This window comes from Rattus norvegicus, chromosome 4 (assembly GCF_036323735.1).
Source record: "Rattus norvegicus strain BN/NHsdMcwi chromosome 4, GRCr8, whole genome shotgun sequence".
Taxonomy (NCBI): domain Eukaryota; kingdom Metazoa; phylum Chordata; class Mammalia; order Rodentia; family Muridae; genus Rattus; species Rattus norvegicus.
The window spans coordinates 65,903,786-66,192,143 of record NC_086022.1 but is presented as its reverse complement, the minus strand read 5'-3'; the positions used below and the strand labels follow the sequence as shown (position 1 = coordinate 66,192,143).

Sequence of the window (288,358 nt, the reverse complement as noted above, 5' to 3'; positions counted from 1 at the left end):
AGTAATTTAAAATTCATGTCTATATTTCTATTTTTTTCATACATTTGTAGTGAGATGACTACTGCTTGGTAGTTTGTTCTTCTAAAGCAACCTATGCTCAGGAGTGATTGCTTTCTACTGTTCCTGCATCCAGTATCCCTACCTCTTGCTGGTCCATCAGTTACTGGGGATGGAAGGCACAGACTGAACAATACACCGCCATGGAGGCAGCAAGTTTGAATGCATCTCTGGGGAAGGATGCAAGGCTTGCTGCTGCTTCCCCTCAGCTTTGTGTGTATTGTCTTCTTCTGGAGTGTGCTCAAAGCTTATGACTTATATTTGGCTAATCTCAGTATTTCTGCAAATTACATGGACTCCATCTTCACAGTAACAATGTAAGGCTAACCGTATCTTTGAAAGAATGACTCCAAATTCAACTCCCTTCAAAATGACTCTCAAATGATTTGGAATCCTTTACACAGCATAACATGGGAATTACACTATTTTGTGACAGTAAAGCATACCAGTTGTACCTTTGAATGTACTTGTATGTGCTTGTACTTGTATGTACTTGTATGTGTATGGGTGTGTGCGCACAAATGTTGGGAGAGCAGAAGCCAATGTTTATATCTTCCTTTATCATCCTTTACCTTAGTTTTTGAGACTGGTTCTTTCACTGAGCCTAGATTTGCTAACTTTGCTAGGCCAACTGACTTGCAAGCTCCAAAAGCCCTTTTGTCCCTCTCTCCCTAGTGTTGAAGTTACTGGTGGGCACTATTACGTCAAACTTTTACACAGGTTCCAGAGGTCAAACCCATACCATTCCAGTTTCCAAAATGAGACATCTTCCTAGCCCTGCATATTCATTCTTTTGCATTTTCTTTGGAGGTAGCTGCTGCCTTTTTGATATTATTGTCTTCCCTACTAGGATTCAACAAACAATAAAATCAGTGAGTGCAAGGATGTATATTTGTACATGTGTGATTAATAAATCACATTAGGAGTTGAATGTCAACATATATATGGCAATGCATGTTTAGAAGGTAACACTATACATATATGTCTTCTCAACTCAGGCTACATTCACATTATTACATTCTCTATGCGTTCTTGTCAAATTTTCTTTTTTCCTTCTTCTTTCTTTTTTTTTTCACCTCTTGATCTGGGGTAGGTGACTGAGTGTTGCTGACTCAAATCCCAAATCATTACAAAGAGTGTTGCTTCACGGCATGGCCACACACTTTGACCTCTGATACCATTTTAAACATTCCATAACTTCTTATGTGCCATAGTTGCATTCTGAGTCTTCTGTTTGTGATCTCTAAATAATCTGCACAGTTCCCTTTGAACCAGATTTCTCCCATTTTCAAATCTTTCCTAATGTCTACCTATGCATTACAGTACTCACCCTGCCAGAAAACCACTGCTGTGTTGAAGGTCCTGATACCTTGAATGGTTAAAAATACAAACTGCAGTTGGGGCCTCTCTGAGGGGAGTTCTAATTTCCTAGCTGGCATGAGAGAATACAAACATTTTACTCTGGACAGAACCAAGCTTCCTTTACTTTCTTTCTTTCATTTATTTTTTTGCAAGTGCATCACATTATAAAGAAAGCTCAGCCAATCTGTAGCTGTCATGGAAATGTTATTTTCTGTCCCCCAAAACAATAAGGGACACCTGGTAAGAGTGCCTCATGCACCCATGCATTCAAGTCTACTGTTTCCATGGAAACCCATAAAACCCCCATGTCGAAGGTTCCCAGCATCCTGCCACATCCCTCTTTCTTCCTTCTGCATGCTTTCTCCATCTCCTTAGTCTGCTTGGATGTGATTACAGAGCTTTTGCATCAGCTCTGTCGGAATCCATCTTCCATTCTGGCTCCTGTCAGTGGTCCATTGTAAGCCTTTTTGAAGGACAGTGACTGGGACTCGTGTGTGGCTTCCCGGGCACTTAGTCCACTGCCGTAGACCTAATGGGTTCTCAAAGCATATTATTAAATCGCATTAGATTAAGGGCTTATTGTGTCAGTTAGGTTTGCTTTTGTGATATCTAAGACATGCTCATTAAGATTTTCCTCAGCAGACTAGCAAGAAAGATAAAAGGAGCCTTTTGACTGAGCCCTGTGTTGGAACCCACGATTTCTATCTTTCCACACCAAACTTGACTTTTCTGCCTTGTCAAGTATTTTAACACATTTAAATCTATGTATATGAACCTATATTAATCTATGTTAATAATTCATAACTGTGAGAAAGTAAGGTTCACTGAACAATTGCTAAATCTCAAACATTTTAATTTCTGCTTCTCTGTGAATGAAATATTATTTGAGTAAACTTACAGTTAATAAGCAAAGGCCAGAGCTGAATAACTTTTCAGTACACACAACTAACAAGGAATAAAGTGTGCTGTCAATCAATGTATTAGCGATTCTTAGTTCCTTTTAGACACACTTTGATGCATTTAAGAAGTAAATTCTCCAGTCTGAAAATAATGTTCCTTTGGGTTAGATATGAAGGACTCAAAATTGTGCAGATCACTGTCTGAGATAAGCAATGAAAAGACAACATTTCTGATCATAATGAAGAAAGTAACTGGAGAAAGTTCTGTTTGTCTCCTTCGTTAGAGCATGAGTGCATTTGCTAGCATTATTGGGGGTACAGGACGAGGTCCATTCCAGAAGTAAATGTGAAACAGAAACCCTGAGATAGGGAACTATATAGACAAAACAGAGAGGGCAAAGGCATGATATATGCTGCTTAATGTATTAGAAAAGTTTCTACCAGAAGTTTTACATCAGGGAAGATGTCTAATGAAACACAAATCTTCAGAGTTGCCAATCCAGATTCATAAATATGATTCTGAATTACACAAAAAGGAGTCCTTTTATTGTAAAATTTGGAGGAAAATATGCAACATAATAGTAAAGATTTTGTAAGAATGAATTTTTAAACATTAGATATCTTTCTTTGCTTCTGTCCACTATTTTATCATGTTCATATTAGGGCCAGTGCACATGCAAGGCAGGTGGACATAATAAAGAAACACATGTCCTATTGCACAGAGGCCAGAGTTGAAGAACACATGACTGAGAAACTACAAGTTTCCATAAAGGAGGAACACAAGAGGCCAGGGAGCTTCAGCATTCATTTGGAAGCTTAAGGGAGTGAAGTTGATTCAGCAAGTTGTAAGGTTGAACTAAACCTGCATTATGGGGAAGACATCCAGGTAGCATGAATTTGGAAACAAACATGAAAATAGGTAAGCCTGTGAACATGGAGTGATGTGAATTCATTTCTTTTCTTCACATATTTGAAAATATTCAAGTAAACCCATGAGTTTATTCCAACTTGAAACCTGAAACAATTAAGCTACTCTATTAAAGTCAATGATTGTGTCAATCAAGGATCTATGGTTCTAATCTTAGAAACATAGACAAAGTTGAAAGGGGAAAGCATGGAGTAGTCTTTGTCTACAGATTAAGACGCACAATTCATGCATATGTTTCAAAATGTTTGTTTTGAAAAACAGTAGTGCTGTGTCCACACTAAAGGTAAAATGCTTCTCAAATTCTGTGGATCCTCTCATTTCACATTTCCATTCTACAAGTCTTTGTGCAGTTTTACTAGAGAATCATTGATTAATCTCAGTCTGTCTGTGTCTATGTCTTTCTCTATTTCTCTGTCTCTTTGCCTCTCTCTCTCATAAACACACACACACACACACACACACACACACACACACACACACACACACAGAGTCTTTGGGTCAATCATTTGTCAAACAGCTCAACATAGTTTCTCTCCCACTTTCCACTTTCATGTAGAAAACAACAGAACTACAGTTCTTATTTTTTTCTCATGTAGTTATACGATCTAAATATTAAACATTAGGGGTAACTCATATGTAATTTGAGTTATAAGTTTTCCTCTTAGCACAGCTTTCATTGTGTCCCATAAGTTTGGGTATGTTGTACCTTCATTTTCATTAAATTCTAAAAAGTCTTTAATTTCTTCCTTGACCAGGTTATCATTGAGTAGAGCATTGTTCAATTTCCACGTATATGTGGGCATTCTTCCCTTATTGTTATTGTAGACCAGTTTTAGGCTGTGGTGGTCCGATAGCACACATGGGATTATTTCTATCTTTCTGTACCTGTTGAGGCCCGTTTTTTGACCAATTATATGGTCAATTTTGGAGAAAGTACCATGAGGAGCTGAGAAGAAGGTATATCCTTTTGCTTTAGGATAGAATGTTCTATAAATATCCGTTAAGTCCATTTGGCTCATGACTTCTCTTAGTCTGTCTACGTCTCTGTTTAATTTCTGTTTCCATGATCTGTCCATTGATGAGAGTGAGGTGTTGAAATCTCCTACTATTATTGTGTGAGGTGCAATGTGTGTTTTGAGCTTTAGTAAGGTTTCTTTTACGTATGTAGGTGCCCTTGTATTTGGGGCATAGATATTTAGGATTGAGAGTTCATCTTGGTGGATTTTTCCTTTGATGAATATGAAGTGTCCTTCCTTATCTTTTTTGATGACTTTTAGTTGAAAATTGATTTTACTTGATATTAGAATGGCTACTCCAGCTTGCTTCTTCTGACCATTTGCTTGGAAAGTTGTTTTCCAGCCTTTCACTCTGAGGTAGTGTCTGTCTTTGTCTCTGAGGTATGTTTCCTGTAGGCAGCAGAATGCAGGGTCCTCGTTGTGTATCCTCATATACCAATGCTATTACAAATTTGTGATAGGGTACTTAAAAATTAGTTAAGGCTAAAAATATTGAAGTAGTAGTGAACATCAGCCTTTTTGTAATAAGATCTTCATTGTCAAATAATTCACATAATATACAGCTTTTCCATTTAAATCATTCAGTGCATTTTACATAGGTATATCTAAGTGATTGTGAAACCAGTATCCCACTCAATTTTAGAACCATTTTGACAATTTTCTACATGTACTACATTCGCTACCATTTAGTAATGACAGAAGATGAATTTCCAAGAAATGACTTTGAATTTTATGTAGGCTAAGATATAAAATAAGGAAGGATACTAGAGGGAGTTAAATGATGACTTACAGAGGTGCACATGACACTGTTGAATGATGTTGGAGCTAAGGCTTGCCATATCACAATAGTTATGCAATAGGCACATAGTGTATTGTTATTGAAAAGAGAAAGAATTTGAGAGGTTCCAAATATTTAAAACAATAGGACAACATTAGGAACACCTTCCTTCTAACAAATTGGAAACATCTGAATGAACTATTTTGAAGGATATTTTTCATCACAGTTGAATCAATAACTAATTGAGTAACACTCTGAAATTATTGCTGTCAGTACTTTCAAATTTAGCCTGCACTTCTGTCCTATGATCTATTACTAGATACACTGACCGAATTCTAGAGAAATAAGCTATTACATTCTTGAGAAACCCAAACCAGGGATTTTAAAAACCACCCGCATAATTATGAAATAGAAACTTACATTAACTTTGGAAACATGTGTCTTATAAAAATGGACTTTTAGTTATTAACAACCCAGATAACTTCTCCAAGGGAAAATTCATAGCCTGTGTGTGTGTGTGTGTGTGTATGTGTGTGTGTGTGTGTACATTCTAAAACTCTTCTTAAATAATACTGAAACTCTAAGTACCATGCCCTCAGGGGAAGTATAAATGAGCATGACTCCTGAAAGTGGTACTGTGAAAACTGATGCCAAAGTTGAAGGGAGTTAGTAGATTGGAGAAGAAAAATACCATCCTTAAAAATGTATAGACATACATGTTCACCAACTCAATATCTACGATTTGTGGCATTTAAAAAAAGCCCCAAGGCATGAGTATATTTTAGGCAAAAACCTTCTCTATATGAATATACCCACGAGATTCAAAGGATTCCCAAAAATAATTTCTGGAAAATATGTTCTTGTAGTAAGAAATTCTGAAGCATGTAAAGAAGATTTAACATAAGCACAGCACAGCAGAAACAGCAGATGGAAAAATCAGACTTGTAAACTCACATATGCAGATATGAAATATGGCATACATCTGACCCTGTTATTCAATAAAATGTAAAGGATTTAAAAATCTTAGTCTTAAGACATAGTAAAATGAATAAGAAACACATTAAGACTGAAATTCCTAGGATCAAAAGTAAAACAGACAGCTAAAAGTAATAAAAGTTTCAGTGACAGAGTAATGAAAATTGGCAAAATGGAGGGTTAGTTTGAAGGAGATACCTCCCAGCAAATTCCAGTAGAAAACAATAGATGGGATGATAAGAATTTACTAGGAACAAAGCAACGTCAAAAATCTCTTTTAATCAGAGTTATAAGAAAATATTGGAGGAATGGAGGGCACCAGGAGAACATGGGTCCCTGAACCAACTAAGCAGGACTCATATGGACTCACAGAGACTGAAGTGGCAAACACAGGGTCTACATGGGTCTGCACTACTTCCTTTCCCTGTTTGTATAATAGCGTTTATCTTCACGTTTTTGTAGGAGTTGGTGTGTCTCTGACTCTTTGGCCTGTTCTTGGGACCCTTTTTTCCTATTGGGTTGCCTTGTAAACCTTGTTATGAGGGCTTTTGCCTTCATTTATTGTGTCTTGTTTTGTCCTTGGTTATTGTCTCTTTGAGACCTGCTCTTCTCTGAAGAAAATGGAGAAGAAAGATGTAGATCTGAGGAAGAAGGGAGGTGGGAGGAGCTGGGCAGAATGGAGGAAGAAAAAACTACGCTCTAAACACAGCAATTCTGGAGCTACACTTTTAAAAAGCAACACATTTTTCAGGTCTAAGGCATTTCTAAGTCTCACAGCAAATTTACCAGTTAGCTGACTCTTAAAATCTTTCGGTCCACTCATTCATGAAGTTCCCTGAACCTTAAATGTAGGCATTATTTTATAGTTTTATTCCTTGGGTTAAGACCATCATGGTCAAGTCCATCATGATTGTTTAATCTTTGATTTGTGTCAAGTTGTGGTTTTCTATGAAGACTCCATTTGCTTTAAGAAAGTTTCTTTGATGGGGTATGATTGCTACAGTGGTGGAAAAATCTCACAGGGTTCAAACCTTAGACAAAGAATTACAGTAATCAATGACTTTTGAGAGAAGTAGAATTAGCCTTTTGCAGGAATGAGACTCCAAAGCTATATTCAATATAAAGTTGTCAGCCTTGAAATTATATGTACATAAACAACTAAAGTAGACTCAACAAGCTGTATTTATATATTTGAAGTTGTATTTTATATTTGTACATCTATCTATCTATCTATCTATCTATCTATCTATCTATCTGTCTATCTATCTACCTATCATCTATTCATCTGTCCATCTATCTATCTTTATCTATCTATAATCAAATTAGTAGAGGCCATCAGTTAGAAAGGGATGTTTGAAGGAATGAAAAGGAAGTAGAAAGTGATGTATTTTAATATACAAAATTGACATTTATAATATAATTAAAATATATTAATAATTTAAAAACTAACCTAGTAGACACCAGTCAATATCAGATCTTATAAATGTTCATACATAGACAATCTTTTGTAGAACAGAGATTAACTTGAAAGCTATCTTTAAATAAAAATAGTGAAAATCAGAAGAGACTATGGTGGAGCCATTTCTATTTTATCCTAAAACTATGTTTTCCTGGAGTCGCACAACCAATGTGAAAGATAAATAAAAAGAAAAATTTAATTAAGCAACTTGAGAGCATTACCGAAAGACTAATAGTGAAAGCAAGAAAGAGAAGGAAACAACAGTATTATTATTATTATTATATCTATGAAAAACACACAAAATACCTTGATCGGACTCAGGTCATCAGGCTTGGGAACAATCACCTTTATCTACTGAGCCATCTCCCCAACCCTGTCCTTTAAGTATTGAGAAGCACATATCAAACAGTGTTGTACTTTGATACCTGACAATGCCACACATACCCTGGCATTGCCAGACGAGAAATGTAAGCTTTGATGGTGTTCTTTATCTCTTTGCATCCCCATTAACATTAATTAATTATTGATTGCATTTTGAAACTTGCCTTTTAGAATACCACAGTTATTTATGGGTTGTGATTTCCATTGTTTCTCACCAGTCACTTTCACCATCGGCTGGGCCAACTTCCTAATATTGAACAAAAACATGTTTAACTTCTTCTTTATTTACTCTCTGTCCCTTGAAGAAGATCTCTTATTTTAGACAATGTTAAATTCACATCCAGAGTGGGGATTATCAGTCTGAGTCCTGACTCAATATCCAGTTACTTATGCTGAGTATGTAGATGCCCAGTGCATAGCATGGGGCATAGAAGAGTTCATTGGAATTATAGTCTCTAATCCTTATAAAAGGGTTTATTAAAATGAATAATAAGTAATATAATTCATAATAATATAATGTAATTATTAATTATATTATGTTAATTACATAATTAATCAATATATGTTACATATTGTATATGTGTGTATGCAAATAGTTATGTAGTCTGTAGCTAGTACAATAGTCAGAAACTGCTTCATATAATCACCAACAAGAAGAAAACATAGTGAACAAAGCAGATGAGTGGCTCTCATTTTAAAGGTTTTGATTCAAAAAGCAAATTTATAATGCAAATAAGCATGATTCTTTATGTTAAGCTAAAACTATAAGAAACTAAATGATACATTATAAAATATGCACATTTTATAGGTGTGTGTATGGAATTTCTAACATGCATAGTCTCTGGTCCATTATTGAGAATTTGCACAGCTCAACTGCTGCTTTCTTCTGAGAAATTAGAGAACCTATTGAGGATTTCAAGTGTCGCTGGGACTTGAGCTGGGACTTAAGCTAATGACTATATTAAATTAAAGAGGGTTTTAATGATAAAATCACATGGTGCAAATAATAAAGGTAAAGGGAGTCTTCTGATCTGACTATGAGTTTAATAAATATAATAATAACAGCAATGAACATAATGCTAATTGAAAGATGTAAATTTTTATACAAATCAACATTATGTTAAGTCAATCGTGGTGTCATTATAAAAACTAAAGGCAATTTAGAAATATCATCAGAAATAGTAGAATTTCTAGGCATGATGACAAAAGCCTGTAATCCTAGCACACAGGACACAGAAGCAGGAGGACTCTGAGCTTGAGCTCAGCCTGGTCTAAATAGCAAACTTCAGGACAGCCAGACCTACAAAGAGAGACCCTGTTTCAAAAGAAAAAAGAAAATGAAAAGAAAGGAAATAGTAAACAATTAAGAGAAATTTCTGGATATGAACTTATAAAATAAAATATGCAGTTACAACATAAAGTATATATCAAAGGATAAATTTAACAAAATATATTCCATAAGTTATAGATTATATTTCATGTTTTTAAAACTCAATTTAAGAAGCTCAAAAGGGAGAGTTATGGTATGATCAAGATAGGGAAAAATATCATGAAGGAATCTATAATTAGAAATATTTTTCTGACATTTGACTATGTTTTAAATGTAAATGAAGAGACAGATGACAGAACCAATTAAAACAAAGGACAAAATAATTTGGAGGACTAAAGAAAAGGTGAGGAAACTATTTTTCTGTGTATCAAGGAATTTAATGTATAAAAGTCAACATTAGGGCTGGGTCCCCCAGCTAGCCCATCAGCCATGAGGTCTACTCTCTTCCTTTTGTATTCCATCTTCCTGTCCATTCCTCTGTCCACAATCCCAAAGGCCTGCAGCCATCAGGGACCAGTAAGTGAGACCCATTTCCCCATTTCTTTCCTGGCAGCCCCTCTGGCCAAACTCAGCAGAGGCAAGTTCTACCCTGCCTTCCTCTGCACTCCGTTTCCAAGACCACAGCTCAGCCTGCATTCCTGGAGGCCTGCTGCAGCTCAGAGGCCCTCAAACATGAGTGCCCACCAGCCTGGTCTGCGTCCCTGGAGCTCTACCTTCACTTGGGACAACCAGTGGCCTGAAGCCATCTTAGACTACAAATTCTGCTTGGATTCCTGGAAGCCTGCTGCAGCCAGGGACAACCCGGCATTCAATTCATTGCCTGATGACATTAGGGACTACCAATGTTACCTGCAGCTACACATGCCTGCTCCCATTAGGGACTATCAGGCTACTGTAAGAATACAATTAACAAAAACCAGGGCAATGTCACCACCAGAACCAAATTTTCCTATTATACAAGCCATGAAAATTTTAACACACTTGGATCACTAAAAAAATGACCTTAAATCTAATCTCATGAAGATGATAGAGGCCTTTAAAGAGGTAACACATAAATCCCTTAAAGAAATACACAAAAATATAATCAAACAGGTGAAGAAAATGAATAAAATTATTCAAATGGAAAAATGGTTATAAAAGCAATGAGGAAAATACAAATTGAGGCAATCCTGGAGATGGAAAACCTAGAAAGGAGAACAGGAACTACAGATACAAGCATCAGCAAAAGAATATAAGAGATGAAAAAAAGACTCTCAGGATAGGAGATACAATAGAATACATTGGTCAAAGAAAATGCTAAAGCTAAAAAGTTACTAACACAAGTCATCCAAGAAATTTGGAACACGATGAAAGGACCAAACCTAAGAGTAATAGGAATAAAAGAAGAAGACTTCCAATTCAAAGACTCAGATTATATCTTCAACAAAGTAATGGAAGAAAATTTCCCGAACCTAAGGACACCAAATAGAACGGAACAAAAATAAAAATCTCCCTGCCACATAATAATCAGAACACTAAATGTACAGAACAAAGAAAGACGATTAAAAGTCACAAGGGATGAAGGACAAATAACATATAAAGGCAGACCTATTAGAATTATAATAGACTTCTCAACAGAGATTTTAAAAGTATACAGTGACTGGGTAGATGTCTAACCGTCTCTAAGAGATCACGATGCTAGCCCAAACTACTATACCTAGGAAAACTTTCAGTTACTTATAGACTTCATACAAGATATTTCATAACAAATCCAAATTTAAACAATATCTTTCCACTAATCCCATGGTACAGGGGATACTAGAATAAAAACTCCAATGCCACAAGGGTAACTACACACACAAAATAAATAATTCTGCACCAGCAAAACCAAAGGAAGAGTAATACACACACACACACACACACACACACACACACACACACACACACACACACACTTATTGGTCATTAATATCTCTCAATATTAATGTACTCAATTCTCCACTAAAAATACACAGACGAACAGAATGGATGCATAAACAGGATCCTTTATTCTGCTGAGACAAGAAACACACCACAGCAAAATATAGAACTTATCTCTGCAGAAAGGGCTGGAAAATGTTTTCCAAGCAAATAGACCCAAGGAACATTTGTGAGTAGCCATTCTAATATCTAATAAAACAGACTTTCAAGCAAAAGCAATCAGCAAGATAGACACTTAGCCAAATTAACTCTTGGGTGTGTTTGCTTCTTTTTGTTCTAGGGTTTTCAGGTATGCTGTTAAGTTGTTAGTATAGGATCTTTCCAGTATATTCTCAGCATCTCATGTAACCTTCTACAAAATTGAACATATAATCAGTCACAAAACAAGCCTACAAATGCATGGAAACTTAGCCAAATTAACTAAAAGGCAGAGATATCCAAATTAACAAAAATATCAAAATCAAAAGTGAAAAGGGAGACATAACAGACACTGAGGAAATCTAAAGAATCATTTGGTCTTACTAAAAACCACTATAAACTATGAAATTGGAGAATCTAAATAAGATGAATGATTCCTCAGACAGATACTACTTACCAAAGTTAAATCAAGATCAGGTAAACTGTCTAAATAGTCCTATAACCCCTAAAGAAATACAAGCAGTCACAAAAGTCTTCCAATCAAAAATGAAAGCCCAGGGCCAGATAGTTTTAGCATAGAATTCTACCAGACTTTTAAAGAAAACTTAATACTAATACTCTTCAAACTAGTCCACAAAATATATTCAGAAGGACCATTTCCAAACTCATTCTATGAGGCCACAGTTACACTGGTAGCTAAATCACATAAAGACTCAACAAAGTAAAAGCATTTCAAGCCAATTTCCCTTATGAACATTGATCAAAAGTACTAAATAAAGCATACACAAACTGAATCCAAGATCACATCGAAGGTATCATCCACCATGATCAAGTAGGTTTCATGCCAGGGATGCAGGGGTGGTTCAATATATGAAAATCCATCAATATAATCCACCATATAAACAAACTGAAAGAAAAAAAATACATAATCATCTCATTAGACAATTAGACATAGTAAAAGCCTTTAACAAAAACAAACACTCCTTAGTGTTAAAAGTCTTGGAGAGATCACAGACACAAGACACATACTTAAACTTAAGGGTAATACAGAGCAAGGGAATACCCAACATCAAATTAAATGGAGAGAAGCTTAAAGCAATTCCATTAAAATCAGGTACAAAGAAGGCAAAACCATACAACAGAAATCAGAGAACATCTTCAAGAAATAGTTGAAGTGCTGGTCTAATAGAATATCAGCATGTAGAAGAATGCAAATAGATCCATATTTATCGGATTGCACGAAACTCTAATCTAAGTGGATCAAAGACCACAACATAAAACACTGTACCAGAAATAAAGAGGAGAAAATATGGAATGGCCTTGAACACATTGGTACAAGAGACAACTTCCTAAACAGAACTCTCATACCTCAGGCACCAAGATCAACAATTAATACATATGATCTCATGAAAACTGAATAGCTTCTGTAAGGCAAAGGACACCATCAATAAGACAAAACCACAGCCTACAGATTTAGAAAACATCTTCCCCAACCCTACATCTGACAGAAGGCTAAAATCTAAAATATATTTTTTAAAAACTCAAGAATTAAAGTTAAATAATTCAATAACTCAAATGACTCATTTAAAAAATTGGGATACAGTGCTAAACAGAGAATTCTCAACAAAGGAATCTTTAATGGCTAAGAAACACTTCAGAAAATGTTCAATATCCTTGATCAGAAAAATGGCTAAGAAACCCAAGCGGCAGCACATTCTGGTGAGGATGTAGAACAAGGGGAACACTTCTCCATTGTTGGTGGGAATGGAAACAAACGTATACAACCACTCTGGAAATCAATTCGCCTTTTATTAGAAAATTGGAAATATTTTCTAATGGGAGAAATGGGAATATATTCCTGGTATATACTCATTTGTAAGTGGATATTATCCATAAACTCTTAGATAATTTTGCTACAATCCACAGACCCAAGGAAGCCAAATTACATGGAGGGCCCAAGGAAGGATGTTTGAGTCTTTCTCAAAAGGGGAGTAAAATAGATATTGGAGGTGGAGGGAGGGAGGGAATTGGGTGGGTGAGGGGATGGAGAGGACAATGGGGTAGGGGTATCAAGTACAGGGAGAGTTGGGAAAAGAGAATGGAAATTGGCAAGAATTGGGGGACATCTCTAGTATGTTCCAGAGACTTGGGACAAGGGGAGCCCTCAGGAAGTCTATGAGGGTGGCTCTAGCTGAGATTCCTCTCAGTGTGGGATATGGAACCTGAAGCGACCACTTCCTGTATCCAGTCAGAATTATCAGTGGAGAGATAAGAACAGCAACTCACGCACACCATCCTTGACCCAAAATGTGTCCTACCCACAAGATACTCAGGGTCAAAGATGGATCAGAGGTGAAGGGAATGGCCAAGCAATGACTGATTCACCTTGAGACCCATCCCACAGGCAGACAATGCATGACAATATTAATGGTACTGTATTATGCTTGCAGACAGGAACCTAGCGGAGCTGTCCTCCAAGAGCTCCACCTAGAAGTGGGTGGAAAATGATGCAGAGACCCACAAGCAAACATTAGATAGAGCTCGGGGAGTCTTATGGAAAAGTTGGGGGAAGGATTGAGGGCCCTGAAGAAGACAGGGATTCCACAGGAAGATCAACAGAGACAAATAACCGGGACCCATGAGGGCCACCAGAGACTGAACCACCAACCAAATAGCAAGCATAGGTTGGACCTAGCCCCCATCCCAACCTTGCCTCTGGCAATTATGAAGCAGACATGTAGCTTGGTCTTCATGTGAGTCCCTCAACAAGTGGAGATGGGTTGAGGGGCAGTCCCTGACTGTTGCCTGCCCATGGATCTGGCTTCCCTACCTGAACTACTTTGTCTGGCCTCAGTGGGAGAGGAAATGCCTAGTTCTGCAGTGACTTGATGTGCCAGAGTGGGGTGATATGGAGGTTTTGGTAGATAGATGGAAAAGAATTGAAGACCCAGAAATGAACCCACACACCTATGGTCATTTGATCTTTGACAAAAATGCTAAAACCATTCAGTGGAAAAAAGACAGCATGTTCAACCAATGGTGCTAGCTTAAATGGTGGCCCACATGCAGAAAAGAGTGCAAATTAACCCATTCCTATCTCCTTGTACAAATTTCAAGTCCAAGTGGATCAAAGACCTCCACATAAAACCAAATACACTGAATCTATTAGAAGAGAAATTGGGAAAGAGCCTTGAACACATCAGCATAAGGGAAATTTTCCTGAACAGAATACCAATGGCCCTGGCTGTAAGATGCCCAACTATACACAAATGGGATCTCATAAAATTGAAAAGCTTCTGTAAGACGAAGGACACAGTCATCAGGACAAAACAGCAACCTCTTCTCAGAGGAGAGGGGAGGAGGAAGGAGGACAGAGAGGATGGAGTGCTGTGATCGTATTGTAAGGTGAATAAATAAACATATTAATAAAAAATCAACATTAGGATTGGAGGTTTGGGCTGGCAATAGAATACTTACCTAGTTGAGGTTTCCCTTGCCTGAGTAGAGTTTCCCTTTCTACTTCCAAAGGGAAATGTCAAACCCATCAACAAGCTAAAGTATTTAATACATACCCAGAGTCTCCAGAAAAGTATTTTACTCTCATTTCACTTGTTTCCTTTTTTCTTGTTTAGGGCCTCAATTTACTCCCACACCATCCCTTTATAATGGACATAAACTGTCTCCCTTCACTACTTGTGCTCTGTTTTAAACTGGAGCTTTTAGATAGGAATGCTGGTAAGAAGAAGAGAATGAAAAGTGGGTTAAAAGTTGTATTCGAAGTCTATGTCTGCTTAATGAGAACTGATTAAGTACATACACATGCCTGCTGTAACTTCTTGGTAGGTTAGTAATGATACAGACTACAAATGTACTCACAAATGTCACTATGATAGACCCCCTTAGGGAGGAAGTACTCTTTTGTTCTTAGATTTCTTGCTTTTGAGGTTTAATAAAGAATAGAAGTGGGATCATCTCAATGCTTTTTTTGTTGTTGTTTATTGTAACTACCATATTTTAATGTGATAGAAAGTTGAATTATAGTGCTTAAATTTTGCATTGTATATTTCATTCTTGAAATAATCCTACCTCAATCATAGCTAATTTTGTATTCTATATGGTTGGACTTAATCTACAAAAGTTAGTTCAGAATCTATGTCCACGTGACACTTTTGGCTGTACTTTTCTTGTAGAGTCTTCCTGGGTGGAAGCTATATCTAGGAGCTGAAAAGTAGTCTTTTTTCATCCTTGGGAAATCTTAGTGTAAAAATGGTATTATTATATATGTTTTGTTAAAGGGCAGAAATTGACCTAAATTGGCCCAGAATTTTCCTGTGGGAAATTTTTAAAAGTAGATCCGAGAGTATATTTGCACTGAAACCATACACACACACACACACACACACACACACACACACACACACACACACACACACACACACAAAATTTTAATTAATGAAAGGAAAGCTATCAACTTGAGAGTGGGGTGACATTAAAGGATTCCAGGTAGGATAGTTGGGAGGGGCTAGAAAAAGAGGAAGAGGAAAGTGATGTTATTGTTTTTCAATTAAAATCATATTTTACAGGAAGAATATATGCTCAAACTCCTTGAAAAAATAGATGCATGACTATTTGACAGTTTGACAAAGATGTAAACAGTTTTATCATTTGTTTCTCTAAGCTCCAAAGCATATTTAGAAGGAGGCAATGAGCTTTGACACACAACTCAGATCATAAAGAGCTTGCCAGGCAAACATCGGGGTCTAAGTTAGAATCCCAGTATCTATATAAGAACCAGGTACAGTGACATATGCCGGCAGTTCCAGCACTGGTGATGCAGACAGCAGGATCCCTAGAGCTTTGTAGTTACCCAATGTAGCCCAGTCCATAAGCTCAAGGTTTAGTGAGAAACTCTGTCTCAAAACAGAAGGCGGAGGACGGTAGAAGCTATATGATGTTAGTTGCCAGCCTGCAAATGCATGTGTACATGCTCATAGCTACGTACATTCTGTATAACACACACATGTGCATGCACACACACACATTTAAAGATATCTATATCTGTATCTATATCCTTAAAATGCTTAGTTCATCATCACTGAAAATATATGAAATTAACTAGTTTGTTAGTCTTGCTTTTATAAGGACAGCAGTTTTATTACTGGGTACCAAGTAGTAGCAGCTTACCAGTCACTTAGATAGCTAACCTTAGATGTCTGTATTTGTGTTATATTCTCCTAGAGACACTCTGGTAGTATTTTTCATTTGTCAAACTGATTTCGATGAGCTGAGCCTTTTGCATTTCCCTCTGTCAGTCTCAACCATAAAACTAAAAAAAAAAATGTCTTCTGGGACTTTGGCTGAATTTGTTCTGACTCAAAGTTTTATCAGGGAACAGAAAAGTTCTGAGTATTGCAGACTTTATCCTCAAGTATAATAGAAGCTGCATAGCTACAGAAACTTCCGTATCTGATCTACAGAGCCAAGTGTGATGGCTCATGCCTGTGATCCCAGAACCCATGAGGTAGAAGCAAGCTGATCATACATTTGAAATCTACCTCAGCCACACGGTGAATTCTTGGCTAGTCTGTATTACATGAGTCCTCTGTCAAAAAACAAAAGCCTCAAATTAAACAAACAAAAAAGGCTCAAGTGTAAGACATAGATGATTGTATTAAATTTCTCCATTTTAATGTAACTCTTGTTTGAAATAATGTATATATCGTAAGAACATAAGAATCTAAAATAGTATTATTAGAATTCAGTATGTTAATATTTTATCATTAAAAATATACTGCAAAGGTAATAATTGTATATAGTGATATTATCTGCCTGAACTTTAGTCTATAAAGCATTAAGAAAGGAGGTTTATATTGTATGCATTAAATAAAAGATTTATGTACTTTATTAGCATAGTAGTTGCTCATACCTTACAACATTCTTAGTTAATATACAGATCTGTACATTCTTACAATAACCATGAATCAGAAAGGCTTAGAAGAAAGTGGATTAAGAATCATCATGTTGGAAAGAAGAACAGTGTTCATACTCTGAAATTCACATTTTACCTTGCTGGCAGAAACAATAAATTTGGTGGCAAGATACAGCAATCTCGTGTACACACATAATACTTAGGAATAAATAAAACAACCTTCAAAATAACAACAAAAATATGACATGCTTACTGGTTGACCCAATGAAAAATATTAAAAGACATCTATACAGCATACACAGCTGAGATAAGCTAACGAGCACTGCCCAAGGTGGGAAGACACATGAATGAGGAGATAAAGTAACTGTGATGTGAGGTTTGCCACACAGTGCCACCCCAAATCCCAGGAGACATTTTGTTGTTGCAACAACACACAGGCATCTTAAAAATCACATGGAAACACAAAGGTCTCAGAGCATCCAAAGCACTTTGAAGAATGACAACCAATAGAAGGATTAACATTGTCTGATTTCCAAAACTTAATTATAAAGATACAGACAACAAAACCATGTGTCATTACAAACATAGAAAAATAGAACAAAACAGAAAGCCAAGAAACACCCACACATGCGTGCATAACTGATTTACAAATAAAGATGCCAAGAAAATTAATAAAGTATATTCTTTCAAACCAGTGTTTCTAGTGCAACCAGATATTCAGACTTAAGAAATGACCTTCATAACACATCTTACTTTATATGAGATCCAACTCAAATTGTAAAATCTAAAAGAATAAATCCCATAAGGAAAATATAACCCAACTTTTTACTGGCTTTAGGAGGATATCATTCCTAATGATTAGTATATATTTACTACATTAATATATTATTACTAATGATTGGTACATGGAAAGTGGTACCTACTGCAAACTTACCATCTGACACAGACATTAATATTCCTTTCCTGGGTGCCTTCTAAGAGGCATCAAAACATGTTCAAGCAAAGATTTAAAAGTGAATTTTCTTAGAAGTCCTCATTCTACTCATTCACACTGTTTTTTTAATTTCTAAAATACTTTTAATTAAAAAAAAGAAGATTCTCTCAGGAAGTAAAAGAATGTATTTAGATACATGGCTGTAACCCGATGTTTAAAGAACTCCAGCAAAGCAATACAATAGAGTGTCCTGCTTGAGACTGGGAAAGCGACTTGGACAGTCTTCCGAGAAGCCAAAATACATTTGACAAACTTTACAAATTTATTAGTCACCAGAAGAGTAAAAACCAAAACAGTTTGATTCCAGCACCGACCTACCGCATGCTTAACATTTTGTTTATTTTCTTGCAATTGGGTCTCATAAATCCTCCAACTCCCTATGTAGCCAAGGATAGACTTGAACTCCAGATCCTCCCATCTCTCCTTCCCAGATAAATGCTTGGATCAGCAAGCCTGCAGTGCCTCACCTGGCATCACCTTTTTTTTTCTGGAAAATTTTTTATTTACATTTCAAATGTTACTCCCTTTGCCAGTTTCCTGTCCATAAACTCCAAACCTTTCCCCCTCCCCTTCTCCTATCAGGGTGGTCCCCTCCCCACTATTAAGAGAACAAAATGTCCAATCAGCATATGAGTGGACCAAGTGTGACAAACACATTAGAAAATGCTATTTAACAAGGAAGACGAATTATCGATATGTATCACAGAATAGGTAATTTTAGGGTCAGTATAGGGCAAAAGAAAATTTTAATGTCAGTATACAGCATGAACAAACAAACAAACAAGTCACGGGGGGAAAGATTGTTTTGAAATCTGGAGAATTCAAAGTGCATCAAAAGCTTTGGGGGATTTGGAGAGAGGACTGAGGGAACGTGTGGAATGACGGGAGTGATAGGAATGTTCCGTACCTCAGTTGTGGTGACAGATTGATAGACACACATAGGTATCAAAGGTTCAGTTTACAATTTTAAAGGGTTGGAAGTTTATTGCATGTGAGTTATATCATACAAAGTTTCATGTTTATAGGACAACTACTTTCATTTTCTTACTTGAGTATCCTGATGGCTCCCGTTTCTTCTCTCTCTTTCCACCACCTTCGTAAAAGAAGTATAGTGTCTCTTGTAATTTGAAATTACTGGATTGTGTAAAAAAATTGTGTTGTGTATCAACTAAAGACAACCTTAGGGGCCTTCCTCTATTACAATGGAAAAACCTGCTTAAATGCTGTACTTTGCCGAGATCAGAACTTCCTCCAAGAGGTCATTCGTTACAAATGAGTATCATCCAGCTTAAAATTTTCCAATTGTTGTGGTCATAATTACAAAATTAGAAGACAAAGATGGGCTGGCAAAGGACAAAGAAGATTTGATTTTCCAAAAAAAGACATTTACATAAGAAAAGAGTAGAAAATGTTTAGTCTTAAAGAGAAGAAAACAAAGTTTGATTTTCAAAAATATAGAAATTTAATTCATGCAAATAAAGCACAAACATTCCATTTATGAATGTGAGGAATCATTAATGACTTTCACCCCTGCACTTCAAACTATCAGCGTTTGTAGGATTTTCAGGGTAAGCATAAATATTGCCTCTCAAACTCCTAGACATCTGTTACCTAGTAGAGACCAAATTCCTGCTGTTTGCCACCTGCTAGAAGTCTCTACACAGGCAGCCTTTGGAATCAAAGCCCAGATGAACTACTTTTTCCATTATTGGAAACAAAAATATCAGCTTCACACAAATCAAAATTATAAGCAGGAATCCACCTAACTATGAAAGAATTTAGCATGTTAGAACCGAGTACTGACTCAGTGCTGTCCTTTAGACCTAAAAAGAAGCAGGAGAACCGAGTCCCTCAGAAATGATAACTGAGATCTTAGAGTCTGTGACTCGATTGGCTACAATGGCAGGAGTTCAGTCAGTCGTATTTCAGTGGAACTTTGAGCAGTGTCCTCAGAGATACTCAATCATTTAATGAACACAATCCGGTTATACTTAAGAAGTTTGAGTGCTCTCAGAAAAACGAAGGCAAACAGATCAATAAATGGGCGGAGACAGTTGGAAAGAGAAGAATGTATTTATTTATTTAATTATTTTGTTTTATTGTTTCTTTTTGCAGGAAGGGAAGAGGCCTTCAGTACTCCTCCTGCTGGAGAGGGCATTAAACCAAACAGTGTTTCTTCGCAAGGACAGATGGTGGGCGAGGGAATAGTAGGGATTTCTATTTGAGCGGTTGGAAGGTAAGAGCCGTTATGTTTTTCAAAAGAGTTCTATTAGTTGATAAAGTATACAATAGAATAGGAACATGAAGTTTTGACAAATAGATACTGTGTGTGAGGTATCTTTAAAAAATGATTAGGAGAAGGCATGGAATAATCATACATATGTAAATACTGTAGAATTAGAGAAAATTCTCAAATAACTCTGTGTGTGCCTGTATGTTTGATGACTATGCATGCATATATGTGTATGTACATGTGTGAAATGGTGAGTGAACATATGTCGTGGTACACATGTAGAGTTTATACATGTTAGAGGACACTTCGAGTTTGGGTCCTCACTTTCCAAAGTCCTTGGGAAAGGGTTCTTTTGTATGTATACTACAGGTGTGTTAGTGTAGTTCTAAAGGTGACAGTTTTTTTTTTTAAATCTCAACTAACTTTCAAATAAATGAGACAGATTATTCATTTATTAGCAAGATTTATGGCACAATAACTGAGCAGTACTTAATCTATTTTAATCCTCTAAAATAATCTGGCTACTTCCCAGCTGAAATCCCTGAGATATTGGCATTTTAATATTGATGTGGCCCTCTCTGTTCCAGCTGGGTTTTCATGGTGGCTCCTGGATCCTTTAAAGCCAAATTCTTCCTTCTTCTCGCTCCACTCCTCCCTTGCTAGAATCAGAAGTCCAGTCCTATTCTATTCTCTGACCAGTCCCTGGCTACTTAGCTTTTATTAACAAATCAGATAATAAATAGGGAGCAATGTTTACACAACACCGAGACAGGAGATGCTTAGAATAAGCAATGCCGTGTCCAGATTGCAAGGAGATATTGAGGCCGAGAAACCCACACTTGAAGTGTCCTCTAACATGTGTATACTCTACATGTGTTCCATGACATATGTTCACTGGCCATTTCACACATGTGCATACACATACATGCATGTATTTGGATAATACATGGAGAATCTTTACACGGTTCATAATAACATTAAGCCAACGTGTGTGTTTGTGTGTATATGTGTTTTGTATACATGTATGTGCAGCTGTGATGTATATGCCCATGGAGAAGTGAGGACAGAAAACCTTAGATGCCATTCTTCATCACTGTCATCCTTATATCCTTTAGAGAGGACCTCTTACTGAATTCAGAGCTAGCCTGGTTTCCATCAGTATCCCCTGACTCTTCCAGAGCAGAGATTATCCCTCACTGCACTGGGATTATACACCATGCTTTTTATGTGGTGCTAGAGACTTGATCACATGTCCTCATGTTTGCCCAGCTGGTGCCTTAGCTGTTAGCTCTCTCCCCAGACTGAGTAGAGTTTCTTGTTTAGCTCTGGCTATTCGAGGCTCATAAGCCTTTGAAGTTCTGGGAATTCTGTCTCCATTTCCCATCTTTCCATAGGTTCATTGAATTTACAGACATGCTACCGTGCCTGGATTTATATGATTTCCAGGACTTAAAACTCAGCTACTCACACTTGAACAGTGATCACTTCAACCCATTAAACCATCTTCCCAGGTGCCATTGTTTTAAAACTACCAATATGTATAACATGCACATTTCAATATTCCTATGCGTTCATAGACAAACCGTGAACTTTCCTTGGTTCTACGCATTTGCCCCGGCAGCCTTTTTGCATAATTACTCCTTTTAATGTATTTATTATTTCTTTTATTTTATTTATTATTTCTTTTTGGGAGTCATAACTCAGTTACATTATTTCCCCTCCCTTTCCTGCTTCCATATTATTTTATATATGCCTCTTTGCTCTGTTTCAAATTAGTGACCAATTTTTCCATTAATTGTTGTTACACATATATATGCATATCCAAATGTATTACTAAATATAGACTTCCCAGTTCACATAGTATGATTGTTTCTATGTTTCCAGGGCTAACTCTTTGGTATTGGATAAGCAATTGGCGTGCCGTTCCCTGTGTAATTCACCATTTCCCCTTTCTTAGCATTCCTTAGTTGCCTGTAGCTCTTTGTGTAGGTTGAGGCTCACAGGCGTCCCCTTGCTCACTTTGGCTTACTGTTGTCTCTGTTCAGTACATTTTCAGGTTTCAGGCCCTCTTTCTGCTCTTCCCAAATATACTTTGATGATGTGATGGAAGGAAGTTATTAATTGATGGCCACTCAAACTATATCCAAATTATATTTCTCCAGGGCTCTTTACTGCTGTTACTGATATTCCCAGTTTATGGTGGCTATTGTTTCACACCAGGAATCTAGATGCGCCTCATTTTTTTTCAAGGGTCATTTATTCCTCCATTGTAGGGCTGTGCTGTGAGCATACAGCCAGGCAGATATGTCTTACTATCTAGACAATGTTGTTAGGCTGATAGATAATTCTAATGCCACCCTTTGGTGTAGCTGTTTCAGGGCAGGTCTGGGATTTTAATACTTGGTGTCACTGTTGTTGCACATTTACTATTGGGACTTTTCAGTGTTTAATTTGGAGCATCAACAGACTGTGCGGTGTCGATACTCTCAATTAGTTTTCTCTAATTCCATAGTCCCATCCATCCCTGACCTGCTCGGTAGATGCTGTCTTCACTACCATCATGGATTCAGTTCATTCTTTTTAAGACTCCATTTCTTTGTCTTTTCTGATTTCATAAATGTGCATATTAGTACCTTCCTAAGAATGGGGTTGATGAAAAAACTCAATCTTAAAAGTTTCACATCTAAAAATATCCCCCTCCCTTTTTTTAACTCTTGACCAATGGTTTGAGTACTGGTTTTCCTGTATGAGTAACCTACAGTTCTACTGGTTTCCAGGTGTAGTCAATTAGCATTTCATTGAAAATACATGTTCATTATCATTTTAGCTAGATATTTTTGTTGAGGCACTAACTGTGAAAGAAGTACAAAATGTATACTGTAGAAGGCACATAACAGAGAAGACCCTTCCCTTTATTCTAAAAATCCCTTGCTCACCAATTCCTGTTCTCCACAGACCATTACTTCTAACCCTTCCACTTCTTTTTAACAAGTATGAAAGGAAGCGTTAGTGAACTGTATACTCTAAGATTTCCTTGTGCTACAAGGAACAGTCCAGTTAGAGCAGGACTATTAGCTGCAGCCTACAGGACTGCCAAATAGCAAACATTGACAACTTCCAATTAAGGAATCAGCTCCCGTGTGGATGTCAGCTGATGCAAGAATGGGAGAAATAGGTATCGTATAGATACCATCATTGGTTTGGGTGAGCATGTAAGACACTGAGAGGAGCAGAGACAAGTGCATCCTGGAAACACTAAATTCACATGCTTTGATTCCCATTTTGTACTATAATTATTAGCGGCAGCAGTGCCCTCACTTCCCTGTTATTTGTCTTATTTCCTCTCTTAAATTCACAATTCTACCTGTGGGTGCCATACTATAAGTTATGGTTATGATTGAATTAAGTGAATTAATCCACACTCCTACACCACAATATTAATACGTTAAAATAACCCACAGAGCAGGTCAGGGATGGATGGAACTAAGGAAAGTTATGTATACTAACTTTCCCCCAAGCATGTGCAAGCCAAATTTATAGCACTATAATCAAAGTTGTGTAAAATTCCCTAAATATTTATTTGTTTGTTTATATGTTCATTGGTTTATTCATTGTTTTCCTACAGGATATGGCAGGTTTTCCTGTGTTTGTTTCTGTGTGTGTCTGCATTTGTATATATGCATCCATAACTTTTCTAAAATGTTTATGACTGTTTTGCTTGTATTTCCTTTAATTATTTATCATTTATATTAGTAGTACTTACTTCCATATTTATTTATTCTCCTAATATCCTATTATGACTAAAAGAGAAATTAGAATCCATGTGAACAATATAGCTAGAAGACCTTTAGATTGACTCAGTACTTATACTTTTATATCTAGTAACATACAGCTTTAACATCTCTGATGACATATTTCATTTCTAGGCAATCTGATACATTTGAAATCTTTCTTTCTTTTTTTTCCAAGGGACTATAAGTTCCCTCAAGGAAGGGGTGCATCACTGTGGAAGAAAACATTAATTATAAGGCTTCTGACTCACACACTTGCAGGAGTACATAACAATATCTTGACTGCAGTCTCTGTACCTAAGGGTCATGGTGAATCATGGCAATGGGGAGGAAAAGCCCAATGAGAAGAGGAAGATAGCCAAGATCAGTCCTAAGTCATAAGGGAAAGGTGTGACTTACAGGAAACTGGATAGCATCATGTCATTTCATCCCTCAATGACACACTACTGGCAGCAACACTCACCCATTGACCAGGTACAGGGCTGTGCCTCTTAGAACTCTGGGTAAAAGATAGCTGATAGAAACTGGACTTGCTGGAATACAGCTACCGAGGGGAGCTGGGAGATCAGTGGCAGGCTTGGGTAGCCCCTGGCACTTAGGCTCATTGGTTTGCAAAGACCAAATCAGAACAAACTACAGCAAATGGATCCATGAAATAAAACATGATGCAAAACACAATTCAAAGAGTTTATTCAGAGAAATAAATCCAAATATAAAACCCAGGACACCTAAATTTGGCCCCGAGTCACTTTTTGAACGCCCACTGGTGATGAATATCTGTAGGCACAATTGGAAGGACTAAAATTTTGTTGAAAAATAAATTTTTTAATTTTCCAGTAATACAATTTTAGAATATTAAAAACTTTGGAAAACAAACCCCTTCAATCAAATGGAATAGACAAGAAAAGAAAAATAGTAGAGAAAAGAATATAGTTAGAAGACCTGTAGATTGACTCAAACTAAGATATCCAAACAACAGAATTTTGAAGAGGAGAAGAGAGAATCCAGGGGGGATAATCGTTGGTTTCTGGAGAGAAGGAACCATTATGCACACTGGGGTTCAAGACGTCCCTTCCTTCACCCAGATGGGTTCTGGAGTTGAGAAGACTCGGAGAGGACACAAATGCTGACAGTGTTCTCAGTTGAGAATAAGGGTCTTTGCTAGGATGATTTGTCCCTCTCAACAAAACAGTGTCTGCCCTGTGGCTTCTGAAGTGCCCCTCAGTGTACGTGTGCAGCCAATAATAGACACTGGGTGGCATCCAGTAGACACAGAACTGTGGAGGCCTCTAAGTCCTCCAGCTGTGAGACCTGCAGGGTCCCCATCAGGCATCTCACCCCTTCCTCTGGATCTCAGCACTGAGCCTGAGCCACTGTCCTCTGTGCACCGAGCATCTCTTAGGGCTCTTGGCATATAAGGAATGTACGCATTTCAAGGGAAGAACTTGTTTTTACCCCAGCTTTCGTAGAGAGCATTCTTCTGTCTTTCTGGTTAACTTCCCAATTTGTATCCTTCTGCTGCATCTTTGGCACTCTCCTATGAGGCACAGTGAATTAAGACACCCACGCAAACCCCACTCTCAAAGCGTCGCTATTAAAGCAAATGACTCCTTAATTCATCACTGAGAATTGCATTTTAGAGTTTGGTATTGGAAACCCATACCTGGATTCTGCTTTGATTGACTGAGAGTTTTGCCCTTCATCTCAGAGTACCTTTGGCTTACTGTTTAGTACAGACTAAACATGGAATCCTTTTACCCAGCGTCCTGAGCACTGGGGAGGCAAGCAAGCATAGAAAACAGCCAAAAACTTGGAACTCCACTCGAATTGGGCTATTTCTTTAGAAACTTGGATATACAGTGTACACACACACACCCGTCTCTGGTCTGTTAAGAGACAGCTGACTCCATTTTTTTTCTCTTTCCCAGTTAAACATAATGATAGGATTTTATTTATTTCTATATTGTTCCCTGTGGTGTTTTTCTCTAATCACGTCCCAGGTTGAAGTTCAACTTTTTAAAAGACTTGTTTTTCTTCTATAACCTTGGCATTTACAAGTCTTGAATTGTTTCTGTTGTTTTATGGTGAGAACTGGCTGACTATAAATTCCTTCATGGTATGTTCTGGGAACTGTCTGATGATAAACCCACACGAACTTTCCTCACGAGCATAGAAATAACTGCAAAATCCCCCTTTTGTGATAACCTGCCTGTTTGCTCTATAAAAACAAACCTGAATAGTTTTAACTATTTTTAAAACTGTTTTTAGGAGACCACAAGTAAAATAAAAATTTTAAATCTTGCAACATCTCAGTGTAAGCTCCTAGTTTTGACACCATAACATGAACCATTCAGTTAGCATCCTGTTAGTAACCTAGAAATTCTACCTAGGAGGAGCTAAAACATACCTCACTCCAAATAGTGAAAAAAGTTTCTCTTCCCTTAATTACCAGAAAACTAGGGCATTTTTATTTTAACATATTCCTGGTTTTTCTATGTATGAAAGAGTGAATTCCCACATGACTTGGACTGGTTTAGGGGGAGTGCATATTCAATAAAGCAAAGCTGTGTTCCAAAAAATAACTCTTGAGAAAATACCAAATTTACTATCTTATGTCTATGCACAATTGGGCACAAATGTGATTTATGTTAAGATACAACGCGGGAAGGGGTATGCATAGAGAGAAAAAGATTCACTTAATCCAAATAGTGAACCATGGGAACACCTCTAGTAGCCAAACTCTGCCTCCTCCTGCAGCACATAACACAAGTCCCAGACGATGACTGGATTATTCGGGGGTAGTTTGTATAGTGAATACAAGTGCTGGTCTCCTAGACAATGGAGTATATTGGAAGAATTTTAACAAAAAATGAGTAATAAATGCAAGGACATTCAATTAGTTTTCCATGAAATTAAATTTGCCCAATTTAAAGATTCTGAATTCATCTTTCCTAAATGAGTCGTCATGTTTTTATTTAATGAAGTGGTCAGAGGCAGGGGCTGTTTTCTTGAAATGACCTCATTTGGTCACATGAAACTCCTATGATGGAAGGGAAAAATAAATCAGCTGCCATTATCAGTCAACAAAGAATTGAGTTGAAAATCTTTGTGAAAATCATTCAGCAGTCACATCAGCAGACACATCTCACCCAGCACAGGACGTGGGGAATTTAACTGGGCTTCTTTCTTAAAAGTGTTTGAGTTCTCTTTACGTGAAAACAAAAGTCTGAAACCTAATTGGATAAAAATGTATCTGTGAAATCACCAGAATTTAATGGGGATTCTCTTTCTGTTTTATTTTTTTTTAAAAATCTGGAAGTTTCTATCTTAATTGCTAGGCTGTGCTGCATCTCATCTATTGCACATGTAGAAGATGGGAGCCACACAGCAATTCAGAGACTAAGTTTCCACTCTGCTTCTGTGGAATATATTTCATGCCCAGCTTCCTTCCACACACTCATAAAACAAGAATATGGCATTACCTGCAAGGTTTGGGGCCATAACAGAATTTTCCCAATTCCAAGGTCATCATTATTTTTAATATTAATAGAAAACATATATCTCTCAGAGTTGCATGCATAATTTTAGCAGCGTGCCTGTAAGCTTTTCACAAATATCTCTACAACGCTTGAGCAAGTTCACGGTGCATGTCAACTAGATTACCAGCTAGAGAAAACATAGGAATAGTTTTACAGTGCTGTAGACAGGAGGAGAAGAAGCATGGGATGCTTTCCTTGTGTAAATAAATAAGGCTTTATCTACTCTTTAAAAATATGTGTAAATAATTAGAAGAGGTCACAATAGTTAGACTATTTCCTCCATATTTAGATATTTTGTCCAGAACCCTTTTAACCTGAGGAATTTCTTCTTAAGAATTCTGGTTTTCCAGCAAAGCTTTGCCAAGCCCACAGTTTCTGTTCACAGACGTTATAAATACTTTTAATGTCAAGCTCTAATCCTGAGTGAGATGACAATTTTGCATCTCTAATCATGAGTCAGATGGAGGCATTTCACACGCCCGTGAGGCAGCAGTGGGTGTCCAAGCTGTTTAGACCACTGATCCTTCAGCGTTTATCTTCTTATGGAAAATTTGAAAGGCATAAAAATGCCACGAAAGCTGGCCTTTGTATCCCTGCGCTGTGGTCCCTCACCTCGGATCTGACAATCATTCATGGCAAAGACGATGCTATGAATGGCCGGAGGCTTTAAAGAGATTCAAAACAGGATGAGTCTCTCAACCCCTTTCCTGGTTTCACGATGAGAAAGACAAGAGGGCAGGCTTCCAGGAGAGTTTTCACAGTACCCCTAAAGTGTCAGTGCTTTAATTAGGACAATATTTCAAGTGTCACTGGGTAAGATGACTAAATAAAGCTGGAGAATAAGCTGGCGGAGGTGAGAAAGTCCTTGGAGGCACTTTAAGCTCTGCAGAGAATCCAGAGATATCTATTACACATTGCAGGAGAGAACCACAATTCACTAGGATTTACACCTCTGGACCTCAGTGTAATCTAGTGCCATCTTGTTTTTCTCACAAATGGAATGTATTTTGTGTCCAGTGTTCACGTTGGTGGTACATGGCTTTTTATACACAGTGAGATCTTTTTCTCATGACCATATTTAATTCTGTGTCTTACCTCGAATTTATGTCTAGCCCAAAGATGAGGAGGACATACACTGTCTGCTCTTTCTGTAATATTTTCTCCTTTTTTATTTTCTCCCTGCTATTCCAGCAGAGTAAGTCTCATGTGATCTATAGTACTCAGCTTAAAGTCTTCTCATGCTTCAGGGATGTGTGTGTATGTATGTGTGTGTATGCTTTTTTCCCCTTTTTCATATCTTACCTTTTGTCCCACCACTCTACTGATGAGCTTCTATAAGGAAGCTATAAGCATTTAGTTTGATATTATTTAAAGCTTGGGCTCAGGAGTCAAAATCCTTTATTATTAGCTTTGTAGGCAGCTCTTTGACATTTAGATGGTTATTAATATTACTGTATTCATCTTTTTCATCTAATGGATAGAAATAATGATGGATGCTTTGTGGTTTTACCTGCACAGTAGTTTCATGATGCAGAGGAAGAACTTGGTGCTTTGCTGAGTAAATAGGAGTAAATGATTTTTCTGTTGTGAGCATTGTTATTTTCCTTGAAGACAGAGATGCTTTCTGTCTGGTCCATTGCAGAGCCAGCGGAAATATTTAACAAGTAAACTTTTTTTTCTTATTCAGCAGCCATGAAGATCATTTGATTAATTTTTGAGGGAGTCATTTTAAATTAAAAAGAAAACAGAACACAAAAAGCAAAACCCTTCCCTCTGCTTTTAGTAAACATGGTAATAAAATGTTCACAGAAGGTAGATACCCCAGTTAAATAAATACATCTTGAGTTAAATTCAACTCAAGGAAGGTCTTCAAAGGGTTTGTAAAATAGAACTGCATTGGCAGAGGTCTGTTTTTTTTTTTTTTGTCCTTGCAATGAGATATTGATTTGATTTTAATTGCTAACACTTTCTAAAGGATCACACCTAGTTCCAATAAAATATATAGATAATCTGCTCAATAGTTTGCATTTTTTATTTAGGTTCTGCTGCATAAATCTGTGGTCTCTCGTTACTGTGAGAGCTTGGCCAGTCAGTAACAGGCAGGCTTCTCTTAGAGGCTGTTTCTAAACCAATATTTCTTCTCCACGTTTAGATATGGACATAGAGAGATGTATGTTTGGGAAAATGGTTGTTTCCAAACAAAAAGAAAATCAGATTTTCCTTAGGCTTGTTATTATTGTTATTATTATTATTATTACTATTATTATTGTTTATGATTCTATTAAGCCTCCTTCTTAGCCACTTGGCTTCTAAAGCCATGGTAGTGATAAAATTTACTGTCACTTATATTTGCAATTTGCAAAGTGATTCCCTGTTAGCCAACAGCCAATTCATTTATTCTGGAGCATTTCAGCGTGTACAAGTCCAGCCAACAAGATTCCCTGATGATTCTTTGAGATTTATGTAGACTATATCTCTCCAACGTGACCTGGTCAGACTCTAAAGCAAGTTACTGAGAAAGCAACCCCATTGAACATGACAGGGAGTATTCTATCTTTAGACATCCACAGAAAAGTGCCCCTTCCACTCTAGTCTAAGGGCTGTCTCTTGAGCAGTTTAATCAAATGAGCAGCATGTATGATTGGACCAATTTGATGTCATTTCATGTATCAACTGAAATAAGGATTATGTATAATTTTACTAAAATCTAACAACAAAGATGGCAGTGCCCGTATTAGTCACCCTTGCTTCTCTGGACTCCATTTATAGCTGCCCTCCTATGTTTATATTTCACTGAAAATCACTTCAAGTTGTTTAAAAAAAATAAGGCAGGGTATATATTATCTATGTTCACATATAACATCGTCTTTGATTCTTATGTAAAGACCATGAAGAATTTTCATTACTAACCAAATTCTAAGTACCCATATTTCTATTTTCCTGCCAGTGGTTAGGCACTTTGTGAAGAGCTTGAGGCTAACAGATAACTGTTTGGGATTCTGTGATCTGTAGCTCTGGCTCCTGCTTTGTATAATAGAACCCAAATGCAGGCTTATGCAAGCAGGCATCCTGGAGCCTATGCCAGGATGTCTCTCCAGCACTGATTAATTTCTGTGCCTAAAAGCCATGTGTTCATTGTGGATGATAAGCTTGTTGCACAAACACAAGTTCGCCACACTGAGCAAGTCTGGCATTAGTTCTGTACAAATCCTAGTGACGAGGAAATTTGCCAAGAGGAAGGGAAAAATTCCTTCCAATTTAGGCAGAATCAAATGTTTGCAGGAATCTGCAGAATTTTACATACTAAAAAGAGAAAACATATGTTTATAAAGCTGGTTGGAAATGTATTTAGCACAGTGTGTTGCACCAAGAAAACCCACATCCGAGTCTTTGGGTGTGGCATAGACATATCCAGAATAGAAAATAAACACTAACATACAGGTAAGTACTTAACTGCTAAAAGACCAAAGTGTGCCAACATACTATTCTATTAATCTTGTAATAAATCCTCACATGTGGAGAAATAATGGTTCTATTATGGGATGGATGTATCTAAGTGGGATTTCCTCTGTGTTTGTAATTACGGAAGCTTGAGAATTACAAGATCCATGCCTTCCATTAGAAAAAAAGACAACGAAAAAGAACATAAGAGAAAACAAAGCACAACCTCAAGTCTGAGGAGAAGCCCAGGAACTCCCTCAGACACGGGCTCATCTCAAGAATGCTTCTACTTTTGTTCTTGTTGTTCTTGTTCCTCTGCCTCCTCTTCTTTCTTCTTCCTCTCCTCTTCTTCTCTTCCTTTTCTCTTTTGTCTCCTTCTTCTCCTTTCTCTTATATTTTGGTACAGAACAAAGTTCATGTTTTAATTTTTTTTCCCCACAAAGTCCTATGTTCAGGCTTTTAGAAGCAGGTGAAAGTGAAGCCATACGTCTTTGACCCAATTAGAAACACAGCATTTGCCTCTGGAAAGGAATGTGGGATCCATTCCTGGATTCTCCCACCTGGTGTAGAAATTTTCTTGGCTGCATCTCTAACAGATGGTCATGGAGCCTCTGCTGGGAAACCCAGTCTAGGAAACTTCGCACATACCCACTACCACCACCACTCCTGCAAGTGAGGAGGCGTGCTTTACCCTACATACATTGCTACGAAGCTCTTTTTTTGTGTCCTTGCTCTTTGGAGCATCAAAGGACAGATACATCCTTTGCCACCACATAGTCCTGAAAACAAGCAGAAGAGACATCTTCCCGAGAGTCCTACTGTGATGCAGAGTCAGATTCATGTTCTGTCTGCTCCCTATGTAGCATGTCTTCCAGGAGTTTTTGCTGTCTAGTCACTGTCCTCTCAGAAACAAGTTGTTCCCGATTTACCTAGAATGCAGTTTGCAGATGGCAACTGGTTAGTTAAGGCTGCGGCGAAACGGTCCTTTCCTGTACAGAGTTTAAGCAACATTTCTGTTAGCCTGACCCAAGATTGAACTGCAGTCCACCAGTCCACCAGAAGCATGAGAACTTTCTCAACTATCTAAAATTTTCATTTGACAATTTTTATTCCATTATACTTGATTATTGCCTAATACTTAATGGGAGAATCACATGGTAAAATTGGCAGCTGGAAGAGACAGTGAGCCACCAGGCCTGGCTTGAGCTTCTGAAATCTGAAAGGCCAAGTCCAGCAATCCATGATGTAAAACTGAATCATTGGCCAATGTGACATAACTCTCTGGTACAGGGTGGTAAATATGAGAGGAACTTAACTCTGGCGTCAAGTGGGGACTAATTCCCTCCCTCATCAGAGGCATGTTGCAGAGTTTTCTTTATGTGACTCATATTCTCATATGGGAGGAGACCATTTCCAAGCAGACTTTACCAGAACCCCAGAGAAGTCGCACAGCTCTTCAGAATATAAAATACCCTTGGATATTCCTTTGTGTGGGATGATGTCATACAGGTGAGGCAGGTACAAGATAGAATGAGGCCTGTCATTGGATGAGAAGGAAGGATGGGCGGGAGAAAAGCTTGAGGGAAGAGGAGGAGACTGGAACGGAAAGGAAGGGAGAGTGGAGGAGATTGGAGGAGAAGCCTCCAAGAGAACATGGAGGCTGATGTTAAGATTCCACTCTGTACCTTTACAGGTTGTTATAAATGTTCTTAAGGGGGTTGGGGATTTAGCTCAGTGGTAGAGCACTTGCCTAGCAAGCACAAGGCCCTGGGTTCAGTCCCCAGCTCCGAAAAAAAGAAAAAAAATGTTCTTAAGGATTGGATGTGTACAGGACTTTGTATGTTTAGGTGGGCAATTATATCTTATCAATTGGATCAGAGGTTATTGTGTTGTGTGTTCTTTCTTGTGGTGAATTAAGTTTAAGGGTATGTGGTGGCTGGGACACTAAGTTACCATGCAGTTGGGATATATTTCTGGCAAGATGTCTAGCAGATATCTTGGGGAACTGCAGTGCCAGATCTAGTGGGGTAAAAGAAAGTCATTTAATATAATTTTACAATAACACTTTGCATGAAAGAGAGGCCACACTTACACTCCATAGCCCCTTTTCTGCACTTAGAGTTTTGCACTGTCTCGGCCTAAGCTCAGCATCTTTGATGGGCGCATGGGGCCAGATTCTCCATGTTATATCTCTCAGGAAACAGTCACATACCTGCTGTCTTGTCAAGATGCTGACTCTGAAATTTCTGATCCATGACGAAGGTGGTACGTTTCCATTAGAATGAATGATTACCTTCAGCCAAGAAAACCCTGCAAATTTGAAGCAAATTTACTCTTTGAGTAAAAATTAGCTTGAAGCAATTTAGAAATTGCTCTGACATTTTGGTAGAACAGTTTTCCTTGTCAGCTGTATCCTGTGCTCTCTTCTGTCATGGACCCATTTTATATCTTTTCTGTTTGACTTAAAGTACTCATCGATGCAAAGGTGTGACCCTAAAATCATTACTAAACACAACTAATTTATATCTGTAGTCTAAAAAAATTAAGCATAAAGAAGTAATAGCTTTATATTTGGACCTTTTACTATATTTAAAAAAATAACCTAAATATTTTAATTTAAGACTGTTTAATTGACAATTTTATACATATATATTTTTCGTTAAATCTACTCCCATTACCTTGCCTTCAATCCCTTGTTCCCTGCCATTTTCCCTTTACAACTTCATGTGCTCTCTCACTCCTTTTAAACACAGTGAACAGCCTTAGTGCTCTCTGTATGCCCATGAGTGCAGGGTCATCGAATGAAACATGAGAAGCTTCTCAGGGGAAGAAACTTACTCTGTCTCCTCAGCAGCCAACCAACAGGAGGGACTTTGTCAGGCACTCCCTCATCTATGCATTTGTGCTGGCTCAGTATTGTGAATGCTCTCACAGCTTCTGTGAGCCCACATGCTTAAAGGCCCTGACATGTCCAGTATTTATGGATCTGAGAATCTTCCCAGCCTTGATTCCCCAGCCTTGTGAGGAATGGGTATAAAAAGTCCAAATACAAAGTTATTACTTTTTTATACTTATTTTTCTGGATTACAGATATAAATTAGTTATGTTTGATGATTTTAGGGTCATACCTTTGGGTCAATTACTATTTTAAGTCTAACAGAAAAGATATAACATGCCCATTTAGCGCTGGGCACTCCAATGACTTTTATTGCCTTTGTGTTGACCAGTTCTGAATCTCCGTGTTAAGCATGATCTAGAACAAAAAGAAGCCTCTCTGATTGAGAGGTGTACTTATCTGAGAGTATAAGGCCCCAACATAAGGCATAGTTTATGCTTGGCATAAACAAGCTGATACACACTGCAGTGCTCAGTATTTCTGCATGCTTGGGTTCCGACATGAAACATACTCTATCTACTCTATAAGTAGCCTTCACCAATGTATTCTTTATTAAAGAAGCAAAACAACTGCATAAAGTTGAACGTTAGGTAGTGGCTATACATGGACTGACCCTGGACTCTGACCTCATAGGTAGCAATGAATATCCTAGTAAGAGCACCAGTGGAAGGGGAAGCCCTGGGTCCTGCTAAGACTGAACCCCCAGTGAACTAGATTGTTGGGGGGAGGGCGGCAAGGGGGGGAGGATGGGGAGGGGAACACCCATTAAGAAGGGGAGGGGGAGGGGGATGTTTGCCCGGAAACCGGGAAAGGGAATAACACTCGAAATGTATATAAGAAATACTCAAGTTAATAAAAAAAATAGACATTGATTAAAAAAAAAAGTTGAACGTTTTCTCAGTTTAACACTTGTCCTTTATTAACACTATTTTTGTACATTAGGAAGTTCTGCCCCTAATGATAATATTATGATTGTACAAGAACTTAATGTGTTGAAAGTCACTAGAGAGATTATTACACTAACATGTTTACATATATACAAGTGTATAAATATTGAGTGTATCAATTCATTTATACCAATTATTCATTTTACTGCTTAAATGAGACAAATTCAACCAAAGATATTTCTGTATTTCATAGATATAGGAAATTTATCATCTATTAATATTTAGCATCTCTTTTAGCAACTAATCATTTTCTTCTCTATGACGTGTGAATTGTAAGCCAGTCCATCCCAAAGCTTGAAAACTGATTTTTCTAATAAACTGAGAGATTAAAAATATAATAAAATTTCCAGAAAGGTTCAAGTTCAAATGAATTATTGGCAAGCCAGTAATTCTTTACTTCTTCTTTATCAGAAATATACAATTGGATGAAATGTTTTCATTTAACTAGCATCATCACCAGTGCTGCCTTGAGAAAGGAAGCTCTTGAACAATGAAAGTTTGAGTGACAATGGCTCCGATAGGATTTTATATTTGAATGCTTGATCCCCAATTGCTGAAAATGTTTGGGAAGGATCAGGAGGCCTGACTTTGCTGCATGAGGTGTGTCACTGGGCTTGGGAATTAGGTTTCAAAAGCCCACACCATCACCATCCCCAGTTAGCTCTTTCTCTTCTTCGTAGACTCAAGATGTAAGATCACAGGTACTGCTCCAGGGCCATGCCTGTCTGCTTCTCACCACGACAGTCATGGACTCATCCTTTGAGGTTATAAGCAAGCCCCTTGTAAACTATTTCTTTTGTAAGTTGCCTTGGTCATGGTGTCTTCTCACAAGAGAAGAGTAATTAAGATATATGTCCACCCTGCTTGGAGTTATTTTTGAAGAAGTTCCTTTTTCCTATGTAATCTCAGAGTCCGAGGCCATACATGCCTCATACATTCCTGAGTGCTCATGGAGGAAACTTGAGTGTCTAAATTTCAGTAAATTTAATTATCTTGCTCTTTCTCTAAACTCTGGTTTGACAATTCCAAACAAAGTTCTGACTTTTTGTAGTAGGAGAGAAGAGAAAGGATAATGGGCTTCCCTGGTGACACCAAATATTCCTCTTGCATATTTCTGTCTATTCACACTTCTGTTTAGGTGGTAGAGACTTGGCCAGAATGCACTGCCTGAACCTGTGATGTGACATCCAATAATGGGAACTCAGTGGTCTTGTAGTACTCAAATCTTCCTCTACCAGATATCATCTGGTACGAAACCAAACACTGCATTAGAATAAAAAAGTTGATTATATCAAATTTGGACTTAGTGAGTCAGACAAATAAATCTGCTGGGTTTAGAGGGTTTGAGCATTCTCAACACATTTTTCTTTTTAAAAAATCCACAGGCAAAACAGAAGTGTGGTGATTTCCTTATCTCTAGAAACAAATAGACTTTTAATTGTTTTAGGATTTGAATACAAATCTGAAAATAATGTTCAAAACACCTCATGATTATTATTCTTTCATGAAGAACAAGAAAAATCCTACCAAAATGCTTTAAAATTTTTTTTGGTATTTTATTATCATGTTGCTTCCAATTGCCCGTTTTCATAGGAAGGAAAGTAGTTTGAAGGCGGTGCAGTAATATGAAGAGGAGCTCTGGGCCTCTTTGCTAAAGGCAAGGATAGTTCTAATGTCACCGTTTGATATGGTGGAGACAGATCGCAAATAGAACTTTGCGTGGAAATACTTTATTTGCAGTGTGTTTCGCGTACATATATGATATGGCGCTCCAGTTTGTCTTTCTGAGGCAGAATACTCACATTTAAAAGTAAGGAAAACAGACTATGTCAGTATTATGACAGGGTGAAAACAGAATACATATTTGTACATTCAATGTTTCTTGTACCAGATGGAAACAAGAAGATTCCTCTCCCTTAGTTGGGAAATAACTCAGGGTTGATCTCTCAGTTTCCGAGGGTTTTAACTAAATTTAGGAGGGGTGAGGTTGCAACCTATGGGTCCTGACACAGACCTAGGCAAAGCCATCTTCTGTCTATAACCTGATGACAGTTTTTTTTCTGAAGTCCATATTAGAAAGAAGATAAAATTACCAGGTGTTTTACATTTTCCTCCATAGCAGAGAAACTCTTATACTCCCTGAACTCATATGGGACCGTAAAAGGCACCCTGGTTCCTGGTTGAGGAGGCTTGAAACCGGTGACCCTGAAAGAGACGGTAGGCATTTTGCCTGACTCCCAGGACACCAGGCTGGTCACTAGCCCACAGGCCTCCATAGATTTATGGCCATTAGTCACGTAAGGGCAATGCCCCAAGCCCCCCCCCCCCCACACACAAGTAGAGGATGCGATCACAGGTCACACAGGCTCAAGACAGATATCCATTATAATGAGGAACCTAATGGCCTGGAGGCCTATCCAATAACTTTTCCTTTCCAGACATTCCTCCCTGCAAAAGGTATTTAATCTTAGGCCCACACTGAGAAGTGGGGTATGGTTTTACTCATTTCTGCCATGACAATAAATGTCTTAAAACTATGAACTGCCTCTTTTCAAGGGATCCGCCATGGGAAGCAAGGGGGCTTTCACCTACAGAGCCATCTGTCTAATATCCCGTAGGAGGCCTCACTGCACTCCTAGTGGTGGCTGCCACCTAGCCAAACCAAGCCTGCCATCCCCCACTCCCAATCCCCACACCTCTCCTCCAACCCTTCTCCTTGTGGGACCAGCTGGAGCTCACCCTTCTTCCCCCTCGCCCCGGGCTAGATCCAGCTCGTGGGCCTCCAGCTCGTGGGCCTCCACTCTGCTCTCAGCTCTTCTGTGGCAACCCAGTGGCGCCTGGATGCCCAAGAGCCTGCGACAGCCCCGGCCTCCTTGCAGGCCCGAACCCGGAGCCAATTCCAGCTGTGTCCTGCTCTCAGACTGTGCTTCCCCACCCCACTAGAGTGGTGTCCCTCGGGTGCCCTACGGTCTGACACTGCCCGGCTACAACGTTGGGTAAGCATCGTCAACTTCCTGTGCCCTTCCTCTCCAAGTGGCCCGAGCCCTGTGGTAGAGCAGATGCAGGACCCGCGGCCTCCCCCCCCCCCATATTAATCCTACAAACTAGGACAGGAAAACATTTGGGTTGTGGGTTTGTGGAAACACAGAAGTCAGTAATAGCTTAATGACCTCGCTGACAGCAGGAGTCACATATACTCCAGCTTTTCTTGGCTTGTTCTGAAGTCTGGCTCCCAGCCCAGGAGAAAGAGCGTCTCCGTGATGTGCCACCTACTATCTTGCCTCAAACACACACACAGTTCCTCATAAGCCTGGCATCATAGCATAGATGTTGGGGGAAACAGAACAGCCTGAGGTCAAGTGAATGCAGAAATGCCAGCACTATTTCAGGATCGCTACGCTAGGACTTGGCAGAAAGTCAGTGGTTGAGAACAGGCTACAAAAGTAGAAAAATTAAGATATTGGGTATGAAGATTTTATATCCATTTTATCCCATCTCCTGAACAGTATCCTGTTCGATTGTGGGGGACATGCTTTATGGTAGTAACACCAACTGCTAAAACCAAAAGCACGTGATGGGTACCTTGATCAATGGTACCTTGATCCATGTTGATTTTCTCATGGTTCGAGAGGCTGGAAGTCCCAGGTTCACATGCCAGTTCAGATCCCAGTGAGGTCTTGTCAATGGTTGTCTTCCTGTGTGCTTATCTACCTGGATGTTCTCTGATAGCACTGGGGGAAGGGCAGTAGAGAGTAGAGTACAGAGAAGAGAATGGGAGAGGAAGTGTGGGGGTGGGGAGAAAGAGGGAAAGGAGAGAAAAATATCTTCCTTTCCATATAAGAGCACTAGTTCTGCCATTGATACCCAGTCGTTATGTCTCACACACACACACACACACACACACACACACACACACACACACACACACACACACACAGAGAGAGAGAGAGAGAGAGAGAGAGAGAGAGAGAGAGAGAGGGAGAAAGAGAAAGAGAGAAGGAGAGGAGGGGGATGGGGAGAGGTGCATAGATTACTAAATCCTTAAAATTCATCTTGAACTTTACTGACATAATAATTTATATCTCAGAGATATCCATATTTAATTGTTTGAAACCGAGTCTTTTTCCGATTCGCAGAACATTCAGTACCTAATGGTTGTGGTTTTGATTTTTCTGTGGGTTCTTTCTTCTAACATCTTAACTGGAATGAAATCACATACATTTGCTGATGAAAAATTATGAATATCAACTTTAGCAAATTTTAATTTAAGACATAGTGTTTCTGTGACATCAGAGAGTTTCCTGTTTATCCCTCCTCCTCCAGGGCTCAGCTGTGGAGTCTTTTATTGATTATTCCTTCTTGGCATCGTCAGTATATGACTTATAAATCTTTTCTGATATTGATACACTTCTTTTCTCTTGCTTCACTTTGAGTCAGTTTTAGAAACATATTTTGTCGATATATAATGCTTGTTTAGTTTTTGTTTTTTTTTTTTTCATACAGCGTCTTTCTGTGTAGCTCTGGCTTTTCTGGAATTTGCTCTGTAGGCCAGGCTAGCCTCAAACTCACAGAGATCCACCTGCCTCTGCCTCCTGAGTGCTGGAATTAAAGGGGTACACCACCATGCCTGGCTTTGATTAGTTTTTACATTATTTCTCCATAAGTTTTATAATATGTAAATTTCTTTGATTTTCACACCTGATCATGAATTTATTGATCTCTATCTCTGTTTGTCTCTGTCTCTTTGTCTCTGTCTCTGTCACTTTGGCTCTCTGTCTCTCTGTCTCTGACTCTTTGTCTCTGTCTCTCTCCCCCTCCTCCACTTCCTGATTATCTGTCTTTTTATTCCAAGATTCTGGGCATAGATAGTATCTGGGATTTATGTATCTGCAGAGCCTGAGAGAGGCTGGAGTCCCCTGCTCTCCGTCTTTGCCCTTATCTATGAGGAAGCTACAGAGATCAGCACAGAAGCATCTGAACTGAGTGGAAAAAGTACTGACATTTAAAATGTATGGACTTCAGGCATAGACCCAAAGGTACACACATATGCAGTTCGTCTAGAGAGCCCACCATTATTCAGGGTTACATGTACTGTGATGGCTTTAAAAACACACAAGTGCACAGAGTTTTTTTCTTCAAGGAAACAATTAAGTGAGTCAATGATACTTTGGCATGTGGTAGTTGGCCTGTCTCAGCAGTAAATCCCTCAGTTCACAATGACTTGTTTTTATTTGATCTTTGATAGGTGATGCTCTTACTCCTCTCTTTGTTAAATCCCATAGACAAGTGTGAAAACGAATTTCTGTGAGCATCTTTCTGAAGTGTGCTATGGGAATCCCAAGGATGTAACATAGAGAAATCCTTCTCATCCTTCAGCTCCTGCAAATGGCTTGTTTCTTGTGATTCCAGGTGCTACAGACCAGCTCTGAACACAGTGGCCTTCTGGCATTACTCGTTATTTATGGTCCGGGCTCTGCAGTGAGCGCAAAGGAAAGGTTTCGAAACTATTGACCATTGGCAAAAAGGGAGAGGAGGCAATCACAGACACAGGAGTTACAGGTTTAGCTGCACAGGAACATATTACACAGAACTTCTCAGCCATAGTTAGGTAGATCTGAAGGATAGGAACACTCTCCTGAGAGCATAGCATTTTCCAAAATTGATCTTGATAGGAATAGAGAGCTTAAGTAGCTCAATTTCCTGCAAACAATTAGAAAGGAGACTGTGATTATGATGCCCTTGTGAAATAGAGCCCCTACCAGGACTGTCTTCCAGAAAATAGACATTATTTGCATAATGTGACAAACCAAACAACTCAGGAACGGGTGGTCTGTGACTTCAGAAATCTGGGGTCCCTCTGTATGCATTAGTCACAAAGGTATCTGAACAAAAAGAAATACCAAGACGACTAGAGGCTGAGGTAGGAGATTGACCCAGCAGATAAGAGTACTTGTTGCTCTTGCAGATTGCGGGGTTCAATTACGCACCCATCTAGTGGCTCGTAGCCAACTGCAATTCCATTCTCAGTGGATCCGGCACCCTCTTCTGACCTCTGTGGCACACTCATGGTGGATAGATAGACACACAGGCAAATCACCCAGATACATGAAGTAATACAAAAGAATTAATCTGAAAAGGAAAAAAAAAAAAGAGAGAGAGCCAAAGGTGAGAACCTTTTAACCTTCCAATTTTGTCAAGAATAGCTAGAAAAAAAGCCAAATATTGTAAAACCATATATTTAAGGTAAAAAAAATATCAGAGTGTTTACAGTTTGGGACTGACAAGAATTATCATTTGCTGTTTCTCTGAGGGTATTTTATATGCCTTGGGTTTATTTGTTAGTTTTTGAAGCTTTTCTTCGTTTTTTTTTAATTTTTTATTTCTTTTTTATTTCAAGTTTACTAAAAAATCTAGGAATACAAATTTTCTGAGTAGTACATTACATACTACCTAGGTCTTTTACATAAGCAGGCCTTTGTTATTGTTTTGACTCAGTTTCATTTTGCAGTCCTTGCAGACATGGAACTTGTAATGTACACCAGTCTGTCCTTGAACTTTCGGAGATCCACCTAACTCTGCCTTAAGTGCTGGAATTAGAGGAAACACCACGTGTCTGTTTATATGTTTGCTTTTTTTTTTAAGAGAAAATTTAATGTCATTAACTTAAGCTGTTTTAATAAATATTAAATATTTAATATTTAAGATGGTTTTGTAGGTGCTTGATAGATAAATATGATACAGTTCTTGCTATGGAGATGTTAGGAGTGACTGATCCCCGGAGCCAATGTGGGAAACCAGGAGTGCTGACAGGGAGCGGCAGGCATGGCGTGGAGGTTGCAATAGGAAGCTGAGAACTCACATTCTGAACTGTAAGCAGGGAGCAGGGAGAGTGAACTGAAAGCCAATGAACTGCTGTGCTCTCAAAGCTGGTCCCAATAACGTCCATTTCCAGCCATGCTACATTACTTAAACCTCCTCAAACAGCGCCGAGTACTGGGGACCAAATGTTTAAATTCCTGAAACAATGAAAGACATTTTCTGTTCAAATTACCACACTAAATATAATGACGACAAATTAAACAAAAAGACTATTTTACGTTTAGTCAAAGAGGACATAAATGCAAAGTGCAGACAATGAAATCTGATAGAGTGAAGTATCAGTAAAAAAATCATTCATGGGACAACTAATGTATTGGAAGCAAAAGTAACAGTTATTATTATTAACCATAGGAAGTTAATTGTTTAGAATGAATATATAAAAAAATTCATACAATTAAATTAAAATAATGAAAATAATAAAGATAAATAAAAATAAATTGGAAATTATTTCCCTTTGTATTAAAAAGCACATTTTTATGTGATATAAGTGACATTATTTACTATGAGTTTTTGGGATTCTGCATTGGAAGATGAATGTGTCGACTAAGTATAGTAACCTGTGCACCAAGCAGCCATTCTTCTTTTCATCCATCCTGTCTTAGAGGAAACAACTTTTCAAAAATGAAAGATCAAAAAAGGCTGTCTTTCCCCTTACTGTATGTTTATTTTTATTTCTAAATCATCTTTTCTTTCACATCTCTTGCTCTTTATTATGTAATTTCTTCAGACGATTGTTTTCACTCACCTGTAAGGGTTGACCAAATGCCGATCCCAGGCTTTGGGTATAATGGGATCTATGTGCTCGGCTTAGAAGCTGTGTGGTCTACCTGGCCTTTTTGTGAACATTATGATGAATACGGTTACATTCTCCTTATTGTTCAGCTTTCTAGAGAATCATATTTTAAATTTGATATCTGAAAGGTTACTCCTGCATGTATGATCTTTGTACGAAAGTGAGGTTAGAAGCCTCCACATTGCATTTCACAAACCCACTCCAATTCTCCAACAGTGGCTGTGTTCTCAGGGTTCCCCGTTGCAGAGACTGTCTCAGTTACCCTCTTCAGGATGAAAACCTTGGAAAGGGCAGAGTCTACTCAGTATGGACGATGAGCAAAGGGCTGGAGCGGGCTGAGTCATGCCTTTCCTCCGTTCTAAGTTCACCAGCGTTTGGGCGAAGTTGGCACCTCCACTCCTCCTCCTGTCTCTGTATCATTGCCCACCGCTCACACCTGCTCATTCCGGTACCACTAACCCAGCTGCTTGCAGCTTCTAAATCTTTGCGACACTCACCCCATTCCAGATTCTTTTATTCTTTTTTTTTCTTTTTCTTTTTTTCGGAGCTGGGGACCGAACCCAGGACCTTGCGCTTGCTAGGCAAGTGCTCTACCACTGAGCTAAATCCCCAACCCCGATTCTTTTATTCTTATAGATCCCTGATTGCTTAAAAACAGAACCCTTCTTTCGTCTTCATAAAGTTTGTAGTTAAGCGGAAATACATTGGATCACAGAGCATCCCCAACAACCAACTCTTCCAGTAAATATAAAGGATGGAAATATGCTGTTTATGTAAGTATTTTTTACTTTTTAAAAGCTAGTACTCAATAATCTTAGTTTCATAAGATTAATTTACATATTCACAGAAAGCACTGAAAACAGACATCAAATTGTATTAGTAAGGCTGGGGATTGGCTTGACTTCACATGCGTTTTTATTTTCTAATTGACCTTGATGGCTGAACTTTAGTGATAAATATTAGTATTTTAAAATGAAAAAAATCACATCATCAATTCTACCCTAGGGGGAAAATAGGAGAAATTAACTTTTAATTGTTTGATTCACATGAACTAAATATCAGAACCTAACAAAATAAAAATTATTTGTTTTCAAATAATGTCCTGACTTTTGTCTGATAGCATAGTGCTCTTTAGTGTGCAGTTGTTTCCTGCTGGGAGATGCCTGGTTTGGTTGAAACAGAGAACAAGTTTTTTTCTTCACAATTCTGTCCAAAGAATGGATTGTTGGCCGTCCTACATAGAAATCAACCCAAAACGTTGTCTTACTAGAAAAGCAAACTTCCTACTTTTTGTTAATTGGAAATGAGCTTTTCCTCTCCTGACACTTTAGCTTCTGGGTAGAAGAGAAGAGAGCAGAGCGAGCCTCAGTCCATGAGACATAACCGAATCTGATTTTGAATAAATCTCCATTCTCAATGAGTTCGGGAACACACTTGGAAGGAGGGAAGGAATTGTCAGACTTTTAATTAAAGGCTGCAGAAGATTCGATGACACCCAGTTTTACCCCCTGATTTTCTTCCAGCAAGAAGCCAGTCCCTATGGGACGAGCAAAGTCATGTTCATCTGAAGTCATTCCTTTTCCTTCGAGAGTAAGCTGGGCGAAGGCAGACAGGTAAGGCACGCCGTTTCAGTCATCTTTGAATTTCATTATTTTGAGTGCACGTTTAAACTAGAGACCTGACACTTGGTGAATTTTAAATTTCCAAGAGGAAATGATGCTAGGAAAGGAACATCCAGAAAGCCAGGAAACAGATCGTGCAGAGCTGTGTCAAAACACCCTGGCTTCTTAGACTGTTGTCCAGACACTCAGTACTCCTGCTCACCCTCGGACGATCTGAAGACTCTGGCTGCCATTTTCATTTTCCCTTTTGGTGTCTTATACTGAAGTCCGGCTGTGACTTCTCACACCAGCTTTTCCAGGAGAGTACTGATAGTTGAGTTTCCATTCTACTGCAGTTCCCATCCCAGTCTACTAGTTTTCTCGATGGTGAAGCTCTTGGTGGTTTAAAACCATCCAGTGCATCTGTTAATCTACGAGGGTAATGCTCCAGTTAGGATCTTGCCGTAGCTCTGCTCACTGAATCATGTAAATGTGGCAACCTATGTAAATTCTTTTCTTTATTTCTTTTTTTAACCTAAAAGTCTTTATTGACAGATGAAACTGTATGCGTTTATGGTGTACACCATACTATCCATGCACTAGGTTGAGTAATTGACACATATATCACCTTACTTATGTCTTTTGGATAAGAATACTTAAAATCTACTTGCTCAGCAATTTTCAAATACAGTGTCTGTATACTCAGTGTAACTTCCATTATGACTACACAATGGCAAAAAATGACGGTAGGCTGGAGCTTATGAGCTTTTGTGTTCAACTAAAGATTCTAGTAAAGCTTTACCCATCAACCCCAGCTCCTAGTTACTGTTACTTTCTTTGCCTCAATTTCATCTTGCTTTTGGATTCCATACACAAGTGAGATCACATGATATTTGACACTTGTATTTCTATCTAAATAAGGAAGCACAGTGCTGTGTGTGTGTGTGTGTGTGTATGTCTATGCACACCCACATAATGTAATGCACAGTGTAATATATATTTGTTGCATGATAACTTTTATATTATATTATCCATACATGTATATTAATTTACAGATTACATTTTCTTTATTCATTCATGCATCATTGAACACTTAGCTTACTTTCCTATCTTTGCTATTGTACCTATGGTATATCTCTCCAACATACTGATTTCAATTTCTTGTATATATACCAGGAAGTGGTATTTCTGCCTTTTATGTTTTGAGTAATTCCATATAGTTTTCCATATGGATATATCAATGACAGCCCCAGCAGCAGCATTTAAGAATTCTATTACTCTATAACCTTGTGATTTTCTTTATAATAGCCATGGCACTTGGGGTGAGATGCTAATCGCCCTTTTTGTTTGTGTTACCCTGACAGGTAATGATCGGGAACACTCTGTCATATGTTTGTGGACCTTGTAGATTTTTTTTCAGCCACATTTATTCGGTTTATTTACCTAATTTTAATTATATTGCTTGTTGTTCTGCAGTATATATTCTGGCTATTAACGTTCTGGCCCGATAAATAGTTGAGAAACATTTCCTTCTACTCAATAGGTTTTCTCTTTGTTCTATGTCTTTCCTCTGTAATGCAGAATTTTTGAACTTCGATGGTGTCCATTTCTTCTTCACAGCTCACCTCCATGCCAATCTCTCGAAATGTTTTCCCCATGGTTCTCTATTTTAGTCACTGGTCTATTACTATGAGAAGATACCACAACCAAACCAGCTTTGAAACAAAAAGCACTTAACTGACAGCTTGCTTATAGTTCCACAGGATGAGTCCATGGGCAGCATGGTGGGGAGTGTAGCGCAGGCAGGAGCAGTTCTGGAGCAGTGGATTTTAAGTCCATCTACTATGGACAGCATAACTTTTGGCCTTTAAAACTCAGTTGAACAATCTTTTGATTAGAATGCTGGTCCCTTTGTATATTGTTATTTGCATCACCAGGTTTTATTTTCCTTGTCTGTTAGTTTGCTTCTTGTCCTACTCAATCCCTCTCTGCCATATCTCTTTATGTCAGGATCATCACTGAATTGCCAGGTATGCTGATGACTAGAAAGGCCCAGTCTCCCTTTCGTTTCTGCCCAAATAATGCTGGGCTTATGGGTGCACAGAGCCAAAACTGGTTTTTTGAATGCATGCTGGGGGCCTGAGCTCAGGAGGTCCTCATGCTTGTGTAGTGGGCACTCTTACCCACTGAGCCATGGCTTCATCCCTTGGGTATCTTTCTTAAAAGCTGCTGTTGTGGTCCAGCCATGGTTAGTAAGTACAACCCCAGAGCCTAAGTAAATAATTGCATTCCCCATTATCCTTTCTCCTTCCCCCTGGACTTGGGTTATTGCTACTAAGCTCTCTTCAGTGTCAGGCTCCATTCACTAGGATCTCAAATCTGCCGAGTCTGTTTAATGTCTCTTTCATTTTGCAAATTGTACTCTAAAATCTAGAATTTTCTACCTCTTTTTTCCCTTATGATATTATTTCATCTGTTAAAAAATTGCTGTTTGGTTTGTTTCTTTCATTTTGATTATATTTTTTTCTAAATCAGGAGGCCATGAGGTATTTTTTTCTTTTTGTTAGTATAATCTCTACTTCTGCTTCTGTTTTTTCCTTTTATGACTGATAAGTTTTACTTGAAAGCAATGATTACGTATAATGTATTTTACTCTTACTATATATTTGTCTTGTTTGCCCTGAGGGTTCTATTTTTGCTGTGATAATCCGCAGTAAGTGTCTCTGACCCTCAGTCTCGGAAAAGTCCAGTCCAGTTTCTCTCCCTCCCCCCAGTGTTAGTCCATGTGCCTTTCCAACTCAGACATCTGAAGCTAGTAGCTATTAATCTTCTGCTGCCTGAATAAAAAAAACAATCAGAAAACCAGGAACTTTGTAAAAGTACCTAGATTTTGACATTTCTTTTTTCAGCCTCCTTAGGGTCTAGTTGCCTGGACACATTAATTTGTCGGCCATTCAGAGATGCAGGATAACTGCGTATTTCAGATTTCACATGAAAGGAAACACTAGTGAGCAGGGAGGCTGCAGAATCTCATTTTAACTGGGTATATGGCAGCCTGCTAATTAACTCATTTATTGATTCTGAAATCTTTTGAGACATGATCTCGCCATGGAACTCTGATTTGTCTCAAACTCACAGAGACCCACCAGCCTCCGTCTCCCTGGTGCTGGGATTGAGGGTATGTGGCTCTGCACCGACCTAGTGTTATCCTTTTAATAAAGTATAACTACTTATATTGTTAATGTTCTTTGATCATTTTTATAATGGTTTTGCTTTGTTTCTGCTGTTTGTCTACATTAAAGAAGGATCTAGCTAATAAACTGCCTAAACAAGTTTTTGAAGGCCTTAAAATAGAAAAAAAGGCATTTGAAAAGTGAAGAAGTATCCCCCTGGTAGGATGGAGTCCCCTTTGGGTGCCCAAGAATGGTATATCTGGGGCTTGAGGTAGATTGATCATGCACACTGAAGCTTTATTTCACAATAGCTAGAAACTGGGAAAAGCCTAGACGTCCCTCAGCTGAGGAATGGATAAAGAAAATGTGTTATATTTATACAATGGGGTATTACTCAGCTCTTTAAAACAATGACATCCTGAAATCTGCAGGCAAAAGGACTTACAGTCAAAACTAGGTGGAGTCAGGGGAACCCTGAAGAAGAGCCGGTAGAAAAGGATTGTGGAAGCCAGAATCGTAGAAGATAGAGCAAGGACATGGCCCACAAAATCAACTAAGGATTCATAGGGGCTCACAGATACTGAAGAGATAATCATGGATACTGTATGGGTGGGAGGTAGGTCTTCTGCAAATACCTATGGTTGTGGTTGTGTACCTTGGTATTATTGTGGAACTCCCAACCTTAGGAGTGGGGTGTGTCTGACTCTTGCCTGCACGTGGTAGGTACCATTTTGTCTCCTATTGGATTGCCTTATCCAGCTTTGATGATGAGGGTTTGAGCCTCTTCTCACTGCATCTTGTTAGACCGTGTTCAGTGGCTATCCCATGGGGGGGTCTACTCTCTCTTTTTTTTTTAAGGGAAACAGAGGAGGAGTAGATCTGGGTAAGAGGGGAACTGCCAGGGGGAGGGGAAGGACTGGGAGGAGTGGATGGAGGAAAAATTGCTGTCAGGAGTGTAACACATGAGAGAAGAGTACAGTTTTAAAAACAATATTAGTGTGGAAAGTAATTACTTTTTATAAATATGTGTTTACATTTAACCAGAGCCAGAGGCTGTTGTTAGGAAGAAGATACAAAAGTTGCAGTTAAGCTGGGGCTCATTTACATTGCTGAAGGCAAAAATCTTTTTTTTAAAAAATAGCATATTCTAAATGTGCCAAGTATATGAAGTATGCAAAGAAGCAGTGATACCCGTGGCTGTCACATTCCCTCACTGACTCCCTCAGCAATCTCGAACCCACCCATGCACCCTGAGCAACCTGCAGTCTTTCGAGCTCAGTTGATGGCAAACTCCTTTCATTTCTGCACCGTATTTACATTTTTACACTATGTGCTTAGAGAAGTTTGGAATCTCCAAATGATTATATATGCAAATATCACCCACCATGTTACAGTTTTGCCATGGCTCAGGTCTGTAGTATCGGAACAATGGGTAGTGTCATGTCGCCTAGGTGCAGCACCATCTAGGTTTCTTTAAGCATAACCCCAGGATGTCTCACAACAACGGACTCGTCCAAAAATGCATTCGTCAGAACTCAGCCCAGCCGTTAGCAACTCTTGAGCAAACGTTCACGGCTTGGCTGATTTTATCTAGGTTCTTTGTCCTGCATACCCAGCTTACTCCTAAATCACAAGATAAAGGGAAAGCTAAAGGAAATCGTTGTTCCCACTTCCGTTTTCAGGGCTTGCTGTTTTCTAAGAACAGAGTAATTGAGTTCATACACACTTGTTTTGGAGCTAAAGAGCTTAACTGAATGACTCTAACAGGCTTTGTACCAAAGCATCGCCATTCCATTCAGTGCGGTCAGAGGACGCTTCCCTCTGCTGACCTTCATTTCTCCTTCTGAATTTTCTCATTTCATTGAACTTTGCTAAAACATCCCAAATGGGACTGACTGGAAATCGTGTCAGGGAGTGCCCACTTCGCTGCTAATCTTTTTGTAAACGCATTTCAAATACGCATTCGAACACATATTCCCATGTTATTTATCTTAGGTATCAGATAAATACTCTTCAGCGTACATAAAGATTTTAATCCCACTCACCTTAATAGTGTTTATTCAGAATGACTTACCATCTATTATGTGTCTGTGAAGCAGTTATTGATGCAATCGTGTTTACTTTTATCCTTAAGTATGTTGATAGAAAGATTTACAGCAAGTGTCTCCTGATGAATCTTTTCTATAGTGCTTGAATAAACCTTTCTTGATCTCACTGCACTACTCTTGGAGTGCACAGTGGGAATCTATAAGCTGAACATCTAGTTAAGCTTGCAACATCATCTGTAAGTGGGGATCAAAACAAGGAGATATTCCTTGTACAAAGATTAATAGACTCAACATCCTTTAATATGGCAGCTCTTGGAACTGTACCTCTAATGAATATAAACAGTTCTGGAGACTTCTAAAAAGGTGTAGAAATGAAAATCCCAAAGCATAATAGTTAAGCAAAACATTGGGAGACCCAGAAACTAATTGAACAGGAAGAAAAAAATCATTTAAAGCTTTCACTCTTTGCTCCGAATTCTTGCTATGAAGATACAATTATTACCTTAGTGTTAATGACAGAGGTTGGAAGATTTCCTCCAACTCAAAAGTGTTAATCATGGGATAATGTTTGCAATCAGATTTAAATTTCAAGTACTGTATATATATATTGAAGCATCATCGTGTGTCTACTTAAATGTATAATTTTCCATTTTATGGTCAATTAAAAGAAATGTAAGGAAGCATTATTGACAGTATTTTATTTAAATTCTCTTCTTGGCCATAGATCCTAATTTTTGCTTTTGTTTCATTGTTTAGATTTTGTTGTTATTAGTTATCTTGTGACTTTACATGCAAAATTCAGGAGAAGTTTTCACATTCTTTTTAAATGTTTTCTGGCATTATGAGTCACATTAATTCTATAAATTCATCTCATAGTGACTGATAATTGAGTTCCCAGAATGCTTGCATGCGGCATTTGCCATGTTGCCTAAATCAGACAAAGATAAAAGAAAGTGGCATAAAAAATTCTCAGGATTATAGCTGAAAGAAAATTTTATAAGTTTACTAGTATGCATAGCTTACGGCTTCTCCAGAAACACGGGTGTGCACATGCATTTACCACAGAAAGGCGTACCACCACACACACATGTGACCACACATTTGCACAGGCATACACACCACACATTTAAAAACCGAGTATAATATAAAGTAAATGTGAAATGGGAGCCAATGTATGACTAAGTAATTGAATTAATTTCAGGGGCACAGAGCACATAGAACACCTAGGATTCAGGGTGTTTTAACTCATAAAAGGAAGAAATACTATTTAAAATTTAATTCACCAAAATAAAATATCCAGGGTGGGGATGACAAGAAAGTTTTTGCTGTAGGGAATACAGGAATTACTTCTGGAGGCCAATCCTCTCAAAAAATGAGGTCTGGAGCCAGTCAGTGCTCCCCCAGTATGGAGTGAGAAAGGAGTGTGATATCTTTTACAATGACGTGGAGGGAATAATTAATACAGCTAAGTTCTTTGTTATCTAAGTGCTCTCTGACTTCTCTAAGTTGTTTCTTGTTTTGTATTGCTTTTCCATCACTCAGAGCCATCATTTTGGTCCATGCTATGGCTGCAGAATGGTGCCAGGCACCCCTCCTCAATGCAATTTGGCTCCGACTTCTACAAAGAGACACCTCTTACACTCCCTGTCTCTGATACATAACCTTTACTTACTGACACAGATTCTTGCTAGAGGTTTGGTTCATGAGCTAATGGTTGTTTAGTCCTTATCTAGTGGGCAGGCCTGGAAGGTTGCAGTTGGAACCATGGGTTCCCCAGCCTAAACTCAATTATCAGACACTAATCTTTTTACATCTTTCAATGGATCCAAATTTTACATTTGAAATTAAGAATGTATTGTTTATTATTTTAAGAATCTAAACTTAAGAATTTTGCTGTTGTTGTTGTTGTTGTTGTTGTTGTTGTTGTTGTTGTTGTTGATTGTTCTGAGGCAAAGCCTTACTTTCTAGTTCATGTTGGCCATGGCTTGATTATGTAGCCCACACTGGCCTTGAAATCTTGAATTGTCTGAGCATCTGGCTGTGTGATTAGAGGTGAGTGCCATTATAACTGACTGTCAACTTAAGAATTCTTAGACTTTAGTATATTTTGCTTGTAAAAATGTTATTTTCTAAGTAGACAGATTTATTCAGTGTTTGGGCAATTTAAGATCGATCAGTTTTGTAAAGGGAATTACATTTCCAGTATGTAAACCAATGGATTTTTCTGAAGGTATTCCCTGAATTCTGCAGCAGATATCCTTGTGTTTGCTGCAGTCACACTGATTAGATTGGAGCAATTGCTAGATTGACTTGAGTCCCTGAAAGTGGGATGCAGAAGACTGGCTCAGAAAATCCTTAAAGAACCATTTCCCTAATCAGTGCTCTTTGTTTCCCTCTTGAGACTCTGCATGCTTTAAAACCCATTGGTACATAAACATGTATCACATGTCAACTCTTTCCCAAAGATTTTTCATAGCCATCCTTTTTCCATTGAAACCCATGGAGGGGCTGGGGAAATGGCTTAGTTGGTCAACGGCTTTCCTTGTGAGATGGGATTCAGAATTTGAGATCTAGGACCAGTGTACAAAACAAAATAAAACAACAAAGGCCTGGGCATGGTAGTTGACCTTCTATTGTTAATAGAGACAGAGACAATGTCTCCTTCTGATTTCTAAAGGCATCAGGGTACATGCTGGTGAGGGAACAAACATATTGCTTGAATGCACACATGTGCGCATGTGCACTGTGCTTTCTCTCTCTCTCTCTCACAGAGAGAGAGAGAGAGAGAGAGAGAGAGAGAGAGATTTAGAAAAGAAAGGAAGGAATCAATTTCATTTATAGATGCAATATTTAGAACAGACTTAGGTTGTGTTGGGTTGATAAGAGTCAAGTGCCAGCCAGCCTGCCCAGGCTCCTAACAGCACCTGCCTCATACTAACTGGCTGACAAATGAGCCAGAAGTAGCAGCATCCCCAGGAAGCTTTGCAAACAGACAGCACTGGAGCTCCTGGTGAGAGCTTCAGAAACCTAGGAACACAGTGGGTTAAAATATCTTGATCTCATTTCAGAATCCCTATTCATTTCAAATATTTCCAACATTGGGCAGCCGACCTTAACTAGCATGTCCAGATGTCTCTCCTGTCACTTCTTCCTTCCTAAGACAGGTTGGGGCTGCACCGCAGTATTATCTAGAGGCCAGAGGCCATCCTGGAGCCATGCATTTCATTAGTGACTCACTAAGAACAAGACGATACTGACTCTCCTGAGTGGGTTCTAATGTCCTCTAAGATGTCCTTAGAAGAGCTCTTACCACAGGGAAGCTTAACCTTTCCTGTTTTATCCTCAAGAATTTTCTACCTATAACTTTTGAAATCCAGTTTTCTTTCATAATGTCTAAGTGAGTCTTGGTAAAAGTATCAGTCTGAGGAAACCTTGATCAGAGAACTTGAGTTTCTATTGCCTTTATGTCTTTCACAGCACAGGACAGGAAGCTAATAGCAATGTTGATTAATTGACAGCTACTGAAAATTATCTAAAATCATAAGAAATTCCATTAATAATGGGAGAACCACACACTGGAAACTCCAAGGTGAGTTTGTATAATATCCAGGGAAATCATCTTTAAGATAGAAATGTTGCTGAAATGCTTCCCTTTGATTAGTTTCAAGTATTAAATTTTATGGTACAGATGAGAGGGCAATTGTATTTAGCTGGGGAGATTCCCCAGAAATCCTTGGCAGTGGGAACAAGTCCCTCTGTTTTAATTTGTCCTTTGTACGTACAGGACTTCTGTTAAAGTGAAATGCATCAGCTCTCTGTAAGTAGGGGGGAAGAAAGAGAAAAATGGAAGGACTTGAAATAGATTTTCCTTTTAACAGCATAATAGGACTTAGATGTCACTGTCTTTCCTGCTGCTCTTCACTTTCTCCTCATCCTTCTCCTGTGCTTCATAAGATAGTTCTGATCTAGACCAAAAAATCTTTCCTGATACCAGTTGTCTTCTCAGTGTGTGTGTGTGTGTGTGCGCGCGCGCACGTGTGTGTGGGGGGGTGTGGGTGTGGGTGTGTGTGTGTGGGGGGGTGTGTGTGTGTGTGCGTGTGTGTGTGTGTGTGTTTGTGCACTAAAGTGTTCCTGGTTGTTAAGCTTTGGTAAAGAATTTCCTGCCATACATACATTAAAAGTAATTTCCTTAAACATGTATGGAGTGCTTATATTTGCCTTCCAGGGGAAATTATTGCTAAAGAACCCATAAGAGCAAGTGGAATTAAAGTAAAATTTTAAAAAGTATAGAAAAACTTTATCAAAAAATGTCCCACTTTCACAGTTACATTTACTTCATGAATGAACTCTTCTTGGGAATGGGGGAGATTCCTTTCCTGGATTACCCATAACTTCTATGTTTTACTCAGGTGTTAAAAAACCCTAGATTTTAGAGGTTCGTATATCATTACAAGGTATAAAACACAAGAAGAAAGGAACAAAGTACCCCAGAGTAACAGACACTTCAGTTGGGTGTGCCCTGGATCTGGCAAGACCTCTGTTTAAGGAGATGCTGTCATTGGCACCGAGGCACAGCTTGGATGCTCACAGGCTCTTTTTGAATTTTCCAGGCTGACTTTTACGTCCTACCATATGGATATGAAGACCTGCATAAGTGATCTTGATAGACCATCTCTCAGCATGGTGTAGTAATTTGCTTTACTGGGGACAACTGACGCAGAGATCACAGAATACCTTATCTGCTGTTTTTGACAGTTACTCTGTCTTACACAAAGACATACAGTGTTGTACGTTAGCGCACCTTTCCTTCCTCAGAAGTTACATTTCACTGTCTTGCCCATCCTCTTTCCACAGTATTGTCAGAAAAAGAGAAGTGGACACGCAGGCTCTGCAGCGGGGCTCGTATTTTCCCTGGGGAGTGTGAACCTTAGACTTTTCCACCATCATTTAATGAGGAGTCCTGGCTGCACAGATGCCCACATCTGGGACCTTTGCCAGGTTCATTCTCTCTTTTCTAAGATGCATCTTCTATTGCTGTGCTGCACTTAGTGGCCAGGAATGAATTCTTTCTGTTGGGTCTTCCTTATTCCTGGAGATACCAACAGAGGTAACTAAATCAATTCCCATCGCCCTCTGAGGCTCTTATGAAAATGTTAGCTAGGAATAGCTGTAGTAGAGCAGCTCTGAGCTTTTCAAATGAGGGAGATAAGCTCTTTTAATCTAAATGCTGCAGCGTGCCGCTCCTGACAGTCATGCCAGGAGGATGAATCACTCACCTGTCAAACCTCTGCTGTTCCAGATACTTGACTAAGAGAATCCACTGAAAAGGCTGAAGAAGGACCTGAGTTTCAAATTTTTTTTAACTTGGTTATACACAGTTGAATATCATGTACAAGCAATAAAAGGAAATCTACCATGTGCCTGAAAAAAATGTGTCAACCAAGAAAACTATACCTTTGCAAGATTTTCTCTCAGACAAATTTTGACAATATCTGGACAAACAGTCAGACTTTCCAAAAGGTCCAAAAATTTAGTGCCCCAATAATAGAACGCAGAATTCATTAGTTTTAGTTACAGTGGATCGATTTCACCTTCACTGAGTAGAGTCTGAGGAATTTCAAAGTTCTTTGAAAAGCCAGAGTTTGGTGTAAATACTTAGAAAGCAGGGAAATAAAATTTCAAACATAGAGCAGTGACACTGTGAGCACACCTAATGTCCAAATCGTGATTTCTATGTGATATTTTCTAATAAAAGGAGCCGGGCTCCTTGGGTAATGGGTGATTCTAAGGCTGGAGTGCTGAAAATATAGACCATGTCTATCTGGGGCTATTTGTGCTGCTGGAGATAAAATCAAACCTGAGGTGAGGAGATATAAATCAACAATAATGACACCCGACTTCCAAGTGCTTCCAACAGCCAAAGATAGATTGGCTTAAACAACAAAAGAGTAATGACAGTATTGAATTTAATCCCAAAATTAAAGTTTCTGAGTGAATACTGATACAACTAAATAGTTGAACAAATAAATGTTCCTGGAAGAAAAGACAAAAAATCTTTAAAGAAACATCTTTTAGAAAGAGTTCTAAGCAATAGTTATCTTCCCTTTTGTATTAGGGAACATGGCTTAGCAATTAATACTCTATCTGAAGAATGTCCAAAGAATACACGTATCGGAGGAATAGAGTATGAAAAGCATAGGACACAGAATCTGTAGTGGAGACACCTGACAGACACCAGCTCAGCCACGTGTTCAAAGTCAGAACTGCAGTCAGTCCTGTTGATATTTTAACCCTTTGATAAGATGAATCCTTGCCTTCGAGGGTGTCTTCCTCAAAACCTATAATCTAGCTTTCATGGTGAAGTAATCTATAATTTTTCTGTCAAAATTTTACATTCCAAGGTGATCATGGTCAAAAGCACATTTTTTCCTCAATGATTACTCATAAGGGTTGGTTTTTTTTTTTTTGTGGTCATCATTTTCCATATAAGAACTCACCAAGAAGGCCCCATTGTATGCTGCAGAGAACAGACCCAGATGCTGAATCTCTTTGTTCTTTGAATCTGTAGCTTTTAAACTTACAAAAAAATTAATCTGTTCTTTAAAACTTCCCAGTTCATGAAATTCCACTGTAGCTGCTCAAATGGGACAGAGGACTGAGATGGTCAGAATTCACACAAAGACAGAGGGTGGATTGCCTGCTAGCCATTAACAGTTGGGCATGCATTGCCTGCGTCTTTCCTCTGTATGCTCCCTCTTTCAAAATGTCATCCTATGTTTCAGAAACCAGGTTTAGCTCAAGGACCCGGGTGGCACCTTAATGTCTCTAAGGACTAGTTGACAGCTCCGGTATCTAACACATGGAAGAGACATCAAAAGTTACCACGTTTCATAGCTGGTGGAAAATTACAAATTTTGTCACTCCAGCAGTTCAACAGAATCTAGCCCTTCCTTCATTCGGAAGCAGTCTCATCTATCATCAGGGCTGCGTCTCTTTCCCTTTGGGTAAACCCATCCTGATGTGAGCTTTGCCTGTCTACTGTTATACTCAATTCTATCATGTTTCTATTGTTTAGAGCCCCTAATTCCCCTACCCCAGCATCAGCATTGTTCTATTCTTAATCTCAAAGAAACATCCAACAAACCACATGAAAGGAATTCTAGAAAGCACAGTCTTCCAAGGTGCCATGCAACATAAGGAAAGACAGAAAGACTGACAGGTTTCAGGAGACTGAGGTGGGGGAGGTAATGAGTCCTGAAGTTAATACCCTAGAATAAAGTAGATTTAGGAACAGAAAACCTGAAAAAGCACCGTTAAGTCTATGCTTTAGTTTCCCAAGTTGTAACACTCTTAAAGTTTGTTTTTGATAAAGTATGGTTAAATAAGATGCTGTCATTCAAGAAAACTGGGATATGTACAGGAATTGTGGAATTTGTAAATTTCTATTCGTCTGAAGTAAATAAAACAAGGCATCTGGATTATGTTAAGAGGTCATTAAACGATGCTTATGTGTAAATTGACCTATGATAGCATGTAGAAGCCGGGATGAAAAGAAGACGTAAAAGAAAAGGAGAGATACTAAGTATGATCTTAAATATCTAATAACCATTTGATATCACATAAGGAGTGGAAGCCCATCACGATGGATATGATTATAGGCTAAGCATCCATATTTCATGATTGTTGAGAAGATAAAGGAATAAGTAAACATATCAGCATTGGATATAAAAGGTGTTTTGTGTTTTTTTTTGTTTTTTTTTGTTTTTTTGTTTTTTTTTTGTTTTTTTTTTTTTGTTCTGCATGGGGTGGACTATAAAGAAAGGGTAAAGAGCATGGAAGGGACACGTAAAGATGACAACCCACCATTTATTCAGCTCGGAGCTGTCTTGTCTTTCCCTTATGCTTGGCATGCTTTCAGATCAGTATTCATAGATCACTGTGTTTTTGGCAAATGACTTTCCCAGTGCATTAGCTACTGCGCATACTAATGAAAAGTGATGGAAGGGTGCTGTGTCAGAAAGAATTCACAGGGGTTCTGCAGTTCTGGCTGACTTCCTGGTGCTCCTGCTTAGAGGGAAGAGTGAGAGAGGAGAGGAAGAGTGAGAGAGGAGAGGAAGAGTGAGAGAGGAGAGGAAGGGATGGAGGGAGGGAGAGATGGAGGGAGAGGTGGGTAGTGTCTGCTGCACTTTTCTTTAAAATTAACGTTGTCTTTAATTTTTAATTTTTATTTTTAATTAATTTTGTAAATTACCCTCTGACCCCTCCTCTCTTTTCAGTCCTTCCTCCCCACCTCTTCTCCATCCACTCCCCATCTCTTTCTCTTTAGAAAAGGGGGGGGTTCCTCTGGATATCAAACAGCTCGGAATCTGACACTGTTGATGGTAATCTTCTATTCTTGCACACAGGAGTCTAGCACAACTGTCATCAGAGAGGTTTCACCGAGCTACTGATGGAAACTGGTGCAGAGACCCACAGCCAGACATTAAGCTGAGCTTGGGGAGCCTTGCGAAGAGGGGAAGGAAGGATGGTTTCTATTTCTATTGGAGTTGGGAGGGAGTAAAGACAAAGCTGAACGCTCACTTGCGACACCATTTAACTCTGAAACTCTCTGCATTTTAGTTCTTTTATATAGTCCAGGGTTTGTTTATTTGTTAAACTGGAATTTGTAAACACTCTGTATCCTAATGTTAAAGAAAACTTGATTTTAAAGCAACATGTCAAGTAATTAAAAATATTGTATTTTTTTGTGTATGTTATTTGTTTTTATACCTATCTGTTGTACCTCAATCCTGAAACTGGTATGTTAAAATACAAACCACCAGTGTGATGATAGTGGGTGTGTCTGGAGCACTTGGTAGGGACTTAGGTCATGAGGATGGAGCCCTTATGAATGACATTAGTGTTCTTTGTAAGACACTCTAGGAAGCTCTCTGACCACCATTTCTGCCACATGAGGAAACAGCAGTTTAAGAAGCAGGAACTGCACACTCACAAGACACCAAATTATGAGTATATTGTTCTAAAATTCTTCAGAACTATGAGGAAATAGATTCCTTCTGCTTATGAGTAAGCCACTGTGTTCTCTGATTTGCTTAAGTTGCAGGTCATCACAAAGACACCACCAAATACGTATTTGAGAAATGGCCATGGCTATGATCTTTAAAACACTCAGCCATTTCCTGAACAAATTACTGCAGCTGATTGTAATGATCACTATAAACTCAGCTGATAGCCACCATCGAGTGAAACAGTTGTTCAAAGCCAAGATGTCCAGTATTACTGTAATTTTTTAAAAAATGGACTATGTCAATTACCACTACATCATTTGAAAACATATTTTAATTACAACTTTTTATTTATTTGTGCATAAATAATTCATGTCATTTATATAGTGCATACCAACAGAACAGTAATTCTGGGAGAACACGAAACATGCTGTACTTTTCACCATTTCCTGATGTCTGGCATATTGTACAGCTTAACAGTATGCTAAGTCAATGTGAAGAGACTGATGGATAAGCATATGATGGATTCTCATATACAAAATAAAGGTCTTAGTAGCTCTCTTGGATGTTTACATGTACTCTCCAAATGCATATTAATCTTTTTACAGTAGTGCTATGGTTTGGATATGAAATGTGCCCAAAGGGTCCTAAGATCTTTAGATTCTGACCTAATCAATGATTAATCCACTGAAGGATCCATAATTTGATTGCACTACTGGAAGGTGGTAGAAACTTCAGGAGGTCAGGTTTATCAGAAGGAAGGAGGTCTCTGGGAGTGTGTCTCCCGTTTTGTACTTGTACCATTCTTCTATGTCTCCTCATGTTTCCTGGCTGGCTGAGGGTGAGTGTCTCTACTCTGTCTCTCTCCATAATGTTCTTCCTCACCTCAGAAGAAAGGAACTGGGCGTGGTGGCACTGAAGCATCTGCAATCAGCATCTAAAATCAGTCTTCCTTTCATGGGTGTCTTTTCTGTCAGGTATTTTTTTAACAGTAGAGAGTGTTCAAGACGTGTTTCCCATACACCTCTAAGAAACTCTTCCAAATACCAAGGATGATGAACATTATTGACAGTGTCTTAGTGAGAATTTTAAAAATTAACTATCATGAATGTCTGAGGAGATTTTTCTGTGCGATTGACTGGAATTACATTTCATTTCTGAGATTTTATATTGGAAATTATGCTACCTTTTTGTTGAAATCCATAGTTTATTATGTACACTTTTTAAAAGAAAAGGAGAATGACCCAAAGTTACTAAAGGTTGCCTTTCAGTGACTAGCTTTCCCAGAGCCCCAAACTAAAAGTACAATAATATTTTTGTTTCTTGGCCAGGAGGTAAAGAGAACCAAGTACATAAGCTAATTTTGAATTATGGGTGCATGGTCTTAGTTTTGCTCCTTAAAGTGCAAAGCTATCACAAATGGCATGGGGATATTAACTTGTTGCCTCCTTCATTATCAGGCTTCCCATGATACACTTCAAATACAGGGTCATCTCTTTATCCTTGGAAAATGAGCAGAGTTTACAACCTGATAAACACTAAAACTGACAGGAAAATCTTTTTCTTACAGATTGTAAAAATTCAATTTCTCATACGTAACTTATGCTTCTAGAGTGTTCAAGAAGGGAGGATTAGATATTTATTAGATGTTTCTTCATGGTAGAGTATAATGTTAGGCATTACCCATGGTTGAGGGATGGGGCCACCCACCTATCTCCAATGTTTCAACACAGAATTGTTCCTGTCTAAAGGAAATGCACGGACAAAAAGTAGACCAGAGACTGAAGGAAAGGCCATCCAGAGACTGCCCCACCTAGGGATCAATTCCATTTGCACACAACATACTCAGACCCTATTGTTGATGCCAAGAAGTGCTTGCTGATAGGAACCTGGTATGACTGTCCCCTGAGAGGCTCTGTCAGAGCCTAACCAATACAGATTTGGATGCTCGCAGTTAACTACTGGACTGAACATGGGGTTCCCAATAAAGGAGTTAGAGAAAGGACTGAAGAAGGTGAAGGGGTTTGCAACCCCACAGAAAGAACAACATTATCAACCATCCAGACTCCCCAGAGCTCAGGGACTAAACCACCAACCAAGAAGTACATAAGGAGGGACCCATGGCTCCAGCTGCTTATGTAGCAAAGGATGGCTTTATCTAGCATCAGTGAGAGAGGAGGTCCTTGACCCTGTAGAGATACATTTCCCCAGAGTAGGGGAATGCTAGGGCAATGAAGCAGGAGTGGTTTATTGGGGAGCTCCCTCATAGAAGCAGGTGGGAGGGGGAATTGGATAGGAGGTTTGTGGAGAGGAAACCAGGAAGGGGAATAACATTTGAGACGTAAATAAATAAATTGGCCATTAGAAAAAGAAAAATGAAAGAAAAAAGAAAATAGTTGTGGATTCAAAAATAAATAAAAATATTTCATAATTTGCCACAGTGCTTGAAAAAGATTTAAATTTGTCTCAAAAAATCAGTTTAAAAGAGGGACATTGCCAACAGAACATTGTCCTTAATATTGTATAACACTCCCTCATCCAGGTCTGAAATTTCTACCAGGACAATAATCTTCTTATGGCCTGTCTGTAAATAACACCATCCATTCTTCACAACCACCTCAAAAAACAGAAACAAAAACAAAAACAAAAAACAGTTAGGAAATAGTCTAATAAGAAAAACATATTAAAATCTCAATTCTAATCTTGTTTCATTTTTCTTCAAATCTCCACTTTAGCTTAGGGTGAGCTGTAAATCTCTAACACAGCCTGTCCCACCCAAGAGATACTCCCTCTCGACTCCCACCTCCCATGGGCCCAGGCACACAAACTATTTGACAGAGAGACCTAGGGGCTTATTCCTGCACAGAACTGACCTCCAAACACAAGAACAAATTCAGGAATACTATTCTTACTTGATCAATATTCACTGAGTATTCACTGTTTATAAATGAGGATGGAATTATTTTTTAAATATTTATGTAAATTTTAGACATATTCTTGTCTTATACTTTCACAAACAAGTATTATTTGTTACTCCTAGGGAGTGAGCTAATATGTACACAGGGAAGCGTGGTGATTACAGTCTACGAAAAAGACTGATTTGGTGACAGTGAAGAGATATCGCCTAACCTAAAGGACGAGTCAGGGATGGAGTCACTGAATACAGTGGCCTCCACTTAGACATGTCACAGAAGAAATGTGGTAGATCAAAACACAGACCAGGTGGCAAACACAGACAGCTCATCCCCAAACTCCAGCCATCCTCTAATAAGTAAAGTCTCCAAGATGACACCAGTTATAAACACTACACACATATAATACCCATAGATCAGTGCACATGTGTAACACACACAGATCAGTACACATATATAATACCAACAGATGAGTACACAAATATAACACACAGAGATCAGTGCACATATATAACACACACAGATCAGTGCACACATATAAACTCACAGATCAGTGCACACATATAACACACACAGAGCAGCACACACATATAATACAGATCAGTGTGCACATATAATACACACAGATCACTGCACACATATAACACACACAGAGCAGTGCATACATATAATAGTCACAGATAAGGGCGCACATATAATACACACAGATCAGGTCACACATGGAATACACACAGATCAGCACACACATAGAATAAGCACAGATCAGTACATGCATGTAACACACACAGATCAGTACACACATGAAATACACACAGATAAGCACATGTATATACTACACACAGATCAATACACACATGGAAATTCACACAGATCAGCATGCAGAGAGAATACTCACAGATCAGTACACACAGATGATGCACACAGATCATACTGTGAATTCAGACAGCAAGGTGGAAAAAAATATTTGACTAGCAGAGACCAAAGCCAGACACTTGGGTTGTGTGACTGTGTGATAACAGCATTCAAGTTGTCAGGGCTGCTTTTAATGATCGGTAGTCCTAGTCTTATTGTATTTCCGGCACTAGAACAGCCTTGGTCCCATGTGCTTTCTGGTCCAGTTCCACCTAACCCACTGATGGGCACTTCAGGCAATTTACACCCACAGTACACAGCTTCTGATGGGGACTCTCAGAGCAGTTCACTCCCACAGTACACAGCTCTAAAACTTTATTTCACTCGGACTTTGCCTTGAAGGTCTGGTTTTACTTTAAATTGAAAAAAAATCTTTCTGATCCCTGAGGCAGTTCTTATAAGAAATATGATTAGCGCTCCTGGGGATGAATAACCAAAATTGAAAACTGTTTTCTGCAGAAAATACCAACTCTTATATTCAATAAGTTTGATTTTGAAACCTCAAGTAGTTTTACTGGAATATATCTGAAAATATTTCTAAAGATGATTGATATTCTCTTCTCCTTAACTCATAATACATACGACAAGAAACTGGAAATTTAATTATAGCAAGGTATATTCTAGTTAGGGACAGTGCGTGGCAGAACTTGCTGGCTAGAAATAAATACTCTTTTTTTTCTCTTTTTCCCCCCATCTTTATTAAACTGAGTATTTCTTATTTACATTTCAAATGTTATTCCCCTTCCCGGTTTCTGGGCCAATATCCCTCTAACCCCTTCCCTCCCCTTCTGTATGGGTGTTCCACTCCTCATCCTCCCCCCATTACCACCCTCCCCCCAACAATCACGTTCACTGGGGGTTCAATCTTGGCAGGACCAAGGGCTTCCCCTTCCACTGGTGCTCTTACTAGGCTATTCATTGCTACCTATGAGGTTGGAGCCCAGGGTCAGTCCATGTATAGTCTTTAGGTAGTGGCTTAATCCCTGGAAGCTCCGGTTGCTTGGCATTGTTGTTCATATGGGGTCTCAAGCCCCTTCAGCTCTTTCAGTCCTTTCTCTGATTCCTTCAACTGGGGTCCCGTTCTCAGTTCAGTGGTTTGCTGCTGGCATTCGCCTATGTATTTACCATATTCTGGCTGTGTCTCTCAGGAGAGATCTACATCCGGTTCCTGTCAGCCTGCCCTTCTTTGCTTCATTTATCTTGTCTAATAGGGTGGCTGTATATGTATGGGCTGCATGTGGGGCAGGCTCTGAATGGGCATTCCTTCAGCCTCTGTTCTAAACTTTGCCTCCCTATGCCCTCCCAAGGATATTCTTGTTCCCCTTTTAAAGAAGGAGTGAAACATCCACATTTTGGTCATCCTTCTTGAGTTTCATGTGTTCTGTGCATTTAGGGTAATTCGAGCATTTGGGCTAATATTCACTTAACAATGAGTGCATACTATGTGTGTTTATCTGTGATTGGGTTACCTCACTCAGGATGATATTTTCCAGTTCCATCCATTTGCCTATGAGTTTCATGAAGTCATTGTTTTTTATAGCTGAGTAGTACTCCATTGTGTAGATGTACCACATTCTTTGAATCCATTCCTCTCTTAAAGGGCATTTGGGTTCTTTCCAGCTTCTGGCTATTATAAATAAGGCTGCTATGAACATAGTAGAGCATGTGTCTTTGTTATATGTTGGAGCATCTTTTGGGTATATGCCCAAGAGAGGTATAGCTGGGTCCTCCAGTAGTTCAATGTCCAATTTTCTGAGGAACCTCCAGACTGATTTCCAGAATGGTTGTACCAGTCTGCAATCCCACCAACAATGGAGGAGTGTTCCTCTTTCTCCGCATCCTCGCCAGCATCTGCTGTCACCTGAGTTTTTGATCTTAGCCATTCTAACTGGTGTGAGGTGGAATCTAGGGTTGTTTTGATTTGCATTTTCCTTATGACTAAAGATGTTGAACATTTCTTTAGGTGTTTCTCAGCCATTCGGCATTCCTCAGCTGTGAATTCTTTGTTTAGCTGTGAACCCCATTTTTATAGGGTTATTTGTCTCCCTGCAGTCTAACTTCGTGAGTTCTTTGTATAAGAAATAAATACTCTTAAAAGTTAGCAGAGTAACTGTGAGTGGGGATTTTGAGTTAAGTAGAGAGGTAGAATCACTGGATCCTATGGCCTACACAAGAAGCCTACTGGGTCCAGGACTCCATGTGTCCACTATGATGCAAACGTAAGTGCCATTCGTGTGTCGGGTGGCTATGTTTTAGCATTCTTTGTCATCATAGACTAATTTCTACAAAACCTGCCTTACAAAATCAAATTTGTTGGCATTAGACAATTTAATATCCTGGACTAGGAACACAGATGAACTCTTTGACCCCCTGACCCCAATGCTCCAGCCGAGCGTGTTCTTTTGGATACTAAAGTGCAGCGTGTTTAGTTTTGGAAGGTGGGAGTAGTATGGGTTAAGTCGTTTAACTTTGAGTCACACAGTTTTAATAGGTAAAACAGGGAAACGGAGCCTACCTCAGAAATCACATGGATGATAAGTTTGGTAAAATTGATAAATCTCCTTGACTGCTTTGGCAGGCATTTATGGAGGGGAATTGTATTCAGCTAACAGTGTTACCCATTGTCTTATTTGGGTTTATAAGGAGAGCTTTATTTAAAGATTACTGTCAGGTCTGGAGAAATGGCCCACTGGTTAAGATCATGTACTGTTCATGTAGAGGCCCTGGGTTCAATCCTGAGCACCCACCTGGTATTTAACACACACCTGTAACTCTAGATTCAGGGCATATGACACCCTTTCTTTGATTCCACAGGATCGTGTGCTCACACATCCATAGACTCATGCACTGGTGCACATATACACCTCTGGTAACTTTAAAAAAATACCATAAAAATTAGGTTACTGTTATCTGAGGAAGGAGCTCTTGCCTATAACCTCTGTCCTAGGGAGGCTAAAAAAAAGGTTATATCTATATTTTCAAGGCCAGCTTGGTCTAAGTGCTATGGTTATGGAGTGGGGCCCAATTTATACAAACAAGATAAACAGACAAAACAATAGACGAAGAATGTAATGTTAAAATAGCCCATAATCAGCAAGTCACATGAGTCTCAGTGGGAAAGAAACTTAGGAGGGAAACAAAACCAAAACCAAACAGAAGAAGAAAGTTGTGTTGGAAATTTTAAACCATGGTTCGTGTGTGTGTGTGTGTGTGTGTGTGTGTGTGTGCGCGCGCGCGCGTGTGTGTGTGTTGTGTGTGTGTGCGCGCGTGTGTGTGCTGTGTGTGTGTGTGTGCGTGTGTGTGTGTGTGTGTGTGTGTGTGTGTGTGTGTGTGTACACGCATGCTTACCTGTCTGTTCTATGAACCTGAACCCAGAGGGCAAAATGAAGTCCTTTTACATGTACTTCCTGTTTACAATCAAGGACTTTTAAATTCAGGTTCTAGCTATTATACTCACTGGGCATGGTCCAGAGCAGTGGGTTAACCTCGATGAACCTCCAGTTCCTCATCTATCAAATTACTAACATGACATTGGAGATGACTGTTGCTAGATCTAGAGTTCCTGACTTGTAAACTTAGCTGGATTGGTATCAACTGTTGATACCTTCTTCGCGTGGTGTGTGAGATTGTTCAAGCAGGTACAGCCTAAGCAAAACATTCGTGTCTCAAAAGAAGAGGGCAATGGCATTTTGGGTATTTCAGAGTCAATGCTTTCTTCTGAGACAGTGGTCCCAAGTGCCCAGATATCTCTTTTTGAGAAAACACTGACTTCAGAGACAGGATACTTAGGACTCAGCAAAATGCAGCCTGGAAAACTTACACAGTGATCACTATGACAGCCCACGCCTATTCATGATGCCCAACTATGCAGCATGTTCTTAGCAGATAGGCACACGGCTGAGAGCGTTACAAACTTGGACAGCTACTTGTAATCCTCAAACTGTTGCCCCTATAAGTGAAGGCTACATGTAGCAGCAATATGCACTGCTTTCTTTCAACAGCTACATGACAAGGGCTGTAGAGCCCCCTATTACAAACATTGGTGTTTTCATGTAACTATCCAAACTTTTGAGAACACAGCTCTTTTGTAGATGGCTTACCTAATAGAATGTAAACTCTGTGTAAGTGATGGTATATATCATCAGGAAAAAGATGGATAAAACATCTAGACAAATCTATTACATTCAGAATATTTTACAAATATTTTCTTTCTGCAGTTTAACTGAATCTATAGAGGCACACGTAGAGAGCCAGCTACATATATAAATATGGACTAGATCTAAATAAAAGTTAAATTACTTGCTTAAGGTCAAATGAGTAGAATAAAATGCTGGAGAGGAAAACGTGGTGATTATATTTATGTGTCCACCATGTCTTAGGTGGACAAATAGTCTTTACCGTCTATAGGCAAAGACAGAATGTATTCAAAGAAGTCCTCACATAAATAAGACGCTATGAAAGCCATAGGAGGAGCTATGGTGAAGGGTTTCTTATAGGGTAAAGGAATCAGGGCAGATAGATATTAGTCATTATCCTGGAATTATTAAGTTGGGAGAATTGTCTAGGCAAAGGGCCACCAGGAGCATGCTCAAGGGTGTTGGCAGTAGAGAACATGATGCAGACATGCATGAGTTGAAGCAAGGTAGCAAGGACAAAGAAGTTGTGTGCGAGTATAAGAGGGTGACATAAGGAGGATGCAGGAGCTCAGCTCTTGCAGGAACTTCCGCTCCAGAAATGACCTTTGCTGTTATAGGTTGTCAACAGTAGATTTTAATCAGGGAGCTGATGTGTTCTAGTGCCTTCTAGAAACGCTGCTGAGGTTTGCAGGTAAAAGACAGATGGGGCAGGATCCAGCTGGGCATGAGGAATTCAGGAAGGCTGTGTCTGCTGCGTGGCGTTATCAGTAAAAATGGGGAAAATATAGATTTGACTGATTAAGAGGGCTTTTTAAGTATGTGCAGACAAAGCCTTTGTCTCTCTTTTGTGTAACTCAATAAATGAAAGCTGTAAAAAGACAGCACTAAGGGAATGGTCACGTGTGAGAAATCAACAATGCAATGTTGAATGCAGAGAGCATGAGGGTATGTGTGTATGAACAGGGTAGACAACAGCTCACACTGGCCTGTTGCAGTGTGTGACAGCAAAAGTGCAGAAGTGGAAAAGTGGTGACACTCTTGTTTAGTCACAGATACGACAGATACGATGATAACGGATGTTGAGATTATTGATGGCACCAGGAGAGAGTCATGGGACTGGAGGACGCTGACTGTGACGTTCTGCTCAACTTGAATTTTCTCCCTCAGGTGTTGGAATCTCAGACTTTAGGAACCAGGGACGCTACAGAGAATTTCTCACGTCGGTGCTAGAAATCAATGGTAATAAAGGTTTGATGTCCTACGAGACTCAAAGCATCCAAGCTTGTCTTAAACTTGAGTGTGTGAGTCAATGTAATTGGAACTTTCCCCTGGTTTGGAGTTGGCACTACAAGAATCTTGTGAACTGAGATACAAACTCTTCAGAACATTTTGTGTTAGTCTGTGTGGAGTTTTGATTCCCCTTTCAAGCCTCGAATGAAGAGAGGGGTTCCAGACCGATGTCCCAATGTTAATTCATTGTGAAATGCACAAAGAGAAACTGCACCCAACCTATCTTCCACCTTGCAGTGCTCTAGAGAGTTGTCCTAGCCTGAAGTTTATTTACCCAATGAGTGAGGAATCTTAGCGATATGAACCCCAGAACAGAAAGTAGGAACAGCCTGGATCAGTCTTTGTCTGGTGGACAGAGAAAGTAAAAGGAAAGTCTCCAAGGGTCATGCCTCTGTTCCCAATTGCTGTCACAGGAATAGTGACCTACCTGCAGCAGACAGCATTCTTTCCAGAAGAGTGCTAAGAGCGACTACAGCCAGGCCTCCATGAAGCCACAAATGGATTCTAGCAGAGTAAATCATTTGGTGGGGTGTGGCTGAGGGTCCCACGATATTTTACTTTGTTACTTGGAGTCTCTGATGGGGTAAAGCTTTTTCAGAAGGACAGTTTGGCAGGATGATGTCTGAGGACAGGAGACCACTGTTACTTTCCAGCCTTCTCTGGTATTTGGCATTGCTGTGAACGCCACACTGAACTTGGAGATAGGAATGTTGTTACACACAGGCATCATCAACACCTCCGCCAGCATTCTTTGGGTATGCTGAGAATTTTCCACTGGTACATACTGATCTTGTTTTCATGAATAATTTTCCATTCAGTTCCTTTTACTGGCCTCTTATATATGTTCTTTTCCTTGTATAAAAAATTTAATAGGTACTCATATGAACTTGTAGAGTTAAAGAGAAACCATAGAAGTAGTGTACATATTCAGTACCAAGTATATATAAATTTGGATTACATTTAAATATCTTAATGGAAATAGCACTAGGATAACTCAAATAACATAAAACATGTCTTCTGTTATAGTATCTATCATTAAAAGTACTATCTCATCATAAGATTTATATGAAAGTTGCTATATTAAATGAATGTTTCCCTCCAGTGAATACTTAACACACGAAGTAATGGAAGAAAATACGGAACTGCCTTCCTTTGTCACGACAGGCATTTAGCAATCTTTGCAGCTGGTATCACAACTGGCAGTTGCCAGTAATATAGAAAATTTAACATCTATATGTACAAGAAGTGATATCTGTCTGTTGAATTTAGCCTCCTAACTGATAATCTAATTATAGAACTTAGAATCTTTCTCATCCTATCCTGTCTGAAATTTTGAATAATTTGATTATTCCTTGCTTCTCCAAAGTTTCCAGTGGTTTCTCACAACTCTATGTGCAGCAAAGGACATGACAAGCTTTGCACTCTGATTTTGGATCAAGTATTAATTATGACAAATTGTTGTCTCATTATTGAGTGCATTCACATTCATAGAATACTTGGTATGTCCTGATTCTTCATCCAAAGTCTGTGGGAAATTTTCCTCTCTGCTGGGAAAAGGCTGAGAAGAGCACATGAGACCACAGGAGAAAGTGATCACATTTCTGTTTGTTTGTTTGTTTGTTTGTTTGTTTGTTTGAGAAATGATAACATATGAACCATCATGTAATAGAATTACCTTTTAAAATTGTCTCTTTTTGTTACTACTTGCATCCTTGCTGTACTATTTTTCACATTAAGGAATATTGTGTTATTGTGTAGTTTTGTTATTAAATATTCTAATAATAATTGTTGCATTTGAAAATAGCAAGCAGGGAGAACCACCACCACCACAACAACAAAAACTAAGCACGAATGGCCAGGTATCCTGGCACACACACATATATTCCCAGTACTAAGGAGACAGAACCAGGCAGCTCCAGGCTAGTCAGGGCTACAAAATGCAAACATCTAAAGCAAGTAAATAGGTAAATACATAGTAACTAGGCTGAGGAAAATCAGCTTCTGATATTACCTCTCAAAATATTTACAAAGATTACCTTCAAAACACCTTTAGTTTAAAGGCTTTAGCAAAAATATCCCCAAATCAAGAAACTGTGTGCACATGAGAAAAAATACAATCAACTGGGGAAAGAAGAGATGTTCTGTTAAAACTTTAAAGCCACTCCTTTGAAAGAATTTAGGAATAGGCTTTTCTTTTATATTCTGAGACAGTTTATTGTGTCATTGTTTCATTCCATATTTTTGTTAGCATTTCATTCTTTATTTTAATTTTTGTGATTTTTTTCTCCTGCTCACACATGAGTTTAAGTACATCATGTCTTATCCCTAGACCAAATACAGTTGGGAAAAAATGGCTTTGTTCAACCAATGAATAGCTGACCTTTAAATGACTCCTTTCTTAATTACCCCAAACCAGTAAATCACAAGAAAAAAATTATCTGTAATTTTACTTGCTAAATATGATGGCAGATGTATGTTTTATGTCTGATTTGTATATTTAGACAATTTGTATATTTTTTAGTATAAAAAAATCATTCCTGAATTGTGAGTTATTTACAGCTACAAAGTCAAAAAGAATGGAATATATTTAGAAAGTGTATGTTAAGAAATCATTAGTTTTCCCTTTTCTACCCTCAAGATATTTGAGCCGACATTAAAGTGTTGCATACTGTGCAGTAGTTTCCTGATGCTGATGGTATCCATTTCGAGGACATACATCTTTAAATGCTGAATATTTATGCATTGGGAAGTGATCTTGGATTTGGATGCGATTTTCTACCATGACTCAAGGCAAAACCACGGGATGCGTGGAAGACTTACAGGGGTCTGGAGGACTCTCAGTGGAAGATACATGATTGAAACTGTGACTCCAGCAGCTGGAGATAATTACTCAGTGAATTAGTAGCCATGGCAAAGAGGAAAGAATAGAAGGTGTTCTTTGATGTTCCTCAGCTGAACTCTGGTGTCCAATGCTTCTTATAGTACAATTCAAAATTCTTTTGAAAGTTCACGCGTAGAAAGGTTTTGCCTCTGGGAACTGTTAAGAAAACACTAGGGAAAATGGTGTGCTCATGCATGTATGTGTATATGTGTATGTGTATGTGTATGTATATATATATATGTATATTATGTGTATGTGTATGTGTATGTGCAGGTGTATGTGTAGGTGTAGTTGTGGGTATGGGTGTCAGTATGGGTATAGATATAGATATATGTATCTTTATGTCATGGTATCTACATGTGTGTTTATGTCCCTGCACATATGTGGCTAACCTGATTCTTTTCTTTTTTAATAAACAACACTGGCCAGAGTTATCTGGGAGGAGGAATCTCAGCTGAGAAAATGCTTCCCTTAGATTGTCTGTAGGCGTTTATAGGGCATTCTCTTGACAAATGACTGATGTGGGATGTGTTTGGGTGAAATGTTCTGTAGATACCTGCAGATCCATTTGATTCATAACGATAGTTAGTATCATTATTGGTGTGTTTAGTTTCTGCCTCAACCTGTCCATTGGTGAGACTAGGGTTTTGAAGTCTCCCACTATTAATATGGGTGGCTCAATGTGTAGTTTAAGCTTTAGTAGTGTTTTCTTTTATGAATGTGAACTCAAAAATACGTCCTGTCTACAAGATGCTCAGTGTTAAAGATGGAGCAGAGACTGAGGGAATGGCCAATGACTGCCCAACTTGAGACCCATCCTATGGGAGAGAGCCAGCTGCTGACATTATTAGTCATATTCTGTGATGCTTGGAGACAGGAACCTAAACGAACTGTCTCCTGAGTGACTTCACCCAACAGCAAATGAAAACTGATGGAGAGACCCACAGCCAGACATCAGGGAGAGCTCAGGGACTCTAGTGTAAATGTGGAAAACAGAATCAAGCAAGCCAGAGGGGTCAAAGATAGCACAAGAAGACCTACTTCATCAACTAACTTGGGCCCATGGGGGTTCATAGAGACCAATCAAAAAATAAACAAGTGCTGGACCTAGACCCTCCACATTCATAGCAGATATACAGCTTGGTCTTTAAGTGAGTCCCCTAACAAGTGGAGTTGGGGCTGTCTCTGACTCTGATGCCTGCCATTGGATCCCCTGGACTGCCTGGTTGGGTTTCAGTGAGAGAGGGGGTGCTTAGTTCTGCTGTGACTAGAGGTCCCAAGGTGGGGTGGTACCCACAAGAAGTTTCCCCTTTTCTGAGGATAGTGGAGCAAGGGATTTGTAAGGGTGAGACTGGGAGGAGAGGGCAGGGCTGCAATTGGGATGTAATGTGAATAATACAATAAATCATAAAAGAAGAAAAAAATTGAAACTTCAAAATAAATGGGAAAAAGAAAGAAAGAAAGGAAAGAAAGGGGAGAAAGAAAGGAAGGAAGGAGGAAGGAAGGAAGGAAAGAAAGGAAGAAAGAAAGAAAGAAAGAAAGAAAGAAAGAAAGAAAGAAAGAAAGAAAGAAAGAAGGAAAGCAAGAAAGAAAGAGAGAAAGAAAAGAGACTGACAAAGCCAGGAGGGCCAAGCTGGTAAACAGCATTCTTCCTTTCAGGTTCATACCTTGAATTCCTGCTTTGGTTTCCTTCAGTGATGGACTGTAAGCAGTAAGCCAAATAAACCATTTCCTTCCTAAATTGCTTTTGGTCATGGTGATTTTTTTCACAGAAATGGAAAACTAAGACAGAAATTGGTACAAGGAGCGGACATTGCTGGGGAAGATGTGGCCATGTTGCTGTTGTTGCTGTTGTTGTTGCTGTTGTTGTTGTTTTTGCGGGAGGAGGCGCACTGTGGAAGGAGTTTGGAACTTGTCCTGTGAGAAAACTTGATGGGTTGTTTTGTGGGCATTTGAAAGGTTTAACAAGTTCGAAGAGCACCTTTGAGTTTTCATTTTGCTTTGATCTGATTGTAAGGGTGCCCTCCCTGGTTTTTCTTTTTTGGAGTAAGAAAAAATATATACACAGATATATTAATTGTAAGTGTAATTCACATAAATATATTCAACATTTTATAGGAGCACACAGTTGAAAGTCATTGGACTTTTAGAAAGACTTTGGGGTTTTAGAACTACCCAATATTTTTAAGAGAATGAACTGTTAAGCTGTTTGATTTTATTTTCAAGACTGGGGCTTTTCTTGCTTATTATGTTTTATATTGTGATATCAATATTAACGTAATATTTTGAGTACACAGACAGAAATTTTATGTGTTAATAGTAACATATTGGTAGGTCAAGTTCACAGAGGTCTATTGTTTTTGTTAGTCTTTTGTAAACTTGACACTCACTAGAGATGTCTGGAAAGAGAAACCTTAGTTAAGAAAATGCTTCCATATGATTGGTCTGTAGAAAGGTCTGCAGGACATTTTCTTAATTAGTGATTAATTTGAAGCTTTTAGCCCGCAGTGGTCAGTACCACATCTGGGCAGATGGTCCTGCGTGGTATAAAAACGCATGCTGAGCAATACAACAGGTAGAATTCCTGCATAGTTTCTTGCTCCAGTTCTGCCCCCCATGTTCCTGCCTTGAGCTCCTGCCCTGTCCTCCCTCAATGATGGTGAATAAGCTGTTAACCAAAAAAATAGTTTCCTCTTTGAGTTGCCTTTGATCGTGGGATTTTATCACTGTAATAGAAATCTAAGGCAGTATATATTGTGGTAGTTTGAGTGAAAAATGGGGCCATGCGCTCATAGGGAGTAGCACTGTTAGAAGGTGTGGCCTTGTTGGAGTGGGTGTGGCTTTGAGTAACTATGTCTATATTCACTTCCTGCTGCCTGCTGATCAGGATGTAAAACTCTCAGTTCCTTCTCCGTGTCTGCCTGGACGCTGCCATGCTTCCCACCATGGGCATAATGGACTAAACCTCTGAAACTGTAGCCAGCCCCAATTAAACGTTTGCCTTTAGAAGAGTTGCCATGGTCATGGTGTCTCTTCACAACAATAAAACCCTAACTAAGGTGTATATATATTTGTGGTGTGTGTGTGTGTGTGTGTGTGTGTGTATGTGTGTGTGTGTACTGGTTGTGTGTATAAAGAGAACTTGATAAATTAATTCTTAGTATTATTTTTGTTATGACAGCAATTCTAAACAACATTCTCATGGAATGCTTCATTCTCAAAACTCACCTGAAGACTGCTTTCATACACATTACATTAAAAAATAAATCATTTAAGTGTTCATATAAAATATGTTTAAAGTGTATGTTTAGCAGTGCTACCACAGGGTCCAAGGTCCTCTTTATTTGATTTAAAGTTCAACACCTCAGTGGTTCTTCAAGCATTTATCTTTTTTATTCTCTAATCTCTGGTGGTAGAGTGAACAATACCAACAGACTCCCGAGAGAGGAAATATGAGAAACCCTTTGTAGCAAGCATCCAATTTATTTGAGGAGAACTTCCCTTGATATCGATTGGGTCTGAATTGTGAAGAAACCTTGATATTTATCATGATGTTTCGTGGAAATTGCTGTTAGACTACAGTGGGCTATTTTCAAAGTGTGATGTGTGGGGATGCTCCAAGAACGTGTTAGATACACAAGTCCCCAGACTTCACCTCAGGCCTCTGAAAGCCCTGGCCCGGTCTTGGGTAGAGGTGGAGTTTGGGGAGGGCTAAGGGCTGGCGTAAACCATCTGGGCTCAGTAAGACTTACAGGTGATGTCAGAGGTCCACTGATGCCTGGTGCAACACGGCATTGTGCTAATGGAGCTACTGTCACAAGGGAAAGCACCTGCTTTATAAGTAAGGACAATGAGGAGAACAGTTCTTAGTCACAAAGCAGGAGAAACCAGAAGGCTCATGCTAAGTTTTGCTCCTTTTGCAATGGGGAAACCACTATCCAGATTGCTGTTCAAAACAACAAGGGGTTGTAGAAATGGATAACTTAACAGAGGCACCCAGTGTCTGCACTTTACAATAATGTGTTAAAAAGTGTTCGTGTTCAAATCCTCCAAGAAACCCTCAATTATATTTGCATTTCAAAGACTTCAGTACTGGAAGAATTTTGGTAAATTTCTCGATATAAGACACATGTATAGCTTTGTCTTTCATTTTAGTTTCTTATGTGTGTAGTCTGGAACTCGAAGATCAGGTATTCTATAGTGCTGCTTACATAATAAACAGCTGGCTTGGGTGTGATGCCTCAGGAGCGTGAGGATGGAGGTCACAGGTCCACGACTAGCACGGACTGCTGGAACCAAACCAAAACAGAAACAAAAAATCAGACCTAAGGAACCAACTAATAATTACCACCACTTGCCACACTGTTTCTTTAAAATAACTGGATTTCTGTTAGAATGGGAAAATTTTTCTTCCTTAGTGATGACAAGATGCTGTTTCTATCAGTGTTTGCAACCTTCAAGCCATCTAACACCTGACTTATATAAAAAATAAATTAAATTTATGAAATGAACTATTTTACTGGAACAAGATAGTGCCAATGAGAACTGGATTTTTTTCCCTTAGCTATTCTATAATTGACTTTGGTGTAGAGAATAGCAGTTCATGTGATTTAATTGTGTCCTACTGGGTAAAACTGAGTCAGTGGATAGACATCAAAGGAAGGCTTAAGAGACTAATGAATCGAAAATTCATTGAAATAATCTCAACCAATACATGGCTTGGTGTCTATACTACCATAGAAATATATATATATATATATATATACATATATATATATATGTATATATATAAATGTATTTTTTTTGAGATTGCTCTGCCAGTATCCCTTTATAAGCTATGGGCATGTTCTGACAGGATCATAGGAATGTTCTGAGGATCATACTTGTCAAATGGCCAATAAAGAAAGGAAAGAGATTGCTTGTGGAGAAAATTTAGACATCAGAACAAACCCATCTATTTTATAATTTCATTGAGAACGTTGCAATTTTTGTATCTCATTGAAGTTTTCTGGCATGCCATGGAGAGGGTGCTGTATTGTTGAACCCGTGCTGAGAATGTGGTTTATGAAGCACACTGCCTGAACCTTTTTTTTTTGTCAAAGGAAAGGAAAACATTCTGAAGGTCGTCTTTTTCTCTCAGTGTGATTATTTTTTCATTTCAATAAAATCAGTTAATTTGGAAGAGAGTGCAAGTCTGTGAGAATGGGTTGGTTGCGGGCTCATCAGGCAATCAGACAGGAGATCAACACAGCTGCAGGGCCCACACCAGCTGGGAAGGATCTCTGAGAAGGCCTGTCAGGCACAGGAAAAGAAATCATGGCTGTCACATGGGCTGATACCAGCAAGATTTATTAATTTATTCCTCCAAGAGATCTCTAAAAGCAGTGCCAGACACTCAAAGATGATAAATCAGTTGAATATTAATGTGAATAGGAGTTTGGCTGTTCTTAAATCTTTTCCTTCAATGCAAAGTATGATTTTCTTTTAAAATGGAGCACATTAAAGTCTACTCTTATTCCTATGAAACAACATGTATGCCAGAGTGCCTGTCACAATTTTGTGTATAATATATTTATTTGCATACAGAAATATGTATTTCTATTATACATTTTATTTTATTTATATAATATAATATATATGAAGCATACAGCATATCATGGAAAGGTATATTAAATATACACAGAGTTCATGCTACAGCGTGCACCCTTTTAAAGAGAAGCCTATCAGAGAGGCATGGCATTGTATATACATGCTGAGAATACATGTCTCACAGGTTTACCCAGCTGTGGGTGCCCTCCTAATCTATTTGCAATGCCAGTGTTACGGTTGTTGATGAGATATTATCAAATTGAAGAGGGGGGCAATGGTCGATGAACTAAATAGAAGAAAATAAAAGTTGGCTGCATTGATAAATAACTGTTGACATCATTAATCTCCTCTCGTGCCATCATCTCTTCAGGATTAAACATCATTGAGTAGGCAGAAAGCAGAAGGACATGGTATTGATTCAAGATTCCATAAATTAAGCCAGATGGTTTTTCTTACCCTTTGTAGCATACTATACTGGTGACCCTGTCCCAGCACTTGGGGTATGTCATTAAGGTAATCATGACTTGGTCAAGAGGCAATCATTTCTTTAGAAGTGAGCTGGCTCGTCTTTTCATACATCTTCTCTTTTTATCCTACCACTCTGGGATATTTACATTATTGCTATGAGGAGAAAAACAATAAAGGCTTGACAGCTTCTGACATTTCTAGTGAAAGCAAAGGAGATGAGTCAGACCGTTTCTTTAAAGGGCTCTTCATTAGTTGGAAAGGAAAAGAAGTGACGTCTCCAGTAGAAACCGATCAGACTAGAAGCAGTGATGTTCCTGGACAAAGCTTCAGCCTCTCCAGTAGGGGCTGTGCTTCCACAGCCAGGCACTGAGATGCTGCAGTGCTCAAGGTGTGTGAAAGCTGCTGGTTTCCATACGCAGGTGTGGCCTGTGCTCTTCTCAGTGAGTTTCAACTCCTAATTAGTGCGGGAGAATATGTGATGGCTGACGAGTGAGCTTTGCTTTGTTCTAACCAGAAAGCAAATTGCATTAATCTTTTTCATTTGTTTGTTCAAATGATGGAGGATTCAGAAGGAAAGCTACGGAAATCCCTAAATATAAACTAGTCTCTCTCAGTCCTGGTGTCATTGCCATTTTGAGTCAAATCATTTTGGGGCGGAGCATAGCTTGTGCTTTCAAAGCTCCTTCTTATTAGATACAAATGCCTATTCCCAGTTGTGACAATCAAAATGGCCCTACCTATCACTAAGTGTCCTTAGGGTAAAAACTGCCTCTGTTCGAGAGTCAAAAAAAAAAAAAAGGCAAAGACAGCAACAGTAAAGAAAGATCTTTGAAGGCATCCCCCTTCCAAACATGCCGATGTACTTCCCTTTTTTCTGATTCTTTTGAGAAAATTTCTGTGGTATGTTAGACCACCTTCATTTCCTTCTTGAACTTGACAGTTTCTCTCTTAATGAAGTTGTGGCCGCTGCGGCAAATTACCAGGCACAGAAGGAACCAAGGAAAAAAGTACTATGAGACACAGAACAAGACAAAGATTGGCTCGTGGTGGGTTGGGCTTCAAGCAAACAGAGATAGACAATGAATCCTGGCCTCCAAAGTGTTGGGCTAAAGGAAGCCACGTCTGCATCTCAATAGTGTATAACACAGATTGTTAACATTCCATACAGGAAACCAAGAAATCCATTGGATCGAAGTCTTCTCCACTCAATTACTCGAAGAAACAACATAAAGTGAATTTACATTTTAGTAATTCTGAACTAAGGGAACTCAGTCAACTAATTATAGACTAAACTAATCTGAACCGATTCTATGTCTTATAGATAGGAGTTTTTGAGGTTAAAACCGACTGAAATTGCTCAAACAATAAGTTCTGTTCATAAAGGTTAAATATATTATTAGCAACTTGTTTCTTTTTAGCTTACAATGTTGCTGTTGCTGCCGTTCTATCCTTTATCGCCCACTTGCTGAGACGTTACTGCCATGCAGTCAGACAAAATGGTTCTGATAACTCTTAGGACTTTACGCTGACGAACCTGCCTTGTGATACTCGTGGAATGGCAGAGAGGGAATCAAAGTGCATCAGCGAATATCTGAACTTTATAGAAGAATTTAGAACTTCAATTTCTATCCATTAGGCCCAGACTTGGAAAAATCTGACCATAATACTGTAATGTATAATAGAAGAAATTATGTGAAGACAAAAATAACTAGTTAATGTAGATTGGTATGATTCCGCATTATTTTAGAGTGTCCAGTATGGATTTTTCTACATTGACCTTTTGTGTTTAGTGTTACCGTTTAACAATCCTTTCTGTGACAGCTATTCGTGGTTAGATTAGTCTGTGGGAAATGGCATGGCGAGAATCACATGTACTCTTCCATCAGGTTCTGTGGGCATATTTTGCCTCTTTTTGGTTATCCACTATGTTGAAGCCACAAAGAATTTTGAAGCAATATAATCTTACAGAGATTTGAAGACAACTGGAAGAACATGGAACAGGTAGTATTAGTAAATATTTTTGCATGACCCATTTCCCCACCCCTGTGTCTTAATATGATTATAGAAAACTTCATTTGAGTATAATTTGAGTACCATCTGCTAACAGACATTGGATAGTAATGTCACAGTGAACTAATTGAGACTCAAATGAGCAAAGCAACATCATATTCCTGCTGACAATGTCAGGAGTTCATGTTGTACACGTTAACATTGTGCACATAGGTCAGGCAGGTTCAAGTTCAAACAGATCGCTCTTCTGACCTTCTGTCTTCTCATCTCAAATTTCGTCTGGCCTCGGTGAACTCTCTCCAACTAGACTGACCATTTTCTAATGTGATTAAAAATTAAGTTTAAATGACTTTGGTTTCCCAAGCGTATTTATGTCTTAGGCAGACAACATTGTTAAAATGGGTTTGTTGAGAAGAAAATCAGGTGGGTAAAAATTTCCCACACAGAGGAACTCAAGTGAATGAAATCCTTACAGGTCTGTACACCATCAAAGAATGCAACAACACAGTGGGGAGTGGCAGAGTGTCCATTTTCATGGGTGACTCTGGCCAGATTTAGAAGTCCTGCAGATACTATCCATATATAATATAAAACCAGAAACTACAAAAATAGTAGAAAAAAATAGTATGGCCTAGTTGGGCTTTTGTTGTTTTGCTTTCTTGCTTTCCATGACGGGAAAGGGGAAGAGAGAAGAAATAAGCAGTTGTTGTGTTGAAATCCTTCAGATCAGAGCACAGCACAGCCGAGGATATGCTCGCTGCTCTGCAGACCATCTCTGCATCCTATTTGATTTTCTTTCTTCTTCTCTCTCATTGTACAGTGCCTGCTTCTTTCCATGTAGGTCTCTGTGTTAGCATGGAATGTGTCATTTCTTTCTCACCGCCACACAGGGGAACAACAGAAAGAAACAACAAATAGACTAGGTTATTCTTCTTGTGCAGAGACATGAAATTGTAGACTCTGACGCCCTTCTTCAAGAGAGCAGGAGACAGTAGAGATTTTTCCTTAGATCTGCAGTTTCAGCATGCCTCTTTCATTTTCTCGGTGCTCCTAAACTGACAGGGTTTATAAGGTGAAGGTTTATTAATTTATTTTTCCCAAAATGGAGCATGGGCACAATGATAGTGTCTCTCTAAAACTCCTTACTTTCATGTTGCAGTAAGACTGTAAAGTGAAATGGCAGGTCACTATAAACACAGCTTTCTTGTCTCTGTTCTTCCCCAAGACACACTCGACCACATTTCTTCTTTTGATGGTCTTTTCACCGTGTAGCGCCTATGTTCTTGTAATGACACATGAGGAGGTGCTTAAAAGTCTTTTTGAAGGTGGCATTACAAAGCGCATAGCAGGCCGGATTGATGGTGCTATTGATGTAACAGAGCCAGTAGCCAATTGTCCATACTGTATTGGGGATGCAGGGTGCACAGAAAGTATTGATGAGCACCATGACATTGTATGGCGCCCACGTTATGATGAAAGCCAACAGGATAGCCAAGATTGTCCTGGTCACTTTCTTTTCCCGGGATGGTGGAGGCTTCTTTTTGGCAGGCTGCTTGGTCATCTTCACGATTTTGCGGGCTACAATGTTCTGCTTTTCATCCCCATTCTGACCCGACGACCCAACTAGTTCTACAGTGGTACTCGTTGGGGTGCACACATCACCCTTTTGGGCCTTGGTGACAATTTTGATGCATGTTTGCTTAGAGTTGTCATCTCTGGAGTGGCCCAGCGAAGTGGAAACTGTGTTTTCATCCTGGGTTATCTCATCATCTCTCATATTGGAGGCCACAGCACTGACTGACGTCGAATCATTGGAGCTCTCTTTCTCCTCCCCCTGAACACAGTTTTCAGTCACGCCGTCCCGTGGAGCCTTGCCATTCTGGATCTTGTTGTGTTCCAGGCCGCCATCACCACCAGGCATATTGTTATTGTTTGGCTTTACAATTCTTCCTTGCACCAGACTTGGAGATACTGGGTCTTGGTTGGCCACAGGTTCCTTCTTTTCCTTCTTTATTCTACTCTTGCTTGCCCGGGATATATGCCAATAGAGCACAGTCATGATGATGACAGGCAGATAGAAAGCTGCAATGGCAGTGCCGAAGGTGACGGCCGCATTGGAAAAGAACTGAATATAGCACTCCCCATCCTCCACAGTCCTCACCCCTACGATGAACTGCCAGAAGAGAATGGCTGGGGCCCAGAGGATGAAGGAAAGGACCCACGCAGCTGCAATCATCATGCCTGCCATTTTTGTGGTCCGCTTAACTGGGTAGGTCAGAGGTTTCGTGACACAGAAGTATCTATCAAAGCTGATGATGAGGAGATTCATAACGGAGGCATTGCTGACAACATAGTCCAATGCTAGCCAAAGGTCACATACTACAGGTCCCAAAGGCCAGTAACCAATCACAGTGTAGAGGGTATACAAGTTCATGGAGAAAACACCTATGATGAGGTCAGCACAGGCCAGGCTGAACAAGAAGTAATTGTTGACAGTCTGAAGGTGGCGGTTGACTTTAATGGAAACCATGACCAGAATGTTCCCAATGATGGTCACCAGACTGAGGGATCCAGCCACAAGGACAATAAATACCACTTCAAATGTCTTGTAAGGACTGGTAATAGCCAAGCCATTGTTCGAGGAGTTTGTTGAGTTATTCATTTTGTGTTCAGTAGTCAAGTGGCCAAAGAAACATTTAAACCTGTAGGGAAATAGAATGAAGTTAATGAATGTAATATAAATATTATCTTAAAACACATCAGATTTCTTCCTTTTGAGAAACTTCCCAGTCCTTCTTCTGTATCCTGAATATATACTGTTCCCTGTCTGACCAGGCAAGAGGCAAAAACTCTAGATGGAAGATTGAAATGTTTCTTAATGGCTGATGATGAATTCATGATTTATTAACACAATGAGTGTCACCACATACAGACGTGTCTGTCTATCTGCCTGCTTGCTTATGTCTTTATGAGTTGAAATGACTAAACCAAATATATAGTAAAAACATTTTCAAAACAACCATAAACTTCTGTATTTAAAAAAATTAATAAGCCAGGCAGAAAAAATGTTAGAACAGGACATAAAACTGAATGGTGATGTTTATAGTCAGTAACACCTTTATGGTAGGTTGAGCCTTTCCCTTATTAAAGGCAATGAGTGTGGTGATAAAAAAGACAATATACTAACCAATGCACCCAAAATAAATTTGTTTTTCCTCAATTTTGTTTTACAATTGCAGTCCATCTTCATTTGGCAGTAGAATTTCCAAAATCCCATACCTTATAAAAGCACCATCATTTGCTATTGATATGACTGATTTGATTATGTGGAAATAATTTTCCAAATGTTTTCTTTGTTTCAAGCCACTATTAAATCTATTGTTTCACTCTTCTTTGACAAACCTTTAGTTTTGCAGAAGAGGTAGCTCTGGCCCAGAAAGTTACAGAACACAATCTAGCATCACTTTCAAATCAGTGACTAGGCAGGCTACAATTCGTTCCTTTCCTTTTCTTCTTTACAAATGGTATGATTTATTTTTCAATAAAAAAATCATAAAAGCATATGCAGCTTTAGGTCTCTCAGATGCACAATTTTTCCTCAGTAAGTATTAAGGGTGATAGAAAGTCTTTGCAATATATTATATCAGCTCCCTTGCAGAAAGAAGAAAGCTGAGATAATAAAAGAGTTTAAGGAACTTATCGCTAGGACAGTGAGTAAATAATTTATAACTAAAACCAGCATTTTACTGCAGGCCTTTTGTTTTGTTTTGTTTGTTTTGTTTTGTTTTAAGAAAATCTCCCTCTGCCTCCCTTTTCCATTGAAGGGTTGCACTTAATGAGAGATTCCCGAGGAGCAACATGATGATGCCTTATGTGCAGACGTTGCTAGTCAAAACGGAGAGTTTATGCACCTGGGATCCTTATCCATATTGAACACTGAAAACTCTATGGGACGGGAACTATATTGACTATTGCAGCTCAGAATCTTTAGAGACGCCCTACTGGTCTGTGGCAGTACTGGTGTGACAATGGGAAACATGCCATTTAGAAGCAAGCGCAAGTATTCGAAGCAGGGATATCCCATCTTCCAAGGGGAGGCACACATTATGTGAAGGCCGTTCCTTTTTTATGAGAGATAGTAGCTGGCTTCCACCAGCTTCTTGTCACTTCTTTTCTCCAAAGTTCTGGGGCCACTCAAGAAATAAGGTTAGATCACAAATGAAGAAGATGCTCACACTAGGGATGCACTTCAAAGCCTTTCATTTGATAAATGTGTTATGTGATATTCTACAATTTAGTTTGTAACAAGATCCTGGGTGTATTTTGGAAGCATGAGAACAAAACTTGTCTTCCACCTAGTTTCTTTGTACACACAGCAGAAAGGAACGTGCATCGTTTTCTTCACAAAGTTTGAATACTTGTGTTATATTTTTAAACCATTAGCTATGTAGTTCTGGGTTTGCTCCTAAAATTCGATGAAATGTATTTCCCTTTTTTCTCAAACTCTTTTTTTCTTTTAGAGTTATAGCACAGGGTAAAGCAATATTATGTCCCTGAATGATAGTCTATAAATGTTAAGCATGAAACACATGCTATTAATACTTAAATCCTCAAAGCAGATGTAAATTGATCACCTCTCTTAACCTTTCATAATAGCTAACAGAAAAGAATGTGTCAATGTGCATCTGAGCTATGTATGAGTGGGAAGATGTGGAATGCATAAAGTAGTAAAAGTAATAAATTCTCATTATCGATGATAGCAAATTGTCAACAATAGTGTTATCAAGAAAATCATCACAGGGACAGTCAGCATGTCCTGAGCGTAATTACTCTTCAGAGCAAGTCCTGGGATCGCTGCCATTTTATGACACACATTGATCAAAGGATCAAAGAGTAAAATTACTTGAGATTCAGATCAGTGGCACTCTATTCAGAGTCTTTTACAAATGAATAATCATCTTTTATCTAAAAAAATACCCCCATTAGCTGAAGCCGTGTATTAACGCCAATGACATGTAAGAGTAAACCTGGCATTCATATATCAAGTTGGGTCCTCGATTAATACAAAAGTATGCACACCATGTATGGACAAGAACCATATCTTTGAGGGGAGATGCTAATAATTAAAAAAAAAACAGTAAATGCAATAAATGGAGTCTAACAAAGAAACATTGTGGGATTTATAGGCCTAAACATTTTTCTAAAATCAATCATTTCCAAATGTGTGTGGGAGGGCTCCAGAGGGAGGCAGAGGAATATCACTCTAGAGTGCCTTCGCATGTGAAAGACTCAGGTTTGCACCACAAAGGAACACACACACACACACACACACACACACACACACACACACACACACACGCGCGCGCGCGTGCGTACGCCCATACACAGAGGTTCATGCACACACATGCATACTGACATGTGCCCATATACACATGTACATACACAGGAACACGGACATACAAATGCACACACCTATAAACACACGCATGTACAGCCAGTGTATCACCAACAGCATTCACGCAGTGGGACTATGGTTCACAATATTGACACCAAGTTTTTGAATTGTTATGGAGAAAATGAAACTTCTGGTATGTACAAGACAGAAATGATCAATTAGATAATACAGATGGACTTATGCCTGGGTGGGGCAGAACACCAGAGGTCTGTGTGGAAGTACTTTCAAAACTGTGTCCAAGGCAGAATGTGCTACATGAATCAATCAGTGTGTGAGCAGTCTAAGTATTGCAAGTTTTTACATGCTATTTCATATGATTCTGATGATATAAACAACAATGTCAACCAACCAGAGCTTCCAGGGACTAAGCCACTACCTAAAGACTATACATGGACTGACCCTGGATTCTGACCTCATAGGTAGCAATGAATATCCTAGTAAGAGCACCAGTGGAAGGGGAAGCCCTGGATCCTGCCAAGACTGAACCCCCAGTGAACCGGATTGTTGGGGGGAGGGCGGAGGATGGGGAGGGGAACACCCATATCGATGGGGAGGGGGAGGGGCTGGGGGATGTTTGCTTAGAAAACGGGAAAGAGAATAACAATTGAAACGTAAATAAATACCCAAGTTAACAAAGATGGAGAAAAAGGATGCAAATCAAAAAAAAAGTGTTATCCTCGACTTTCAATTTGTAAAGTTGACAACGGTCAGTGGCTTGGAGAAGTCGCACTGTACTGTTTTCAGGGCTGTCTGACATCTGTTATTTCATTATTTCTGTGCTGTCCCACCTTGACGTGGACACTGCACACTAGCAAGCATTTTAGAAGAATGAAAAGAAAGTCGGGAAAACTTAATCTATGGGCTGCTGATAGAGGGAGGATTAGTTTTCTGAACCCTGATGAATTATTCAGTCCCCAGTGTTTCAGCCCTAAATACATGCACATATAAACAACGCCAATGGAATTCAGGAAAGAGATAAACAGTAATAATTATAGAAGAAGAGCTCATGGGTTTGAAAGCAGGATAGGAGAGTAGAATTTAGTATATATGAGGGATAAACATCAGATGTTCTGACATGCTTAAAAGTTTGTCTTAATGTTACAGAATGCGTAAGATTTTCAGTGCAATATTCTATTGTTGAAAATATGAAAAATATAAGGTTGACTTGACAGGGAAATAGAAAAAGCATTAGAATGTCATGGAGACAAGTTTCCACCCACCAAGGGGTTAGCAGGTGATAATATGGGGAACCTAATTTTCTGTTTTAAAAATGAGATGCAGTATTTTACCTGTGTTATAATTGATTAAAATGCAAATGAAGCTTATTCATTTTTGATGCTTTGTATCTTTATCAACAAATGTGCTGTATGTTAATCTGCTAACTGCTATTAAAATGCAATTTTTACTTCATGACATGAATTGTACTAGATAACCCAAAATCTCCTTTAGGTCTTTGCAATACTTATTTAATCCCACTAATACATGAGTAGCGTCAGTTAAGTATACTTTCTCCCACTAACACTGTTAGAGACCAAATAAGTACTAAAAAAAAAAGGCCAAGGAGAGCTAAGGAAGGAGACATTTATTCCAAGAAGTGTTAGGGAGCAAAGTCCCTGTTCAGTGAGAAACATTCCATTTTACAGTTTCATGTTGATTCAATTGAAAGTGTCATGATTTGTTTCTCTCTTGTATGTTGTTAAGTTTTGGTCACACAGACATGGAACCCATTTCAACTTATCCCGGCTTCAGGCTGATTTCCCTTTGAGCCAAGACATTGTGAGTTAGAGTGGGTACCCGTCCATCTATCCTTTCTCACCAGCGCCTGCACCTCACTGCAGCTGCAGTGGGGACGGCCACAGGGAGGAGTGAAGGCCCTGCTTCTTTTTCCTCCAAAATATCTTCTGAAGCCCTGAAATGAGCAGATCCTCAAATGGTGTCACAGGCTGTGGGGGTGGAAGCGAAGAACGAATGGGAACCCAAAGAAAATAGGGCATATTCTCTTCCATGGGGGATTTCTAATCTAGGAGAGACAGGATGCCGAAGAGACTCACCTGCTTTCCTACAAAGTTGGACAGATGTGGGCCAAGTGCCAGAGCTAAGGCTTTAGGAGGAAGGTTGGCCAAAATGGAGCAAAAATAAACACAGAAGGCTCCCTTGGGACCGCTTCCCTAAATACCCACTGCCCATCCCTTTCCTACCGTTTCCTTCTCATTCACCGTGCCGGACTCATCCGCGCAGGACTCTAGATTAAGTGCCATCACTTTTTTTCTCAGTGAAGGATGCTTTAGTGGGGTTAAGCCACTGCTCTAGAACTTTGAACTTGAGTAGCTGAAGGTCCAGAAACCCCAAAGAAGGCAGCTTCTTATTTACCCACAGAGACTGGACGTAGTATTTAAAATAAAATGTGCCAAAAATTACTCTCGAAGAAATGTTGAGTTTTTCTCATTTAGGGAATGGTAGCACAAAATCGTAGACCTGGCTGGAGATGTATTATGTAAAATTTTGAATTAAAAAAAAATTCCATGCTGAAAACATAGTATGGTTTCAAGCTGTACCTTTAAGATCCACGGGTATTACCTGTAAAACAAACAAACAAACAAACAAACAAACAAACAAACAAACAAACACTACCACCTTCACCAACAACCAAACAGCAAGTGGCAGGAGAGTGAAGGCAGCTGAAACAGCACTCTGATCCTCCAGTCAGTACACATAGACTTCATGAGTTCTTTCAATGTGAAAAACATCAGGATTATGCACAAGCTTACTGCAGGGTAAATATGCTGACAGTGTTTGGCTGCCTGTCAAACGTTATACTATTCTTAGAGATTCTGGGACAAGCTTCCAGTCCATGTCAGCCACACTACCGTTTCCTTCTTCAAACCACAATGTAAACACCACTTACCCTAGCAAAGTGCCATGACTAACAGGCAAAGAGTGGTAGCCGTGATCTCACTAGGATCTGAGCTTCCCCACCTCATGCAGCTCACGTTCTAGTTATTATTCACACCGTGTTCCTCCTTGTCACAGTGGAAAAGGGGTCGGAACACGCATAAGCACAAGGAAAGCAGGGAATGCTCAGGCTTTTACGTGTCCTTGTCGTTGTCCTGGTCGCTATTGTGGTTTGCTTGGTTTGGTTTTTCGAGACAGGGTTTCTCTGTGTTAACAGAGCCCTGGATGTCCTGGACTTGCTTTGTAGACCAGGCTAGCCTTGAACTCACAGAGATTCATCCACCTCTGCCTCCCAAGAGCTGTGATTAAAGGCATGCACCACCATGCTCAGCTTGGCTTTTAAACTTTAAAAAGCACATCTCATGTGGGTAAGCACATGGGCTTTCATCGGCTTCTGCACTGAGTTCAACAGCACTCTGAGGCATGTGAGAGCTGTTGACTTACGGTTTTTTCCCTGTATTTTTCTTCCTTTCAAGAAAGTACAACCACTTTATAGTAAAATGCACAGGCCTAGAGCTACAGCATGAAACATGTTCTACACTGTGAACCCCGATCAAACATCCAATCAGAGGCGACCCTGTGAAACAGAAGAGACAATGGAGCAATAGCCATAGAGCTGTGGTAAGTTGCCTGTGATTTCCCAGCCGTGTTTGTGCCGTTCTTTCTGTTATAAGAAGCTGGAACTCTGTAGCTGGCTTTTTAAATTTTATTCTTGCGGTGTTCCTTCCCCCAACCCCTGAAGTTGGCAGGCTGCTGGTTTAATAACACTAAATTAGTTAATTCATTGCTTTGAATTAAAAAAATGGGAATTGAATTTGCAGAGGAATTGAGTCTTGTTATAACCCTGATAGAAAATTCTGGAATGAAAGCTGTTGCTCTCAAGAAGCTGAGCAAAACCAAACAGTGTCCCCTGTAAGGAAAATTTTCCAGGGTTTATGTGCCTTCCACTGGGAGGTGAGATAGAGCATGTGTCAACAACATGCCACTTTGGGTTGTAGCTCAAGGACACACCTGACAGGAGGCAAGAGGGAGCTCCATTTATGAGTAGTGTGAAGTGTTTATGTTGCCCTCATGGACCATAGCAAGGAGAATGAGAGTAAATGGTATCAGAAGTTGTACACAGAGTAAGCAATTCACACACAACTGAGATTCCTTCTGGGTAAAATGGAAGATTCGGGCAGCACCATTTGAACATAACTGGGTAGAGATTAAGACACTCAGTTTACTTAGGAATATAGTTATTACGTGTTTGTCTCAGGGTCCCATGACCCATGAAGGGAAAGGAAACCTTACCCTTCAATGTAACGCACTGCTCTTTCTACAAAAAAAGTATGCATTTCTATGCAAATGAGTAGATTTTGTTTTTACAGATATGGCTTTAATGGTTACTATAGTTTGAGACACAGAAATGTACAGCGAATGGGCATCATCTTTCTTCTGGCTGACGTCTCTAGAACGGAGATTACTCTGGCTATGTGGAGCCCAGAGAAATGGATTCACTTCCAAAAGAGTCAACTTTGGAGACTTCCCACTCTTCAATGACACAAATCGCACCTGCCTCGTAGCCTTATGATTCATACCAGAGTCAATGGGGCTATAAAAATAAAATAGTAAGGAAGTATACAAAGTGATGGGCAGCAACTATTTTTATTGTTTCTAATCCAAACACAAAATGATTGTTTCCCCAGAGCCTGATTGCAGCCTATTTCTAGAACTCGGCAAAATGACCACAGCGTTATCTCACTAAAACGTGAAGTCCAAGAACATTGAGAAGATTAAAATCTTCACTAAATGATGGAATGGCAATTCAGATGAGGGGACACAAAAAGCCGCATCAAGTCGGCAAAGATTTGTGTCTCTAAAACACTAAGTTAGAGTCCCACCAGAAAGCAAGTTGGAAAGAAAGAATGAAGTTTTGAATGTCGGAAACCAGAGCACTCTCCTAACTGCTTGAAATAAACCATTTCTTGTTTACAACCTTGGGCAACCACAGCAGCATTAAAAGTGTATAATATAGTATGTCACCCTGTGGTGCTCTCTGCCTTTCTTCTCTGATTTCTTTTCCTTTCCTTCTACATTAGCTAAGAAACCATTTAAATGTGTTCAGTGTCCCTCACCCCCTTTTGCCTATAGACGCTGTTGGTTTTGTTTTATTTATTTTTGCAGTGGTGAGGATTGAAACCAGGGCCCTGTGCTTGTTAAGCAAGAGGTCTCCCATTGAGCTGAACCCCCAGCCCTTTTACCTCCATTCTTCCCAAACACTCTTTGATATCACCTCTTTCTGAAAACCCAAGAGTTCTACTAATCAACACAGAGTTGTAACCTACACCTTTTCCCGGGGTCAAGTTTGGTGTTAGCTGAGCCCAATGTGGAAACTATGACCGAAATGACACTTGTCTTCATGAACTGCACCATGTGGGCTTGGAAGTAGGCCAGACACAACCCATTCGCCATCACCTTCTCCAGGCCATGTAGTAAATGGTTGCTAAAATTCGAGTAGATTATGAAAGGAATAATTGTCCATGCCTTTAGTTTCACTATACAGGAGGCAAAGGCAGGCAGTTCACGGTGATTTCAAAACCAGCCTCATTAACATAAGGAGTCACTGGCCATCCAAAGTTACAGTGAAATAAAACAAGCAAACAAACAGAAAAACCAAACTCTGAGCAATTCACATATAGGCATTGAAGTGCAATTTCCACTCATTCATGAATGATGCATGACGAGGAAAGATCGTCCAATATAGGATGGCAAATGGGTGCGAACTATTGTTCCAGACTGACAGAAAGCAAGTTCTTCACTGCGTATTGGCAGACCAGGTTTGGTATGAGTTGTTTACTGAGATGAGATAGGAATATGCTTAGCTTGATTTAAAAAAAATAGAGTATAATTTTGTAATGAATTAATCTGTGGCACATCTCAAGACGGTAGGAAATAAGCTAGGGGATTTTGCCCCTGGATTTACACCCACCCATTGCGTATATGCATGCATGATATGTTCACATGTTGAGCATTCTCTGAGTGGGAAAGGATCCTGACTCTTATGAGAGGAAAGGAAGGCAGGTTTTCTGTTCTTATAAAGACTGTAGGATAGGAAATCCTCCCAGAAAGGATTGGTACATGACAGCATGTTACAGAAAGGGAACTTTCAGGCCACACTGCTGGCCTTCTGTAAGCAATGCCCAAACAGGAAGAACACCATGGATTTAGTGTACCTTCACTTTTGAGCGAGACGATAGCAAAGGTCGTGGTTATTTAGCTATGGGTGGTGCCAGAAAAGATTAGCTTCTCACTCTGTTAGGGTGACACAACTCTTCTTCCTGTCACTTCTATTTGTGGACAGCTATGATATGGCTGTGGGTATGGAACTTAAAGCTTTAGCTTAGCAAAACCTAAAACAGAAGCCTATCTCTTTCCTTTGCTGGGCATGTGATCTGTTGAAACCTTTTTTCTCATCTAGTTGATCTAATAGATATATAGAAAATAAATGTACCATTCACAAATTTTCACAGAGCATAAAGCAGTAGGTTCCATGCACGTACTCATTCAGTGCCACTATGATTGAACTGATTATAATTTAACCGGTGGTTCTAATAAACAAATATATCACAACAAAAAGAAGTAACATAAAAGAATGAAGAACACATTTTGTATTATTCCTCAAACGTAAAACAATTTGAATTTTTTTCATGAGTAAAATCAATTTCTTATTTTCTCATATGCTTCCATTCAACATTGGATTAAAAAACAAATCCCACTTTCAGATCAAGCATCAAGTTCCTATGCTGGTATCGTCAACCTAAAAATGTGAATATTTGGTAACCAATATCTTCTTAAGTCAGATGTCTGGAGGTTATGACAGTGAACCTCTCTTTATAATTATACCTGTAGATCCAAGAAAGATTATCTCATGATCTTAAACTTGTTTCAAAACAGTGTTCTCTAGAGAAGTTTTTCTTTCTGATGGAATAAGAAATATAATTTAGCCCCTTGTAGATTTCAGTTGAACCCAATAATAAAAGCTTGCTTTGGCCACATCACCAATGGAGAATGGTTCTATCAGCCCCAACAGTTATCAACTACTAATTAAGAAAATATTAAAATTATGATGCTCAGAGCATGATTTATGAATAAGAATAAATTAATTCAGAAATCACACTTAGCAGTCATCAGAGGTGCTACTTTCCATGAAAGAACTTTTCAAAACTCATTTCACTTAGCAGTTTTACTAACTGAAAGAAAATACTTTGCATCAAAAGAAATAAAGAACATTCACTCCAGTGATTGTGGATTTGGAGGGGAGGATAACCTTAGGACTTCTCTTTCTCATATTTCTGTAGACAGTCCAATTGGATGAAGACACAAGTCTTTGTCTTCAACATCGTCCATTGTCTGCCCTATCTATAGTTTACGTGGCTTGTGTGAAGGGCCATTGACTGCTTAAAGCCACTCCACAGACACCTTTGCCCGGGTTATTCTTCCTCCACCATTATAAGAAACTTAGCTTTGTTTATGACATAATGCTTTCAAAGCATTAAATGGCAACATAGCCTATTGATCCTAAGACCTAGAAATTGTAGCGAGATTGCAGCTGAGTTCCAATAGCAAGAGAAGGGATACAGATCCAGCTCTGATAGCTATTTTTCTTACTCCTCCCAGTCTTACTGCACACATATATTTTCCTTCCTTCCTTCCTTCCTTCCTTCCTTCCTTCCTTCCTTCCTTCCTCCCTTCCTTCCTTCCTTGCTTTTTTCCTTGCTTTTTTCCTTTCCTTTCTTTTTTATCCCCTCATTTATTTAGAAACCACTAGATTCTTTAATGCTGCCCATTTGTGCAAGGGTGTGGGGCCATCAGGTGAAGCTTGGGAAACCTACCAGTGGACCATAGCCCATGAGAAGAATCATTTCTACACCTTCCTAGCTCCTGAGTTCTTCCCCTGCTTTGCTGAACTGGGGTTGTCTTGGTTTTTTGCAAGGATAGGCCATGCCTTAGCTACCATTCTTTATGTTGAAACCTCCCTGGCTCTGTTCTGCATTTAGGAAAATAACTCATGAGCCGTTTGCCTCCAGCTTTCCCCTTGTTTGGTTGCTTTCAAAGCCTGTTGTAAAGCCGGGAGTTGACAATTTGACCTGCTTTACTGGTATTTCTCCTTTTATTCTTTTAGGTGTCATCAGTTAAATAAAAAAAAATGCACACTAGGCTGACCTCTTTAAACAAGATCTAAACTAGTACGTTGCAGTGAGTGGTCCCTAGCTGAATAGAATCTAGTTAGATTATAGAAATAACCCCTAACAGGCACCATGTGAAGCAAGGACAGCGAGATCTGTCCCAGTGCTTGTCACAGTATTCAGTACACCCTAAATTTCCCAAGCCATATATGAAAATAAAGATTTGAGAGTCACCGAAGGAGCTGGCCCTTTTATTCATTCTATGAACTGCATACACCTTCTGACAAACAAACCCTGAAGCGGTTACTTTATAAGCTTGATAGATTTATAGAACCCAAACAATATTTTTATATGCTGAGGTTAAATGATGTGGAAAATTATGGATTGTTCTCAGTAAAGTACAGATATGTATGTCTGATAATAAAAAAAAACAAATCATCAAATGTGTCTCTGATTATTTAGATTATGGCATAGGAGATTGGAATGAATAAAAAAGATGTAAAATGACCCAAAATACTACTACTGCTTTGTTTTCGAACGTAAAGCAAAGCAGCAAAAAGAATTAGAAGTAGGTAAAGTGAAACCTTCAGAAATCCTTGATTTAGGAATGGGATTATAGATGGGGTGGTACACTATTTGTCTAGATTTTTCTAGGCCTGGGAACAGTACAAATTAATTGAATAAGTAAATGTATTAAGTCACATAAAATTTGGTTTAGTTGCTTTCTATATCATAAAGATAGATTTTGAAAAATCTGAACATCTGGAGTGAAACTGTAGAGTTAATAACACTTGTAACACTGGTTGGCCCAGAGCTTACAGGAACCAAGGAGAATGGAATTTGCAGGTAGCTTGGAATTAAACTCACAATGGAAGGGAAGGGACCAGGATAAAAATGGATGCCATGGGGCTTAGGTCTCTAGGAACAGGAGGTGTAAGAAGAACCACCCCCCACCCCCATGGGCTGTTATTAGGATGAAGAACATAGAGTAGGCAGAGAACTAAGGAAAAAAGGGAACTTGGGTTCTCCATGGTAGGGAAGGCTACTTAAAGTCAGACACTGTAATAAGATGAGCCATTTACACAACTGGTAACAAGGGTTATCCCATCAGCAGGGTCTCGTGTGGATTTTAGTTCTTAGTAATGTGTCTTCCTTGGAGAGCCCATTGCTTCTCTGGTTCAAGCTGTGGCCTAACCTGACCCTACTAACTCTGACTTGGGTGAAAAATTGCAGTAATACTTCTATAACCCCACATCGTAGTAAGGTTACCTGGGCCCACTCAGAAAGTATAACTTTCTGAACTTCTTTTTCAGCTAAGTCTTCTCATTGTTTAAAGTCATTAGCCATTTAAGGATTCCAAGATGCTTAGACATTGGCTATATAAGTATGAAGAGAATTATTTCTCAGTTTTCAGCATTGCAGCTATGTTGTGGGTCTGTCTGAGATGTTTTCATAGTTTTTACTTGTTTAGATAGTTTATTATCGATTTTCTTAATCTCTGGCAAATTTCATAGCTCAGGTCTATTCATTCCATTTGATGAAAGGTTTAACTAAGTCGCAATCTCTCAAATTGAGGTAATCCCCATTTACTACCCAAGTCTGTGCAAGCATATCTTTGGCTAGTTATTGCTTCCTCTATTACCAGTAAATGGATCTCTTCTTGCCTGATCACAGCAAAGCCTGTATTGGGTGTCAGCAAACACTTTCTGTTGGTTGTGTATCCTATATAAGACCAACTAATTGCTTCTGCTTGACCACCAATTCCTGAAGGATGGTGGGCCCTACGCAACTTTATTAAGGATAGTAAATAATTTCCATGTTCAGGCTATACAATGAGAAGGAAATAAACACACAAAGGGGGAGAATATAGGTAATCAATAGGGTTCAGAGGCCAATTTAACGATTTGGATTAAATGAACATATGGTGTAAAATAAGACTCAGTCTCAAATGACCAGATTATTGACTTGGTGATTTTCTTTTGATTTCAGGGCTTGTTACTTCTGGATAAAGCAGCAGAAAGGGATCTGGGCACCTCCCTGCTGCCATCCATTGTGTGTGAACCATTCACTTGCCTGTCTTAACTAACCTGTAGTTAAGTCCTTTTTGGTTCTCCTCCTGCAATGCTGTGTGTGTGTGTGTGTGTGTGTGTGTGTGTGTGTGTGTGTATCTCTGTATTTATGTGTAGGTATGGTTTCTTCTTTTAATTTAAGACTCTGGAGACAATGATCTAGGAAAGGTTTTTATTTTAAAACCGGTTCAAAATAAAAATAATTAAAATGCTTAGTTGCGCAAGATGGTGTCTTCTTCAAGAATCCAGGGAGATTGATAGTAGATACACTGTCCACCCACACTGCCTCTTCATTTCTCACCCAGATCTATTTGTTCTTAAACAGTAGTGTTGGTTTAAAATTCGAGAAAAGCACAGGTGTTTGGTATGGTTAACTGCCAGCACCCTTGTGTCCCAGATGTGATTTAGCCTCCCGGCCTTTGTTTTCTGTTCTCCATAGCAGTGAGAACTTCCGACTCCAGCACAGCTTTAGGTCCTGAACTTTCTTAGGCTATACTTTAGCTCAGTTCTAGGCTCTATCTGGTGCTGAAAGATGGTAAGTGTCGCATCCTTTACATTTCCCAAACAGCATAACCTATAACCTGGTTGCCCACAATGAGCACACCTCTCTGCATCTTCAATCTAAGTCATTCGGGCTTTGGTGCCTGCCCTGAAGAGGGCCCTCATTCTCTGCCAGTAAGTTTTCTTTGTCCTGGTGCCTTGCACCCCTTAATAGCCTGGTACCTCTCAGCTTCCTTCTGTGACCCTTCATCCATGCAAGCTTGAAAATTAGATTCAAATTGCTATCTGTGTCTTCATTTCACCCTCAATATTGAAAACATATAAGCATGAACTAATTCTACCCACTGTGCTGTTTATTTACCTACCAACTCATTAGACTGTGGCTTCAGCGCAGGAGAAGGGGATCATATATTTGAGAAGAAAGGCAATTTAGTTGGCAAGCTCATTTGTGTACCCTCTGGAATGTCACTTGTCCTTGGGGTAAGGGTGTTCTCTCACTCAGCCTGCTCTCTCTGCTGTCTGCTGCTGCAATTAACTGACACCTCTGCACCGATGACTTCATCCTGAACTTATTTAGTGGACAGGCTGAAAATAGACATCCAATGAATTACAGCCTCTATTACGGAATTGTGATAATCATGGCCGGAGCAGCTCTGCAAGTAGAGAGTGGAATAGAGGGAAATCTCCTGGAGAGAATGAGCAGAGGGATAGCAGCACTTGCAAAATGCAGACAGGGCTGTCTGGACAATTCAGTGGAAGTCTGAAACCTAAACAAAATTCCAACGAATTTTGGAGTGTGCATTCTCTTCTGGGTTGCAGAGCAGAATTCAGTGCCAAAGTTTATTTGAATTCAGTCTCAACTCAAGGCAAGCAAGTAAACAAAGAAACAAAAATAGGCATGTGGTTTTTTTTTTTAATTAACAAAACAAAACATGGAGATTTGTTTATGATAGAACTTTGCTTATGAACTCCTTCTGCTTTTGGGCACTAATAATGACTGTGAATTCCATTTTCTGATTTTCAGATTTAAAGATTGGAGAAACAAACCAAAAGGAAAAAGAAAACATTTAGAATCATTGATATCTGCCCACAAGGGCTACCCACTTAGCACAAGTACTTAATAGATCATTTGCTTCTGGTTAAGTTCAGGATAACACTCACAAACTGTGTTGGTTCATTTGTTGTTGCCAGTTGAAGCACGGCCGAAAGCAATAGTGAATTTTGAGTCGTTTTGGAGTCTTTATCTTCCTATACATATGTCAGTGTGTAATGTGCTTACTCACATGCATATGTAATATGTGGAAGCTATAACTTGAGGAACACATCAATGTACTGTTTCATTGGTACAAAGCTAGCAATTGAAATATCCAGTCAGGAGCCCGGGGGCAAGGATATAGTGAGTGACTGGTTAGGGCTTGCACAGTTAAAAAACAGAAGTTGTCATTTCTGGAGACAGAATTCTTAGCTAATTAGAATTATAAAATTCTGCATTTTCACATTGCTCTCAGTTTTTCATAGTGGCCCATTGTTAGAAGACATGAACACGAGAGAAAAACATGTTTCCAGTCTAACTTAGCCTGGAGTTCTGAATTTCAGGAGCTTTGGCTTTTATTGATTTGTAAAATTTTAAAATATTTTTCAAAGGGGAAGAGGAAGAGAAGCAGCTGAGAGAACATGGAGGTGGATGTTAGGATTCCTCTCTGCACATTTACAGATTGTTATGAATATTATTAAGGGATGGATGTGTACAGAGCTTTGTATGTCTGGGTGGGCAATTATATTTTATCAATTGAATCAGAGGTTATTGTGTTGTGTGCTCTTTCATGGGGCGATTTAAGTTCAAGAGAGTATGTGGTGGCTGGAGACACTAGGCCACCATGGAATTGGGATGTATATTTCTGGCATGGTGGCAACCTGCCTTGGGAACTAGATGAGTAGACAGATTGTTGCCAGGCTCAGAGAGAAACCATCGGTAATGTGATATAGGATAGAATAAAGTGGGTGAGAGGTTTTGCTTACTGAGATGAAGATATCTACCAGATATCCTGGGGCACTATGGTGCTGGACCTAGGGTGGGGTAAAAGCATTTTTTATAAAAATACAGCAGCAGGTGGCAACTCAACATGGTGTTCAAGAATCCACTAGTAATCCTAAGAGTTGAGAGAAAGTTTTATTTTCTAAGAGGGGGCCAGCGCCATGTTAAATCACATGATGACACAAGCACAGGAACCTTAAACAAAGAAACAGCCTAGTAGGCCCCCTGCTGTGATAAGTAGTGGCAGCTGAGAGAATTAGAGATTAAAGCTGCTTTTTAAAGAAGGTTGTTTAGAAAGATTACTCATATTCCTTCTAACATGGGCTCCACAGGAATTTTGGGTTAAAATCATAGTTAGACAAGCTACTTCTTAATGACAAGTATTATTAGAAGGTGATTAAGTTTGTTTTTAAGATGAAGAGAGTACAGAGATTACCCAAATCACGTGGGGATTTTCACCCATGATTCGGAACGTAGGGAAAATTAGTCACTGACTCCAAGTAGAGAGTTGTGATAAAAGTCTGTAACACCAGGCAGAGTGAATGCAGACATATATTATAGAAGTTATTAATAAATAAATATCTGAGGCTCCGGGTAGAGAGCTTAACAGATCGATATATTTTGGGCTAAAGTCCTGCTTTAATAAGTTTCTTATTTATTGATATTAGAATTGATTGAAGGTATTTAATTTGTTTTATGAATTACCCTGCTAAAGACCATATGGCTCGTTGATGCCAGCTAGCGAGGGTTTGTGGTTATTTTTGATATTTACCGCAACAGGAAGCTCAGATTCTCTTAACGTGGGCTCGACAGGAATTTTGGGTTAATTTCCTGATATGACAGATTAGAAAAGCCTAACAGGCTCATTGTTTAACACTACTGTTTAGCATACTCCCTTTTTTAAAATTGCTTAATCTTCATAATGGGTGTGACTTTGAGTTTTATGGTTATATTATTACTCTGGGAGGGAGGGCAAGATACAAGCTTTTCTGGTTACAGACTAAGGAAAACAGTATTTTGGGGAGAAAGGTTTTGTCTTTGTGTTTTTAAAAAGTGTGATTAGGCTCTGGAAACCTCACGGAATCATAATGATTAGATCTGATAGAGGGAGACCACCTGAAGAACTAAATTCAAGAGAATCAAACAAAAAGATATCTCAATTCTAAACTTTTGTCTTGAGAATTATATTTTCCAAAATGTACCTGCTTATATTCCTGATCTCAAGGACTTTCAGCTGGGTCCAGTCAAGACAGGACTACAGGCTACAACATTTGCTCCATTTTCCCTACCTCCTATCCCCAAGGATCTCTCAGCGCCCACATAGTACAGCTTGAAGAAGTTCTTGAAGAGTTCTGACCCCAATTGTTGGGCCCCACCTTGGGGTGTTTCTCTTCCCTTTCACTGAGCCTTTCAGTTTGCTGTGGCCAGAAGTTGTTTATACTCTTGGCAGCTGCTCTCAGCCCCTGATTTGGGGCCGGGACTTCCATGATGCCCTTCCCCCTCGTTAAGCCTTTTAGCTGGTTGTAGTAAGAAGTTGTTTACCCCTTTGGCAGCTGCTCTTGGCCCCTGTTTTGGGGCCGGGACTTTCCACAATGCAGATTTTTCCTGATTTCCTGGTTGGGGATTTTCTATCTGCTCTATTACTTTTCCACTGCTTTTGCCTCTTGTATATAAGGAGAGCTCAGTAAAGCCTGGATGGCATTGTTTTAACACGAATGACCCAAGTATGTGTTTCTTCTTAAATCTCACAGGCCTATGCCCGTTCTCAGTGTTGTGACGACGCAGGTGTCGTCACTAATTCCCTAGACTTCGGGGTTGGGGGGGACTGAAAGTCATTATTATAAGGTTGTTTCTATGAGGAGTTTAGAAATGGTCATAATTTAATAGGGAGGAATTAGCTACATTGAGTTATACAGCCATAATCTCATTTGGTAACTAAGCTAAAAATCCTATCTTTATTTGGGTATAGAATTCATTTGCTAAAATTTTTTTAAAGCACAAGTTTTAGAGCCAGTCCTTCTATTGATGCCATTACAAACTTCTAAGTTGATTACACATGTGAGCTAAGGGCCAAATAGCAAATTCATGACTCTAAGTTGGTAGAGTACTTTCAAGATAATAAGATAGTTAACAGACAACAGTCCAGATTACTTTATATAGATAGATGGTTTTCAAAAACGTCAGAAATCCACAAAGTATGAGATGTAAATATCTGCTCCTAATAGTCCCCCTTTGGCAGATCTAATGAAGAAATTGGGTATCTCTACCTCCAGGTGAGGTAATACTTTGTGACTAGGCAACCACTGGGCAGAAACTGCCCATTTCATCCACAGACTAATAATACTGTCAAAAAAGGGACACTTTATGCAGAATAGTTGTTAACTGATAATCTCTACTGAGCCAGAATTATCAGCCCTTTGAGGTTTCTGCAATTCAAGAGTCTGTTCGTTGATTTTGTGCCAGAAGGCTGAAGACTTGCACTCACATGTTACAGACAGAGGACTATGCTAGTGGAGATTTGTCTCAACAACCTCTCAGTTCTGGAAGCTATGTTAGACTTTCCATGTTTATAGATAATTTTGCCATTCTCAGACTTCTGATGGAATTGAAGACTGATTATAGTCTCATAGCCTATCAGGCTGTTTAACTTTGAAAATACATATTTTATTAGGTAGTTATCAGAGAGTATACAAGCTAGCCAGAATATAACGTAGATTTTAAGCCTTTCTTAAGCTGGAATGGATAACTAAATGTTCCGTTTAACTGATAAAATGTTGGACTGGCTGTTAGCTATATTTTATGCTTTTAATTACAAAATGATAATAGTTGTGTCCAGTTTATATTTGAGAGAAAAAAAGTTTAATTAGACAAAAAGGGTGAAATGTAGGATGATGTCATACAGGTGAAGGCAGGTACAAAATAGAATGAGTCCTGTCATTGGATGAGAAAGAAGGATGGGCAGGAGAAAAGTCTGAGGGAAGAGGAGGAACTGGACAAGGAAGAGGAAGAGAAGCAGCTGAGAGAACATGGAGGCGGATATTAAGATTCCTCTCTGCATATTTACAGATTATTATGAATATTCTTAAGGGATGATGTGTACAGGGCCTTGTATGCTTAGGTGGGCAATTATATCTTGTCAATTGGATCAGAAAAAATATTTTTCTAGGTCATAGTTTGCTATTATGTCATTCTAGTGGATAACATAGAATTGAGTTAATAGTCACAGTACAATTCCATTAAATAATATACTTGCAATATTTTGATGATTATTTTTTAACTCACACAGCAATGGGTGGTGCAAGTAACATTGCTGTACCAGATGTTAATCTCATAAATCTCTGATTGTGAATATAAATTTCTGTAAGTGAAGTTATTGGCCACTTTGTAAAGGTACTTGCTGACAAATTCTTAGTTCATAGCTGGGAAACAAAACATAAAATCATCATATGAAGCTACTCTACAATCATACATAAAACATTCTAACATTCTACATGTTTGACATTTTAATTGCTTGTTATTAGCTTTCCAAGTTGTATTATTTTCATGTATTGATACATTAAAAGTCTGCCTTTTGTTTGACAATGATTCATTGGAGCATATATCATATATGTTTCTATTTAACTTTGCCATATCTTCATAAAGACTTTCTGTTTGCCAAAATATTAACTATTTAATAGTAATTGATTTTTACTCCATATTCAAAACTAATTTATATGGACTACATAGAATAAAGTATGAAATCTCCAATTGTGATTTTCCAAATAGTTTAAAACTTTCTCTAGAAGTATTTATTGAGTAATTCACACTTTCTTCAAAAGTTTCTAAGCCTTTCTTGTCATCCACTAAATATTTCCATATATGTAGCCCTAACTAGACCTTCCATCGTAGTCTATTGCTTTATTTGTGCATCAATAACACTATTTTTCTACTGTAATGTTAACATATGTTAAATGATCTACTCATTAAGTTTTATGCTTTGGTGCTCTCTGTGCTATTATTTTTATTATATTTGCTCTTTAGTTTTATATAAACTTTACCACAAGTTCTAAGTATTTATCCTTATGAGTTTCTATTGAACTGCTTTATTTCAATTGGTAATCAACATAGCTTTACCCATTCATGGTAATGAATGTTCTTCACTCATACAGCATTTCTCTCTAGTGTTTTGTGCTATTTATTTTATATAGGTATGTATATATTATAAATATGTAATATGTAATTACATGTTTATATTGGAGTATATTATGTACTTATATTAAAATATATAAATATATATAAATATATAAAATGTGTAAATATTTAATATAAAATAAATTTATAAAATAAATGTATTATATATTATACTAAATATATAGCATATATGTATATATTATGTATAAACTTTATATACATAATTTATATATATGAATTTTTACTGATTTGTCTGTACATTTGTATTTGTTTTTATCTTGCTGAGATTGCCCTTAGTTTTAGTTATATAATAAGCTAAATCTTGTCACTGTTTCAAGATGCTATGTGCATATATACATATTCATAAGGACTACAGAGGCCACCTCAATAAAATAGAATTAGTCATTTTACATAAACACTGAAGGTTTATAGCATATTAACAAATGAAAGCTATTGTTTTATATACAGCCAATTTCATATATAAGTATCATATTAATTAAAAATATACTTATGTTAATATGCTGTCTAATAGAGTTTATCCATAGACTTCTTCCACCTGCAAAAGGAGTTTTCAATACTTCTGTAGCAATTCTCTGCAGTTTTGTAATATAAAGCACACAGAGCAGAAATCTGTGTGCCTCTCTTCTTTATTAAAAATGACTCAATCTATATTCAACAGAGATCATAAAAGGTCTAATTCCATTGATACATAAATCTTTATCTCATAATAACTACTTTATGATATTTCTGAACTTTAAAATGTACTCCAACAATACTCAGTACATTTTATTTAATAATGTATTACTAGTAAACTATCAAAATGATTTTAACTATTACTTGGATAAAAGGGATGCTAAATGTATATCTATGTTAGAAATTATTTAAAAGGAGATGGTAGGAAGGTTGTCACCTAAACATGTAGACCTGAGTTCAGATCCCCAGAGTTTGTGTAAAAGGTTGGCAAAGTGGCACATTTCTGCACTCTCAGTGTTCCTATGGAAAGATGTGTGGCAGGAACTTGGGCATCCCTTGAGGGATGCAGACAGACTGTGGCATATCCAAAGGTTAGTATCAGAGGGAGCCTATCTCACAAGATGGAAGAAAAGAACACAAATAGCTCATTCTCCGACTTCCACATATACTCAGCAGCATGGGACTCCATGCTTGTACTACACACAGACACACAGATACACTATAAGGGGCTTAGAATTAAAAATTTGAATAACCAAATAAATAAGTGCATATAAGATAAAGAATCGATGTGGCTGCTTTTTCTCAATGAAGAAGAAATCCCAACTAGAGAAAAAAAACCCAAATAGTGACTATATTTCAGTGCAAGAAAAATTTAGAAAAATACATTCTGTATGGGATAGCTACTAAACATCAGTAAGCAGGGATACAAAACTCTTGGTCAACTCATAAATTATCATGGATGTCTGAGTTCTGACACTGACTATAAAAGAAGAAGTAGCTTCCCCCACTCCCCACCCCCGCCATAGAGCATCTCTTGATTTTTTTCTGAGGCTTGTCATTTGGGATGTGAGGTCAAAGACTACTGGTGGGATCGAGGGAGTGGAAACACTCAGAGAGCTGGAGGTAGTATGTGGCAAGACAAGGTCTTGATTTCATCTTCGTAATTTATCTCCTACATTGGCAAGGCATTGCGAGGATCACTGGCTGGTAAGTCAAATCAGTAGAGTCTGGTTCACACATATAAGCACATACTTGCATACTTGATCGCATAATAATCAATTTGACTGGAATTGGGTCCTCAAGAGTTTTCTTTCTTGAATTAACAAGTAAGATATAGACATTGCTTTCTCCCTTCTTAGTTTCTCCTTCCTTTTAGGGTTGAGTTACAAGGAAGTTGATTCTTAAGCTGATGACTTTGAAGTTTTTCATGATTGAAGAATTAGGGCCAAAAGCACATATTATCCTTCAAGGGATTTGTGCCTTGACTACCTCACATGGCCCTAAATGGGCTAACACTGAGAAGAACAATGTTTTTGAATATCTAGAACAAATAGATGTGATGACAAGAGCTGTGCTATTGAGCTTACATTGTAGAAAATGAGGCACATTGAGAACCTCACTTGGTATCAAATACTAAGTAGTGGGGCTCAGACTTGAAGTCCAGGGATGCCTTAGCAGTACTTCTGGTCCTGAGTTCGTGATGTCCTCCCTCAAAGAGGTACATTCTGTGCCTGTTTGCTCCCTGGTTCACTCTTTCTTACCCTCTGTAAAGACAGTTACAAGTCAATTCTCCAAGTAAAAGCCACTCAGCAACTGAGGATATTTTAAATCATCCATTTCTATCGTGACTGTTGGCAATGCTGCCTAACTACCTGAGCCAATCTGGCTGAAGGGACTTAACCAAGTGTGACCCTTGCTAATGCTGGGCACATGTTTTCCTGGATGCAGTTTTCATCTGCACTCACTTGAATTTAAGTAAATGAGATTTCTTTTAATCATGCATCTGGGCCTCATTCAGTCAAGGGAAGCCTTAAGAGCATATACCGAGGGCTCCTTGTTAGTCACAGTAGCTATGTTCTATAAAATTAATGGGAACCCTGAACCATTTCTCTAACTTTCTAGAGAGCTTTTATGACTTCAGAATTAAGTCATATTGTATCGGTAAACTCTATTAAGCTACCCTCCAAATAATTCTGAGCCTTTACTCTATTTTCAGTTTGGAGGTCCTGAAGTATATTACTGAACATGGAAAATCCAGGCTCCACTCATGTTGCTAAAACCTGATAGAAAAGAGACACGGACATGTGTGGATACAGTAGAAATAAACATATCCAGACAGGAAAATTCAGCATAATCCACATAATGGCTGAACCTGCACTGTAGCTGTTGGGGAAGAATCTTTTGTGGTGCAAGCTGGAAACTAAACCTTTAGTATGTGCTTACTGGTGCTCACGAAGACAAAGCTTTCCTTCTTCAGGATTAAAAATGACACATATGTCATCTAGGCTGGAGAAGGGAATCCTGTGTGTCCTGAGAAACACATCTTAGGAAAGGTCTATAGACAGGAGTGCTGGTAGGGACATTTCCTCCCTGATTCTAATGAAGAAACAGGGAATGGTGATGTGCTTTGCTTCCAGGACAGAGGATGCTTGCTCATATTCTTTATACAGAGTCAGCAATTATGTATGAGAGTCTATCAGGTACAGATGGAAACCGATTGCTATCAACAAGAAAAAAAGACTGTTACTCTGTGTAATATGTCTGAACACTATATCCCTCTGTCTAACTCTAAATGGTAGCTGAGAATGTTAACCTGAGCATATGTGGTGATGTACACAAATAGAATAAGGTACCCTCTCCAAAATTTGTTGTAAAGATTATATAAATACACATTTTCTAATATACAGATATATGTTATAGAGGTTATATAAATACACATATATTTGTATATATATGAAATAAGAAAATGTATTGGCAAAATAACAAAGAAATAAATCCCTGAAGTACAATATAGATCCCAGAAGTAGGCTCACGTAAATACCATTATTAGCAGATCTTTGGCCAAGGACTGTAACAATAAAAAGAAATCCTTTAGCAAAGAGAAATGCAACAACTGAGCATAGATGCCACATTTTGAATAAAAATTAATTCAAAATAAGTTATAGACTCAACATGACTTGTAGCACTATGAAACTCTTAAAGCTAACCAAAGATAATCTAGATGGCTTGAAATATCTGATGACGTTTTCTTATTACACTAAAGACCTAGTCCTTGAAAAAATAATTGTTGAGCTAGAGGTCATTACAATTAAAACTGTATGCTATGTAAAAGACACTATTAAAAGTAGGAAAATGTTAGGCAAAGAATGGGGGAACATATTTTTAAGAGATACACCTGATAAAATATGAAAATAATTATTAAAAAGTCAACAGGATGGAAACACATAACTGAATCTTGGATCAAAGATCTCATCAAAATGCAGACAGGAGCCTAGAATGACTGTCATATGAAGGCTTCACCCAGCAACTGATGGAAACTGATGCAGAGACCTACTGCTAAACATTAGAGGAGCTTGGGGAATCCTGTGGAAGATAGAGAGCAAAAGATTGAAGGAGCTAGAGAGGTCAAGAACACAACAAGAAAACCTACCGAAACAACCAACCTGGGCTCAAAAGGGATCACAGAGACTGAACCACCAACCACAGAGCATAGGAGGGATAAAACTAGGCCCTCTACACAAATGTTGTGTAACTTGGTCTTTATGTGGGACTTCTAACAACAGGCGTAAGGGCTATCTCTGGATCTGTAGCATTTGGATCTCGTTCTCCTTACTGTGTTACCTTGTTCAGCCTCAAGGGAAGAAGATAATACCTGCTCCTACTGCAACTTGATATGCCAAGATGGATTGATATTCAGAAAGGCCTCCCCTCTTCTGAAAGAAAGGCAAGAAGGGAGAATGGGAGAGAGGGAAGGTAAAAGGGAGGATCTGCAAGGAGAGGAGGGAGAGGAAACTGCAATGGAGATGTAAAATAAAAAAAATTAATGAATTAAAAAAAATCTCATCAAAGAATGCAGCAAATAGCAATGTAAAGACATCTACATTATATTAATTAAAGGAGGAATTAAAACCACTGCACATCAATTGTGATTACCAAAATCTGGAATGCTGACTATATTGAAATTTGTGAATTATGTAGGGTAATATAACTATGTACTCCCTACTCATGGAAATAAAAATAGCATAAGCATTTTGGACAGTATCTCAGTGAGTGTGTATAAAAATAAGCATACTCTTAACATATAATTCAACAATCTCATTTCTTGGTATTTACAGACAGAAGTGAAAACATAGTGCATTAAAAATATTTGAATGTGGGGGCTGGGGATTTAGCTCAGTGGTAGAGCGCTTACTTAGGAAGCGCAAGGCCCTGGGTTCGGTCCCCAGCTCCGAAAAAAAGAACCAAAAAAAAAATATTTGAATGTGGACTTTTATATTAATTATATTTGCAATTGTTAAATTCTGGAAACAGCTAAAATATCTTTATTATTTGTCAAAATATAAATATATAAAATAAGATATAAAATATCTTTCAGCGGGGTTGGGGATTTAGCTCAGTGGTAGAGCGCTTGCCTAGCAAGCGCAAGGCCCTGGGTTTGGTCCCCAGCTCCAGAAAAAAAAAAAAAAAGAACCAAAAAAAATATCTTTCAGCATAGAAATTAATAGATAGGTACATCTAAGTAACAGGAAGCCACTCAGCAGTTAAATAATAAATGACAGTCCATAGAGTGCTATGGTAGCACTTCAAATACACGCTCATATGTGACAGTAGTAAACATGGGAGGCTGCAGACCACGTGACCACAACGACAGGATAGAGTAGAAAAGAGAAAACTCTGCATGGAGCAAAGTTGTCAGTGGTGATCAGAGTTGGGACAAAGAGTGACTAGGCAGAGCCTAGAAACATTTATAGCAATAAAATAGCACTATGTGGTTCTGTGGTTATGGACAATGTTCAAATTCACAGAACATTCAAAACCAAGAACAGATCTGTGACATTGTTCATAACAGAGCAACACAGGCTCATTGTGTTAATGCCTGTGTGGGTAATATGAAATAAATGAAAATTCTCCATCTTCCTATTAATTTTTCAATGGAGGTAATTTAACTTCTTTTCCAGTCTCTGTGATAAAGTACCCTACTGAAGTAACTTAAGGGAAAAAGGGATTATTTTGGCTCAGAGTTCCAGAAAGATATAGTGCATCATGGCTGGAAAGGCAAAGCAACAAGTATGGTGCTAGAGGAAGGTGGATAGCGGATCACATGACATCCACACACAGTAAGAAAGGAAGATGCATGCAGCCTGCATTCACTTACACTGCTCTAAGATCCCAGCTAGGAAACAGTACCACCAATAGTGGGCAGTCCATCCCACTTTAATCAAGACACCACCCATAGGAATGGCCGGAGGTCATTTTTCCCAGATTCTATCAAGTTGGTAATTAATGCTAATTATTACACAGTGTGAGAATAGTCTTCTTTGGTAGAGTGCTTGCGTAGCATGTATGAATTCCCAGAACCTCGAAAATGAGCTTGAAGACACACAAACCTGTAATCTCTGTACTCAAGAGATAAAGACAGGTAGATCAGAAGTTCATACTCACCTTTGTCTATATATTTGAGTCTGAGACCAGACTGGAATATATGAGGCTCAACAAACAAACAAACAAACAAACAAACAAACAAACAAACAAACAGATTCATTCGAACAACTGAAAGTGTCCTTGGGGAAAAAACGCATATCATACAATGTAATACATCCAAGAACTGGAGTAATAGCTCAGTGGTTAAGAGTTCACATTGCTTTCCAGAGGACCCTAGTTCAGTTCCCAAACACCCACATTCGAAAACTTGCACCTGCCTGTAACTGCAGCACAAGATTTCTGACACTCTCTACTGTCCTCCACAGGGATGGTGCTCATGGGTTCAAGTCCATACACAGACACAATACTTTTAATTAAAAAATTATGAAATAAATGCAACCATCAAGACGTGGAATAGTAAACTGGAACCCAAAAATGATCCACAGCAAAGAACATTCCTATAATGATAAGGACAACCCATTATTTTACACACACACACACACACACACACACACACACACACACACACACAAATACACACAAACACACACACAAATACACACAAACACACACACACACATGCACACTTGGAGGGAGGTGGTTAAAATACCTGTGAATCTATTCTTGAAACTAGGATTTAAATACATAATGTTCTTCCTCATCCTGCACTGTAACACCTGTGCACATGCTTTAAAATATGTAATAAAGTTGGAAATTGCTAGAATTGTTGGGATTACTGTTATCTAAAGTCCCTGAAGAAAGAGGGATTAAGATCTAGATGTATTTATAAGATAGATGTGTCCTCAGAGAGGACTGTTTAAATATTCTAAAAGGGGAGATGCAACTCGGAGAAGCTGAGTTCTTGGAAGTCACCCTGGCTGCTGCCTCCTCTTTTTAAGTTTCCCCACTCGTCTTCCCTGGTTTATGGAACAAGCAGTGAGAGTATCAAGTGCAGTCACTCGAGAGCTACTTTGAGTTTATATGTGTACCGGCTAGAATATGTGTACCGGCTAGAACTGTGTTTACGTTGTCTATGTCATATGTAGTGGTGTTACTCTCAAGGCTATGGGGAGTCAAGGCAGAGCTTTGAGAGATGTATTCTTCAGGTTTAGTTACTGAGATCATTACTCTGAATAGCAGTGGATACAAGCAAGGCACAGTGGATAAGCTATCGTGCAATCTGAAAACGGAAGCTAAAGGAGCCGCAGGCTGTGAGGAATGAGTTTCTGTATCAAGATAGACAGATCACTTCTGATGCCCAGCACAGTCCTGCTGCTCAAAGCAGAAAGAGGACTGTGGACCTGGAACCAAGGCACAGCAAAAGCAAAGGAAAAAGGAAGAAAATGCAACAGCAAGAAGGGAAGAAACCATGCAAGGAGCAGCGTGAAGCTGTGTCAAGGAATATGCCTGTATTGTCTCAAGCAGAAGAGGATCCTTTCTATTTGAGCTTAACTTTAGGTTCTAGAGCATTTAAAAGCATGAGGATATCTTTTGCTTTGTTTTTATTTCCTTTTTTTCTTTCCTTTTCTGCTCTATTTTTTGTATAAGAGAGAGATTAGTCCAATACTGCATCAGTCAATGAGTGTATGTATATATGCTAAAAAACAAAATAAGTCCAACACATCATGAATACATGTTATGTACAATCAGAATGATTTTGAACAAACAAAACATCTGTCCTAGAACTAGAAAGATGCACTATGAACAAGAAGGGTTTAGCCCAGGGAACCCTAATGCAGTCACTCCTGGTTTAACATGTTCAAGACTAAGCCGGCCCTGGGGATGGGGGAACCATCATTTGATAGTTCCTTGATTTTCTTGAAAGGCATCGAGCCACATTTTAAACAAGATAAATGGCAGGGTTAGCATTGTGCAAATTTATAGAAGGAAAAAAATACCAATTTTAATTGGCCAAATATCTTTCAGTGTCTGGCAAGCAGCACAGCAGTTTGTGGAATTGAGCACACCACCATGTCACTGCAGAGCAGTCACACACAGCACCTGGTCCCACATGGGAGTGGGCGCTTGGGAATGAGAACTGACAGAAAAGGAAACTGAACCTCTATACATCAGCATAGCTTTTTTTCTTGAAAGAATACATTGAAAAGTAAAAAAATCATCACTACAGATAATTTCATCACTGAAAGAAGTCTAAGAAGGTAAAATGGGTAGGATATCTCATTTTTTAAAAAATTTTCTATCAATTTTATTTATTTGTGTGCATGTGCACAATGCATGTGTAGATATCAGAGGAAAAGGTGGAAGAGTCAGTTCTCTTCTACCACATGGGCCCCAGGGTTCAAGCTCAGGTCAGTAGACTGGGCCACTAGTGCCTTTACACACTGATAGGTCTTGCTAGCCCCTTTCTTAAACAACTGCCCCAAAGAAATCCTGTGCTACTTTATTGTCATGGACTTAAAATAATAGACATCTGCTGAGTAAGTAAACAGCCCCGACAGGAATAATAGCCTTCTTTTCTATCCCTCTCAAGTAGGAATCATCAGCCGTAAAACTCATCTAATATATCTTAATACTGGTTTTCTGGGATGAAATCCTACATAGAGAATTTCAGAAGTGTACTTTTGAGAATATGTCAGCATTGGCAGATACAAGTTCAGCTGAAGAGACGCTGATCTTGGTCCTTTCTTGCAAATGCCCTTGGAATCCCAAGAGCAATCGCATTTTAGAATGTTAGAAATTCTACTTGTGGGCTGGAGAGATGGCTCAGTGGTTAAGAGCACTGACTGCTCTTCCAGAGGACCTGAGTTCAATTCCTAGCAAACACATGGTGACTCACAACCATCTGTCATGGAATCCAATGTGCTCTTCTGGTGTGTCTGACAGCTACAATGTACCCATATAAATAAAATAATTAAATCTTAAAAAAAAAACAAAGGAATTCCATTTGTTACCTTAACATCAAGACTCTGGATACTGTTGGTGTCAGAGACGCATTCAAACTAAATTCTAGTAGTTCCTCAAATTCCAGCTCATCAAAAGTAAAATGATTGAACACTCCTTTTCACATTTGTGAAGTTTCTCTCAATGTTGCAATTTGAAATTTTAGAGTCAGATTTCTTAACCTGGCGTTTCTGTAACCTTACTGTCATGTTGAAGCAGCATTTTGAGGGTTTTCTATGGAGAAGATAACTTGTACTAGTTAGTAAAGACATATGCAATAAGCCATAAGTGCTTATTTCCATTTAGGTAAGTCACACAGTAAGCTGTTGTATTTAAAATTTTGCCATAAAGCAACCATTTTAAATTCAATTTTTTTTCAATATTTCTTAAACGTATCCCTTATCACAGTGTGTACATCAACATGTTTAAGAAAAAAAAAAGCCTAAACCATGGAACAGGTATAGTATGTCCCTCCTACACTTAGAGCTACAAAGAAGGGATGATGTCACAACTTGAAAGATGGACTTTCAAAAGCTTAGGGACAGCCTGGGTGAGTGAAGTCCTGTTTCAAATATTTTTGTAAAAAGACGTATGGCATAACTCATCCCTAGAGGATGTGCCCCCTGTGTTGCCTCTGTTATATAAAGCCCTGTGTTTAGTTGTCACCAGTGAAAGAAAAGGGAGAAGGAAAAAGAAAAAGTGGGGTGTATGTGTGAAGGAGCAAGGGAGGCAGAGAGTGAGGGATGGAGAGGACAGAGAGGGAGACCAAGAGACAAAGAGAGACAGAGAGAGACAGAGAGAGTTGGATACAGCACAGTTGGGAATGATATGCTAAATGAATCAAGGAATTTACTGAGCATGTGGGCTGATATAATTAAGGTTTCTCAGGAAGTAATTCTTTTGTATCCCTATGTTTGTACACACAGTTTCTTCTCCTGTACTGATCTCTCATTAGCAACTCAGCCATTCCTGTATTCTACCCCTATGTTCCATCAGGACTTGCATACCAACTTCATACACCGTACTGTTCCTTAGGGGAGAGGGATTACACAGTGTTAGTGCTATGCTGGAATTTAAAAAGCCCTTTGGAATTGTATCCTCAGTTAGGTTCCAATGATAAGAAAAAGGATTTTACATCCTCAGAGGCGGTAGTTGGGGACTAGTAGGAATCTACCCCAGAGAGAATGACTACATGGTACGCATTCAGATCTTTGAGATAGTCTATCTACAAATGAATTGTCTTGGAGGGAAGGCAGATTAAGATCTTCCTTTGGATGGCCTGCTCAGCAGATGTCCTATCTTTTGAAATGATACCAAGCTGGATATATTTTCCTCCTAAAGCCTACACTGGCATATACAGTGCAATAAGAATTTAAAGCAGGATCACGGAAAGGCAACTACACCACTCACATAGAGAACAAAGACAGGTTTTCCAGAAGCAAAACTCATTGAGAACAGTTATGGAAATGATTACTGCAAGGAAAACCAATATCATGAGTAGAAGATTGGGCCCATTGTTCCGGGGTCATGCTGACTCAGGTCTGGCTGGGAGACACACTACTGCAAAAAAGGATAAGAACTTCTTTCTTTAAATAAACTGGTTTGACCTACAAAGACATCCATAAGTTCACCAATGGATCTCTTCTATCTACTCTATTCTACTATCCCTAGTACTTGAGAACAGACTTCTGAACTTTCAGTTTGCTTTGCCCTACACATCACCATGCAAAGGTCATACATGCAACTGAGGCTGAGGTCTCCAGCTGCTCTTGCCTCATGTTGAACTATGTGTTACTACATTCCTGGTTCTAAATTTTTCTCTATTTGCCTTCTCAGTTTACAAATGTGGTAAATAGTGCTGGGATAATATTGCCTGAGTTATATTGAATTATCATTATTGAATTAATTATTAAACATCTGTCACACAATAAGCACTATTAGCTTTTTGCTAATTTCATTAATATTAATAACATTAATATGTTCTCATTCATAATGCAATAATATTGCAATTCCTCCCTCTCTTGAAAATCTGCTAAGGCATTCTCAAATCAAGTTTCTAAATTCCTTCTATCATATGTAATCTGATAAGCCACCATTTACTGACCTTTAATATAACACTCAGCCTAGATATATCATTGATATATAGCTACCTATTCTCCACTTTTACTGGAAGATTTCACATATACATCCTTTTCACACTTTTTCTAACAAGCTAATTTCCCATCAGCCTTCAAAGTCTCACTCCAATGTACCTTCAAGGATGATTATTCTCAGGATTCTGCAATCATAACCCGTTTTCAGAAGGGAGTAGAGACAATCATTATTATATCCTGGGCAATCTTCACGTGTGCTCACACAGACACATCCCAACATGTTCTTCTTCAGACCTGAACATCATTATCCTCTCCTGTACTGGAATCGTCTTGCTCTGTTCACGATATTGTTCAGGAGGATTATAATTTGTGCTGCTGTGTTTACTTGCCTTATTTATGTCCCTTGGTTCTTTTAGTATGAGCACTAATATTATTGACTTGGCTTCAAACACTAACAAACGTAGAAAAATGAAACAAATAGGAAGAGATAAAACAAAAGAAATGTTATAATATTTCTATAAAAATGGCAAAATCTGCCTTTTGACATTACAGACCTTGTTTGCAGACAGAGGAATGTCGCATTTATGTGTTGGAAAATGCATATGTAATGATTGTGCTGCTTTTATTCTATTTCATTTTTATTGTAGATTGCTTTTCCAGCCTCAAAAATAAAAACTCTGACTTCTTATGTTGTGATACTCAGAATTAATCACTTCTTGCTTTCTTTTCTTTCCTCTTCCTCTGTCCTTTTGTATCCAGGTCTGTGACAGAAAATTTACAAAATTCTGCAACCACAAATAAAATTTCAGGGGCATAGCACTATGGGCCATGTCTTACCCTCCACTTTTCGAGAGAAAAATGGAAAAAAAGGTTAATCTTTGTTAAAGTAAACTGAGTGACCCATGCAATATACAAGCAGGACACAAAAAAAATGAAGTCTAAGTCACTCAGTAAACATGTTTTGCTAGAGCACTGTAAAGAGCACTTCTTTGGTAGCTTAGCTTGCACACTTATATTTAAGCAAAATGTCAACTTTAACTGTTACCTGATTTTAGGATCTTTAAAACACATAACTTTGAAACATCAATGATTGAGCAACAAACTGTGCCCCATCTTGTATTGTTTAGCCCAATTGTTGGTAGGCTGTAGATCATCTAGATAATCCTACATTTAAAATAATGTATCCCTGAAGTTCCCTCTCCTTTATTCTGTGTCCTCATCACCACCTTTACCTTAGCACTGCCCTGGTCTAAGTCAGAACTCGAATCAATTCTAGTCTCAAAGGCCATCGACTCTAATTTATCCTCTCTCTTAGCTTCTCAGTGATATATCCAGCAAGTAATCATGCCATCCTTTGTTAAAACTACTAAAGAACAAATAAAATCTTACAGAGAACAACCATTAGGGTTTATCCGGCTATGATTTGCTTAGTGTTGAATTTGTCTGAGGTCAGTACTTCACTTTCCTGCATTACACTCTCCCTTGAGTTATTCTCTGGAGCAGTGCAGTTGCTCTCAGGCCAGATGCTTTCTGTGTGGAGCTTCTTCTATTTAGGAATCTTTCTGGTGAACTTTTCTCTCCAAGCCTTCGTTGACTTGATCTACTAAGATGCCCACCCCTCCTCTTTTCAGTCTGTGCAATGCACATCCATCCAATCAGGCTTCTTTACATTTACTAGAGATTGCAACTGCACGGTCTTATTTACGAGGAGAGCTCTGCATCTTCTCTACTTAGAGGATCAGCTCCACTCAGTGAAGGTATGCTCTGGCGTACAGAATGAATGATAGTTCAAGTTCGGTCCTGATATGTACCAACCGGAAGAGAAGAGAAAGGCCATGCTAAGCCTTACAATAGCAAACAAACAAACAAACAAACAAACAAACAAACAAAAAAGGCAGAGTGTTAGTTAGGAAACATTAGACACCACTTTCTGGTAAATTCAGTGGCTACTCGGGTGATATAAACATATGAGAGTATCTGATTCTATATATGTGTGGCTCTCATATACAAGAAATTAACCAACATTTTAAAGACAGCTGTCAAGGCAAACATTATTGTCATCACATCACTGACACCATTACCCTTACTGTACTAGATTATTTCCTTATTGCTATAAAAAAACCAACAGAAGCAACCTTAGGCTTATTTTGGTCTAAACTTTGAGATTATGGTTCTTCATAATGGTAGGGGTTGGGGGAGTCATGGCCACAGGAGTTAAGAAGATTACATGACATGAAAAGTCAAGATACAAAGGGCTGTGAGTGACTATGCTCAGCTTACTGTCTCCTTTTTATTTAGTCTAGGACTTAAGCTCAGAAATGGTGCTGCCCCCCATTAAGGGAGGGTCTTCCCACTTCATCTAACCCAATCAGGATAGCCCCACAAAGGAAGACCCAATAGATAAAATAGTCTAGGTACCACTCACAATGTTGCTGGGAATCTTGTCTACTAGGTGATTCTAGATCTATCTACTTGACAGCTAGTCATAACCACGCACTCACCACTGACACTGTCACTATCATGATCAATGTCACCACTTTCATCACCCATTCAGATCTTCATCTTCTTGAACATTTTCTAATGTTCAGTCAAATTAGTTGGAAACCGAGTTACCATTTGACAGAACAATCAACCGCATTCTTTTCTGTTTCACACAAAAAAAATTAACGCTAAGAAAATGCTGCAGGGAATGTAGCACTGGCTTGGAAAAGCAGAGTTCTTGGCAAGCAGTAGACCATTGTGTCACTGACAGAAGGAGCAAGAACAAATAATAGGAGCGCTACGAGCTAGTGTTTCTGGAAACAAGATAGTTAGAGTAATAGGTGCTGCTATCCTCTAGTTTGGGCAAGACAAGACAGAGATTCAAAGAAAGAGAAGAGATTTGAGACAGCCTTAAAATGGACACAGATGCCAGCAACATTCCCTCAAGGTGGACGTAGAAGAGATTTTAAGGAAACAAACCATCTCTCTCATATAAAGAAAATGAATTCCTTGGCTGGCTTTTTATCTGTAAGTAGAATTATGTCCTTCTAAAAGATGGCCTTTATTGAACTTCAGCAGAAAGGCCAGAGAGAACAGAGCCAGGCTGTTACCCCCCAAATGCTTGCTTTGGCCATTCCTCCAAGACTCAGCATACATATGGTCCAAATATCAGATCAGTGGGTAACAAGTCTGTCAAAGCAGTCTGCCCTTTCTGCAACCGTGTAAACAAAGCTGCAGTTTTCAGAGAGTTATTTTGGTTCAGCCTCTGTCAGAGAGTTCAGAGATTTTTACCCTGGCTGACTCCCTGTAGCCCTTCAGAGATTGACAACAAGAATACAGATGCAGGAGTGGATGTGGGGAGAAAAATAGGAAAAAAAAAAAGAAACAGATCCTGTGGCCTGTCAGGAATATTAGGTGTTCCTGGTGTGTCTTCTACTCTGATTGCAGATCTTTATTAAAATAACACAAGAAGGTTTGGAATTACTGTCTTCCTCCCTTCTCCCCTGCCTCCTTCCCTCCCTCCCTCCCTCCTCTTTTCTTCCATGCCATCCTTCCTCCTTACCCCCTCTCCTTTTACAGTAAATTGTCCTCGTGAGGAGATTTTTATTCTAAGGTCTTGCTACATGCTTCATCATATTTTCACTAAAACTATCCCACCTGCCATTAAGTGACCCATTTCAGTTCCCTGAACCAGTGGTTCTAATTATAAGCTGTAGCTAGAGGATTTAGAATGTATGGGGTAGAGTCGGTCCGAGCTCTAGTCTGGCTCAGCCATTCTGTTATTAGAGGGTAAGCCTGTTAGTGTCCATGGGTTTCTACTTCATCCTCTAGAAACAAAGGATTTGATCAAGGTAGTCAGAGCCCTTCCTGTATTGATTGCAGTTTCTGGGCTGGCAGGTTTCAGTCCTTGGCTTGAAAATTAGCCCTTTCGTCACCCAGCCCAAGGGTTTAGTACTTGCTACTTATTGTCAGACAGCAGTCTAAGGCGATGAAGGAGAATTACTTGCTGTCTAATCTTCCTATTATTTTTCCCTGGATGTTTTAAAATTAGAGGAAGTTGAAAGGGCATTGTATTTACTCTAGCTCTGACTAAACCATGAAGGGAAATGTTGGGTTTAGGTACAAGGAGTAGCTCTTGGGTGACTAGTGAGACAAAGGGAGACAGATTCTAACGGTAAAGTTACCAAGGAAGGTAAAGGGGAACAGAAAGACTTTTCTGTGGCACTTATGATGGGCAGATGCTGGGGAGAATAAGGGTTTTCACATTTTGCTTAAGATTTAACTAAATTCAAAAGAGACATGGCTAGTAAGTAAGAAGAGAAGCATCAGAAGAAAGGGGGACACACAGGGATTTACTGACAAGAAGGGCCTATGTAAGGGAACACAAAGAAATGGGCTAAAAACAAGGCTTGGAAGTTTGTTAAAGACAAGTTTTGGGTCTCCTCCAGACTTATATGCTGAAACCACAAGCCTAGGAGATGGTATTTGGCATGGTAGTTTTACAAGGTAATTAGTCTTGGATGGATGACTAATGAGTAAAGTGGGCTACTTTCTACAGAAAGACAGGCAAGACTTACTCTCATTCTCTCTTATACATAAAGACTCTAAGAACTTAGCCTTCTGCAAACCACGAATAAAACTCTCAATGGCAACCAACCATACTTGTTAGAATCACAGACTTTCTGATCTCTAGAACCATGAAATCCCCTTTTGGTTTCTTTCTAAACTGTCTAATCTTTTAGATTCTGAGTATTAAGCAACAGCTATGGGGAAGTGGTTTTGAAAGAGTGATTTGGTGTAGATAAGATGTGTAGTACTATTGCAGGTTAATGTACTTGGAGAACACATGAGTGTGGCAAGCCCCAACCCCAGAGAAGGCCTTAGGATCATATGATAATAACAGCACGTTTATCAGAATCAAGAGACAGACAGAAGAAATCATCAAGAAGAGCAAGAGCAGGGGCAAGACATGGGCAGAGCAGGGCCTCAAACCTAGTGATGAATTTGGTGGTGAGGTTTTAGGATCATGTGGATGATTCAAAATGGGATGCTTTGTGAACTAGGCACCGAGAGTCTGAAGGCCATAACTGGATGAGTCATGCCTCTACACCACTAAGAGAAAGAAGTGCTGGAGGCAACATGGTGGGGTCAGACCACACTGTAGCAAGGTTCTGAATAGCTCCAAGCAGGAAACAGTAAAGTGTAATGACAAAGATAATAGCAGGGCCTGAAGAGACAGTGAGAGATACTGTCATGCTGTCTCACAACAAAACAAAACAGATAGTGGTGGACAAAAGACAATGGTAGGCAGTGCCTGAAGAAAAACTCCTGACATTAGCCTGTGGCCTCCAACAACATCACAGGCATGCCAATACACACACCCAACATAAAATTGCATCTACACAGATAAAGTTAAACTGAAGGTCATTAATGATAAGACAATAAATGTAATGATCAGGTCTCTTCTTTGTCAAATTTCTTTGGTGTGTGTGTGTGTGTGTGTGTGTGTGTGTGTGTGTGTGTGTGTGTGTGTGTGTGTGAATACGTTCACAAGTGCGTGCATGTGAGCACAGTGCCCACAAGATCAGAAGAGGGTGTCAGATGCCCTAGAGCTGGAGTTAGAAGCTGAGAGTCAAACCCAGGTCCTGGAGAAGAGCAGCAGCTACTCTGGGCTGCTCAGCCACCTCTCTCTGGCTCACCTTGACAGAAGTGCATGAGCTCATGCTGGGAAAGAGGGAGCACTGCAGGAAATCATCAATCAACATAATCATGGTCCCTCAGAAAGAGTAGTGCTCAGTGGGAGTGGGAGATAAGGGAGGCAGAGAAACAAATAATCTATGAATGTGAAGTCCAGCAGACAGGACAGACCAAAGACCCAGCCAAGGAAGAAAGGTTAACAGAAACCATGGATCATCGTCTCCACTTGTAAACCCAGTTCCAGTCTTCAAGTTCGAAGGCCTCATGCATGTCCTAAAGGCTACATCTGCAGTGTCTTTATAAATAACTAACTTTTCCCTATGTGACTAGTTAATCCAGGTTCATTTTTATTTACTCAGAAATCAATATTTTGCATTGCTTTGAAATTAAACTTTGCTGCTTCTTTAAGTTAAGGATTTTTGTTTGTTTGTTTGTTTGTTTGTTTGTTATTTGGACTTTACTAGGATCTCACTCATGTTTTTGACTCTGTTGACTTTGTTGTTCAATTGTCAAGTCCCCACGTTGTTATCAGATAAGGTCTTGCATCTGGACGAAGAATCTCCGAAGGTCATTAATGTATGTCCTGTGTGTTATATCACAACTGAACCTCACTTGAACCTTTCCTGCCCTTCATATTCTGCTCAGATAGAGGTCCTGGAACACAAATCCAGGCTCACTAGGCTCCACAGTACAGGAAATACACACACACACACACACACACACACACACACACACACACACACACACACACACACGCTCTTTACACTATGCCAGTGCAGAGAGTAGGATTTGAAATGATTTATTCTTAGGAATTCCTCACCATTCCTAGCCATTGTACATCGAATTCTCAGCATGTTGCTGACTATAGCCGAGAGCTAAACAAGGAACTTGACCCTGCAGTCCAGATCACCAGCATGCCAGTTAAAAATATTTTTTTCATCTTATAAAATATTGAAGTGACATTTTTCTTTTACAAAATTTCTTACTGAAAAAAAAACCAACAAGAAGAAAAAAACTTCTCAAGAAAATTTCACACTGTTGCTGTAGGCACATCAATAAATCATTTGGGTATCTAGAGCTAAGTTCAACTCAAAATGTAGTTAAAATTGTTTCTCCCAGCTGAAAATAATGGCAAGTAAATAATTTCAGTACTGGGGATGGTAAGGCAAAAGAGTCATTATGGGTTTGAGATTACCATGGACTAGATCGTGAGTTCATGTTCAGCCTGGGCTACACAGTGAAATCCTGAAAAGTAAACAGACCAAATAAACAAAATAATCTCTCTGAAAAGGACAGATATTTTTTATATCCTGGTAAGTATACACACACACACACACACACACACACACACACACACACACACACACACACAAATAATTATAAATTAATTATCTATGTTATTCTTCATGGATTTTTTTTCATGCTACTTTCAAGAGGCTGAGAACTATGAGAGGTGAAACATTGTGCAGCTGTGTTCTCATTTTTATTTTATGTAGTGTTTATCTTACTTAAAATAATTTAAAAAACGGAGAAAGAAAATTTTAATAATGTAAGCTGTAGGAACAATTTATGATGCAGTAAAATTAAACGTGATAGGCAGTATGGTCTTACACCCTTTCATTTCATTAGATACAAGCATGGTTGCTAACAGAAGTCCATCTTCACAGTGATCTCACTGAAAGTAAAGTGTAATTAAGGACATATGAAATCAGCAACACTAACAAGGCTGATGCCAAATGCAGTATAACTTTCTGAAATCAGATCATTTTTAACAAAATGTCATTTTTTCAAAGACAAACATTTCAAAGATAGTGTCTTGAACTACTAAGGCTTTTCTGTGCTAATGTCTCCTTTTGGAGGGCATCAACTATTATTCTACCCTTTCCAGTTGATGGTATACTTGCCCTAATGTAAAAAATATTTCATGAAGGCAATCAATATCATTCAAGTTCCATTTCCTTTCACAGCAGAGGCAGAAGGGAGGTTTCCCACTTTTCCTTGTCTTTCAGTAAAAAGGATGAAGGTTGTTGTTTGACACTTTGTTTCCCTTCTTATTCTTCCAAACAATCATGCATTATTGGAACAAGATGGTGGCTCCATTGTGACATTCCCATACTGTCTGTAGTACACAGTGATAGTCCTTCCTCTTCTTTCTTACCCATCTCGTAGGTCCCTTTGCCTTTCCATAATCTATACCTGCATGTCCACAGTTTGCTTCCCAAATTCTATCTTTGAGACAAGGCAGGCAACAGGTTTCTAAGCAGGGCACTTCACCACACATGGAGACTGTTTCCCTTCATACATGAAGATTTTGTCTGTGGTAGCCCATTCATTATATTAAAGGTTTATACCAATATCAGTAACATTATTAAAAAATTGATTCCTTGATATTTTTATACATAGAATTTCATAGAGGGAATTAAGTCCTTCAAATTCCTTATTACCCTACCTCATTCTCTATTTTCTTTTTGAAAGAAAATATGCAGAGAGCTTTTCATTATGTAGCTGTGACTGGCCTGGAAATCCCTATGTGGACCAGGTTGGCTTGAAACTCAGATATCCACCTGCAGCTGCCTTCTGAATGTAGATTAAAGACTTGTACCACCAAACCTTCGTCCCCAACACCTTATATTATAGCACACTTTAGCTCACAAACATATACTCCCTTCTAAACATTCTTGACATCATAATCTTTTACTTACACGTCTTTCATTATTTATCATTTGTATCTCTCTTTGACAGGTAATTTAACACCACTCTGTAAAACTGTATTTCATGCTTATGGAGGGATATATATGGCACAGTCCAATTGGGAGGGTGAGAGGACGAGGGGAAGTTGATTTTCTCCTTGGGTGCCAGGGACTGAACTCACATCACCTCACCCACCCATATTTTCCTATGTGTCTGTTTAGTCCATAACTCTTCATTTTTATGGTGTCTGTCTGTCACTGACACTAGCACTGACGCTGGTGCTGATTTGGATGAAGTCTCCTCTTACAGTGATGTTTGTGTTACTTGAGACTTGTCGTTCTCCTTCACCAGGATTGTTTGGACTTACGCTGTCCTCATTTTAGTTTTAGAGTTCTCCATTTTCTTTATAAACCAGAAATCTCCAAACACCACTTTTGTTTTATGAACAATGAAATAGGCTGTCTATTCTCTCTAAAAATTTTCCTTTGCTTTAATTTATCAATTTCCTTATTACGAAGAAGAGATAAATCCACAGTTGAAAGTCCATTCACTATCTTCTCAACTTTTGAATGTCAGAGACTAGAAAATGCAGATCATCTCAGACTTCACATAATTTGTATTTCCAAAACATTTTTAATGGAAGGCATCTGATTACCATGTAGTCATCATAATTCTATCATCATTACTATATATTGCTTTCACATTACCTTGGATAGGTGACTAAAAATATTTTGTTTATATACATCACATTAAATACCCATTCTGCTACTTATCAGCAGATTATTTCATATAATGGTTCCTCACAATGACTTTCTGTGCTAATCCATAGTTTAATATAAGTTTCTATAGTTTAATATAAGTCTTGCCTTAGATTTTCTGTCATGTATATTACATGGTTTTTATCTAAACCAAGAATACCTTTCCTAGTATTGAGCAGATCCTGAGCCCCTCTCAAGTTCCTCAATATTCACATGGCTCTATTCTACCTAGAAAGCCACTTGCTAAGATTTAGGCTGAGCTGACTCAGAAGATTAAAAAAGCCAAGTGACAAAGTCGGCAGTGTTAGTTACTGGAACACACTGTTACCTACTATTTTATGCAGTGTTAGTTGCTCCACTGGTCAGAAAGGAGAGGCAAGGAAATCCAGAGATCATGGGCAGGAAGCACGGAAAGAAGGCCCGCCCACCTCTGCCTGTGACAAGGCTTTCGGTGGAGAGATAACTCAGCAGCAGCCTACAAAAGGAGGGCTGGCCCTCCAAGGAACTTTGCAGCTTCTCCTTTTCTGTCTGGAATGGAAGCAGGAATCTGCTTTATCCTTTAGGAGACTGTCCGCAGTATGAAGAGGTGTTTTAACTGTGTGACTAGCCTCCTGTTTTCTGGTATCTTGTAGGCAGTTGAAGAATGTTGCTTTTGGGCACTTAAACTTCATGGCTGACAAAGGATCATAATACAAAGGTTCCAGACCCAGGCATCCCATGGTCACAAAATGAAAGAGTTTAGTCATTCCTCATTGTCTACCAAGTCTGCAAACCCATGAACAAGCTGAAGGAGATGTGTTCTGCTAAATGACCGCAATTTGTAGAGACACTTTGTATGGGTGTTAGTTTTGAATATTCTTTTAAAAATTCATCAGTATGTACACATATGCTCATTTTTGAGGGGAATGCAGTTAACCAATAATAAGATTCTTGTGAATTATATTCTAATAAAAACATTATACATTTAAAATTCTCTTTTCCTCTGCTGGTGCACCTGAGGAAGAATTCTTCAGCAGATGCTTCATGAATGTGTGTGTGTGTGTGTGTGTGTGTGTGTGTGTGTGTGTGTGTGTGCGTGTGTGTGTGTGTTTCCATCCTAGTAGGAAAAAGGCAAAATTTCAGAACAAGATTTTTCTGCAAATAAAACCTAATTCACCAGTGATGGAACGTCATATAGATCCAACCAGATATTTCAGTGAGAAGGGAAATGAGAGGTCATGAATGCCTCCAAGAGAAAAAGCTTGACTCTGTCACAATATTTAGAGGATCTGGACACTTAGGCTTAGGTGTTGGCAGAAAATAGTGGTAGACTGCATATATATCCTGGGCTAACTCATTTCTGGGAAGACATCTTCATCTATTGGAGAACTTTATGGCTTATGTGTTTGGGAGGTGCCACCCAAACATTGCCCTGGACTATGCCCGAGTTTCCCAATAGCTCATCTAAAATGGGGCCAAGGTCTCTGCTTAATGAAAACATATGTCTAAGTAGCAAGAGAGGAGCCGTAAGTGACCAGAACGACTCTGTACTCATGAGTTCACACTTGCCATGAATGTTCCCCACTGCTTTCAGGGGGTTCTTGCTTTGACAAGCCTTAAAAAAATAGCTGAAACTCTGTATCCTCAGCTCTCATAATTAAAATATCTTCTCCTTTCATGAGCAGCCTCCACCAACTCCGTATGTGCTTTTGGTTCCTGTGGCTTTTACACGTGCTTTCTGAAGAGCTATCGTCAGTTTGCTTCAGGGCTGTGACATCTAGTACATTCCAGTGATGGTCCTATACACAGACTGACAACTTTAAGTGGACTTAGTTTAAGAAGGAATATAAAGTCACTCAGTTGTTTCAAGAAGGAACTTGAAGTTGGAAAGGAGAAATGGTATGGGTATGAGAGGAGATAGAAGAAAGGGACTAGGGCTGGATTTGATCAAAACATATTACATGCATGTATGAAATCATCAAATATGAAAAATTAAACACTTATCCCCAGGCTTTAGAAATATTGACCTTGCTCTGTCCGTCCACCCACCCTCCACTGTAATGTCACCAATGCTCCACTGCATTCTAGTCCCCTGAGCTGAGAGTATCTCATTGGCAGGGATGGTGTTTTTTTTAACCTCTGTATCTTCACTGCTCTGCACCATGCTTTGTATTTATGAGGTAAAACAAATGTAATAATCAATGTAATCTTTCCATTCCACAGATTTCATAAACAACAAGGAAACAGATAAACATGGCGACCCCATGGCCTGTAGTTTTCCTTTTATTATTTTCTATGCTATGCTTCATCCCCTCTTAGTGTCTGTTGCTGGTTTTTGTTGTTTGTTTGTTTGTTTTTCCTCTTAAACTCTGAGACAAAGTTTTAGTACAAAGGAGATCTTTCTCCAGCCCTGCTCTCCATTCTGCCCATTCTCATTCTTCCATACAACTTCTCCAACCCCGTTCTTTACCAAACTTAATGAATTTCTCTCTTTGTAAACCACAGTAGAGACACTTATTCATAACTGCATCAAACCCTAAACACAACTTCTGTCTCCTGTGCATCTCATAGTGCTCACATTCTGTGAAAGAGGAGAATAATGCTATTTTAAGTCCTTAAAATATTTGTTGACTTTCAAGAGCTTAGTCCTTTCTCTGGGTATATTGCAGTCACTGAGTCTTTTTGGTAGCATAGGGAGCACTTTGCACAAATGTGTTCATTAAACCTTCTCCAGCTTTTACACCAGAGAGGCTGCCATTCGGTTCCAAGGTCACATGACTCTCTTTCAGGTGAAGCACATCTTTGGAATTGATATTTATCTTTTCTCCCTCCACACTTAAACAAAGTCAGTGAAATTCTTGCTCTTTCAGAAGCAAATCACATGTCTTTATTCAGTGAAACCAAAGGTTCAGTTTAACATTTGAATATGAAAAGAAGAATAGTAAGCATATTTAGTAGAACTGGGTGTCAAATGACAGAGCAGTATAAGTCCTCCTCTACCCTATGCTTCCTGGCCTCTTTCTCTCTCAGCTGCTGCCTCACAAGCGATGTAGGTAATGTCTCTACCATGTACAGCTGATAGCAATTGGCCCCACCCTTGACTTTTTTTTCTTTATTCTCCATTTCTGAAATCTGTGAAATGGAAAGACGCAGACATTGGAATCTATAAATACAACTTTCATAATATTCTGAGATGCTTTCCTTTCTCACCAACCTGTTTCCAACCCATTGGAGAATGGCATGGACCTGCCGACTTGACCATTCTGGGGTCAGTTACTTATAACTGAAGAACTCCAATCTCAATAATACACTTCTCACTAGTCTTCCACCTGAATCACTTGGCTTCTCCTGGGCAGAGGAGCACAGCCTCTTTAAAAGGTATGCATTGAGACTTATTTTATGTTGAGATCAACCCAGCAGTAGTATATGCTATAAGACAGGATAAGTCTATAACTTGTATTACATTTTTGTGGGGGAATTGGCAAAGTCTTTCTCTGTTTTTGACAGTGGAAAGTAAGGAGTTTGTTTTAGTGGGAAAAAAAGTGAGTAAAAGAGGGCAGGAAGAAAAAGGGAAGAAAGTAGAAGTGGATGGATATCAAGAAGCGAAAGAAGCTCTGGTGGGAGTGCCTGATATGTGGCCAAGAGAAGACAGCAGGTGCTAAGGTCAGGGAAGTGAAGGGAAGACAATCATAGACACCTGGGCTACCAATATTCATAGATTGGAGTCTGTCCAAGAACATGGTCAAGGTCTTCAGGGCACAGTGCAAAGTTCACCTTTCAGATACCTTCCAGTTGTTTATGGAAGGCAAAGGATCCACTGACTCATCTCTGAGATACTATGTTTAGGAGCACATAGCTAAAACTCAAGTTCTGGGGCAACACCACCAGTGTCCACTGAAGAGGTAGCAGTGTGATGAGTGCTACATACTGTTTACTTCCTGACTACCCTACAGGAGCATGGAACACTGTGTGTAGTCTCTTCCTATCCTCACGACTTCCTTATCATTTCTCATTCTCAGTAGATTTTGATTCTTTTCCTTCCAATGATAAAATGGAGACAAAGCAAAGAACAGCTTTTATTCCTCCTGCTCCCAGTCTGTGCATTTACAAAGCCATGAGGACAAGAATACAAGGACTCTTGCCTCCCGGCTGCTGAGGGAGATGGACTGTCATGGTTGATACCATTGCTACCCAATCACTGAATTTCTTTTCTACCTGCCTCAAGATGGGTCCTCTTAATTTACCTTCCAGCTGGCTCATTCCTGGCAGCCCATAAACATGCGACTCATGAAAGTTTGTTATATTCTTTCTCAAAAATAGGAGGAAACGTGAATGACACCAGTGTGAGCTATTTCAAAATGTGTGTTTTCAATCAAAACAGCCATGGTGAGCAATTATTATTTATTCAAATTAGATGACTAATGCTAAGATTCACATCTTATATTGAATAGGTTTAGAGCATGCCAAATATCAGATTTATTTGCTTAGTGAGTTGAATAGAAAATTTTTGAATTGATAAGCTATTAAACTAATTAGTGATATAGATTCAATACGATGTGGTTCCAGACAGGAAAAAATGTTATTCATTAAAAAAAGAAGATGAAACATTATAATTTTTATTTTGCTGAATTATTTAGAATATCTATTATGTTCAATAAGAGAAAGCAAAACTAGATAAAGCTGTTAAGTGACCAAAAGATGAACAGGCTTTCTATGTCTTACTGTGATGCAAAATGATGTGGTCCTGGCATTTGTCTTGTGACTTTGTCACGTAACTATGCCTCTCCTCATTGCTCATTATTTTTCAGATGTATCTGAAGAATAGCCAACAATAAAAAGGTTAATCCAATCTTTTCTTAATTTTGAAGATGCCACTGCTCAGCAAACAGATGTACTTATTTCTCTGGTTTACTTAATTATAATTTTGATGAATGCTTTCAGTTCATTCACTGGGGCATTGAATCATTAAATCAAAAACCTGCTCAATGCTGCCTACTGAACCTTTCACCAGTAGTGGGCTCCTGGATCTCCTGGTTACCAGAGTGTATTTTTGGAAAACACAGTAGTAACAAAATATTGCAATTGCTTTTCATGTTAACAGAAGTTCATGGTGTCTAAAGAAATGCTGGTAGGACATACACATGTCATTGTCATCCACATTGTCCTTCCTTGGGTGAGTCTCTGCCTACTGGACTGCCTACCAGAAGCAAAGGGACATGGACTACTTGTTCTCTGTCTAGAGGAGCAGGCAGAATTGTTATCAATGGAGACCAAAGTGTCCTCCTCCTCCTTGGGTGCTGCAAAGACTCAGAAGTGGGAAAGTCCCCCAGATTTCTTGAATAATGGGCACCCGAGTCATCCCCATATTTCTTAGATGCAGCTTCCAAGTAGTGTTGCTTCTCCAAAGACTGTTGAGGCGTCAGTGGGAAGGGAGATCATCATTCATCTGCTCATCTACAACTTCTGGCAAACTTGAGTAAGATGATAACAGTAAAAAAGAAAATAACCTTCATAGGGTTCCACATTCTGTCTTCTGGTTATATTGATCTCCAACTTCAGCTCACATTTTAAAGAAATCCTCTTAGGAAATAACAATGGAGCTGTAGGCTAAGGGATTTGGGCTGGGCTGAGTGTCTTTACAGTTCCCATTTATTTAACAATAAAAGAAAATATTGGGGTGTTCTGATACTAGGAAAATGAGGACACTAGTAATATTCAAGCCCTCTGGGAAGAGGGGGAGTAGGAAAGTGAACAAGGTGGGGGAGACTTCTTATATCCCTTTGCTCCCGATAAGCCCACGGACATCTATTGTGTCTATTGGTAATGGAGGACTCAGAAACCAGATCTATTTCAAATCTGGGCTTCCTGTTGCTATCTATGTGTTTTAATCTTAGGTCAGAGTGAGGTATTTTTTTTTCCTAGATGACTAAGAGTTGGCATTTCCCCTTAAACAGTACATTTATATTAAAGTTCATCTTGAGAACAGCTCAGAGAGGAGAGAAAGGGGATATAAAACAGAAAGCAAAGAAAACCAAAGAATTAAATCAGGAACATACAGATTCTTTCTCTTTCTTTTCACATAAAAACCACAGTATATTCCATGCCATTCCACAGACTTGAAATTCATTCCACCCTTGCATACCTCACCCTCCGTACCTGTCCCACAGTGTTTGTAAATTCTTCTCTTGGTGTTGCGGTTGTAAGATAAAGTGAACGCTCTCTCCCCCTATTCACCTCCCAGTAGGTGATGATAAAATAAGAAAGCTCGCATCAAACAACAGCATCTTGATGGTAAGCTTCCCAGACTCCAATCCATCGAAGTTCATGTCTACTGACTACAAATGTCACATGCAGTGGTATTCTGTTATAACAACACAAAACAGACTAGAATCTGTGTTTTATTGCATCTGTGGATTGTGTCACACCCAATTCGTGGGCAGGTTTTGAATGAGTAAGATTCAGATGGGACATCCAATATGGCTTCTTGTAGCTTAGACATCTATTGGGGTTTTATCCCTCATGAGGAGAACCATAAATATCCAGGTGAAGAGTAGGAGGCTCAGGCTAAGAGTGTCCCAAAGCAGCAAAGAAATGTCAAGTGAAAATACTGTTTTCATTACATTATTTTCACTTACTTCAGCAAATTTCATCAAGCTTGAATGTATTAATGTATAGAGGTGACAGAAGCACAAAATACTGTGGCTCATGAAGGAAGCTATCAGGACATCTTTTTAGAATCACATTCTGAGAAGTTAACAGGAAAGCTCAGTGTTTTTTCTCAAAAGTAGTCGTTGGGTGTTAAAGAAAAACATGGAGGTTTAATAATAGTCTTTCAGAACCAGATGGAAACGGAGGCCAGCAGAGCGAGAGGAGAAACTGTGAAAATTGCGTATCCTGGGGTCTCTCTACCTGTGAAAATAATTAACATCCAACTAAATGAAAATTATCCCCAAGATCAAGACCTGCTCTATTTAAGTTAATGTGCCAGAAAAGAGGAGGAAAACAATGGAAGCAGCCAGTGAGAAAGCTATTAGTGAAATGAGAGTCTAGCTACAGCCCCCTTTCTATAGAATAAATACATAGTACATTTACAGAATTTATAAAACTTGGCACTATAAAGATTCAAATATACCATCAGTTATTGTTACATACCAGAATGTTACAAAGGATTCATTCATAGTTTTAGCCAATACAAATGATCTCTTCTTCCAAGGCTATCAATTAACTATTGTATATTCTTGAATGAAGGAAACACATACGGGTGAAGAAGGAGTGAAAAGGGCTCAGTAAGAGCAACAGGAACGGAGACCCTGATGGCATCCTTTCAGCACTCCCCAGGTTTCTCAGTCCTCATCCACTCTGCCTTCTGCATATTCAAATCCTAAATTGTACTTTCATCCATTCTTGGTGCCGAACTAATTTGTCATACTACCTACCACATAGCTGTCTAAGAATACTATGGGACAATCCAGAAAGGAAGCTGCAGGGCTCGATCAGTACAGCATTATTGCCTTTGACTAAAGGGGAAAGGGATGAAAGCCCTCCTAGAAGCAGGTACTTAGCTCTATGAAGGAGTTGGAGAGGGGACCTGGAGCCCTTCACATCTCAATATCACAATACAATGCGACTTAAGTGAAGGAAAAGTGAGGGCTCCCCACCTAAGTGGGCCCTTTTCGTCTGGCCATCATGTGGTACCTTTTCTCGGTTGATTTCAAAAGATCTGCTGCAAGGAAGGGACACTCAGTGTGTAGTCTACCCTGATAGACATATGGATACCAGGCAGAGCCAAAGAGTGAGAGTGGAGTAGACCCAGAACATCTTTCTTTTCTGTGCTGTTTGCCTTTCCTGTGTGGTTTGGTCTTCCTATATTGTTTGTAATTCCATGAATTTACTGTTCATGGAAACAAAACACAGAGGGACATTTGTATATAAAAACTACCAAATATAAAGAGGAAAACAGGCAAAGACCAAAACAAGAAACTAGGTTCAGACAATGTAAACTCTATGGAACCACGCACAAAGACGGGTATCACGGAAGAGGAAAGTGAAGGAACTGTGGAATGAATTACATCATTTGACCCTAAACGTGACACATGCTAATAGACGATTATGAAAGTGACATCACATAATGTTAAACATATGTCCCTGTTTTCTATGCCTAGATAATGATAGGTCACCGAGGTTTTAATAATGACATCTCTCTTCATCTAATAATGAAAAGAAACAAATCTTCTACTTTTGAATCATATCCTTCTGGTAGCTTATTAAAGTGCCAGCTCATGCTCTGTGCTGCCTCAAAGAGAGGATGCTAATCTGACTGACAAAAGCAACTGAACTCTGGAAGCTCTATTTGAGGAAAAAGGTCATTTAATTCTCCACTAAGATTCATTGTTTGTTATACAGTTAACAATTCTGATACAAGCTCCCATCTCAACATCAGAGGGGGAGAGCCAAAGAATTGTTAAACAAGGAAAAGGCATATATGCTGCTTTAAGCCACCCTTCAGTTTAATTTCTAGCTTCTACAGAGTCTGCCTTTTTGATGCACCTACCACGAGAAGAACTACCTGAAAAAGAAGTGAGCCAGCATGCACTACAGCATGTCCCACACTACCTACCACCACGCTTTCTCTGAGTTGCCTTTTTATTTTTGACATAAATGGCTTGATTCACTCTTGAAAATAAGGCACAAGGTGACAAGCTCCAGTACAGGGTTTAAACTTTTAGATGTCTGTTTCAGTCATTGCCTACGATTGTGTACACAACATAATTAAATGAGGAAAGTTTTTATTAAATATTGGTCCCAGTGACAGAAAAAACAAGGGGAACTTTTTGTACAACTAAGAGATTCATGACCTTGGGAAGAAATCACAGGAAAAATTTCCAGAAAAGTTCTTCACACGATTTTGAGTACATTTTTGTAAGTTTTTGTAAAGAACAACCGGTCAACTCTACTGAGGAGGTCTCCAAGAGGTCCAGTTTCTGGTCCCACAGAGATGGTGAGGTGGATGGAGACAAGGGGTATAGAACACAGGGATGCTTGGTGCCAGCCTAGTCACTGAAACGAATTAATCAAGCAAAGTGACTGCTCTGAAGTTTCTTAAACGACTTCTGAGAGGCAGTTCTCTACAACCGAATTCTGGCCATAATGAACAGAGACTAGCAACTTGGACATCAGAAGACCAGAGCTTAACAACTTAAGAAGAAAGAAAACTGAACAGTACCCCAGGCACCCCAGTCCTACTGTAAAATAAAGGGCTGGCTTAATTGATCCTCACTTAAATCCGTCAGTCATCAGAGTACAATATACAAGTAAGAGCGGAATTAGGAATAAGAAAACATAAAGAAGGTAGAAGAGAAATTAAACTATTGTCTTTAGCACAACATGTTGCATTTAATAATGATAGGCTATGGCACAGTTGTAAGTTTATTTTATATTGTCATGTTAGAAACAAAAAACCCTTTTGTCCTATGTCAAATACCGTGGAGAGATGATTGGATGTATTCTAGATGCCTTTGAACTTGTCTCACTTCAAATCCCCATAAGACACTAATCTATTTCTGTTCTTGCCTCGAAGTCAGCCTCCCTGCCCCAGGGTTTTTCTCACAGAATGTATTGTACGCTCTGGTTCAGCCATTCAACACCCATGACTTTAGTGGTTGCCCCTTTAATACAAGGGACACCGCAAAGGATAAAAACCAAAGAACAAGGCAGAAAGATGCATGGCAGAGCCTCAGAGGCTGAGCAAACCAAGAGAGGAAGAATATGCTACAGATGCTAGGAGGCCATCTGGAGATTTCGAAGAGAATCCCCTCACCTTGCTCAAGGGTCCAGTGCTTAGGCTGATGAGTGGTGGGTGTGGGAGGAGAAGGAATGAGGGATTCACGAGTTCACTGAGGGAATCAGGAGGAAATGGCAGATCACCTACTCCTGTCCCGTCACTCTCACCCCCCCTCTGCCTCTTCCCCCACACACAATTAGGGGAGGAACAAAAAGCCTGAGCATTATAAACACTGTACAAACGAATGCAGAATGCTTTTCAGTAATAAAACCTCCCATAGTTGAATAGGCTGCCAGCCACTCCAGCAGGTCACATTTTATTTTTCTTCACTCCAAGTGTCATTCTCTTACTGTGCATCGTGTATCTTACGCAAGGCTCCAGATCAAATCTGCATCCACCATCCACCTCCCCACACTGCATCCTCTATGCTGTTTCTTACTCTACAAATATTTCCATCCCCTGTCTCATCACAATGGACAGGATTCTCTTGCAGTTGGTATGCTCAGCCTGTTTTGCTCCATTTCTTTTAGAAAAATGATAGATATTTAAGGGTATAACAATAAAAACTAACAGAGGAGGTATAAATGCTTTGTATTTTTTTTATTAATCATTTTATTTGCTTCCATTTCAAATGATATCTCCTTTTCCAGTTTCCTCACTGCAACCCTCCATCCCATGCCCTCTTCCCTTTGTGTCTATGAGGGGGCTCCTCCACCTTCTCACTCACTCCTGCCTCAACACTCTAGCATCTCCCTGTACCGGGGCATCAGGCCTCCACAGGACCAAGGGCCTCCCCTCTCATTGATGCCAGAGAAGGCCATCCTCTGCTACACATGTAGATGGAGCCATGGGTCTGTCCATGTGTACTCTTTGGATGGTCATTTAGTCCCTGGGTGGTCTGACTAGTTGATATTGTTCTTTCTACTGGGCTCTGTAGTTTTCAGTGTTGATGTGGATTTGGTTTTTACAGATGTGTCACTTGATCTTTCCCTGGGTGTGTGTTAACTGAGAATAGGTACGTAAGTACAGGCAAGAGACTGTGGAGATCAGAGGTTAGACTTGGATCTTTGTCTCTACCTTCCACTTGTTTGAGACATCTCTTAATGATCACCACTGTGCACAGCAGGAGAGCTGGTCTGCAAGCTGTAAGGGAACTCCTGCCTCTGGTCCTGATCTAACTGTTGAAAACACTGGAATTATAGACATGCTACTCTATTTTTGTATGGATTCTGGAGATCTTAATGCAGAGAAGCACTTTAATCATTAAGCAATCTCTTTGGCTCCACTTGATCATCAAAAAGTGAAAAGGCCAATTGTCGAAACTGTTCATTTTTTAACTTACCTTAGTGGGTTTGGGTTTGTTTGTTTTTGAGATGTCTCACCTAGCCCAGACTAGGCTGTAGTCAATACTTCCCTTGACTCTTCTTTCTGCCTTTTCCTCCAGAGTAGGAATTTACAGGCATTTACTTTCACACTCAGCTTAAAGTTGATAATCTTCTTTTGAGATAAGAAACCAGAGAACTTAGGAGTTTGTTTAATCATTAATTAAACCACCAGTTGTGACCCAGAACTCAGCATCAATTATTCTAAGATTATTTAAGAAGAGAAGGTATGGACACATGTGGGGTTGGTTTCTGCACTGAGAATTTCATTAACAGGCATGGATGAATTATTTCACCTCTCTGAGTATCTGTCTTCTGCTAAAACATGAGGATAATTATGTGCACATTCTGGTGTTGTTCAGATGATTAAATGATATGATTTACCTACACTGTGACATAATGGTTTCTGGCTCCTCTCTAACTGGAGTCTTTTGATGAGCCACAGACAGACAGATAACCACCTCTCTATGGATGCTGTCCTGTGCCTTTGCACAACTAAGCATAGGCATCGTTCAAATCATGACTTTCGATCAGTGATTCTGTCCTGCTGTTTTTCTCAGCATCCTTCAGTATTGCACAGACCGCCTCTTCCCTGTACTCTCCCGGTCCTCCCTATCGCTCTCTGGCTGTCTTCATCAACTGTCATACATGTTTTCGTCCATGGCTCTACTGTCCACTGACTTGTCTTTTCTGTACCAGAGGGAGACTGCTCCTTCCTGGACAAGAGTGCTCTGTGGTGGGAGGGAGGATCCATTTCTTTTTTCATTGTTTTATTGTTGTTTATTGTTTTTACTGTTTTGATGTTCTTATTTTTAGCCATGTAACGTTCTTTTCATTTCATACTACAGTATCTGCCACTTCTTTAATTCCATAGTCGTCCATCTACTTGTAGACCTTTGTGTCTCTTGAGACATTTGTCTGTGGCTCTGCCTCCACTAACCATTGGCTGTGCACTCCTCTGAAGCTCAAAATGAGCATTTCCTGAGACTTTGTAAGTCCACCAGTGCCTACTCCCATTTGTTTTCAGTGTTCCACCTTGCTGCACAAGATTAACCTATTAATACATCAGGATTACTCCTTCCTTCAGTGCTACAGAGATGGCTTTGTGGGACAAGTGCTTTGGTACAAATAAGAGGATCCAGGCTCAGCTCTCCACCGCCCACACAAAAAGATGTGCATTGTAAAGACACCTATAGTCTCAGCACTAGGAGGGATGTGCTATCCTGAGGGTTCCCTAGATAACCAACCACTCTAGTTAGTCAGAAAGATAGAGGTTAAATGAGAAAACTTAACTCAAAGAAAATAAAGTAGAGGGGATAGAAGAAGACACCTAAAATTGATGCTGGCCTCTATGCATACATGGGCAGCATATGGGTAACTATACCCACATCTGCATGGATATTATATATAATATATATATATATTTCACCTTTGTGTGCATGCATGCACACGCGTACCCCCCTCCACACACACACACCAGAATTATTCCTTCATTGAAATGTTTGTCTTTGATCATCTCTTTGGACTACAACTTAGTACTCTCCCTCTCTATTTTTGTTTACAATATAGTGACATCTTAACTGAAGGAAGAGCCTATTGGAACTCCTGAGTATATCTTCATGTCTCCATCTCTGTCATATGGTCGTTATACTCCAATGTATTGCCTTTCTTGTAGGCGAGCTTTCATCACATACTCCTTGTCATTGTATAGAATCGTCCATAGTGTGTGACATCCCACTCCAGATGGTGTAGTACAGATTCAACTCAGACTACCACTGTGCAGTCAGCCATACACAAGAGCTAAAACCAGGACTAAGACCAGAGCCCAGCCTCAGCAGTTCTTCCACAGTTGTCTCTTTCTAGATTCCAACTAGCAATTTTAAACCTTCACTGATCTCTCAGATGTCCCCTGTTCTCAAAGGCATCTCGTCCCCCACACTATATATTAATAGAAGATCTCAAGCCAGAAATGTCCAGCAATTCTTCTTTGCCACTTACTGATGTTTCTCCAATTGACTCTAATCATCTGTCTTGGCTCTGTGGAAGGTACTACCTCTTAACTACTTTCAGTTACCTAACCTATCAACTCCAACTTCTAGGTCCTTAATCTTTGTCTCCTTGTTTGCAAATCAGAATTAATAATAATATCAATAGAGGGAATAATTCTCTCCAAACAAACAAAACTTCGCTGTAGAACCTCCAGGCAGAAGGAGTTTCTTCCAGGTTAACAGGTACATGACAACTGAGGAGGCCTTCTGGGCAGATGGCCAAACCCAGGATGATTTAAGAGCTACAGCATATTCTCCACAACCTGGGCCATGTCATTACTTAGATAAAAATCAATAATAATCATTTTACTGAATACCTACATTAACCTTTGTTGTCAAAATGGAGAATATCCATATGCTACAATTGGTCAGATTTTTATTTGGTTTCATTCTGTCTATAACATTGCCTCTGTACTTTTAACTTAGTCCCTACTTCTAGATCCTAAGGAAATGGAAGAATATAAGGAAAGGAGGTACATGTACCTTTTATACATCAAATGTATGTCAGTTTTCTTGATAGTTTTACTTAGGTCCTTGTCTGGGAAAGAGAGAAACACACACACACACACACACACACACACACACACACACACAAACACACACACACATGTACACCCCATACCCCACAAAATCAAGAACAAGTACTTGCTAGGTATTCCAAAGTACATGTTGCCCTTGAACATAAGATTGATCATATCCTTTCTCAGTCTTCTGAGGCAGCAATGGTTCTATGGATATTATTACCAGTGGAGAAAAACAAAGGTACATAAAACAGAAGAATCTTATTTGGGGAGGAACTTTGGTGGAAAGAATCCAGTGATTCTTTTGCCTCCCTGGACAAATGTTCCACTAGTTGTCATATTTAGCCATCATATTTCTCCCAGCTGCCATTCTCCCAGGCTGTAGATAATCTAAGATCCTCTAGCATGAGGGTGCTACCACATTGGAAAGTGTTTTCTTTGTTCTTTTCCACCCACTGGGAGTAAAATGTGCTCTCTAGAAATGCTTCTAGATCCACGTCATCATGTGGGCTTTTACCGAATGCTATGCCTCATCAGATCTGAGTAATTTAAAAAGATTGCCTCTTTCTATTTGTAGTATCAGTATAATAGAGCACAGGGAACATAGTTACCATGGTAAAGCATATATCGTAGTGACAGTGAATAAAAACCAACCCCCAAATCTCAATTTCGTCTACTATGAATTCAGTCGTAAGAAATCAGTGAAGAAAGAAGCATGTGAACATCAATACATAAACATATGCTTAAAACAGCAGTGTCTATGCTGAAATTCTTCAGTAAGACCAATAAGAATGACCGGTTATGAAACTATGGAAGAAGATCTGCCTTATAGACTATGGCATGTATTATTATCCTGCATGTGATCTAATTTGTGATCTCCTCATAATTGCTCTCCAAATCAAGTATTTGTACTTTATCAGCATATGTTTTGATTCTGCTTCCAACTTCAGACTTCTTCAAGTTTCCAGGCCTCTCTGCTCTATGTGCTCTGTATTCAGATGTCCCCATGACTGTAACAGCTGCAATAGTTGTATTGTCATTTGACATCTGACAGGAATGAGTCCAAGGAGAACCAAGGGATTTGCCTGCTGTGAGTGTAGGTCGGGGTGGGGGATGGGGGGGTAGGGGGAGGAAGCTGGGGAGAGGATCTTTGCCTTGAGATTTCCTGGGCAGTTCTTTTTCATTTCCAATACTTGGCTGTTATTTTCCATTCCATGCAACACAGTCTATGCATGATAAGGCAATCTACCCATGGTAAGAGGAACTAGGCTGATAATTGGAAGTTATTTGGATGAATATTAAGAATAACTGTGTGATCTCATGGGATGGAACTTATATTCTTCGATCTTTTATTGGCTGAGTTGAATCTTGAAAAACAATCAGTGTGATTTTTATTTCAGCTTTCTTATCTGGCCTTATTGGTTAAGAATTAAGGAATAACATATCTACCCTCTCAAGTTGTGGGTATTGACTGAGAACTACAAAATACATTTACTGTTTATTCGAGGGTTAAGCTCATCTAATAAATGATTGTCAAGACAGTAAACTACTATTTGTACAATATAAGGAAATGGGTTCTTACATATTAAGGGTGTAAGTAATTTGGAAGATTCCTAAAATTATATAAACAACAGAAGATGGTCAATATTTAGCTTTGCTGGCCTCCTCCATTACCATCCCCCACCTCATGTGCTGCACTTTAGGTCCCTTTTACCAAGAGCTCCCTGACCACTGATCCACCATCCATTACTGACTGCCTTGTGCACCCAAGACTCTTCCTTTCGGAGCTTCTTTTTCTGCTTCCTGTACCAGATCTTCACACCTGCATATAATTTTCAGGGCTCTTGGTGTCTACCATTCTTTTCTCTCTACCCTTTCTATTCTTTCTTTTCTACCCTGTCTCAGGTAAACAAAACAGTAACAACAACAAAACCTTAAAGTCAGGTTGTGGTCTTACCATAAACCCAGTCCCTTCCCAAGGCTCCAATACCCTTCCCAAACCTGAGTCCTTATAACTGCCAGAGAAATAGGTACTGTTCCCAGTTTTGCTTTACATTGACATCTGAATATTTTACCAAACTTCCCCTTTTCTCCTATGGATAGGTGGCTTCTACTATTTGGTGAGCATATAAGACAGTTTGAATATAGTGTGCCATCCAGTGTCTCTGCCAGCCCTTATAAATATGCATATTCTCTTATTTTAAAGAGAATTTATTGATTTTACAGTACTTGGTGTTTTGTGTGAAGAAGCTGTAGGCTATCCGAATCTTGGTTGCAGTTTCTTCTTGCCTTCCCTTTATATCATCTGATACAATTTCAGCTTGCAGCACTATCCTTCCTTAAAATTCTTCCTGTGTTTTATCTTTAACCCATTAATTCTTCTACTTTTGTCTTAAAGTATTTTCTGAAGATAATAAGTAAAACACGAAACTACACTGAGCCTGATCAGAATGCACTGTATCATAAAGACAAAATTTAAAATAGTTAAAGAATTCATATTAAAATATACAGATCTTAAGTTACACTAGCAAAAGAAACAAACTCCTACTCAAGTGACTCAAACATATATTTCTGTTGGTCTTTAATCCTGGGGAAAAATAGTTGCAAGCTAGGGGTCAACCAGGAATTAAAGAAACGGGAAGTTAGGTACGCCTAATGTTGTAACCTAAGAGGAGTCCACAAACAACGTTGTAGCATATCTGTGAAATCATAGATATATCCAGTATGGTTCTAGAGCCAGAATCAGGACTGGTTAGACATCACAAAGAGACAAATTACAGAACAGAACCCAGATGGTGAGGACAGAGAGATGGGCTGTGCTCATGGAGTTCGTCAACATTGGAAGCAGCAAAAGAACTATCAAAATGGCTGCCTCTTACGTGTGATGAAGACAGATTACATGTGATCAGGGCTTCATGATGTCACTTTCCCTTCTGTTCCTCAGGGGCCAGGGGAGAGTGATAATCTGAACCTATAAGTAACTCCCAGCCTGGGACAAAGATTCCTAAAGTCAAAGGTTAGAAAGTGGATGAAGGCACAGAGGAAGGTCATGCATTTGGAAGGGTGGGAAGAAGAGTAAAGTTCTCTGGTTCACTGTCTGTACTTACCCCAGCAAGTGCCTCCCAAACTGGGAGAGCACAAGTGAAAAACAGAGCATAAAGACACTTGGTGAGAAAAAATATTTCTCTGCTCCACAGAGGCTGATGAGAAAATGACCTGTCCTGGGGCGATTCTTCCCCAGCCGTGAAGGTGAGCCACTGTCAAGGAGTGATGTGATAAATGAAAGGACAAAGGGACAAGAGGACGCCAGACATCACAGAGGAAGGGGACGAGTTCTGAAAGAACAAGAGAACAGACTCTGGGCCTTCTGACACACACAAGAATGTGTTTTATCTTTCTGAAAGGGCATGCTAAAATTGAATCCTAGAGGGGTACTCTGTTATTGCATTTTAATAATAGGATTAACAGAGGTCCTTGGAATAAGAGGCCAAGAGTATACTTTCTAAGTGAAAGACAATATATTTCAGGAAGCTTCCAAGCCCCCCAAATCCTGAGGTCCCCTGTACATACATACACGGAACTGGAGTTTGGAAAAGGCTTGCTGTGATATGCTTGGATAGGAGCCTCCTTATGATGCCTTTGCTGTAGAGATACAGTGCTTTAAGGAAGATAGTGGGGAGAGAGAGAGAGAGAGAGAGAGAGAGAGAGAGAGAGACAGACACAGACACAGACGACACAGACACAGACACAGACACAGACAGACAGAGACAGACAGCAGACAGAGAGACAGAGACAGAGACAGAGAGGAGAGGAGAGGAGAGAGAGAAAGAGAGAGACAGAGAGAGACAGAGACAGAGAAGGGAGGAGAGGAAAGGAGAGAGAGAGAGAGAGAGAGAGAGAGAGAGAGAGAGAGGGAATACACCACATACTCTATGTACTGTAGGGTTTTATTTTCTGTATGTATCTTATAATGTTTGTGTTCAAAGTTCTGCATTGGACTTCAAAATACGACTACTGCTAATAATAGCTTACTTCTTCTGAGACCTTAATATAACCCAAACTTTTCTTTAAAAAGGATGTACTAATGTTTCCATAAAATCTCCTACTTGTCAAAATGTAAGGTAGAAATGGCCATGGTTAGTTCTTAGGGAACTGAGGCTACACAGTGAGACATGATTAGACCTGAAGCGTTAATATCGGACTGCTAAACCCAGACCTTGTCCTTATCCCTCTGAACAGTGAAACACAAACATATTCTGTCTCGCATTTGAGAAATACATTTCCTACCATAGGGAGTCCTGTAGGCTTTCTGATAAAGGATATCCCTCTGATGTTGTGGCAACCTCTACAGCATGTGATATTCACAATGGTAGCATATCTATTATCTTTGCTGTTATTATGTATATTTTTTCAGTGAGTTGGCCCAGATATAATTACACTTTCAAAGGAAAACTACTAATTATGGAGTATAAAATTATACAGTTCCCTTGGGGTTGGGAGAAACACATAGCTTATTAAGTAACCCAGGACCACACACTTGGCCTTGCTTCAGCCACTGGTCCTGATTGGAACTCTGTCTGTGGCAGTGATAGAGAGACCAGAACATTCACTCATGCCCCCCTTGGGACCAGTTGATGTTTGTTGTTCAATTATGGGATCTTTCCAAGACTTTTCTTACTATAATGGTTCATTATACAGGACTACATGATGGCCTAGATATCTTTTGATCGTACAAGGAAGGATCCCCAGTGTTGGCTGTAACTAAGCCATGAAAATCTGAAGGAGCTGGAATGCAACCTGAAAAACACAGAGGACACAGTGAGAAGATTTAGGACGGAGGCTGACGTAGCAGCAGTGGTACTTTTAGGGCATTAATCTCGTCACAGGATGCAGGATGACTGGCACTAAGAAAAGCTTAATGGTAAGAAGTTCAGATAAGAGGTTAATGCAGTAAACTCAGGCCTGAGCAGATAAGGAGAGGAACTGGCGCCCTGCACTGCTAACTTTATATAGGACTGCACTATTAGCTGGACAGGGTCAAGCCCTGGTGTACTTGACAGTCCTTCAAACAGCAGGAAACGTTATGCTTGCTCTTGGTCAGTGATTATAAGTTAAACCTTAGGTTTTTGTCAACTGGCCCTTAAAAAGTGCTTCTTCGTAGGAAATGGTAACTTAAAAACTAGCGCAAGTCTCTCAGGTAGTTGGTTTGCTCTCATTCAGGCTCAGAGCCACAGTACCTAATGCCCAGAGCTGTTGAACAGATGAAGTAGAGACACTATCGAATGAGGTAGCGCTCCATATGTGTTCTATAAACAGCTGTGTATCACTGCTCAATGCCATCCTATCTGCCTCCTCTGGAAATCTTCTAGCTTAGCTGTGTTTTCCTCAGTTTGTGGGGAGTTAGTAATACCAACAGTAATAACCACATGACAACTGGGGCAGCAAACTGGCTTTGGACCAGGCAGCATTGTGAGCATCTAGTTAGGACTGTAAATCTCTTACCAACTCTGTAACCCATATGCTGCTGCTAACTCCACTTTGATAAGTATAATACTCAATGATCAACATAATTTCCCCAAAGGTACACAATGAGAAGACAATTACAAAGACCCTACTTAACCAGGACATTAATTCCATAGTGCCGGTCAGGTAAGGTTTCATTTGTGGGAACAATTTGTGACACAGAAAGACACTTACTATTTCCTAGACAGGGCACTGCTTGTAATGGCATATCTGCTTTACATCATCATCATTGTCATCATCATCATTGTCATCGTCATCATCATCACCACCACCACTACTACTACCACCACCATCACCACCACCACCACCACCATCACATCACCATCATCAGAATTACACCTTTGATTCATTAATTTTGTTTTAAATGTAAATAACTTTGATATAACCTTCATTTTAATTTTTTTTTACAATTAAACAATTCTTTACGTCTGTATGATGAGATTTAGGCTTTTTTAACTCCAATATTTTTAATTAATCATTTTATGAGTTTTAGATTTTTAAACTCTCCATTTCCTTCCTCATTCCTGTCTCTCTCCTTCTTAACAACTCTTCCTCCTCCTCTCATGTCAAAAGTATGTAGCCCATCAAGTTTAAACGTCATTTCATGAGTAAGTATGTGTGGGTGATAATTTTCCAGTGGTTACACCATTGAAGAGCCTGGTGCTCGCACCCTAACTTTTAATTGCAATAGCACTTCTGGGAGTGATGGACCTCATGGGCCTCTCCTTCACCGAGATGGAATACTGAAAGGCCCAGACTGGTCCTGGTCCTGAGTAGCTAGCTGTACAGGTCTTCGGCTAGAGTGAGTTCATGAGTGCACCACTACCATGTCATATCCAGAAGGCAATTTTTCTTCACGTCTTCCCATCCTCTTCCTCTTACAATCTTTCTAATTCCTCTTCTGTAATGTCCCTTAAGTTTTGCAGGAAGTGATGTAATTGTCCTATTTAGGGTTCAGCTCTCCATATCACTTGCTCTGAGCACTTTGGTGAGTTATGAGTCTCAGCCTGGTCCAAGTCTGATCCCCCAAGGCCTGAACACTGAGTCTCCAGAGGTTAGGGAGTGCACTTCAGCTTTCACCCTAGGTCTCCTTGCTAGGTCAGGGTGCCAGTAGAGAAGGATCTGGCCCATAGACTCCAGCAGGCAAGGTCAATGCAACAGACCACAAAAGTTCATGTGTGTAATATAAACTTTTTTTTGTTTCTATATGGTTTCTGTTTTTTTTTTTGAACCATGTACTATATTGTACTTATTAATGTAAATATTGCCTAGTTATATTTTGCTTATTATTTAAGCCTAATACTGTTATCCACACTTCTAATTTTACAGTCCTACTTACCTAGCTATTATTATCTTTAAGTTTTTCTTATTATTTTATCGATTTTGTTTGAGTCATTAAGCCAATGATAAAATAAATCAGTTAGTAATGAACCCAAGACCAGCATTAATGTACTATCAATATTTACTTCGAGATAATTTTTAAACAGGATATAAATTTGTTCACATAAGTTCCATTCTATTATTTAATTTTTATCACAATCAGTCTTTCTCCTATGAAATCTCATCTAACGATCATTTAATTTTTTTATTTAGTGTATGTGGTGTGTGTGTGTGTGTGTTTGTATGTGTGTGTCACAGTGGACATGTGGAAGTCAGAGGACACTTCTGTAGAGTCAAAAACAAACAAACAAACAAACAAACAAACAAACTGAAAAACCAAAAGCAAAAACCAAAAAACAAAACAAAATAAAACAAAAGCCTTTTACCTTTATGTAGAACTCAGGGTTCCAGACTTGAGCACAAAATGTTTTTACCAATTAAGTCATCTCACTGGCCCCCTGATCATTTAAAACAGTCCAAAATTTGGGCTTCATTCCTCCCACTGCACCAGTAGTATAGCCTTTCTTAATTATTTAATTTCTAATAAGCTCTTTCTTCTTTGCTGGGAAAACAGATAGCAAGATCTGCTATTCTTATTTTAATTAGCTTTCTTAGAGTCTAATTATTGAACTAAAATTATTCACTTGCTATTTCCACCTCCTGATCCTTGTTGCAAGGAGAAAATCAATAACATCCGCACAGGATGCTAACACAACAAGCCTTTGTGTGTGTTCTTTCTTCATTTGATATTGACAGCTTATTGCTTGAATAAATGCAGGGTTAGTGAGACTGGAGAAGTTTTCCCCTCCCCAACTCAACTAATTTAAAGAACTCATGATATCTAGAGCTTGATCCAGATTTGCTTAACTCAAGACCATGTTACTATTATTAAGCCCAATAAAGATGTGAAGGAAACTGCAAGCGAAGTTTCTCAACACTTGCATGACTCCATAAAAAGCACTGCAAAATAGCAATTCTTTCTGTAGCCAAGCAAAACCACCCTTAGAGGAAAAGCATCAATAGATTTCCCTTGCCTTCCAAGGGGACCCCATTGACAGTTTCTGTCTGTGTTTTGTCTCATGGGGACAAGCTGGTTGGTGGCTGGGATGGCCAAGTGGGACTGAAATTAGCAAAGGACTTGTAAATGCAATTGGAAAAGGAGACAGTTTCCTAAGCAAAAGTCAGAGAGCGATCAAATCTAATTATCTTGATAAAATAGGAACAGTTTAAATGGTGACTGCATCATTCGTGCTTTTTTATGCAATGGCTCGGTCTAGACTAGAATCAGAGAGTGTTTGGAGCGTGACAAAATAAAGGGATGAAGCGCAGACCATCTATTTCCTTTCTACCTAGCCTTCCCATTCTAAACTCCGGAACTGCCTCCCATGCCTCCCATGAAGTCCAAGGATACAGTGGCATTCACAGCTCTGCTAGGTCTAGTGACAGCTTTGGTGTACTTCTATTGGAAGCCAGCCATCTCAAGTCTGTTTTATATCTGGGACAAATTCTCAGGACACTCAGATTAAGAGCAAGTTCCATCACATGGGTTGAGAGACAAGAGAAGATTCCAGCCCCACATTCCCCTCCTAGGTGAAATTAACCATCATGTTTGATGTCCAAAGCATGGAAATCTTTCAAGCTCTGATTGTGAAATTTTCAAGCTTATTGCATATATTTATGCCAATCAAAAGGAAACTCTTTACACTTCTCCATTTGGGTAAGTGCGTGGAGCTTGCTTTCTCATCAACTTATAAAAAACCTAATTACACTGAACCAGATGCTGTCTTTAACACCAATTGATGTGACAAGCAGTTGTTTTTTGACAATGATATAATATAAATTTATGGTCCTCACACTGTTCCCGGGAGCTGAATTCCAATGTAATCATAGCCACTGCCTCCTTTATTATTTTTAGCTTATTAGATAACATGGACAACCAAATGACAAATTCACTCTAATATCAGCACTGTGAACCTACATGCTCTTGCAATATGCAATGTGCAAAACATGTTGATATTTCAAAAACCAAAACTCATAAAAAGGAGTCTGCATATTAGAATTCCTAGAGATCAAATTAACTCTTAACCTTCAATTTGGTTTCTACACACATAAGGTCAAAAAGAGAAAAGTATTACAGGAGAAGAGATTCTCCCTAACTTTGAAACGTGTTTAAGTCACCACATTACCAAATTTCATGCAACCATCTTCTTTATCTTAGCATGAATCAGCTTAAAGGAAAGAAAGAGAAAATACTGAAAACTTTTCAGTCAAAACCCCATTAGGCCTAGAGCTGGGAAGACCTAGGTGTGCTGATTTGAATGAGGATGGCCCTATAAGCTTGCTTATTTAAATGCTTAAACCCCAGTTGGTAGAACTATTTGAGAAGGATTAGGACACCTGGTCTTTCTGGAAAAGGTATGTCACTGGAGGAGGACTTTGAGGCTTCAAAAGACTTGAGCCATCCCCACTGTGCGCGCTCTCTCTCTCTGTGCCTCCTGGTTGTGTTTCAAGATGTAACCTCTTTTGCCAAAAGCAATCAACAGATTCAATGCAATTCCAATCAAAATTCCAACTCAATTCTTCATAGAGTTAGAAAGAGCAATTTGCAAATTCATTTGGAATAGCAAAAAACCCAGGAGAGCAAAAATTCTCAACAATAAAAGAACTCCTGGGGGAATCACCATCCCTGACTTCAAGCTGTATTACAGAGCAATAGTGATAAAAACTGTATGGTATTAGGTAGATAGATCAATGGAATAGAATTGAAGACCCAGAAATGAACCCACATACCTATGATTACTTGATCTTCAACAAAGAAGCTAAAACCATACATTGGAAAAAAGATAGCATTTTTAACAAATGGTGCTAGTTCAACTGGAGGTGAGCATGTAGAAGATTGCAAATCGATCCATTCTTATCACTGTGTACAAAGCTTAAGTACAAGTGGATCTAGACCTCCACATCAAACCAGATACACTCAAACTAAGAGAAGAAAAAGTAGGGAAAAGCCTCAAACACATGGGCACTGGGGAAAATTTCCTGAACAGAACACCAATGGCTATGCTCTCAGATCAAGAATCAACAAATGGAACTTCATAAAATTGCAAAGCTTTCATAAGGCAAAGGACACTATCATTGGGACAAAATGGCAACCAAGAGATTGTGAAAAGATCTTTACCAATCCTGCATCTAATAGAGGACTGATATCCATATATACAAAGAACACAAGAAGTTAGACTCCAGAGAGCCAAATAATCCTATTAAAAATGGGGTGCAGAGCTAAACAAAGAATTCTCAACTGAGGAATATCGAATGGCTGAGAAGTACCTAAAGAAATGTTCAACATCCTTAGTCATCAGGGAAATGCAAACAACCCTGAGATTCCACCTCACACCAGACAGAAGGGCTAAGATCAAACCTCACATAACAGCAGGTGCTGGCAGGATGTGAGGAAAGAGGAACACTCCTCCATTGTTGGTGGGACTGCAATCTGGTACAACCACTCTGGAAATCAGTCTGGAGGTTCTTTAGAAAATTGGACATTACACTACCTAAGGACCCAGCTATATTTCTCCTGCGCATATACCCAAAAGATTCTCCAACATACAACAAAGACACATGTTCCACTATGTTCACAGCAGCCTTATTTATAATATCCAAAAGCTGGAAAGAACCCAAATGCCCTTCATTAGATGAGTGGATACAGAAAATGTGGTACATCTACACAATTGAGTGTTAATTGAGTATTAATATTCAGCTATCAAAAACAATGACTTCATGAAATTCATAGACAAATGGATGGAACTAGAAAATACCATGCTGAGTGAGATAACCTAATCACAACAAACAAACAAACAAAACTCCAAAAAATCCCCACATGGTATGTACTCACTGATAAGTGGATATTAGCCCAAAAGCTCGAATTACACAAGATACAATCCACAGACCACATGAAGCTCAAGAAGAATGACCAAACTGTGGATGCTTCGGTCCTTCTTAAAAGGGGGAACAAAAATATTCAAAGGAAGGACTATGGAGAGACAACATTAGGAGCAGAGACTGAAAGAGTGACCATTCATAGCCTGTCCCACCTGGGGATACAGCCCACATATATAGAACCATCAAATTAGACAATATTGATAAAGCTAAGAAGTGCATGCTGACAGGAGCCTGATATAGCTGTCTCCTGAGAGGCTCAGCTAGAATGTGACAAATACAGAGGCGAATGCTAGCAGCAAACCACTGAACTGAGAATAGGGTCCCCGTTGGAGGAATTAGAGGAAGGATTGAAGGAGCTGAAGGGGCTTACAACCCCATGAGAACAACAAAACCAACCAACCAGAGGTCCTAGGTACTAAACCACTACCCAAAGATTACACATGGACAGACCTATGACTCCAGTTACATATGTAGCAGAGAATGGCCTTTTGGGGCACCAATGGGAGGAGAAGCCCTTATTTCTGCCAAGGTTGGACACCCAGTGTAGGGGAATGTCAGGATGGTAAGGCAGGAAGGGGGTCTGTGGTTGGGGAAGGGGAACACCCTCAGAGAAGAAGGAGAGCGAGATGAGATAGAGGGCTTATGGATGGCAAACTGGGAAAGGGAATAACATTTGAAATGTAAATAAAACATATCCAATAAAAATAAAGATGTAACCTCTTAGCAACAACTCTGGCATTATACCCACTTGTACACCTTCTACCATGCTCTACACCCACACCATGGTGGCAAAGACTCTAATCCTCTGAAACTGTCAGCCCCAAATAAACTTTCTTCTATAAGTTGCCATGTTCACGGTGTCTTATCAAATCATAGAAAAGTAACTAAGACACCAAGTGCATCAGTATTCAGGATGCAAAGGGCACAATGCACTCCTGGTTTAAATCACAGTGCTTATAAGAAACTCTATTCATGTGGAGTGGTTGATAGAAATGATTTATCCTGAGACTTGAAGGCATGGGTGACCTTGATCTATTTGAAATCGAGCTGATTATAGGAGAGCAGCAACCCAAAGTCTGCAGCTACAAACAGATACCCTGGACTTGTAGATAAAACAAGCAGAGGAAGAGGGCTAATATAGAAGAAAATGTTACCCATACCCTTATAACCTATACTAAACGGTTGAAAAACTATAATTTATTTCCTTTTGCTTCTGACTCCTAGGTAGTGCCAAAATATTTGTAGCCAATTCAGAGGGGAAAAAATGGGAATGAAAACAAAAAACAACAGCAAAAGCACAGAATGAAAATTATGCTTTTATTCATGACCTTTATTATTACCCAGGCCTGTCTCTTGTATAGAACTCGGTTGTAAAGAAACACACCATACTCACAGAAAGGGCAGTCCTGAGTGATTTCTGTATAACTTATCTGCCATATCATAACAATCTTCTCCTACCTACTTGGTAGCTTGGATTATTACTCATGGTAAGTAATTTCTAAAGCCAGCTAGTAATCTGGTAAGTAGATGGCTATCAGACACCCATTCAGCTGTAGAACAAAATGTTAATGACATTGTGATGTCTCTTCCTGAGCATGAAGATGCAGAGACTTGGAGACATTCCACATCAATCCTTTTACTCTCCTCATGTCAACATGAAGAGATACTTATTTTAATCTGAGGTGTTTAAAAGGCAAAGAATGCCATTTTGGACCCTCTGATAGTAGTTGTCACTAACTACTTACTTGTTTGGAGAAAACACACTACTGGAAAAATATATCACTTCATATATGTTGCAACATTAGGCAGTCAGGTTGCATGAAGTGGCTAAATTAACAGAAAAAAAACTTCAACTCGCCCAATCACAAATGTGTCTATTAAATGTAATTTTCGTGTTTTGCTCCATGTGAGTTGTCTGTGTGAAAGATCATATGCTCTTAAATCAAGTACCACTTTCTCAAAGACAGAAACGGTGATAACACTGTCAAGGGAGTAACGGTTGGAAGAGGCTCTGTGTATGAATCTCTATAAATGTCCCTGAAGGGAGATCGTGGAGCCTCTGATTTGGGCCTAAGTCCATCTTTCCTTATCAGCTCCAGGGAGCTGATGTTTATATAAGCAGAATGTGGGCTGATGCACTTAACAATTGACGTTGAGTGTTTAAAGTCCCAGAGCAGAGAAGCAGTTATGTGAAGTCTAAACTTTCCCTTTCTAATGAAAGTAATAATAGAGGTAATAAGTTCGAAGGCACCTTCCTGCCCTCAACAGAGCTAAATAGAATTTCAGAATGTGGTCACTGAGGCGAATAGTGCAGAACATGGTTTTCTTAGTATTCAGGCAGCAAGATACAATCTGAAACAGCTTCAACCTCCTTCCTGGGAGGAGAATCCTGAGCTCAGCAAACAGATCTGTATACTTCAGTAGCAATAGTCGAAAGTGTTCTCTTTATCCTTTAAGCTTCACCAGTCAATTGCCATTAATTTCTGCTAATTAACAAAATGCGGTTCAAGTTTAAGTCATCATTAAATCTACTGAATTGGTTTGTGCCAATTCTAGTGCCTTCTCTAGACCTTACATCATTCAACATCTTCCATAGTCCACACGTCTCACTGTTTAGAAGGAAATCGCTTTCAGACTAAGCACAAAACTGCTTCTAAATTCTGAATTGTCACCAATTTTCCCATTCCGAATAAAAATAATAATGCTTCACTTGTTCAAACATCTTAATTGTCTTGATTTCCGGGAGAAAAGAAAGTCCTAGTTTTCCTTGCCTGTTAGTATTATACAAAATGTTAGAACTTGCTGGGAGCTCCATGAAACTCCCACTAGAGGTCATAAGGATCCATCCTGACCTGGCAGTCACCATTTTAAAGTCTAATGATTGACTGCCCTGAGTGAGCCTGGGCAAGTTCCCTGCATAATTTTCTAGCAAACTATAAATAAGTAAAATCACTGGAGGAGTGTGTGGAGATTAATGACCAGATGCTGACAGCAGCAGTCCCTAGGAGTGTGCCTGATACCATTGGCACTAGTTTTAGATAAGCCCGGAACTTAAAAAAATCATTTTTAACCACAGCATTATACAAGCAAGCTCTGCTTCCTTCTGACCAAAACCATGAACATACATACACCTGTCTTGCTGCATACAAGATGTATGCATGTATACCAGTCCCAATAAATCATAGTCTATGTATCCTAGTCCTAGTCTTTGTTTTGTTTTTAGTCTCCAAAGATATGTCTTTGTGTCAGATTATTTGTTTTTTTAAAGATATTTTCCTAGAATTATAGCCCATGTAAAATGTAGCCGAGGGATAAATTGTGTCTTTAAAACACAGTCTCCCTACCTTTGACTGAAACCTGATAAGTAAAAGTATATTTATGTTGCCATTAACATCTCTCACAGTTTCATAACTATTCCTGTTCATGTTTATCACTTTTATATTCATTCTAGTTTATGGTTAACATTTGAGAATATATCAAATAATGTCCTTTTGACAATTGAAATTTCATTGGGCTTACGGACAGCACGGCCAGGGTGTTCTTCGGAAGTTCCTTCCCTGTGCACATAAGTTGAAGCACAGTTCCTATGATCTCCATCAGTTTGAGAGAATCAGGTTTTATGTCAAAGCCCCTCATCTGTTTGGAATTGAGTTTTGTACAGGGAAGAACACAGCCAGCAACAAAACGAAACAACAGCTCAATGAAATGTTTCCCAGTGATCTGCTTTACTCACAGACCTGTGCCTGGCTGAGTCATCACTGGAGAGACTTCCTCCAGTGCTTAATGGGAAGAGATGCAGGGATCCATGACTAAACATTAGGCAGAGCTTGGGGAACGGGTGGAAGAAGGGGAGAAAGCATTGTAGGAGCCAGTAAGGTTGAGAAGACCAGGAGAACACTGCCCAGAGAATCAACTGAGCAGAGCTCATAGAGGCTCACAGAGACGAAGTGGAAATCAAGGAGCCTGCTTGAGTCTGACCAAGGTTCTCTGCATATATATTGTGGTTGTCTAGCTTGGGGGTATTTCTGGAACTCCTAACAGGGGAAGTATGGGTATCTATGACTCATCTGTCTGCTCTTAAGACCCTTTCCATCCTCTGGGTTGCCTTAAACATCCTTCATATGAGGGTTTGTGCCTAGCCTTATTGCATCTTGTTATGCTGTGTTGATTTATATTCCTGGGCGGTCTGCTCTTTTCTGAAGGGAAATGGAGGAGCAGTGGATCTGGTCAGAAAAGGAGGTAGGGAAATCTGGAAGGTGTGGAGGAAGAGGAGGCTGCGGTTGAGATGTATCATATGAGGAAATAATAAAATTTTTAAAAGATCTTGCTTTATTCTTTTGCATATGGCTATCTTATTTCACCAGTACTTCTGTATTTCCTCCAATGTGCATTTTTAGTCTCTTTGTCAAAAATCACATGGCTGTAGACTTTATATCTTCTATTTTAGTTAACTGATAAATCTGTCTTTAAAAAAAAACAGATAATACCATGCTGCTTTTATTACTACAGCTCTGTGGTATTGGGTATATAGGAAGAGTACTGATATTTTCATATAATTTTGTATCACACCACATTGCCAAATGTATTTTTCAGCTAGTGGAGTTTTCTGATGGAGTCCATAGGATATTTTATATATACTATCATATCATCTTCAAATGCAGACACTGCACCATATCATCTGCATATGCAAATATATAATATCATCTGCATATGGAAATATAGAATAATATCAACTGCCAATGTAGAGACATTATCTCCTTTCCATATTTGTGTCACTTTATCTCTGTCAGTTGTCTTATTTAGCTAAAACTTCAAGAACTATGCAGAAGAGGCGTGGGAGAGTGGATATCCCTGTCTTATTTCTGAATTGAGTGGAAATCCATTGAGTTTTCTCAATTTAGTGTGATGTTGGCTGCATGGTTTCTATTTATTGCTTTTTTATATTGAGATGTGTCCCCTGTGTTCATAAATTTTAGGATTTTTAACATGAATAGATGCTGCATTTTGAGAAAGGCATTTTTGCATCTAATGAGATGATCACATAGTTATATTCTTCTGTTTTATATGTGGTGGATTAGATTTATTATTGGTTCATGTCTTAGTGGGTTTCCACTGCTATGAAGAGACACCATAGCCAAAGCAACTCTTCCACATGACAACATTTAATTGAGACTGGCTTACAGTTTCAGAGGTTCAGTCCATTATCATCAGGGTGGGAAGCATGGCAGCATCCAGGCAGACATGGTGCTGAAAGAGCCAAGAGGTCTACATCTTGATCAAAAGGCAGCAAGGAGAAGAATGTCTTCTGCAGGCAACCAGAAGGAGACTCTGTTCCTCTCTGGGCAGAGATTGAGCATGGGACTTCAAAGCCCACCCATAATTCATGAACTTCCTCCAACAAGACTACACCTACTCCAACAAGGCCACACCTCCAAATAGAGTCACTACCCAAGGGCCAAGCATATTCAAAATACTACAGTTTATATATGTTGAACTATCCAGAATCTTTGGCATAAATTCAATTTGATTTTAGGTGATGATCTTTTTTATATGTTCATGAATTTGGTTTGCAAATATGGTGTTGATATCTTTCACATGTATTTATTTTCATTAAGGAATCTGACCTATAATTTCCCTCTTTTTGTTTGGTATTTTACTAGGTTTGATATCAGAGTATTAATGGCTTCCTAAAAATAATTTGGAAGTGTTTCTTTCCTTTTTAGTGTGCAGAATAATTTGAGGGCCATTTATATTCCTCAGACTAAAGTTAATTGTTTTCCTTCTGATATTCTCTATGGTGCTGGCTTATAAGTCATAATGTCCTTTAATCTGTTTTCATCATGGGAAGTTTCCATCAATTTTAATAAAAATTTTTACTGGGTATAATAGTGTGAGATGACAGTTATAATTTTTCAAAACTTGAAATATACTTTTCCAGGTGCTTCTGGCTTTAAATTTTTTCTGTTAAATAGGTATTTCTTTCTCCCTTTTAGCTTTTAATATCTTTTCTTTATTTTCCCAACCTAATATTTTATTGATTACTTGTGAATTGTATACAATGCATTCCAATCATACTCTCTTCCCATTCTTTCCAGGTCCGCCCTCTTATCCTGTACCCTTCCTCCAAATAAGCAATTAATTTGCTTTGCCCATATACTCATTGAAGCATGGTCAGACTTCCAGTGGCCAGCTTTTTAAAGATAATTGAGTCCTTTCCCATCTCCCTGCTCCACCAGATGCCATCAACTGTAAACGGTTATACTTCAGCATCTTTGTCACAATTTTAAGGGCTTTCCTCAGTAGCTTCCTGTCTAGACTTGGGGACAGGGGTAGGTTGATGAAGAATGTCTTCAATGTCTTTTACCCTCAGTTACAGGTCTGGAGTCATTATTTCCACTGCTATAGATGCTTCCTTGCCTATAATAGCAAGCAACTGCATAGATCATAGATATCCACATGTTCTCCAGAGGCAGAAAATGACACAGTTAAAAGCTTTCTTTATTCTATGTTTTTAATAGTTTAAATAGCATATGTCCATGGAGAGATAATTTTCTCTCAATCCATTTAGAATTCCATAGGATTGTTGTACCCAGACAGGCATCACTCTATATAGGTGTAGAAATTTTTCTTCTATGATTTCACTGGAACATATTTTCTGTCTTTGGAATGGTACTCTTCTCATATGTTATTCTTCTTTGCTAAGTTTCTATAATCTGAAACTTAGGTCTTCACATGGTGTCCTAATGTTTTCCTGAGTTTCTTTCATAGATTTATGCAAATAATAATGAACTCTTACTGAGTGTTACAATTCCACTACTTTGTTTCATACTTTTTTTTGCACATGATTCATTCTATTGGTGAAGATTGTCTTTGAGAGTTTAATTGACCTTATTAAATTTTGACTTCTAGCATAATTTTAATTTGGTATTTCTTCTGTGTTTATATCCCTTCACTGAATTATACTGTCATAGCTTGTGTTGATGTTCCTATTTCACTTACCTCTTTGTTTTAAATATTGTTGAATTGTTCAAATACAGTTATAAGCTGTTTTGTAAAGGATTTCCTAGAGGGTAGTTGAGGTCATTCTCACTGGGTCAATTGTTACTGAATTATTAATTTTGGAAGGTGGCATTTTATTTTTTTAGATTTTTATGTTCTGTTTTGAACTGAGAATTTGGAGTTACTTGGTGTGAGTGAAAATGTGGAACTGGTGCTCATGATATATGAATACTTGTCTGTCAACAACAGGAGATAGAAGATCTGTAAATAGTGGGCAAGTGTTTCAGCATCAGGACTACTTACTTATCAGCCCCAGCATCTGGTGTTCTGTGACCAGTTCTTATGCATTGCAGACAGAAGCTACAGTGTATTTGATTGTTTAGAAATTATTTATCTATAAATCTTCTTTGGGAAACAATTAGCCAATTCAAAATAGTCTCACATATTGCTCTGGGTTTGAGGGAACTCGAATTTCCACATTTAGTCTTTGATTCAAAAATTCTATTAAAACAGCAAAAGGGGAATGTGGAATAAAAATCATTCTGAACATTTAATATTTTGACTATGAAAAAAGTTATGATTTTAATTACAGAATTAATATATCAGCTAAAATAAAAATCTCTCAAAGAAGAGTTCCTCAAGTTTAAATGTGCAAACAAGTCAGTCTAGGATCACATTATACTATGACTCAGAGAGCCTGGGACTCAAGCTCTTATGTTTCCAACTAAATTCTACACCACATTGAAACAGTGAGAGATTCCTAGGGCCCAAGCTTATGATAGCCATATGGCAACTTGGCAACACACAATTGCAAAATTTGTTTTCTTATTAAATACCAAAAGAAAGAGTTTCAAAGTTGAAGATGATAAAAAGAAAGTAGGAAATTGTCTAGAATTTTAATTATTCTTTTCATAATACTCCCTTTCAATCAGATCTCCTTCAAGGCCTTAATGAAATTTAACATAAGATATTCAAGTATTACTATTTTGGTAGAAGAGGGACTCAACAGAAATGTTAAAATTCTGCCCAGGAAAAGAGCCAGTTCTAAGACGAATTCTAGACGCTTCTTCTAACCTTTGTTTAATCTGAGTAACACAGCATGTGCTGGAGAAAACAATCCTGAAATACAAATAATGTTCTATAGAGGACAACAGGCAGTTCACCATGTAGCTGGATGCCCTTTAAGTTCTCTCCTCAGCTCTACCTTGTTCCCACTATGGGGTTGTTTTTCTGTTTTTCATAACTGCTCCCTATTTCTATTTCTAATCATGGATTCTTGATAACCCCTTCACCCCCCGGACACAGAGGCTGAGATTGAATGACCATGACTTTAGATCTGTGGATTAGATCTCTTAAGCTTGTTCCCTCGATATGATGGTATGTCTTGCTATTTCTCTGACCTCCATGACTAATGAAGAAAGTAAGACTTTATCTACATCTAATTCCTGCCGGCCACTGCTCAGATGTTAAGCTTGCCTGTACTGTAGTTTTTCTCTCAAAATCTCATAAAACCATTTTTGAACTTCCTTCTATATATTTTTAAATTATTTTAACAATGAGGTTGAGGACACCCCCAAAAATGAAATTTAATTTCCATAGTAAGAATAGTTCAAAAGATAATAGTTAATATAAATGTGTTTTAAAAATTACTAGTTCAAACAAAATGGTATTTTCATTCTCCTCTCCTGCAGTCAGTCAGAGAACTAGGTAGTGAAGACCATTGTGGCATAAGTTACTCTAAACATGTACTGATCTAACGAAAAGTAAAGCTGCTAGTCACAATATACACTGGAAAGTGGAAGTCCTCTATGTGCTTAATAAAACTATAAATGCATCATGAAAAGTATGAAGTTTAGAGCAGTTTTGTCCAAGTCAAAGGTCATATTTTTTCTAATCCAGATTGTTCGAGCAGAATGAATTTTGAATAAATCACAAATCATCTAAAATTTCATACAACACTGATCTCTCTTCTTTGCTATGAAACCTCCTATATTTCTTCTAATTATTTTTCATACATGGATGTATTAGCCTATTCTTAGGCACCATCTGACAATCTCTGTCATTTTTGAATCATGTAGTTCATTCACGTTTAGTGTAATGACTAAAAAAGTTACTATGAATCAATTTATTTTTTAAATTTTTTTATTTATTCATTCTTGTGAGTTCTTATTTTTCTGACATGACCAAAGTTTCTTTTACTTTTTTACTTTTGAGTTTTGAGGATCTTTCCTCCCTGATAAATGGGCATATACTTTCTGTTACCTGGAAACAAAATGCCAAACACTCCATTCTTTTATTCTGTATGTGCCCCTCCTCTATTCTACAATCGCTTGTGTTTTTCAGACTGTCCCCTGTGCGATTGGTATTTCTGTGTTCATTTAACACAGATTATCATTTACACTCCTTAAAGCTATTTTATGCCATTCTGATAGCTGTTGATTGGCAGCTTTGATCTGAGAATATTAAGTCTCAGAGGCAAGAAGCTAAGAAATAATGCTACTACAAAGAGTAAGAGCAGTCTGAGGGGAGTGCCTCTTCCTTGCTGGTCCTCGAACTTCTGAAGGAGGTGATGCTGCACCTCAGAGGAGGGAGAGGAAGTAGTGAGTGTAGTCTTTATCTCCTCTAGCGCCTCCGGGATGTCAGCAAACCTTCAGGTGCTCCGGGGCAGGATGCTCAACCTTCATTCCTGATGTATTGTGGAATTTTCCACTAGAGTTGTAACAAAATATTATTTTCCCTTACTATATTTAAAATGAAATAGTTTGAAATGTGAAGGAAGTTAAAAAAAAGAGTAATTAAAAAATTTTAATGAGGTCTGAAATGAAGACATCTGGGTAATCCAATTAGAAGATTTGGAGCTGTTTTAAAAACTTGTCAGGTCATTGGGGGTGGGGACACAGAGACATTCTTCACGTCTCACATCTCAGGGACGCCGCAGTACCTAAGAGGTAAGGAAGCCATTTACTTGCGGTCCTGGGTCCACAGCAATAATCATCATCCGCGTTTACGGTGCTTTGCCCCCTTAGAAATGCACACACAATGTCTTACTGTCTCACGCTTTGGAGCAGTGCTGCTTATTTCTAGTTCCATCTCAATTTACATATTCTCAAAGGTTAAATGCTTTAGCCCTGAAACAGAAGCCAGTAAGTGGTTCAGTTAGCATTCAAACAAGATATCTGATTCAAAATCATGGACTCTTTCCAACGGATCACGCCAGCAAGAATGGCAGAGCAGCGGCAGCGGTGCTAAAATCACGAGCGAATTCTTCTCCAAAGAATATTTACTAAATAATCCCACTCAAAAAAAAATAGCAACTGGAATAGCTGCACTGCTAACAAAATCAGTCTCATTATTTACAATGAATGCAAGCAAAGTGGATGGATATTAGAATCATTGTTTCCTCTGACAGTTTGAAAAGTTACACACCACATGACCATGATCTAGGATCAACATAGTATATGACGAACAAAATTTCCCCCTCAACGTTCAGAAAATAGTCACTACAAATTACTGAGCATCCACTGCTCTCCAGTCTCTACACTAGAAACTTTCAGTATTTCATTCACTTTACAATCCAATAAGCACAGTGCTGTTTATTTCAACCTGCTCGTGGGAACCTTGAGATTCACAGAAGGTAAATAATCAGTGCAAGGTCACACAGACAGAAAGTTGAGCTTTGACCCAGGGTTCAACCATCTTTGAATTTCCTTTCTTCCCTGAATTCTCCTCTGCTTCTTTCTCTGGTTTGTGTTTCCTCATTTTTATGGGTTCATGTTTCTGATCTATGAGATTCAAGTAATATTTCATGTACAACATCAAAATGCAAAAGAAAATGATTCTCTGCTAGGAGCTGAGATTAAAAAATATAAACCTACCGGGTATGGTGGCATATTATTTTAATCCCAGTACTCGGGAGGCAGAGACAGGTGGATTCCTGTGAGTTCAAGGCCAACCTAGTCTACAATGAGAGTTCCAGGACAGGCACCACTACACAGAGAAACCTCATCTCAAAAAAGCAATATACAAATACATATATACACACCCAGATTTCCACCTTAGAAGATCAGAAATTGCAGGAATCAGAAACATCATTGAATGTGAAGGCATCATTTTTAACTTTACTAATTGTGATCGCAGGTCCCATTTCATGAGCCTGCTCTTTAAGGGTGGTGACCCCGAGTCACAGTTGTATGGGGAATTTCTCCTTCTCATGCAGTGTCTGTCCTGGTTTTGACATGATGAAATTCTCTTTACATGATTGAAGAATTCTCACTCCAATATTATTCTGGAAATTCAAGACACAGACCTTCCTTTATAAAGTTATTTAGGAGTTAATGTGTAGCTGTGATTTGTAAATTTGATAGGAGTGCTCCCACAGCACTCCTTTAAGGACACGTTAAGAATATGATTTCTTAATTACACTACATACTTTAGTACTATTTTAATTTTTTAAGTGTATTTTTGTAGGTGTATTTTGTGAGGACTCATCAGCTGGTCGTATTGAGGATCACTTCCAGTGCTTTAAAAAAAATCCGTGGCAGTGCAAAACATTGACTCACACATACTTTATATTTTACACACAAAGAAACATGCCAAAGAAACACTCCATCCATGGCTACGTCATTATACTGTCACATAGTTTTGTGCATCTTGGTCTTGTAATCCAGGTACTCAGAAAACTTTTTGTTCTATATTCCATTTTCCCCTCAGAAGTAGAGGTCGATTAGTAATGAGGAATCAAAAGTACCAATAATTTGTATGGAGGGCTAGCCATGCATGTAGCCATCATGAAAAGTGTTTTATATGGTGTAACCTAATCATTCCATGAAAACACTGAATGGTCGAGACTACTAGCTTTATGTTACTGATGAAGTTGTTGATCGACTTAAGAACAGCTTCTTGAATACAATTTGAACCCAGATTGCGCATCATCATAAACTGCATTCCAATCTGGCACATCTAACTATATTCCAAGTTTTTGGTTACTTCAAAAGTAGCCTACGAGGTAAACTGTAGATGTTGTCTCTGAGATGCTAGAGACTTGAAGAAGGGGATCCACTGAGTATGTGAGTTTTGACAGCAGAGCTTGGTTTTCTAAGTTTATCCTTGGGTATAAATAGATTTCATCAATTAAGTCTCCTCCATCTGACAGCTGCAGCAGAGGCACCATGAGAAAGCTTTGCAAGCACAGTGACTGTCCTCTTCCTGGATGCTCACAGCGCAGTACAAACTAAAGGATGCAGAGAAACGCAGGCAGATTCCACAGACTCCTGGTGCTCATGCCTCTTCTACAAATGTGTCCTTTCCTTCATATAACTTGTTTCTATCACCTCCTCTTCAATGTTGTATGCTGTGACTTTTGTGAGGAATTTGGACCCCTCTGCCTCCATTATGAGACACAGAATAATGAAGGTATTTATTTGATCATTTACCTTAACATATAAGCAGAAAAGCTCAACCATGCCAAATCCAAACTCTGAAGTTAGAGCAATGGATTTCTGTGATGGGGTGGGATGCATGGTTTTTAAAAATGGGTCAGGCATTGGTATTTTACCCCACAAACTGACACTGATATATCGAATGACTTTCTCTGTTCAAAAGCAGTGGTCTCATACTTCCAGGCCCATTATAAATAAATAGTTAAATAATGTTATGTGAGTTCAATTATTACTGGGATCAAGGGAATCAGAACAAAGCCAGGAACTAGAACTAAATGACTGAAGCAGACCATCTCCACAGTAGGTAAAGAGAAGATAATTTCTGTAACAAATATCCAGAAGGTTTTAGTTAAGACAAGTCCAGTATGAAAGTAATGGAAAATGAAAAGGTACAAGGAGTCAGAGACAAAAGGAATTGAAAGAAAATCTAGAACCATCCTAAATAAAAAGCCATGAACACATTTGCAGATACAAGAGATGTCAATTATGAGTTCCCAAGTACCAAGGACCTAGTACACTGAGGACAACTCTGACATTCTCAGGAGTTACCAGAATTGCAAATGCTGATATGTCAACACCTATGTTTTTCATTTACCATCTATTGTGAAGTTTCTATTTTTATATTTTCCCATAATTTTGAAGAAAACAAGTCAACAATTGCTATACTTGCTGAAAATTTATACCTCGGCTAATAGTAGCTAATCGTTCTAGGAGCTTGCGTCCACTATCCAGCTTTTCTAAGTCTTCTGTCTCCATGTTAGCACAGTGTTGATAACACCTGGGTGACCAGGGAGAAAGGCAGAGAGCCATATCTAATTCAACTGGCGTGAGGGTTTTCACTTGACCAGCAAACGGCTATCTAATGCAACAGAACCGACACAGATCCAGCCTTCATTAGTAGAAATGAGATCAAGTAGGAAGATCTGGCATTTTTATCACAGTTGGGAATGGGTAGATCACATCCTGAGTGGTTTTTTTCCATTCAAACTGTTTCAAATCATTTTCTAGAAAAAGGATATTAACAAACTGGTTTGCTACTTGAAAGAAGAAATCCTGTTTTACATATCTTTATCTCTGACAGCACACATGGTCTACACATAATAAAGGCTTGCGGAATGAAGCACTGAAGGAGCAGTGATAATCCGATGGAGCAGTAAGCAAAAGTTCCGGAAATAATAAGTGAAACATTTTGTTTTCTAAAATCATTTGTGTACGAGCTATGGCCATGAGAAATTGGTAGAAGTTTAGTGTGTGTGTGGGGGGGTGGGGGTGACACCTGTCAAGGAATGCCTGCAGAAACCAGAGGACAATTTGTGAAATCTCACTCTCTCCTTTCACTATGTGGGCCTTGAGGATGGAATGCTGGTCACTGGCCTCGGCAGGTGACTTTGTCTTCTGAGTCATTTTGATGAGATGGACATCGTGACAACTAAAATTAATCTCACCGTCAAAGAGTGCCATAACGGTTACTGTTGTTGAGGCAGAGTGTAGATTATAATGAAGCTACATAGGAATTTGTTTGGCCCGAGGTGAAAGCCTGCTAGTTAGAGGTGGCAGAAGGGACTGGAATTGACCTGTTATATGGGAGTTGGCAACAAATAAATATTTGTCATTCCCTGTCTGAATAATCTATGATGTTATGATAATTGATCCTAAAGTGTGAAAGTAACCTAAAACATTGTGCTAAACTACCAATGGCACGGAATTCCATAGGATCTTAGAAGTAACATATGTAAAACACACACACACACACACACACACACACACACACACACACACACACAGAGGTGGGGGGAGAATTTTTTCTCTAGGAATCTTGTATTTAGGTGAACAGATAGGAAATTTCTTGCTATGTGATTATTGTCAGATGAGAATTAAACAGTGTAGTTTCTTGCAATAAATAATGCACTTTGGGGTAAACATAAAAAAGTAAATTTAAGCAGTGATAAACTTTAACCAGGATACATAAGCTCACTGAAACACAGGTGCCAAATTCTGCTTGGTGTCTTCACATCCCTACCACAACGCACAATGCCTGTCTTTTCACGTTAGCTCCATATCCATGACCAATGTCTAAGAATTCACTCTTCTCCAACCAGCTGCTTAGTTTGCAACAATTTCCCAGTTGCTTGATGAACATACTGTTTCACAGTTGAGTTACCCCACAAATGTATAGAGAGTAAGAAGGGAGATGTATTCCTTGAAGAGGGAAAGAGTTTCATGCGATGCTCTTTTGGTCACAAGAACTCAAAATCTGGCTCGGAGCTTTTACATTTAGTGTTCATTGTAGGAAATAATCATTTATGTATCATCTAAGACTTCAGCACTTATAAGAAGCAATAGTACACCTACTGTCAGCTATATATCTGACAACAACATTGGAAGTATCACTTCGAGAAAGCTCCTCTCATAAAAGCTACCATCCTTTGTGCAATAATGATCTGAGAACGTTCTGCTTTCCCTGATCCATCATATTGCATTGTAATAGCATTCCTTCAAGAGCTAGTTGATAGTTTGTTGGCAGTTGGCAATGATACCTCATCTAATGAGAGCAGCTGTGCTCCGAGCAGATGTTCTTAAAACTCCTATTCAATAGGTAAACACCCTGAGGCTTAAAGGAATCTAAGTATGTATGGTAGAGTTACTTTCTCTTAGCCCTTTGTAAAGATTATTTACCTCTATGAAAATGCAAGTCTTGTATCAGTTTATCCGACAGTACAAAAAAAAAACAAAGGAACAGTTTACCATGTAGAAACTTTGGTAATGAGATCAAAAGTGTCAGTAGAACTCTCTAATTGCTGCCTGTATGTGAGGAAGGAGTCAGCAGGAGTTGCTTCCTGGGGGAATCCTTCCAATTCAACCATTGCAAAACTGACTGTTCTTATCCAGGCTGGTTGGGAGGAGCAGGAGAACCCCCACACAGAAGAAAGGCCGTGGTGCGGGTAGAGTTTAGAGAAGGCAGGGAACAGAGAGCTGTAGATGGAAAGCATATGCAGATGTCCAGAGTGAGGAAAGAGAGAAACTAGGGTAATGATTTGTGGCAAAAGAGTATTATATAAGAGTTTGGCTTTCTTTTTTCTCCCTAAAAAGCACAAGAAGAACATCTTTAGCTAGTGCACAGATTTTCACTTCTAAGATTCCATTCTGTACTGTGTAGTAATGAACAGGTCCAGAGGGATGCAAACTGGTGTGTGTGTGTGTGTGTGTGTGTGTGTGTGTGTGTGTGTGTGTGTGTGTGTGTGTTGTGAATAGAGGGATGGAGGGAAAAGAGGCTACTCCTCTAAAGCAGTAGCTGTGCAAATGCGGAGGGATTTGAGAAATGTTAATGAGGTAGGCTCCACAGGATTTCTGGGTTATATGAAGGAAGCAGAGTGTAGGTGGTGGTGTGGGTGGGGGCAAGGTTGCTGCTTCAGCAAGTGAGCTTTGGGAGAGAACAAATCATAGTGCTGACTAAGGAGAGTTTCCCAGGGTGTGCTTGAGGCTGGATACCGTGACTTGGAATGAGTATGCTTTCCATGGTTGAGACATTTCTCCAGCACCACTTGCGTGGTCTAGGCAAAGCTGTCTCCTTGCAGTCATTAGAAGGAGTTAGGAAACTGATCTGAAGTAATGAAGAGAATGGTTTATTGAGTTCTAGCATTGAAACCCAGAAAAGAAGGGAGCGAAGAGGAAAGAAGCTGCTTAGCCAATGATGGGGTGGTGGTGGCAGTGAAGGTCCATGCACTAATTAAGAATGCAGATGATTGGACCAGAGAGGCATAAGAGTGAGGGGAGTACAAGCAGGAGGGACAACATCTTAATTCAGGCTTTCAAGAAGCCTTGGAGCTATTCCTGGTGATAACATTCACCCAGATTTGGAAGTCTAGAGTGAAACAGAGACAGACTTTATTGTAGACCAAGAGGAGCAGAAACTGAGTGAAAGGACAGAGGACATTAAAACCACCTAATATGCTGGAAAAACTCACTATACAAATTTGGAGGGAACAGCAGACACAGAATTCAATGGAGGGAGCAGGATGCCATGGAGCCTGGCAGGTGAGAGCACAGAGGCTCTTCACCAAGAAGCCTCATCTGGGAAGGTGCAGAATTCTAACAACTGTTTCTCAAACTGGAGGTTCCTGGGCAGCTTTCACTTGAGATCACTGTGTGGAAAGTGGTACCCAGGATAAAGTGAGGAGATAGTTAAGATTGAGCAGTAGAGGAAGACCCAGGTGAAGAGCTGAACTCCCTTACCCTTGCGAACGAAAATATACTGCTGGCGGAAACTAAATGTGATGAATGTTAGTTGGAAGTCTAGACATAAATGTGTTGGTGAAGAATTTAAAGAGGAGACACTGAGCTTCAGGGACTGGTGAATACAAATTACACTGAATCAATACAGTTTTTTCTATGGTTGACTTTAAATGAATAATGATAGAATCTTAGAATCTAAGGGGTAAATGATTTAGAATGGGTATAACCACTTCCCCCCAAATAATTAGTATGCAAATCTAGCTTGGATACTGACAGAGTAACAACAGAATTTGGAGCAGTGCCTCCCTTCTCCCACAGCTGTTTGAAGACAGTTTCTAAATGCCACTGAGGGTTTGCCATGTGGTCAGGACACACATAAAATGACAGCATACGAGCTCCACTCATCATGGCAACAAGGAACACAGTACGTCTTCAATCTCAGCAAATGAATGAGCTCTCCCTTTAGATCTGAGCAATGTGAAACATGAGTAGGCAATTCTCCAGCCACTGTACTGTGATCCTTGTGTCCCTGATGCCTGCAAAGTGAAGTATCTGTGAGTGGAAGGTGCCCTTATCTTAACGGAAAGGATGGGCAGTGGCTTGTTAGTGACATCTGATGAGAACCTGACAGAAAGAAACGACGAAGGGGAAAGCACACAAAAAAAATAAGCTTGAAAATAAAGAACTATGGGAGTCACTGACAATATGCTGTCTCTGTCCACTGAGAACTTCAGCACTAGGCTGGCAGCACCTAGGAGACAATATAAATTTCAGTTAGTGAGAAACTGATTAATGTAGGAATTTTGACTAGTAGACAGTCTGCTGATTGGTATAGGCCACATGGGGATGAAAGGGCAAAGACAATCCACTGAGTTCCCAAGTTTATCACATGCGAGCTGCAGCTCATGCAGAATTGTCTGTTAGCTGGCTCTGCCAACCTTATTAGATTGGACACCACGTACCCAAATGTTAGAAGTTACCCTGTTGGTCAGAAGTTCTTGCGAAGGAAGAAAGGTTCTGAATAGAGTAATGCAAGAGGATTCAAAAACAAAGAAACAAGCAAAACTAATGGGCCTAGAAGATGACCTCATGGATACTTGCTGCACAAACATGAGGATCTGAATTTGGATCCTCAGCAACCATTCAAAACCAGACTTGACAGGGCACACCTGCAATCTCAAAACTGTGGGGTATAGACAAGATGTTTCTTACCTCCTCTGCCTAGGTAGCTTATCCAAAATGGCAAGCATCAGGTTCAATAAAGGACTCTGTCTCAAAGAAGTAGAGAAGCAACTAAGACATTCTAACATTAATTTCTGGTCTTTACAAATGTCTGGACATTTGTTAAATGTGTTCACATGTACCACCATTAACAGGCACACCCACTCATCACACATTAATTAATTAATTAATTAATTAACCAATTAAGGCCTAAATTATGTCCTTTCCTGAGATAGTCTTGAATTTTAGTAAACATCCCCATTCTGATTCACAATTGTCATTTAACGCTTCCAACAGAGCATTAGACTGACTGAAAATTCACAATCTTCCACCATGCTCTCTGTTCCACCTACTAAAAGGAGTCTATAGCTCTAATGGTTTAGTAACCCAGAGGGAAGATGCAGGAGGCATTAGCAGTTAGTTTCTCAGGACCCTTTTATGCTTCTGACCTTGCAACCCCCAGCAACTATTCTCTCTTTTCAGAGTCCAAAGACATGCTTCCATAATGTTGTAAACTGATGAGAAACAAGGGAACATAGTATTTGTTCTTCTTATGTGATTTCCTCACATTAGACCATAGGGAAAGATAAGCAAACTGAGGCTATAGTGACTAAGAATGAGCAGAACAGCACTCTGACATTTAAAGAGGAGGAGCACGGGGGAGAAGGATACATGAGGATTGGAAAGCAAAGAGGTAACAGCTGTATCCACCGAAGAGGAACAGGGCAGGGAAAAACCAAGGAAATTAGCAGAGGTGAACAAGATTGAGCTGCATGTAGACGCTACCACAGTTTCTTGTTAAGCTTGTAATATATCTCTTTCCCAAAAGACTTGGTAAATCAGTGAATCGGGCATGGTGGCCCATGCCTGGAATCCCAGCACTTGGCAGAAGGATCTGAAGTCCATCCTCCTCAGCAGCACAGCAAAGCTTGAGAGCAGACTGAGCTACAAAAATAAAGATTACAAGACGAAAGTAAAAGCATATGCTAGGACATCACCAGATGGCCCAGGATAGCAAGAGGGCCCCAAACAAAGCGAATGAAACAAATAATCAACCACCAAAAACAAACAAAAAAACAAAACAAAACAAAACATTGGACAAAGTAATCATTCCAGAAAACTTTTGAAAGTAAAGTCAAAACCAGGATGAATCTGGACTTGATAAGAGTAAAGACTAATGTGGGAGATGAGTTAGGGAAGAAAGGGGAAAGGAGAGGGACTGAATGAGGGAGGGTGAAGGAATGAGAGAGGAGAGAGGAGAGAGGAGAGAGGGGAGAGAGAGAGAGAGAGAGAGAGAGAGAGAGAGAGAGAGAGAACAGTATCTTTTGATCCTGAATTGTAAAATAAATTAACATTTTTGTATCTTTATATGAATATCATATCACCCACTCTCAGACAGACAGACATGCAGGCAGGCAGGCAGGCACACATGCATGCACACTAGTGAACACGCACACCACATCACATAGTAAATACCATTTTCAGTGACTACATATAAACACATACACACACACACACACACACACACTTTTAAGGAAAAATAAGCTAATTAAGTAAAACTGTCATGAATACACTTTAAAGCAGAATGTGGAGCTTTAAAATAAAAACAGAAAAATATTGTGAGGACACAACATATAGCAAAACCAGAGTAGGAAAAAAATAAAAGTAAATCTTTAACTAAACTGGTAATGTATCCCCAGAGTCTATATCATGAGGTCATCTTATAGATAAGACGAGATCCTTGAATAGAATAAAGAGAAATAACCTCTTTAAAGAAGGCCAAGCTCATTCCATGAAGACTGAATGCTTCTGTGGAGAGAAAGTAACCACGAGAACAAGAGCTAGAAACTGCTCATTAGGGCCAGGATCCCAAAGCGGCAGATTAGAGGATGTCCTTGAGAGAGGCCAGAAATGCTAGAGAGAGCTCTGGCCACATTTATTTGTTTGATAAATGAACACCTTTGCCATAAAGGCTGTTTGTGTCCACAGGACTGAGAGAGAGAGGGCACATGGACACCTCAGTGAGCAAACTGTACTGGACAGTCTCTCCTGTCCCCCACACCTAATTTTATACAGGCATAAGTCCTGTATAAAGGTCTCCGACTAAGAGCTCAATGGTCTCCTTTTCCTTGGGACCCCCATCTGCTACACAGGAACTTTGTGTTTTTGCCACCCCCTCTTAAATTTCTACATATCAATCTATAGTAAACTTCTCTCATCTAAGAACTCCAAAGCCACCAAGGCCCTCTCTCCTCTATGCTCATAGTATGGTCCATGAAACAAGGATCAACTGTGTTCATTTTTGTCTTTATTTTCCCAAAAATGAAATTTGACTTCAAATTGTGCATCTCTTTCCACAACTGAGGGACTGACAAAGTAAGACCACATTTAATTTATATGGGCTACAATTTATCAAGGTCCTGATGTGGGCGTCAAAATAGTAACTTTAACCATTATACAAGATAACCATTTGTATGGATTCACATACAAACACAGGATGTATATGTACGCACATGCTGAAGCAGTGAGCAGAATGCAGCCATGAGGTCTGAAAGCAGGGACCATAAAAGTGGGCTGCATCATCCATTAGCCTGATAATTCAAGATCAGTGAACAAGTATGTACAAAAAGAAGGCCTGGGAAGGAATAAAAAATAATATATGAGAGATAAATATGTTGGCTCCTATTTCTTTCTTTCTTATTTTTTAAAGATTTATTTATTTAATGTATGTGAGTACACTGTAGCTGTCTTCAGGCACACCAGAAGAGGGCATCAGATCTCATTACAGATGGCTGTGAGCCACCATGTGGTTGCTGGGATTTGAACTCAGGACCTCTGGAAGAGTAGTCAGTGCTCTTAACCGCTGAGCCATCTCTCCACCCCGCTCTTCCTTCCTTCCTTTCTACAGAAAAATAGATTTTTATTTTTACTTATAAAAACATCCTAACCACAGTTTTCCCTCCTTCTATTCTTTCCAGCTCCCACTCAATTTCCTCTCTCCCCCAGATCCATTCTCCTCTTCAGAAAAAAGCAGGTCCCCAAGAGACAAGAACCAAACTGGACCAAAAATAAGATACAAGAAGACAAGACAAACACCCTCATAAAGAAGAGGAACATGGCTTCTCAATAAGAGTAGAAGAGTCCAAAGAGCTGACAAAAGTAGCAGAGTTACACTCGCTTCCACAAAAACACCAAGCTGACAGTCATAACATGTATGCAGAGGACCTGTTGCAGAGTCATACAAGTTCCCTCTGACGTCTACAATCTTTCCTCCCCTTCTTTAGCAGGTTCCCTGATCTCTGAGGTGAGAGACCCAATGCTAATGACAATGTCCACATATTCATCAAACTTAGAGAGATTTTTAAGTTATATACACATATGTATACTACAATGAAAATGATGTTAATGAGTGAATAACAAGTGAATCTTTGGGTGATTTTATTTTTTAAGTAGGGCACTGGTTCCTTTAAAAACTGCTGATTTCTTTTGGACACAGATTCTCACATGTGTAGATTTTGACTTACAGACTTTTAGGGATTTGTAACAGCATTTATTGGTAAACAATCTACTCTCATGATGAGATTGATGGATCATGACTGACTTATGACTTTAAGCTCCTTACTTGACTTTACCATTTCTTCTCTTAAACTTCAAAATGAGCCACGCCATAGCTGTACCTCTCTTTTGCTAAATCTATAGCTTGTCTTCAAAAGTACAATTTTTTCATGAGGGATATCATCATGTTTACTAATGAATGCTGTTACAAATCCTTAAAAGTCTGTAAATCAAAATTTACATACGTGAGGCTCTTGGTGAGAGTGTTACTACTTCTCTATGGTCCTCTGAGAATGTCAGATCATGATTCTTTCTGTGCCCAAAAGAAATTACTGTTATGAAAAGGAACCAATGCCCCTACTTAAAAAAAATAAAATCACCTAAAGACTCACGTGTCATTCACTCAGAAACACCCCTTTCATTGTAATACACACATTTGTATGTAACTTACAGAGTCTCCTCTTTCCCCCATCAGTAGATATATTGGATCAGTAATTTTCTTTTGTAAATGAGGAAATCATGACTCAAAAACCCTACTGCATTCTGAACTACTCAAAATATTGACAATTGTATCAGTAAATATATTCCTTTTCTCTTACATTCCTTTTCCGCCGCATGATTTTATTTTATTTTATATTAAAGGGGTTCTTTCTAATGTTCTCCATGGGTCATGATTATTCTATATATTTCTCCAAAGTGAGAGGGGTGAGATATATTTTAGACAGCAGGTGATGTGAATGAACCATGGCAACCTGCGGTGAACCTAGCTTCTCTATTCTGAAATAAGCAGACTGAAGTTTCTGTCCCTATAATACTCAACAATGAAGGAAAACCATAATTGTTTTACTTTCAGGTATTTTCTTCCTTCAGATGCTGTTTTATGAATCTTTGCAATCAACTGGAAAGTGGGCAAGTCTGAAGTTTGCCACTTCAATGATTGTATAATCAATTGAGAAACATCGCATGAACCAGGAAAGGAAGCTAACGATTGGAACAATAATGACAAGAAATAAAAGGAAACAGAGGTAAACGACTGTGTGCATATTTTTAGATTCCCGATGCAAAGCAGGAGATTGAGTGAAGCAGGCAAGGAGAGAAGGTAAAGTTGGATTTTGCCTTGTTTGTGGATCTTTCAAAATAAGTCAGACATTTAATTCAGAGTTTGAAAGTAATTTTTGATAAGTGACCAGCAATAGACAATGAATTACCAGTGCCAACCAGTATCATTCTGGCATTTGGAAAGGATCTTTGGGAAACATCCTTGATGTGTGGGGAAATCAGGTACATTTCCTACATGGTTCCAGAAAAGCACTCCATTGTAATGGCAAAGGAAAGGCATTTAGAGTCAGAATCGGAAGCTCTGCTACCTACATATGTATCCTTTCTTTACACTTCAACTTTGATGTCCTGAAAAGAGAACACCCACCTCACAACACTGTGTGTCAAGGAAATGTTAGAGAGCCGAGAAGCAGGAGCACACACTCAGGTAAGTGACCTTGTAGATCCCATATCTTTGGAGGGAGAGAGAGTTCAGATGCATGTGCCCAGGACATCTGCTGAGAAGGTGTATTTCCATAACAACCATAGACGTGTGCTTTCAAGACTCCGAGAAACAGAGCTTGCTTTGGCGAGGTCTCCAAAGAGCTTTTGCTTCAAAAAGTACCTTCCCTTGAATCACTTCTTCTGATAGAATGCTGGGATTCCACTCCCCTGAACGACAAAGACGCTAACTCATAATTTATTTTATTATCTTAAATGCTTTTCCATCAGAAAGATGCCAGCTACAAAGAGCATGTTCAAAGACTTTGTTATAAAAATTAATAGACTAATCTGCTTTACATTATAGACACATTTAGGTAGATGCTAAACGCTCATTGAACCAGATATTTAACATAAATACATGACTTAAGAATTTATTTTCTGTGTGGCAGATATTAAAGTTATGTTTCACTGGAAGCTTGGGGGTTTCTCCATCATTTCTCATCTATGTAAGGAACTAAATAACTCTATTAGTATAGCAACTTTTATTGTGATGTGTTGTAAGTCTGACAGTAAACTATCAAGATTACCTCATGCACATCTCTCCAGGAGAGGTGATATTACCGCCTCATTTCAAGATGATACTAAAACATTACTAATTTAATTTTTTAAGTAGCATTGCAATTTTTTAAAGCCATGTAGCTGCTTATGTAGCAGTATTAATGATTAACTATCATTAGTATTAATGAGTTTCTATCTCATAATATGTTTCCAGAGTGTAGCAAAAATATTACCATCTAATAAGCTGTACAAGAATCAGTAATTCTGTGCCCAACGGTATCTCTTGTCCATCCACTTGACATGAAGTGACCTTTTCCATGCATAAACAGGAGGAAAGTGATAGGTCTAATAAGGCTGTAGTGCTGTGAAAGAATGGACTACGGAAGAGGGTCAGAGTTTGCACAGGATGGGGAGCAAATTTGTAACCTATATTCATCTCAAAATCTTATTTTGTTCTACTATGACACACATTATTGGGTGTAGTTGAAAATTAGTGAAAAATGCTTGTACTTTTTTTTCTCACTGATGGGGATATATTAAATTACTAATAACTGAACTTAAAGTTATAGAAAATGATCACCAATTAAATGGCAGATGACAAATGATTGTGTGATAACCAGCCCCTAATAACATATTAAATTAAGAACAACTCCTATACCAGAGATTTAGGAAATATCAGAGAATTAGAGGGTCAAAAGATTAAGAGTCAGAAGAACAGGAAGTCTTCTGTGATATTGTGATAAAACCTGCTCAGTTCATAGATTGTGTGTGTGTGTGTGTGTGTGTGTGTGTGTGTGTGTGTGTGTAACAACAAATAAAGAAAAAGGAGACGTGGATTTAAGAGAGCACAGAGTAACAACACTACATGGGTTGTTCAAGGGGAAGAATGAAAATAAAAAAATGATACAACTATATTTAATTTGAGAAAGGATAATGTTAAAATATGGATATTTCTAACTTAGCAAGGGACACATTCAAATTATTCTACCCTTCAGATATCATCATAAATAAATCACTTGGGAAATGTCTCAAAGTTGATGGAACCACAAGGAATCTGAATTGTGATAGGTACTCAATATTTGCTGAATATTTTAAGAACAGACAAAAGTCAAACTCCATTTAAGAACAGACAAAGCACAGATTCCAGCCACATTTAAGCAAATGCAGCTTGCTTAAAGAAAAGCATAACATTGTTGAAAGAAAAATTAGAAAATTTTAGTCTTAATTTTTAATTAGTGTTGCATTCTTAGTGTCAAGTCATTCCTTTTCCTATAAAAACATATTCCCTCAGGAATATATAAAGGTTGAGATCCATGTTTTAATTACATTTTTTATTGCAAGGACAAAATTGTACAGTCAAAGATAGTTCTATAATAAGATAGGAAATCACCATTAGCCAATTGTTTTAATATTTTTGGAAGGCATTGTTGATATGTATAACTATGTTAATATAGTTATAATGTGTTAAAAGTATGGAAAAATTTGTGGTCCACCCCTTGACCATTTGTGGAATCTCTTCTAGTCAGTGTCCACAGAACTTTTTCAACATTCATTAATAAGATTATATTATATTAAGAAATGTAAAGGAGAGAAAGAATAGCAACCAGGGTATATAATAAGAAAATTAAATCATAATGACTTTGAATGGGGGACAATGTAATAAACAAAGGTATTTTGAAACCATTGAGTTATATAGTTGGCTGCCAAGTATTTTTGCAACCAAATACAATGATTGCACTCAGTTGTTTCTTCCTGTAAACCGCTGTGTACAGGAAGATATCGCCTGAGGATATGCACAAATCAGAGTCCATTCAGCACAAAGCTGAAGAATGTGACGGTGAGTCCCTGTCCCAAGGGGAAACAGTTGCATCGTTTTAAATGAAGTACTTACTACACTTTCCAAACCTATATCCTCACATATAAATCAAGAATAATGGCATCATATTTAAAGAGTGATAAACCTACAGAATACCTAGACCATTTCTAAATGTGCAGCAAGTGACGTATCTTATATTTATGGAGTGTGTGTGTGTGTGTGTGTGTGTGTGTGTGTGTGTATGTGTGTGTTGTGGATTTTCATGTATGTGTAAGATGTTTTAGTTATAAATATATCATATTATTATATCACATATATTAGATATATTTATAAATAGCCATAGGTATATTAAGGGATGGGATAGTAATTTTTATCAATAGCATTAATGTGTAACTTAGGATCGCTTCATTGTTAGACTCTGGTTTTTCTTTCTTCTCATGCATAAAGGCTATTGGAATGTAAATGACTAGAAATAGATACAGGTTTCCCTAGAAGTGACAAAAACCACATAGAATCTGTTCAGACTGTGTAATACTGTGCTGGGACAGAATGAGAATATTGTGACAACTAGATTATGGAGTCCTAAGTAAAATCAAAACACATAAATTTGAATGAAAACTGAGTGGCTTTCTGGATGACTTAATTTGGAAACAAATTTATTTCCCACCATATTCTCTCTCTCTCTCTCTCTCTCTCTCTCTCTCTCTCTCTCTCACACACACACACACACACACACACACACCCCTACCTTAGTTTTGACTGGTCCACCGAGCCTAGGAATGTTGCAATCAGGAGTTAGTTAATACTCATCATCAAGAAAACATTAACAGCCCAGAAATGAGAAACACTAATAAGGCAGCCAGATCTGAGCTGCTGAAGTTCAGGGCAAAGACGTCTGAGCTCTATGTGAAGAACTGCAAATATCTTGCACACCTCCAATTATGTTTCTTTTCATGTCCTACCGTTGCACATAAGAGCGGCTTTGTTCTAAGATTCTCCATGATGAAAAGAGTCTCACAGTCTTCACATCTTAAAATGGCGACAGGTGTAGTAACAGAGCCAATAAAGCCCTGATGCTTTCATATCAGGACCTTAAAGTTCTGAAGGATGATCTAAAATCCCATCAAAGAATTCATCCTATTACAGCAATAATTACATGGAGTCTATTCAAATGCTCACATGAAAGGGAAACAGCGAGGTCAGGTACACAATGGGATGCTGCTAATTTACTATGCAAATCAAAACCATAGGTGATTAACAGCTGCTTAGTACCTAGCAAATCACATCACTGTGTGCGAGGGACTGGACAATACTTTAGATATTAGAGTGAAAAAATCACCAGGGCATCATTGTGCTTTGATCGAATTGCTTAAATAGCTTGTCCTCTTTCTTTTCCTCCTACTTAGATACATTTGCTAGTCCTAGCTGCAAGCCAATCTCTTTACTGGGCTGAAAAGCAATTGCTTTAGTTAGCTATTGTTAAATACCCTTTGTGTGTATGGAGATATTCGTGTGCATACAAAAGAGCAACTTCTCCTTTCTCTCCTTCCAAATGTGAGCAGCTCCCTTTGCCTTGTGTGCCCTACTCTGATGAGTTCCTACCTCCGTATGGGCTATGCATGGTCCTTCTCCTATGTGGCTTGTTTGGAGGTTAGCAAGACTCAGCTCACGCGTCTCTCAAAAGACAGGTGGCTTAAAGTGTCGTCACACAGTTTTGCTTTTAGATTTAAGTAAAACAGTAAATGCAAATAACTTACACATGTAGTAAGAACTGAATGCTCACTACACTACGTCTGCAATGCTCTTTCCCTGTGTTTGCGCTAGTAACCTAATGTGAACTCAAATGATTCTTGGTAAAGCCTTTCTTACATTGCCAAAAATATCAGACAAATAATTCTGAAGAAGGGATGGAGAAGCACCAAAGAAAGAACAGTGACGATTGGGAAGAGATAGAGTGGCCCAGTGCTGGGCCGAGACTGAAGAGGTCTGTATCTCTTTTCATAGGTCTTGACAATACTTTTAAAGTCAGGAGAAACGAAACTTCTGGGAGAGGTAAATTAAGGTGCAGTTTCATGTTAAAAATGATCGTCTCCTAGATACAAGAATACAGAGTTAGGGTGACCCATAGAAACAAAACATACTGCATGAACACACCAGAGTACCTCGAACTGTTTTTCCTTGGTGCCCAAGGCATCAGCACAAGTGAAAAGCTAAGGAGATTTAAAACGGGCACCTGTAGGATGACTGACACCTTGTTGTGCTTTATCAGGGTGAACCATGTCAGACAATCAAAGAGCTAATGCTTCTGAATCTGCATCCCTCTGTTACACAGAGAATATTTATAGGCACAGTGGTGGAAACAGAACTCAAAGTTGTCATAGCCATGTAACGTACTATTATATGAAGGACAGATAAAGACAAAAGTGTGCATTGGCTCGGGAAGTAACAAATTCAATAAAACTAAGTAATAAAACCACGTACCAGAAGTTGAGGCACAGTGAAAGAACTTAGAAATAGATCCTTTTTATGGAAGACTTGTAATCACAGAAGTAGTGAGACAGGGAGTGGTAAGTGGTGTTGCCCTACAGTGCGACTAACTGAAAATACACTAGTCAAAGGAAGTGTGTACACACAAGAATGACAAAATGAAATGCTTACAGTAAAAAGAAAATTGACAAAATCACCATATTACACAACCAGAGATCTGAAATTAGGTGTGAAATAAAAACTAAATAAAAAATCTCATGCAATGATTATTTTCATAACCGTCAGAAAATAAAATGAGGAAATCGAGATCTTTGCTGTAAAATTAGAAACTGAGTTTTTAAATGGTAAATGCCTTCCACTGATTTGAAACAGAGGGGCAGAAGACACTGGAGAAGAAATAGATTGTAAGACACATTCAAAATAGAAGTATAAAAAGAAATGAGAAATACACAAAAAACTCAAGGAGGAAGGGAATGCCCAGGAAATTCAACATTAAAAGTAAGGGAAAGAAATATAATGAAAATATATCATATATAAAATTTTAAAAGTATTTTACACATTAATCTGAGTCACTGAAAGAAGACATAACAGACCATAAGATGACCGTGGGGTAAGTTGACACTGTGGGGATGTGGACTAGATGAGACCGAGAGCAGTAGTGACAATTAATTTTGTGCAAATTCAAAACATATTAAAAAGATAAAATTTGATGATACTTTGGCAATAAAATAGGCATTTGAAAGGGTAATACAACTAGGAATCAGGAATCTTTCATGAGGCAAATGGAAAGAGAAATGAGTGCTATAATGATTTCGGAATGAGACTACAGTATGGTCATTTGTCTGCCTCCCCACATCTCTGCCTGCATGGACACAACTTTGTACCACGCGACAAAGAAAGCAATTTTCAATGGTCCATGTCCTGAAAAATTGGAAATTTTCCAATAGAAAGTCATTTTAAAGCTACATTCTCTGTTAAGAAATGCAAAATGCATTAAAAATATATGCATTTGCATGAGAAAAAATTTTAACAGAATATTTAAAGTAATAAAATCCAAGAACTTCCGATTTTAAAGTTCAAATATTATCCAAAAACAAGACCTTTTATAATTTACAAAAGCAGTTTTCCTGTATTGAATGTTTAACTTTGTTGTTTTTCTACCATGTAATTACAAGTATATTATCTCATTACCTCCACAAATAACTGTAAGGTAAATATTTCACTATAAATTGCAAGTGAAGAATTGTAGTGAGGTAGAGTCTCATGACTATCATCTGTTTAACTGCAATCAAATGGTTTAATTAACTACTCTGTATTTTAAATAAGACCAGAGACTACCAAGAATTAAATCATAGCTCTAGTGTTTTAAATACCATGAAAGAAGAATTGAAAACAAAGAAAAGCAGAAGGAAAAGAATAGCCAGAAGAAGGAAGGACAAAACGAGGGTAAGGAGAGAGGGAGGAGGAGGAAGAGGAGAAGGAGGAGGAGGAAAGAGAGAGAGAGAGAGAGAGAGAGAGAGAGAGAGAGATCCCCAACTAATAAAATTATATTAAGAAAATAAATGAAAATCTCTGGAAAGTTATAAACGCAAATGCAAAAGAAATGCATTTTATAATTCATTCTCTCTCTCTCTCTCTCTCTCTCTCTCTCTCTCTCCTCTCCTCTCCTCTCCTCCTATATTTGAATATAGGAATATTCAAATTATTTAGGAAGATACTACTAGAAAGATTTAAATTTTTCTTTTCATGCACATGTGTACAGATACATTTATGTAGGCATACACATGTGTACAGGGATGTGCAAGCCAGAGAGTGATATCACTAATCCTTGATATTTTTTCAACCTTATTCTTTGAGACTGGGCTTCTCAAACAAAAGGCTTGCTGTTAGGCCTTGTCTCACCAGCCAGTTTACTCTAGAGATCTCTGTGTCTGCCTTCTCAGTCTGAAATCAAGAGGACTCATTACATTCACCTGGCTCTTATGTGGGTCCTGGGGCCCCAAACTCATGTTCTCATGGGTGGATAACAAGTTCTTTAATCACTAAGCAATCTTCCCAGCACAATATTTACATTTTAATAGGTAATAGTTGCTGCTTGTTTATAAAAAAGAAAGTATTTACAGGTGGAGCCATTGAAACATTAATGCAGTGTTCATTTACACTGTGTATAAACTCTCTAAAGCTATTAGGAGGGGAGGCAGTCAGCAGCAAACCACTGAACTGAGAACAGGACCCCCGTTGAAGGAATCAGAGAAAGAACTGGAAGAGCTTGAAGGGGCTCGAGACCCCATATGTACAACAATGCCAAGCAACCGGAGCTTCCAGGGACTAAGCCACTACCTAAAGACTATACATGGACTGACCCTGGACTCTGACCTCATAGGTAGCAATGAATATCCTAGTAAGAGCACCAGTGGAAGGGGAAGCCCTGGGTCCTGCTAAGACTGAACCCCCAGTGAACTAGATTGTTGGGGGGAGGGCGGCAATGGGGGGAGGATGGGGAGGGGAACACCCATAAGGAAGGGGAGGGGGGAGGGTGATGTTTGCCCGGAAACCGGGAAAGGGAATAACACTCGAAATGTATATAAGAAATACTGAGGTTAATAAAAAAAAAAGAAGGAAAAAAAAGGAGGGGAGGCAGTAATTTATTTCATGTACTCAATGAGACTTGTACAGAAGTATAGGCTAATATTCCTCAAAATTTATTATAAAAATAACTTCAACTTAATTTGCATGTGAAGCTTTAATAAAATGGCAGCAAGTAGAATTTAACAATATTTTAAAAGTAACATCACAACAATTACAGCTGCAGCATTTTAGCAATATGACACCAACATATCAGTCCCAACTAAACAGACATAGACATGGTATATCTGAATGCAGAGAGAATAAAACATTTCATTGCTTATGATTATATGTAACACCTGCCTTACCCCAACCCCAATACCATGCTGCTATTGAGAGAAAAGTGCAATTCTTCTGTAACTCCATCCGGATGACCATTTTAATCTAACTGAATAATACAGTATTTCCCCCTCATTCAGAGTTTCATTTTCAAAGCCTGCAAGTCTTTGCAGATAACCATGTTCGGAAAATATTACATGGAAAATCCAAGAAATAATTTGCTATTTTAAAGCAACGGATTGTTTTTTATTTTTGTCTGGCTCTGTGCTATATGTATTCTATTTTATTATTAGTCTTTGTTTTGGATCTATTATATAGACTGCACTTCATCGTTGATATTCAGAAATGGGAAAGTCGTGTTTGGTATTATCTCTGATTTTTAGGTATCTTTAGATCATCTTAGACTGTGTTTGATAAAAAGAGGAGGGAACTACTGTATTATAAAGCATCCAGATAAAGCATTCCAAAATATGATGAAATATAAAACTGATATGTATTCATTGCGAAACAAAATACATTTTTCGTTAGTAGAGTGTAGCATGCTGCTAAGGTATCTTCAGATATTTAATAACTTCAAGTTTTAGAAAATAGCTTCTTTAGGTATCAGACTCACCATTACTAGAATTCATTTTAGACATAATCGAAATTCCCAATTGAGATCGTAATTATACTTTTCTCAGATTAACTAACTTTTGAACAGATCTCCATTTTACACTTGCGTTCTAATAGAGTATCTTGTGACAGTAGGTTAACCAATTCCACAAAATAACATATGATTTGATGCATAAGTGTGAGCCCTGTCTCCCGGTGAAGGAGATTTGTGTTAACACTACAAAAGAATCCAGCTTACTTCCTGGGAGATGGGCTTAGAAGTTCCGCTGCTCGTGAACAGCTCAACAGCATGGAGTCCTCCAGGTTGGTGTATATCTAAACGTGACCCACCTGGAGATCCATGGTGTCGAACAATGAACTTTCCAAATCAGCCAGCCTTCCTTCAGAAAGTGTGTGGGGCGTTCCTCTTCACCAGCGATGACTGAAGAACCCGCAACCCGCACCTACTGAGCCCCCAGCGGTGCTTGACGAATCTGCAGTCCGCACCTATCCAGCCCCGAGCAGTTCCCATCGCTGCCTCTTTTATCATCATCCTCCATTTCTACAATGTTGTCTAAGCTTCTGGCCATTATTTATATTTTCAATATTCCAGAATAATAACCCCAGGCATGCACATTTTTTGCTTTAACAAAGTAATCAAGAGAGTCAGTAAACATTTGCTAGTGTCAGCCATATCCTAAAACCCTGGAGGGTACCAAATTTTATTTTGTATAGCTGCTGTGCAACAAACTTATCAAACTTCTTACACGTAGTTCCAAGTTGTGGTTTAATTTCATATTTCCCTGTTTACTCTTCTGATTGTAGTTGGCTGTACCTGAGCAATCGAGCATGGGCGTCTTAGCATTCAAATGAAAAGCTGACGTAGACTTGTGGTCGCTCCATCTTCTAAGCACCTTATTGATGGTGACCTGTCCCCTTTCCAGGTTGTCCTAAACGGTACCCCCAAATAAGCAATTCAATTCTTAGGCTTTCAACCAGTGCTACTAGGTGACACATTTGGTGGGGCTTTGGGGTCTTCTGCTGTGTCCTTCAACTACCTCTGTTCACTACACACAGAAGGGTGGGGCGGTGTCTCTGGTGCCCTGCATTCGTATTTTCTCAAAATATGGCCAAAGTCCCTAGGCTAGAATAAGGCTGGGGGAGGAGGTCTCTGTTGGAGTTAGTATGACCTAGAGAAGGTTATGCTGTCTACATACTTCTGTACCTAACGTTTAAATGCACATGGCCGCAGATGAATATCAGTTTTCAGTTGAGACGAGACAAAAGTGAAATGTGCATATTCTTCAGAAGCACTACAAATTAAATTTTGACTGATGCCAAACTCACTCTCTAAATCCAAACTCTTCTGGAACCTTACATCGAGTATTAACTGTGGCAATGATTCCGATGATTTTAGGAATTGCAACTGACCGAGTAGACAGACAGATGTATAGGTAGAGTATAGGTGCTTAATGCAGATGGATAAGTTTTAAAGAATGACACACAGATTATAGTACGAATATAAAGTGATAAATGATGGTTTTCCTATTTGGATCTGAGAGGAGGTTTCCATGGAATAGGAGACAGACAGACAGACAGACAGACATGTAGTACATATGTGCTGCACACAATGATCCATGAAAGGGAGGCTGAAGAGCCAAAGACAACTCTATTTGTGGGATGATCAGAGCCACCCGCACTTCTCCCTGAATGACTGCATAACGGATTAGGACACTCCTGTCTCTGGGTATGTGGACCTAAGTTACGTATTAATTCCCTAGCAATCAACGCTAGCTGCAGCTCAGCAAGTTATTTTTGTCTTCAAGATCATATTTCTTCAGGTATTAAGTGGAGAAAAGAAAAGGGTTTTCCATTTAGCACACAGGGTGTACAGTGTGCGCAAGTTCTTTCTAAACGTGTAAAACGGCATGGTGGGAAAATTATTAGTAAAACTGTTTCAATGAATGCAGTTAACTAAAAGCTAAAGGAGTAGATTAACAGGGAAAAAGGACTTGGATGCTGCTAAAGATAGCAAGTAAAAGATAAAGGAGATATGACATCAGGGACAGGGTGACAGGGCAGAAGAGATCTGAAGGCCATTGATCCCTGCGTCACACTGTCACAGCCGGTTTGAGCAGCAGCTGGTCTGGATTCACTGTAGAACAGACCACACATGTTAAGTGCTAAATACCTGTGTGCATCCTGCACAAAGGTACTCTTTGCTTCTCCTTTGGATACTATTTAGTGGGTCTGTGTTCAAATCAGTTTGGAAAGCAAAGCCACAGTGACATTGGAAACCTGTCCTTGAGAATCTGTGATTCTGAATTGCTTCAGCCCACTTACATCTGGAATGCAGATGCAAAACCCACGATATCATCTCTGTTGTAGGAGCCCAGAGGACAAGAGAGAAACTGTTGTTAAATTTACTCAAATCCTCATGCATTCAAAAAAAATGAGGGGTTGGGGATTTAGCTCAGTGGTAGAGCGCTCGCCTAGCAAGCAGAAGGCCCTGGGTTCGGTCCCCAGCTCCGAAAAAAAAATATTAAAAAAAAAAATGAGACAAGGTCTCCTTATCTAGTCCAGAATACATTCAAAATCATGATTTTTTTCTGCCTCAATACTAAGATAAGAGATATGTGGCACGATTTTCAGCTATGTCTAGATCTTCAAAGAGGGATTTTTAGTTTTTCTCTTTCCAAGGGTTACTAAGGCCCAATGTACACAGTAAAAGACAACCCACTAGTTTGGGCAAGAAACAATTAAAAACATTGTTCTTCTTGGTTTTTGGAAGTTGCATATATTATACATAAAACAGGAATATTATAACTGTTTATATAACGTCAATTGTTATCCATCCACTAATGAAAGTTCGAGATGTTGTGATGAGCAGTAGTTTGCTTTCCTGGCATGCATGAGGCCCTGGGGTTAATCCCCAGGGTGACAGAACAAAAGAAAAAGATACAAAATAAAATATTGCTGCTCTGAGATGGTCTGCGGCTGACAAGCTCTCCAGATCTTTCAGTCAGTATCATTCAGGTTGTTCATGATTTCCTAATGACGCCATATGGCGGCTGCTACTGCTCAGAGCTCAGTATATTTTATACAATCTAGGAGGGGCACTGTTCCCGCCCCTAAGGAAAACTAGAAATGGAGGAACTTAAAGCCCTGGGAGCAGATTCTTTCAAATAGTAATTATTTCTTCTTTTGGTAAGATAATTATGAAGCTAGAGAGTTTTAAACCATTTATTAGAATTTCTCCTGTGCGTAAGTTCTGTCACCCTCTTAGGTACCCAGCTTTTATACCAACCCCCTTTCTGGCTGCCTTCCTTTTCCTGTTTTCTGTTCTCTCTTCCTTACATGCCTCCTAACACTTCCCAAATGATCCTGCTTCTAGGAAAGCCAATGCAGAGGTGTGAAATAAAAGTCATCCAGATGTCGCTGCCTCAAATGTCACCCAGCTTTTATTGCTTTTCAGGACATCTTGCTCATAATAACTCAATAAACCTCCGTCCAGCCTTATTCTTCCTTGTGGCTTATTGTGGCTACATTGTGGGCCAATAGCAGGACACCAGTGTACTAGTAGTTGTTTAAGCATCCTTGTTTCTTTCCGTAGCATCTCCATTACCTATGCTGGACCACTGTCTGGTTCTAGTCAGGGGCAGGCAAAATCCTGCTGGAATAAATCCAGCATTGCGTTTTGGTGCGACCGACATTCTGTTCTGTTAGCTCATGTAGGAACAAGGATGCTCAGTGGGAGTCTGGGCTTGCTTTTCTTTATTTCAACAGTACTCACAGACTTCTGGGAAACTCTAATGAAAAATAATGGCAATAATACCAAGTAAGCACTCCCAGTTAGAGAAGATTATTCTTCATCAGATAACCTTTCAGTATTTTGCTGCAAGAATGTGCCAGAGATATTTGTATGCACACGAGCTCAGCTAAAAAGCACACCCACGTCTAACACTCATTTCCTAATCCACGATGTTTTACTTTTTCTTCTCATATACTCTAAAGAAACTCTGTAACTGTACAGAAAAACCTCTACTTTCTTAAAAGCAGGCTGCTGATTCAAAGGAAGGAGTTCCGAGAAACACATGGCAGAGAGAGCTTTCCCTATTTTACGGTGCAATGAAGCATGGTGGTAAGACAGGTAATATTTTATCTATGTGTTGATGAATAGTTTCTACACTGATAAATGAAATCTGTATTAATGTCCCATTAATTTCTTCTTTGAATGAATGACTTGTGTTGTGATTCAATGTGAAAGGAGATAGACACTTAAATAGCATATCATCGTGCTTGTTCAACAGCAAACATAAGAAGATAGGACATAGTTTAGAAAGGTTTTCATGTTGCACATTTCGTTTGGATGGTTGAGGTGGGAAGGAAATGCATACAGACTCTTTGATTACTTCCTCATAGGCATAGGCTGAAATTCTTCTGGATGATGCCTGGTGTGTGTGTGTGTGTGTGTGTGTGTGTGTGTGTGTGTGTGTGTGTGTCTGTGTGTGTGTGTGTGTGTGTGTGTTTCATTGTTATATTGATTCTGTGGTTTAACACCTCTTGGGGTTCCTATTGCAGGAACATTTGTAGTTTGCCAAAGGAGGAAATTTCAAAGTATAATCAGTTATTTTCTTATAAACAACTTACAAAAGTAACATATAACTAAGAAACTCTTCAAATTGAATTTGTTCCTTTCTAAAGAGTAATGAACTGTGCCTATTGCAATGTTGTCGACATTATGTGTATAAGCCAGAGAATTCATGTAACAGAATCAAAACAATAAATATCACAATTGAATAATATTCATTAGGAGTAAGTTTCCTGAGATTAGTTGAATTTGTGTAGCCATACAACAGTCAGCTCAACTTGTAGTTCTTAAAATACATATAAAGCTTTTAAGTTTATTAAATCTTTCAGATCTGTTCTGGAATAATTATAAACATATAATCTCAGACTAAGAAACAGATTTGAAGTTCTTTTAGATCTTTTGCAAATGTCTCCATCTTGATGGTTTCTTTATGAAAATGATTATTTTAGATTTTAACATATTACCCTAAGCAGTTGTCATGATCACCTTTTTACTTTCTAAATCTATTTCATTTAATAGGTATTGAATAAACTTTCCATACTACTTTTCCATTTTTAGGGGTTTGGGTGATAATTTCTTCATAAGCTCAATATTTGAATACTTGATCCCAAGTCAGTGAAATTTCTTGGAAAGAATTAGGAGATGTGTCCTTGATGGAAGAGGTGTGTCTCTGGCTTTGGCATGTTCCATTTCCATCAGAGTGAAAGTTCTCTGTCTCTCTGTCTGTCTCTGTCTCTGTCTCTCTCTGTCTCTCTGTCTCTGTCTCTGTCTCTCTCTGTGCATGCATGCATACATGTGTGTGTGTGTGTGTGTGTGTGTGTGTGTGTGTGTCTGCCTCTTGCTTGTAGGTCAGATATAAGTAGTCAGCTACTGATCTATAACCATTCCTACCTGCCTGTGGCCATGATCTCCACAATGATGTCTATGTACTCACTCTCTGGAATAAGCCCCAATAAACTCGTTTATAAGTTGTGCTTGTCTTTGTAATATTATTTTGTCATGGTCTTTTTAGAAGAGCATTAGAAACAAAGCTAAGCTACCATGTATCAAGATATGCCTGATCTGCAGCAATTTACTTCATGTTTTCTTTAATAAGCTCTCTGTCTCTCTCTCTCTCTCTCTCTCTCTCTATATATATATATATATATATGTATATATATATATATACATATATATACGTGTATATATATGTGTGTGTGTATGTATCTATATCCTATCTCTCTTACACACATATACACACAGAGAGAGACTTATATGAAGTTAATATGAACTTATAGTAACTTAATAGGAAGTAATTAACTTTATGAATAAAATCAGTCTACCACAATAAGTTATTGATTTAGCTTGTACAATCTCTGTTATCTGTATCTATTCATTGACATTAGGAATAATTTATTATTAATTTAAGCATATTTACTAGATTTGACACTTCAATAAGAGGCAAATGAAGGCTATCTTCGCTTGCAACTTAAAATACACATGGTACTAACATGAACTTGATAGGTCAGTATCCCATAAACCAAGGGTGTGGACTATGATAAACACATAAACCTCAAGAAAATCATTTCATAACCTTTAATATTAATTTCAAGTATTTCTATTCATTTTTATATTTCTGTATTTCTATTCATTTGCCTTTCATACCTTCTGCTAAAGTGTAGAATCACCATGGTATGATGACTGAAATTTGTTACTTCTATTACACTGTAGTCCTCAAGGACATCAGTACTTGTACCAAGGGATTTAGAGGACCATACACCTTTACATACGCTAGCCATGGCTGTACCACTACTGAGATGAACATAAACACCAAGTTGTGGCATTCGAAATTTCTTTTGGCAACGATTCTTATTTTAAAATATATAAAACATCTGTAAGATCACAATGGGAGATATAAATGAAGGAGCAAAGGTGAGGAAACACATCGGTGAAACTTACACAGTCAGGACCAGGACACCACATGGATATGCACACGTGCTCTCTCCTAGGTAGCAGGAGCCATGTCAGTTTTGTTTCTCATGATTCTTTTTAATGCAGGCTGAAAATGGTACTAATAATGGCACAACCAACCATTATCCTGTTTAATTATGCTTTGAATTCTACCTGCAGTATTGAAAAGGCAAAGGCTGAAAGCAAGGAGCAGAGAAACGAACAAAAGATAAACTGTTTTCAATTAAGAAAAGGGACCCAATATTGCTCTTCACTTTAGGAGCTCATTTATTACAAATCTGCCTTTGTTTGCTCCTGCCTGGCAATTGTCCTGCTTAAAGGGATCCAGTGTGAGAACTATTGAGAATAAGCATGTGTTGGAAATGAATTGAGCATATATGAGTATCAGTCACAGTTTTCCACAATAGACCAATAAACTAAAATCCATGGATTTTTACTAACCAGTTGAGTATTACAAAGAAAAATCCACATCTATGCTGAACACAGATATTTGTTTTTGTTATCAGCCACTGAATCCAATATGATATGTATTTTCACACTGCTTACATCGTATTATGTGTTATGAATGATCTAGAAATGATTTAAAGTATGTAGTGAGATGTATAGTTATATTCAAACATTAAAGTGTTCTATAGAAAAGGCTTTAGCATCTGAATTTTTGGGTACCCAAATTCATCATCTGTAGACACTGAAAGATGTAAAACTTGACTGGAATTCTCCTCTTAGATACTCACTGATACCATCAAAATCACCTATTCATCATTGAAGTAGTTATTCTTCATATGTAAACCTAACGTCTCCAATTTATCAGCACTAACTACCAACACACCCAATCATGTAAGCCAGTGTATTCTGCTCTTTATTATTTCTCTACCTTTTCTGTCTGCTTATCACATCCACTGAAATTAACTTGGTTTGGAAGCCGTCAGCCTGTATAACAGCAGTTACTTTCTTTCTTTTTGTTTTTCTCTCATACAATACATCCCAACCACAGCCTCCCCTCCCAACCTTCCAACATCCCTCTACCTGCCCTATCCCTGAGATCCATTGTTCCTCCATTTTTCTTCAGAAAAGGCAAGGCCTCCCAGCAACCAAATATGGCATAACATAATGTCGTAAGACTAGACACAAATGCTCATATCAGGCCTGAATGAGGTAACCTAGAAAGTAAAAAAAAAAAAGGTCCTAATAGAAGGAAAAAGAATCATAGATACTCCCACTGTAGGATTCCCACAAAAACCCCAAGCTAAACAACCACAACGTCTATACAGTTGCTTATCTGGAGTACCATTTTTAGTCTTTCAACTATCCAAATTTTGTAGCAGTCATAAGCCAGGGTCATTTTGCATAATCATAACCCAGTCATATTTTTATCTTGATTACCACTTAGTGATATTCCACTAACCCAAACTCAATCTTGTTGAGGTTTTATTTGAGACTCTAGATAGCTTGTCATTGCCAACATATGCCGGCATGTCACTCCTGCAACCTATCATCCGCTGGTATAATCAGAGTCACCACATTAAATCTGAAAATAACATCAATGATTCTCTTTGCGATTCTCTCATGAGCTTGCATGACCCTAATGTTATTCTTGTGTACTTTTACTTTTACCAAAGGTTAACTAAAACCGTTAAACTACAATTACACATGTGAACACATACACACCGTGCAAGGTAGTCCTTGAAAGTAATGGGACTTTATTTCAGTTTGATTTGAAGGGCTCACATTTTAGTGAAGAATCACAGCCAGGGCAGCACCGCACTCATCCTAGAATACTCATCCTCAAGAATAAGGAAACTGTTACTTGAAGACATTGGAGAAATTCATTAAGACCCTGTCCTGGACTCATGTCAAACCATGAAAATGACACTTATTCTAACCTTCACAGCTGATGGCAAGTTGTGTTCTACATGTCAAGGACTTGTGGAATCAATCTTTTCTCTGCAATAGAGTACTGAGATGAGTTTTCACGAGTCTCTGATGGATATATCATATGTCTTTTAAAGGTTTTCTACTACAGCTTTTTACTGTTCAGATGGGAACATTCATGCCAATTTAAATACGTTGTCTTTCCTTGTCTTTTTTTGATAACTTTTGGTTGAAAGTTGATTTTATTTGATATTAGAATGACTACTCCAGCTTGTTTCTTGGGATCATTGCTTGGGAAAAATTTGCAGTCTTTTTCTCTGAGGTAGTTTGTCTGTCTTTGTCACTGACGTGCATTTCCTCTATGCAGCAAAATGCTGGGTCCTGTTTACATATCCAGTCAGTTAGTCTATGTCTTTTTATTGGGGAATTGAGTCCATTGATGATAAGAGATATTAAGGAAAACATGCTTCCTGTTATTTTGATTGTTAGAGGTAGAATTATGTTTGAGAAACAAGCAAACACATAGAAATTCTGTGGTCAGAAAGTCCTCCTTATATTGGCAAAGTGGCAACTGTTCTGTAAGGCAAGTTAATACGGAGAAGTTGATCTGGGTAACTATCGAATCTGCATCTTATGTTACCTATATGACCAAGTAAGGGTATAATGAGATGTCCTATTATTTCACGTCAATACCATTATGATCCACCAATGAGAAGATATGGTTGTTGTTAATACAGGGGAAAAAAGATCTTCAGGTATGGCAGAACCTAATGAAAAGATAACACTCACTTCCTGCTTTTCCATTCTTCCCTTAATCTAAAAGGAAGCAGCCTGACAAAGAGCACTGCTTGGCATCACTACTGGTAGAGTAGAAAAGAAGAGAGATCCATGGGAGGAGATGAACACTTCAGTACTGGGATAGCAGAAGAGATAGACATTGGTGTTTTGTTGGAAGCAGAGCAAAGGTGACAGGCAATTTTAACCTTACTTCACTGTAATAACTACAGTAAGAGCGCCTTCGTATTCTTCCTTTGTCAGTGTCGTCCTTAACTATCTTCAAATAGTTCCTTTCTCTCCCCTTAGGTTGTAGCTTGCTCTCGCACAGGGGTAAAAATAAATACTTTTGACATTGACTGCCTGAATGCTGTTTTTGGACTTAAACTAAATGTCTATAGAAGATAGATAGATAGATAGATAGATAGATAGATAGATAGATAGATAGATAGATAGATAGATAGATGAGAGAATGTGTGGTAAATATTACGAACACATGCACACATAAGAATACCTCTTATCAGAAATGTAATCTGATTGTAGACTTACTCTTGAGCTTCTTACAGAAAATTAATCTTACTTTCCTTCTTAACATTCATTCTCAATCCACATATCTAACAAAGCAAAGAAGATTAAATTATATTAAATAAATTTAATTAAATAAAACTTTGTACTCCACATGATTTAGGCAAAGGATGAATACTTATAAATAGAAATGATTATCAGAAATACCCAGAGTACATGACTTTTCATTTAACTTTCAATTCTTATTTTCTTCTACTAGTTCATTACTATAACCAATACTATTATCTATCATGCACCAAATACCAATCCTCATTGGTAAGTTAGTTGTTTCTACCTTCTCCCTAGTTAACAAAACATAAACTGATAATGAAAGGATTTAAAAAATTCTAGGAAGTAAGCAAAGGGCCAAGACATAAGCCAGTCCCATTAAAAAGTAAATGTTCATTAGTTTTGAGATTTTATAATTATGTTTGGACCGTACTCATCTCCCAACTTCTTCTAGATCAACCCCTACTTTACCCCCACCCAACTTCATTTAATCTTTATGTTCTTTTATAACCCCAGGTTTTGTTGTCCATATGCTACTGGGTATGGGGCCATCCACTGGAGTGGTCAAATTAACCAAAGCTAAACTCTTAGAATTGGTTCTTCCTCCCCCCAAAGCTACCATCAGCTCTTGGGTTTGGACTGGAAACTCATGATTCCCATCCTACTGTATATTAGACTGATGACTACTCCGACCCCATTTTCCTTTGGAGTCATATGGAGGCATTTTGACAAGTGGTAGATAATCTACCTTAATGAGAAGAGGGCTTTCATTGTGGAATGCCCCACATCAGCAGTTTTCAATCCATGATTCATGATCCTTGTGGAGGTCCAAAGACCTTTTCACAGGGATCACCTAAGACCATCAGAAAATGTAACTATTTACATTAATATTCATAGCAGTCACAAAATTAAAGTTATGAACTCGCAACAAAAATAACATGGCTGGGAGTCACCACAACATGAACTATATTTAAGGATCACGCATTAGGAAAGATGAACCACTGTTCTGCATGAAAGAGAACACAAAACCCACATCATGAAAACCTCTAAGCAGAAGACAGAAAGAAAGGCTTATCATGTCCAAGAAAGTTTAAGTCAAAGATGTGTGGCTAAAATCACATTGAAGCAGCACCAACTCAAGATGGCCATCATGAGATGTGAGCAATTCTCTGTCATTTCCAGAGGACTATGGTACAGAATGTGTTGAGAGAAGGCAGTGAAAAGCCCCAATATGAGTCATGGCGTTCACACCCTCAGACAGGTGATCAGTTCAACACCATTTGTGATCATCCAATTGGGTAGCACTGTCCTGAGTCTTCCTCTCTAACCACACACTAATCATAGATAAATCAGGAGACCAACAAGAACTGAAAGGCATCCTGTGGCATGTCTGATCCTCAAAGCTGTCAATTGAATCTAAAACATCTCTCATAGTAAACTACCACAGAGTCCGGGAGAGAGAAATGACAACTACATTTGTTTTGGTACCTGAATGTGACTCCTAATCAGAAAGGGGACATCGAGAAACAACTCTACGAGTCCAACGGAGCAAGACTTCAGTTTATAATGTTTCAATGGTGGTTCACTAGTGCCTAGTGCACCACAGCAGTCTTCAGAGGAAGAAGTCTGTGATGGTGCATGGTAACATTCCATGTAGCCTTTTCTGTATTTCTAAGACAATCCTGAAATGAAAAAAAGTCATTTTATGAAAAGTGAGTGGTACGTTACTGAGCTTAGCTAGTTAGTAGATGACAGTGCCACTACCTAAGAAAGAATTACAAGGACAGAGTAGGGGTCAATGTGAAAGGAAAGACAATTCTCAGCAAAGTGTGTGTGTGTGTGTGTGTGTGTGTGTGTGTGTGTGTGTGTGTGTGTGTGTGTGTGTACAATTCAAAGTATACCTGATAAAGAGGAGTTTAATTCCTATAGACTATGCCTTTGCATTGAACCGTCAGTCCTGAGTCAAGCCTAGGAAGGCAGACCTGCCTCCTCTTCTCTCAAGAAGGCCATTTTATTACTCACTCAAGCACAGCTCACAGTTTTTGGCCACTGGAATGAAGGCAGTCTTCTGGGGCTTCTCCCTAGAATACCCCTGCTAAACAGACTGTTTCTATTCATGCTCTTGCTGCCTCTGAGTCAGAGGTTCTCACTATTGCAGAACATGGTGATTTTCTTTTGCGTACTGACATTCTTTGGGGATTTTGCAAAGGAAAAGTACTTAATTTGAAAAGTATCCAATGGCCACATAATACTCTGTTCAAATACTTCCCCCCCAAAAAAATGCTTGACATATCAGTTATTTACACACGCGCACACACACACACACACATTTACACCCAGAATAGAAAAGTATGTCAATGTCACATGATTGTTCTTATTACATGTGCCCACCACTTCCCTTACAATGTATTTCAGTGTATCTCCTTCTCAACCTAAGACATAAAATTTTATCCTAGATCTCTTAGATGTATTAAAAAAGAACATATTTTTTAGTTTTAAAGATATTCCCTTGATAATTTAGTAATAACTTCAACCAATATCCCCAGGTTAGAAAAAAGAAATACAGAAAAAATAGTCATCTATGCTGCACAGATTTTATTCTACGTGGGGGAATCCTAGCTAACTTATCTTCCCAGTACCCTAGATGTCCAGTCCCAAACTAGGAATTTTCTCAGCTATAAGAAATCCAGGGGTTGGGGATTTAGCTCAGTGGTAGAGTGCTTGCCTAGCAAATGCAAGGCCCTGGGTTTGGTCCCCAGCTCTGAAAAAAAAGAAAAAGAAAAAGAAAAAGAAAAAAAGAAATCCAACCAGCACATAATTTTAAGTGTGTAAGAAAATTACATCCTTGTAATAACTAACATAGCCAAATAAATTAGATGGATGCATTAAGAGGCTTCACCTCAATCTAAGTCACTGCGAACAGTGGTTGCAATCCCAGGACACTCCATGTGTATAGCATCAAAGTGCTTATGAACCAGTTCCAAAATGCCATGATTCTGATCATGAATCACCTTATGTGATGGTTAGTTCAAATTGCCAACTTGACATAGCTTAGACTTACCTATGAAGAGAGTCTCAATGGGGACTATCTAGATAAGGTTGGCCCACTGACATGTCTCTAGGAAGTTTTTTGACTCTCTTAATTGACATGCTCAGACCTAGCATGAAAATAGATGGCACCATTCTCTGGACTTGAGCCCTGGACTGTAATGAAATAAAGCTTGCTAAGTAGGATATAATTACTTTCAATTAATATCATTGCATCAATATTTATTTGGAAGATGCTGATTCATTTTATTAACAAGATATGACTATAAAATAAAACGAGTCATATCTCACATTAATAAAAAAGAACAGCTGAAGCACAGATTTTGCAGAGTCTTAGCAGGAAACGGTAATATCTCATTTCTCAGCACTCTTCCCCGACTACAGAGATCTCTCCCTAGAATATGGAAAGATGATGAAAAACATTAATTCTACTCAACTATGTGATTCCTTGCTTAAATATTTCTCGCCAAATTCTCACAGCTTCTAACACCACATATCAAATATCAACTGCCCTATTTCAGGCAGAAGGGATGGTTAGTCAGGAAGACGTTAAGAGTTATGCCTCTATCACATGCAGACGTGGGAAGGGATGTGTAGCAGACATGGAGAAGGAGGTAATTGAGCTCCTTCTATTTTAAGGCATTTTTGGCTTCGTACTAGAGACCCATTGGCTAAACACAGTAGACCAAGAATAAAAAGAGAATGGCCTTGAGCTAAGGCGAACTGACTTGGCGTTCCAGAGAGATCCTCTTATGGCTGAGAGGAGACATTTGTTGCACTGTCAAAAAGTTAATTGAAATTATATAGGTAACCCCCCCTTCAGTTTTACCTTCATAAAGATACACAAGTGGGTTTTACTTCATTGAATGAAGGATGGTCATCAAACACCTTCTAGACAGGGAAACTTTCTTCTTCAAGCTTCTTTTCCAAACAAACATTTTAATTCAAGGTATTTCCAAATAAAATAATTAATATTAATATTGATAATAAATAACAGTAATAATAAACGATAGCAAAACTTTTAAGAACACCCAGGAGGAGAATTACTTTTCCGAGATCAAACAGTAAAAATTAGGTCTCTTCTGCCAAGGACAAAAATAATGAGGAGGAGACACGGTCCATGAGATTTTGAAGTTACCAATATAATTTTACCCTTTCTGAAGTTTAGATTAGTAAAGACAAGAGTTTAAACTGATCCTACTAGTTTACTTCTCCATAACTCACTTAGGTGATTTACTGCAGAGGAGTTAGCTCAGGACAATTCTGGCAATGACTTGGTGCACTTTCTAGATGAAAACAGGATAGAATGGAAGCTGCATACACTTCACTCTTAATCAAGCCATCCCAGCTGGGACAGATAACCCTATGTTAGTAATTTCATATTCCCTCAATTTGGTATAACCACCCTTAAAATAAGCAAAGTCAAGCTAAGATGGTGGATAGATTAATCTATTGTAAATGGTTCTTTTAGGAGATGTATTTAAGTCATAGTCCACAAATAGAATATTTAAAGAGAATGGATCCAACACAAAAGAAAATGGTATACTTGTTATCACCAACATGTGCTACCAATTCTGTAGCTATTTGAGAGCAGAAGAGATGCAGGATTCATCCATCAGAGCAATGTGATTTGGTTCACTGTGTTTTCCTCACTTTGTTTTACTTAATAAGAAATTCTCATGAAGTGAAATGCCTCTGTGGGCCTACAAAGGCAAAACAGAAACAGTGAGGTAGTTTTCTGTTTTCTTCAGTGACTTGTTGGAGATACACAATGAGATAGTCTTACTGTTCTATCTGAACTCGGACCATTAGAGAGTGTGAAGGGGGGAATTAAAGACAAATAGAGAACTGTTATTTCATGGTTACGTGGGTCCACTCTTTCTCAGCACACTGTGATAGGTATGAGCTCGATGATGCCATTTGACTAGTCTAACCTACTCCACAATGGTTTCACGCACTTTTCTTATGATTCAACTCAGCAACTTTCAAGTAAAATAGGATAAGGGAGTGATGAGACTCATATTAAATGCTTTCAATTGGTTATAGATTTTGCACATGGGCAACGCATAAGATAAATGAGGGAATGGCTCACTGACTCTTCAAATTCAGTCTAACATGAAGACCTTCCTTTACATTTTATATTTAAAGATCTCTCCCTCTCCCTCTCCCTCTCCCTCTCCCTCTCCCTCTCCCTCTCCCTCTCCCTCTCCCTCTCCCTCTCCCTCTCCCTCTCCCTCTCCCTCTCCCTCTCCCTCTCCCTCTCCCTCTCCCTCTCCCTCTCCCTCTCTCTCTCTCTCTTTCTGTAGAACTTGGCAAGTTCCATTTATTGTTTTAATTTGCCACATGCTCTACATTCTTTGAAGGGTTCTTATTTCTCCCTTTCAATCCACTGAACCCCAACTGACCTGTTAGTACTTTCATTAAACCACAAGCAACTTAATTAATCACTCTGAATCCTTTGCAATTTCAGGAGTTTTCTTACCTTATCGCCTATGGCAGACTACAAGGATTAGAATTATAATCAACTCTGTGTACATGCTAGATGTCTAGCTGCACATCTAGACACACATAATTTTTGAGCACTACATGTTGAAGAGCAAATGAGTCACCAGTATTTCTGGTGTAAGAATAGCTCTCCCTTACAGAGACCTGTGTCTGTCTTCTGTACAATAGATAGATAAATAATGGAGGGAGACTTTCAAATGTGGGATCAAAAAAGGAAGGTAAAACCGATATGAGAGGTGGGTATTTTTTTTCAGGGTATGGGTGAATGGGGCATCTTCTTTGTATGTGGATACATTCTCTGCCTCTGAGATTTAGGCTATTTTTGAGGTACGGGAGAGTTGACGAGAGCTTCTAAGACCTACTTGTCTTTGTCAGCAGCCTGTCCCAATTTTCTAGAAGCCTTGGGTTTTCACTGACCAGGAATTCAGAGAACTCGGGCCTTGTGTGTTTCGCCTCTGATCCATTGTCATGGACACATCACTTGCCAAGGAAAAATGGCCATTCCTGTCCAAATCCCTTTCCCTCTGGGCCCACAGGAAGATGAATGAAACAATCCTTAAAGAGTTGGAGGCAAACTAGCTTTTGGCCTCTTCAAATTCGGGTTCTCTGAACATAAAATCTTATCTGTTCTCTAGTGGATTCCTGGTATCCACTAATGGCACCAGCGTCCACGTTGGGAGAAGTCATATAAAAAAGACACAGAGCAAACGGACAAGAGCAGACTTCCCGTCATTCGGTGAAACATTTCAATTTTAATTTTCACACTCTATTTAGGGTGGAATTTCCATCAGGTAGAGATAAGCAGCTTTGTTCCTTGGCAAGACATCCTCTTTGATTTTGCCACTGAGTAACCCCTGAAGAGAATACAGTACCTACAAACTAGACTTCTGACATGTTTGCCTATCGTCCCCTGTCCTCTGACTGTTCCAAACACCTCTTAAAATAGCTTTGCAAGTGCCTTCCCAGCATTCTCCAGGAGCACATCACATTCCCAGTGAGAGAGACAGTGGTCTGGGCTACTGCATTCTGGCAGCTCCCCTTGAATTTCTCAGGTCCGTGAGATATTCAGTGTTCCAGACAACAGCAGCTCCACAACTCACCACCAATTATGTCTCCTCTCTCCTTCTCCTGATAAAAACGGAGGTAAGAAAATACCAACAGAACAAAAACAAAACAAAAATAACAAAAGCCTGATATTTCATCTCACAAAGACTTAGTACAACTGACACAACTGATTACACTTATAGCTATTGGGTCTTCAGGATGAAGTAATGGTAATTTGGAAGGAAAATCCATTGGCATAATTAGGAGAGATGACATCAAAATGTGGCTTCCTGATTCATCTCTTCCTCGCTCTAAAGATCCTGCATGGACAAGTTTTGAAAATCTGGCAGTAGATATGAGAACAGAGCCTTCTGGTGACCTTATAAAATGAGAAAGCAAATGAAAAAAAGTAGAATTTGATGTAGGTTAATTTAAATGTTCATTTATCCTTTCGGTTGTGAGCCCAGCCTTTAAAGGCTCACTACACACACCTGTAATCCCAACAATAATGAGGCAGAGGCAGATGAATCTCTGGGTTCAAGGGCAGCTTAGTCTACAGATTGAGTTCCAGGATAGCCCTAGCTACACAGAGAAACCCTGTGTAAAAAGCCAGCAAAACAGAAATGTTCACTCATCATGCTACCACCTACTTTTCGAAGTTCTCATATGTTTTTCAGAAACAAGCATCAATACAATGTCTGACTCATTTTCATATTTTTTATTTTATAGTGTTAAAAGGTTGTTTATCTTTTGTATAAACATTAACAAACACAAAACATTAGTTAGTATTAATTTACATGAATATCAGATTAGAATATCTCATTGACCCAGGTTTGATTATCAGTAGCATTGAGATCAGTGATATAACAACCCATACAGTTACTGATAGACCAGCCAAGTTTCTTACCTGTTGTTAAAGTTCTGAAATCATTAAGTCATGCATTGCCAATAAATATAGCCCTTTTAAATCATAGGATGGCTTCCTAATCCATTAGCGAAAAAGGGACAGTAATTAGAAAAAGAATAATAAGGTTTATACAAACAAGGAAATAGAAGAAGGGGGTTTTATAGAACCAGAGTTTTCTTAGTAGGAACTGATGTCTAAAATTTAAAGTCAGTGAGCAACGTTTTCCACAGAGGCAGTTTGATGATGACGTTGAGTTTGGGTTAAATGCCGAATTCTATACCTCAAGCTGGGTTCCAATACTGTGAACATGAGTTTTAAACCCACTACTGCCCTTCGGTCATAATAGATTTAACTGTGAAATAAAGGATTCAGATTGGGTCATAATGAGCAGTCCACGGATTTCCTGAATGTATGTAGATGGAGGGAAAAGGTAAAGTTTCAATAAAACATATAAAATTGGTATAGCTTAAATTGGTATAATTTACCACTAATTTATTCTGCTTGAGGCATATCTAGATCAAAAGAGAGCTATCTGGATCCTCTGTTTCTAAGCTCCTAGCACATACTGAAGGCTTCTCTCAGACAGTACAATCCTTCTGTAGCTATGGAAGGTCATGGCTGATAGGAATAGACATAAAGCTTCCCCATCACAGAGAGCTGTGGAAGTGGGGACTTAATCTACTAGTTTTTCTTCCTTTGTTGATGCATGACAGGGTGGAGGTTAGGGGAGCTGAGGAATGAACGCAGTTTTATTTAAAAAGTAGATAATTAGTAATTATTTATTAAATCAATGAATACAAGGATAAGCAAAGGGATGCTCCAATTGTATCATGACCCAGCATAAATGCACAGTTTCATGATCAAAACTGCTGTTTGCCTTTCTTTGCTCCTTTACCTTTCAGTCAAGTGAAAAGAAAGAAATGGTATGAATCTATCCCTAGTACTGGCGGAAATGTGTGCTATTTTGACACATGTGATCACCCAGTGCAATACACATACACGGGAGCGTTGCTCTGTTGCAAGTTCATCTGCTTGGGACAGAATAGATTGGCTTAAACAAATGATGCCATCATATACCTACAAGGGCAGCCTAGGAAATTTTTTGCTGAAACTTAATGGAGTGCTGGTTTTCAATGTGGAAAAATGTATCCTACAGGAATACTTTTACCCAAAGGGAAATTTTATAGAGTCTCACATCATTTCAGAAGATGATTAACTTAATGCTATAGAAGCAACAGACGTATACTGGGGTAGGAGGAATCTTGGAACTTTAGGCAGACTAAGGCATAAAAATCACCATTAGGTAATATTTATTGAGTTTATCTTTGTGCTAAGATTGGAAATTGATACTAGATTCAATGCTGAGAAAAAGGAAAATTAAAATAATTTTTAAAGGAGAGGAAACCTATTATTCCTACCCTTATACAGTAAGTTACTTCTAATGAAAACAGACAATATCAGTGAGAATTTAGCTGCATGTATCCTGGATTTGAATATAAACTCAAGTAAGATAAACACGGGACCCAGTGAGGTGCTAAAAGTTAGTGGATATCATTAGCTATCAAATGCAAATTCCATGTCAAATGGCCATAATGGCTACATCAAGATATCAAGCTGCATCGATCTGACTGAAGACTGAGAAGAAAGAAAAGGTCACAGTACAGGGAAATGCTAACTGACCCCTCAGGACTCATCTTGCTTTTGAACAGAAATGGCTATACTGGTAAGCTGAATTCAGACTTGTGGCCTTTCATCCAGAGGTCATATGTCTTTCATAGTTGAAACTTTCACTGAAGCCTTTTCATTGAACTGTGGCATTATATCATGACCGCCAAGTCTTGGGAAATCGGGTGATAAAGAGAAATGGAAAAGGCACCTCACTCAGCTAGACACCAGGGAGCAGAAGAGTCACCATAACTGGGTAAACAATATTTTGTTTGAATTATTTTTTTTAAATCTCCTGCAAAATATAATAGTGGGAAAAATAGTTAACAAGATCCCCATAGTGGCAAGTAGCAGTGCCATATTCCTTTTAAACACTGTAACCAGGGTAATTTACTTACAAAAATAATAACACAGAGAGAATTGAAATATTTAGAACATGAAATCTCTGGTTATCACTAAAATATTATAGAATTTAATAATATAATGAGAGATTAGAGAAAATCTAGTACAAGAATAATAGTGTTACATATGGTGAGAGGTTTTACATTCTAGGGACAAAACAACTGACCCAAGAGAATATTATTCAGATCTAAAAAGAAATGACTACCTAATAGTGAAAAGTAGTGGAAAGGAAGGTGAATGCCTACTGCTAGGAAAAGTAGGATGTTAAATGATCCTGTTGATATAGTACTCTAGAAAAGGTAAAACTGGAGACCGAAGAACAGAGAACTGATGGTCAACAGTCAGGCAGGACATAGGTGGGACATAGATTTTCACAGGAATGGAAGCATACTGCATTGCATTATCCCAATTTAGGTGCACCATTAACTTCTTATTCAAGTATCTATAATTAATAACACCAAGAAGGATGTCTAATGTAAGTGATAAGCTCATATGATAATGCTGTCACTCTCTAGAGGATGTTTGCTTTGCAAAGAACCCTTGGGTGTAGAGGGACACGCAATCCGTGAGAATACTGCATATCTTTCACACTGGTTTTGTGAATTCAAACTGTTCCAAAGCATAACGACTATTTTAAAAACCTAATGTGGCAAGAAAAATTATACATCGTAAGGGTAGAAAAGCAATTTGAGTTTTAGATGACTGGCCTGTTGATAGTCAGTCTCATTTCAGTTATATTAGAAATATCAAGTGAGACTACATGGGTTTGAGATAAATAGTAATTCAGGAATGTAATCAAGTAAGGGATTGCTGCAAGTGAAGGAAATAAATCACAATTACTTAATTAAAAGAAGCAAATAAGATCATATCGCTTTAGAAAATCTGACCAATAAATGGTACAAGGACTTCATGGTTTCTGAAGACTTAGGAAAGCTACATCATGGATTTAGAATAATCATCAATTATTTCTGAATGAGTATCCCAGATACCAAGAAGTGCCAAAACAAAAGAGGGGAGCCATATCTATTATGGGACAGGATAGGAAGGCTGCCAATTATGAAGTATAATCTAGATCTCATGCCTATGGAAATAATGGTACACACCAGCCCAGAGAACTTAACAAACCTTACACAGTGCTGCACAGCAACTTACTGGCTGAGGCTTGGGTGAAAAGAAAGTAGATCCAAGAGCAAAGGACCATGGGACACGCATTGCAAAACAGGAACTAAGTAAGCCAAGCAAGTGAACATCAAAGGGGAGACGTCTGACAAAGTCTCGCTCTTTTATGGAAACAAGCCCTGGGATTCATTTAGATGCTTCAATAATGGAAAGATGCCATTTTATTTGTTTAAAGAAAACTCACTGGAGAATAAATATGACCTCCTTTACTGCTAAAAAAATACGATTAATTAAAAAAGTTTGAAAAGCCCTTGCCGAGATGGAAGCCGAGGAGTCTTCATGTAAGTGGGAGCATTTAAAGACGAGTGCTGAGGTGGTGAATTTCCTGCAGAAGGTGTTATGTAACCAAAAACTGCAAGAGAGAGGGGAGCAATTATCACCTTAATTAATTAGGGCCCTGTTGCCAGTCCCTCGTGAAAGATAATCCTTGATTAAAGGTGTCGGAATGTAAAAATATTGACTGATATGGAAACTCGGGAGTGTGAAATTTCAATTAATTGTAGCAAAAGCTAGCTAGTATTAACATTTACCAGCAGACAGTGATGATTCTCTGGAGTCTTCAAGTGTATGAACAGTTAAGAATTGACAATGGCTACACAAACAAGGAGAGAATTGCTCTACTGATGTTTTACCCTCCCCAACAACTAGGTCTTTATTCGAGTGTTTACATTAAGTAAGAGCAATTGCTTTATAGAGAAAGACTATGGGAGTAATTGCATAAAAAGACAAGGACTAAATAATTACATCAGCTCAACACTTGGTTTTTCCCTAATCAAAAGAAATGTTACACACCTTCGATAAGTACCTGTAACATTTTATATCTAGGGAATTCAGAAGTCTCTGCTAAAGTACCCTTTACCTCTGTGCCTCAACATAGCTCCTAATGGACATTTCATGTTCTACTACTTACAGATGGGAAGTAGGCAAACTGGCTTCTGCCCGGCTACTGGCCAACATGGTGGTTCTGAGCCTCACCTTAGACTCAACTCTCTAAAGAGAGATCTATCTCTTGTCTTCTCCATAATTTAATTTTCTGAACGACGATTGCAAGTGAGACTTACCTCTGTATTATTCTTCACTTGTTCTCGGTCCTTGTCTTTATCAGAATCTGGTGCTACATTCTCAATGAGATGCTCTCTTTAAAATAAGTGATAAAGATGGATCAGGGATTGAGGGAATGGCCAACCAATAACTGGCCCAGTTTGAGACCCATCTCATGGGAGAGAGCCAACCCCTGACACTATAAATGATACTTTTCTACGCTTGCAGACAGGAGCCTAACATAACTGTCCCCTGAGAAATTTCATTCAGCAACGGATTGAAACAGACCCACAAGCAAATATCAGGCAGAGATCGGGGAGTCTTGTGGAAGAGTGGGAGATAGGATTGACTGAGCCAGAATGGTCAAGCACATCTCAAGAAAACCTACAGAGTCAACTAACATGGGTCCATGAGGGCTCACAGAGATTGAACCACCAACCAAAGTACAGGCATGGGCTGAACCCAGGCCCCCAACACATATGTAGCAGCTGTCCAGCTTGATCTTCATGTGGGTCCCCTAACAATTGAAGCAGGGACTGTCCCTGATTCTGTTGCCTGCTATTGGATTCCCTTCTCCTAGTTGGACTACCTAGTTGGATCTCAGTGGGAGTACATGTGCCTAGTCTTGCTGCAACTGGATGTCCCAGGGTACCGGGGGCGGGGGGGACTTTTCCTTCTCTGAGGAGTAATAGGTAATGGGATTTGTAAGGATGCAACTGGGAGGATAGGAGGAAGGGGGCTGTGACGGGATGTAAAGTGAATAAATAAATTAACTAAGAAAAATTTGTTCCTGTTGTACAGCAAAGCAAACAAGGTTTCAGAACTAATGTTTCACCAGAGATGTGGCTCTGATGCAAATAACCTCAGAACCGGCTTAGAACAAGTTATTCCATGTCAATAATAAGCAGAAAAAAACCAACTTCTATTAAGTTTAGGAAGAAAATATAAAAAGGGTAGACCTGAGGCATAGAAATAATATATCCAAAGAATTAACAAAAGTTGTAAAGTTTCACGGCTTGCTTCATTTGCTTTGCTTTGCTGTGGGGAGAGCTAGTCACTATTGTCACAGAGGAATGTCGCATTCACAAATCAGAAACGACCACTAATACATAAGTGTTTAGCCACAGAAAACATCCTATCATGGTCCTTTAAGAAAAAAATCAGACTGAGACTTATCTATCCACTTGTTAAAGACAACAGGAGTTTTTTTTTTTATCTTTAATCTATTTTTTTACAGTCCAATCATTACCCTACTCCTGGTCCACTTTCTGACAGTTTCTCATCCCATTTCTTCTCCACCCACCCCATGTCCAAGAGAGTGTCCTCATACCCCCAAACTCACCCCACCCTGGCAGGCCTCCTCACTTCCTGTGCCTCGATCTCTCTCAGTAAGGCTAGACCAGGCATAACTCTGCTGTATATGTGTGTGGGGCCTCATATCAGCTGGTGTATGCTGCTTGGTTGGTGGCTCAGTAAGACAAAACGACAACCAACAGATTGAGAAAAGATCCTTACCAATTCTACAACTGATAGAGGGCTTATATCCAAAATATACAAAGAACTCACGAAGTTAGACCTCAGGGAGACAAATAACCCTATTAAAAATGGAGTTCAGAGCTAAACAAAAAATTCACAGCTGAGGAATGCCGAATGGCTGAGAAACACCTAAAGAAATGTTCAACATCTTTAGTCATAAGGGAAATGCAAATCAAAACAACCCTGAGATTCCACCTCACACCAGTGAGAATGGCTAAGATCAAAAACTTAGATGACAGCAGATGCTGGCGAGAATGCAGAGAAAGAGGAACACTCCTCCATTGTTGGTGGGATTGCAGACTGGTTACAACCATTCTGGAAATCAGTCTGGAGGTTCTTCAGAAAATTAGACATTGCTCTACCTGAGGATCCAGCTATACCTCTCTTGGGCATATACCCAAAAGATGCTCCAACATATAATAAAGATACACGCACCACTATGTTCATAGCAGCCTTATTAATAATAGCCAGAAGCTGGAAAGAATGCAGATGTCCTTCAACAGAGGAATGGATACAGAAAATGTGGTACATCTACACAATGGAATACTACTCAGCTATCAAAAACAACGACTTTGTGAAATTCATAGGCAAATGGATGGAACTGGAAAATATCATCCTGAGTGAGGTAACCCAATCACAGAAAAACACACACGGTATGCACTCATTGATAAGTGACTATTAGCCCAAATGCTCGAATTATCCAAGATGCACAGAACACATGAAACTCAAGAAGGATGACCAAAATGCAGATGCTTCACTCCTCCTTTAAAAGGGGAACAAGAACACCCTTATGAGGGGATAGAGAGGCAAAGTTTAGAACAGAGGCTGAAGGAACGCCCATTCAGAGCCTGCCCCACATGTGGCCCATACATATATAGCCACCAAACTAGATAAGATGGATGAAGCAAAGAAGTCCAGGCTGACAGTAACTGGATGTAGATCTCTCCTGAGAGACACAGGCATAATATGGCAAATACATAGGCGAATGCCAGCCGCAAACCACTGAACTGAGAACGGGACCCCCATTGAAGGAATCAGAGAAAGGACTGGAAGAGCTTGAAGAGGCTTAAGATCCCATATGAACAACAATGCCAAGCAACTAGAGCTTCCAGGGACTAAGCCACTACCCAAAGACTATAATACATGGACTGACCCTGGACTCTAACCTTATAGGTAGCAATGAATAGCCTAGTAAGAGCACCAGTGGAAGGAGAAGCCCTTGGTGCTGCCAAGGCTGGAGCCCCAGTGAACAGGATTGTTGGGGGAAAGGCGGTAATGGGGGGAGGATGGGGAGGGGAACACCCATACAGAAGGGGAAGAGGAGGGATTAGGGGGATTTTGACCTGGAAACCGGGAAAGGGAATAACATTTGAAATGTAAATAAGAAATACCCAATTTAATAAAGATGGGAAAAAAGTATTTTTGCTACATTATTACTATACAGAAAATTAGTTATATGAAAAACTAAAACACTGAGATATTTTCTAATTATAAATTGAGTAGTTTGTGATATTGTAATAAAGAATTTTTTAAACTTAAAAAATAGAAAAAGACAGCAGGATCTAAGCTTTTGTCATCCGTGGTATCCCTCCTTCATACTCTCATGACTCAGTGCACAGGAAAAGAGATTTGTGCCGTCTAAGCCTACATAGAAACATATAGCTGCACTCTTTGTTGACAAAATTGGAAGGAAAAGTAATTTTGAGGATAAAACAAGAAAATAAAAGAGCTATCTTCAATACATACTTCCTCCCTTCCTTCATGAAATGAAGCCAAATATTGCAATCCAAAAAATTCAAGTAGGAAAAGAGAGAGAAATTCTACACATTTCACATGTTGGCGTAGAAACCTCTTCCCTTTGAAACAATTTCAAAGAAGGCGCAGAAACAATACAAATTTATGTGTGCCATGTATTTCATCACCACTACTAATCAAATTATTCTGAGCTTAGCATTTATGAAATGTAGAAAAAAGTAGTCTCCGGGTAATTCTTTAGATATCTAACTCACCTCTAGTCAAGAGCCATGGAGTAGTTTATTAACCAAGAGCTAAGGGTCCCATCTCCCCCTAGTTGGTTTGGTAAGGAAAAGCATATCTGCATCGTTAAAACAGGAATCGTCTCAAGTGAGAGGTTTGGACGACAGCATCAGCGACGCTCAGCAAAGCATTCCTACTCCTAGTGCTTACTGGATAAGTCCGTCCCTGGGGAATCATCATAGTGTGTGAGGATTTACAGCAGTTATTGCCAAGTGTACCCTGTTAGAGCTGAAGACAGTTCCAGCACTCTACTAAATCCCTCCCTGAGCAGCTGGGAAAGGAAGAGGAAGAGGAAAAGGAAGAGGAAGAGGAGCAGGCACATGTCCATTTCCTTCCCAGAGAGGGCACTGCACAGAGGGCAGCACAGAAGAGCATTAAAATCAAAGGAATGTTGTGTCCTGCGAAGACATCAGTGAGAAAGACCATGACGGACCACAGAAGGAGTAGAAACTGAAGTAAGGCTTACAAAGCGAACCACTACTCAACCCTTCCCAGCCCAGGCTAGCTCTAAGAATGTAGATATGGAGTTGTAGCTGAGCTTCATGTAAACCAATTGGTATGCAGAGGACAGGCACCAGGTATGCTGAATTGTTATTGATTGCTTACACTGGAATTTGTCCAGGAAACTGAAAGGTTTCTGACTGTGCCCATCACTGTCTCTGGATCTTGACCGTCTATAAAGGGAGACAAAGCTTTCGTGTGAAGTCCTATAGAAACATTTCAGGGTTGAGCATTCTGCCTTTATCCCCCTCTTCAATGTCTGGTAAGTTCTAAAGTTTACTATTGATATTCCTTTCTACTATCACTTAAAATGTGCTCCACTATTGCCCACTTTGCGATTATATCATGTACCTGCTTAAAAAAAAAAAAAAAAAACCTAGATTCCTGAGAGACTTCTTGCTGACTCATGATCTCGTCACGAGGAACAGAGTATTCTAGGCATTCAGCCTATGGATTACTCTCTTTATAAAGCAGGAAAAGGTAGTTCATTTAGCCAGTTCTTAGAATCCTGTCATTCAAAGCACTGGCTATGTATGCCAATGGTTGAAGACCTGTGTTTTGGTGTGCCTAGAGGTCAGCACAAAGAGTAAATGGATACTTAGCCTCCAGAACAGATGTCCTGCCTTCCTGAGCCAAATGAAAACATAGCACCAACCCCTACCGTACTTCAATTATTCATTTCAATTTATCTTGAAAATACAGATGTACAGCTTTGTTTATCCATTGCTCCATGCACTAGACATCTGAGCCAAAGCTAGTATGTAGTCTAGGAAGAGTTTTTATACAAGAAAATAGAAAGTCAATATGAATATTTATGGAGTTATAAACATCTATGCAAAAAATTTGTTAGAAAGTCAGATACTTAAAAAATGTATCTCATCCCTTCTCAGCCTTTAGCCTAAGATTGAAATAAAAATCAAATCTTATTAGCGGTGTATTATAAATGCATGATTTTTATCACTAATGAGAATATATCCACTGTTCTTCTAATTTTCTTACGTTTAAATGTTAAGTTCTAGTTGCTATCTTATGACCAAGACCAGATTAAATCAGCTAAACTTTACAAGTACTTTCACTTTTAAATAATTTAGTTTAATATCCAGGGGAAAAATTCTCCAAAGTCATGGAATACTTTAAAATAATAATTCATGTCTTTCCCTCCAAAACACAATATCATGACTATTAAACACCAAAAATTCCTTGTTATTATATTGATTGCAAATCTATATACAAATCTGGTTACTTGTCATTGGTTATTATAAAAATAACAACACCATGGATGAATTAAATGAAAGGAAAGGAGAGGAGGAGAAGATGAGAAAGAAGACATTGGCTAAAGTTTTTAGCTTTTACTGTGATTGGTCAGAATACCAACCTACTATGAGTTCTGTCTCTGCAGACCCAACAGGAAGAAATGGTGAGTAAAGACGCAGCTGGGGAAAGAGACTTTATCAGTGTTGGACAGCATCACTGCAACCGTGCTGCATGGCCTCACTGCATCCGTGTTGGACATTCTCACTGCATCAGTGATGGGAGAGTTGATCACAGCCAGTTGAGAAACACTGAAGAATTTTTAAAGAGAGTATGACAGGCTCAGACTTGCATTATAGAGAAGGTAGTCTGGTAATGAGAGAAGGGGGTTCAGTGCAGAGAGCTGAAGAGTGGCGGGCCAGTTCAAAACATCATGATAAAGATCTGAGAACCACTCCCAACAAGGGAGGTTGGGTGAGAGGTTCCGGAGAAGCCCCCAAAAGAGCCCTGGTCTGCTTTGCCACGGAAATGGAAAGAGCTGGAAAAGAAAGATATGGTGTTCTTAGCACATCAGTTTCGTGTCAGTTTGTTGGGTTATGAGTGACTAATTAAAATGTGCTCATTAATGCAGACGAAGAGTAAAATGTCTAGACGTTTCCAGCAATGAAGTCTCCCCATTAAGACAGAAGACTTCAATTTTTTTAAGTCTGCAGATCAAAGCATGCAGAATATTCTACTAGATTCTCCTCTTGGAAGTCTCTCTGTCTATCATAAGAACATTTCACAACCATATTAAGTTTTAAAAAAGGGGGGGGGAGTGTATAGGTCTCCTAAATACTGACATACACATGAAGAACTCTTTAAATCTCTTAATAGTAGACAACTTTTAATATACTTAGAAAACAGAAAATCTCCTTATAACACCATTGTTTAAACTATACCAATTAAACCTTATCTGAGTTATTTTTATTTTCAAATTAAAACGAAAGTGTCTCTTTAGCTTTAAACAATGAGCTCCTCTGAAACAAACCAGTGCGCTTTCTGCCTTTGAACACCAGAGGGCATCATTAGGTGTAAGCTTGGCTAGAGGGAGAAGGGTTGAGAGGGAAAGAATTCCATTACTAATGACAGAAACTGATTCTTATAGTATACCCTTATCTACCATGAAACATTACCATGGTAACAGCAGCAGCTAAGATGATTGTATATTTAGGTCATAGTATAAAAGGAACTTCAGCATGTGAGAAGAAAGAAGAAAACGAAATGAAGACAGGAATAGATGAGAGCATAGAAGCTCTAACTACTCTTCCTCCTCCTCCTCCTCAGCGGATAGCAGTTCACAAAGTCACATTTGCCTTGCCAGAAAGAGGTTGACTATAAATTCTGATTAAAATTAAAAGAAGCCATTGAAACTCAGAAGCTACTCACCATAATACAATGGAGAGAAGCTAGCACAAACGTTGACTTGTGAACTTTCTCATGAAGTACTTGCATGTTTCATTTTGAGAAAATTATTTATCTAGTTACCATGTGTTCAACTGGAGGGCATCTGACTTGGTTCCCTTGCCTTAGCTGAGAGGTGGATGTGACACCTGGCAGAGTGCCTGGTACTCTTAATGCCTTTGATTTCTTCCACCAGAAATAGTAGCTGACTACGTAAAATGAGCAAGTGGTGCCAACCAAGAATGTAGTTGGCACCGACTCTTCTTGGCTTCTTTGCCTGGATGTAGGGGGTCTAAGCAGAAAAGCCAGAGTTGAACTGAAGGGATGGCGAGAACACGATTGAAAACTGAATATCACAGGGTCACTTTCCCCAAACACAGGAAAAATACAGGTTATGCCTCTGCATATAGTATCAGAGTGAAGCCTCCAGGAGTCCAACAGACTGTGTTTGCATCTTGGGGCTGCAACATACTGTTTATGTGATTTTGGGCCATCCCTGCATTTCTGTGAGTGTAGATTGCCTTTCCTGTAAATCAAGAAAATGGCATCTATCACCTAGGATGGTGGCCATGAGAAAATGGATTCACCTATTTACTTGTTCAACGAAGATTTTTTAAGTTCCCGGGATGTGTTTGACACTCTTTAAAATCATAAGGATTTGTGGCAAAACAGATAATGTAATGTGGGTAAGAAGCTGCTTAAGAAAGTAGCAGGAATTTATCATAAAGTTTCAAAATGCCTAACGGAAGATGACCTGCTTCCCAGGATCCACCCCCACCTCACACACACACACACACACACACACACACACACACACACACACACACACACACTGTGGGGTGAGGTATTCATACACAGATGTACGTATTATCATACCACAAGACAACACAGCAGAACCTAGGATATGCAGTCCACTTGCATTGCTGACCCCTAATGAAAAGGACTGGAACGTCTGCTCAGTGAGCCAAGACAAACAGAGGGCAAACAAATGGTAAGGTTGATGGGCAGTTGTAAATAGCCACAAGGAGGATTTTACCAGGCTCTAATACATGTGAGACCTCGAGGGGACACAGCATGGACCTCAAGAGTAACATACCAGTGCAAATGCAATTTTTATGAATAAAAACAGTCTTTCAAGGGGACTCTGACATGTTGTTTGTCAGTCTCTACCTAAAAGAAAGAAGTGTTAAGATCGGGTGAAGAAGGCTCTCTGGGTGGTTATATGGAAAGATACTTAGGAGCATTGTTTCACGTAGTGACATATTAAGACCAGTGTGAGGAGTTGAGGCTGAACCACACTTTATTAAGGTCATTTCTACAGGATCCTGCCCTTACATTCCCTTCTTTCTCACATGTTCTCTTCACCTCTCCTACCTTGGGCTCTAAATTCCCTTCTTCTTCACCCCCTGATACTCAACCCACTGTGGTGGGTCCTGGTGACACATTGCTTTCTCATCAGCCAGCTCACTCTGCAGTGACCGATGGACACTCACACCCTCAGTTCTCCACTTGCCAGCCAGCAAGCTAGACACCTTTGAAGATACCCTAACCCTTGGCCCTAGAAGTGGCTGTTCTGGATTGGAATTTGGCAATTGTCCTCTAAGGTTGTGTCCAGTTCCCTGTCTTGGGGATTAGGGGTGACTGTCTGGACAAAAAGAAAGAGATAAATTCACTTTTAGAGTAATTCGTTAGTTTTATTTTTAAAGACAGTTTACCCCCCCTCCCAATGGTTGCCTGTGGGAGCTCACTGCAGGAACAGTTTCTATATTTTAACTGTTAATCTCCTCCACAGCTGCCTCTGAAGTCACTGAAGAGCTCCAAGCATGTTTTCTGGGTTCCCATGCACTTGAACTATGATAGGGATATTGCCATCTACCTAGTTTCTTCCTCCAGTTCCCCTCCAGGCACCCTCAGGCACACTTACATAAGCACACATCATTTCTCCTTTCACAGGCTGACCAAAACATCTGTCAGGAAGCCTCCTCTTACTTCCCAGTCCTACAACTCAACTGTCCCCTATGTCCACTCCATTATACACACGCAACTTTCAGGCCAGAGACAAACCTGAGGAGATATTCCAGGCCTTTAAGAGTCTTGGATTTTGAAACTCATTTGTGGATATTATTTCACCTCGGAAGTCCATGGAGTTGATGAGGAGTTGTTTATCAATTGTATTGCCAAAACTTCAACGTGTTTTTCAGTAACGGGGTGACGATCTGGTCTTAAAGGGACTCTTTAGTCCCTTTCCTAAGGGAAAGCTGTTACAGCATTGGCATAAAGTTTTTCCACCTTTGACAACAATCTCAAAGATGTCCATTCTCAATTATAACCCGTATAATTCTCAGCACGAAACTGTGTCTTGGCTAAATCGACTGGTTTTATCTCTACAGTCATAGGTGTCTTTGCAAAATTCTTCACGATGACCCAGGGACGCCTGTTCACGAGAAGCTTCTATGTATGGGTATAAAGATTCCTGTTATTGCTAGCAGTGAAAAGAACATAACCACCCCATGCTTATCAAGACAGTTTATGCTCATGCATTTAATTGTCTGCCGAAAACATCGTAAAATCCTTTGCCCCACAATCCAGAGTTAGTTAACATGGAGTTTATAAGTCCAGCTGATTTTTTTTTTTGAGCAAAGAACCCTGAGTCCAGAAATGTGCCGATTGCAAGAAAGAGAAAGAAGGTTCAGGCCCACTCCGGTACTCAGCCATCAGAGGGTTGGAAAAAAAACAATTACAACTAGTTGGACTCCAAGACAAGGAGTCCTGACAGGGAGTCAAGACAGCCTGTATCGGGATGGGAAAATTGCTTCCCACAGGAATGCTCACCTCTTTGAACTGCCCCAGCAGTCTCTCCACTGCACTTCTACCTCAAATTCCCAAGGTCTGCCTGATTGTCCTGAGGTTTCTCCGGGGAGTAGGATCAGCTCCCTCTCTCCATTCAGCTGGGCTGAGGCAGAAGCCTCAGCAATGATGACAGAAGCTGCAGATGCTGAGGGAATGCCCAAAGGTGACCAGGCGCTGGAACGCTAATGCGTGTGTGTACAGAAGAGCTTTGGGGTGTGTGTTTGTGTTGCTGGCTGCTTATGCTGGAGGGACTGAGCATCCTAAGATTTCCATATACCAACTGCCACCCAGCGTAAAAGAAAGAACGAGGGAAGCAAAACCAGACAAAAAGAAAAAGAGACGGAGTAGAGAGTAATGGAAGGTCAGCGTGGGAGGGTCTGGACCTGGAGCACAGAGGCATGGGGATTCCTGAGGAGGGAAGCTCTGAAGCAATGGGGTTGCAGGAACAGACTCGCGGGGACCCTGAAGTGACACAAGAACACGACAGGGCAGCTTGGGTGATGTGTCAGCGGGCAATTTTACTTGCCTTCAGCGTTTACTTCCATTTCTCTGCCCTCCTCCCAGCTCTTGGCAGCGAGTACTTCTCTCCGTGGGCATTTGCACACAAGCTCCAGAGTCTGCATCACATAAAGGGACTGAAAGACTGATCGACCCTCCCTTGGACTATTTAGTGGCTCAGAAGTGCCTTAAGGGCGCAGAAAGACCGGAGATAGAAAGGTGGATGCATATACTGTGGAAGGACAGAGGCAGAGTATCCCCCCCAACACACACACACACACACACACACACACACACACACACACACACACACACACACACACACACACACACCGCGCCCCCATAGATGTCAATTTGGGTGAATTCTTAACCCTGGAGCGCTCTACAAAGGAAGTCTCCCTGCTTGCGAGGCTTCTGACACCCCAGGGACATGAAAGGGTGGAGCGCACAGGTGGAATTACTGTATTTTGTATCTGCAACCCGGTTTGGACCGCACCTCAGACGCTCCCAGAGCCACAAGTTTGAGATGATAGCTTAGCTCCGCAGGTGCCAACATTAAAGGTCATTTGCAGCACAGCTAGCCTCTAAGACCCGCAGAGTGGTACAGTACCCACCATGAGTTGGGAGGCCAAGCTCCTGCAGCGTCCGAGACTTCATCAGCTCTGGGCTGGGGCCCCTTTCCTCAGCCACAGTGGACAATCAACCTTGTGCGCCAGCGGAGGAGAATAGGCTTGCAGAGGACTCCCTTCTCTCTCCTCCTGGGAACCTTCCCCAACCTTTTTTACCCCGGCCAAGGTCCGGGGACAATAGCACTAAACCTGTCTCCCTTCCCTCACCGGAAGGTTCTCTCCCAAGGCGGAGTCAGAGGACGGAGTGGCGGCGAGAGGGGCCTCCACCCTAAATGCAGTGTGCCCAGACCCTGGGGTTTAAGGGTGGCTTAAGGGGGAGAGGGTGAGCGGCAGGAGAGACTGAGCTCTACTTGCCTTTCCCACGGCAGCATCTAGAGTGGGGGGTTGAAGAGGAGCAGAGTCTGTGACAGCGGGGGGCGGGGGGGATTGCCAAGCTCAAAAAGAGCCATACTGGGGTATCGGTGCTCACAGGCTGCTTTTGCCACATTCCACTGGACTTAGCTACCCCAAATGGTTTCCCCCGCCCCAGCTGTGAAACCCCTCCTTCTTTCAGACCCGCCAAGGTACGTATCCTCTCCAGCAAGCCCCAGATGCCAAAGTTTCCATTAGAAAACCTGCACGTGTCGGGGACCACCAAACAATTCTTCCAAACCCAGACCCTCTGGGGCCAGGGTCGGGTGATTGGGAGGAGCTGCGAGGTACCGGGCCCTTGGTACGGACAATCAGAGAACCGGGTGGTATAGCAGCGCCTTTACCTGTCGTTGACTTAGTCGCCCGGGGCTGTGATCTGGTAGAGTCTGGCTGGAGCGAGGAGCCTTTGGCGGGCTCAGGTTGGACCGGCTTGGGAGCGAGCGGTACTGCTTAGAGTCCTCAGCTGACTGCCCGCTTGCCTTCTCCCTGGATCTTGCGAGAGAAAAGCGAAAGATTAGTTGTCGCCGCCGCACTTAGACGGGTGGGGCAAGGGAGGCGGGGAGACTGCGGACCCCAAGGCTCAGAGAAGGCTGCGGGGCATTTCACTTCGGTCGTGTCACTTGGCTAATCTGGGACCCCGGTGGTCTGTTCAGACTGGAGTTAAATTGCATCTGTCCGCCGCCCTGAGCATCACACCCCCAAAACATAGGCAAATAAGACTTTCAAACCTGGCTTTCAGGGAGATGACTGTGGGCACCGGCACAGAAAGGAGACCTGGATATGGTGAAGAGCTGGGCGAGCTTCATTTCTTCACCCGAGCGCTGGAGAAGTACTAATTAGTGTCTGGGAGCTGCGCTCCTCCACTTCTCCCAGCGCCTCTGGCGATTTCCAAGTGGGATCTGCGACTTCAGGGTTCTGGCCAAGCCCGCAGGCTGGCGTGTGCGTGTGTGCGTGTGTGCGAGTGAGTGTGTCTGTGCCCCCGCGTGCCTGCTCCCAGGAACTGGTCTCCTCGCCCTCACCCGCTGTGTGTAGCAGCAGAGCAAGAGAGTGGTGTCTCTATTTGTGCGTTTGTGTTTGATTAGCTGCAAATGGGCGGACAGTTTCTGGAGAGAGCATTTACAATTTTCTTTCGTTCTGACAGGATTAGTTGCCGTTGAAGGAGCCTCCGCCAATGAAATCTTCTCTGCGCTCTGATTTGGCGGTTCTTCTGTGCAAATATGACAGCTTTCTCTCTCAGCTCTTTCCTGCATCTCTCCATGTCCGTCCCCAGAGCCCAGCTCTTCATCTGCAATTTCTACACCACAACCTTTGCAACCACCACCACCACCACCACCACCACCACCACCACCACCACCACCACCACCACCATGACCACCCCTAGTTCCCATGCCAGCAAGTGCCGGGTTGCTACAAAGGTGACAGGGCACATTGGGAAGAAGGCTTGTTGCTTGCAGAAGACACTAAGACCTGTGTTTCCAGGTGGGGAAATGTTAGAATAAATGCAATATACTTTGTACTAAATATATAGTCTTGGAGAAGTGTTCAGATTGTTTATTCCTTTGATGGTGACTAATGTATTAGAAAGAAACAGATTTTTATTTATCTGTCTTTGCTTTTTTTGTCCCAATGCGTTTGTGTCCCATCAATCAAAGGGAAGTGTAGTTAAGAGAGTATACTGGTTTGGTGATAGATGGTGAGGTGGGATTTTGCTGTCCTTTGAGGAAATAAAAGCTGGCGAACTTCCTGGGTTTAGAGCATGGGCTACTTCCTGGGTTTAGAGCATGGTTTTATTTATCTTTTTTTGGGGGGGTTCTTTTTTTCGGAGCTGGGGACCGAACCCAGGGCCTTGCGCTTCCTAGGCAAGCGCTCTACCACTGAGCTAAATCCCCAACCCCTGGTTTTATTTATCTTAATGAGAAACTTCTTCCCAAATGTTCACCAATTATTTGAACCTTGTTTGATAATATTGTGATGAAACTATTCTAAAGTGCAGTTGAGGACAGCACTTGCTCTTGGTGATGTATATTGTATTTGATGACATAAATACATGATACAGGAGGTGCCTTTCATTTCCAAATAGAATTAAAGAAGAAATCATTGAAACCTTAAATAGCAAAGAAGATCTCCTTTTTGATCCCAGAGACAGAGAAATTGCTATTTCTTATGCCCAATGGAATTCAGCTCAATTCCTGTTCCCCTGTCCTTTTGCTGGGTGTTAAGGAGCAAACGTAACAATGAAAGCCACGGTTCCTTTTCTTTCTAAGTTTCCCATCTTTGAGAAGAAATGCCCACGCGAAGCTTTTGTGCAGGGGTTTACCATCAAGACAATAGATTATGCACTGATACAAATTCATTGATGAATGAAAATCCTATAGCTTGCCTAAGTAGGACTGACACAAACTCAATTTTGTTTGGTGAAAGCTATCCTGGGGTAAAGGCTGGCGATGGGATGTCTTTGCCCTCTGTGTCATACAGCCATTTTAGTCTGGTTTGAGAAAGGCAGTTCTGAACATCACTGCTCTCATCCTACCCCGGAACTGGGTTTCAGTCAGTAAGCATCTGATTTCTATTTTCATTTTTCCCCCCTCTGTTGGGTACTATAGAAAATAAGTTCACAAACATTCCACCTGCTATTAGCTCTTAAAAGCCTTCAGAAATCCACCTTGTCATGATAGGCCTGAGGGTTTTGTGAATGCCCATGTGTGTATGCTTGGCACACACACACACACACACACACACTGAAAAAAAAAAGAATAATAGATTCCTGACAAGCAATGAAGAAGAAAGCCAGGCATTTATTAACCTGGACTCTGGTTCTGTTTTGGCTTCCCATCGTGAATCTGTTCTTCCTAAGAGCATTTACTTATTCCAAAAGGGGAAGTAAGTAAATAGCCAGCAAAGGCTCACAAACACGTCAGGCTTTTGTGAGGAGCTAGCAACAGAGTGACACTCTCAGTAAGCGAGCATCAATACTGTCCATTTTCTTAAGTCATTACTGAGAACAGCTTTTCTGTGTATACTTGTATCTTGGCCACTCACTGTCTGAAGTGATGAAACTATTTAAGTACTTGGATGTCAGCTTTTTAGTCTCTAAAGTGGGTATCTTCTAGATTTCTTACATAGAACAGTAGAATCAATTGCTGTGAAGTTCTCAGCAGATTTTTTTGGGGGGGCACACGACAATTTAGCTATGGCTGCAGGTTGTCAGTTAGGATTCCTGGGTCATGCCTGTGACCTCTTTGAAAGTGTACCAGAGAGCATTGCTGGCAGAACCAAGGACGCTGTCCACCAGAGTGATAAACATTATGTTAAACATAATCCATCATCACACTGACCCCAGGGAGCCTCAGTCTTTCCCCCTTCTAGTTTCTTTCTGTACAGGAAATGATCGTGCGTTTTCTGAGCACTTTATTTCCATCTCTTAAACAAGTTCGCTTTCCAAGATAAAAGAGTTCCTTCACCCCAGGAATATAGCGTTTGCATTTATTAGTAACTCTTGGTGTGGAACATTTTCAAAAGTGCTTTTTTAAAGACTTTGTAGAATGCATCTGTGGGTTTTCCTTTATCTGCATGACTATTTTCCACCTCAAAGCACTCTAATAAATTAGTAATTTCCACTTGTGAAGCCAAACTTCATCACCTACCTCCTTATAGCACTAGTTCTAGGCAGGCAATGAGGAGCGCCAATGCCCAGAGGGCATGACTTTGAATCTTCCGACATAGTTCACTTCTGAATAAGACTAGAAACAAGGTCACCAGTAACAGAAGAAGGGATCTGATTGGGTCCCAGTCCTGAAGACGTGGCATATATTTTACTGCACCATGGTGATTTCAGTGCAAGAATAACGAGGTTTCAGTCCTTACTAGATGCGCAAATCAGCACCTCCTCACTGTAAGTGGATGTAGGGTGAGTTGAACTCTGGTGATTTCCCACCAGGCCTGGCAACCATACATTTGCCCCCCTTCCTCTTTTTCTATTTTTAATGATCTGAGAAAACACACGGGACAAGTCTTGGCTTCTGGGAGGAAAATGAACTAGAGTAGATCTTCTTGCCCCGAGACTCCCACCCATAGAACTGTTCCTAGAGGTAAAGAGGGGAACCACAAGGGAGGCTTAGAAGCTAGAGGCTTAGGGAAAAGCAGGTTGATTCCTCAAATGTACACTTAGGGAACTTTTATTTTTCCATGATTCAGTTTGGAATTTAACATTCTTGGGTTCAAAGCGGGTCTTCCAGTGACAGCCACTTGAAATGGGCTTTTCTCGGTAATTCTGTTGTTTTAAAAGCTCAGTAACAGCCCCTACAATAGGCATGCCATTCTTCTTAGAGTTATTTATTTTCCCTAGGAACCCTCCCAGAGGGTAATTTAAAAGCGCCTATTCTTTAGCTAGAAAAGATGATGTCCTTTTGTCATAGAAAAATCCTAAGCCTTTCTTTTGCATACCCTGTAGCTGAAGTTTTCATACACAAATGGAACTGATTCTGAGTGACAATGTTTAGTGACAGTCTGACAAACAATGTTCTGTTATTCCTCCCCCACCCCCCTTTTCCTGGAAGTTTGGCATCACAGATGTTTTAAACTCATCCTGTCTCAGCCCTGATAGTGTCATCCAAAGCCTAAAACCATTTACTGCTGCTGAGCCTAAGATATTTAAAATGCAGCATTCTGGTCCAAATAGGGAATATTAAGAGGAGGAAATGGTGGGGGAGGAGGGGCCCAATGTTACAAAATGTTACCCAGCTGCTGATAAGTCAGTGTTAAGTACACAGACAGAAACAGACAGGTGAGATTCCTGGTTGCCCAGAGGAGCATTTAGTCTGTATGCTCCCACCAGGAGGCCAAGCTCAAGACCCATTTAGAGAGGTAAGCCCCTAAGGCAGGGGCCAAGGAGTCCCAGATGCATCCATTTCCAAGCATAGCTTTTGACAAGCTAAATTTCTCTTCCTGAAGTCTAAATTGGATGCTGGAATTTCAGGTGGAGCTAGGATTCTAGCAAGTTCAAAGGAAAGAGTCCTGTTCTTGCATTATGAACAAGATTCCCTGATGATTTGAATCAGTGACTCTGTACACAAAAGAGCCTTCCAAGAATGCTTAACACCAACTTAGTCCATAGGGAAACCCGCTTTCTGTCGAACTGCAAACAAACTAATCTTTTACCCATGAGAGTTATGTATTTTCTCAGCTCATATAACAGACAAGTTTCTTAAGCTAGCCATGGGTCATCAAGGGAGAGCTGGAGATGCAAACCTACGGTGAAGAAGGTGAAGAAGTGTGTTTGGGGACCATAGCAGCACCCAAAATTCTCCTCACTAAACTCCATTTACCTTCTATTTCAGAGTGACTGAGATAACTCTCAGGCAGAAAAGAACATTTTTCAAAATGTTCAATTGTATATGATCAGTAACATAACCGCATGCAGATCTTTTCACCTTAGAAACACTCTCTCCTCGTAGAGTGCCTAACGAAGCAAGCACTAACACCTACCCTGATTTACTGTGCCAAGAAGATACAGGCTGAACACGTTCTTTCTTCCTCATTTAATCTACAAGATGACTGGGTCTATGGATTGAGGACCTCATTTATAAGGGGTCTCAAGGGTAGCATTTTATAAATTCCCAGGGAAGTGAGTAAAGCAGCCTAGCCCTAGGTACGATATGTGTTCTCCATGTCTACAAGGTCTTCCTCCATTAACAAACTTTACCTTGGTAAGAGAGTTAATTTTAAAAGGATGGTGAATAGACATGTATTGGTAATCATTGAATGCCTTCAACGATTACCGAGTCAACGCGAACTCCATAGCAGACACAATGTACTCTTGTGTTATCGATGCCGGGTACAGGATACACAGTGTCTGTGGCTTGGTGGAAAACATTTCTTATTGAACAATTTTATGTAAACAAGCTGCCATTGCTATGTTTTGTTTCAACAGAGCTATGAAGCGCAAGTGAGCGGGTCTAAGACTGTCAGAGGGATTCTCCAGAAAAAGTGTACTCCAGAAGCTTGCCACAAACTGGATTTAAGGTACTGGTAATGAATTCAACAAAATGTTGAATGACAGGCAATATTTTCTTACCTATCAATGATAGGAAGCTACCAAGAATTTTTAGATCTAACTGAAGAGAAAAAAGAAACCTCTTCTACTTTAGAACCACAGATAAAATATCCGATGCTACAAATGGAGGTTTCAGAAAGAGGCCATGCTACTTGTACATCAGGAAGCTGATTCTAGGGGTGATGTCTAGCTGGCCGATACTGTACAAATAATGTGGAAGCTTGAAATAAGTATGATCTTATGGACAATGAAGGTTGTTTAAATATTCAAATTAGTGAAGGAGCCAAAGTTAGAGACATTGTCAGTGGCCACAAAGGAAGATCTCAAGCCCTTGTTTTATAGCAGTCAGAAAGGACAAGTAAAACACCAGTCATTGAGTACCATGGTCTAATCTCTATGACTTAGTGAATAAATCAAGGATAGGATAGACATTCTCTACCCAAGGCACTATTTTTAGGGTATATTTCTGATCTCTTCTATATGCTTCTTGCTTATTAACTTTAAAATGTTTGTGTTTTAGAAGTAAACACTGCTTATATAGCAATGAGTGTTTCTCATACATGGACACTTCTGTAATTTCTCTTGAACAAGACACTTGGCATAGTTGCTATAGTTTGTTCTAATTAGGTAATGGCCATGGGGATGGGGCAAGGCAACTAAGAACTGGAGCCCTCTCTCACAGAATGAACTAAAAAGCTAGAAGTCTATCTTCAACCGTGATTCATACTTTCTCTTTGCTTGACTATCCCTGAGAATGTTCTGTACGGATTCTATCCATTTTGTCCCAGAGTTGACTAACAGTTACACATGACAGAATGAAAATGGAGGACAAGAAATTGAAGGTAGAGTGATAGGTCAGCCACTCAGGTTCTGATGCTGGACAATTCTATGCCATCACATTGATGTCAGCATCTGCTGGAAAATATCGGAGAGGAATGTAAGGGAGGAGCACTACTAATATGTAAGAAATAGACTGGTTTTTAGGGCTAAACTGCAATTTTTCTTTTCAAATTCCCACTCTCTCCATTCAGGTATTATCGACTGCCTAAATAAAAATAATATATATTATGTGACTATCAAGAACTATGTGGTTGGAATCAAGGACGTTCTATTTAGGCAGGAAAGGAATACTGTATCCCAAGTCCTGCCAGTAAATACTGTATTTCATTCCCTTTCTTTACTTTTATGGACTCAACAGTCTTGTATAAGCCATGGGTTCTAAGTACCTGTTTTTCTTGACCGACCATCAATGAATAAGAATGAAATTCTTATTCTGAAGCAGAGGACAACCTTGACTTGTCACAGAAAGGACTTCAACAATCGCTGGGTCCCAAAAACATCAACAATGAGAAATATCCATTTTCTTAATAACTGGAACCATGTCTAAAACACAGCCAATACTAAAACTGCATAAACTAAGGCACCATAATCGATGGTTCCCAATTTTTCTTCTTTCCCATCTCTTAATTTGAGCATGTTTTCCAACCCTTAATGGTGAATAAGCATTCACTCATGCCCAATTACTCAATTGACTTTTTGGTTCTAGGAAGTATTGTATTGTCACCAGGTGATATGCACCATAAATTCTGGCACTATACTTGTTGGTGGTAGATATATTACCCCTTCTTAAATTATTACTGGACAATTTCTTGACCATAATTGTGTCTAATCTGGGGTGGAGTCAACTATACCCAGGCTGTAAGTACAATGGACTATTTTTCCGTTGGACAAGCTAGATTTTCTGTTTACTTATTGAGATTCAACTCTGTGTAATGTAGTTAGTTGCTTAAAGCTCAACAGTTGCAGAAGATAGTTTTCAAAATCTCTCTAGAAAACATGATGCTTGTCATGGAAACGTTCTAAAACTTGTGCTAGGCTAGAAGTGGTACTTGTTATTGAGTTTAACATTTGGGTCTACAAAATTCTATATATGCTAATACAAATTTTTTAAAAGTTTTCAAATATTTATTCTACACTTGATCTTAGCCAAAAGGCCGAGAAGCGATCAAATATTTATTCTACTTTATGTGTACTTGTGCTTTGCCTCCATGTATGTCTGTGTAATATGTACATGCAGTGGCCCCTGAAGCCAGAAGAGGTCATCAGATCTTTTGGAACTGGAGTTATAGATATCTTGTGGGTGCTGGGAATCGAACCCAGGTCTTCTGGAAGGGTAGCACATGCTCTTAGCTGCAGAGCTACTTCTCTGGCCCTAGATTATTCACAAACATTTCCTTTTAAAGTCATGCTGCTACATTTTTGTTTTACCGTGACTACATAGATGTGGCTCTGTTTGAAATGTGAGAGTCAAAAAATTTTCTTATATTATTCTTTATTCCTTATAGACTTTATAATTGATAGTTGTTTATAAGCTGGAGCTATGTAAAGTAAATGTAACTTATGAATGAAAAGAAAAGCATTGAATTAAAAGATGAAAAATAAAATAAAAATGAATTTAAACCATTGTTATATCATTTTATCAGCTGGAAAGAGAATAGAAGACACACACACACAAAGATAGAGAAGATAAATATAGATGATAGATAGATAGATAGATAGATAGATAGATAGATAGATAGATAGATAGGTAGATAGATAGGTAGATAGGTAGATAGATAGATAGATAGATAGATAGATAGATAGATAGATATGTAGGTAGATAGATAGATAGATAGATAGATAGATAGATAGATAGATAGATAGGTAGATAGATAGATAGAGGGACAATAGATAGTATGTTTGGGAAGAAGTCACGGAAAGGGCACCTACTAAGGAACATTAGATGTCCCAGTGGAGCTGCTGCTCATGACCCATAAAAGACCACTGAAAAACATCTATGTTAACCTCAAAGTACATAGATAGTCTGAGCAAAAACATGAGTCATTCCTATTTTGTGCCCCTGTACTAAGCTTCTAAAAACTCAGCATGGTTCTCATACTAAACCCAAATTTTAATCTGCTCAAATGCATCTCTGAAGCCCACTGCAGGTAGCTCTTAGGGAAAGTAGGCACCAAGAACAGAATGACTGCGAAAATGTGCCTGCTCCCTTCCCTTTGCTCAACTTCTCCCCTGTGTAATGGCACTGCAACTTCTTTAGAAACCTGATGGCACAGAGGAAAAGAATGCACTCAAAATAGTCTGGGTGTGTTGGGACAGGGTAGAGGAGAGAATTGAAATGTTTGGCAGGATAGTCACTGAGGATAAGGGTCGGAATCTATTACCATAAACCAGTGAGTGTGCCCGGTTTCTCTCCAAAGGGATTCACAATGAACCATACACATTAATCCGAGTGCTTTATTAAAGATGTATGTATATAGCACCTTCCATGCCTGTTTCACAGAGCTTGGCACTACCAGGGAGACAGCATATTTTAAGTCCTTCTATGTGATTGTATATAAACATAAAGAGCATTTGTTTAGCTCTCAGGCAAAAGTGCTTTCCTAACATAGATAATTCATCTCAGCACAATCTGGAGCAGCATGGAGTAGACGACTATTTAGGGTAGATATCAAGTCACTGTTCACCTCCTAAATCTAATGCCCATGACCAATGCTCAAGTGTTACCTCAATACTGACCATCTCAGCTCACTTAAAATAACTCTTCAAACAGGCCCGTTATGTGTACAGATCTGGGACATGAGGTAGGCTTTAAATGGTGAACTTCAGCTTCTCACACAAAGGCTAAATTTTACACATAGTATTCTCTTGCTACAATAATATGGACAGGGTGAGTATGTACTGAGGCACATCTTAGAATGCCGCTTCTCGTATGCTGTATGTCACACAGCATATCAGAGTATTCCACATAGTCCATGCTTACAGTAATGATCACTTTACCAACACACACACACTCACACACACACACACATACATGCAATGCACACACACATACACACACAGACACAGACACACACACACAATGCACACACACACAGACACACACACACAGACACACACACGCAATGCACACACACACAGACACAGACACACAGACACACACACACAATGCACACACATACACACACAATGCACACACACAGACACACACACAGAGACACACACACACGCAATGCACACACACACACAGACACAGACACACACACACACACACACACCACCGTGCACACATTCTATAGTGTCAACTTTTTTTCAGAGAGTCAAATTTGTGTTTAGTCTTTATTCTGTAAGGGGGTTAAACATTTATTAATTTGGTCTATTTATTTTCCAAAATAAAGGGCTTTAGTTATGATAAACAGAAAATGACCTGAATCATAGTTTGAATTCTTCCATAGGACACGCCCTTAGATAAACCATTTAATTCATCCAATGTTTCACTTTCCTTATCTACAATAAGGCAATGTGGCCATCTTTGTATTCTAAGAGATTTCAGATGACTGAGATATTTTGTTACATCCCTGCACTGAGATAAGCATAAACACATATTTTAAAGGCAGAAACTGTCTATTATGTTCTTGTGACTAGTTTCATCATTGTTTCATTATCTGAAATGATTCTACTTAGCAAATCTGGTAGGCAGAATAGTGCCTCCTCATGGGCCTTCTCCATTTTAATCCCTGGAAACTGTGACTATGTTAGCATACATAGCACTCCAAAATAAATAAATAAATAAATAAAAATTAAAGGGCAAATAAAGTCTGTGAACCAGTTAACTTTAAAGCAGATAAATTATTTGTATGGGTTCAAGGTAATCAGCAGTGTCATTAAAATTAAGTATTCAGTTTAATATCTGAATTCGAGTGAAGTGATGTGAAAAAGGCTGGTCATTGATAGTTTGAAAAAGCTGTCAGCTCAAAACAGCCTATAACTCTTCTAGCTGGGAATATAAAAGAGAAAACGTTCTCACGAAGCCCGTAGAAAAACAGTCATTGTGAAAACCTGAATTTAGCCCCATGAGGCTCATTTCTGACTTAATAATTATGAACTTAAGATCAGAAGTTTGCATGATTTAAAATTCCCCCGAAATGATTTAGTAATATTAAAATCACGGAACAAGGTTTGCAGGTAGATGCCTTAATTTACTGGGAGCCATGACCGTGCCAAGTACTGTTCTTAAATGTTCACGTCAAGTCTAGTAATAACAGCAAACCTTCCGGGAGAGTTAAGAGGGACAACGAACTTTTGGAAAAGTGGTTCATTGTCAGTAAACATTCAGCACTAGGGACAGTGCAGACGTTATTTCAAGTTTTGGGTCAGTACCTTGGATAGAGGACAATCGGGGTCGAAAGGTCCAGTGGGTGGATTTCTTTCTCTCTGTGTTCACCTCTTCTAAGACCCCAGAGATTGAGGGAGCGATTTTGCCAATTGTAGATCGACAAAGAAATATTTTTAAAAAGCGTTTGTTGTGAAGTAGCTCTTTGATCATTATTGAGTTCTCTCATGGGGGTTTTGTTAAACCCCATAGGGAGCCACGGTGCTAAATTATCTTTGACCTAAAGTTGCGTATGGCATGTAGCTTCTGTGAACTTTTCAAGTGTGAACTACTTTTCCAGGTTTCTCTGTCTGCCAACTTGTTGCCTTGAATAATGCCATCCTTCCTTATGGCCTGTCTTTGTACACCAACAATAATGCTGACTTAAAACACAAACTGAGCTCACTCAGTGGAAGGTGAGTTTGAACTCACCAGCATGAATTATTCATTCTTGCACTTAAAACATTTCGTTTTCCAGTGCCTCCCCCATGCTATGTATGGCCCATATGATAGAAATACAGGTAAACCAGGATAGAGTGTGTTTCCATGGGCCTCTTCAGGAAAGTAAAGCTGAAAAAGTAACAAGGATAGAAACTAACCAAATGATAACAACAAACATAATATTCACAAGTAGATGAAGAAATTACCAAAACTGATTGTAATGTTGCTTGTGAAATATTCATAGTTCACTCATTGGAGCAAAGGGGTAGGATTGTGTGATCGGATCTCTTTCTGAGCCATGAGTAGTACTGACGGGACACTATTATTACCAGTTTGAGAACATTTGAGGCTTTTCTTTCCTCTGATTTCACAATAGTGTTGGGAATGCCAGCAGTCCAACTGTCGATCACTGGGTGATTTCTACTAACCACTGTGGATATGTAGTGAGAACATGGGATAAACTTTGATATTTATGCCAAGATAGTTCTTACAGATTATCCTCTTCTGATTTAAAAAAGATGATCAGGAAAGCTTGGTACCAGAATCTGAAGTGGATGCAAAAACTAGATGATATAGTGAATGAGCAAGGGCAAGTTATGGTGGGAGAATATTTATGTTAAAAAATTCATATGTTAAAGGCTCTTGGCTGGCAACAGGCATGGCCCGAGATAGTGCCAAGCAACCGTGACCCAAGTTGGATGAAGACATAGCTCAGGACAAAGCCAGCAGCATATATCCCCATTTCTCATCTAACATCTCCCATTTCTTCATACGATAGTGGCTTACAATATGATACATGTTATAACCCAGCATCTAGAGCTCTTTCTTGACATACAGATCAGATCCTCAATTATTTCTTACTCTAGAATGATTTTTTTAGATGTAGTCATTTGTCACCATATTTCTACTGTAATCAAAGTTATTATCTCTGTGTGTTTATGTATATGATATTGATGCACCTGTGTGCATGCTCATATTTGTATGTGAATGTGGATACGTGCTTTTCATATAGTATCTATGGATATAAAGAGGCATGCTTGGTGGTTGGTCCTTTTATCCCATCTTGTTTGAGACAACCTCTCTCTGGTGTTTGCTTTATACAACAAACAACTGCAAACAAGCATCCAGCTGGCTTGTGAGCATTTGAGAATTGCCCTGTGGCTGCCTCCAATCTCTCCATAGAAGCACTGGGATACAACATGTGTGTTATTTTGGATTCTGTGGACTCAAGCAAGCACAGCAAATTCATTCCCCATTGAGCCACTTCGGCCACACCGCGTACTCATAATTTTATATCAAGATGATAGGATACCATGTCGGCTTACGTTTCAACAAGCATTTATTGAGTAATCATAATATTTCCTATCATAGAAAAATAAAAGTAGAATATTGAGCAAAATAAATTACAATGTAAAGTAAATAACCAGACAATTTAATTGGAAAATTGTAATGATGGTAGTAGAATGGAATCAAGGTCAGCTTGCACCAAAATTTCAAAATTAGGGTATTTGAATCTGACTGAAAACTCAAGGCTAGGTTTCCTGAAGGAATGGAGTTTGAGCTGATGTTAGGCAGATGAGTAGAGATTAATCAGGTGAAGACAAAAAGATAGGTGAATGGCCAGTCAAATGGTCTGTGGTAAGAGAGAACACAGCTAGTAGAAAACATAATCCAAGCAGAGTAGGCAGACTATATCTTCATGAAAGGGCGTGTCTGGCAGGCATGGTTGAGCAGAGCCAATGAAAGCAGTAGGGATTCACAGATGATTCAAGTGATGTTCATGAAAGACTGTGATGAAGCCTCTTTCAAAACCTGCATTCCTGCCACAGAGGGGATGATTGGGAAGAGGTCAAAAGAACAAGGGGACACATGAACACAGCAAAAGTCAAAGTCAAATAATAAATAGAGATGGTTTTGACTATGGGTATGGGTGAAAAATAGATGGCAATGTCAAAAGACGTGATGGAGAGTATTTATAGATCTGATGAAGAACAGATATGATTGGCAGAAGAGATTCTAAGGATGATCCTACAGTGGTGTTGCCCCTCGCGAAAACCAGAAACACTGGAAGAGAACAAAGCTCTCAGGAGGAGGTATAATGTTGAAAGCATTGAGTCTGAGGGAACTTTGAGACAAACAAGAAGGGCTGACAAGGAGACAGTTGAAAATACAGATCTGGAACTCAAAATAAAGGTCTAAGCTAGATATATAACCTTGTGAGTCATTTGCTCCTAGGTGGTAATTGAAGCCGTGGGCAAGGCTGAGGCTGCCTAGGGAGAAAGCACAGAGAAAGAGGAGCAATGAACGGGAAGCCTGAGTGGAAGGAAGATCAACAGGGCAAACAGGGAGGGCACAGCAGGTGCAAGCTGGGACTCCAGTCTGATTAAGATCAAGACACACGTCAGAGATTCTGGTTTTGCCCCTACCACAGTTTCAAAGAGTGTGTGCACCAGGATATAGATCACTAAAAGAGACTTCACTCTGTTGACTAGCATTTCAGATTGTTGTCCTTCCAATCTGGATATTTTTCTTTTATCATTAAGTTGTCCCAATATTGAGTGTTTATCAGTTCAATCTTTATTCCATTGAGACTGACTTCAAATACAGAATTCTCTTGCATAGGACTAGGATGGGATCTCTCACAGCCCTCTGATGGCTTACAATAATCTGTAACTTCAGTCCCAAGGGAACTAATGTCCTCTTCTGGTCTCCAGGGCACTGCATGCATACACACATATACATGCAAACAAAATATTCACACATAGAAAATTATAAAAAAAATTTAAATATTCATTCCATTACACAGGGAAATCTCAAAATGTGCACTGATATAACCTTATGTTCTAAGGCTCAGGCAAAGCCATAGTAACCTACTTAGTCAAAAGCCAACCTTTCAGCACCATCCTGACAGTTGATATATTCTCAGGAAGAAAAACAGATCAGCAAAGAGTTATCTTCCATGCTTCAAAGCTATTCATAAAAAGACCATATACCATGTTTCATAGTAATTCATCAGGTAATTATGAAGAGTATTTTGTTTTATTTTTCATAGAACCTTCTAGACTTTGTTATGCAATTTCTAACCATAGGCAGCTGCACCTAATAAGAACTAAAGAATTGTTAAAAGTAAGCATACACATAGCTAGGTGGATGGTTGACAAGAGTCTTGGCAACTAGGGTGTTGAAAAAGAATGACCAAAAAAAAGGAAAACTCCAGAAAGTCACCTCAAGTCATAAGCATAGCCTTTCTTAGCTTGCAGTCCTTTTAAGCTTTTTTTCTATGCCTCAATTGTCCAAATAATTCTGAGGTTGGTTAATGTAAAGTTCCCTTAAAATGTACACATTTAATAGTGATTTGTTAAGGTTCTCAACTCCAGTTTTCCTTGAGATGAACGTTTTTGAACCTCTCATTTCCAGGTGATCTCAATAACAGCATAAACGTAAACCAACCATGGCGTTAGCTAGTAATCATTTGTGCCGGAAGACACTAAAAGTACATTTAGACTAAGTGTATTACATTGCTATGGCTTCTGTGACATGGTCCCACAAACTGAGTGTCCTGAAGACCAGGAAAACACAGCTTCAAGATCTGTAGAACTATAAAATACCAAGAGCAAAAGGTTGACAGTAAGGTTGGGGATTTAGCTCAGTGGTAGAGCATTTGCTTAGCAAGCCCAAGGCCATGGGTTCAGTCCTCAGCTCTGGGAAAAATAAAGGCTGGCAGATTTAGTTCCTTTCAAGATATGAGAAAATGACTCATTGGCGTCTCTCCAGGGGGTAGGGAGGTGGTCGTTTTGATGCTTTCATGCCGTTCCTTCTATAGTAGATACTTTCCTCAAATCTCTTCTTTTCATACCTTTTGTCAGTCATAATTGAAGAGTTTTCATCTTAAATTTTTCTTTTGAAGTTGGCAAATACATGACCTTCAAAAACTCAACATTCTGAGGTTCTAGGTGTTAAATCTTCAATATATGAACTAGGTTCTATGGGGGTACACTTTAAACCATGATGTCATCGTTAGAGCTTCCATTGCTGTAAAGAGACACCATGACCAAGGCAAATGGCAACCTTTTATTTGGGTTTGCTTACTGTTTGTGAGATTCAGTCCATTATCATCATGGGGCGGGGGGCATGTGTGTGGAAAAAATGACAGAATCCAGGTACTAGAGGAGCTGAGAGTACTGCACCTTATTCTGAAGATGAATAGACATCCTCAGGCAGCTAAGAAGAGGCTCTCTCAAAGCCCACTCCACAGTGACACACTTCTTCCAACAAGGCCACACCTCGTAATAATGCCACTCTCTGGGTCAAGCATATTTAAACCATCACACATGATAATTGGTATTTGTGCAAAATAATACACAAACATACTATTTAATATGATATTTTGCACCCACCATTAAGGCTGATCATCAACATACTTTAAACACCTAAAACAATTCTTATTAATGGATTGCCTTAAATTCACATGCCTTATCCTCCTTGTGTTCAAAGGCAATGTTTAAAAATTGATGAACAACTAATGGATTTCCACAAAGCTTACCAGAATGAGCCTGGTGCTCTAAATTTTCTCCTCTAATTCTCTTGTAATATTCTTGAAAATATGAACTGTATATTGATTATCTTAGTATACTTGCTGTACAACACTGTGGTTTGCACATTTATTCTCATTTAAAAGAATATTTTGAGGTGCACTGAAAGCCTAGTTGAGATTACACAGTTCCTCAGTGTCTGTAGAACTGTGTGGAGTTAATTGACTCACATAGAAGATTGCCTGAGTCTCATTCACCAAGTTCTAATTAAGTAAACTAATGAAAAATTGACAAATGGTGGCTCAATTAGACCCATTTCATCTATCTTGTTCTGTGGACATTCATTCGCCTTGCATTGCCCAAGTAATATAATGAGCTGGGATGGATTAAGACTCTGATTTAATCCCTATAAAATGAATGCACAGATTTGGTGGGTCAGCTCTCTACAAGAGTCTGATTGGTAGTATCTTCTACTCAGATAACAAGAGAAGCACAATTATAGTTAAAAATATCTGATCAGGGCTGGGGATTTAGCTCAGTGGTAGAGCGCTTACCTAGGAAGTGCAAGGCCCTGGGTTCGGTCCCCAGTTCCAAAAAAAAAAAAAAAAAAAAAAAGAACCAAAAATATCTGATCAAATGTTACCCCAAATCACATGCTGTTATACACATAAGGAGAATGTACTTTATGCATTGTTTAGTAATTTCTATACGTATTCTGATATCAATTTTGCTATCAAGGTTATACCTTTTCCTTTCCTGTTTTGAAATTGGGAGACTTGGGCAGCCCAGACTGGCCTCACATTTCCTACAAAGATGAGTACCACCTCCGTCTTCTGAGCACTGAGGTGACAAGATTGTGTCAGTTTACCCAGGATTATGAGACTCTGAGATGAGTCTCAGTGGTTTGTGCACACTAGGAAATCTCTCTACCAATGATGATTCTGCCCATTTGCATGATTTTAGAAGACTTTCCTGATCCTGCATTCTAAAGTTATCTGCTTACTTCATTGAATTTCTATCACAGTGTTTTTTAGAAGTGCTGCTTTTAATGCTAATGACTATTAAAATAAATAATCCTTATTTTACTACTTATTGATCTATCTCTTACCCCTGATAGAATATGAGTTTTTCCAGAGTTCACAGAAGTATGGTTCTGAAGGATTACTGACATGAACCATCTGATCTCTAACCCCACTTCTTATCAATTTTCGCTCTGTTCATGTCACTTAAGCATTCTTGCCTGAAAGCTTTTGTACATCTTTTTCTCTCCCTTCTGTATACTTCCCATCTTCATTTATTTCTGGAATCTTCACAAAAGTTTCATAATGCCTTGTTGTGTTTGGTTTTATTCAATTGCATCTGAAAAAGGCATAGTGGATATACATTTGTTATCCTAGATGACTCAGGACATCACTCATATAAACTTTGAGATCTAGGCATTCATCCTCTGAGCTGCTGCAATGTTGTCTGCCCTTAGCTCATAGCTGTAAATGCCACTCCACTGGAAACTACTCCAGTGAAGGAAAATACTTACCTAATTTCACCTGGGCAATGAAAATGTTGACCAGCTCCAGAGTTACATCTAGAGTTTGCTGAGAATCTTGTAGCTGTTAAGCCTCAATTTAACCTTTCCCCCTACCAAACCTACTTTATCCTTTCTCTGACTCACTGGTGCTTAGTGAAACTTACCTGTACACAAATCTTGACTGCATAATATGTACTCCTGGTAGTGCATGATAGTACATAAGCTGAGATTTAGGTGAAGTTAAAGCTCAGAGGATAGGGACAATATAATTGATCCAGTCTTTTATGTTATTAAGTGTCTTCAGTCTAAAATGATGCCTTGAAGGTGTTCAATTAACATTTTTTGAACAGGTAAATGAATAAGAGGGCAGACAGCTCTCTTACAAGTTAATTGTGGACATGGAATAATTTTACATATTTTTACTTGAAGACAATGCAGAGTAATTTTCTTGAGATTCTGCAATTCCTTTGAAGAAGGAATGGTAGTATACCAAGAATAAGCTCCATGAATAATTTGTTTTGCAATTTCAATTTCTAGTTTTTGGTTTGATTCCATAGCTACTCAGATTCACTGCACTGTGATACCATTGCTCAGTAGACCTCCCTAGAAACAATATGGAGAAGTCACACAAGCCATTCATTCCTTTCTAAATAATGAAACTGAACATTGGACAGTTAATAGGACTCCTTTGATGGTACTTGTTATAACATGGCAGAATGCACACACAATTTATATCTTTTCTATTTTTAAGGCCCATGTTCATTGACTTTTTTTTCACTAAGAACATTCATTAAGAAGAACCTCAGCTTCCAGTGTTTTACACATAGATTTCTGGATTGTCCAGATACCATTTAAAATTTGGTCTCTTTAATTAAGAGACAATGCGTCTTTCTTTGCTTAGGACCCAGAGGATTCTCTATGATCTTGAAAGAAATAAATTTTAATAAACAGAAAGTATTGCTTTTAAGATTCATCTGTGAAGCTCTTAATAAACACTGCAGGAAACCTTAATCACTGTGCCCCAGGCCTCAAGAAGTCTTCCCTCTGAGAGTCACTGATTGGTCCTGTTACTATAGAGATGTCGATGTGACCTGCCAATACAACTTTCTCACGTAATGTCTGAATTTCAATAAAAGATACATGCACAATGTTTACTGTTCCAAAAAGTACATTTTACATTATATAGAGATTTGTCTTTATGCATCGATGTAGAAGCAGAAAAGAGAAATTTAACTTCTAATTGTAACTGATTTATTTTTTAAAGTGCACATTAAACTTAATACTTCATTCACTTCAATATCATGGCCAAAAAGGCTGAGAGTGATTAATGATATTCAGATGCTAAATATGTTAGAGATAATTATTTGCAGGGAATGAGCAATACCATGACTGTAATGCCTTATGAAATTGCATATCTGAGGTTATCTGCTGCACTGAACATCATTAAGCAGTCATCCTAGCAAGACCCCATGGAGTTCCTGCTTCCTGTAGACTGTTCTCCATCATGGCCAAGGGACCAATGTAAGCTCAACTTGGTGAGTGGTAGGACTGTCCCAGTCAGTGGAATTGACTCAGACTCTTCATTCACCATACAGAGCCCTTTCCTGAAACTGATATGGAGCAACCTTTGTTTCACTCATTCTACCCTCCTTCCAACTTAACTCCCAGAAATGACACCTTTGCAAGCATTGTAAGAGGATTTTCCTGCCCATGCCTGCCCTTTGGCTACTAAGTCACACGTGTAAGGATGGACCTACTTCATCCAAACTGACATCAAGTGGAAGAGATCTACTGGGGAAATGTGACCAGCAAGGAGAGAAGGGAGGGACAAAGGAATAGAGGGAAAAAAGGAGGAAGAGGGGCAGGGGAGGAGGAGGAGGGGGAGGAGGAGGGAAGGAATAAGATCAATGAGTGCATAAAAATGTCATAGTCAAATGCATTTCTTTGTATGCAACTGAAAGAAAAACCAGACTAAAGCCTGAAATTTCCTCTTGAAGGGAGAATACAGATTCCTAAGTCTCTGGAATTTCATGATATTAGATTCATAAGGCTCCTCCCCAATGTATATAAATGGAAAACAGGTGCTAGGGGAAGAAACCTCATCAGAAACCCCTGCAAGCTGGGCAGAGGGCCAGTAATGTGCCTTTCATGACTGTTACCCATGTAGGGATGAGACTTACCACTGTCTATTCACCCATGCTCCCCTGAGTAACACCTTAGCTATGTTCCTGTATCTCCAGCCCTTACTTTCTCACTAAGACAGACTAGGCTGGAGTGGCTTCTTCGGTTGCTGGTACTCTATCTGAAATGTGAAGAACTTCATTCATTGCTCCCTGGAGAAAGGTGAGCAATAGACCATTTAAAATCATGTGAAACTCCTTTTTATTGGATATTTTCTTTATTTACATTTTAAATGTTATCCCCCTTTTCTGGTTACCTCTATGGAAAACCCCTATCCCATTTTCCTTTGTCCTGCTTCTATGAGGATACTCCCCCACACACCCACCCACCCACTTCTGCTTCCCTGCCCTGGCATTTCCCTACACTGGGGAATCAGGCCTTCACAGTACCAAGGGTCTCTTACTCCCATTGATGTCTGATGAGGTAATCCTCTGCTACATGTGCAGTTGGAGCCATGGGTCCCTCCCTGTGTACTCTTTCGTCGGTGGTTTAGTCCCTGAGAGATCTTAGGGGTCTGGTGGCTCGATACTGTTGTTTCTTCTATGAATTGCAAATACCTTCAGCTCTTTAGTCCTTTCTCTAAGTCTTCCACTGGGGACCTCATACTTTGTCCAATGGCTGGTGTGAGCATTCACCTTGGTGTTTCTCAGACACTCTCAGAGCCTCTCAGGAGACAGCTATATCAGGCTTCTGTCAGCAAGCACTTCTTGGCATCCACAATAGTGTCTGGGCTTGGTGTCTGTATATGGGATGGAATCACAGGTGGGGCAGTCTCTGGATGACCTCTCCTTCAGCCTCTGCTCCACAGTTTGTCTCTGTATTTCCTCCTGTGGGTATTTTGTTCCCCCTTCTAATAAGGACTGAAGTATCCACACTTTGGTCTTCCTTGTTCTTGAGCTTCATATGGTCTGTGAATTGTATACTGGGTATTCCGAGCTTTTGGGCTAATATACGCTTATCAGTGAGAGTATAACATGTACATACCATGTGTGTTCTCTTTTGGGTTACCTCCTTCAGCATGATATTTTCTAATTCTATGCAATTGCCTAAGAATTTCATGTAGTCATTGTTTTTGATAGCTGAGTAGTACTCCATTGTGTAAATGTACCACATTTCCTGTATCCATGCCTCTGTTGAAAAGTATCTGGATTCTTTCCAGCTTCTGGTTATTATAAATAAAGCTGCTATGAACATGGTGGAGCTTGTGTCCTTGTTAGATGTTAGAACATCTTTTGGGTATATGTCCAGGAGTGGTATAGCTGTGTCCTCAGATAGTACTATGTCCAATTTGCTGAGGAACCACCAGACTGATTTCCAGAATGGTTGTACCAGCTTGCAATCCTGCCAATAATGGAGGAATGTGCCTCTTTCTCCACATCCTCACCAGCATCTGCTGTCACCTGAGTTTTTTTATCTTAGCCATTCTGACTGTTGTGAGGAGGAATCTCAGTGTTGTTTTGATTTTAATTTCCTTGATTACTCAGGATGTTGAAGATTTCTTTAGGTGCTTCTCAGTCATTCAATATTCCTCAATTGAGAATTCTTTGTTTAGCTCTGTACCCCATTTTAATAGAGTTATTTGATTCTCTGGAGTCTAACTTCTTATGTTCTTTGTATATATTGGATATTAGCTCTTTATCAGTTGTAGGACTGGTAAAGATCTTTTCCCAATTTGTTGGTTGCCATTTTGTCCTATTGACAGTGTCTTGTATATTACAAAAGCTTTGCCATTTTATGAGGTCCCATTTGTCAATTGGTGAATTTGTTGTATAAGCCCTTGGTGTTCTGTTCAGGAAATTTTCTCCTGTGCCTTTGTGTTTGAGACTTTTCTCCACTTTCATTTCTCTTAGTTTCAGTGTATCTGGTTTTATGTGGAGGTCCTTGATCCACTTGGACTTGAGCTTTGTTCAAGGAGATAAGAATGGATCCATTTGCATTCTTCTATATGCTGACCTCCAGTTGAAACAGCCCCATTTGTTGAAACTGCTGTCCTTTTTTCCACTGGATGATTTTAGCTCCTTTGTCAAAGATCAAGTGACCATAGGTGTGTGGGTTCATTTCTGGGCCTTCAATTCTATTCCATTGATCTACCTGCCTGTCTCTGTACCAAAACGATGCAATTGTTATCACTATTGCTCTGTAACACAGCTTGAGGTCAGGGATTGAGAATTCCCCAGAAGTTCTTTTATTGTTGAGAATAGTTTTCGCTATACTGGCTTTTTTGTTATTCCAAATGTATTTCCAAGTTTCTTAAGCATGTCCAAAATAAAGCAAATGGTATAGAGTGCAGTCATTGCAAAAAGCCTGTCCATGTTCTGTCCATGGAGATAATGCAGCATGGTTTTATCCCAATGGGGGAATCCCTAGGTTCTAGTGCCATCACATACAAAAAAGTGCACCTTATTAGGAGCCTAAGCACATCTAGAAATGATTTTAAGGGAAATTCAACTATTTTCCAGATTACCTTTATCTTAGTATATGCAATGCATACTTTCCCAAATGTGGCAATGCTTTGTGGTTTTGAGATAATTAAAGTTGGAGAAAAATGCGGTTGAAATTCCTAGATATTATTCTAATACATGCATCCCAAATGAAGAAAATTATAATTTTCCTGAGTTCAACAGGAACAAAATAAGATCAGACTGTAATTCATGAAGCAAAATATGGCAGAATTATGACACTATAATCACTACAACAGTCTCAAGATAGCCGTAGTATCAAACAACTGTCTTTATTGGCCATACAAGGCAGCACAAATCACCATGCATGTAACCATCTAAATCTACACAAAACAGATATTTCTCATATGTAGCCAGTTCAATTACAAATTTTAAAATTCATTCCTACACCATCTTCTCTGAGAAAACTTTCGTGTTCATTCTCATATGTTATGCAGTAGCTACAGAGGGTCTTTGGAAGTCATTACCTTATGACATATTGTTATCAGAAGAACTACATTTCAAGGAACCTAGGCTTCATAATGCATAATTTCCAGCACCATGAGAGGTAGGGTCATACATAGATTGTCTGAATCTAAGTCCTCTTACCCTTAGCTTTAAGTGCCATGCAAATCCAAGAGAATCAAAGATGTCTACATTATAAAGTGGGAAGAATTTAAACTTTAATCTATTTCATTTCCTCTTGACCTGATAAACTTTAATCTATTTCGTTTCCTCTTGACCATGTTTTAAGGTCAGAAAAAATGAAACTAAGATGATAAATATTTTTACTAGGTAGTAATAGCGGAAGAGTAAGCTGTTGCTTTTGTGATGAGGTCATTGGACATGCTTGCATATCAAGAAGACTCTCCTTGTCATACTGTCAGCTGTTACTGAAGCTCGAAATGTGCCTGTGTCTCCTCAGAGCTTAAGAAGGCACCTACCTATTCAATAACTAGTGTGTGTGTGTGTGTGTGTGTGTGTGTGTATGTGTGTGTGTGTATGTGTGTGTATGTGTGTGTGTATGTGTGTGTGTGTATGTGTGTGTGTGTGTATGTGTGTGTATGTGTGTGTGTATGTGTGTGTGTGTATGTGTGTGTCTGTGTGTGTGTGTGTGTGTATTGGGGGGATGTTCATTAAATCTAAGTCAGTCAAGCTGTATATTCTTTTTGTTCTGTCAGTGGAAATGAGAGTTCCATCTTTCATGCATTCAAAACCCAGAGTTCTCTGCTACTCTGCTGAGAATCCTTGCATCCGTTGCTGTTTCTCACTCTTCCCAGGAAGAATGAACACACATCACTGCTCTCCTTCCCCATAATTTCCTCTACATCCTCACTTCCAGTTGACTAACTTCTCCCATCCCATCATAAGAACCACAAACCAATTACTTTACCCTACTCATTACCTTATCTTTCTATTTCTTTTTGTCACATAATTCAACAATCTGTGAGTAGAAAACAGTGGTATATGAGAATCAATGCTTTATTCATTCCTCAGAAATATCAGGGAAAGCTCATAGCCCCTGCTTGCCAAAAGAGTGCACTCAGGTTCACTGCTGCCACTTCAGCCTGCTCTTTCCTAGTGCTGAGATTGTCCTCCACACCCTGCTGCATCCCGTATTTACCCCAATAGGCACAGAAGCACCTCAATCTCACATCATCCTGTCTTAACATTTATCTATGTTTTCTCCTATTCATTCTTTAGTCCTATTATCTGAACAGTTCATTCTGATAAATTTCCCCTTTCTCCCTTTTCTCTTTTCTACCTCAGTACCTTTTGGTTTTATTTTTGTACTTTAAGAATTATGCATTCCTACTTTTCTCCCCACAGGACCTTTATGGCAGTTGCCCTTGATATTTCTTAGACTGGTTTGTTGCATAAAGATTTCTAAAAGAGTTGTTAGCAAGTCAGTGAGCCCTGTGATTTATGACTATTGTTCAGGCAGCAGCTTAGCTGGAAGAATTGAACAAAACACGAGCATCCCAAGGGAAACAAAAAGCTAATGTAAAATGCTGTAGACTTCTGGTTTCAAAAGAGATCTTTACAACCATCTAGTCAAGCTTCAACACTTTATAGCAAAGGGCACTGCCGTTCTAAGACAGTAATACGGCTGCCAAAGGCCAAACCAGCATGGGTAGCAGGAGGGAAAAATGGAAACCAGACCTGACTCTCCTGCTTACCTTTTATGTTCCTTCCTCTATCCCTTCAATGACAATCACTTCATCGGTTCTTAAAAGTCTGGAACTAAACACAAAAACTCTTGCTCATTAATCTAGGGTTGCAGACGGCTTGCATACGTCAAAGGCATTATTTCACAGAAGGGAAGTTAGTCTGTTAACATTGTGAGAAGTAACAATTGCATTGTTTTAAGAACAAATTGCATCTCTGTTCTGCCTTCTAAATTATAGGGGAGTGCAAAAAACTCTAAGCTCCTAATAAAGTCTTAAATAGATTGCATCAAGTGGCGTGATAACTTTGAATAACAGCACTACCCTGAACAGTCAACTGACTGGCAGGTATTTGCCGATAGTACCAGATGGGAGTTAATGATGCTCAGGCCCTTGCCCAATTTTAGGACCCTAGTTGTCTTCCCCTAATCTTTACTAACTTTAGAAAATGTTTAGAAAAGGGAAAATGAGCTCTGCCCTGGGCGAGGTGGGGGGGGGGATCCTCATAGCTACTTGGAAACTATTTGACTGCCTTCATCAATATGTTGTTTGCCAATGATGCAATTGTATGGGAAAGGTGAAAGGGTTGGATGTGGAAAAAGAACATGCTTCCCCAAGGAGATTTTATACATTTCAGAATGCTTGGGTCATGCGACTTCCATGAGAGTACCCTTACTTGGACATAGTGTGCATTCTCTCCTTATGTAAATTATGCAATCTACGGCTGACTCCTTGGCACTCCCCTCCACAAATTATTTGGGAACAGGATTAAAAGAAAGAGTTCCTGGAGGAGGAAAGGAAGGCTTTTTAATTGTAGTCTTTAGATGTCCTTTCTGTACAAACAAACACAGCAAATTTTGTGATAGCCCCTCTTGTTTTTGCTTGCCCAAGACATGCAGGATTGTATTTCAAGAGTAGAGCTTGAAAAGATTAGAGTTAACCGATTAAATGAAGGTTACCTATGGAAATTTTAATTTTTTTTACTTTGATTTTAATTCCAAGTTTTTAATTTTCATTGTTATAGTTGATAGATTGAAAATTACTGTTAAGGGGCTGCTGGTATATCAGTAGTAGATCATGCGTTGTGCAAGCACAAGGCCCTGAGTTCCATTACAGAAAATAAAATCCTGGTTAGAACTGGTCTTAGTTAAATTCTGTTTATGGACATGGCCTTGTGTGTAACCTATCTGGGTGCCACATAACCACTCTTGTGGTCATCCCCAAGGACTGGGATTGTAACTGTTCTCTGGATGCCCAACTTCACTTTCTATGTTTCGGCAATTGAGGAAGACCTGGTTTACATGTATAATTTTTTTTAATTTATTTAATACTTAATAATAATTCTTTGGTTTCCGGGCAAACATCCCCCTCCCCCTCCCCTTCCTTATGGGTGTTCCCCTCCCAACCCTCCCCCCATTGCCGCCCTCCCCCCATAGTCTAGTTCACTGGGGGTTCAGTCTTAGCAGGACCCAGGGCTTCCCCTTCCACTGGTGCTCTTACTAGGATATTCATTGCTACCTATGAGGTCAGAGTCCAGGGTCAGTCCATGTATAGTCTTTAGGTAGTGGCTTAGTCCCTGGAAGCTCTGGTTGCTTGGCATTGTACATATGGGGTCTCGAGCCCCTTCAAGCTCTTCCAGTTCTTTCTCTGATTCCTTCAATGGGGGTCCTATTCTCAGTTCAGTAGTTTGCTGCTGGCATTCGCCTCTGTATTTGCTGTATTCTGGCTGTGTCTCTCAGGAGCGATCTACATCCGGCTCCTGTCAGTCTGCACTTCTTTGCTTCATCCATCTTGTCTAATTGGGTGGCTGTATATGTATGGGCCACATGTGGGGCAGGCTCTGAATGGTAGTTCCTTCAGTCTCTGTTTTAATCTTTGCCTCTCTCTTCCCTGCCAAGGGTATTCTTGTTCCCCATTTAAAGAAGGAGTGAAGCATTCACATTTTGATCATCCGTCTTGAGTTTCATTTGTTCTAGGCATCTAGGGTAATTCAAGCATTTGGGCTAATAGCCACTTATCAGTGAGTGCATACCATGTATGTCTTTCTGTGATTGGGTTAGCTCACTCAGGATGATATTTTCCAGTTCCAACCATTTGACTACAAATTTCATAAACTCGTTGTTTTTGATAGCTGAGTAATATTCCATTGTGTAGATGTACCACATTTTCTGTATCCATTCCTCTGTTGAAGGGCATCTGGGTTCTTTCCAGGTTCTGGCTATTATAAATAAGGCTGCGATGAACATAGTGGAGCACGTGTCTTTGTTATATGTTGGGGCATCTTTTGGGTATATGCCCAAGAGAGGTATAGCTGGATCCTCAGGCAGTTCAATGTCCAATTTTCTGAGGAACCTCCAGACTGATTTCCAGAATGCTTTTACCAGTCTGCAATCCCACCAACAATGGAGGAGTGTTCCACTTTCTCAGCATCCTTGCCAGCATCTGCTGTCACCTGAGTTTTTGATCTTAGCCATTCTCACAGGTGTGAGGTGAAATCTCAGGGTTGTTTTGATTTGCATTTCCCTTATGACTAAAGATGTTGAATATTTCTTTAGGTGTTTCTCAGCCATTCGCCATTCCTCAGCTGTAAATTGTTTGTTTAGCTCTGAACCCCATTTTTAATAGGGTTATTTGTCTCCCTGCGGTCTAACTTCTTGAGTTCTTTGTATATTTTGGATATAAGGCCTCTATCTGTTGTAGGATTGGTAAAGATCTTTTCCCAATCTGTTGGTTGCCGATTTGTCCTAACCACAGTGTCCTTTGCCTTACAGAAGCTTTGCAGTTTTATGAGATCCCATTTGATGATTCTTGATCTTAGAGCATAAGCCATTGGTGTTTTGTTCAGGAAATTTTTTCCAGTGCCCATGTGTTCCAGATGCTTCCCTAGTTTTTCTTCTATTAGTTTGAGTGTATCAGGTTTGATGTGGAGGTCCTTGATCCACTTGGACTTAAGCTTTGTACAGGGTGATAAGCATGGATCAATCTGCATTCTTCTACATGTTGACCTCCAGTTGAACCAGCACCATTTGCTGAAAATGCTATCTTTTTTCCATTGGATGGTTTTGGCTCCTTTGTCAAAAATCAAGTGACCATAGGTATGTGGGTTCATTTCTGGGTCTTCAATTCTATTCCATTGGTCTATCTGTCTGTCTCTGTACCAATACCATGCAGTTTTTATCACTATTGCTCTGTAAAACTGCTTGAGTTCAGGGATAGTGATTCCCCCTGAAGTCCTTTTATTGTTGAGGATAGTTTTAGCTATCCTGGGTTTTTTGTTATTCCAGATGAATTTGCAAATTGTTCTGTCTAGCTCTTTGAAGAATTTGATTGGTATTTTGATGGGGATTGCATTGAATCTGTAGATCGCTTTTGGTAAAATGGCCATTTTTTACTATATTAATCCTGCCAATCCATGAGCATGGGAGATCTTTCCATCTTCTGAGGTCTTCTTCAATTTCTTTCTTCAGTGTCTTGAAGTTCTTATTGTACAGATCTTTTACTTGCTTGGTTAAAGTCACACCGAGGTACTTTATATTATTTGGGTCTACTATGAAGGTTGTCGTTTCCCTAATTTCTTTCTCGGCTTGTTTCTCTTTTGTGTAGAGGAAGGCTACTGATTTATTTGAGTTAATTTTATACCCAGCCACTTTGCTGAAGTTGTTTATCAGCTTTAGTAGTTCTCTGGTGGAACTTTTGGGATCACTTAAATAAACCATCATATCATCTGCAAATAGTGATATTTTGACTCCTTCTTTTCCGATCTGTATCCCCTTTATCTCCTTTTGTTGTCTGATTGCTCTGGCTAGAACTTCAAGAACTATATTGAATAAGTAGGGAGAGAGTGGGCAGCCTTGTCTAGTCCCTGATTTTAGTGGGATTGCTTCAAGTTTCTCTCCATTTAGTTTAATGTTAGCCACTGGTTTGCTGTATATGGCTTTTACTATGTTTAGGTATGGGCCTTGAATTCCTATTCTTTCCAGGACTTTTATCATGATGGGGTGTTGAATTTTGTCAAATGCTTTCTCAGCATCTAATGAAATGATCATGTGGTTTTGTTCTTTCAGTTTGTTTATATAATGGATCACGTTGATGGTTTTCCGTATATTAAACCATCCCTGCATGCCTGGGATGAAGCCTACTTAATCATGGTGGATGATTGTTTTGATGTGCTCTTGGATTCAGTTTGCCAGAATTTTATTGAGTATTTTTGCGTCGATATTCATAAGGGAAATTGGTCTGAAGATTCTTTCTTTGTTGGGTCTTTGTGTGGTTTAGGTATAAGAGTAATTGTGGCTTCATAGAAGGAATTCGGGAGTGATCCATCTGTTTCAATTTTGTGGAATAGTTTGGATAATATTGGTATGAGGTCTTCTATGAAGGTTTGATAGAATTCTGTACTAAATCCATCTGGACCTGGGCTCTTTTTGGTTGGGAGACCTTTAATGACTGCTTCTATTTCCTTAGGAGTTATGGGGTTGTTTAACTTGTTTATCTGTTCCTGATTTAACTTTGGTACCTGGAATTTGTCTAGGAAATTGTCCATTTCCTGTAGATTTTCAAGTTTTGTTGAATATAGGCTTTTATAGTAAGATCTGATGATTTTTTGAATTTCCTCTGAATCTGTAGTTATGTCTCCATTTTCATTTCTGATTTTGTTAATTTGGACACACTCTCTGTGTCCTCTCGTTAGTCTGGCTAAGGGTTTATCTATCTTGTTGATTTTCTCAAAGAACCAACTTTGGTTCTGTTGATTCTTTCTATGGTCCTTTTTGTTTCTACTTGGTTGATTTCACCTCTGAGTTTGATTATTTCCTGCTTTCTACTCCTCCTGGGTGTATTTGCTTCTTTTTGCTCTAGAGCTTTTAGGTGTGCTGTCACGCTGCTGACGTATGCTCTTTCCTGTTTCTTTCTGCAGGCACACAGCGCTATGAGTTTTTCTCTTAGCACAGCTTTCATTGTGTCCCATAAGTTTGGGTATGTTGTACCTTCATTTTCATTAAATTCTAAAAAGTTTTTAATTTCTTTCTTTATTCCTTCCTTGACTCGGTTATCATTGAGTAGAGCATTGTTCAATTTCCACGTATATGTGGGCATTCTTCCCTTATTGTTATTGAAGACCAGCTTTAGGCTGTGGTGGTCTGATAGCACGCATGGGATTATTTCTATCTTTCTGTACCTGTTGAGGCCCATTTTTTGACCAACTATATGGTCAATTTTGGAGAAAGTACCAGGAGGAGCTGAGAAGAAGGTATATCCTTTTGCCTTAGGATAGAATGTTGTATAAATATCTGTTAAGTCCATTTGGCTCATGACTTCTTTTAGTCTATTTACGTCTCTGTGTAATTTCTGTTTCCATGATCTGTCCATTGATGAGAGTGGGGTTTTGAAATCTCCCACTATTATTGCGTGAGCTGCAATGTGTGTTTTGAGCTTTAGTAAGGTTTCTTTTACGTATGTAGGTGCCCTTGTATTTGGGGCATAGATATTTAGGATTGAGAGTTCATCTTGGTGGATTTTTCCTTTGATGAATATGAAGTGTCCTTCCTTATCTTTTTTGATGACTTTTAATTGAAAATTGATTTTATTTGATATTAGAATGGCTACTCCAGCTTGCTCCTTCGACCATTTGCTTGGAAAGTTGTTTTCCAGCCTTTCACTCTGAGGTAGTGTCTGTCTTTGTCTCTGAGGTGTGTTTCCTGTAGGCAGCAGAATGCAGGGTCCTCGTTGCGTATCCAGTTTGTTAATCTATGTCTTTTTATTGGGGAGTTGAGGCCATTGATGTTGAGAGATATTAAGGAATAGTGATTATTGCTTCCTGTTATATTCATATTTGGATGTGAGGTTATGTTTGTGTGCTTTTCTTCTCTTTGTTTTGTTGCCAAGACGATTAGTTTCTTGCTTCTTCTAGGGTATAGCTTGCCTCCTTATGTTGGGCTTTACCCTTTATTATCCTTTATAGTGCTGGATTTGTATTAAGATATTGTGTAAATTTGGTTTTGTCATGGAATATCTTTTTTTTATTATTATTATTTTTTTTTATTAACTTGAGTATTTCTCATATACATTTCAAGTGTTATTCCCTTTCCCGGTTTCCGGGCAAACATCCCCCTCCCCCCTCCCTTTCCTTATGGGTGTCCCCCTCCCAACCCTCCCCCCATTGCTTCCCTCCCCCCATAGTCTAGTTCACTGGGGGTTCAGTCTTAGCAGGACCCAGGGCTTCCCCTTCCACTGGTGATCTTACTAGGATATTCATTGCTACCTATGGGGTCAGAGTCCAGGGTCAGTCCATGTATAGTATTTAGGTAGTGGCTTAGTCCCTGGAAGCTCTGGTTGCTTGACATTGTTGTACTTTTGGGGTCTCGAGCCCCTTCAAGCTCTTCCAGTTCTTTCTCTGATTCCTTCAACGGGGGACCTATTCTCAGTTCAGTGGTTTGCTGCTGGCATTCGTCTCTGTATTTGCTGTATTCTGGCTGTGTCTCTCAGGAGCGATCTACATCCGGCTCCTGTCAGTCTGCACTTCTTTGCTTCATCCATCTTGTCTAATTGGGTAGCTGTATATGTATGGGCCACCTGTGGGGCAGGCTCTGAATGGGTGTTCCTTCAGTCTCTGTTTTAATCTTTGCCTCTCCCTTCCCAGCCAAGGGTATTCTTTTTCCTCATTTAAAGAAGGAGTGAAGCATTCACATTTTGATCTTCCGTCTTGAGTTTCGTTTGTTCTAGGGATCTAGGGTAATTCAAGCATTTGGGCTAATAGCCACTTATCAATGAGTGCATACCATGTATGTCTTTCTGTGATTGGGTTAGCTCACTCAGGATGATATTTTCCAGTTCCAACCATTTGCCTACGAATTTTATAAACTCGTTGTTTTTGATAGCTGAGTAATATTCCATTGTGTAGATGTACCACATTTTCTGTATCCATTCCTCTGTTGAAGGGCATCTGGGTTCTTTCCAGTTTCTGGCTATTATAAATAAGGCTGCGATGAACATAGTGGATCACGTGTCTCTTTTATATGTTGAGGCATCTTTTGGGTATATGCCCAAGAGAAGTATAGCTGGATCCTCAGGCAGTTCAATGTCCAATTTTCTGAGGAACCTCCAGACTGATTTCCAGAATGCTTTTACCAGTCTGCAATCCCACCAACAATGGAGGAGTGTTCCTCTTTCTCCACATCCTCGCCAGCATCTGCTGTCACCTGAGTTTTTGATCTTAGCCATTCTCACTGGTGTGAGGTGAAATCTCAGGGTTGTTTTGATTTGCATTGTCATGGAATATCTTGGTTTCTCCATCTATGTTGATTGAGAGTTTTGTAGGATACAGTAACCTGCGCTGGCATTTGTGTTCTCTTAGGGTCTGTATGACATCTGTCCAGGATCTTCTGGCCTTCATAGTTTCTGGCGAAAAGTCTGTTGTGATTCTGATAGGTCTGCCTTTATATGTTACTTGACCTTTTTCCCTTACTGCTTTTAATATTCTTTCTTTATTTTGTGCGTTTGGTGTTTTGACTATTATGTGACGGGAGGTGTTTCTTTTCTGGTCCAATCTATTTGGAGTTCTGTAGGCTTCTTGTATGCCTATGGGTATCTCTTTCTTTAGGTTAGGGAAGTTTTCTTCTATGATTTTGTTGAAGATATTTACTGGTCCTTTGAGCTGGGCGTCTTCACTCTCTTCTATACCTATTATCCTTAGGTTTGATCTTCTCATTGAGTCCTGGATTTCCTGTATGTTTTGGACCAGTAGCTTTTTCTGCTTTACATTATCTTTGACAGTTGAGTCAATGATTTCTATGGAATCTTCTGCTCCCGAGATTCTCTCTTCCATCTCTTGTATTCTGTTGGTGAAGCTTGTATCTACAGCTCCTTGTCTCTTCTTTTGATTTTCTATGTCCAGGGTTGTTTCCATGTGTTCTTTCTTGATTGCTTCTATTTCCATTTTTAATTCCTTCAACTGTTTGATTGTGTTTTCCTGGAATTCTTTCAGGGATTTTTGTGTCTCCTCTCTATGGGTTTCTACTTGTTTATTTATGTTTTCCTGGAATTCTTTCAGGCATTTTTGCGATTGCTCTCTGTAGGCGTCTACTTGTTCTCTAAGGGAGTTCTCCATGTCTTTCTTGAAGTCCTCTAGCATCATGATCAAATATGATTTTGAAACTAGATCTTGCTTTTCTGTTGTGTTTGGATATTCCATGTTTATTTTGGTGGGAGAATTGGGCTCCGATGATGCCATGTAGTCTTGGTTTCTGTTGCTTGGGTTCCTGTGCTTGCCTCTCGCCATCAGATTATCTCTAGTGTTACTTTGTTCTGCTATTTCTGACAGTGGCTAGACTGTCCTATAAGCCTGTGTCTCAGGAGTGCTGTAGACCTGTTTTCCTGTCTTCTTTCAGCCAGTTATGGGGACAGAGTGTTCTGCTTTCGGGCGTGTAGTTTTTCCTCTCTACAGGTCTTCAGCTGTTTTTGTGGGCCTGTGTCTTGAGATCACCAGGCAGGTCACTTGCAGCAGAAAAGTTTGTCTTACCTGTGGTCCCGAGGCTCAAGTTTGCTCGCGGGGTGCTGCCCAGGAGCTCTCTGCGGCGGCAGCAACCAGGAAGATATGTGCCGCCCTTTCCGGGAGCTTCCGTGCACTAGGGTTCCAGATGGCGTTTGGTGTTTTCCTCTGGCGTCCGAGATGTGTGTGCAGAGTGCAGTCTCTTCTGGTTTCCCAGGTGTGTCTGCCTCTCTGTAGGTTTAGCTCTCCCTCCCACGGGATTTGGGTGCAGAGAACTGTTTATCCGGTCTGTTTCCTTCAGGTCCGGCGGTGTCTCAGGCGCAGGGGTCCTGCCGCTCCTGGTCCCTCCCCTACGGGAACCCAGAGGCCTTATACAGTTGCCTCTTGGGCCAGGGATGTGGGCAGGGGTGGGCAGTGTTGGTGGTCTCCTCCGCTCTGCTGCCTCAGGAGTGCCCACCTGACCAGGCGGTGAGGTCTCTCTCCCACGGGGTTTGGGAGCAGAGAGCTGCTGCGGGCCGGGATCCGCGGGTGATTAATTTAAAACTCTACTATTTTGCATTAGCTGTATCAAATATTTGATGATAATATATATATATATATATATACATATGTATGTATATGTGCTTTAAAGGTCTTTGGTTTTCAACTAAAATTCTTACTGAACTCTGCTTCCTCCTATTTTTTTAAAATATGGCAACTCTGTTATAGAACTAACTGGAATCCACTGTCTCTGGAATTTTTAGGAATGTCTGTGCTTTGAGGAGTTGTTTCCTGCAATGAAAGAAGAGGGACTTTAAAATGTCATGAACCTAGTATGCATTGGTATGGCTTCAAAGTGAGTTCTACTTTATGAAGAAATGTTGCCACTTGCTGTCAATGTGAGACTTGAATTGCAGCTGTTAGAAATGTCCCTTTTTCATTTGTCACTACAATGGTAGAGCACACAGGAGTGAATAGTGGTATGCACTGTTGGAGGTGGGCAAGAAAGGAACAACAGTTGGGCTTCATGATTTAGGGGACTGAACTAATAAAGTAGTTGTTTATATCCAGAAATGAATGTGATATAATGCAGGAGCAATTTCTATATGAGGCTTAAAATGACTAAAATTTACTATATAGATGAAATAAACTAACCTAAATAATTCAAAAGAAACAATTGCTCTCATATAAAAACAACAAAATATGCATTTTTCATAGATTCCTGGTGGGAAATAATTTGTAGTATACATATAAATTGCTAAACACAGCGTCTAACAAACCAATGTTAAATATCAATGGCTATTCTTTATTTTCCTCTATTTTAGTGAGCTCTTCAAAACTGCTTATTACAAATTTAAATGAAGGATTAAAATGTAGTATATTTAACTATGAACAATAAAGCGACATGAGCTCAGATGAACACAAGAAGTGGTCCATCAAATATCGTGAATAGCATTTTGAACAAAAGTAGACAGATTAATATGAATGTGCTAATCATTATTGGCATACACAGTACCAGGAACGGACGTTTTATAATGCTTTATATAGCAAAGGAATTCTCAACAATTATGATAAGGCAAGCAGAAATAACAGTTGTGCGAGTAAAAATGAGACAGTTAATGAACTGAAATCTGTTAAAGTACAAAAAGAAGAAGTATCAATAACAGATGTATTTGATTTTACTTTCTGTAAGATGTTTCAGAAGTTTCATGTGAAATTTTCTGGAAAAAAGCAAACAGTATTTACCAAAGTGATGGTTGTGATTTTCATTTTATAATGACATAAAACAGGGAGTCTTCTTTTAGGTTAAGTTTCAAGACACTTTAAGAATAGAAGTATTAAGAAATACAGTATAGGAAATAATCACAAACCAACAAAGAGAGTACAAAGTTGAATGGATGGATCAATTAGAAGGAGTGGAAGTGTCTGAGACAAGTATTTTCTACAAACAAAGAAAATCAAAAAGAATCACATGCATTTTATTAAATTATGAATAAAAAATTTAAAATTAACTCTCAAAATGTCACTTTTCAGTTATTTGTCCAATGTCAGAATTCAGTATTCAAAGTAAATTAAGAGCCTGTCATACTGACTTGATGTTTCATAGAGTCAAAATTCCCATGAATTTATTTGATGGAGAGAAAAGAACATGAACTATGGGAAGGAGGGGGATTCAGCTTTAGTAATTTATAGATATTATGATAAAAACAATTTTATAACAGTAAATTAAGTATTGCGGAGTAAAATATTTCTTATTTTTCCCCCAAACTAAATGCTCATTAAGTCTTTTACTTCCCAAGTTTTTCATCAACCTCGAATACGTTGTGCTCTATCGAGTTGCAATCAACATTTTTATGGAGTATGTTTTTTAAGTCTCTAGCACAGGTGACCATCTCTATATAACATCACAGACAGCATTGTTTCAGGTCCCTGAAATTGCAAGAAAAGAGAAAACACTGTCAAAACAAAGCATCAGGACAGCCCACAGTATTATTCAGTATTCAGTTACATGATTTGCTAGCTAAAAAGCAAAGCTTGCTTTATTTACATATTGACCCTCATAAGAGCACAGCTTTTCTTCTTCTTGTATGAGGTCATCAAAGCATAATTGATATAAAATGAATTCTATTGTATACGCTAAAGTACATGATTTTGCAAATTTTGATGTTTTCATAGATTTAGAAAACCATTGTCACAATTAAGATGACATCTTCACTCATTGTCACATGCTCTCACGTTCCTTTGTAGTGACTTCCTTTTCATCTCTGTCCTTAGGCAAACACCAAGATGCTTTTCAATACTCCAATATTTCAATTTTGTGCAATGGACTTTATAGTTTTACCTAATATATCTGTGTTCTTTAAGATCATCGATATGATGGTTTTATAATTAACTTCTTGGAATCAATTTTCTAGATAGCTCTCCTCTAAAAATGTTTATTTCACTTACACTTTAAAACGATATTTTCCCTAAATATAAAAATCTGGATTAACTGTATTTTACTTTCAAAGCATTAAAAATGCTGAGTTTTTTAAATTGGGACTTCTAACAGAAAGTTTTCTACATATCCCACCTTTGTTCTTTTGATATATGATATATGATATATATATATGTATATATATCTTATTACAAGATATTTTCTTTATCTGTGACTTTAAATGAATCAACATGGAGTGACTTGTTGGCTTGTCTAGTGGCCCGCACATGTATTTTACTTGCTTTGCAATCTTCCTTGTTGATTCTAAAACTTCTTACCTGTGTAGTCCTGATGAAAATGTTAAATTTCAAAAGTTCTCAGCCATTATTTCTTTAAATATTTCATCAGCTATATTTCTTGTCCTTTCTTTTAAAAAATAGTTAGGTGCCAAACAATTAGATATTATATGCCTACTTAGTAAGTTCTATTTCAATTTTTCCCCTCTTCGTACTTTATGTAAGCAAATGTTTCTGTCCATGAGTCTGTACCTTCCAGATTCTTCCTGATATTTTTGTTAATGCCTGTCAAAGTGATTCATCATTATTTTGATAGTCTTTACTTCTGGGATTTCTTTCCTGTGTTTTCTTGTGGTTTTGATTCCTGTTTGAATCCTTCATGCATTGCTGCATTTTATCATCTTCTTCTGCTGGAGACTTGAGCACATCAATCATGGTTATTTTGAATGCTTCTTTGGAATGTCACTATTATCACCAACTTGGTGCTGTTGGTTACTTTGCCTCCTGACTATATACTGCATTCTGTTTGAATTTTTAGATGTCCTTACATTTTAGCTAATTACTTGGCACAGACTGTAAAGCATTAGGACTGGAATAATTAGTATTTATGCCTGTTAGTCACATTCTTCTTTTGTTAGATATTCAGAGTGGAGAGTTGAGACAATTTGGGAAAATGTAAGGCTATTTTTGAAATTTGCTGTCATCCCTTTGATGTTATCATGTCATTAATGAGAGGATTAATGTGTATGTGTTACTTTAGATGCATTCAACATAGTTTATTATTCTTTTTTATCTATCACAGTATTTTAATTCAACTTCAGACTTTCTTTGTTACCTATAATTCATAGTCATAGCTAACTTTTCTACTTTCAAGATAATTGGAAAATTACAGATATCATCCTGAAATTAGTTAATAATCTAATGCTTTCATTGTTGGAGAATGTACTTTGTTTGATTTCTATCACTTGAAATTTATTAAGCCTTACTTTATGGCCAAGAATGTGATCTGTCTTAATCAGTGTTCCAAAAATGTTATGTGTGTGGTATTCTATCAGAATTATTTGAACGGTAATTTATCATATTCTCAATGTCTTTTTTCTGTCTTATATCAGCTATTGAAATAAGCTATTGTCTCTAAATATAGTTATGAATACATTTATTTCTTCTTTTAGATCTATTTACTAGATGTGTTTGGATGTTTCCTTTTATGTGGATAAACATTTGAGTTGATAGACTTTCAGGGTGAATTGATTAGCATAAAATATATTTTCGTCATCCAATTCTTTATGAAATGTCACATTCATAGTTGTTTATATTTATATATATACTGACACATATTGGAGAGTATTATGATACCTGATAATTAAAGCACAACACACCTAGATCTGATCTTGCAGCAGACAGGACACTCTGGTGGAAGATGGGCAAAATCCAAGCAACCTCTCCAGTGTAGTTAATTACACTGTACCAATATTTGTTTCTTATTTATGTTAAAAACTTTGTGGTGGATATAATTAGAGGAATCTTAATGCATGAGACATAGAAGCTCTGTATTATCTTTTATAACATTTCTGAAATCCTAAATTGATTTCTATATTCCTGGATGATTACCCAAGAAAACTCTGTACAAGCTGCCTACATGGCAAACTGCAAGCCACAACCAGTCTTTTCTTCTTGCTTCAGAGAGCCTAACTCTTCACCTACAGAGCTTGGGATGCTCCCACATTCAGAGGGCTTTTTGTGAAGAACCTCTTCCTGAAGCTTCAATCAAATCAATTAGCACCTCTATTGAAGTGGTAACCCTCTTATCAACCTCAGCTCTTATGTCAAGAGCATGTGGACACCGCTCAGTAGAACAAATTTCTGCCGCATAGGCCCTTGTATACCATGTTCTAAAGCTTCCCAACCCCAGTTATATTTGCAATTGTGAATTACTCTCTACAGTTATTTATTAAAGTGTGTCTCCTCTTCTGAAATTGGGTTGTTCATTTCTAGTTACACTTTTATTTATCCAGTGTTTTCCACTATGGGCTCTGGCATGACATAGGCCCCCAGTATATATACGCTTAGTATGTGATACCATTTCTTATATACTGAAAGCAAATTCCACCCAAGTTTGGCTTGATGAACCAGGAGGTTTAAAAGGTTTATTTTCAGGAGTATGAAGGATTTTATGTATTGAGATCCAAATATCGCTATTTGAATCTCAAATTCTTTTACTGCTTCTCTAGGGCAAGATGAGAATGTATTTCTGTTTATACCAGGTGCATTGTCATACAAAACCATTCAAGGTGATTGTGGATGGGTAAATGCAATAGACAGAGCTGTTACTCTGAGTCCCTACATGTCCAACCCTTCAGGAAAGCTTCAGGTCTCTTGGTCGTGCAGTGAATAGTCTCATTCATCAGTACCCTTCCTGGATTGACAAAAGTTGAGAAAATGCAAACGTGCCTAAAGTGTAAGCCTTCAGAGACTGTTTCCTTTTATTTCTTTCATCGGTTTTCCCTCATTGTAATTGAAAAGAACTAAAACCCATTTTGTGATTTGCTGTTTATCAGGCAAATGATTCTTCAAGGCAATTCCCTGTGGGACTTGCTTTACATTTTGGGGACATTCCAGTTCAGTGACAGCAGATGGAACATCATCGTTAAATTTTCAAAAAAGAAAGACAATGAAATGAGTTCTGGGGAGATAGCAAGACTGCAGTTACACAGATGAAAAGGAAACGCTTCAAACAGTGCTGTCTGCATCTAAAACCCACACCCTGGGAATTGGGAGACAGGGAATGTTCAGAGAAGGGAGTTAACTCTGCTGGTTTGCATTAGAAAGTCTTGCTTATCATGCCAGCACGCAGCAATGGGGAATGGGAGCCAGCTCTGTTTTCTGAATTTCTTGTAACCTAAAATATCCCCCTTCCTTTTTTGAGGAGTGGGGAAGAGCTAAAGGTCACGCAATTCTTCCTGTAGCTCTAAAGAGTCCAGTACGGAGATGATGTTTATTAGTAAGTGCCCATAAAGTTCACTAATGAACATTAGTTGTCCTAGATATAAAGCAAAATCTGTCCCTTTCTCACTAGTTGGATCGGTGAGAGAAATTTCATGTGACAATTTTTCTCTTAATTTCATTGATAATACATCAAATAAACAACAACCTAAGATTGTTTCCCGTATTTATCCTATGTATTCATCCATATAAGATTTGGTCATTGATAGGATCAATAGTATAAAATGTCTCAAACATTTCTTTTTACAATAAAAAGGCAAGCATGCATTGTAGCATCCTATGATAAATTTCTGAAAATGTTGAGAAATAAACGTCATTAACTGTCATGGAGCTAGTTACGAAAACAAACATTTCCTCCTGGAGGAAAGCTTCTTAAGAATCAGGCGGTAGAGGAAACATATTAAGCTCAGGAATTGTACAGAACTTAAGAGGCACAGATGCTCTTCAATGTCATAGAGTTGGAGAGCCCTTTCTGAGGTTATCTAAGTGGGAATAGTTACTCAGTAGAGGATAATCTGATCAACTTAGTTCCCTGCAAGTCATGCAGAAACCTCAGAAATGCTGCCTTTGTGAATTGAAACATAAGCATGAGTGGAATTTTCAGTGGTGTGGCCACAGAGTCTTTCATGTTCGTATAAGTAGCACTCCCTTGTACTCCTGAAAATAGATCTTATAAACTCTTTAGTTCCCAAGCTAGCCTTTGGTGGAATTTCTTTGGTCTGCAGTTAATGGGGTTCATAGACATTTGTTCAGGCATGGTTGTTACCTGAAATAACAATTATAAATACTGATTATTTTTATTCATTTGCCATATTCTAAGATTTTAACGTAACCTCAATGACTTTTTTTCCTAAATGAAATGGCTGGGGTGTACAATATTCCACTTCTCTGTGTTGAATAACAACAGGACTTGCACTGAGAGTTCCGATCAGTATGACGTGCATGTTCAGTGGAGCTTGGATGGTAATCCCCATATCTCCTCTCTCCTATTTCATACCAGACTCAATAGCTGAATATATAGCAAACATGTGCAGTTTAGACATATTGTTAAGGATGTTATTTGGAAAGAATTATTGCTACCAAACTCCCTAACATCTCTCTGTGTCTTTACAACGGATCTCATTTTAGGAAGGGAAAGGATGACTTCCCACTGTGGGTGACATTTTATAGGTAATAACAAATGTCCATTTCCATCAAAATTCCCCAATGTACTCTTACATGGTTTTGTTTGAAGTTCTAATTCTTTACATGGATCTACTTGGGCTAATCACTTGCTATTCCAAGGGACCACTCGGTTTCAAATATAAGTACCAGGACTGAAGAGTTGAAGTTCTCCATTTTTTGTTGGTCACTATAGAAATCCTTGAAGAGGCAACTGATCACAGGGATGGTAAAGTTCAATAGACATTGTAGACTTAGATGAAATATAAGGAGGTATAGTTTAAAATGGAGTTTTTGAGTCATGGAGTTCTATACAGGACGAGTAGAGTAGCAAAGGGGGTTGGTCACTGAAGTCCTATAAAACTCAAACATGGGATGTGTAGGGACTGAGGGAATAGGCATACTATTGAAAGTAGAATGTGAGGCAGAAACACGTGGGTAGAGTATGTGCTTACAGTTTGTTTAGACTAAAGATCATAGAAGTCACAGCACTTTAGTAAAGCCAAGGTAAAGGTATTTTGTAAATATATGTGGATTTACTTAACTTACTTTTATCTGCAATGGGAGTGGAGAGCATTGGTCACTGCTGATACTTAAATAGCTAACACGATATAGTTCTTCGGTTTTTTCCGAATGTTTGTGCTGTGTAACCTAAATTAATACTTTCAATTTTTTGATGGAAGAGAAAATACTTATGAATGGTCAATAAACCATCTGCTATCTCAGGACTTTTTTTTTTAATCACAGACTTCATTTTATGATACCTTCTGTACCATCAGTGTAGCCTTAAAAGACACTATAATTCTGTATAATATCATCTAATCTTAAAATATATTCTTATCCTGTGAAGAAGAAACGACACTCACCATAACTCACTGGAACCGTTTTTGAAGTAACTCAGACGTATCAGCACATCAACAGCAAAATAAATAAACATGGCATTTAGAAAAAGAGAAACACTGCTGGCTCGTGCCTAAATTGGAAAAACATAGACGATGGATATTAATCAGTAAAGCATAATTATTTCAGGCATATCAATTAAGGTTAATAAGTCAAGAAGCACTATGGTATATTTTTAGCTTCATTATGATAAACGTACTTCAGGAGTTCAGATATGCATGTGCATAGTATATAATAATGGATATCTGTTATTATATAATTTTTCACTTCATATAAAATATTAAAAGATAACATTTTATATTTGTGGACTTAAAGGAAATATTCAGCTGGAAACTTCAAAACCACAGATTTTTTTTCTGTTTTTTCTTTATTAACTTGAGTATTTCTAATTTACATTTTGAATGTTATTCCCTTTCCCAGTTTCCGGGTCAACATCCCCCTAACCCCTCTCCCTCCCCTTCCTTATGGGTGTTCCCCTCCCCATCCTCCCCCCATTGCCGCCTTCCCCCCAAAAATCTAGTTCACTGGGGGTTCAGTCTTAGCAGGACCCAGGGCTTCCCCTTCCACTGGTGCTCTTACTAGGATATTCATTGCTACCTATGGGGTCAGAGTCCAGGGTCAGTCCATGTTTAGTCTTTAGGTAGTGGCTTAGTCCCTGGAAGCTCTGGTTGCTTGACATTGTTGTACATATGGGGTCTCGAGCCCCTTCAAGCTCTTCCAGTTCTTTCTCTGATTCCTTCAACGGGGGACCTATTCTCAGTTCAGTGGTTTGCTGCTGGCATACGCCTCTGCGTTCCATGTGTCTCTCCATCCTTCTAAACTCTAAGTCCATCTGCGTTGAAGAGGGTTAAAGAAGAACCACAAATGACTTAGAAGGTAGCGGTTTGTCCTTTCTATCATGTAGATATTAAAATACTAAGCACATGTTAGTTATAAGTTGCCCTCAACTCTCAAAGGTAAAAATATGATAACACAACTGCCTCTGGGCTACAGGAGGGAACTTAGGGTTTGTCTGCGGGGCAGATTATATTGTGGTCATGTGTTTCCTCATTTCTCCCACTTTCTATCAAATGATAGGTCTTTGGAAAGGGTGCCTCAGAGAGAAGGAGACACACTCTTACCGTCTGAGAGAATACAGGGACAAGATGTTGTTCTGTGCGTCAGAAGTGGGAAAGCAGAATTTGAGGCTGGAGCGGTTGCTCAATGTGAGTGGAGAAGAGAATTTGGCGGAAATCAGCTGAGCATTACCAGACACAAGGCAAACATACATGTATTGATGAGGCTGAGAGTTCTCCCAAAGGAAGTCATTTGCAAAGATCCCTCTCATCTGGGAGGGCTTCCTTCTAGAGAGACAGGCTTAATGAATATCCTGAGCATATACTCAGATGCAGATAGGCAGAAGGAAGAGCCCGAGTTTCCTCTCAGGAATCTCTGAAGCTCCCACAAAGCACCATACACACATGCAAGTCAACTTAGGCTGCTTGCTACAACTGGAGGGGATCCACAGGGGACTATGGGATTCCACCTCAAGTATGATAGAGTTTCGGTTTGTCTCACTCTGCTACACTTACACTGGCAACCAGGAGCCAATGGAAACCCTCCATGATAAAAGAAAAAAAAAACACATTTGGAGACATTGTGGCATCCACCTTTCCCAAGGAAGGCTGGCTAGTTTGGAGCAGTAAAGAAATGAGATGGGGGTACTTACATCAGTTTAGACGTGTCTGTGCTTAACCTGGACAGGCACAGTGACGATGGAAACAGAGGCTTTTCTTGTGATTGAGGGATCTAGACAAATTTCTTTTTAGCATCTAATAGTGATTAAAGAGTGACTTTAGACATATCCAGTGGTAATGGAAACCGTTGGGCCCAAATAATATGTTCAGAAGAACAGCGGCATACAGAATAAAGTTAGTCTGCTTCCTGTGTCAAAACTCGCCCTTTCATTAAGAAGTCAGTGATTTCAAAAACCATATGAAGCCTAAGAATTGGTTTGGATGTAGTTCTTAACACTGTGACTGTAATTTCCCTCAGAATGGTGTAATCAAGTGGCTGATGACAAAGGGCAGTCACACCACCAGGCCCATGCATGCTGTGCAAAGAGAAGTGCAGGATAGAAGGAAACAGAGGCTGCGGTCCAGGCTGTGCCTTTTTCAAAGGTGAAGAAAGAAACTTAACCTCAGGTGGTTCCACAAGCTACAAATGGCGGTTTCTACCCTGCCTGCTGCTCCAAGCAGTTGGGAGATAAACAGAAGAAAAAGCTTTCAGAGAATTTCTATGAGGTGTTGGCCAACAGTTTACCTCACCAGGGCTCAGAATAGGGTGCGTGGCAAGGAAAACTAGACTTCTTGTTTCTCTTCTTAAGTAATTTCCCACTTCCTTTTTGTATCAGAGGAATAAAATCTTTTCTCCTCAGGACACTTTTTTTTGTCGATTTCATCCAAGGAGAACAAATTTTAAAAATTAAAAATTGCCTGTTTTTCCTTAATGAATTTCTCCTGAGACTCAGAAATCACTAACTCATTTAGACTTTTTACTTATATTTAAAATGAACACTTATTCATGGAAATCTACACAAAAGAACGTTGAAACAAGAATCACCTGTCTTCCAAAAAAGTCACATTTGGACCACTTCCCTGTTGGTGGTTTTCTTTCTCACAGACACAAGTCTTTTAGCAGAAGGCTCACAATCACATGATGCCCTCTGCAACTTCAAACTTCATTAAAACCCATTTCTCCCCATGGACAGCCGTGCTAGACTCGTGTCTGCAAACATAACAGAATACCATCAACAGTATCAGTGACTGGTGCCTGCTCATGTGAGGGGTCTCAGGTTGGGCCCGTTATTGGTTGACTGTTCCCTCGGTCTCTGCTCTGTCTCTTGTCCTTGTGCTTCTTGTAGGTAGGATACGTTTTAGGTTGAAAGCTTTGTGGATGGATTGGTGTTCCCATCACTCTTCTGGGGTTCCTGCCTGGGTCAGCAGGTGGCCTCTTCAGGTTCCATATTCTCAATGCTGTGAGTCACAGCTGAGGTCACCCCCATTGATACTTGGGCAGCTCCCTTATGCCTGCTCTCTATCACATCCGGGAGATGCCTGCCACCTCCCCACCTCCGCCAGGTGCAAATTTTCCATTTATTCTCTTGGCTATCTTGTCAGGAGAGGGGTGTGGGGGGAAGGATTGTGGGAGGGGGTGACTGGGAGGGGGCAATGAGGGGGATGCAAAGTGAATAAAATGTATTTCTTGTTTGTGGAATATTATTTGGGATATATACACTTTTACTTGACAATCACTTTCCTTACATTGTTCCAGCCTTTAATTCACACTGCCACCTGGCATCCGTGGTTATCTGGGGTCTGCTGTCAGTCTAAACGAATTTCTGTCCTACCCTATTATTTCTCACTGCCTGATTTTAAGACTGTGTTCTGGTTTTATTCTTATTTATTTCAACACGATGTACCAAGGCTTTTAATGTTTACTTTTAGTGTTCTAGACACATCTTTCTAATGCTTAAAACATTAACTGAGCTTTAAATTTCACAAACATATGTTATTTCCTGAAGTTCCACTGAAATTGTTTCTGCACTGTTCAGTTCTTTAAATGATTCCTGTATCATTTGTTTATAATTTATTTTCTGAAAATTATAGCATCTTCGGTAATTGAAATCTTTGCTTCCTGTCATTTTGTTTCATTCTGAGTAGGATTAGCTTTTTTTTTCTGAAAGAATTGCCACTCTGTATAGCCCCAGACTAGTCTTGAAAGAGGTTTCTCCAGTTCTGCCCCATCCAGTGAGTGCTAAGATGACAGACAGAAGCCACTGAGTATTAGGTGTAATTTCTCAGTCTCTGTCTCTCTGTCTCCGTCTCTCTGTCTCTCTCTGTCTCTGTCTATCTGTCTCTCTCTCTGTTTCTCTCTCTCTGTTTCTCTCTCTCTGTTTCTCTCTCTCTGTTTCTCTCTCTCTGTTTCTCTCTCTCTGTTTCTCTCTCTCTGTTTCTCTCTCTCTGTTTCTCTCTCTCTCTCTCTCTCTCTTTCTCTCTCTCTCTCTCTCTCTCTCTCTCTCTCTCCTTAAATTACTCTTTTTTTAAAGTGGTTTTTCCCATGCTTTAGGCCTTTGATAGGGTTGTTACTGTTTGACCTTACTCTATGGGGTTCTTGTGGATCTAGTTTTAGAATGATTTTCCCCCAGGGCAGTTGGCTCTAGCTTCTGTGGATCCAGAGTCTCTTCTGCATGAAGACCTGGTTCCATACGGGGCTCCCAGTGAAACCATGTGCTTTTCAGCCACTTCGAAGCTCAGGCTCATGATACCAGATGCCTATGGCCCTTATCCTCTGGGCAGACCTGCCCTTTGGAATCCAGCTGCTCACGTTTTCTCACTCTTTGAGAAAGGAGTGGAATCGTGGACCCAGAAACATACCGTTAGTTACTTCCTATGAAGAATTTAACACCAGTGTTCCTTCTGCTTCTGTATCTAAATCTTATGGTGAAGGAGGGTAGAGGATAGAATGGTCCACCAAAGCTGCCCAAGTCTTTCACTTTCTTTTTGTATGTTTTTTCTCTCCAGTTTCCCTGCTTTCCTCTAATGTTTATCTTGCCCATCACTAATTTTATTTTCTTTATTGTGTTTCTATAGCTCCTTGGTCTCATGTAGATTTTACTTATACTTTTATGACAAGCTTGCTGGGTCACATCCACAGGTTTTGCATTCATGGTTTACAGAAGCCCTTCCCACCCATAGAAGCCACGCCTCACAACAGAAGCCCCTCCCCACACAAGAAGCCCCGCCCACCCACAGAAGCACCTCCTCACTTCAAGCTGCATTCTTAAGAATTCATTGTGGGTTGGGGATTCAGCTCAGTGGTAGAGCCCTTGCCTAGGAAGCGCAAGGCCCTGGGTTCGGGCCCCAGCTCCGAAAAAAAAAAAAAAAAGAACCAAAAAAAAAAAAAAAAAGAATTCATTGTTCACTTTCCATTCCTTAGAGACCACAATTTCTCAAGAGTTTTGGAGAAGGTAAGAAAATGAATATATTATAAGTTTTATGTCTGCTACTGTAACACTTCTCCCAAACATACTTTAATTCCGAATATTAGCTTTCTTCTGCTGCTGTAGATATAATTACTCATTTTTATTAGCCAGAGTTGAAATAAGAGCTTCATTCCAGCAAAGCATAATGTTTATTGAAAAGAAGCTGTAGCTGGTTCCTGTTAATCTTTATCATTCCACTTAATTATTGTTCAGAATCCTTTTAGGGGGTATCAGACTGGAGAACTGGTAGATTGATTCCTAGTCAAAGTGATTTAAGTGAGAGAGCTCATGAAACTGAGTCTCTTAGACCTGAAACACTGGTTTTGGCTTCTTTGCTTGCTTCCTTGATTTTGTTCTGCTTTAATTTTATAACAATTTGTTGATTAAGTTTATTTGACAATTTCATAGGTGTGTATAATATAGCGTGCTTATCACACTTATTTCACTTCCATCCATGTCAACCATGCCCCCCCTCCACACACACCTATTAATTCCTTTGCCAGGATCATGACTTGGGGTTTTGTTTTGTGACCAATTTAATTTAGCCGGAGCCAATTTTCAGTTGGAGTCCGATAGGTGCATAACCATAGATACACCAGTGGGTACATAATCAAAGACAACGGCTTACCCTCTCCATGAACTGGCAAATAGTTCAGCAGTGTAGGGTAGGAACTTGAAATGCCTTTATCCATGTCTAGTTGCTGATGGTCCATTCTTGTGAAGATCCCTTCATCTTCAATTGCTGTGAACCCATGAGCAGAATGCCTCCCATGAGCAGAATGCCTATGGCCTGCCCAAGAAATGTTACTTCACACCCCTTCTCCTTATTTTCTGGCTATTACATTCTCTCATCCTCTTCCTCCATAGTGTTTCCTGAACACTAATGAAGGCAGCACAATGACTTCTTTAGTCAGAATCTTTACCTGTCACTCATTATCTGCATCTTGTGTGGCCACCAATCTGCACTCCCCCAGTTACCTGAAAGATGCTTTTCTGATCATACTCATTTACTTATTTGTTTGTTTGCATGAGTGTGTGTGTGTGTGTGTGTGTGTGTGTGTGTGTGTGTTAAAGAGAAGGATTTTCTCACAAATGATCTAAAACTACCCTGAGTTTTCTCCTCCAGGCATACTTCAGGTGTGAATGAGCAGTTACCTTCCAGCCTGACACACCTGTGCTCTTATTGGAGTGGGTGGAAGAAAGAGGAAGGAAGGAGACAGTGGGGGGCACCAACTGAACCCAGGATACCCCAGGATACTGCACTTGAACTTAGGCCCAGACCAACCAAGCGCATATATATACATTCCCAGGAAGTTGATAAGGGAGAAAGAAGGTCCTATTTGGATCTCTGTTGTGACAGAGGGCTCGACAACACTACCCTTCAAAACATTTTTTAAAAAGGAACATTGCTGTTAAATCAGTTGCACATTAATTTTATAAGTTAAATTTTATAATATTCAAGTTACACATTTTTGTACATTTTAGTGATATAAATATGTCCTAGCTTCTGTCAATTAATCTGTTTTTAAACCATTTTCTGGTGGTGTAGGTTTCCCTCTTATTGAAGTATTCATGGAGAGAGTATTCTTTAGTATCCATGGGAAATCAGAGGCAGAACTCCCCACAGACACTAAAATATAAATCTACTTCATTAATTTTCTGAAATAGAATGGGTAGCATTTGTGTAAAACTCACAAACATTGTCCATGTACCTTAAATCTTTGCTAGAGTAACTATAATAACTAACACAAGGTAAATACCATGCAAACAGTTATTATGCTGTATTAAGAAGCAATGGCAGAAAGCCTACCTATATTCAGAATGGATGCACCTTCTAAAAAATATTTGCATCTCAAGCTTATCTACGTGTGTGGATGTGGAACTCTTAGGCATAGGAGTCTAACTGTACTTTCTGGAGGCTCAGAGGAACCAACTCATAGATGCTAGCCATACAAAAGAATTCAGTCTGGTTTTATGAGACCCAGGCATCTGCACTCAAGTATCATTGTTTGTCAGAGAGAAAGCTCAGTGTCTTGCTTCTCTTATTGCTTTACCACAACTTCTCAATAGCCTTGGCTATATATAAATTGGAGCTGTCTTCTATGATGCCAACCAGGACTCAGGTCTCTGGCTGTGTCAATAACTGAAGATTGTCATTCAGCCACCCAGACTGTACTGTGCCCAAGGTCTCCTTTCCTTTCTAAAAGAGAAAACCACTTCTCTTTATTGCTTCAGGAAGATACAAAAAAGTCAGCAGAGGTCATTGGTGGAGAGATGCTGGAGCAGCATTTTAATCAAGCAAGGTTTGCTGCCTTGGTGATAAGACACATTTTTAAAAATGCAGACTAGGTGTCTGCTTGGCTCCATGTTCTCATCATCCTCAAACACAAATTGTTCACAAAGTGTACAAGATTGAGACTAAATACACGACGGGACATGAATTGAGAAAGTTGCTAGAAACTCCAGATACATTGTCAAAAAACTATTGTACAAAAAGCTTCCTGTCTGAATGTAATATGAGCCCAGAGCTCCCACCACCATGGCTTTCCATCACCATGGACTGTATCACCTCGAACCATCAGCAAAATAAACCTCTCCGCCTTAAAACAAGCTACTGCCATTTTGTCATGATCACCTCTACAACAAAACTCATTTCCAGGGCAAATTACATAAGTTGCTGTAATTCATCTTGCTGATTAGACAGACTGAACCTGTGCAGTCACTGAGCCATCCCACAGACCACTCCAATTGAATTTCAATTTGATTTGTTTTAGCTCAATAGATACAGTTTGAGATGTCTGGGAGATTCACAAGGCAATTATCTCAGAAGCTTGAGAATTATGACTCTTCTTTGGCAAGGGTTATTTCTCAAAAGATGACATCTACTTGCAGATATTTTTCAATACTCTACTAGCCTCATGATGATGCATAGCCTTTTAACACAAATGGGACTCCTTTTATTGTTGCCAACTTGTAGATGATTTTGACAGAGAGACCAATGACTTAGCAAGCAAATAATTGTTATGCTTAATCTACTAACTTCAAACAGACCAGTTTCCTCATCAGTAAATTGAGAGGAATGAAGAAGAAGCTGGTATACTTTTTTCCACTCGTTATTGTCTCCTTGATCTGAATTCAATATTTACTCACTATGATGGTTGGAGAGAAAAAACTTCTGAAAGTCATTTGTTCTCAACAGGTGCAGTGCTCCATTATCATCCTCATCCTCCTCCCCCTCCTCCTCCTCCTCCTCCTCCTTCTCCTCCTCCTTCTCCTCCTCCTCTTCCTCCTCCTTCTCCTCTTCCTCCTCCTCCTATTCCTCCTCCTCCTCTTCCTCCTATTCCTCCTCCTCCTTCTCCTCTCTCTGTCTCTCTCTGCCTCTCTGTCTCTCTCTGTCTCTCTCTGTCTCTGTCTCTCTCTCTCTCTCTCTCTCTCCTCTTCATTCTGTCTCTGATGGTGTTGATGATTGTTTTAAACAATCTACGAGATATTGGGACTAGATTTCAAAAGACTACTCAGCTGATACTTCTGTCCACCTGTCCAATCTTCTGCATCCCCAAATCTGAGTCAAGAAAAATTACTATATCTTTTTTTCATCCTAGCCACCTAGAGAGTATCAAAAAATATCTGCAAATAGATGTCTTCTTGATATATGTCACAAACAAATAGCTGTTTGGGAGTAAGACAAAATATTAAAGTATAAATATTCATTGTTGAGATGGAAGCAAAAATCAGACCAAAGTATGGAAAAGCTACATGTTCAGTAAGGAAGAGCAGAAATCAATATTATGCAGTGGCGAGGGACTGGTGAATTAGATACCTACTTCAAGACCAGAATGCTTCTGACATCATTGTTATTCTATTTGTCACTCAAAGAACAAATGTAGAATTTTGAAGGCAACACTAATAAATACCTTTTCAACTTTCGTTTATATTATTCCTCATGCCAAACTTTTGTTCCCACCCAACTTGATGTGATTATTGTCACACTAATTTAACTGAGTATAGTTAGAGGATTTTGTACTTAGTCTCGACTGTATGTAAGGGCATAGAGAATTAACCACGATTTATGCTGTAAAAGAAACTCTTTTTTGTCTCTACTGGTATTTTGTGCTAGATAATTTTATGTCAACAAGACACAAGCTAAAGTCTCCTGAGAGAAGGGATCCTCAATAAGAAAATGTATTCATAAGATTGGGCTGTAGACAAAGCTACTCAGCATTTTCTTAATTAGTGACTCATGGGGGAGGGCCCAGCCAAATGTAGGCGGTGCCTTCCCTGGGATGGTGGTTCTGGTTTCAGAAAAAGCCAGCTGAACAAGCCATGAAGAGCAAGCAAATAAGCAGCATCCCTCTATGCACCTGCATCAGCTCTTTGCTCCAACTTCCTGTCCTATATGAGTTCCTGTCCTTACTTCCCTTGATGACGAACAGTGACATAGAAATGTAAGCCAAATAAAACCCTTTCTCCCTCACTTTCTTTATTGATCATGGTGTTTCATAATAGCAGCAATAGAAACCCCAACTAAGACAAATTTGTCCTTTGGTTTATTGCATCAGGAATTTCATACATTTTGAAAGTTTTGGAAAATTCCATATTTCATTCTTTTGTATATGTCAAATTGTATCTTTATAGGCTATTCAGGGAAAAAATTTTAACTGAAAAATTAAATAAGTATATTTATGAGATTGGAGGCAGGCAGGTGCACATGAGTCTTGTAAGCTTTCTCATCTGTCATTCAGAACATCCTGCTAGCATCACGTGTACCTACCTATAACTATCCTCACCTAGAATGTTGATCCATTGCATATTTCCCTTGGTGTGGGAAGGCCTAAACTTCTGGAAGTTAAATTGGGGAAAAACTACAAAAAGAAGCATATTCTGACCACTGCCAGAGCACCATTTTGATATCCATATTTCATTTTGTAATTTGTCACAGGTATACATGTTTGGTAGTTTCCATGAGTGTATAGGTTCACATGCAAATGTGTGCACATGTGTGTTGATGCTGTAAATCACTATCAAGTGTTTTCCTCAACTGGTCCCCCCATTTCTTCACTCTGAAATGGGGAATTATCAATTGTGCTAGACATCTGCCCAGTGCTTTGGGAACCTACTTGTCTCTGACCATCAGTTCTGGGTTATAAGCACATCGGTGCCAAGCTTCCTGAGTGGGTTCTCCAGATCCAAACTCGGCTCTTCATACTTGCACAACAAACATTTAATTGCCTGAGGCATGTCTCTAGTCCCAACCCATCTTTTATAGTCTTTGCTATATTCTGTTTATCCATTGTAACTATGTCTATATCTGAGTCTTTTTGAGCTTGTAATGGGGCTTACAAAACTGTAAAAAATAGATTGTGTGTCAAGAAATGTTTAAAATAGAACTCTGGCATATGAGTACCAATGTAATGCATGCTATAAGAACTGCTACTATATGTAAGCAAATCCTCATTACCTTCTTTGAAGTGTGACCAGTAACATGTTCAAGGATAGCATAACTATGTTTTCCAGGATTTGCTGGTAGCAGTATTTTGAAAAAAACTTGTGCAACAATGGTGCCAATATATGCTAACCTCCACTAATGCTTTCATTTTCATTGTTTCAATTACTCATTATCTTCCTTCTTTCTGGTCCTCCTTTACAAAGTCAGAATAATACATGGACCTGAGGGGTTTGAGAGCTATCTCAGTGGTTAAGAACATTTACTGCTTTTTTTAGAATACTTGGACTCAACTGCCAGTGCCCACAATAGGTGGCCTATAACCAATTTATCTCTAATTCCAAGATATGCAATGTCTTTTGGCCTCCAGAGGCACATGTACACACACACACACACACACACACACACACACACACACACACACACCAGAGAGAGAGAGAGAGAGAGAGAGAGAGCACTTAATAGAGACAAGTGCACACACACATAAAAAATTAGTTAAGTAGATCTTTTAGGAAGCCATTTAAAATAAAAGAATTTTATCTAAGAATTTGTCAATTTTAGATACTACTATGGTTACAGTTATATCTTAGTCCTTTAGAAATCTACATTCTCAGTACATTCAATTATTTTCTCATGCTTTAATATCTCATTCTATAACTATTGGTGTTTATATCAAATAAACTTTTAAGGCTGAATTTTCACAACTTTAAAAGATTAAAATATAATAAAATATGCATGGACATCTCCTAGGTTATGATGCTTTGACTTGCAGTTTAAATTTAAGATAGTGTGAAAGTGATATACTTTCAGTAGAATCCTTAGGATCTGGGGATTTTAACTCTCTCTAGGAGCATGTGATCAGGTACATTGTGTATGATGCCAGATTGTGGCAGAGCCTGACTTCCTCTAACCAAGCAATCATAATGGTAAGTTATTGACACTTTACAGTGAGCACGATGTTGCTAAGTTATGATGTTCAATAAGGCAAGTGTATTTAAATGTATTTTTGACTTCAGGATTTTCAGCTTGCAATGTCGCTCAAAACATTATCCTGTTAGAAAACAAGGATGTTTGTTATTTTTAGAATGAAGTGATTACTAGTATGCCCTCCCACCAACAAAGACAGACTCAGTTCAGATTCACAGATATCAAACAGAGACACGATCTAAGTACATAAATTATCCTTGTCAAAATAAAGCTGGTGAATGTGCCTTACTGTGTCACCAGCCATTATTTTCCTGTAGTTTACTTTTCCTCTTTGGCCTACCCTTTTTTGATGTCCCAGGTACCAGTTGCATAAGAGGTGAGTTAGAGCACTGGAGAGACACCTCAGTGGTTAAGAGCATTTGTTGTTCTTGCAGAGGTCCAAGGTCTGGTTCCTAGTACTCACATGGCAGCTAAAATGTTCTCTTTAACTCCAATTCTGGAAGACTCAATATCCTTTACTGGCTTCCTTGGGCACTGCATGTACACAATGTACTTACCTGCATAAAGGCAGAACACACATACACATGAAATAAATAAATCCTTTAAAATGGTAGGGGAGAATCTTTGTATCTTAAAGGCAGCCTGCTCTGGAAGAAGGTAGTGGGGAAGTTTTTCTCTGAGTTGTTGGTATATCAAGCCCTCTGTAATCTCTCAGAGAGATCACTTCTAGTAAAATTTCTCAAAATCCTGTAAAACACCATAGCGCAGACTGGCATTGAGTCCATGGTTGAAGGCTGAAGAGGCTGGAGACTAGTGTCATCAGACAATCGCTGCAATAAGAATGGAGGAACTCTGAGAAACACGCGACGGCAAGTGTGCACTGTGGGACCCTTTCATATCTGGACTTAAGGTCTGATTGTGACAGCCACATTCAGGATGGATCTTCCCCAAGCAGCTAATTCTTTATGGAAACACTCTCACGGACATATCCAGAGGTGTGTCTTACAGACCAATTCTGAACACAGTCAAGTTGACGGCCTAATGACTACAGTCTCTAAGCTGGAAATAAGCCTCACACAATCCATATTAAGATCCTAACACTTCCTATAGCCTGCAGTGTCCTCTCCCTACAGCTTAGTGACTTTAGATCAACGCAGAAGTGCACCTCAGGAAGGAGATGGCGTCTCACCTTCATGAGCTACTTTTGTCAGTAGACAATTTGCACATAATATGAAGATTGTCAATTATTACCTCTTAATAATTAAGGTAGAAATATGTAATCTTCTCTTATAATTCAAGACACTAATAAATTTAACCCCTTAACTTTTTTCTCCAATCATTTATTCTGGTAGGTTTCACTCTTTGGAGGCCCTTCTTAGCAGCAGCTTGGACTACCTTCAGTAAGAAAAAGTGTGGGCCTCTCTCAGTTCCATGTACATATATTTAATTTGAAATTACAGTAGGCAATATAGCAAGTAGAGTCAACAAAGGTTTGATATTTTCTTAAATTCAATATATTGAAGTATATTAATATTCAATATTAAGTGTATTAATAATTATTAAACATAATTAAACACATACATGTTCATGAATATGTATAAAAGAAAAACTATTGGTTTTTAATTTGTTGGACATTCAACTGCGTGTGTAACCAGTTGGTACTCCTGGTCTTAGTAATAGTCAAAGTGATCTCTTATTGCAATAAATGTTGACCCTCATTTTACCCAATTGCACACTTCAGGAATGTTTGCTAATTGCAATGCTGGAACAAGTGAAACTTTAAGGTATAAGCTGCTTTGAAAACATAACAAGCTATTTCAGGGGCTCTTTAGAAACCAATTTTGCAACAGATGTTAGCTTATAATGTTCTAATTTCAAATGGTGTTTTTTTAATTCTTGAGGGAAAAATACATCAATTACCATCCATGTGGAGGAAATACACATCTTCTAGGACAAACTCTTGAAAAATTCACTTTTCGAGTAAATTCTTATACTTAAAATGTTTTAGTCCTGCTTCTCACTGTCAGTGGTTTAACTTGTGAGGTAGCAACACTAGAAGGGAGAAGAGAGTCTAAGACAGATAAGTCTGAAGCTTACCTTCGTTATGGCCTATGACTTCAGAAAAAAAAGAAATAAGTTCTCCAAGTTGCATTTTTTTATTTAGCTTTTAAGTGGAGGTAATAATGGCTAGCTACCTAATTGCTAGTCGTCTGAGTGACGTAAGAAAAACAGTGGATATAGACTTCATAATAGGAGACTGTAACCCTTTGTGTTCACTGGGTGCTAGTTCCCATATCCATCCAACATCTGGGAGACCATCTTAAAATGTAAATGTAACCATTCTGCACATCTCAATCTTATGAGTGTTGATGACGTACACTAGCTTTGGCAACTTTGTATGTCAGCATAACAAGATATGCCCCCAAAATAGATTCTGCTTCCTTGTGTGCATGGAGGTTTCCATTTGCTGTTGCCAATTGGGAAAAAAAGAAAGGGTGTGTCTATTTGGAAGATAAGAGCTTGTGGGAAACAGTATAATTATCTGGCCACTCTGAAACATCTCAGTAGGTATTTGTCAGCTCCTACAGACAGTCCGAAGGCATAATGGCATAATGAACGTTTCTACTAAGGAAGGGAATTTATAACTCTAACATCCTTTAAAATGACAAAGAGAATCAAAGAAATGGAAGCGAGTGCCATCAGTGCATTTGGCTCTAATCTAAACTTACCCAGATGGACAGAGAGAGGATTGATGAGTGCTGCCCAACATCTTCTGTAATTTAGTTTATTTTGTGCTAGTCATCTTGGTGTTTTCCCATAAAGTCACCATCATTTTGCCAAAATAGACCAAGTAGAGAATGGTGAGCAGGAAACATTGTGAGTCTGGTAGTAATCATTTAGAGTGTCTTGCAGAAATGTCTTATGGGAAAATGTATGTATACACACACACACACACACACACACACACACACACACACACACACACACACACACCCCACACACCAACTTGAAATGAGAAGTAATAGAATACAATCTGGGTTCTAAATCTATGTGGATACATAGATCCATGAATACAGTATGGGTTTTGTTGTTGTTGTTTTTTGTTTTTTTTTTTAAATAAGTTTATCTTACAGTTTTTGAAAATGAGGGGACCTTTCAAGGCCTAGTTGTCCATGACCCGAGGATCTAACACTTGCAGTCATCAGAGATCAATCATGGACAATAATGTTGAGTTTCTTGTCTCACTAGTGATTGTGGAGTTATGAAAGTGGAAACAGGCTTTATTAAGTATTATTAAAGAAAGTGAGACAATGAGGAGAAGGGAGAGAAGCTCCCAAGAGTAAGTCTTAAAAGGCATTTAAAATTGGTTTTTGTTAACATACCTGTCTCTGCTTCTGATAACTATTATTATCGTATAAGACAGACAATGAATGTTAGTATATTAAGTACAGATTTAAGTGATTAACCTTATTTTTATTTCATTGAACCTTCTTTCTTTGCATTTTCAAGGACGTTAAAAATACAAGAAATCTTGAGGGTGAAATAACCATATGAATCATAAACATGTTTGCTAAATATCCTTAATGCTTACTCTGTACCTGGTATTCATGATATTGATTTAATTAGAGCATCACCCAAAACTGTAACACTCACGAGAATATAAAATGATGCTGATCAAGGGAAAGGCTGCTGCCTCAAGTTGTACAATACAGAGATAATACACAAGATAACACCACATCCTTGATATTAATTTATGAGCAATGCTAGTGATAATACAGTAGATTACTAGTATTCACTACCTTTAATTCTATAATGAAAAATTGATATTTTATGTAAATATTTACACACTAATATTTATGGCAGCATTTTACAACTAAAAGTGGCAACAACATAATGCCCATCAGGTGTGGAGCCAGGGTAGCAGGTCTGGAGCAAGAGTGGGATCTAGGCACAGGGTCTAGGCTTGTCCAAGCCTCAGAAATCTTGTCTGGAGATCAGCAGGGATAGGATTGCCCCACCCCATCCATTGCCCTGAGCCTTTATCTCCCATCACATATAGACATTTGCTCCCATTTTTCCCCCACCAGAGGGGTCAAGTAGTCCAGTACCTAGGTTAAACTTCCTGTCCTCTTATAAGGTCAGGTTTGTAGCACCTGGAATTCCTCTTTATACAAATAGGCGTCTCTAGTACTCTGCCCTGGACCAATGACTCACCCTATAGCCTCTGCCCCCCCTCAGAAGTTTAAATAGCTCCCCCAATTCCCTCTGTCATCCCCAGCCATTCCTTCCTGGCTTTCTCTTCAGGCCATGCAGGAGGGAGATGGGGGGATGGGAAAACTACACATACACACACACACACACATATACATATATATATATATATGTATATATATTAAATGTCATAAGGAAAAGAAATGGAGGTTTTGTAGCAAGGTCAAAGTCAAACTTACCCCTTTCTCTGTTCTTTTGCCTTTCATATTTTTAGCCTCTTTTCAATTTTATGGAGTGAGTCACATCTTGCTGATCCCCTCCACCTTTTCCTCTTAACCCACTTAGAAATGAACCAGTGGTTAGATTCAGTCTTACCAGGAAGGCATTGGGATTGAAAGTTACTTTAATTTAGTTTAAAGTGTAATTTATTTGTACTCCACAAAAGGGTTATCAGGTTAAGGTAGCCATTAGCTATCAGGAATTGCTATGGTCTAAATGCTTGTGTTCTCTGTAAGTTTCTAGGCTGATATGTAACCTAAGGGACTGTGTTAGACTATAGGTCCTTTGAGAGATTGGTGACATTATCAAAGAGTTCCTATAGAAATGACTCCTCCTACCATGGGAAGAGGCAATGAGAACCGACACATAGAGGAGAGTCTCAGGGCGGGACCCTAGCAGACACCGAGGGGCAGGTGCCTTGCTCCCCAGACCTGTGAGAATTACACTGCTGTTGCTCATAAGCCAATCTGCTTATCGTCTTTGTTGGTGCAGCCATGCACACCAGACAAAAACGGGCCTCGTTACATTAAAGAACCACCGATTTGGATGGTGCAGCATGGTGTTGCACACTCACGAGAGGTTAATGTTCCAGACTCTGCTCTTTCACTAGTGCTGTGAGGCTAACAAGTGGATCTCTTGATACCTGCTGACAGAAAGAACTAGACTAAATCCTTCCATTCGTTTCATTTTAAAAATTAATATTTCACATTGTTATAGCAAACAGTATGTTTCTTTCTATCACAGGTGAGAATACCTAATATAAAAATCCAAAATCTAAAAGAATACAAAATTTACTGTTTTTAGTACCAATGTCACACAAGTGGGAAATGACGTACATAAAATATTGTCTCATGCACAGAATTATTAAGCGGATACACAAGGTTAATTTTTGAAATGACATTTCTTGTAAACAGCACACAAACCAATTGATGTGCTCAATATATGAAGGCTATTATATTTGATCTGGAGTAGAAACACAATATTTTTATACTGTATCCAATATTTTTGGAATAATAGCTCTCTTATGTATGAAACTCATAGCTGATACAATGTAATCTTGCCGTGTCCTAATATGCTATTTGTATTTCATAGTCTATGAAGGTCAGAAACAATTTCTCAGCTATAATCTCTGAGCCAATGGAGTGCTCCAGACTGCTGTGCTGCTGTGAGGCATCAAATGACACCTACAGTGACAGTGTGGGAAGGACACAAGCAGAACTGGAGTGGCGACAATAATTTTATGTAAAAAAATACTACCCTAAATATTTTAAAAGGAAGAATGTATATCATATGAAAAATATAAGCGTCAACACCTCTTATAATTGTGGTGGCTTTTAGATTTTAGAAAGGTCCAATATATTTATCATAGAGAAATGGCAGAGTTTCTTCAAAAAAGACTGTATCGCTTCATGAAAACATCATTTTAAAAATCCTTCTGAATTGGAAACCAAGAGAGGCTAGGGGACATCCTCATCTTTCTTCGCAATCCGACCTAAGATGTTTACCTGTTCTAGCAAGTACTCGTGGGACAACCATTTGGGTATTGACAGGTCGGTCTCCAAAGCCAGGCAATCACTGCTCCTATTCCCATTATAGGCGTGTCCAGTAGTCACAGAGATCTTTCTTCTCTCAAGTAGGTGCAGACATACACACATTTTTATTTATGTTTATCTAAATACATAGGCAGATATACACTGACACCCACAGGTGGAGGAAGTATCAGCCGAAGCCAACACTAGTTAGGTTTAGCAAAAGCCGGGGAGCTGTTTTTCTCACGGCCACTCTTTAGCCCTTCCTAAGCTCAGTGCCGTTCCTCTACATCTGCCAATTGTTGACGTGTATGAACTCCCAGCCCACCAGTAAAGGAGCTCAGGATTTTTAAAGTTGTATATAAACACATGCAGTAAAATTAGTTTTCATATCATCTGCTTAATGCAATAAGCAGAATTCTGTAACTGCTTTAGGATAGAGTCCAGTAATGAGCTTCTGGCGGCATCAGAGCAGTTTTCTAGGAGGCTTCAGGGATACAGTGATGGGAAATGCTTGGTTCTTGGAGACGATGGTAAGAAAACCATGTTACCATTAATGCTTTACTCCTATAGATTGAAGAGTTTTAGTGAGCTGGTCCAGAAAAGCAGCCTAAGGAGCAAACGTGGCTTTTTTAACCCGGGTCACAGCCTTCATTTCCAGGCTGTGAACCACACTCTGGACTTTGGTCTGGTATTTAAGGCAACATGGAGGGTGTGTTATCATATATGGGGATCTACTCCAAGCCAAATGCTAGAAACAGTGATTTAAGAAAGAAAGATTTATTAGAATCTCCCTAAGGGTAGAATTGTAATCCACCCAAGAAAATGTAATTCCAGAACATTCTCTAGGGTACAATTCTACAGTCTACCATCGCTCCAGCCTAATTTTCTAACTTCCCAGCTAAGTAAACTATGTACTCTCAAGCATCGTAGAGGAATTCAAGCCTTAAAACTCGCAGGAAGCAGAAGTGTGTGCTGTAGATGGAACATTTCTATAAATTGGGAAAAGAAAATCAGACAGAAACCCATCATAGCTGTCTCATCTTTGCCAAAGTGAGAGGGACATTGGAAATACTTCACTGGTCTGAACTTAAAATGTAGTGGTCAAATGACCAGAAAGAAGGGAAATGGGAAAAAGAAACAGGTATGTGTTCAGAAAATTTCATGCTCAAAATCTAGTCCTCTGGTATTGATGAGGACCTGTTTGGTAATCGGTTAAACCAGCTTAAAGTGAAAGATTGACTCTGAGTTTGACCAGACAGAGGTAAAGGGAATTAACAATGAGAGAGAGAGAGAGAGAGAGAGAGAGAGAGAGAGAGAGAGAGAGAGAGACAGAGAGACAGAGAGACAGAGAGACAGAGAGACAGAGAGACAGAGAGACAGAGAGAGAAGAGTCAGTCACAGGTAAGTGAGGGGGTGGGAAGGGGGAATGTTGGCCTCAGCTTCTGAAATCTGATGAAAATGATCTTACTTCTTAAGTGATGGAACAGCCAGGCCTCAAGGCGCTGGGCTGATGGTGTGACTGACTGCTTCTCTGCCTAGAGTCGTTATGACTGATGTGGGCAAGGTAGTTAACCTCTTTGGGGCCCAGTTTCCCCATCTGTAAAATGAGGAAGGTAGAATAGATGATTTCTAAAGTACCTCCCAGCTCTCAGATTTTATGATTTAGTGCCTGAGTGGCGGTGTGGCCTCTTAAGTGCTACTGTGCACAGCCATGCATGACTTAAAACACTCCCCTGCAGGGTGCCAGCACGTCTTTATAACTGAAAGTGAGAAAGAGCTGGCTCTGGGCGAGATAGCAAAGCAATCCGTGTTTTATTTAACCTTCTTTGTGCTTTGTTTAAATATGACTTTGGTGTCTCTTGGATTCCCTTTCGAGCAATTAGGGAGGCCTGCCATCTCCTCACTGACCTCTTCGATCTCTTTCTCTGCCGCACCAGTGGGAATATCAACTGTTATCATGTATTGTGCACTGTGACTGGATTTTAGGGAGTGTATGCCCTCTTTGTGGATATATTGCATTTAGGGCTAATTTCTTAACTGAAGAAACCATGAAACCACTGACAAAGGCATATGGGGCTTCGATAAGCGCATAGAGAATGCAAGTGATACTGCTTCTAAGATGTGCATCTGCAGGTTAATTATTTTTAGGCAATAGTAAGATAAATTAATTTAATTTTTAATTTATTTTACATTTTGCTTAACAGTACAGATGTTCAATTGCTTCAGCACTATTTTTAATTTTTACTTTTTGTTTGGGCACTTCTTTTTTTTTTTTATTAACTTGAGTATTTCTTATATACATTTCAAGTGTTATTCCCTTTCCCGGTTTCTGGGCAAACATCCCCCTCCCCCCTCCCCTTCCTTATGGGTGTTCCCCTCCCAACCCTCCCCCCATTGCCGTCCTCCCCCCATAGTCTAGTTCACTGGGGGTTCAGTCTTAGCAGGACCCAGGGCTTCCCCTTCCACTGGTGCTCTTACTAGGATATTCATTGCTACCTATGGGGTCAGAGTCCAGGGTCAGTCCATGTATAGTATGTAGGTAGTGGCTTAGTCCCTGGAAGCTCTGGTTGCTTGACATTGTTGTACTTTTGGGGTCTCGAGCCCCTTCAAGCTCTTCCAGTTCTTTCTCTGATTCCTTCAACGGGGGACCTATTCTCAGTTCAGTGGTTTGCTGCTGGCATTCGCCTCTGTATTTGCTGTATTCTGGCTGTGTCTCTCAGGAGCGATCTACATCCGGCTCCTGTCGGTCTGCACTTCTTTGCTTCATCCATCTTGTCTAATTGGATGGCTGTATATGTATGGGCCACATGTGGGGCAGGCTCCGAATGGGTGTTCCTTCAGTCTCTGTTTTAATCTTTGCCTCTCCCTTCCCTGCCAAGGGTATTCTTTTTCCTCATTTAAAGAAGGAGTGAAGCATTCACATTTTGATCATCCGTCTTGAGTTTCGTTTGTTCTAGGGATCTAGGGTAATTCAAGCATTTGGGCTAAAAGCCACTTATCAATGAGTGCATACCATGTATGTCTTTCTGTGATTGGGTTAGCTCACTCAGGATGATATTTTCCAGTTCCAACCATTTGCCTACGAATTTCATAAACTCGTTGTTTTTGATAGCTGAGTAATATTCCATTGTGTAGATGTACCACATTTTCTGTATCCATTCCTCTGTTGAAGGGCATCTGGGTTCTTTCCATTTTCTGGCTATTATAAATAAGGCTGTGATGAACATAGTGGAGCACGTGTCTCTTTTATTTGTTGAGGCATCTTTTGGGTATACGCCCAAGAGAGGTATAGCTGGATCCTCAGGCAGTTCAATGTCCAATTTTCTGAGGAACCTCCAGACTGATTTCCAGAATGGTTTTACCAGTCTGCAATCGTTTGGGCACTTCTTTATATATAAACATATCCTTTCTTTTTTGTTTCTACATCCAGACCACTGTTTTCCATTCATCCTTCCCTCAAGTCTCTCCTCCCATCTCCCCTAAAACCGCCCTACACTTATTCCTCCTCTGTTTCTCCTCAGGAAAGAACAGTTCTCTCATAAATATCAATCAGCCTTGGCTTATCAAGTTGCAGTAAGACTAGGTACCTCTCCTATCAAGGTTGGACAATGTAACCCAGTTGGAAGAAAGGGTTCTTAAAACAGGCAAAGGAGTCAGAGACAGCCCTGCTCCCACTATCAGGAGTCCCACAAGAAGACCACCCCACATAACTGTGACGTATGTGTAAGAGGCCTAGGTCAGCCCTATGCAGGCTCTGTGGCTGGAGACTCAGTCTGTTTGAGCCTTTATGAGCCCAGGTTGTTTGATTCTGCAGGTTTACTTGTGTTGTTCCTGACCCTTCTGGCTAGATCCTTCCTCTCCTCTTCTGCATTCTGAATTCTGATTCTCTGAACTCAGCCTAGTGTTTGGATGTGGGTCTCTGCATCTGTTTACGTAAGTTGCTGGGTAAGACAGTTGGGCTAAACACCAATTTATGAGTGCAGCAGAATATCATTATGAATCATTTTCTAATCTAGGTTTCTCAGCTATCCAGCATCTGGGTCCTGGCAGTCTGGGGAGTGGCAGGGATGTCTACCTCTCCAGGCATGGGTCTCAAGCTGGACCAGTCATTGGTTACTCCTATAATTTCTGCTCTACTTTTACCCCACCACATCTTATAGGCAGGACACATTGTAGGTCAAAGATTTGATAGCTGGATTGATGTGTTAATCCCTTCACTGGAAGCCTTGCCAAATCATAGGAGATGGCCACGTCAGGCTCCATATCACCCACTACTAGGAGTCTTAGCTAGGGTCACCCTCAAAGATTCCTGGAAGTTTGAATTGCACTAGGTTTCTAGCCCATCCCAGAAATCACCGTCTCCCTTTGTTCTAGTTGTCTCTCCCAGTACTTTCTCACTCCATCTTTCTCTGCCTGAACCTGACCTCATCCCTCACGTTTCCATATTCACTCCTCCAGTCAGTCCCTTCCCTCCACTGACCCCCTGATTTCTATCTATTCTATTGCCCCTTCTAAGGAGGTTCATATATCACCCCTGAGCCCTCTTTGTTACTTAGCTTCTCTGTAGTAGCAAGGTTATCCTTTACTTGTAAGTGAGTATTATTTTTTATTTTTATTGAAAATAGATTCTTCTCTTATACAATACATCCGACCACAGTTTCTCCTCCTTCCACTCCTCCCAGCTCCTTACCACATTACCTCTTCCCCAGATTAACTGCCCCTCCACTTCTTCAGAAAAAAAAATGTCCTCCAAGCAACAACAATCAAAACAGGACAAAACTAGATACAATAAGACAAGGCAGTAGCCCTCCTATCAAGACTAGACAAAGCAACCAAATAGGAGAAACAGAGTCCAAAGAGTAGGCAAAAAAAAGTCAGGCATACGCCTGCTCCCATTGTTAGGAGTCAATGCTAAGGACAGATTGGAACACCAGCATTTAGTGCAGACGATTCTATTTTCAAGGACAGATACAGACAAGTGAGGCCTGGGAAACAGACAAAATGTCTTGTTGTTGACATAAACAGGGAGATATTCATCCATGTTTTACTTTTATATAATTTTTGAAATTAAAATACAATACATCATATCCCCTTCACTGTCCTCACCCCAGTCCCTCACATGTAACTCCTTGCTCTCTTCTCTAATTCATGACTTCTTATACTCAAATTGACATATACTGATATTATATATATATAAGTATATGTATATAATATGGCATATATATTACATATGGAATATATCTAGTATATGGCAACATTGTATTATTTCAACATGTTTCGTATGATCACAACACATAATTCTGGTCAGGTTGCCAGCATTCTATGCTTCCATACTTTTTTGAAGGACTATCATTACCTATTTATAACTCAAAAAGAAATTAGAGTGAATATCTGGACTGTCATGTTTATCCACGCGGTTTTAAAGATGGTGAATGTTGGCTCAGTCTCTTTAATACCTTTATTCAGAAAAAAGACAAACTACTGTCTTTATCCATTGTTACAGCAAGAACATGCTATTCTTATATGAATGGTTCCAATGTAGCAGCCCAAGTTTTCTTCTTAATTGGTCCCTTCATACAGATGTGGCTTGGAAGAAGACCAACAGAGCCATCCTTTCTTTCATTTCTATATCCACCGGCTGGAATAAACCCAAGTTGAACATTTTTAAATAATCACAACCAATTTTGCCTTACTCTTTAATGTGTTTATGAATACCAAATTCAAAAGCCCCTTATAAGATTATCAAGGGGTGTTTTAAGAAGTTCAGATGAAGTCTTTGATTAACTCTAAGTCATATTCACTCTTAATACTTGAGCCAGGTGTGGAAGCTTAGACTTTCTTCCAAGTGCCCCCTGGCTTTTCATAAAATGGTCCTTGGTTGAAAGCAAAAGCAGGTAGAGCTAAATAGGAAGGCACAATACTTTTAACCTAACTGATTCAAGCACCAACCAGAACTCAGGACTTTGCTATACAGGTATAGTAGGATGCATATTATTCAATAATTCCTACAGTTTCAGAAACTGCCCAATCAGTGACAGGTTACAGAGATCATGTGAAAGGGGTATCATAAGAATCAAAACAGCATAAAGGAGTGGAAAAGTGTTTTAAATATTTAACTGCTCACAGTTAGGTGTACACTCATGCATGTTCCAAACCTAAATGCTACATGCAATATTATATGCTAAATAATTATATTTGATACATGTGCTATATGACAGCTTTAAACAAAATTTTGAAATTAGCTCTTTTCTCTGTGTTTATACATGTAAATATCTTTATATAACTTACATTTCTTTTTTTTCTTTTTTAGTGTTAAATTTTTTATTCATTTTTTGTTTATTTACATTTCAGATGTTGTCCCCCTTCCTGGTTCCTCCTTCACACACCACCACCCCCTTCCCCCTCCCCTTCACCTCTAAGAGGGTGCTCCCCCACCCAGCCACTCCCACCTCACCCCTCTAGCATCCCCCTTCTTAGGGGCATCAAGCCTCCACAGGACCAAAGCACATCCCTTCCCACTGAGGCCAGATAAGGCAGTCAGTACTCCTCTACTTCTATGCAGCTGGGGCCATGGACTGGCCCATGTATGCTCTTTGGTTGGTGGTTTAGTCCCTGAGAGCGCTGAGTAGTCCTGGTAGTTGATATTGTTTTTCCTATGGGGTTGCACTCTCCTTCAGCTCCTTTAGTCCTTCCCCCTAACTCTTCCATTGGGGTTCCCCGGGCTCAATTCAATGGTTAAGATTGTAAGTATCTGCATATGTCTCAGTCAGGTGCTGGGAGAGCCTCTCAGAGGACAGCCATGCCATGCTCCTGTCTGCAAGCACATTTTGACATCAGCAATAGTGTTGGGGTTTGGTGTCTGCGCATAGGATACATCCCAGGGTGGGGCAGTCTCTGCATGGTCTTTCCTTCAGTCTCTGTTCCATTTTTTGTTCCTGCATTTCCTTTAGACTGTTCCTGTGTTAAGTTTAAACTTTAACATTTTGAGTTACAGGTCATTTCACATCAAAATAAAGCATAAAGCAGTAAACATCAGTTCATGGAGGGACTGGTATTGTGGGGCTTTTGCAGATCCCTATAGCTCTATACTTATGTGCACACACACACAGTCCTGGCCACAGTGCTTTTAGTCATGACATTTACTCTCATAATATTCTGCCAGGAGATAGGCTCTAGTTCCTGTATTTTGAATCTTTGCATGTCTGTGGGTCTCTTGACTCAACAAAATGATAAAGTACAGCAGAAGTGACACCAGGCCATTTCTGTGGCGTTTAGCACAATTCTATTTAGCACAGGACCTGTCCATAATGAGTCAATAGAGCAGAAAGTCCTTTCTCTTTCTCTGGTCCTTGGGCTTCACTAAGTTCCCTTGACCCTCTCTATATAAAAGTGCCATAATAGCTTCATAGCATACTTAATTGACACAACTATCTATACCTTAGAATATTGTCATCAGTCAATTGAAAGGAATTCTACCACTGAAAAGGATAGATTTTTAGTTGAAACAATAAAACGCAGAGGTTGTTTTTCCCTTTGTTTCTGGTTCATCTATTTCTTTATTTAAAACATTTCTAAATAGTACATTTTAAGTAAGTTATTTGGTGAGGTAAGACTTAGTGCTTGGAAAGGATATTTGTTCATAAAAAGTCAACCATGATGCAATGCACATTATAAGAAAGTGAAGGAGACCACTACTAACTGGCCAGATCTTATCTAGGGATGAAGACATTAATCAAGGTTCAACTTAATCAAAACGGAGTAGATCTCAGTAGAGATCTGAACTGAGTAGAAATATTGCTCAAGGATACAGTACACATTTGCTCAAGGATAAAGTATACAGTATCTCTAGAAATATGCCAAAATGTGTTACTAGAGAAGCATGCTTCTGTCTATTTGATTGGAATGGCACACATCTAGTTGTAGCTGGAGAATTAGTAAACAGATCTTCTAACTTACAGTTATTACATAGGGATATGTATCCCTTAGTTTTCTTTTCTGTTTCTTTATATTCCAACACCAAACAATATCATGACTGAGATACTTAGAGGGCCAGTGGACACTTAGAAAAGCTCAAAGGCAAAAAAAGAGAGGGTTTTTCTATCAGTGAGTTCTGTACAGAAGTGGCAATGGAAACTCAAATTACTTCCATATCTCTCTGTTCTGATGACCTTAAGCATAGAACGAGGAACTCTAAAGAACCCCACAGTCTATGGGATTGTAAATTATGCAGCAGGCTTACTGGGAGTACTAAAGTCATGGTAGAGAGCAGAAATGAGAATGTGACCTTTTTAAAAACTATTTTTATTGTTTGAGTATTTTATACATGCACATAATATCTTTTATCAAACTAATTCTTCATTCCCTTCCCCTCATTTTCCCCTATCTCCCAGCACTTTCCCTTCCTAAATTTATCTGCTAAAAGGCAAAAACATACAAACCACCTCCCTCAATAACAACAATAAAAACAAGGCACCATTGAGGTAACTTAGTGTTATCTGTGGGTACAGGGGATAGCATTGTCCTCTGGAGCACAGGGCATCTACCAGAGGCTGCATCTCTGGTAAAACCTGACACTCCTATCAGAAACCAGTTGTTCCTAGCTGTGCTTGAATCTGTAGGTACAAGAAAGTATTTTCTGAATAGAATGATGAACATGGATAAATAGAACTCTATGAACCTGACATACTTCTCCGTATAGAAAAGGACATAATAATTTCAGTGAAGAGGCAACCTACAGAATGGGAGTACATATCTTAGCCAACCATATACCTGATAGAAAGTTAGTGTCTAGAATGTACAAAAAACAAAAAATAAAATTAATACCAAGAAATCAAACAGCTCAATTAAAAAGTGGGTCATGTAACTAAGCAGAGAGTTCTTAAAAGAAGAAATAAAAATATCTGAGAAACAATTTTCTTTAAATGTTCAACGCACTTAGCCATTAGGGAAATGAAACTTACAACTATTTTGTAATTTCATCTTACCATAGCTAGAAAAAGCTAAGATCAAAAAGCCAAATGACAATAAATCTGGCATGGATATTGGTGGGTATGGAAATTGGTGCATCATTATAGAAATCATGCAGACGCTCTTCATACATCTAGAAATAGATCAAATACATCTGGTTGTATCACTCATGAGCACATTCCCAAATCACTCCGTACCCCTGCAGAAATACTTGCTGTCTGGACTCATCTCTGCTATATTCACGATAGCCAGGAAGCAGAAGCATTAAATATGTCCCTGAACTGATGGATAGATAATGAATGTGTAGTACATATATCCAAAGACTCTTACAGAGCTGTAAAGGGAAATGAAACTATAAAATCTCCAGATAAATGGATGGAAATTGAAGTGATCCTTCCAATGGAGTTAGCACAGATCCACAGATGCAAACATTGCATATTCTTTCTAGTATGTGGAGACTTGAGCATTTAAATCTAGTGAGGAACTAGAAAAGGGACATAGGTTTCTCAAGGTAAGTGGTATGAAGTGAGAATGGCAAATGAGAATATGAAAAAGGATACTTGTGGTGAGTAATGGAGGGCAAGGTGGAAGAGAGTATGGGGAAAGGAAAGATTACTAACTCTAAAGACTTTTCAAAAGGTCACATGAAAACCTACTACTATGGAATACGTCTTATAATATTATATATAATGTGGTGTGGTGGTGGTGGTGGTGGTGGTGGTGGTGTGTGTGTGTGTGTGTGTGTGTGTGTGTGTGTTTGTGTTTGTGGTGTTATCCTTTAACTTAGGAATAAAATGCGCAATGCTTCTCCATGACAACAGGGGCTATTATATAAAAAGCCCAATGTGAGTAATGTGTTAATATCTTTTAAGTTGTTGGTTAGTGGCGCTCCATAGGTCACTATCACTACCCCAAACATTACAGGCCATTGATTTTCCTTTGGAATTTCAGGGAAAGGCCTCTCTGCCGAAGACATCAAATACTTGAGCCATAGGACAGTGATAAACTGAAATCAACCTGGAATATTCATCCTTACTACATAGCTTTCATGGTAATTGGCAGGTTCTGTGTGTGCTACTGGGGGAGAAAAGAAATCCACAGTCTTACTAACTGTAAGCTGGCCTACAAGCAACAATAATTAGAAGCATTGCAAGATATACCTAGTGGTACAATTGTCTCATGACTATTGTTAGAGTAACCAAAGACTTTCCAATTGGATATAAGGCCACTCCACATATAGAACACCTGTGTGATACTGTTCACTAGGCCACGAACTCATGGGTTGCTAAGTTGTAGGCCCTGAGGGATAATCTAATACTATCATTCTGCTAAATGGATATAGTATAAATTACCTTCCAATTCTTACCTTTGTGTGCACTGATTAGTACATCTCTGAACCCTCATCATAGAAGCCTGTCATGGTGGTATATGTGGATTAATTCAGAGGCCCACAACCTGTGTGAAGAGAATAAAAGCTGTGGAATGAGCTACGCTAAATGGCAAATTTATTATATTGTCTTTTCTTCTAAATGTCAAGGGTCATTGCAGGAAAGGGGACAGAAACATTATAAAGGGTGGTCAATGTCTGCAGCCAAAAGGATTTGTCAGACATGAAAGGGGTGAGGTACACATGGTCTCATGGCCAGAGTTGAATGAGTGAGACATTTTGCACAATGTCAAGCCATCTATAATCCATACAACGGAAGGTGGCTTCTCATGAAGTCCTAATCTTAGGTTAAGAATGTGAATTCTTAAAATCCCAGACTCTCAGGTTTAAGAGGAGATATACAAAACTTATCCTTAACAGTGTGGAAAGATTTTGGTTACCAAATTATAGAATGCAACACCACTGAAGTCCTACAATGGCAGGTTACACATAGCATAGATTTCAACAGTCTTGGGCAAATTCTGAAATTATCTCTGATGTCAGAATCACTATTCTTACAAGGTTTCCCCTGGAGTTGCATTCTGAACCCTAACAGGATGGTTGTATGACTAAAATAATATTTAATATTCTCCAGTAGAAGTTATAGCAGAACCATATATAAAATATTAAAGTTAGCCATGCTAAGTCCCAAATAACTCAATATATGAAGAAGAAGAAAACCATTAGGATTTGTTATGTACAATAAAAAATTACAACACATAGTGGAGACATAACTATATCAACTTTTGTTTATAATAGAATAAAATGGAAATTTAGAACAAAAAGTAAATTAAATATAACCAACCTGACCAGGACAAAAACTGTATTAGATGAGGAAAAACAAAACAGGTAAGCAGTGAATGGATTTGAAGATAAATAAATATATATCACCCAATATGAATAGTAGAGTCAAAATATAGAAAAATAAAATGGTACAAGTTTATTTGAGAAAAATATTCAAACATAACATCTACAGATTCATGTCTAAGATGAGAAAGAAAGGGGAATGGCATCCAAAAACTTTTGAAATAACATTTAAAACTCCCAAAATTAGGGAGAAGACATGGACTTACAGTTCAAGAAGTTCATCAAATTGAAGAAAATTAGAAATAACTCCAATGCACATATGAGCATATCATAATCAAAGTGTTTAAAACTATTCAAAAAGAATATTAAAAGCAGCAAATAAGAGCTGAATTATAGCATTCAGAAAATCAATGCAATTCCTCAACATTCATTTTTGTAGATTAGTTTTTTTAAATTTTAACTGATTTTTACCCATGGTATAAAAGGAAAACTAAAATAAGCTTTGAGCCCAGAAGAGCAACATACCTTGGTGTATGTATCTGTCTGTTTTGGGGATAGTGTGTCATTGTGGCACATGGGTATAGTCTATGGTCAGTTGGCCCTGTGTCTTTTTGGTGAAGAGAACAAAATGGCAGCGAGTTGTGGACAGCCAGCTGTTCACCTGATGGGGCTGTGGAGAGAGAAAGATTGTGATTTCTCTTCAAAGCCATTCCTTTAACACCTTAACTGCTGGGCAGGAGGCCCCACCCATGAATGTTCTACTACCTCGTGGTAGGGCCACTGACTACGGACCAGGTTTATGAGTCGTGTTTTAGAGAGAATTCATTTTCCAAACCATACTAATTTATCAGATTGTGTGATAATGTTTAATGTCAATATAATTCATAAGACAAATTCAATATAATTTGGGAAAGTGAACAGTTCTGCTTACTAGAGAAGTTCTTGATCTGGAAAAAGACGATGAAGTTAAGCATAAGCGTTGAGTAAGGTACCTACGGAAACCTCTAAAACTTGCACAAAGAAAACATGGAAACTGAAATTACCGTGAGACACCGCTGGCAAACTTAGCAGAAGGTGAGATAAAATATTCTGACAGTACTGAGTTTTATCACTTATTTTTCTCACTGGTGTGACAAAATATCTGTCAAAAAGAATCTTAAAGGGGAAATGTTTATTTTGACTCAACTTAAGAAGGGATGCAGTTCATCATGGCAGGGAGGCATGGAGGCAAGAGCATGAGCATGTTGGCCACATTGCATTTTTATTTAGGAAACGGAGCTGGCTCTCAGCTCCTGTTCTTCAGTTCAGCACCCCAGCCCTAGAGGTGGTGTTGCTCACATTTAGACTGTTTTTTCCCTCCCCTGGAAAGCCTTTTTTGAAAATACTCTCATAGAGAAACTGAGAAGTACATAAAGCTAGTCAAGGTGACAATGAAGAATGATCATCACACAGGTGTTAGTAAGGAACACTGGCAACTGGAACTTTCAGACATAGTTTGGAAATTTCTTAAAAAGCACCCACTTACCACGGGACCTAACCATCTTGCTCATCAGTGTTCTCAGTTGAGATATGATAAACTCAAATTCACGTAATGTGGACAAATGTTAATAGCAGTTCAAATGGCTTGGTAAAGAATGAATAGCATTACACACCTACCATGCTCTATTGGACAGAAAAATATGAAGGACATCATATGATAAATGCTTAACCTGTTTTAGGTAAGTCTCAATGTATTTTCCTGAGTAAAAGGAAATACTCTCCAAGAGTTATGCTCATGTAACGTTTCTGTAAAGACAGAACTGTGGATGTGATGAGCAGCTCCTGACGTCATGGAGGAGTGCCAGTGTTTACGAAAAGCAGTGTCTACAAAAGGCACCTTTCAGAGTGATGGGCCTGCCTGTGTACTGATAGTGGTGGCTTACTGGGCAAATGTATGTACTTGATAAATTCACAGGTCTCGGCATATGCAAGTAAACTTCATTATGTGTCAACATAAAGAGCATATATACATACATAACATTTTTATTAAAGAATGAATAAGATTTAACAGTAATAATATTTAATGTATAGGCTCGGACAAACTTTGACTGATGTGTACAAATACAAAATCACCCCTACAGTCAAGGTAGTAAATAACCTGTCATCTCAGTTTGCTCCTAATCCTTTTCTTTTCTTTATATTTATTTAAAGTGTTGTAAGAACATGTATCATTGGAACTACTGTCTTAGTGTGAATGTGACAGTGTGTATGTGTGTGTGTGTGTGTATGTTAGTGTGTGTATTCAGAGAGAGAGATTGTGTGTGTGTTGAGTGTGTATGTGTGTGTGAACTTGTGCATTTACATAAACAGGAAGAGCAGAGTTAAATGTCTGCTATGTTCCTTAATCTCTCCCCACCTTGTTTTTTGAGAGAGGATATAGCACTCAAACTAGAACTTACAGACTGGCTAGACCAGCTGCTCAGTAAATCCCACAGATGCGTCTTGATGAATCCCAAACCCTGGGATTAAAGGCTGGGTCTTTAAGAGTACTGGGACTACAACCCAAGTCTTTGTACTTACAAGGAAGCACTTCACTTTTCTGACTGAGTCATCCTCCAAGACTCTGTTCTCTTAACATTTTTTTTTATTAACTTGAGTATTTCTTATATACATTTCGAGTGTTATTCCCTTTCCCGGTTTCCAGGCAAACATCCTCCTAATCCCTCCCCCTCCCCTTCTTCATGGGTGTTCCCCTCCCCATCCTCCCCCCATTGCTGCCCTCCCCCCAAAAATCTAGTTCACTGGGGGTTCAGTCTTAGCAGGACCCAGGGCTTCCCCTTCCACTGGTGCTCTTACTAGGATATTCATTGCTACCTATGAGGTCAGAGTCCAGGGTCAGTCCATGTATAGTCTTTGGGTAGTGGCTTAGTCCCTGGAAGCTCTGGTTGCTTGGCATTGTTGTACATATGGGGTCTCGAGCCCCTTCAAGCTCTTCCAGTTCTTTCTCTGATTCCTTCAACGGGGGTCCCGTTCTCAGTTCAGTGGTTTGCTGCTGGCATTCGCCTCTGTATTTGCTGTATTCTGGCTGTGTCTCTCAGGAGAGATCTACATCCGGCTCCTGTCGGCCTGCACTTCTTTGCTTCATCTGTCTTGTCTAATTGGATGGCTGTATATGTATGGGCCACATGTGGGGCAGGCTCTGAATGGGTGTTCCTTCTGCCTCTGTTTTAATCTTTGCCTCTCTATTCCCTGCCACGGGTATTCTTGTTCCCCTTTTAAAGAAGGAGTGAAGCATTCACATTTTGATCATCTGTCTTGAGTTTCATGTGTTCTAGGCATCTAGGGTAATTCAAGCATTTGGGCTAATAGCCACTTATCAATGAGTGCATACCATGTGTGTTTTTCTGTGATTGGGTTACCTCACTTAGGATGATATTTTCCAGTTCCAACCATTTGTCTATGAATTTCATAAAGTCATTGTTTTTGATAGCTGAGTAATATTCCATTGTGTAGATGTACCACATTTTCTGTATCCATTCCTCTGTTGAAGGGCATCTGGGTTCTTTCCAGCTTCTGGCTATTATAAATAAGGCTGCAATGAACATAGTGGAGCACGTGTCTTTTTCATATGTTGGGGCATCTTTTGGGTATATGCCCAAGAGAGATATAGCTGGATCCTCAGGCAGTTCAATGTCCAATTTTCTGAGGAACCTCCAGACTGATTTCCAGAATGGTTGTACCAGTCTGCAATCCCACCATCAATGGAGGAGTGTTCCTCTTTCTCCGCATCCTCGCCAGCATCTGCTGTCATCTGAGTTTTTGATCTTAGCCATTCTCACTGGTGTGAGGTGAAATCTCTGTGTGATGTAGAGTTGTAAACTCTGAACACCACAGTACATGAGTGTTCCTAGAACTGATGTATCTCACAAGAATGGCATGTAATAAATAGCACATGAACTTACTAAGCAGTACAAGCCCCCGCTCCCTACCACTGAGCTCTTGAGTGGTGTTTTATGTCTAGCTTTTGAGTTTGCCTGTTTTTGACACTTAATCCTAGTAGGGTCACAGAGCTCTCCACACTCCTGTTTATGGCCTGTTTCACTTCATTTATACATATGAATTACAGCCCCACTGAGCTTTGTTCATTTTATCATGTATATCAGAATTTCCTTTAAAAAAAGAATAATGATCTGAAGAGTTGGCTTTATGACAGTACACTTGCTGCTCTGAAAAAGGACCCAGATTCTCTTGTCAGCACCCACATGCCAACTCACAAGCATCTATGATTCCAATTTCAAGGGATCTGGTGCCCTCTTTTGGCCCCCATGGGCACCTAGTACATACATAGTGCAGTTATATACACTCAAGCAAACATTCACACACATAAAATAAAAAGAATAAGTCCTCTAAAAAGGAAATGGAGAACATTTTATGTGTAAATATATTTACTTACTGACAGATTTTGAGGTGGGTCCCACACTTTGGCCATTGCGAAGTTACTGTCATAATTCCAGGAATCGAGCTATCTCAAACTCTTGTTTCTGGTATCTTACTAAATACGGAGACATGCAGGTGCTGAGTCATTCTACAGTGTTGTTTTTAACTTTTGAAGAGATCAGAGTGTCTCCTATCAGCAAACAAAGCTTTGAGAAGAAGCAAGCCTTCAGGAAAATGAAAATGCAACCCATGACTGGAGAGGAAACACTTATAAACCATGTGTCAGATAAGGTTTTAACAGTCAAGGTATTTAAGGAACCCTTATGACCTGGTAGAGAAAAAACCCACAGCAACAAATACTCATGTTAAAAATAAGCAAATAGTTCAAATAAACATCTCTCCAGAGAAGCAGATGATTAAAAAATATGTAGAAATATTCTCAATAGCAAATACCAGGAAAATGTGTTTCAGAACCACCATAAGATGCAACCTTATGCTTTGGCTGTAGTATTTACTAATGAGAGAGAGAGAGAGAGAGAGAGAGAGAGAGAGAGAGAGAGAGAGAGAGAGAGAGAGAGAGAATATATTTGGCTGCCAAATAGCTCAGAAGTTAAGAGTACTCACTGCTTTTTCAAAGGACTTAGGTTCAATTCCCAGCACCTACATCAGGAGGTACACAACTGCCTGTAACTCCAGCCACAGGGGATTAGACACCTTCTTTTGACTTTGTGGGTACCCATATGCATATGCACATATACATATGTAGGCACACAAGTGTACATATAAATGAACATAAAAATGAGCTATGGGTACATGTTTGTGTGTCTATGTCTGTGAATTGGTATATCTGTGTTTGTATGTGAGGATGTGCACACATAGTCACACAAAATAATCTGAAGTTCAACGAGCTTAATTAACTCTTTACCCCTGTAAGCACCAAATGTAACAACAGTTCAGCACGTTCTTGTCTCAATGCCTCCCATTCTAAAAATTCATAGATAAAAGCCGGTTTTCCCCAAATCTTCAATACTTGCAGTAATTTTCATTTTTGACAGTTTATTGAGAATCATGAACAGTTAGAGATGTAAAGTATACATTAATGATATTGGAGTCCAAATGATTGAGGGATAGATATTAAGATTCCATCTATAGAGACTGGTAAATTCTTATCCATAAACGTTGTGCTGAAATATTACTCTCCAATGACTGAACATGAGGAGGGAAGGATGAACTTTATAATACATTAATGAGTTGGATGCCAATCTCTTAAACCCTAGGAAAATTCTCAGGCAGAGAAGAAAATGCTGCTGTCACAAGAACAACAATAAATATTCTGTTGTGTACCCAAAGCATACCCAGAAATAAACAGGTAGAGGAGAAAAGACACTTAGGAGAAACATTACAATGAGAAACAAAGATAATTTGTAAAGACCTTTTCTCTAATTATTACTTATATTCATATTTGTTTAGTTGAATAAATTTAAGACAACTGAAAAAAAGTTAAACATTTGCCAGTCTTGTATAACCATCTATTGGCACATTGAGGAAACCTGGAAAGAATGACATATGTGGCCTTTGATTGTTATCAAAGGCTAAAGTTTTCATGATTGTCTTTCTTATTCTCTTGGTTGTTCTAGAAAGACTGTGCCATGACCCCTTAGTCTTTCACAAAAACATCACTTTCCAGTGTTACTGATTCATCTCATTTGGTTGGGGCCAAAGAGCAATCGGGACAACTGTTTCTTCCATAAAAGATCAGGCTACTTTGGTGCCTTGTATCAAAAGGATGCCATCAACTTTGTAGAATGTAACTGAGAGGAGAGGTTAAGAGAAGAATTTTGATAACTCAGTCCGAAGAAAATGGATTCAAACAAGGAGTCCCCAAACTGCCAGCTATCCAGAGTTTTTACGTAATTATTTGAAGTGCAGTGACTGGTGCTTTACATACACAGTTCAAGTCCATCTTCCTAAAACCCTCAAGAAGTGGGTGTGACAGAGCTGAGACTCCCCTTGCAATAGATGACCTGGTGTCATCTATTGGTCAACACGAACTGAATGAGCATGAGAGATAAAATAGTAGGTGTAACTGTCACCCAGCTAGATGCTGCATCAGATGTACAAAGGTAGGGCCTTCTCCCATAGAGCTGATGGTGTATTGAGATACTCAACAATAAGGTTCTAGAAGTTTCTATCAAGGAAGTTGTGTGATTAAAACATGGAGGTGAAAGAAAGCTTTAACAAAGAATATATAAACATAAATGTATACACACACAACACACACAACACACACACACAAACACACAGACACACACACACAAACACACACACATATATGTATATATATATATATACTGTACATATTTGTCACACAAAATAATCTGAAGTTCAACGAGCTTAATTAACTCTTTACCCCTGTAAGCACCATATGTAACAGCATATATATATATATATGTATATATGTCTATATATATATATATGATGTACAGTGTAGAGACCGAAGAAGAGTTATTGGAGCTTGCTTAGATGTCTCCTTCATGCAGCAGGGTCTCCTATCTACCAGTGCAGCAAGGCCGCTTACCACCATACTACTTACTGCCTTTCCTGCATATGATCTAAGGATTTAATTCACAGACACAGAAAGTCAGGATTGTTTCTCTTCTGAATGCCATGTAGTAAGAAAAGCATAGAAGTGATGAGATCTGAGGCCACAAAGTAAGGTGATTGATCCTGAACTATGACAGCATCCCCTGATTCATAAACTTGATGTTTCATTGTTAATCATGTTTTCAAGTGTTAACTATAAAATACAATTACTCCTAGATTATAAATGACATCTGACGTGCATGTTATGCTCACTTTACACCAAGTAGTATCCTTAGACTTACACACAAGAATTGGATTTCTGCTTTTTTTTGGGGGGGGGTAATATGTAGATAATTTTATTTATATTTGTCAAGTAACTTTAGTTTCTGTCTCGTTTCCAGTGAGATGTGATCATTCTTTTTTTTTTTTTTATTAACTTGAGTATTTCTTATATACATTTCGAGTGTTATTCCCTTTCCCGGTATCCGGGCAAACAACCCCTCCCCCTTCCCCTTCCTTATGGGTGTTCCCCTCCCAACCCTCCCCCCATTGCCGCCCTCCCCCCCACAGTCTAGTTCACTGGGGGTTCAGACTTAGCAGGACCCAGGGCTTCCCCTTCCACTGGTGCTCTTACTAGGATATTCATTGCTACCTATGAGGTCAGAGTCCAGGGTCAGTCCATGTATAGTCTTTGGGTAGTGGCTTAGTCCCTGGAAGCTCTGGTTGCTTGGCATTGTTGTACATATGGGGTCTCGAGCCCCTTCAAGCTCTTCCAGTTCTTTCTCTGATTCCTTCAACGGGGGTCCCGTTCTCAGTTCAGTGGTTTGCTGCTGGCATTCGCCTCTGTATTTGCTGTATTCTGGCTGTGTCTCTCTGGAGAGATCTACATCCGGCTCCTGTCGGCCTGCACTTCTTTGCTTCATCCATCTTGTCTAATTGGGTGGCTGTATATGTATGGGCCACATGTGGGGCAGGCTCTGAATGGGTGTTCCTTCTGCCTCTGTTTTAATCTTTACCTCTCTATTCCCTGCCACGGGTATTCTTGTTCCCCTTTTAAAGAAGGAGTGAAGCACTCACATTTTGATCATCCGTCTTGAGTTTCATTTGTTCTAGGCATCTAGGGTAATTCAAGCATTTGGGCTAATAACCACTTATCAATGAGTGCATACCATGTATGTCTTTCTGTGATTGGGTTAGCTCACTCAGGATGATGTTTTCCAGTTCCAACCATTTGCCTACGAATTTCATAAAGTCGTTGTTTTTGATAGCTGAGTAATATTCCATTGTGTAGATGTACCACATTTTCTGTATCCATTCCTCTGTTGAAGGGCATCTGGGTACTTTCCAGCTTCTGGCTATTTTTTGGGGGGGGTTCTTTTTTTCGGAGCTGGGGACCGAACCCAGGGCCTTGCGCTTCCTAGGCAAGCGCTCTACCACTGAGGTAAATCCCCAACCCCCAGCTTCTGGCTATTATAAATAAGGCTGCAATGAACATAGTGGAGCACGTGTCTTTTTTATATGTTGGGGCATCTTTTGGGTATATGCCCAAGAGAGGTATGGCTGGATCCTCAGGCAGT

At 39.2% G+C, this 288,358-nt stretch overlaps 1 protein-coding gene, 1 long non-coding RNA gene, 1 other non-coding gene and 1 pseudogene across 6 annotated transcripts; 1 reads left to right on the top strand and 3 right to left on the bottom strand.

Annotated features, from left to right (window-relative positions):
* Positions 1-76,015: 76,015 nt before the first annotated feature.
* On the bottom strand, positions 76,016-211,008 carry Chrm2 (cholinergic receptor, muscarinic 2). 3 transcript variants are annotated; one of them, XM_063286746.1, is made up of 3 exons: positions 210,608-211,008; positions 210,224-210,371; positions 76,016-81,451 (listed from the first exon to the last, which is right to left on the bottom strand). In XM_063286746.1, exon 3 carries the CDS (start codon positions 81,409-81,411, stop codon positions 80,011-80,013), a length of 1,401 nt encoding a protein of 466 aa, XP_063142816.1. In that variant the 5' UTR covers positions 81,412-81,451; positions 210,224-210,371; positions 210,608-211,008; the 3' UTR covers positions 76,016-80,010. The 3 variants fall into 3 exon arrangements, with proteins under 3 accessions (XP_063142816.1, XP_038964349.1, NP_112278.2); XM_039108421.2 differs by lacking the exons at positions 210,224-210,371; positions 210,608-211,008 and adding an exon at positions 208,324-209,430; NM_031016.2 differs by lacking the exons at positions 210,224-210,371; positions 210,608-211,008 and adding an exon at positions 209,454-209,694 and having other exon boundaries at positions 76,238-81,451.
* Mir490 (microRNA 490) lies at positions 177,475-177,558 on the bottom strand. The gene has a single exon (NR_032737.1). It is a non-coding gene; the product is annotated as a microRNA 490 (primary transcript).
* On the top strand, positions 209,875-218,380 carry LOC102554507 (uncharacterized). Of its 2 annotated transcripts, none has more exons than XR_005503520.2 (3): positions 209,875-210,031; positions 211,021-211,358; positions 215,809-218,380. It is a non-coding gene; the product is annotated as an uncharacterized LOC102554507 (long non-coding RNA). The 2 variants fall into 2 exon arrangements; XR_353247.5 differs by lacking the exon at positions 209,875-210,031 and adding an exon at positions 210,081-210,180.
* On the bottom strand, positions 217,839-217,937 carry LOC120102763 (U2 spliceosomal RNA; annotated as a pseudogene).
* Positions 218,381-288,358: the final 69,978 nt, after the last annotated feature.

Excerpts from the sequence above, each read along its gene's own strand:
- Chrm2 (XM_063286746.1), bottom strand. The coding sequence starts at position 81,411 with ATGAATAACTCAACAAACTCCTCGAACAATGGCTTGGCTATTACCAGT.